At 43.1% G+C, this 288358-nt stretch overlaps 1 protein-coding gene and 3 non-coding genes across 4 annotated transcripts; all 4 read left to right on the top strand.

Annotated features, from left to right (window-relative positions):
• Positions 1-50038: 50038 nt before the first annotated feature.
• LOC126234020 (uncharacterized) lies at positions 50039-244224 on the top strand. Its single transcript, XM_049942901.1, has 27 exons — positions 50039-50052; positions 50125-50351; positions 95976-96327; positions 144291-144532; positions 149523-149649; positions 186112-186356; positions 191033-191176; positions 195839-196006; positions 201202-201394; positions 211272-211488; positions 211964-212119; positions 212295-212472; positions 212559-212727; positions 212844-213013; positions 213104-213212; positions 213298-213470; positions 213618-213756; positions 234395-234654; positions 236204-236377; positions 239604-239783; positions 239868-240074; positions 240265-240519; positions 240638-240964; positions 241076-241337; positions 241417-241563; positions 241659-241809; positions 243672-244224. The coding sequence occupies exons 1-27, from the start codon at positions 50039-50041 to the stop codon at positions 243834-243836; spliced, it is 5151 nt and encodes a 1716-aa protein (XP_049798858.1). The 3' UTR covers positions 243837-244224.
• Positions 91188-91262, top strand: Trnat-ugu (transfer RNA threonine (anticodon UGU)). The gene has a single exon. It is a non-coding gene; the product is annotated as a tRNA-Thr (tRNA).
• Positions 244225-271941: 27717 nt separating the features above from the next.
• Trnak-uuu (transfer RNA lysine (anticodon UUU)) lies at positions 271942-272016 on the top strand. The gene has a single exon. It is a non-coding gene; the product is annotated as a tRNA-Lys (tRNA).
• Positions 272017-272424: 408 nt separating this feature from the next.
• Positions 272425-272499, top strand: Trnat-ugu (transfer RNA threonine (anticodon UGU)). The gene has a single exon. It is a non-coding gene; the product is annotated as a tRNA-Thr (tRNA).
• The last annotated feature ends 15859 nt before the right edge of the window (positions 272500-288358 follow it).

The following is a 288358-nucleotide window of genomic DNA, read 5'->3' as shown; positions in this document are numbered from 1 at the left end:
TAATAAAAGTGCAGGTACTCACAGAGGTCCAATGTGCGAAGTAATAATCGTATGGCAGCGAAGCTTGGTAGAAATGCTAATGCGTTAAGGCGGAACCGATTAACGCTGGGAAAAAAATTGATCCAATTTTGACCACCAGGTGCAATTCTGGCTCTGTACACTGCTTGTATAGCGCTGTGACATCTACACTGTCATATGAAAAGCCGTGGGTATCGAGAAGAGAGACCGTGCGCTGTTAGTGAAACTGTTTTATGTGAACGGCAGCTACTACAGTGCTGCACAGAGAGCGTATCGTCAACTGAAAGGTCTGAGGAGAGGCCCGATGTAGTAAATGGTTTAAGAAAGATGATAATGAAATCACAAAATACTAGTGAGCCTGGTGTGTGACCTGGAGGAGGGAGGCGTCCAGTCCAGGCGGATGTTACTGACGAAATCCCATGGTCCTCTTCGGTTTCTGGCAAGGAGTGAAGTTTGTCATGCTGCCAGGCAACATTCTATGCAGTGACGAGGCACAAAGGGCTCAAAATGGTTCAAATGGCTCTCAGCACTATGCGACATAACTTCTGAGGTCATCAGTCGCCTAGAACTTAGAACTACTTAAACCTAACTAACCTAAGGATATCACACACATCCATTCCCGAGGCAGGATTCGAACCTGCGACCGTAGCAGTCGAGGGGTTCCGGACTGAAGTGGCTAGAACCGCTCGGCCACCGCGGCCGGCGACGAGGCACAGTTTACGCTACGGTGTGCAGTGAACACACAGAACTGCCGAATTTGGAGTACTGTTAAACCGCGTGTTGTGCACGAAGAGCCATTGCACTCGCTGTATGTGACTGTGTGCCGTGGATTCACTATCACCTTCAGTCTCGGTCCGGTTCCAGAGGTCCCGTCAGATCTACCGTGACGTCTGCATGTTATCGAGATCTCCCTGTACGGCATGTGATTCCTCCTTGTGGAAGAGCGCAACTGTGTGCAAACCACTGTTTCCATGCAAGATGCGACAACACTTCATGTTCAAAAAATGGTTCAAATGGCTCTGAGCACTATGCGACTCAACTTCTGAGGTCATTAGTCGCCTAGAACTTAGAACTAATTAAACCTAACTAACCTAAGGACATCACACACATCCATGCCCGAGGCAGGATTCGAACCTGCGACCGTAGCGGTCGCTCGGTTCCAGACTGTAGCGCCCAGAACCGCACGGCCACTCCGGCCGGCAACACTTCATGTCATTTGCCGTATGCATGGCCTGCAAGATCACCCGATCGGAATCCAAGTGACTTTTGGCTGTGTGGATATCTAAAAGAACGTCTTTCCAGAGAAACGTTCTGAAGACTTGTGTACAGAAACACTTTGCTCAGATTCCACCGGAACTGCTGCGAGCAACTGTTGATCACGTCGTTTCACGGTTGCAGCATCTCGTCGACGTTTTCGGTGCTCATAGTGAATAAACAGTGTAAGCCGCTGTTAATAACAAGAGCAACATTACGCCTTTCTCACTTGTCTGAATTTTCAGTCCCACGTACCGTTCCTAACCCAGTAAACATGGAAACATTTCTACACGTCTTTCTTGCGTTCACGGAGCGAGATTTGCACCTGGTGGCCAAAACTGGGACCAATTTTTTCCAGCGTAAATCGGTTCCGTATTAAAGCATCAGAATACATTCGGTGTTAACGAAAGTTTCTTTTTCATGAACGCTTTTTTTTTTTTTTTTTTTTTTTTTTTGTACAACCAGTTTATATTTTATATCTTCGTTACTACGGCGATCGTCCGTTGTCTTGTTACCCTTGGAAGCAGACATATAGAAATAACATTGACATCATGAAAAGCAGAAGAAAGCATGCAAATTGTCCCAGTTGGAAGTAGATGCATCAAATTGCCGTTAGCACAGGGCAAATACAAGATTCCCCTTGCATTTCGTTATAGCATCAGTATGACGTCTATTTCCCCTTTTTTTGTGATTACAGAAGTTTTAATTCCGCAAAGCTGCTTACATTCTGGCATGTATGTCCTTCCAGTCTTCCTTAAATTGTTCTCTAGCCCTTTCAAGCGACTTGTCTTGGTTTCATCTAGCCCTGTAATTCGCCCGAGAAGCACGAAGTTGAATAGAGATGACTACAGGAACTCCATTTCATTCATTCTTATTTCGACAAACCCACTTTGTACTGACCTTCCCTTACTAACGGCAGAAACTGTCACTATACCGTCGCTCCGTCGATCTCCCGCAGTTAAGCTTCCTTTAGTGTCTGTTGACGAAGAACTGCGCGAATTAATTACTACTGCATGAGTCCCAGTGCGGCGAGTGGGTGCTTGGACCTTTTTAAGAATCCAAAAGATGTGCCAAACGGCATAGAATGTGATGCGACACTCACTCAACGTTCCTTACCAACATCAGTATATTTCCCCGGTGTGTATCGGAGGCTACTTACAACATCACCATCGTTTTCCCTCTTTCCTGTTCCATTAACGAATGGCGCATAGGGAAGCTATTGCCGGTAAAGGTCAGTATGACACGCAGTTTCTCTAATTTTCTCGTCGTGGCCTATCTCGTTAAGTTTTATGTGCAAAAAAGTCCTGTATCCAATCAAAGGGGAAATAAAACTTCTGTGATCACAGAGAAGGGGAAACATTGTCATACTCGGGAAGCTCGCACTTTTGCCACTGAAAGACAGTGCGAAACTGTAGCGAAAGCCTTCCAGATGTCAAGAAACAAGGCGTAAATCTGAATATCTTTGTCTACGGCGCTCTGGACCTCTTGGGAGAGCTGAACTTCGCATGGTCTCTGTTTGTGGAATCCATGCAGATTTTTTGTAGAAGAGATTTTCATTCTTCAAGATCTTTCTCCTGTAACTGTATAATTAACAGTACATTCCAAATAGCTGTAATATATTACACAGCACTTAAACGTATAGGACTCGAAATAGTTCCAAATAGTTACACTATTCACGTCTATCAGTAACGACAACTGTAGAAAATGACGGAAACTGCTTATGGTGGTCTCTGGTGAGGGTTCCGTCATGTGATTTTAATACCAGCCTCTAGACTGAATTACCGACCAAAAACCACCACGTGTTGCTAGGTACACTACGCTCTAGGTACAACTCTCTCCTGTTCCCTCAGTGAGCAGTATGAAACATATTTTCTGAATCAAAAATTTTCTCAAACTGTATCTCTAACTTATTCTGTTGTGTAAATAAAGTATGTCGTAAATATTCGTCACGCAGGATACCTCTGTATTTAATTTTCTGTAAATTTCAGAAAAGAAAATGTTTGTTCGCACCTGTAGGCAGTGCCCGAAACAGATAACAAACCTCTCGCAAAACCATTGATCTTGGGGCAGGTTTCTTCTGGAAGAAGTCCGTAAAACTGAACAAGCCTTCCTTCTTTAAACTTGTTCTTGATGCTGTAATCAGCTTGCAGATCAATCATTTCCATTTGCAGTGCTGCCTATACATCTTCCTCTTCGCATAAAAAAGGGGCTCTGGAAAATTTGTATCTCCCAGGAATGAGCATCTAAATCTGAGAACTTCGAATGCAACTCCTTCTTTGGATCACCAAGAAATTCCATTGCAAACTAAAGTGGAAAACTTGAACCATGTTCACCATCCAAGGCCTAGCAGTTGGCGAAATGTGGGTAAATTTTCTTTCCGTCATAGCCAAAACACATGTTTCTGTCTGAAAGCTTTAACACTTGTGTAAAGGTGACAAATAATATCGTCCTCCTGAACATCACATGGTGTAACAGCAGCTGTATGTGGACGTGCATTGTCCTGCTGGAAAAGCAGACCGCCATCCCGTAGAAGAAGTGGCACGGATAACAGGCTGCCCACTGGTTACTTTATCCTGCAGAAACACCAGTGTGACCGAGAGTTATAGCGAATGGCTCCCCCATAAAGCCTGGGTGGGACCTGCGTGACCTGGCTGAATGCATTTTAGAATAGGTAGCCCACCAGCTATACACCATACGCGTGTACGTCCATCAGTCGCGCACAGTCAGCAGCTATTCTCATCACTGAAGACGTCAGAGCGCTTCCGGTCTGCAGCCGAGTCTTCCACGAGATTAAAGTAGCAGTGCTTGACAGTGTCGTGGTGTCAGTGCTAGCCTGATCAGACGCACACGCGATCTAAATCCTCCCAGTGGTCCCTGGAGACGCACCAGGTGCAACGTATGCCTGTATTACGTCCTGCGTGACCTTCGGTCGCTCACCGCTGCTCACATAACGCATCGATCTTGACGTGCTCCTGCAAGAAGCGCACGTCCAAAATCTTCTATACAGGTGTGGGAATGTTCCACAGACCACAGGTGAGAAAAGCGACACACCACTGATATACTGTAGCCAACGTGAGCACCAGTCGGTCAATACGATCATCCATCTTGCCACAACGTGACCCCGTTCAAACGGCTGAAGCTGTTCAACACGATTTCTTAGTCGTTGGTGGGGTATCCTAGAATGAATGTTGCGAACACCATTCACCTCTCAACTGAGCACAGTTAACAGGTGGTGCTCAGATAGGTCTCCTCAGCGCCATCTGGTCGCCAATGGCCGTGACAAATAAATGGCTAAGCTATGTGCCATTCAACACAGTGTTTGAGGTGCTGCTTTTTTCCAGCATTTTACTTCACGGCCCACTTTTTATTGAAGACACGACATTCACTACCCACTTTTCCTCTTTATCTCCCAACGGACATATTTCTTACGTATTTGGAAGCAAGAAAACCTGAAATAACAACGCAGCAGATGTGCGCAAAATGTCACTTTCCACTGCAGGCAGAGAGGTCCTGGTGACAACTCGGTTATTTATAAACGAACGAAGGCAATGCTTCTAGCGTCCTCTCTTACAGTTAAATAAGCGGAAAGAATCGCGAGCTATTAAAAAAAATCGCTCAAGGTCGTACCGGATTAAATCTCATCGCGGGCCGGATGCTCCATGCGGACCATATTTCGGAGACCCCTGGTATAGAATATGCGGAGGTGTTTGATGAGGGTAAGGAGAGGTGGGAATTTGATGAGATGGTAGAGGATCTACATGGTGGAGGATTAACGATGCGGAAAGCTAGGTGGAGTGCATGAGGATTTAGATGGACTTACAGGACCTTGGCGTGGCGGATATCCACACAACATTTGCATAGGAGAAGATGAGTCACATCAAGCTCTTGTGAAGCATACCGGAGGGGTGTAATTCCCAAGTTTCTTTTTCACCCATTTCTGGGGCTCTGTTGGATGGTTAGAAGATGGGGTTCCGATGTCGGGCAAGCGTTTGTGCTAGCAATTTAATTGTATTAGTTACACAGATAGGACAGTCGTAAACGTAAGGTAAAAGTCGTGGAGACGGAAGTTGCGGATGGTTCTTCCTATAATTATTGTCTCGTGTTTTGATGGAATTCATTTTGGAAAATTTGGAAATTTCTGGTAAGGACTGTGGGACAAAACTACTGAGGTCATCGGTGCCTAGGGCTACGCACTACTCAATCTAACTTAAAGTAACTTACGTTAAGGACAACACACCCATGCCCGAAGGAGGCCTCGCACCTTCGAGGGGACGAGCCACGCGAACCGTGACAAGACGCCTCAGACCGCACGGCTACCCCGCGTGGCGGTTCATTTTGAGGAGTCGAGTGAGGTGGATGATTACCAGAATTTGACGAAGCATGTAGAGGAATTGTTGTACAGTAAAGCATAACTTTCAGGTGGAATTTCTATTTTTTTCACAAAACTGATTATTTAAGCACATTGTAAATAAGGTGCTAAACAAATGTCTCGAGTGCCAGTGAGTATCAACAAATTATAAATAGTACCACATGTGATCGGTGGCATACGGCGGTCTTTCGTAAAACTTAAAAGGGTCTTGTGACGTTACTAGGAGAATCATGTTTTGCTCGGAAAGTACAGTAGAGGTGCCTTGTTTTAGCGAAGAGCATGGAACTTCTGGTGGTCTAACGATTATGCTTGCAAGGGATGGCTTCGGATCTGTGTTGGTGGAAAACCTCTTTTCACTATGTGTTCAAATGTGTCGGAGCGCCTATAATGACGAATTGACCACTAGATGTCAAGAGAGACGGATCCGCCAGTACAAAAGGAGGCAGAGAGTACTGTATTGTCAATAGAGAAGCAGTAAGAGCGGAGGAGAGCACAGCGATTTCGAACGTAAACTACAAATTCGATGTCGCCTGGGTATCAGATCCATCAGAGACATGTCAACCCTTGTAAAACTGCCCCAGTCGACTGTTGGTGATGTGGCTGTGGAGTGGAAACACGAAGGAACAACCGCAGCTGAACCAAAATCAGGCACATCCCACGTACTGACTGGCAGGGACCGACCAACACTGCGGAGGGTGGTTGTAAAAAGTCGCATGAAATAAGCGGAAGGAATCACTCGTGAGTTCCAGAGTGCTACAAGCAGTCGAGTTAGCCCGATGACTGTGCATGAGGAATTAAAAAGAATAGGGTGCAATGGTGGAGCAGTTCCTCATGTCGGGTGGTTGGTTAATATTCAATAGGCCACCAAACAGCGAGGTCATCAGTCCCATCGGATTAGCGAAGGATGGGAAGGAAGTCGGCCGTACCCTTTCAAAGGAACCGTCCGGCATTTGCGTGAAGCGATTTAGGAAAATCACGGAAAACCTAAATCAGGATGGTCGGACACGGGTCTGAACCGTCGTCCTCCCGAATGCGAGTCCAGTGCGCTGACCACTGAGCCACCTCGGTCGGTTCCTTATAGGCCACACATTTGTGTAGTCGGCGCTAAGTGGCGCCAGACGTGGTGCAAACAGAGGCGCCAGTGGACGGTGGATGATGACTGAAAGCAAACGGTTTGGATTGACAAGTCATGCTATACCCTGTGACAATCAGATGGAAGATTCTGGGTTAGGCAAATGCTTCGTAGTGTCAACAGTGAAGTATGGAGGACGCGGTGTTACGGTATGGGGGTGTTTCTCGTGGTTAGGATGTAATCCCGTTATTGAGCTTAAAAAAATTCTAAATACGAACATATTTTACAGCACCGCGTATTGCAGTGGCCGTGCAGCCCGAATCAAGTATTCGTACTGCCCGCGATTATCAATCGTACTTTATAATAATATTCATGTAGCAACGAAAAGCGGAATCCAAAAACGTCAACTAACGTTAAGAGCTCTCTAAGAGTGTAGTTTCCACGCTCAGTGACAAACAAAACTAGTTAAAGAGACACAGTAATACTTTATGACGAGCCTAATTGACGTTGGTGAATTTGGCTGTAAGTAAAGTGGGCCGCTTAACATCAGTGGCAGAGCGGTAAGTAGCGCGGCCACTGCAGGGCTAGAGGATGTGAGACGGGGGGAATCTTTTATTGTTTCTCTTCCATTGCAGAAATCACGGACGTCCGGGACTAGCACCGATCAGCTGCTATGGTATAAATGTCAAGCCGAAGTAACATGGATTCGTGAATGCGCATTATATAGACGGTCATCTTCACATGCTCCACATTTGTAGGAAGGAATAAGAAATTAACTAACGGCTACTATAATATGACACAACGAGTAGGAAAAAAAGTTACATTCAAAACATGTAGGAAACAGTTCTGACCGTGTCTCATATTGTAAAATGCATCCAAATCTAAGCACAACTGCTGTTATTAACGAAATATTCATCCCCCACACAAACATAAACACTTTGTCAGGCACTTAGTGTCATATCTTAGGTGTCGCTGAGGGCGGCAGAAGTCTGAAACTGAGAACGGCCGACTCGCGCGTTCCGAATGGTGCGTTGAGGCTGACGGCGAACTTACTGCGCTCTTACTGTAGCTGGTCTGCTGGGGCTGCATAACATACTAATTTGTGTAGGTTACCGGGTAACAATACTATCGGTACATATGCGGCCCGAGGTGCTGCCCAACAATGGCTTTGAGCAAAAAAGTCTTACCATCACTGTTGCATTGCGTACCGTAGGGAAACAGTTCTCAGACGATGGTTGCATCACCATGACAGTGGACCATGTCACAAATGAGCACGTGTGAAGCAACGGATTACGAATAATACACTATTGGCCATTAAAACTGCTACACCAAGAAGAAATGCAGATGATAATCGGGTATTGATTGGACAAATGTATCATACTAGAACTGACATGTGATTGCATTTTCACGCAATTTGGGTGCATAGATCCTGAGAAATCAGTATCCAGAACAACCACCTCTGGCCGTAATAACGGCCTTGATACGCCTCGGCATTGAGTCAAGCAGAACTTGGATGGTGTGTACAGGTACAGCTGTCCATGCAGCTTCAACACGATTCCACAGTTCATCAAGAGTAGTGACTGGCGTATTGTGACGAGCCAGTTGCTCGGCCACATTTGATCACACGTTTTCAATTGGTGAGAGATCTGGAGAATGTGCTGGCCAGGGCAGCAGTCGAACATTTTCTGTATCCAGAAAGGCCCGGACAGGACCTACAACATGCTGTCGTGCATTATCCTGCTGAAATGTAGGGTTTCGCAGGGATCGAATGAAGGGCAGAGACACGGGTCATAACACATCTAAATGTAACGTCCACTGTTCAAAGTGCCGTCAGTGCGAACAAGAGGTGACCGAGACGTGTAACCAATGGCACCCCATACCATCATGGCGGGTGGTACGCCAGTATGGCGATGACGAATACACGCTTCCAATGTGTGTTCACTGCGATGTCGCCAAACACGGATGCGATCACCATGATGCTGTAAACAGAACCTGGATTCATCCGAAGAAAATGACGTTTTGCCATTCTTGCACCCAGGTTCGTCGTCGAGTACACCATCGCAGGCGCTCCTGTCTGTGATGCAGCGTCAAGGGTAACCGCAGCCACGGTCTCCGAGCTGATAGTCGATGCTGCTGCAAACTTCGTCGAACTGTTCGTGCAGATGGTTGTTGTCTTGCAAACGTCCCCATGTGTTGACTCGGGGGTCGAGACGTGGCTGCACGATCCGTTACAGCCATGCGGATTAGATGCCTATCATCTCGACTGCTAGTGATACGAGGCCGTCGGGATCCAGCACGGCGTTCCGTATTAGCTTCTTGAACTCACCGGTTGCATGTTCTGCTAACAGTCATTGGACCTCGACCAAAGCGAGCAGCAATGTCGCGATACGATAAATTGCAATCGCGATAAGCTACAATCCGACCTTTATCAAAGTCGGAGACATGATGGTACGCATCTGTCCTTACACGAGGCACCACAACAACGTTTCACCAGGCAACGGCGGTCAACTGCTGTTTGTGTGTGAGAAATCGGTTGGAAACTTTGCTCATGTCAGCACGTTGTAGGTGTCACCACCGTCACCAACCTTGTGTGAATGCTCTGAAAAGCTAATCATTTTCGTATCACAGCATCCTTTTCGTTTCGGTTAAATTTCGCGTCTGTAGCACGTCGTGGTGTAGCAATTTTAATCGCCACTAGTGTAGTATTTCTGAATTGGAACCCAGTGGAAGATCTCTGGGACAAGCTAGGACGTCGACTTTGCTGCAGATGCCAGCGTCCAAAGTTGCTACCTTGAGGAAGAATGGGCTACCATTCCTCCACAGACATTCACACACCTCGTTGAAAGTGTTCCCAGCAGCGTTGGGAGACACACCCCGCTAATAGATCTCCCTACACTTTTGATGAGGCACTCGGTCATCACTGCTTCTGTAAGTGGAAGCCTGTGACGTCCGCACACACTGTGGTGAGACCGCCGTGGCGCACCCCCAGGACACCGCGCCTGCGGCGGCAGCAGCAGCAGCAGCAGCTGCAGCCCCCCTGGCGCCTGCGGCCGCCCAGCTCAGCTGAGGATGGGCAGCCAAGGCCGCGGCCTCGGCCACGCCGGCCCCGCTCTTGCGTCACCTCCGCCAGCCTCCTCTTCTCCCGGTTCTGCTCCCCCCCCCCCCCTGCGCTCTTCCCCAGCCCCTCTCACGCCCCGCCCACCTCCATTACCTCTCGGATTCCTGCCGACTTCTCACGCAAACAGACCTTGGACGTCGGCGCTAATTATGCGGACATTTGCGCTTCCCGAGCCGCCGCCGTCCCCGGGACGCGGGTCTCGACTGGAGAGGGCGACACGTCCGCAGCGCCCGGCCTACGCTGATTTAAGTCTCCGGTAATGTCCCTAAATCACTGTTTGCAAATGCGTGGGGAGCCTCTCAGGCGAAGGACACCATAAATTACCACTCGGCACTCTTTTGAGCATTCCGCGGCGACTCCCTTACATGGGAGAGCCCAGATTAAGTTATCCTATCGTTGCGGAAACTGCACTTAAGGCGGGAAACAACCTTTTTCTCAGAGTTTTCCCACACCCTCTTAGATCCTGCAACAAGTCACTACTCCACTTCTTGACAAATGCGATACTAGCTAATTATTGTTGAAATTTTCCCCAGTTAACCGTCGAATGATGTCGTCGTCTCGGAGCAATGTTTCAATGAATATCGTACTCGTCATTTTCAGACAAACTGTCGGGTTTCTTTCGGAACTGATCTTTTATAATAATTATTGGACGTCAGTCTCTGGTCTAGATGTCGTTGAATTAAAAAAAAAAATTCAGAATCCTCAACTGTGGTGGCCATCGCAAGTTCCTAGCCGATGGAGTGCATACAGTCGTGTCCCGAAAAGGAGAAAGAAGGATGCTTAGCAACTGAGAAGCGCTTACCTCGATCGATGCAATCAATGAGGAAGTATCGCGTGGGCAGCTCGCAGGACTCCAGTCCGCAAAGCACGTACAGCATGACAATTACTGAACTGTGTGACATAAAATCCTCACGACTTCTGAACGGTTTGCGTGAGGAGCAGAATGCGCGGTTCGCCGCGTGCCGTGACGGGAATTAGTATGGTTTGGTTTAGCGACGAGGTCCACTTTCATTTTGACAGGTTCGTCAAGAAGCAAAATTGGCGCATTTGCGGGACTGAGAATCCGCATTTCGCGGTGGAGAAGTCTCTTCACTCTCAACAGGTGACTGTCTTGTGCGCAATGTCCAGTCACGGAATAATCGGTGCGATATTTCTTGATGGCACGGTGACTACCTAACGGTACGTGAAGGTTTAGGAAGATAATTTCGTCCGCATTTCCACAGTGACCCTGATTTCGGCAAGATGTGGTTCATACAAGACGGAGCTTGACCCCATCGAAGCAGGAGAGTGGTTGATGTGTTTGATGTCCTGGAGGAGCGCTTTGTGGACCGCATTCTGGCTCTGGGGTACCCAGAGGCCACTGTCATGGGTGTCGACTGGCCGCCATATTCACCGGATTTGAACACATGCAAGTCCATTTTGTGGGGATCTATTAAAGACAACGTGCACATCAATAACCACAAAACCATTGCTGAGCTCAAAACAGACTTTCAGGAGTGGCATGGATAGCATCGACGTTCCGACACTTCTGCGGCTCATGCAGAACTTCTCTATTCGTCTGCGCCCAATCATCACCAATGGTAGCAGGCATATTGAGCATGTCATAACCTAAATCCGAATATCTGTAGTCACGTTAACATGCTGAATAGAGTGTGTGCACGCCGTAGCTTGTAATTGATTTAACTTTTTTTTCATGTAGTTCCATCATTGTCACCCTGTACTAGCTGGAAAGCTGTTCAGAAACACAGAACTCGGTGTAGGCCCTACTTCTCAAGGAAGCTCAGGGCAATAAAACTGAGAATAACTTAGTTTCAATGGAAGTATACTGCTGGCACTACTAAATGGAGCTGTTGTAACCCGATGAACGCTATCACCGTCTCTGGATTAGACAGCACTTCTAGTCAGCTGTCTTGACCTCCCGAACCCAGTTCTGTCATCTCAGTAACGACACTCTACCGACATTCTGCCACTCAGTCCGTAACCTGGCGACGACCGTCACAGCAGCAGTGTCCCAGACGACTACCAACTGTGTTCTGTCCTACTCGGGGCGGCTCCTTCCATTATACCACTTACCATATTCTGGAAACTTCCCTCTGGCGTACATAGGGGCTGCTTACGTGAACCCCACCATATTTACGGCAGATCACGAGGCGGATCGCTACGGGACGCCAGTCACGCACTCTGTGAACGCTGCCCTCCTCATGCGTGTATAGTCTGTGGTCGGTTCGCCAGGTTGACGGTGTTTTAGTAAACGATTACGCAAAGGCATCCGCTGCTTTCCAAGGACAGCTTCTAGCTACAAAGTTAATTTAATGTCGGATTCGTCCATCGATATCAGATTCCGGGACAAGAGTTCCTAAACTACCACAAAAAACGAGAGATACAATGGACCTTTTAGGCAGCAGCAGGAAGAAATATCTCAAGGGGGTGCCCGCAGGGTTCTGTGTGTGGACCTATGTTTTGGAATTTTTTAACAGGGATCCTTACTCAACTTCTATAACAAGTTGAGCAAGTTGCTGAAACTATGGCGTATGCTGACGGCCTATTGGTAATCGTTTAAGGAGATTGCAGAAGACAGCTTGAAAAAAAAAAAGTAAAATAAACTGTTCGAAACTAAGGCAATAAAGAAGTCAGCCTGCCTTAGTAAATGATTGTGACGTGTAATGAGCAATTCCTCATAGAACCAAATAAATTGAACGGAGAAAAGAAACTGCTGACGAAGCCCGACTATAACTCAGACCGCGTGACTTGGTGATGAGGCATAGCCACCTGCCACTGACACTACAAACGTCGTGTAATTTAAGTTCAGATGCCTGAATACGACTGTTGCCGCCTCAAGGCCACAAGCTAACGTGTACAGTTACGAACGCTAAAACTCTCCTGCAAGACGCCCAGCGAATGGTGCTAGTGAGTCTGCCAAAAGAAATAACCGTTACACAGTCCTTTTACCGCTGACTCCGCGGTTGAGAAGTTTTATTTCTATCCATGACATATATTTAGGTGTTTGTCTTGGAAATTTTCCAGTCAAGGGCAAAGGTATGGCATTGCAGTCCTAGGAGGAACATGAATCTAGTTTGCTTAAATTCTGCTAGAAAACCTACTCTTCCCTCAGCCCCACCTCCTGCCCCCATAAAACAACAGACGGCCCGAGTTAGCGTAACACGCTCACCCGTTCGTACTTACTAACGATAACATCTACCGTTTTTTATCTTTGGTTATGTGGTGGCGTCACTTTTTTTTAGAACTGCATGTTGTCTTTCTGCATACGTCGTCTTTTGTTTCCTCGGTGACGTAGTCACGCCCACCAAATGTTTAAGTTGCTATACGCGGCGATCTGTTGTTTATTTTGTCCTCAAAAAGGACGGGCAGTTCACCGGTTGAAACATTGACGGTCGTCGAGGACGTTGCCCAGTTGTATTCCCGCAAACTATCTGAACTTTCGATAAGGCGGGAGAAGTTAAAGTTTAACGATCCAGTTTGTAGTTGAGATCTTCCCCTATTTGTGACCAATACTTTGAGGTTCAACTGCACAGCGCTGATCCTATGCAGGTCGCCCTGCATTTCGTTATAATCTTCTACTACTGGAACTTCTCTACACAGCATATGGAACGTTACACAACATCTGGCACTATGTGTTCAGGCATCAGATAATTTAAAGGGACCTTTCGCGTCTAGACAGGTACAGAATTCGGCTGGGCTACGATACAGTTTCCTTACAGTGCAGAATGTCCAACTGTAATTTTCATAAAGAAAAAGACGTGTTCAAAAGTCTTGTTCACAAGATAGGAAGGAATCACGGTACAGTGCCCTTACACAATAGAATGGAAAACTGTCAATGGTGAAACAAAATGTATGTGAACATTTTTTGTATTAGGTGTGGTGGAAACTCTTAGGAACTACTGCAGTAAAATTGCAGACCCAGCCGTAGCCTTCGCGCTGGATTTTTCCCCTCTGCACGTTCCGCTGTCGGAGCTGACAACAGTTATCATTCGCGCTCTGCTGCCCGGCGCTCCTTGATGCATGCCGCTGACAAAGATTGTGGACCGACATTGCTTCACAATACGAGGCCGATCGGGGACAGTCGATTTGGCTTTTCATGTCTCTAAGAAATCGAGGTTATTAAAGAGTGAACGTTTCCTACTTAATCGGTTCCCTCTGTTGAAGAAATGTGGCTTAGAGTTCAGTAACACTTGTGCAGCGAAATTAAGAAACAGAGACGTCGCCACATAGCCAAAGATAGCCAGCGACAGATGTTATCGGTAGTGAAATGTTAAGCACCGCCGGCCGCGGTGGTCTCGCGGTTCTAGGCGCGCAGTCCGGAACCGTGCGACTGCTACGGTCGCAGGTTCGAATCCTGCCTCGGGCATGGATGTGTGTGATGTCCTTAGGTTAGTTAGGTTTAAGTAGTTCTAAGTTCTAGGGGACTGATGACCACAGCAGTTGAGTCCCATAGTGCTCAGAGCCATTTGAACCTTTTTTTTTTTTTTTGTTAAGCACCAACGGGTGAGAGTATGGCGCTAAGCATGTTGACAAAACATTTGAAGCCCAAAGAGCACCGACTTATTGTCGCGATTCTTTGGAAAGGACTTTGTTGTACTCTCTTTGCAACCATACCTTCCAAGGAATCGTGTCCACGTCGAAGTTTAATGCTGTCACCAATGTGTTAAGAAAGACTGCGACCACAGATATGTTGATGCCTCCTTTTTCTTATTGTAAAGAGGAAAAGGACACAGAAAAGCCATGACGATAGTGGATTCGGTCGTAATCAGATATGGGGGGATCTTCGTCTCATCTAATTGATGTAGTCCGCAGCTCGTGGTCGTGCGGTAGCGTTCTCGCTTCCCACGCCCGGGTTCCCGGGTTCGATTCCCGGCGGGGTCAGGGATTTTCTCTGCCTCGTGATGACTGGGTGTTGTGTGATGTCCTTAGGTTAGTTAGGTTTAAGTAGTTCTAAGTTCTAGGGGACTGATGACCATAGAGACCATAGCTGCTAATTCCCATAGTGCTCAGAGCCATTTGAACCACTCTTCAATTGATGTAGGATAGAACGGGATGCATGCGGAAAATTGGATTTCTCTCAACATGGCCCATTACCAGCAAGGGAAATTTGTGTTCCCAACATTTCTGTATCGATCGACGATATTCTAATAATCACGAATGTAATAGAGCAGTTCACTGTACAAAACTTAGCATTGTCGTCGCCGAAAAAACTTTGTCCCCGTTTTTGCTTCCTCATGATTTTGTAGTTGGTAGATGGAACAACAGGGGTTAATTTGTTCTTTTGGAATAAATGCCACTCGATTTTCTGTCGATGAGCTTATCGATAAACATACTATAACATGCACTACCAATATTTTCCAAAACGCTGCGCATAAAAACGGGATTTTTCAGCGGCGCAGCGTCGGGTTCTATTGGTGACAGAAATGTAGGGCCAGGAACCATTTGTATACAAACGTTTACAAGACAACTAACGACGGATACTAATGGTGGAAATCGGAAGTAGATGAATTAGAAAATAAAGCACTGTATCCCTTTATAAAGGAGTTCATAATCCGAAACGCAACAGCGCAGAATAGTAAGGTGACAAAGTACACTGCGCAACAGTATTAAAGAATAGCTTCTTCTAAATGCCGTAATTGTACCCCATTGCGACGCATAAGTTTGAAATTTGGCTCAAGAGTGCCTACAACGTTCGTCCGTTGTTTTTTGTTTTTTTTGTTCTTTTTTTTTCCATCAGTCTTCTGACTGGTTTGATGCGGCCTGCCACGAATTCCTTTCCTGTGCTAACCTCTTCATCTCAGAGTAGCACTTGCAACCTACGTCCTCAATTATTTGCTTGACGTATTCCAATCTCTGTCTTCCTCTACAGTTTCTGACCCCTACAGCTCCCTCTAGTACCATGGAAGTCATTCCCTCATGTCTTAGCAGATGTCCTATCACCCTGTCCCTTCTCCTTATCAGTGTTTTCCACATATTCCTTTCCTCTCCGATTCTGCGTAGAACCTCTTCATTCCTTACCTTATCAGTCCATCTAATTTTCAACATTCGTTTATAGCACCACATCTCAAATGCTTCGATTCTCTTCTGTTCCGGTTTTCCCACAGTCCATGTTTCACTACCATACAATGCTGTACTCCAGACGTACATCCTCAGAAATTTCTTCCTCAAATTAAGGCCGATATTTGATATTAGTACACTTCTCTTGGTCAGGAATGCCCTTTGTGCCATTGGTAGTCTGCTTTTGATGGCGTCCTTCCTCTGTCTGTCATTGATTATTTTACTGCCTATGTAGCAAAATTCCTTAACTTCATCTACTTCGTGATCATCAACCCTGATCTTAAGTTGCTCTCTGTTCTCATTTCTACTACTTCTCATTACTTTCGTCTTTCTTCGATATACTCTCAATCCATACTGTGTACTCATTAGACTGTTCATTCCCCTCAGCAGATAATGTAATTCTACTTCACTTTCACTCAAGATAGCAATGTCATCAGCGAATCGTATCATTGATATCATTTCACCTTGAATTTTAATTCCACTCCTGAACCTTTCTTTTATTTCCATCATTGCTTCCTCGATGTACAGATTGAACAGTAGGGGCGAAAGGCTACAGCCTTGTCTTACACCCTTTTTAATACGAGCACTTAGTTCTTGGTCGTCCACTCTTAGTATTCCCTCTTGGCTGTTGTACATGTTGTATATGACCCATCACTCACTATACGTTAGTCCTACTTTTTTCAGAATTTCGAACATCTTGCACCATTTTACATTGTCGAATGCTTTTTCTAGGTCAACAAATCCTATGAACGTGTCTTGATTTTTCTTTAGTCTTGCTTCCATTATTAACCGCAACGTCAGAATTGCCTCTCTCGCGCCTTTACTTTTGCTAAGGCCAAACTGATCGTCATATAGCGCACACTCAATTTTCTTTTCCATTCTTCTGTCTATTATTGTTGTAAGCAACTCGGATGCAGAGTAGTCGTGCAAAATCCTGGTGCCCTGAAGTCACCCTCGGGCTCGGCGACGCTTCAGACAGCGAGGTGTGGACAGATGCGAGAAAAAGGTCAGAGCTCAGAAGTTGAAGTGAGGTGTAAGGTGGGTTCATGACGGTACCTTGGTACCAAATGTCACCACAATTCTTCCTGACGCAACCGCGGGTGTGTCACACGATGGGAAGGCCGTTGAAATCGAGCAGTTTTCTTATGGGTGGTCGAGGAAAACATTTCAGGGACACCGCCACTGAAAATCGACGTGAAAAGATCTCAGTGGGTGGCATAAAGAGCAACAGTCAAAGTACCCTCTTACCCTGGCGCGTTGATTGGAGTACCGAACACATTTGGCGGGCGGAAACGACAGTTCGCAGTGCACCGCGGACGCAGTTTTTGCTCTGCTATACAGTGCGGAAGCACTAGGAACCATTCAGAACCGTTTGACGAAATCTGAACGACATGCAAAACGGTAAATGGGGCTTATGCTTTTCCAGGCCTATTCCATGCCCTCCTACTGTGTGAACAGTGGGGAGGACTGGGGGTGTGACACGCATGTGAATAAAACAGCAAAGAGACCCTCTTACGACAACCTCCCTCCCTCCCTCTCCCCCAAGTTCGGCAACACCCTCGGAGCCACCCATCTGTCTTCGTTGAGCACTTAAAAAATGTACCACACAAAGACAAATTGTGACGACACTTCTACGCGCTTGCAGGCAAGCTGCACTGCTGCTCTTGGACCTGCTAGTGGGCTTGTCGAATCAGAGGGCTGTTAAGGTGTTGGCTGTCTGCAAGCGCCTAGGACTGCATCACACGTTGTCTGTGTACAGGTAACCTGATAAATTGATCAACAGAGTTGGACGGATAGCACCGAGGGTCTTGCGGAATTCGGGGGTCTTTGAGGGATCCTTTGCCATTTCGTTGACGATGTCACACCCGTCTGTGATATGTCAAAGGAGGGTGCAAAAGTAGAGCTGGAACACCGTAGGCACCCTTTTACTGCTTCGGTTCACGTTCAGATTTCTTTGAATGGTTTTGAATTGTCCCAGAACACCGAAGCAAAAATTGCGTCGCACAGCACTCCGAAAAGGTGCGACAATGTTCAGTGGGGTTACAGGTCAAAAATTCCTTAGAGAAGGTTTGAATGTCCTGGGGGAAGAGGATGCCAGCAGTGTGAACTGTTGTCAAGGGAAATGTCGCGTTGCTCATTACACAGTGGGATGTCGTCTTCGACCGCGAAATGTGTACGGGACAGCGTTGCAAGGAACGCGACCGTTTTATCGACGCTCTAAGGTCTTTTCGTGTCGATTCTGAGCGGCTGTGTATCTGAAATGTTTTCCTTGGCTACCCATGTGAAAATCGCTCGGTTTCGACGCTGGGCTTTGTCGTTCTGATGTCAAAAGCATGGCTGAATTATGGATAATAGGTGATGTGACGAGCTTGTCATCACGTGAGACGTCAGTGATGATTTTGAGCTGAATTTTGATGAAATTTGGTGCCAGTGTGGCATCATCAAACAACCGTATACCTCACATGAACTTCTGACCTCTGTCTTTTTTTTCACATGTGTCGACACCTCGCGGTTTGAAGCGTCTCCGAGTCCGAGGGTGACGTTGCCGGGCGCCACGCAGTTGCACAGTTACAGAGCAAGGTTGTAGGCGTCTATGAGTCAGATTTCAAACTTCTGAGAGATAATTACGGCCTTTCGGAAAAGCGATCCTCTAATTGCCTGCCTGTCCGCAGCTCTTGGTCTCGTGGTTGCGTTCTCGCCTCCCGAGCACGGGGTCCCGGGTTCGATTCCCGGTGGGGTCAGGGATTTTCACCTGCCTCGAGATGACTGGTTGTTTGTGTTGTCCTCATCCTTTCGTCATCATCCAGGAAAGTGGCGAAATAGGACTGAGTAAAGGTTCGGAAATTGTACGGGCGCTGATAACCGCGCAGTTGAGCGCCCACAAACCAAACATCATCATCATCTAATTGCCTGCCGCTGTTTATATTGACTATGGGTGGTACGTAGTTATTGAGCTGTTCCTCAGTTCGAGTACCGGATGGGAGACTCGGGCAGCTTTCGATAGCTGTGACCTCGTAAGGCGGGATGGTTCATAAATATGGATGGGACGGGAGTCGGCCGGCCGGCTCCAGGACTGGGGGCCGGCGAGTGCAGCTACGGTGTATAGTGGCAGGACGAGTCGGGCCCTGAGGCCGGGCCGGCCGGCTGGTCGGTTGCGTCACGCGGAGAAAGCGGCCGCCAGCTGACATCAGGAGGAGGCCGCAGGACAGGCGGGCCGAAGACAATGGCGCCTGCAGCGGGAAGCGGCCGGCAAGCGCTTCCTGAGCGTCGCGTTGCCAAACAACCGGCCCGCCGCTCCTAACCGGCGCCGATTTGCGTCTCGGCGGGGCGCGGACGCCGAAAGTGGGCACTTTCCACGGGATGGCGGGATGTCGGCCTGACACGTTTCGAAACCCGCGAGTGTGCTCAGGGGACCCGGTGCGTGGCGCATGCCTGGCGCGGAAGCACCGGCCCAGCACTGCCAGGGACAACCGAGTGAAAACAACCGACTCAGTCGGTCGTTGGAAACAAGTCGATTTAATTTTATTTACCGTATGGTTCATAGGTATGTTACATAACAGTATCTAGGATGAAATGTAAATGTGTAAATACAATGAAGCGCCAAAGAAACTTATATGAGTAAGAGTATTCAAAACAGAGATATGTAAACAGGCAGAATACGGACTTGCGGTTGGCAACTCCTACATAAGACGACAAATGTCTGGCGCGGTTGCTAGATCGGCTACTGCTGCTACCATGCCAGGTTATCGAGATCTAAGTGAGTTTGAACGTGGTGTTATAGTCGGTGCTCGAGTGATGGGACACAGCATCTCCGAGGCAGAGATGAAGTGGGGATTTTTCCGTAACAGCATTCCACGAGTGTGCCGTGAATAGCAGGAATCCGGTAAAACATCAGATCTCCGACATCGCTGCGGCCGCACAAAGATCCTGCAAGAACGGGACCGACGACGACTGAAGAGAATCGTTCGACGCGACAGAAGTGCAACCGTTCAGCAAATTGCTACAGATTTGTGTTGGGCCATCAACAAGGGTCAGCATGTGAACCATTCAACGAAACATCATCGATATGGGCTTTCGGAGCCGAAGGCCCACTCGTGTACCCTTGATCACTGCACGACACAGAGCCTTACGCCTCGCCTGGTTCAAAATGGTTCAAATGGCTCTGAGCACTATGGGACTCAACTGCTGAGGTCATTAGTCCCCTAGAACTTAGAACTACTTAAACCTAACTAACCTAAGGACATCACAAACATCCATGCCCGAGGCAGGATTCGAACCTGCGACCGTAGCGGTCTGGCGGTTCCAGACTGCAGCGCCTTTAACCGCACGGCCACTTCGGCCGGCTGCCTCGCCTGGGTCCGTCAACACCGACATTGGACTGTTGATGACTGGAAAGTTGCTGCCTGGTCGGACGAGTCTCGTTTCACATTGTATCGAGCGTACGGACGTGTACATCATGAATCCATGGATCCTGTATGTCAGCTGGGGACTGTTCAATCTGGTGCAGACTCTGTAATCATGTGCAGCGTTTGCAGTTGGAGTGATATGGGACCCCTTGATACGTCTAGATACGACTCTGACACGTGACACGTACTTAAGCATCCTGTCTGGTCACCTGCATCCATTCCGACGGACTCGACCAATGCGACACCCCATGCGTCCAGAATTGCTACAGAGTGGCTCCTGGAACACACCTCTGACTTTAGACATTTCCGTTGGCCATCAAACTCCCCACACGTGAACATTATTGAGCATATCTGAGATGCCTTGCAACGTGCTGTTCAGAAGAGATCTCCACTCCCACATACTCCTTGGATTTATGGACAGCCCTAAAGGATTCGTGGCGTCAGTTCCCTCCAGCGCTACTACAGACATTAGTCGAATCCATGCCACCTCGTGTTGTGGCACTTCTGCGTGCTCGCGTGGTCCCTACTCTAATACGCAGGTGTACCAGTTTCTTTCGCTCTTCAGTGTATGAGCACTCGGAGTCACTTGGTGTAGAGTTCTCAGATCACCGTCAAATGCTCGCAATGGGCACTCGTTGACAATTAGTTCTATTGTTTGCGCTTCCACTCTGCAGTCACAGTCAGCAGATAAACAGAAAAAACACTTTTTAGAGGTGTGACTAGACCTCCTTCGACCTCTCCTAATGCCTGGACCACGTCTGTCGCGATGGTTCGAACCCATCGTCCTTCTCTGTTCGCTCTCTGCCCAGGTGGGCGTTGGTAGCTGGACTGCTGAATCAACTGAGGGTAGTGTAAGCGATTTCAGAGGAGCTCTTCGTAGGTCTTGTAGGACATCGTACAAGGTAGAGTTCTTATGATACGTAATCTTCTTGAGCAACTTTCTTTTAGCCGCTTTCCTCCTTAGATGTTGTCAAGCAATAAGTCTATCCGAAGATTGTGGCCACAGCAATCAGGCGATTACTGGAGAACGGCTTAATACATCTACATCTATACTCCGCAAGCCATGTTGCGGTGTGTGGCGGAGGGTGCTTCATGTACCACTGCCACTTCCCCCTTTCGTGTTGCAGTCGCGATTAGTTCGTGGGAAGAACTGCTGTCGGTAGGCCTCGGTGTGGGCTCGAATCTCTTTAATTTTGCCTTCGCGGTCTTTTCACGCGTTATACGCAGGAGGAGACAGTGTTGATTCTTCTAGGAACGTACGCTCTCGGAACTTTAACAATAAAAACCACACCGTGATGCAGAACGCCTCTTGGTTGGTTGATTTGGGGGGGAGAGGACCAAATACTGAATTCATCGGTCCCGTCGGATTAGGGAACGATGGGGAAGCAAGTCGGCCGTGCCATTTCAAAGGAACCATACCGGTATTTGCCTGACGCACTTTTCAGGACGACAAAGCACTTTCGTATATGGCTGCTGCAACGCAACCAGCATTTCCTGGGGTACAACAAGTTCACCTAAGCGCGCGTCAACTGAATGCGTATGGGACATCGTGAAGCGGGAACTTAATCGTTCTCCAGTGCCTGCACGAACCACTGTCGAACTTGTGACATAAGGCACAAGAAGCATGGGACAGCCTAACGCAGATAAGCGTATTAGCACCTTTATGAGCGTTTGCATGAGAAACGGCACGCCTGGGTTGCAGCCAGGTGGCGGTACACAGTGTGCTGATGCAATCGTTTGAACACCCTGCACTGTAACTGGTGTCTTTAATTTTATCTGAAATCAGAATGGCCGGACGCGGGCTTGAAGAGTCGTCCTCCCGAATGTGAGTCGAGTGTGCGAACCACTGCCTCACCTCGCTCGGTCAGAACGCCTCTCTTGCAGCGTCGGTCGATGATCTCTGTGACGGTTTCGTGCATAATAAATGAAACTGCAGCGAAACTTGCCGCACTTCTTTGAATCTTCTCTATTTCCTCACTCACTACTATCTGGTACGGATTACGTACTGACGACCAATATTCAAGTATTTGTCGACAGAGTGTTTTGTAAGCAACTTCCTTTGTTGATGGAGTACATTTCCTGGGAATTCTTCTGTCTTACTCGATTAATTTTACGTGGTAGTGCCATTTCAACTCGCTCCGTATACATACTCCTAGGCATCTCATGGAAGTAACCGCTTCCAGTGATTGTTTTGCAATTGTGTGGTCATACATTAAAGGGTCCTTCTGTGTATTCGCGGCACGTTACATTTGTTAATGTTGAGGATCAAGTGCCACTCCCTACACCAAGTGGCTTAATACCGGTAAATTCTTCAAAAAAATGGTTCAAATGGCTCTGAGCACTATGGGACTTAACATTTGAGGTTATCAGTCCTCTAGACTTAGAACTACTTAAGCCTAACAAACCTAAGGACATCACATCCATGCCCGAGGCAGGATTCGAACCTGCGACCGTAGCGGTCGCGCGGTTCCAGACTGAAGCGCCTAGAACCGCTCGGCCACAACAGCGGTGTTAATTCTTCGACGAAGGTGCTGCTGCACAGCGAGAAGTATGCAATCGATTCAGTCGGTTGTTGAAAACCAACCGAATCATTCGGCTGTAGTTTCGGTTTCTGTTGGATTATTACTCATTTATTTCTTTCGGCAAGAAACAGTCTGTCAGATCAACCGATGAAAATAATCGTGTCAGTCCGTGAAACCAGTCGGTAGTTTTACTACCAGCTAAAACATGGACTCTTTCTTTAAACTCAAACCGCTCTTTAGGGTTATAGTTGACTGAGCTATCCATTCACGTTACTGAATCAAACCAGTCTTTAGTATTTTCATTAGGTGAACTAAATCAGTGGTAAGCATACTTTCAGAGGGGTAATGCTACCGCTAGAGTACGTGAAAACACCTCAGGAGGTACGTCAAAGTTAAAATAAGTATTAGGTGTGTTTATTTTATTATGTACTCTACAGATTAATTTTTCGATTCATCATTTACAACTTACTAATGTAGTACTGTGGATTAACTTGTTTCAGGAACAATTAATACGCAACTATTTCATTTGATGTATCGTCGGGGGTACAAAGTTGAATGCAAAAGTCCCATTAGGGGTACGTGAAAAAGGAAGAAACACTGGCTAAATTTTAGCGACAGTTTTTCTCCGTTTTAATGAAAAGATGTGATGATTTCCGTAAATTGAAAATCTTTTGAATCGAGTCTTATTTATTCACCCATTTATTTACATGGAAGGTAAATGTATTGTGCAAAAAATCACGCGACCGGTTACGTATCTACGAATCACCTCCAAGAACACAAACCTATTTAAATTTCACAGCCTATGAAAAGTACCAGGTATAGTATTTTAGGTGTATCATAAAGTACTATTCACATTGGCTCATTCATACTTCAATTTCGCCGTTACGCCTTTCTGTGGCCAAAACTGCGAACAGTCTGTAACCGACTTCTCACACATCTCTACAGCTGGTAGCGACAGATGGAATCACCTGCCTTTGTTTACGCTACAGAACGTGCTCTTGGGTTTCCGGCATGGTTTACGACTACTCAGCTTCCAAACGGGTTCTCCACTTGTGAACATTTCGCTAGCAAATACAACCTTCCTCGGTATTCAGGAATGACTCCAGCACTGGATCACGGGGACATCGCATTGCCAGCACTGGCCTCTGCTGACCTCCGCCACGTGGTCCTTGTACTGCCTGGCAGGTCTGTAAGACACTGTCGTCCTTCCTCCTCATGACCATCATTTGTTTGATCACCGCATACCTTGCAGACACTTGTCGCGATCACATTGATATGCGGATAGTAGCCAGAATACGTACCGACCGCCGTTCTAAAAGAAAATGACCATAATAACGCATTTAACTATTATAATCTTCGAGATACCGGTATCAAACGGAGGAAAGGATGTTGAGATTTGGCCACTCGTTTTGATGACCTTTTTTTTATTTACGTCGCGAAACTAGTTACTGACTCTGGTTTTCTGTTACGCGACTTCCGCTGTCGTATTTCTCGTTACCCTTGCGAGAGATCTCGGACGGCAGTACCTTTACGGTCTCCAGTGAAGACTGCCACTGCCGGAGCTGACAACATTTCCACGCCGCGGCGTCTAATTGCTTTAATTGCTGCTCACAGACTAACTGTTTGCGCGTGACTGCGCCGTCACCGCGGTGGATGTGCGTGGCATTGACACCCGCCCCCGTGGACTTTTTTGCAGCTCCCTGCCCACCCGTTTCCCGCATCGCTGGTTGCACAACACCGCTGTCTGCACCCTGTCTGTACCTTACCTGTACAGAGCGCTCCCCCCCCCCCCCCCCCCCCCCCAGCAGGCTACACCGCACACATTGTTTAAGCCTGTAGCACCGGCTAGCGGCTTCCAACTGTTGTGGTCAGAGCCAGCCTTGAGAAAGCCCGTTAAAGCACCAGCGCGCCACAAACTGCCTTCTCGTCCCGAGCCGTCCATCTTCCATTACCGTTGCGAGAAAGAGTGTCTCTACACGTGCAGTGTAGAGCGGAGGGTGCAATCTAATTACACTCCAACACTTATGAGAACCAAAACATATCACGTACCTCATCTTGTTGTAATGGAGTCGTCACGGCCAATCGTTAACGTGGCGGTGTGAATACAGTTGGTGGCAAACTGACTGTGCGATTCGTAGTTTCAAGTTACTAACTGCCTGTGAGGCCGGTATACATCAATAACAAAAGAGAAACGAGACTGTTCTCATTATTAGGAACTATTTTTCGAGGCGTATTTATGCGCGACTGGTATTTGACCTTCCTCCTTACGCGGTTACATGTTTCATTAAAATCGATCAGCTCGAGTAGGAATTGTATCGGTCCAATCTGATTAAGGAAGGACGGGGAAGGAAGTCGGCCATGCCCTTTCGAAGAAGCCATCCTGGCATTTGCCTGACCCACTTTTCAGGATGACAACGCACTTTCGTATATGGCTGCTACAACGCAGGAGGAAAAAGAAAAACAAAAAACGGAGAAGGTCTCGCAGAAATTGACTTGTAGAGATTTGTCCAAGCCGTGAAACGAACGAATATGGATACGCGCGCACTCAAATGAGCACTACTTTGATGGAAAATGTAAATGTCGCGTGACCCGGGCCTCCCGTCGGGTAGACCGTTCGCCGGGTGCAAGTCTTCCGATCTGACGCCACTTCGGCGACTTGCGCGTCGACGGGGATGAAATGATGATGATTCGGACAACACAACACCCAGTCCCTGAGCGGAGAAAATCTCCTACCCAGCCGGGAATCGAACCCGGGTCCTTAGGATTGACATTCCATCGCGCTGACCACTCAACTACCGGGGGCGGACACTTTGATGGAGACCACCGCTGATGGAACGTGTTTGACACGTACTCTTCTTGCGCAACACCATTCACGTTCTGTTTATTTCATTCTTCGTCCACGACATTTCCCGGCAGATTACCAGAGAACACGTCTGTCGTAGCCCTCGTTCACTGCCACCGAGTTGATCAGTTTTGATTAAACATGTCACAGTGTGAGCACAAAGTTCAAGGTCGAATAACAGTCGCACACTAATACGTCACGACAAATAGTTTCTAAGTAATGCGAGCAGAATTTTTTGTCGCGAAAATGACTATACGTCCATTACACTGATATAATAGGTCGTACTGTCTCTTGTGACGAAACACCGTCAGATTTTAATCGCTCCTATATACGAGAGTAATAATGGCTAAACAGTGCCCGAGCCCACAACGGACAGATCATGTCTTTCAGTTTTGTCACGCAGTATTTGTTTTACCTGTGACGTCGTCGTACCAGTGTAGGCGTATGCGTGTCGCTTGGAAACGCGTTCAGCTGACACATTGATCCTGTGTCATTGTGAAGAGCTTTGCGGAGCACTGCTAGGACCCAAAGAGAGAAGATAAAAATATTCCCCGGAACGAAAGTGAAAATCGATATTAAACTGAAAATTAACAAAAAATCAAAGATGTCGTATCGTAGCATATAACTCATACATATGCACGGAATTACAGAAAACAGAAAGCTCGCGTCAAAAGGAATGCAAAAAGCCTAAAAAGTAGAAAGACTAAGAATTGCGAGAGCTACGGCAGCGTCGAAAAGGAATTTGAGAAACTGTACCAAGTGATTACGTAGCTGGTCCGTTGGACGTGCAGCTCCCAGCGACGGACCAAATATATAAGGATTACGTCCGGGTGTCGCAGGAAGGCAGTGCAGACACCGGTGATAATAGAGACATACACTATGTGATCAAAAGTATCCGGACACTCAGAGAAACATACGTTTTTCACATTAGGTGGATTGTGTTGGCACATACTGCCAGGTACTCCATATCAGCGACCTCAGTAGTCATTAGACATCGTGAGGGAGCAGAATGGGGCGCTCCGCGGAACTCACGGACTTCGAGTGTCGTCTTGGGATTGGGTGTCACTTGTGTCATACATCTGTAGACGAGATTTTAACGCACCTAAACATCCCTAGGTCCACTGTTTCCGATGTGATAGTGAAGTGGAAACGTGTAGGGACACGTACAGGCCGACCTCGTCTATTGACTGACAGAGAACGCCGACAGTTGAAGAGGGTCGTAATGTGTAACAGGCAGACATCTATCCAGACCATCACACAGGAATTCCAAATTGCATCAGGATCCACTGCAAGTACTACGACAGTTAGGCGGGAGTTCAGAGAACTTGGATTTCTTAGTCGAGCGGCTGCTCATAAGCCACACATCACGCTGGTAAATGCCAAACGACGCCTTACAATGTAAGGAGCGTAAACACTGGACGATTGAACAATGGAAAAACGTTGTGTGCAGTGACGAATCACGGTACACAATGTGGCGATCCGATGGCAAGGTGTGGGTGTGGCGAATGTTCGGTGAACGTCATCTTCCAAGAGTAAAATTCGAAGACGGTGGTAAGGAAGGGTAGCGCTTAACATGCGTACTTCTGTTGCAAGAGTGCAAGAGAGAAGTGAACAGCTCCATTGCCGAGTTACATTGTAGTCACAGCGAACTTACAGCTCGATGCGGTTACAACTCTCTTCTAGGATAAATGTTATTTTTGGTCAATTTATGGTCTGGGCTTTAACCTTCATAAATAATTTTTTTTTAATTCTCTCTTTCAAGTTTTTGTTTCGTATAATGTGGTATTCTTTCAGTCTGTCGTTACTTTATGATAAGCATTAGTATTTACATAACATTCTTGCTAATCAAACTGTCAAGAGTGTAAATTTTGTTGTCAGTAGCTGTCATCACTGTCAGGATGACTGATTTTTGATTTTTCTATTTCTTTTTGCAACAACAGGGTGTTCATTATGGGTTCTGTAATTGGGGTGTTACAACAGGCAGTGCACACCGTCGAAGATCGTTGCCAAGAACGCCAGAGGCACACTCGACTGATGTATGCCCACAAGTCAGCGATTGCAGAGCACTGTTTATCCGAGAATCACGCGATGGAGTACGAAGGTACCAGGCTCTTGGCACAGACTTCCAAATACTGGAACAGGGCCGTTAAAGAGGTCACAGAAATCCATACCAGGGACGGTCTCATCAATGGAGATTGCGGCTGTAATTTTAGCAAGGTTTAGCAACCAGCACCGAGTTTAATTAAGAAGACTGTCAGCAAACAAAACGACCTGGCGAGCATGGAGCACAGAGAAGTTACACCAGTGCTGTCACAGACGCCGACGCTAGCACCTCGGACGGAGCGGCTCGCGTTGGCAGCAGATATCAAACACGCCACCAGCAGCTCAGTTCGTCAGCGCACCTGGCGACCGCCGGCCGCGGTTGTCTAGCGGCTCTAGGCGCTCAGTCCGGAACCGCGCGACTGCTGCGGTCGCAGGTTCGAATCCTGCCTCGGGCATGGATGTGTGTGAAGTCCTTAGGTTAGTTAGGTTTAAGTAGTTCTAAGTTCTAGGGGACTGATGACCACAGATGTTAAGTCCCATAGTGCTCAGAGCCATTTTTGAGCACCTGGCGACCGCCACGTGTTTGATGGCCGAAATACTGTGCCCATTAGACACTATGAACCGGCTGTACACCCGTGGACTGTCTGATGTCGAAATATACAGGGTGGTCCATTGATACTGACCGGGCCAAATATCTCACGAAATAAGCGCCAAACGAAAAAACTACAAAGAACGAAACTCGTCTAGCTTGAAGGGGGAAACCAGATGACACTGTGGTTGGCCCGCTAGATGGTGCTGCCATAGGTCAAACGGATATCAACTGCTTTTTTTAAAAAAATAGGAACCCCCATTTTTTATTACATATTCGTGTAGTACGTAAAGAAATATGAATGTTTTAGTTGGAACACTTTTTTCGCTTTGACATAGATCTTGCTGTAATAGTCACAAACGTATAAGTACGTGGTATCACGTAACATTCCGCCAGTGCGGACGGTATTTGCTTCGTGATACATTACCCGTGTTAAAATGGACCGTTTACCAATTGCGGAAAAGAACGATATCGTGTTGATGTATGGCTATTGAGATAAAGATGCCCAACGGGTGTGTGCTATGTATGCTGCTCGGTATCCTGGACGACATCATCCAAGTGTCCGGACCGTTCACCGGATAGTTACGTTATTTAAGGAAAAAGGAAGTGTTGAGCCACATGTGAAACGTCAACCACGACCTGCAACAAATGCTGATGCCCAAGTAGGTGTTTTAGCTGCTGTCACGGCTAATCCACACATCAGTAGCAGACAAACTGCGAGAGAATCGGGAATCTCAAAAATGTCGGTGATGATAATGTTACATCAACATCGATTGCACCCGTACCATATTTCTATGCTCCATGAATTGCATGGCGACGACTTTGAACGTCGTGTACAGTTCTGCCACTGGGCACAAGAGAAATTACGGGACAATGACAGATTTTTTGCACGCCTTCTATTTAGCGACGAAGGTTCATTCAGCAACAGCGGTAACGTAAACCGGCATAATGTACACTACTGGGCAACGGAAAATTCACGATGGCTGCGACAAGTGGAACATTAGCGACCTTGGCAGGTTAATGTATGGTGTGGCATTATGGGACGAAGGATAATTGGCCCCATTTTATCAATGGCAATCTAAATGGTGCAATGTATGCTGATTTCCTACGTAATGTTCTACCCATGTTACTACAAGATGTTTCACTGCATGACAGAATGGCGATGTACTTCCAACATGATGGATGTCCGGCACAGCTCGCGTGCGGTTGAAGCGGTACTGAATAGCATATTTCATGACAGGTGGATTGGTCGTCGAAGCACCATACCATGGCCCGCATGTTCACCGGATCTGACGTCCCCGGATTTCTTTTTGTGGGTGAAGTTGAAAAATATTTGCTATCGTGATCCACCGAGAACGCCTGACAACATGCGTCAGCGCATTGTCAATGGACGTGCGAACATTACGGAAGGCGAACTACTCGCTGTTGAGAGAAATGTCGTTACACGTATTACCAAATGCATTGAGGTTGACGGACATCATTTTGAGCATTTATTGCATTAATGTCGTATTTACAGGTAATCACGCTGTAACGGTATGTGTTCTCAGAAATGATATGTGCACAAAGGTACATGTATCACATTGGAACAACCGCAATAAAATGCTCAAACGTACCTACGTTCTGTATTTTAATTTAAAAAACCTACCTGTTACCAACTGTACGTCTAAAATTGTGAGCCATACGTTTGTGACTATTACAGTGCCATCTATCACAAAGAGAAAAAAGTGGTCCAACTAAAACATTCATATTTCTTTATGTACTATACGAATACGTAATAAAATGGGGGTTCCTATTTTAAAAAAACGCAGTTGAGATCCGTTTGACCTATGGCAGCCCCATCTACTGGGCCAACCATAGCGCCATCTGGTTTTCCCCTTCAAGCTAGACGAGTTTCGTTCTTTGTAGTTTTTTGGTTTGACCCTAATTTCGTGAGATATTTGGCCCGATCATGAACAATGGTCCACCCTGTATACTTACAGTTTTGCGTTTAGAAATGGCAAATGTCTGTTGGTTGTTTGTGAGAAGACAGTGTTGTGACTGGTGCACAAAGGAGTAGAGTGTAGCAGTACACGTCAGGAATGGAAAGTGGCAGGGTCGTGGCCTGTGGTTTTCCTTTCAGAGATACAGCTGGTGGCACTGTTCGGGATACCGTGACTAGCATGTGAAGATGAAATCTGTGGGCTCGAGATGGCCGAACTCACCGCCGTGGCCCCGCGCGACTGTCGGCCGAGACGACTGACAAGTCTGTCGTTCCTGCGGGCGTGCGACCACGTCACGTACCTCGAGTCAGGAAATGCGCTTGCTTGCAGCACACGGACAGTGCGGCAGGGTGTGCATCACGACGGATTATTAGCAGGGCGACCATCTTTGCAGCTTTTCTCGATTCGGCAGCAGAGGCAGGAGGACCGGCAGTGGTTCGGCCAGCGATATAACTGGACGCAGCACTGGCACTAGTCGCCTTTTCAGACGAGTGCTGGGTGTGCGTACAGCGTCAGGGTGGACGTATCTGTGCGTGGAGCCTCCGTGGAGAACGAACGTTGCCGGATTGCGCCCTTTACCGTCACGTGCAGCCAGCACCTAGCCCAGGGCTTCACAACATACGTGCTCGCGGAGCAAGCTGTGAGCAGCAAGGCGCGAGCACGGATCAGCGCGAGCACGCTACCCCCACTACCGGACCAGAGCTGCCGCCAGTCGATGTAAATCCGCGGCCACCTGCAGGGATATCACTCACGAATTATTACTGCGACAAATGAAACAAATAAAGGAGAATGTACACGTGCCGCATAATTTTATTAGCTTAGTGTATGCCTCTACCATCTGTAGACACTGAAACTAAAGAATTCCACGACAATCCTATATTTTCAACACTTTCTTCAACACTACTTAAAATATCACCTCCGGTTGTAGTGTTCTTCATGGCTACTACATCGAGGAGCTCCTCCCTCACCTGAAGATCTCTATTAACACCTCTAATAAATATGGCAAGCTGCGCTGTTCCAGTGATATCAACACTTTCGTCCAGAGCTAGAGAATACGCCATAAAATCTTTACAGATATTTGCAAACTGGCTCTGGACGTCGTCTGCCATGTCCTGTATGCGACGCATAATGGTCATGTTAGATAATGGCACAATCAGAAACTGTTCAACTTGAGATGGACGGAAATGTTCCGCTGCAGCTACCAAACATTCTTTTATTAAATCGCCATCAGTTAAGGGGCGCAGGGATTTTGCTAAAAGCAAAGCAATTTTGTAACCCACTCTGAGAGCTGCCTCAGTTGATTTTTCTTCGGCGTCCAGATCTTCTTCGGATAGCTTCCTTTTAAGTTTAATAACTTCCTGTGCACGATCTGGTCAATCACATTTTCCACGTCCGTAGTCTTTCGCGTGGTACGACATATAATGTAGCTGCAAATTAAATTTCGTAAAAGAATTCAGCGTTTTGTGACATACTAATCATTTTGCAACACCATCTTTTTCAGTAAACAGATACAATTCCTCCTAGTGGGGGTTGAACTGCGAAAGCATGGTTGGGGTTACACAACGGCGACTTCACATGATTCTTAACCAGTGAAGTGACTGTTACGAGATGATCGTAGTACTTTACACGTTACACAGTCGGCGCGAATTCAATAGGCACGCTACGGCCCTATTCAAACGTGCGCGCGCATTTCCCCTCCCTCCCCTCCCTCCCCACTCCGCGACCTTGCAGCTGCTCGCGAGCACGTCCCTGAGCAGACGCGAGTACTCGTGCTCAAAACCGGCCAGTTGTTAAGCCCTGGTCTAGCCTGACAATATGGGGTACACGACACGATCACCTTAGGTTCGCATGGCCTGTAAACTGGACAGCAGTCGTAATGTTCCTGACATATTAAGGCCAGCGACTGTACCCTGCCCGTGAGAGGTCCGTGACGTTATCTTTCAACAAGATAACACGAGCTCGCATGTTGTCCGTGCTGCGCTGACCTGCCTCGAAACTGATGGTGTTCGACTGTTACCCTGTCCAGTACTATCACCACGTCTCTCAGCCAATGAAATCACCTGCCACGGGATGTCAAGACACTTGTCGCCATCCGCCTCTGACGTAGAGTTGATGCAGCACGGAACGACGTGCCCGTAAGTGTCATGCAAGCTGAGCACAAATCGTCGCACCCTTTATCCCCTCAAATCACCTTGTAAGCTTTCTACAAAAAACCTATCCCTATGTGTGAATACTGAATATTTTGTTTTCCAAAACTTTCTCCTCGTGCAACGTACATTTTAGATATGATGTTCAACTGCTGGGCAATACTGACTGTTAGTTGGCTCTGTATTGGGCACGTGAACTTTAAACTTATTATAATGAATGAATTTGAAATAATGAAAACGAAACTAATTAACTGCCAAAAGAAGCTAACTGTGTGCTCAATCAAAACTACATAATTGAAACTCAATACCGAAGTGCCTTATGAAAGATGCGTGCTATGAAGTGCGATGTTTGACTCGGAATAAACACAAAAATAAATTACTGCTTTACATAGGAAAAAATAACTGTATGAAATTACCAACATTGTTCATTGAAGATTGATCTGCTTGCTTAGGACACCACCTGTTAATTCTGATTCTGTACGATTTCCTCGTAAGAATGCAAGGTGGGATCTGCCCTGAAATATAAGTGACTTACGTCTTGCTCAGCATGCTATTTTGTGTATGATGTTCTGACTCTCTAATTCTAAAAGATGCAATGCACACACGAAAAAATATTCAAAACTTTACTACGAATGAAGGAGGTGCGTTTTACTTCAAAGGAAACGTTCTTGGGAAACTAAACTTGGAGAATTGACAAGAAGGATGTACCACATAAGAAGACTCTAACAATTGCGAAATTCTCTTATTACAATAATCACAGACATCTGAACCAATTGCGTATTTCGTAACGTAATGAAAACAAAGAGATCAAATTAACACTAATCATAAACATTTTTAGTTATCTGAGGGACAATGTTTCCCTTAATTATCTTATTCGTGCGGATTCTTCGGTTATCCTTAAAAATTCCTCAAAATGGTTCAAATCGCTCTAAGCACTATGGGACTTAACATCTGAGGTCATCAGTCCCCTAGACGTAGAACTACTTAAACCTAACTAAGGACATCACATACATCCATGCCCGAGGCAGGATTCGAACCTGCGACCGTAGCAGCAGCGCGGTTCCGAACAGAAGCGCCTACAACCGCTCGGCCACACCTGCCGGCAATTCCTCCAAAAATCTTCTCCGTTTATACAAATAATGAAATAGCTTTATAAGCAAGTTTTCATCTCCATAATAAAGTATTCCAGATACTTTCCCCCAGATACATAAATAACATATCGCATTCTCTGAAAAACTCAACTGCCGTGCGGGGTAGCCGTGCGGTCTCAGGCGTCTTGTCACGGCTCGCGCGGCGCCCCCGTCGGAGGTTCGAATCCTCCCTCGGGCATGGGCGTGTGTGTTGTTCTTAGCGTAAGTTGGATTAAGTAGTGCGTAAGCCAAGGGACTGATGACCTCAGCAATTTGGGCCCATTGTCCTTACCACAAATTTCCAATTTTCCAGAAACTGAACTGCTCACTACTATGCCCCAAATAAGAACACCCCAGCACTGCATAAATAACTGACTAGCAAGTGAATCACAGATAAAACGAAACACAGAGTTAGTGATGTAATTCAGTAAACCTGCAGCGCGCACATTCATTTTTGTCCCATTACAACAAAGGTCAGTTATTTACAATAGCAGAAAACATACGAAAACCATAATGTAATCAGATATTCTTGCTAATGTACTGCAAAATTAAATAAAATGAGCGTGTAGCTAGGACCCGATGTCTGGTAGATATCAAGTCTTTTTCGTTAGCGCTACTTTGGTGACTTGCGTGTCGATGAGGATGATATGATGATGAAGACAACACCCACCACCCCCTACCGGAGAAAGTCTTCGACCCGGCCGGGAATCGAACCTGGGCCTCTCCTGTGGCATTCTGCCGCTCCGATCACTCAACTATGGAGCCCTACTACACTGGTGTGCAAAATTAAAGCAACAAACGGAAATTTTGCAAGTTTGCATTTGTTTTGCCATAAAACAATATGCAAACTTGATAGTAAAATAGGAACAATGTGAGGAATACAGAACATAAACAACTGCAATATACATAACGGTAGAAAAAAAATGTTATACGTTTTTTCCAACTTAACGGGTTTGCCCGCACATTCCGACGACTGGTGAACGTCCTCAGTACGGGGTGTGATCATCTCTGGCAGCAATACAGGCCTGACAACGACGGGACATGCTGTGGATGATGTCGTCAATCTCATGTTGAGGCAATAAAGCCCACTCTTCCTGCAGATCTGCTCGCAAATCTTTGAGAGTTGTTGTTGGATGCTGAAGTGATACAACAAGTCTCCCCACAGGTCGTAACAATGGAAAATTGTACTGAAATGCAGGAGGATCTGCAGCGAATTGGCGCATGGTGCAGGGAATGGCAATTGAATCTCAATGTAGACAAGTGTAATGTGCTGCGAATACATAGAAAGAAAGATCCCTTATCATTTAGCTACAATACAGCAGGTCAGCAACTGGAAGCAGTTAATTGCATAAATAATCCGGGAGTAGGCATTAGGAGTGATTTAAAATGGAATGATCATATAAAGTTGATCGTCGGTAAAGCAGATGCCAGACTGAGATTCATTGGAAGAATCCTAAGGAAATGCAATCCGAAAACAAAGGAAGTAGGTTACAATACACTTGTTCGCCCACTGCTTGGATATTGCTCAGCAGTGTGGGATCCGTACCAGATAGGGTTGATAGAAGAGAGAGAGAAGATCCAACGGAGAGCAGCGCGCTTCGTTACAGGATGATTTAGTAATCGCGAAAGCGTTACGGAGATGATAGATAAACTCCAGTGGAAGACTCTGCAGAAGAGATACTCAGTAGCTCGGTACGGGCTTTTGTTGAAGTTTCGAGAACATACCTTCGCTGAGGAGTCAAGCAGTATATTGCTCCGTCCTACGTATATCTCTCGAAGAGACCATGAGGATAAAATCAGAGTTAGAGCCCACACAGAGGCATACCGACAATCTTTCTTTCCACGAACAATACGAGACTGGAATAGAAGGGAGAACCGATAGAGGTACTCAGGGTACCCTCCGCCACACACCGTCAGGTGGCTTGTGGAGTATGGATGTAGATGTAGACATCCCAGACATGTTATATTGGATTCAAAAGGGAATAGCGAACAGGGCACGCCATGCGTACAATATCTTCCGTTTGCAAGAAAACATCAACTATCCGTACTCCATGAGCTCGAGCATTATGGTCCATCAGTACGAAGTCTGGCCCAACGGCACCTCGCAACAATGGCAGGTGAGGTCCCAAGATCTCGTCACGATGCCTGACAGCAGTTAAACCACGCCGATTCACGCATACAATTTCATGAAGAGGTGTTAGAGTGCTCACCGTAACCCCTGCAACCACCATTAAGGATCCTCCTCGATATCAGTCTCTTTCCACCATGTCTGGGTCCCGAAATCGTGTTCCACGTTCCCTCCAGGTGCGAAACCGTCGAGAATCAGTTTCCAGACCAAATCGGGCCTCATCTGTGAAAAGAACATTCGCCCACTGATCGACCGATCGACCGTCCAGGTGGCATGTTGACGACACCACTCTAGACGTTCCCTTGTATGACGCGTCAGAGGTACACATACAGCAGGTATCCAACTACCTCGCTACAGCACGTCCAGTAGACGCTGCGAGGTCAGATGCCAGTTTCCAGGCAGTGCTAAGGAGGTACCGTCGTGCCCTTACAGCCAAATAACGGTCGCACCTTTCTAATGTTACGCGTGGTCGGTCCTGCCCCGGTCTTCGGGATACAGTTTCGGTCTCTATAAACTTTCGCCACATCCTAGAAACAACAGAATCATCCACATTAAGCCATCGGGCCACATCAGTTTGCGACTGTCCTGCTTCCATTCTTCCTACGGCCCTCTACAAAAGAGAGGTTGGGAGGCGTCTCCTCTGTGCCATACTGCACCGCCTGCGACTGAGGATGTGGGACCACCCGGCAGTTACTGCCCCCTTTATCAGGTGACCTGACGTCACCGCTGGCGTCCTTGTCCGTTGTCCGGACGCCATCTTCGGTGCAGAACACGATCGTACGGACATCTGTTGACAGTTTGTATGATTACATCGTGAATAAGACACAGGACGGGGAAACAGTGGCTTGTTGCTTTAATTTTGACATCAGTTTATATAAACACAACACGCAGAATTTCGTTATTTGCAATTCATCCCGGTGTTACGATTTTCTAGAAAAGCAGAGTAGTCAGCTACCCTACTAATATGAGCCATACGTAATGTTCGTGGAACATGTCAGTCTGTGTTCCCTCTGTCTTCTAATGTCCAGCGGTTGAGGAGTATCCCCCCTCTTGGCGTGTGTGAGGTTAAAGTTGGCTACCTCACCGTCCAGCGCCCCTTTCCGTTGGCGATGACTGCCAAAGCCGTAGCGGATGCTGACATCAGCGGGGCCGGCTTCCTGCTGCGCCACTTTGCAGATCCACGCCGCCGCCTCCCGCTCCGGGATCGGCCCGCACGCCCTCCTTCTCAGGAACTGACGCCAATCTTCCGTACCATCGCACTTTCTCCCGGCTTCACCAGATCTCACACTCCCTCTCGCTACCTCCCCCCCCCCCCCTATCTCTCTCTCCCTCTCTCTCTCACACACACACATACATACACACACAGATAGAGAAGTCACACCTAAAGGCACCCGTAAACGATCAAACATTTTGTCAAACTTAACTACGCTTGCCAAATATTTGACAGTGTATGGTTCAGTTTGACATGTCTGTCAAGCACAGACTGTGTTTGAAGTGTTTGAGAGAAATTTTGATTGACAGAAAGTGTGACAAGATGGCGGACGTTGTTTGTGTTGACGTTCCGCCGCATATGTTTAATGAAAAATTGTTTTATTACGATTTATCTCACTGTATCGTGAGTTTCCACAGTCATGGAAAGTCAATCAAATATAAAAACAAAGCAGCCTTGACAATTACCAAAATGGTAGATGTACCACACCTTTCCCAGCCATACATGAAGACGGTATGAGCAAAATCAATATTTTACGCATAATCAATATTTTACGCATACAGTGACATGCAAGCGGAGTGGAATGAAATAAAAGAAATCGAAGTTCTCCGGTTCTTCCACGGAAGATGTGGGCTATATGTTCCCATGTTGCGGTATTTTAATGACCTGTCATTCGAGGACCAAGTGGAAGAGAATAAATTTTCACATACTTGGGTCTTCTTTTTCATTGTGAGGATGAAGTAACGCTAAACAAGTTGTTAAACGTTTCACTATCCATCCGCAGAAAGTTGATGTAATCGCCACGTTCTGAGCGAAACATTTCTATCTGTATATTTCTCATTTCCCTGGGCCAGCGTCTTGTTTTCTTCTTCCTTAAACACAGTGCCAGAGGCAATGTTAGAAAAGCTTTTGCAGCCATTCCTACTAGTGCCAAACTACAGCATATACGGAATGTGTCTCCTTCAAAAGTAAGATTAAATTGCCAAGCTTTCTTAGTACATATACGGACTTGTTTGACACATTCGTGGCTGGACAAGAGCGAACTTAATAGGCAACTTTGCTCTTTTAGGAGGGACTTCATTAAGTTCTAAAAAGTTTCATTGTCCATTCGGAGAAAGTTGATACAAGCACCGGGTTCTGAGAGTAACACATCGTTTGGCATTTTCCATGGGTAAATTTCTCATTTTAAACCATCCCTGGAGCAAAGTCTTCTCCTTTAAACACAGTGGAAAAGTCAATGCCAGGACAGCTTTGCCAGCATTTGCGGCCGTACTCACAACTTCACACGAATAGTGCCTGCTTCAAAAAGTGAGATTAGACTGACAAACTTGTCTGAACGTGTACGGCCTTGCTTGGCAAATCCGTGGCTAGATAAGAGTGATTTTGTCAAACACGTTAGATCATTTACGGGGGTCTTAAGAGACCTGTAACAGCATTGTAGCCGCGCGGGATTAGCCGAGCGGTCAGTCGGCTCTCAGCCGTGGCAGCGTGCGGACGGCCCCGCGCGCCGGCCAGTGCTCCGCTGCAGGCGTTGTTTACTTCCGCGTCGTAGCTTTAAGGCTTGTGCCCGTCCACCGTGAACAACATGTCGAGCGCTTACCGCCGTGCGACCCTTAAAGTTTCCTTCCCAGCTGAACATGCGCGACCTCGTGCACATGAAGTTGAAACGTTCATACGTGAAGAAGTTCGTTTAGATCCTAACCACGTTATCGGAATCCATTTTTCGATCACGAGTAGTGTCGTTCATATTAAAATGACAAACACCGAGGTGTGTGAAGATGTTAATCGCCGCCATGCCAATGGACTTAAGTTCAAATACTCTGATGGTCACGTCGGAGCTGTAACACTTGAACTCGCAGAGTACGGTCAACGCACGATTAGGGTGTTTGAACTACCTTTTGAAGTGCCGAAGGACGAAGTTGTCTCTGCGTTACAACCATACGGTAACGTCATCGGTTACGTAGAGGAAAAATGGCAAACCTTCACGACCTACCATGTCCTTAATGGTGTGCGTCAGGTCAAAATTGAACTGAAAAAACATATTCCATCATACCTGACCATTGGCGGGGTGCGAGCCATTGTCATGTACGACGGCCAACCCCGAACATGTGCGGGTTGTGGACAAGAAGGCCACGTCCGATCCGCCTGCATGCGACGCCGCCTGATCCAGACGCCGGTCGGCGAGGAAGCGTCCCCAGCAGTGATGACTCAGATCCCTGTCACATACGCTAAGGTTGCCCAGGAAGGTAGCACGTCTACACAGAGTCTTCCTGCTCCGTTGACGTCGTCTGATCAGGTAGATGCAACCGCTCCTGAGATTCCTTCTGAGGTGCCCCAGACGCCAGATCCTAACCTGCCGAATCATCGCAGCACTGTGACTGAAAATGCTACTGAGATGGATGTTGATCCGGGAGTGGTACCTACTTCTGCTTTCCTTCAGACTGGTCCAGAGTCAGACGAAAGCCACCCGCAATCGGACTCTGAACGACATGTTAGAAAACAAGGGTCGACACGAAAGAGAAAGAAACGTAGCCGTACACCCCCTGATGAATCCATTCTACGGATGGATACCAGGGATGCAGACCCGAAGATGGACGACAAACCGCTCTTTGATGACCAAAAGTCTGATGCGAAAGACCCGCCACAGGCGACCACTGGCAACGAACACCCCTCCTTACTGACGCCGTCGCCCCCACAGGTCGACGTTGAAGAGAGCCTATCCGATGAGACGAAAACTACGTCTCCTCTCCACGTGGATGACGTGCACAGCCGATGCCCTACCGCAGTATCAGTCTCCTGGGCAGACGACGTGGAGATCGAAGGGACTGGGGTGGACGCTGCTGATGATGGGGCACCCTCATCGGTTGCGCCCGCGCCCGCAAACTCTCCACAATAGCAGCCTCTTCAGCGGACCGGCAAGATCGACGACCTCTCGTTCCTGAAGAAGAAGCCCCACCTGTGCCTGTGGGACTCCAACACCAGCATTATCGTGTCGCAACGATTAACCTCGCGACCATTCGTGCGCCCCACAAACTAGCGCTGCTCCGCGATATGATTTATGATGCGGACATAGATATTGCGCTTTTTCAGGAAGTGCATGTCGCCGATTTTTCACCACCACATGGCTTCACGGTGCATCTTTCTCCCGCTTCGGACACCGGTAGTGGTGTTGCCATCATCTTACGCGAAGGTCTTCCTGCCGAAGATGTCCTATACCTCCCCAGCGGCAGAGGTATGGCCCTTACTCTCTTTGGTGTACGCATCGTCAACATTTATGCGCCGTCGGGCTCCAGCTACCGTCGTGAACGCAATGCCTTCTTCGCGAATGAAGTCACACCCCTTTTTATGGGACCACACGATGACTGGGTCATGGGTGGAGACTTCAACTGCACCCAGCGACCTCAGGATCAATTGCCGCGTCACTCACCATGCGCAGCTCTGGAAACAGTCGTCACGCGGCTACAATTTGTCGACACGTGGAGACATGTTCACGGTGATCTTTTGGGCTTTACGTACTACACTGCGCACTCCTCTAGCCGACTGGATCGCATCTACATCTCGCGATCCCTAATTCACCACACTCGACAGGCTGAAATCTGGCCTGTTGCTTTCTCAGACCATGAGGCTTACTTCTGTGATGTTGTTCTCACAAGACAGGCAGTATGGCACGGACGTGGTTTATGGAAACTGAACACGGCACTTCTTAATTCACCTGACTGTCGACTTCTAATAGAAGACACTTGGATTACATGTAATAGACGCCGACCCACGTATCCGTCTACCATATCCTGGTGGATCCAGTGTGCAAAACCTGCTCTTCGAAAAACTTTAATCCGGTATGGCAAAGATGTTGTCGCCTGGAGGAAGAGCACTATGGACTTTTACTACAGGATCCTACGAGAATGCTCCACGATGCCAGCCTCCCCTGAGCGCCATACAAGGATGAACCAAGCTAAGGCCCAAATCTCCAATCTCATGCGACGGCATTTGGAAGGAGCGATAGTACGATCTCGTACTGCTGATCGCATGCCTCATGAACATCCGTCGATGTACCATATCATCCAAGAACGACAAAATCGACGCCGAAAATTGATTCACGTCCTAACGGATCAAGAAGGGCGTCGCTACGTAACCCAATCTGCAATAGGGAATGTGCTTCACGCCCACTACCGGCAGCTCTACGCCGCAATTCCACATTCCCCAGAGTTGATCGAGGAAGTCTCACAGCTCAACTTCGGTGGTATCCCAGGAGATGCGGCGATTGACTTGATGTCGGAGGTGACTGGTGAGGAAGTCCGCGATGCGATCCGGGCAGGAACCATCAATCGCTCCCCAGGACCCGACGGTCTTCCCCTCGAATTTTATCGCACCTTCCGTGATTTGTTAGAATCCACCTTCACCTCCATCTGTCGGGAACTGATGTCTCCGGCAGTATCCGTGCCGGACGCTTTCATGGAAGGAATTATTATTCCTGTACATAAACCGCACGGTGGCAACAATATCAGTGATTATCGGCCCCTCACCCTCCTTAACAGTGATATGAAAATCTTCACTCGCCTTTTGGCAGCACGAATTAAAAACGTTGCCCGATATGTTGTGTCGCCAGACCAAGCATCTTTGGGAGGAGATAATAATATTCGCACGGCTTTATGCCGCTACAGGGATATGATCGCCGTTACCCAGGCACAACGCCTCTCTGGGGCACTTGCGTCTTTGGACTTTAGTCAAGCTTTTGATAGGGTTGACCATTCGTTCCTTACGGCCGTTCTCCACCATATGGGTTTCCCAGTCGCCGTTATCACGGTAGTGATGCGCCTTCTGCGGGGTGCCTCATCCAGGATTATGTACAATGGCAGACTCACTCCACCGATAACAATAGGTCGATCTGTACGTCAAGGTTGCCCTCTATCAGCAATTTTGTACGCCTTTTCCTTGGAATCCTTGCTATGTGGACTAAGACAACGTTTGGTAGGGTTGTCCATAGATCGCTACCGATTCTGTTGCACGGCCTATGCTGACGATGTAGTCATCTGTTTACGTAATGCCGACGAGGTTCGAGCTGTTTTGACGTGGGTAGCGACTTATGGTGAGGCGTCGGGTAGCTCTTTAAACGTACGTAAGTCGCAAGTTATGTTCATTGGGAAGGGGCTTCCCGTGGAGTGCGTTACACCTCTCACCATGGTTGATACCATTCGTTGTTTGGGAATAGATTTTTCATCTGATCTCCGGCGTTCAGCCACCATCAACTGCCGACGCCTCCTTTTAATGATCAGAGCAGGTCTTATGGACCATCGCCTTCGATCCCTAGATATTCTCCAACGAGCTCGATATGTCAATACATATATCGCATCCCGAGTTCCCCATGTAGCGCAAGTTCTACCTTTCCCGCTTACTGTGGCACGTCGCATGTTGGCAGCGATGGCATCTTTCGTCAGCTCTGGGATGTTGTTCAAAGTTAACTATACAACCCTTACTCTTCCCCGTGAACGAGGTGGGATATGTCTGTTTCACGTGCCGGATAGAGCTCGCGCCCTATTTATCAGCTCCCAGATGACGGTATGGAACCGTTGCCCAACGAGCCTCACTGGTCTCCTCCTGTCGGCATACTCGCCGGTTTCACTGTCAGCCCCAGTGCTGATCTCGGATGTTCCGGCCCAGTTCCATTATATCCGGTACTTCTTTCTGGAACTCAGTTATCTACGCCTCACCTTACCAAGACAGCTTTTACTCAAGACAAAGGCAGTATACAATGTCCTCCAATTAGGTCGTCCACCTAACCCGATTGAACAAAAGTTTCCCCAGGTTGACTGGCGTCATGTATGGCGCGCGGTGTTCGCCTGTTACCTTGACACGAATGTTCAATCTGTCTGGTACCTAACTGTCAATGGTAAGCAAATCAACCAATTTCGCCTTCATCGTATCCACCTCGCCCAATCACCTCTATGCTCCACGTGTGGAGTGCCAGACAATGATGAACATCGGTTTGTTTGCGGACCGGCGGCGGAGGTTTGGCACTTGGTTCGACGTATTGTGGCTTTTCTAACGCGGGACATTCCGGATCGGATTACTCCCCTTTCATTATTATTTCCGGAACGTGAATATTTTCCTCGGACAAAGGCCAATGCTGTGAATTGGATTCGCGGACATGCCATTCACTACTTATTTGGACAAACTGTAGACTCTGTACTCGATTTTTGGACATACCTCAATGACCGTCATTATGTCGTTGTCCGTCACCCAAAATACAGACAATTTTTCTCGAACTTCCTTGGGAGTGCTTTCCACGAGCCGCCTCGCAGCTGGAATGTGTTAAGCCAAGAGAGAAGAAGGTTTCCTGTTTGAACCAATGAACATTTCTGAACAATTGAACGGAACACATCAATTTCGAGAAGACGTGACTCAACATATTACCAGCGGGGCGCAGAAGGCCTCTGATCAATTACACAAAAAAAATAAATAAATAAATAAATAAATAAATAAATAAAATTAAATAAATAAAAATATAAAACAACAAAAAAAAATTCAGAAAAAGGAAGATTTTGTTTTGTTTGTAAGGATAGCCCTAACCTTGATTTCCCATATTTCCCCTGGTATATAGGCAGCTCTCTGGGGTAGGTTCAGTCAGGAGCCAACGCCTGAAGTGGCCCAGATTTTTTTGTTCTAGGATTGAAAGTGGCGGTGGCACTTGTCTTTTTTTTTTTTTTTTTAGTTCAAAAAAAAAAAAAAGCGGTCTAGGGCTCTGCAGTCTTGGACTGAACGGCTAGTCCCGGCGGAGGTTCGAGTCCTCCCTCGGGCATGGGTGTGTGTGTTTGTCCTTAGGATGTTTTAGGTTAGGTAGTGTGTAAGCTTAGGTACTGATGACCTTAGCAGTTAAGTCCCATAAGATTTCACAAACATTTGAACATTTTTGAACAGCATTGTAACGTGTATGTGCGTGTGTTTTTAAAGCATTTAACTTTTGCTGGTGTATCACGTTTCATTATACTGTACGGTACATGAATTTTACGGTTCGTTGCAACTGACGATAACTGCAGGTTGCAAACAGTCTTCCTCTACCATTGTTTTCCTGCCTCGCCACCAGTTTTGCCATACTGATTTCTTCCTTTATCGTCGTCAAAACTGTAAAAGCTTTCGTGTGTAGCAGTACAATCTTTGCTACTTTAACCAATACGATTATGAAATAAGTGCAGCTTATAATACTCGTAAGCACCCCTGCGGAGTTCGTCTGGTTACAATAATAATTTACGAGTAAGTACAAAACGTCATAAATAAAAAACATATTTTAACATTGAAAATTCTATGTGGACCTTAGTAAATTATAGCGATATGGCTCTAGTGATGCGATTTAGAGCTAACAAGTCAAAAAGGAACATGTGCATAGGAATGTATCTTGAGTGTCTCTTTCCTTATTGACTTTGAACTGTATTCTCGTTCTTTTATTGCGGTGATGGTCGGCGACAGTTTCGATGGGCCATATGTAGACCGTGTGTGAACCCTTACCGGTCTACTCATTTGATGTGCTGGTCTCAGACATTCGAAGAGTGTTGTATTAGTGCCTGAACGGTATTCGGATAACTCACGTACACGAGTGTGGGGGCGAAAGCCAATAATCCGAGATCACTTCAGGTTTGCTCCAGGTACTGGTATACATCGTTGGAGGCCGCCTGCGCTAATGGAAAGCATGTGCCATAGAGTCATTTCCGATCACCTACGCCTTGACTGGATGCTTGATGGGTAGCAGGCGTTAAATTTGGTGACATGTAACCAATACTGGACCAATATAGTACGATGTAGAAAACGATTAGTCTACTTGTTTTTCTAGCCCTTGCTCTATTCCGATATATGTCCTGTCATCTACATCTACATCTAGACACTCCGCGAGCCGCTGTACGGTGCGTGGCGGAGGGCACCCAGTACTACTACTACTAGTCACTTCCTTTCCTGTCCCACTCACAAAGAGACAGAGGGAAAAACGATTGTCTGTATGCCTCCGAATAAGCCCTAATTTCTCGTAATTTATCTTCGTGATCCTTACGCACAGTGTATGTGGCAGTAGAATCGTCGGAATTCAGCTTAAAATGCCGGTATTTTAAATTTTCTCAATAGTGTTTCTCGAAATGAACACCGTCTTCCCTCCTCGGATTCCCATTTGAGTCCCTGAAGCATATGCGTCACGCTTACACGTTGCTCGAATGTGCTGGTAACAAGTTTCGCAGCCCACCTCTGAACTGCTACGGCATCTTCCTTCTATTCGGCCTGGTACAGATCCGAAACACTCGAGCGGTACTCAAGAATAGGTCGCAACAGCGTCTTATTTGCGGTCTCTTTTAAAAGTGAATTACCATTTCCTAAAATTCTAGGAGCTTCAGTTTGAAGCCGTGCGACCGCTACGGTCGCAGGTTCGAATCCTGCCTCGGGCATGGTTGTGTGTGATGTCCTTAGGTTAGTTAGGTTTAAGCAGTTCTGTTCTAGGGAACTGATGACCTCAGCAGTTAAGTCCCATAGTGCTCGGAGCCATTTGAACCTAAAATTTTCCCAATCAACCGAAATCGACCCTTCGTCTTCCCCACCACAGTTCTCACAAGCTCTTTCCATCTCATACCGCTTTTCTACGTTACTCCAGATATTTAAACGACTTGACTATGTCAAGCAGGACACCCTACTAATACTGACTCCAAATATTACAGGTAGTCACCCTCATTAACTTACATTTTTCCACATTTAGGGCTAGCTGCCATTCATCACACCAACTGGAAGTTTTGTCTAACTTGTATCTTCCTATAATCACTCAACTTCGACACCTTACCGTACATCAGTAAACAACTGCAGATTGCTGCCCACCTTGGCAGCCAAATCATTTATATATAGAGAGAGAACAACAGCGGTCCTGTTACACTTCCATGATGATATCTCTGATGAACACTCGCCGTCCAGGACAACATACTGGGTTATACTATTTAAGATGTCTTCGAGGCACTAACATATTTGTGAACTTACTCCATATGCCCGTACCTTCGTTAACGGCCTGCAGTGGGGCACCGTGTCAAATACTTTCCGGAAATCTAGAGATATGGCACCTGCCTGTTGCCTTTCATTCCTGCAGGCCCTTAGGTACTTGCGCCAGTTACGAATATTTTATACAAAAAATTTTTTCCAACCCTGACTGATCTAGAATTTTACCTGTTGTTGTTTCCTCACGATCAGCCGTGCGGCGCCTCACGTTGTTTAATCCTACAACACTAAAGGGGAGGGGGGATGTTACATTGTTACTAAACCATCGTAAGTTTTACTACTCGATTTTTAATTGAAGTAAAGTCACAACTTATAGTTTATGCACTTCTTAATTACAATTATAAGGTTTCCAGTGGTGTAGTTCATACGATACAGGTACAAAATGTCTTGTTTCAAACAACTCCAGATTAAATTTTACGAAGATTTAGGAATCTAGGTTTGACACCAACGCCGGACACCAGTCCTGGAGCGCCAGCAATCAGTCTTGTCGGGCGGCAGGGCCGCTGTAGGCCAGGAGGTCGGCGCAAACTGCTGACAGGCCGTAAAGCGCACAGGACGCAGGCGAGCGCTGTCAGCTGCGGGTACAACTCACCCACTGGCTACCTACCTGCACAGTACGTACCGATCCCCGAGGTCGTACCGAGGGCGTGGCCGGGCAGGAACCATGGGGAGCGGAAACTGACCAGGAAGAGAACAAGAGACAAAGACGGTTCCACAAATACCGGGAGAGGTATGTGATTGATCTCCTAACCGTCGTGTTGCCATCTTGCGCCTACGAAAAGGAGCCCTTCCTCGCGACTGTAAGAGCACGCTAGTGTCACAGTGTCATTTCTACAGAGTCATTTCTACAGAGTCATTTTGTCCAAATAGCATCATAAAGCAACGACTAGTACCGAACAGTCGTCTATCCATTACACGGAGTATGTGGTAACAGTGCACTCCGTTCACACATCTGCCTCCTAGACAACTCGATCGCGATCAATAATCTAGTTCGCTGCGGTGTCGTAGTTGTTTTGTTTTATTTGGCGTCCAGCGTTTGGCCATCGAAAACACATGTTTACATAGAATAATTGAACAGAGAAAATACATATTTACAGAACTGAAAGCTCAAACCATCACTTTTTTTTTTCAACAAATATTTAACAAATAGCATGATTAGTGAACTACACATTTTTATGTTATTAACTCATACTATTTCTTAAATTTAATAATAGACGATACAAATAAATGAACATATGAAAACTATTAAAATTTATAGATTTTTCCCTCGATTCTTAAGCAAATTCACAATTATTTTGAAAATACGAATATCCTTAGAAATCGAAAGACGGTCCGTGCGGCTCCCCCCGTAAGAGGTTCGAGTCATCCCTCGGGCATAGGCATGTGTGTTGTCCATAGCGTAAGTTAGATTAAGTAGTGTGTAGCCTTAGGGACCGATGACCACAGCAGTTTGGTCGCGTAAGACCTTACTACAAATTTCCAAAAAAACCGAAAGAGAAGATGCTGACTGAGGGAGGAGGTAACCCATACTCATCAACGTCTTAGAAATTCCGATAGTTCATTGTCAAATATGGAACGCGAAAATCAGGTTCCGACTCACTCACACTCACATGCAGGGGAATGGTAAACGTTGACTCTATACTGGACGCAAAGCAAACGAGGCATGGTTACAGCAGAGTCCAGTGATGGTAGAACCCGTCGGTCCAAATGCATAAACGACGGTGTTGAAGGAATTTGAGGTTGTAATGCCATATAATATCCACCTTTTGTTTGTTGGGATACATTTCATGACGCTTGCCACTATCGTTTACCTTGTTTTTTTTTTTTTTTTTTTTTTTTCTTTATTGTTATTTTAACACCTTATACAAAGGCGGGCTGTCAGCAGCACAATACGCCGCTCTTCAGCCTTGAGTTTGGCAACAAGTAGTACAGAAAGGTGGCACAGAGCAGACAGTAAAAACGGTGGTGAAAAAATGTAGACACTAAAAATCGAAAAAACATGGAGCCGTTCACGCCGGACGAGAAACATCACTAACACTGGGCGACACGATGCACAGAACACGGATGATGATGGCGACGGCACGTGAACGGTGGTGGCGTGACGGCGAACAACACTACACACAAACGAAGGCACACACACGAAACACTGACGGCGATGATCTCCGGCGCGCGAATGTTCACTGAGCGTGTACGAGTCCGGGGACCTGCCAAGAGAGGAGGTGGAGGAGGAGGAAGGGGAAGGGGAATGGGAGAGGGGAGAGCAGAGATGCCATGGGCAAAGGAGAGAGGAGGAGGGAGGAAGGGGGAGGGGAAGCCCGGGGGAGAGGGGAGGAGGGAAGGGGGAAAGGAAAGAGAAGGGAAGGGAAGGGAAGGGAGGGTGCCTAAAGGATAGGACACAGGAGGTGGGGGGGTGGATCAAAGTTGATAGGAGGGGTAGATGCAGGGAAGGAGGACATCATCAGGGAGGGGGAGCTGGCGGAAGCCACCTTGGGAGAGGGTAAGGAGGGTGGAGAGATGGAGACCGGGTGGGACATGGGAGTATAGGCGCGGCAGCGGGCGGGGGTGGGAGAGGATCGGGGAGACGAGCGGGTGAGGAGGATCGAGTTTACGGGAGGTGTATAGGATTCGTATCCTTTCGAGGAAGAGGAGGAGGTGGGGGAAGGGGATAAGATCATACAGGATCCGCGTGGGGGAGGGGAGACGGATGCGATAGGCAAGGCGGAGAGCATGGCGTTCAAGGATTTGGAGGGATTTATAAAAGGAAGGGGGGGCGGAGATCCAGGCTGGATGGGCGTAGCAGAGGATAGGGCGGATGAGGGACTTATAGGTGTGGAGGATGGTGGAGGGGTCCAGACCCCACGTACGGCCGGAGAGGAGCTTGAGGAGACGGAGTCGGGAACGTGCCTTGGCTTGGATTGTCTGGAGATGGGGAGTCCAGGAGAGGCGACGGTCGAGGGTGACGCCAAGGTACTGAAGGGTGGGGGTGAGAGCGATGGGACGGCCATAAACGGTGAGATAGAAATCAAGGAGGCGGAAGGAAGGGGTGGTTTTGCCTACAATGATCGCCTGGTTTACCTTGTCTCTTAACTTCGCTTAAGAAGTCTGTATGCGGTAATTTTCAAATCGAGAAAAAAATCCGTAGATGCAACCACCTGATCGTGGTGCTTGTCAGCTTGTGCTCACAGACCGTCGACAGATAATTGTCCAATTGTCAGAGATTAGTGGGTTGTCTTGGAGCTCAGTACAGCGAATTTTAACGGTATATTTGGGAATGAAAAGAGTTGCTTCCAACTTTGTTTCTCGGGTTTTGACTGGCAATGAAAAGAATCGTCGAGTTTAAACATGTCGTCCTTTGAAACAACAGCTTGAAACTGATCCAGGTTTTCTATCAAAGGTCATTACTGGTGAAGAGTCACGGTGTTATGGTTACGACCCAGAAACAAAGCAACAATCAAGTCAATTAAAGACGTCATCGTAACCCAGACAAAAAAAATCGTCAAGTCAAATCAAACGTCAAAATAAAGCTGATTTGCTGTTTTTATGCTGAAGGTGTAGCTTACTCCGAGATTGTTGCCCCAGGTCAGACCATCAATCAAACCTTTTACTTGAAAGTTTTAAGAAGATTGAGCAACATTGTTTGTCACAAAAAGACCCGATTTGCGGCTGGCAGGAGACTGGTTCTTCCAGCATGACAACGCACCTGCATAAAACACTGTCGTCTCTGTTTGACAGTTTTCGGCTAAATAGGGCACGGTCAAGCTCCCCAACGCACTTTGCTCGCCTGATCTGGCTCTGTGCGGCCTTTTCCTGTTTCCATGCATGAAAATGGGCGTGAAAGGACCCTGGTTTGGCAACAATGAAGAGGTCAAGAAAAAATCGTGGGAGAAAGTGTCAGCCATATTTAAAGATGACTACAAAAAATGTCGAACAGTGGAAGGACCAGTGGGACATATGTATTACTTGCAATGAAGGATATTTTGAAGGGGATGAGGCTGTTTTGTAAACAATTTGAAAATATATAGCTTTTAAAAAATAATCCAGTTTCTTTGGGTACCGCCTCGTACTCCCCGCCTCGTATTATACAAGCGGTCAGCGTCTCGTGACATCTAGTGGTCAGTTCCGCATTACGTAGGGGTGTCGGGATGATTTTGGATAGGTTGTGTACCTAGACGTAAATGTATGTGACTTGTTAGTTCGCGTTGAGGGAGAATGTACCGCAAATTTCCAGACTGCCGTGGTCTTACCGAGCTGCAGACAGCACCAGAGCCACCGGCAGTCACGTGGCGGTCGTTCAGCAGGTGTTGGCGGCGCATGCGGGCGGCCAGCCGCGCCCACCTCCCAGCGCGCGTGCCGCCCCACCCGCTGCGTGTAGCCGGGCCGCGCTGCGCGCTAGCGAGCTGCAGCGCATGACGGCACGCCGGCTGCGCCGGAAAGCCGGCCGCGCCCCGCTCGGCGGTACAGCCGCCCTCGTGCGGGACGTGCTTCCCATAGGAAACGGCACCGAACGCTCGCTTGTCGCACGCTCGGAGAACACCTGGTCCGTCACACGGAACACGACGTGCTCCTCTGCGTAACTTGCGAGCGCGGCTCTGTCCAGCGGCAGTTCCGGCTCTATCTGCCGTGTAAAATGGACACGTGTGAAACGACTACAGTAACTCAGTTATCGAGTGTTTAACATGAGCGGAGACAATCGCCGAGGAGAATTAACAAAGCTAGACGTTTTCACTTATGAAAAGGTGTCCGAAGTCGTATGACCGGTTTCGGACTAGATGTCCATCTTCAGATCTATTACAAAAAATTATTCTATAATTTCAATTGGTTCAAATTATAAATGGTTTACAATTTAAGTTTGTAAAGGTTCAAGAGACGAAGCAAAATAGACACTGCAACAGTGGAGTATACAAGGTCAAATATGTGGGCTGAGATATGTATTACACAGGACAGACGGGGAGAAATTTCAAATCCGACACGAGGAACATTGCAGTCACAGTAATCGAACAGCATCTGGACCGCGTGTGAAAGATAGAAAGTATGAGGTTAGCACAAAAAGCGTGCAAACGGATGTGCTACAGAGACATCCGAAAAGCTTTTATTTTAATGTCCTTGAGAAGCTAGATATTTACGCCCATCAAGCAAAAGATCGAGGAAAACTACTTAATGAGCAAAGTGACTTCACGCACAGTAACTACACTCCTGGAAATTGAAATAAGAACACCGTGAATTCATTGTCCCAGGAAGGGGAAACTTTATTGACACATTCCTGGGGTCAGATACATCACATGATCACACTGACAGAACCACAGGCACATAGACACAGGCAACAGAGCATGCACAATGTCGGCACTAGTACAGTGTATATCCACCTTTCGCAGCAATGCAGGCTGCTATTCTCCCATGGAGACGATCGTAGAGATGCTGGATGTAGTCCTGTGGAACGGCTTGCCATGCCATTTCCACCTGGCGCATCAGTTGGACCAGCGTTCGTGCTGGACGTGCAGACCGCGTGAGACGACGCTTCATCCAGTCCCAAACATGCTCAATGGGGGACAGATCCGGAGATCTTGCTGGCCAGGGTAGTTGACTTACACCTTCTAGAGCACGTTGGGTGGCACGGGATACATGCGGACGTGCATTGTCCTGTTGGAACAGCAAGTTCCCTTGCCGGTCTAGGAATGGTAGAACGATGGGTTCGATGACGGTTTGGATGTACCGTGCACTATTCAGTGTCCCCTCGACGATCACCAGTGGTGTACGGCCAGTGTAGGAGATCGCTCCCCACACCATGATGCCGGGTGTTGGCCCTGTGTGCCTCGATCGTATGCAGTCCTGATTGTGGCGCTCACCTGCACGGCGCCAAACACGCATACGACCATCATTGGCACCAAGGCAGAAGCGACTCTCATCGCTGAAGACGACACGTCTCCATTCGTCCCTCCATTCACGCCTGTCGCGACACCACTGGAGGCGGGCTGCACGATGTTGGGGCGTGAGCGGAAGACGGCCTAACGGTGTGCGGGACCGTAGCCCAGCTTCATGGAGACGGTTGCGAATGGTCCTCGCCGATACACCAGGAGCAACAGTGTCCCTAATTTGCTGGGAAGTGGCGGTGCGGTCCCCTACGGCACTGCGTAGGATCCTACGGTCTTGGCGTGCATCCGTGCGTCGCTGCGGTCCGGTCCCAGGTCGACGGGCACGTGCACCTTCCGCCGACCACTGGCGACAACATCGATGTACTGTGGAGACCTCACGCCCCACGTGTTGAGCAATTCGGCGGTACGTCCACCCGGCCTCCCGCATGCCCACTATACGCCCTCGCTCAAAGTCCGTCAACTGCACATACGGTTCACGTCCACGCTGTCGCGGCATGCTACCAGTGTTAAAGACTGCGATGGAGCTCCGTATGCCACGGCAAACTGGCTGACACTGACGGCGGCGGTGCACAAATGCTGCGCAGCTAGCGCCATTCGACGGCCAACACCGCGGTTCCTGGTGTGTCCGCTGTGCCGTGCGTGTGATCATTGCTTGTACAGCCCTCTCGCAGTGTCCGGAGCAAGTATGGTGGGTCTGACACACCGGTGTCAATATGTTCTTTTTTCCATTTCCAGGAGTGTATTACAAGATTTTTTGATATGGCCTTGTTTTGGGGTGAGGTGGAGACGCTCTACCAAACATCAGCTACGAGTGCCCTCGGCAAACTGGCTGCGGCGAACTGGACGCGGTAGAGGAAATCTCAGGGTGACGCGGTGTTCGGCCTGGTGCAGTAGTAACGCTGCGACCACCACATACAGCACTCCGTCTTCAGGCCGCAAGTGGCCCATCGGGACCATCCGACCGCCGTGTCATCCTCATGGAGGAGGTGCGTGTGGTCAGCACACCGCTCTCCCAGTCGTGATGATGGTTTTCTTTGACCGGAGCAGCTACTATTCGGTCGAGTAGCTCCTCACTTGGCATCACGAGGCTGAGTGAACCCTGAAAAATGGCAACACCGCATGACGGCCCGGACGGTCACCCATCCAAGTGCCGGCCACTCCCGACAGCGCTTAACTTCGGTGATCTGACGGGAACCGGTGTATCCACTGTGGCAAGGCCGTTGCCCACCACCACATATAGGGTGACATTTATTGAACCATATGAAATAAAACTGTCATAACTTCTGAATGGTTTGCACGGTTGGCCGCAGCGCATATTGGGAATTAGTATGTTGGTTTAGTGACGAAGCGCACTTTCATTTGGATGGTTCGTCAATAAGCAAAACTGGCGAATTTTCGGACTGAGAATCCACAACTGAGAACTCTCTTCATTCTTCACAGATGACTGTGTGTAGTGCAATGTCCACTCACTGAATAATCGCTGCGATATTTCTTGATGACATGGTGACTAGCGAACGGTACGTTTTGGGAGATGATTTCATCCCCATTATCGAAACTGACCCTGACTTCGACAAGATGTGGTACGTGCAAGGCGGAGCTTGACCCCCATCGAAGCTGGAGAGTGATGTGTTTGATGTCCTGGAGGAACGCTTTGGAGACCGCATTCTGGCATGGGCCTCCATTGGCCGCCATATTCTCCGAATCTGAACACATGCGATTCCTTTTTGTGGGGATATATTAAAGACAAGGTGCCCGTCCCCGGTAGCTGAATGGTCGGCGTGACGGATTCTCAATCCTCTGGGCCCGGGTTCGATTCCCGGCTGGGCCGGGGAATTTGCTCCGCCCAGGGACTGGGTGTTATGCTCTCCTCATCATCATCCTATCATCCTCATCAACTGCAGGTCGCCGAAGTGGCGTCAAATTAAAAGACCGGCACCCGGCGAACGGCCTGCCCGACGGGAGGCCCTAGCCAAACCATTAAATAAATAAAAGCCAAGGTGTACAGCAATAACCCCAAAACCATTGTTTAGTTAAAAACATCGATGATACTTCAGCGGGTCATTGGGAATTTCGCTGTTCGTCTGCGCCACATCATTGCCAATGATGGCAGGCATATCGAACACGTCATAACCTAAATCCGAATATCTGTAGTGATGTTTACATGTTGAAGAAAGTGTCTGCACGCCTGAGCTTGTAACTAATTTACGTTTCTTTCATACAGTTCAATATTTGTCAGCGTATAAGATGAAGAGAAGAAAACTTCGGAATTTCCTGCGTTTCTTTTAAAGTTTTTAGTGATATTAAAGCCCTGATCTTTTATATGCTACGCAAGGAACATTTTTACATATGAATTATGTGAGTCAGAGGGCACTCTTGAGCACTGCTGGCTCGACGATTGCCGAATGAAAGGAGGAGAAGATATTTTTAGAATGCTTAAAGCTCTTTTAAAGATTTTAATAATCCTCATCGATGTTTCATGTGTTACATTTAGGAAAATCTTTTGTGTCTTTCATCAGTCCACAGAGGGAACACCCTATCGTCATAAAAAATTTTGTATAATGGTTTAATTAAGTCTTCTTAAAGGGTTTGAATGCTATTAAATATGGCATCAGTGTTTCATGTTGCACTTAGGAGCATTTCTTATGAATTACATTGAGTTCTCTCTCTACAAATAGTGGGAGCTTTTCAGCGCTGTTGAGGTTGCACCAATCAGGTTTCTTAAATTTTATTTACAAAGCTGATGTATGCTAGTCACGGCAGTGAGCTTCCAGCTCCACATTCGACGCGTTACTCTGTAGCTGCAGCAAATGATATGTTGCAGAAATTTGTATTGTAACCGATTTCTGAAGATTGAATTTGGACACATTTTTTGCCAAGAAGATTTTGACACGTCGGTAGAATGGACAACGAAATGTTATTCATATTTAAGATTTTGCTCTCGCATTCCTTTGGAGACAGAGAATATCTACTTAGTAACTATAAAGAGACTTTCAGCGACTTGTTATAGCCTTGCTTTGGGATGAGACGGGGACAGCACCGAATCTGTACTTCGATTTTGGATTAGGTTCATTAAAAAATGGCTCTTCTTAGCTCCTCCACGTCGCTTTCAACTTTCACTGACCTATAATAAAAGTGTTCCGACGCCACTTAGTAATTATACTCTATTAGTGTACGAAAACAAAAGTCCTGGATTAGGCAGTATTTAACAAAACGGAGGGTGGCGATGATATTTATTGTAACATTTGCACCAAAAACGTGAGCATTTTCCAAGAAACCGCAGCTGGCTTGAGTCGTTACTAAAAATTAGACATTACATTGACTAGAATACGGAAAACCAGCCGAAGTTGCAAATTTCAGTTTTTTATTTACTTGATAATTAGTTTCGGGTGGGGAGCCATTTTCAAACCATCCTACAGGACAGAATACGAAATTTACCATCATGTACAACACAGATGTTACCTAATTTTTAAGCGCACACCAAAAATACAGATCGTATTGTTTCAAGATTTACGTGCCAGAAAGTCAAAATGGTATTTCCAAAAATACAAGAACCATTTCAAGGTAAATGTATACGTATTACGAAACGCAAATGAGATTCTCTCACGGCGACGGGAGGAGTAGATGGGTTGGGTTGGTTTGGGGGAGGAGACCAAACTGCGAGGTCATCGGTCTCTTCGGATTAGGGAAGGATGGGGAAGGAATCCGGCCGTGCCCTTGCAAAGGAACCATCCTATCGATTTAGGGAAATCACGGAAAACCTAAATCAGAATGCGGGATTGAACCGTCGTCCTCCCGAATGCGAGTCCAGTGTGCCAACCACTGGGCCACCTCGCTCGGCACGGGAGGCGTAGCCTGCCAGTTATCTGTAAGGGCCGAAACTGTTCATTTGCACTTCATAATACGCATATATTTATCTTGACATGGTTCTTGTATCTATGGAATACCATTTTGACTATGTGACACGTAACTCTTGAAACGATACTATCTGTATTTTTGGCGTGCTTTTAAAACTTTGGTAATACCTGTATTGCACATGACTGTAAATTTGGTTTTCTGGATTATAGGATGATTTGAAAATGGGTCCCGTCCCGAAACTAGTCATGAAGTAAATAAGAAAAGCGATATTTGCAACTTTGGCTGGTTCTCCGTTGTACTCATTAACAGACGTTGGTAACCTGTAATTATTACAGCTTGCTGGATGTTCGTAATTTATTGACTAATTAAATAATGACATCTTTAGAAATCACTCAAGGTGACCTAGAATACTTCTCAGACATAGTACGCACGTAAGTAATCTAATAATGGGTACATATTTTAATTAAAAATTTTCTTCTCGGAAGAAAGCAAATAAAAACAAGACTAGTCATGAAGTAAATAAGAAAAGCGATATTTGCAACTTTGGCTGGTTCTCCGTTGTACTCATTAACAGACGTTAATGACCATAATGATATTATGTGACTCTTTGCGCAGCGTTCGAAATTTCCAAAGCTACTTCTTAAAGCGGTTCACAACACATCTATATTTCTTAGGTGTTCTCCGCAAAGAGTGCTGCACAGCTACAGGGTATTAAAGAACACCGTCAAAGAAGCAACCAAGTGCGTCACGTACATAATTACTGTCAGTCTGTCACTTACAGATGCATCGACTATATTACAGATTTTTCCGTCAGTCACTAACTGGACACAAGCCGGCCGAAGTGGCCGTGCGGTTAAAGGCGCTGCAGTCTGGAACCGCAGGACCGCTACGGTCGCAGGTTCGAATCCTGCCTCGGGCATGGATGTTTGTGATGTCCTTAGGTTAGTTAGGTTTAACTAGTTCTAAGTTCTAGGGGACTAATGACCTCAGCAGTTGAGTCCCATAGTGCTCAGAGCCATTTGAACCATTTTTGCACTAACTGGACAAATCATTGATCAAAGTGGTATCATAAATTGACAATAATCATTCACTTGACGTCAACGAACCTTTCTTTAACATGATGTGTTAATCTGTGACGAGAAGATGCTCACTAGACCGGAGCAGCTTGTTAGTAAATGAACACACATCGCAGCATCCTAGGATGGTTTTGTGATGCCATTCATCTAACGTCTACATTTCTCTTCGATATAGCCAGAACAGACAAAATGAATACCATACTCAGTACTTACCACACTGGAAACTTAGCTAGTAAAGCATGTTAACTTGTAAAACACAATTCCAATTCCTTATCGACTAAATTGGAAAGATGTCGCCTCTGAAAACCACTTTACAGCAAGCCCTTTAAATTCGTGTTTATTGAGCTATAATTAATCTGTCTCTTGTGCAGTTCTTTCAGACAGGTGTCCAAACACCGTAAAAGTGTCGACATCTTCTCGAGAATTGTCGACCAATTGCGTTCGACCAACCGAAGCATTGAACACAGACGTGCAGCGTTCCCGGATGGCTCACACGGTATGGACAATCACCACAAGGGGTTTAAAAATATTTGGAGAAAAAACAATGCTGTCGTATGTGACAGTATGGATAGAGAAGCACGTATTAACAGTGACAGTTTCGGGTAAAAATCCTTGCAGACAATTGCGCTACGACTGATGAACGACAGGACTTCTCCTCCTACAGCACATCAGGCTCTGGCGACGTAAGGTCCTTCCGCCTTCGTTGGTCAGACCACGTGTTTCTGGATCAAGTGGCACAACGCTTTATGCCACTGAGCTCGACTACGTAAATGTGTTTCTCCACGGACTAAAGAAGCCTTACGAAACTGTTTAAGAGTTAAGGGAGTGCTATTATTTCTGACAGGGTCACAGATCTGAGAATAGTCCTAATACCAGAAACTAGACAGTTAAGTAACACACTTTACCATCAACACTTTTACACACGTATCAAGCTTTTGAACCGCGTGCCATTGGAGATAATATAGTATGAATATTACTGGGAATAACTTGGGTTCGTTTCGTAAGCACTAAGTGCACTAGGCGAACAGCGACACATTTATTTTAATAATGCAGAACTGAATGTTTTTCCTTCCTGAAAATAATTGCACTCTTCTAGGAATCATTAGTGATATTTTCATCAGTGCAGTTGAAAAACCAAATTTCTGACGATGTGTCTGTGGCGGAAGGCGCATTGGGGCGCTCTTCTGATACGGAGTGCAACGCACGTCAGACGAGCACCTCCAACCGCCGCCACTCTCCTTGCGACTCTTCTTCGAATTTCAGCTCACTCTGCGGGTTTTTACGCCTTCGCGAGTTGCCTTTCTCCCGGAGGTGTCGTCCGCCATGGCATTTCTTGCTTTGGGAAACGTCTCTTACGTACGACTCGCAGTCAGCGTGAAATCGGCGCAGCGTGGCGTTACTGCAGACGCATCTCGTTCCGACATCTCATCGTTGCGTGCACTTCCTCTGACCTACACATCAGCCTTCCTATATCTAGTGTCCGTGAAGCCTTTCCCTTCAGCCTCGACCATAGTGATATGAACAACCGAATTAAAACAATCGATTCAGTCTGTGTTGGACATTTGAAAACGTTCGCACTATTTCATGGCTTACACCAGATTCAGACAGATGGGGTACACAAATTCCGTCCCGGGAGGGGGGGAACGGGGGGGGGGGTGGCGACAGGAAGGGCAGAAGGGCATCCGGGCACCCTCTGACACTAACATCGCCAATTCCGTAGTAACAAGGCCGACCTCCCGTTAAAGTGGGACAAAGGCCCAAAGCAAAATGATGATGACCATCATTCAGTCTGTATTGGAAAACTATTGACTCACTCGGTTGTTTCACGTATCGTTTGGACTATTCATTCTTTTGAGTTAACCCAGTCCACTAGAACAACCGAATTAACAGAATCGACTCAGTGCCCTTTAGTTTTACGTGTCGTTTGGATTATTATTTATTCTTTTGTTGAGCAAAACCAGTCTGTAGGCGCAACAGAGTGAAAACAGTCTATTTGGTCAGTTATTATGTATCGGTTGGATTTCGATTTATTCATTTCTTTCGAGTGAAACCAGTCTGTGTTAGCAACCGAATGAAAAAATTCCATTCACCCCGTTGTATTTTTCCATATTGACTGAATTACACATTCTATATTTTCAAGTGAAATCATTGTGTAGTTTTACTATCAAATGAAACACGTATTCTTGTTTTCAACTGAAATCGTTCTTTACCGTTTTAATGGCTCAGCTATCCACTCATTCTTCTGACTGAAACCACTCATTTCATCCCTTGAATTTAATAATATGTTGCTGTGGATTAACTTCTTCTAGATGAAATTAACACGTAACTACTTAAGCAGATGTATCATTGGAGGTACAAAGTTGAGTCCACTTAAATGCACGTGAACAAAAAAGGAACATTGCCAAATTTTAGCAACCGACTGCACTCCGTTTTGCTGAGAAGGTGTGATGATGCCATTAATTAAAAATCTTTTGAATCTAGCACTTGGAGTCTTACTTAGCATCTTATCTGTGTGAAAGATAAATGTACTGTGCAGAAAATTAGGTTAACGATACACATGTACAAATTATATCGGCGTACACAGACCAACTTACGTTTTACAACCCTTCAAAAGTGATTGGTAAAGTATCTCACGAGCTTCAAGAAGTACTACTCACATTTTGGAACTTCAGTTTTACAGCCTAGCCTGTCTCGTGCCATTATTGTAAAACAGTCTGTAAACGCATTCGCATCCCCTCAACCTCCACCCCCCTCCATCTCTCCTGGACCGGTGGGAGAGAAGACTGGAGACGCCTGATCCTCAGCGCATTCAGTTCTGGGTACAAACATTCGGTCGTTTTGGCCTTGTTAAACTATTATTGTTGACTGCTCTCTGCTGTCGCCTGTCACCACTGTTATTGACGTTCAGATATTTGCCTTTTATTGACGACGAATAAGAAGCTTTTAGTTTACTTTTTCGTCCATGTTTAAGAGTCGGCGTGTACTTAACGGTTAACTTTGTGTCTGGATGAAAATGCCGAAACGCCAAGTGGTGTGGGAATGGAAGAAATTATGTGGCAGAATAAAAGGTGATCTTCAGATAAATTCAGTGCTGTTTAGCGTATCTAAAATGGTGATTCATATTCTAAAGCTATATTAATTTTAAAAGTTCAAATAAATTTGACAGATGATGACGAATGTAGCTCGCGAAAAAAATACTTCCGACAAACGACACTAAGTGCTTAAAAAGCAAATAATTAATTCAGCAGGCAGCATTTGCCGTAAGAGAAGTGTCGGTGATGGGAGCAAACGAGCGGAAATAGAGGGACAGAGCTTCAACAAATTTAAATAAAAACGTAATTTGTTCGTTTATTTAAACATAAATTTATAACGTAGCACCAGTTATAAACTTTTGAAAACCAACCAAAAATCCATATTTAATGCCAGAAGTACAAAAAAGTCGCATTCAGGTAAATAAATACATAAATTGCGAACATACGTAATTTTATTCATCTCTCCTTGAGATACGCTATGCTATTGTATCTCTAAACAAGTTGGCAACCCCAGTTATGGATTGTGCAGAACCGAAGAGACTGAAGAATATGCAAGTGAAATCACTGAAAGCGAGGGACTCGAGTGATAAAATCCATATAACTGACGTAACGGCCAAAGACTTGAGTTACTCAGTTGTCTCACACTGAGCAGAACCACTCAAACCGGGAGAGGAGTGAAAAATATTCATGCATATCTGATGTCGCTGCAGAGACTGCTTTCTTTCGGTTGTTTCATTCGACTGAAAAAACAGACTGTATGAGAAAAGAATTGGATGCCAATCGGCTGTTAAAACTAGTCACTATTCAACGAGCTTTGGCTATCAAAAATCGATTTTAACTATTCATTTGTCGCCCTAGGACTTTTGGCAAGCCTTCGTTGGTTCCTGATAGCTTCGTACCTTAAAACAAATTGCGTCTACCATCATAAAGCGTACAACCGTATCAAGTAAAACAAAACGTACAATGATTGTGAGTGCGTTAACAGTTGATACGCGGATAAAGCGTTAGCGAGACACCCAGAAAAAAACTGCAAAATTAAGTCTGCCAGGTAGTTACTCCTTGTATACGTCACGGCTTTACAACATGATTGATTTATTGTTAGCTGTAACTATAAACGTGTATCGAAGGCTAGCGAATTCTACGTTTGTACATGGTTTCTCCTTTTTTCACATGTTTGCACAAAAATTTAATAATATATCTGTGAAGTATTTGTTTTCTCCTTTTTCCAATAGCTATGTTAGAAGATAGTATCATCTGCAAAATCTCAGACGCTATAATTAATTACGTCACTATGAAAGGGTGAATGGGCTCGCAGACTTACAGGCAACAGACGCGACTAATAGCGATGCCTATAGAGGCGCGTGAGCGGCAGCGACAGCAATGACAAAGCTCGCCTCGGACAACAGGTGTGGCCAGAGAAAGTACGCCCGCATTCCGACGTGCTGATCTGCAATGCTGATGGCACCTTCGGAGCATGGGGCGAGTTTATGTATGCATCTGTTCCTCCGCGACCTCTCCAACGTGCAGTTTTGGTACGGCCTCGAGATTTAGGGCAAACAGTTCGCTCTGGACATCCAGCTCAGATTGCCATTAGAAACCAGGTCAGACTTTCTTCGTGGAATCTTGCTGTTTTCAAGTCTCACTGCAAGATTTGCGATTATCGGTAGGGACGGTCTGCGAACACTGGAAACGCAACACTGTTGCTTTGGAATCATTAAGCACTCCACTTGCTCTTCTTTCTGTGCGCGCAGCACGAAGCGATCAGTGAATGACAATCAGGCTGGTACTCCACTAGATACTTCAGTTGCCTCCTGCGGAATACTGAGTAAAGTAAGTGACTCACACGGTGGTCATTCCTCATTCGGTAGCGCTGTTTCAGTGTGTACAGTTCAGGAACGGGATCTTTACTTACGCCGGCAATGCTAAACGCTGAGGCACTTGGACAAACAAGAAGGGATCCCAGGTCAGTAATGACTCGAGAAGGACGGCGCGCGGAACAATTGACGCCTCGAAGTTGTTGGCAGCGTGTCTCAACAAGATCGCCGGGTCTAGCAAGTGAAACCGAGAATGTCGTTCACATTACAGCCATCGAGCAGCCGTCAAAACGAGGAGGGTCTGCCGACATACTGCAAAGATTTCTGTGACCTTGCAGATATTAGTTATGCATCGAAACTGTCGGTTCAGTGTTACAGGTATCGGTATTGGCGGTATCAAAACACAGCTCTGCTCAACCGGCTCTGACACCTGAAAGTCCTTCAGATTTGATATACAACCAGTTACTTATTCATGCCATCTGTATGCCTCAGTCAGAAAGTCAGTTTTTTTTAATTTTTTTATTTTCGAGTCATCAGTCTACTGAGTGGTTTGATGCGGCCCGCAACGAATTCCTGCCCTGTGCCAACCTTTTCATCTTAGAGCAGCGCTTGCAAGCTACGTCCTCAATTATCTGCTGGATCTATTCCAATCTCTGTCTTCCTCTACAGTTTTTACCGTCTGCAGCTCCCTCTAGCACCATGGAAGTTATTCCCTGATGTCTTAACGGGTGTCCTATTATCCTGTCCTCCTCCTTGTCAGTGTTTTCCATATATTCCTTTCCTCGCCGATTCTGCGAAGAACCTCCTCATTCCTTACCATATCAGTCTACCTAATTTTCAGCGCCATCCTCGGGCATAACATACCAAAGGCTTCAATTTTCTACGTTCCGGTTTTCTAACAGTTCATGTCTCACTATCATACAACGCTGTTCTCCAAATGTACTTTCTCAGGAATTTCTTCCTCAAATTAAGACATATGTTTTATATTAGCAGACTTCTCTTGGTCAGGAATACGCTTTTTGCCAGTGGTAATCTGCTTTTGATGTCCTCTTTGCTTCTCTCGTCGGGGGTTATTTTGCTGTCTAGGCAGCAGAATTCCTTGACTTCGTCTACTTCGTGATCCCCCAACTCTGATGTCAAGTTGCTCACTGTTCTCATTTCTGCTACTTCTCATTACTTTCGCCTTTCTTCGATTTACTGTCAATTCATGTGTTGTACTCGTTAGACTGTTCATTCCATTCAACACGTCCTGTAACTCTTCTTCAGTTTCACTGAGGATAGTAGTGTCATCAGCGAATATTATTATTGATATCCTTTCAACTTGAATTCCAATCCCCCTCATGAACCTTTCTTTCGCTCATTGCTTCTGCGAAGAATGGATTGACGAGTAGGGGCGAAAGACTACATCCCTGCGTTAGAAACTTTTAGGGAACGCTTCGTTCTTGGTCGTCCAGTCCCAAATCCAGATGGACAGTGCGGCGACGTCTGGAACACAACAGGCTGTCAGCACTGTGATCATTGTCGCGGGCTTCAGTTGACACTGCCGGCCGCGGTGGTCTAGCGGTTCTAGGCGCGCAGTCCGGAACCGCGCGGCTGCTACGGTCGCAGGTTCGAATCCTGCCTCGGGCATGGATGTGTGTGATGTCCTTAGGTTAGTTAGGTTTAAGTAGTTCTAAGTTCTAGGGGACTGATGACCTAAGATGTTAAGTCCCATAGTGCTCAGAACCATTTCAGTTGACACTGCACCAGGGAGGAGCGCCCCGGCTGCGGTGCGCGCAGCAGCTCTGGACAAAACACGGGCACCACCTCGTCTTATCAGACGAGCCGAGGTTCCGCTTACAGCATCATGAAGGACGCGTCTGCGTGAGGGGACTCCGAGGAAAACTAACACTGCCACACGCAAGGATATGTTGTACGAGGCCACTGCGTGCAAACACAAACACGTCTGATTCTCACAGCAGGTAATTTAGGCAGCGACCACTACGTTCCCCACGTATGTAAAGCAGTGAAATCAACAACCCAATAACAAACGTACGATATCAGCGAGTATCAATATCTACAGCTGGATACCAATAACTTCGTATATATACACTACTGGCCATTAAAACTACAACACCAAGAAGAAATGCAGATGATAAACGGGTATTCTTTGCACAAATATACTACAACTGACATGTGATTACATTTTCACGTAATTTGGGTGCATAGATCCTGAGAAATCAGTATCCACAACAACCACCTCTGGCCGTAATAACGGCCTTGATACCCCTGGGCATTGAGTCAGAACTTAGATGGCGTGTACAGGTACAGCTGCCCATGCAGCTTCACCACGATTCCACAGTTCATCAAGAGTAGTGACTGGCGTATTGTGACAAGCCAGTTGCTCGGCCACCATTGACTAGACGTTTTCAGTTGCTGAGAGATCTGGAGAATGTGCTGGCCAGCGCGGCAGTCGAACATTTTCTGTATCCAGAAAGGCCCCTACAGGACCTGCAACATGCGGTCGTGCATTATCCTGCTGAAATGTAGGGTTTCGCAGGGATCGAATGAAGCGAATGAAGGGTAGAGCTACGGGTCTTAACACATCTGAAATGTAACGTCCACTGTTCAAAGTGTCGTCAATGCGAACAAGAGGTGACGGAGACGTGTAACCAATGGCAGCTCATACCATCACGCCAGGTGATACGCCAGTATGACGATGACGAATACACCCTTCCAATGTGCGTTCACCGCGATGTCGCCAAACACGGATGCGACCATCATGATGCTGTAACCAGAACCTGGATTCATCCGAAAAACTGACGTTTTGCCATTTGTGCACCCAGGTTCATCGTTGAGTACACCATCGCAAGCACTCCTGTCTGTGATGCAGCGTCAAGGGTAACCGCAGCCATGGTCTCCGAGCTGATAGTCCATGCTGCTGCAAACGTCGTCGAACTTCGTGCAGATGGTTGATGGTTGTTGTCTTGTAAACGTCCCCATCTGTTGACTCAGTGATCGAGACGTGGCTGCACGATCCGTTACAGCCATGCGGATAAGATGTCTGTCATCTCGACTGCTAGTGATACGAGGCCGTTGGGATCCAGCACGGCGTTCCGTATTACCCTCCTGAACCCACCGATTCCATAATCTGCTAACAGTCATTGGATCTCGACCAACGCGAGCAGCAATGTCGCGTTACGATAAGCCGCAATCGCGATAGGCTATAATCCGACCTTTATCAAAGTCGTGATGGTACGCATTTCTCCTCCTTACACGTGGCATCACAACAACGTTTCATCAGGCAACGGCGGTCAACTGCTGTTTGTGTATGAGAAATCGGTTGGAAACTTTCCTCATCTCAGCACGTTGTAGATGTCGCCACCAGCGCCAACCTTGTGTGAATGCTCTGAAAAGCGAATCTTTTGTATATCACAGCATCTTCTTCCTGTCGGTTAAATTTCGTGTCTGTAGCACGTCATCTTCGTGGTGAAGCAATTTTAATGGCCAGTAGTGTACATTCGTAAAAAATTGGTTTATATTTAAATATTCATATTATACACTCCTGGAAATTGAAATAAGAACACCGTGAATTCATTGTCCCAGGAAGGGGAAACTTTATTGACACATTCCTGGGGTCAGATACATCACATGATCACACTGACAGAACCACAGGCACATAGACACAGGCAACAGAGCATGCACAATGTCGGCACTAGTACAGTGTATATCCACCTTTCGCAGCAATGCAGGCTGCTATTCTCCCATGGAGACGATCGTAGAGATGCTGGATGTAGTCCTGTGGAACGGCTTGCCATGCCATTTCCACCTGGCGCCTCAGTTGGACCAGCGTTCGTGCTGGACGTGCAGACCGCGTGAGACGACGCTTCATCCAGTCCCAAACATGCTCAATGGGGGACAGATCCGGAGATCTTGCTGGCCAGGGTAGTTGACTTACACCTTCTAGAGCACGTTGGGTGGCACGGGATACATGCGGACGTGCATTGTCCTGTTGGAACAGCAAGTTCCCTTGCCGGTCTAGGAATGGTAGAACGATGGGTTCGATGACGGGTTGGATGTACCGTGCACTATTCAGTGTCCCCTCGACGATCACCAGTGGTGTACGGCCAGTGTAGGAGATCGCTCCCCACACCATGATGCCGGGTGTTGGCCCTGTGTGCCTCGGTCGTATGCAGTCCTGATTGTGGCGCTCACCTGCACGGCGCCAAACACGCATACGACCATCATTGGCACCAAGGCAGAAGCGACTCTCATCGCTGAAGACGACACGTCTCCATTCGTCCCTCCATTCACGCCTGTCGCGACACCACTGGAGGCGGGCTGCACGATGTTGGGGCGTGAGCGGAAGACGGCCTAACGGTGTGCGGGACCGTAGCCCAGCTTCATGGAGACGGTTGCGAATGGTCCTCGCCGATACCCCAGGAGCAACAGTGTCCCTAATTTGCTGGGAAGTGGCGGTGCGGTCCCCTACGGCACTGCGTAGGATCCTACGGTCTTGGCGTGCATCCGTGCGTCGCTGCGGTCCGGTCCCAGGTCGACGGGCACGTGCACCTTCCGCCGACCACTGGCGACAACATCGATGTACTGTGGAGACCTCACGCCCCACGTGTTGAGCAATTCGGTGGTACGTCCACCCGGCTTCCCGCATGCCCACTATATGCCCTCGCTCAAAGTCCGTCAACTGCACGTACGGTTCACGTCCACGCTGTCGCGGCATGCTACCAGTGTTAAAGACTGCGATGGAGCTCCGTATGCCACGGCAAACTGGCTGACACTGACGGCGGCGGTGCACAAATGCTGCGCAGCTAGCGCCATTCGACGGCCAACACCGCGGTTCCTGGTGTGTCCGCTGTGCCGTGCGTGTGATCATTGCTTGTACAGCCCTCTCGCAGTGTCCGGAGCAAGTATGGTGGGTCTGACACACCGGTGTCAATGTGTTCTTTTTTCCATTTCCAGGAGTGTATATATTTGAATTGATGTTGAAGCTTTGAATTTCAATTCCTGTAAATTCATTTTCATTAATTGCTTCAGAGATGTATCAGCGATTATTATCCATTACTATATTTCAAAATGGCTCTGAGCACTATGGGACTCAACTTCTGAGGTCATTAGTCCCCTAGAACTTAGAACTAGTTAAACCTAACTACATCACAAACATCCATGCCCGAGGCAGGATTCGAACCTGCGACCGTAGCGGCCTTGCGGTTCCAGACTGCAGCGCCTTTAACCGCACGGCCACTTCGGCCGGCATTACTATATTTCATTTTATTTATTTTCTTTTATCTTGTGGCCGTCATTAGACCAAACTGCACAGCTGTAAAAGTTTTAAACAAGTTGTTGTTATTCAATAATACAATATAGTTAAATAATAATTCAGTACGATAATTCAATAATACAGTGGTTATACAAGGATTATTACAATTTATTATTATATGAAGGGTGTTTTGCTCTTCTGTCTGCCCAACGCTTCTTCGTTCTTTCCGATATTTTCTTTTTCTCTTCATTTGAGATCACTCTTCCTGCATTTCTTTTATTGATCTTCGTTTGTAGTCTGGTTCGTGTGTCTTGCAGTATTTTGGTTTCCTGTGTTTTGTTTTTTAGGTCATCTACTGTAATTTTGAGTTCTCTTATATCTTTCTTAATTTCTGTAATCCATTTAATGCTGTTCTTCTTATTCCACATTTTGTTATTCCCATACTAATTCTGTTTTTGGCGTTTGCATCAGATGTCCAAAGAATGAGATATGTTGCTTCCTGACTGTGCTCATTACTGGTTCTGTTTTGTTGTACACTGTCTTATTTGGAGCTATTCTCTAACGCCCATGCACTTGATGTTGTTTATTTGTGCATGTACTAATTATTCTTCTTTCTGTCTTTAGTATTTTGCCAAATTCTGCTGTATTAGTTGTTTCGAAGATGGTTTCATCTGCGTAAGTTATTTCTGGTTGTGTAGCTGTTTTATAATGATTTAATTTTGCATCTATGTATTTTTCGTAATGCAATTTTGTTTGTTCAGTTTATTGTCCTATTTTGCCATAGTGGTTTCTCAGTTAGATTGCACGTTAAGATTTCACTTAAATACATAAATTTGCCAACAATTTTGAGTTATTGTTACGCTGTTGTATTTTTGTTTGCGAGTGGTGGATCGGTTTGCACAATAATCTGTTTTCTCAAATGATATTACGAGGCCAATTTTCTGTGCTATTTTTTGTAGTGATTTAACTTGTTGCCTCGTTCTTGAACAGTGCTGGCTAGGAGAGCAAGATTGTCAGGAAATTCCAACCCGTTCAAACTTATATCAATTTCGCACCGCCAGCTCTTGTGTTCCTTGCGTTATTCTTGTACCATTCTCTCAGTATGTATTCCAGTGCACAGTTGAACATACTGATGATAGTCACCTTGCCTTAAGACTGTTTCTATGAGCAATGATCCAGAAGTTTCACCTCTAAACTTTAGTTTCGATTCGGTGTTCGTTAGAGTAAGTCCTATTAATTTAATTAGTTTTGGATGGAGTCCCACGTTCCTTAAAATTTTTAATACTTAAGCTCTATGAACACAGTTATATGCCTTTTTAAAATCTACAGATGTTATTGCCAGAGAGTTTTTTCGTTTCCTACAGCATTCCAAAATAAATTTTAAACCCGTAATCTACTCCACATAGCTTGTCCATAGTCCGAAACCTCCCTCGTATTCCCCTAACTCCTGTTCTAGTTGTTCCTTGATTCTTTCATACAGGATCCTGCATAAAATCTTGAATGTGCAGTCTAAAACAGAGATTCCTCTGTACTTGTCCAGATTACTCTTACCCTCTTTCTTGTCTAGCGAGAGGATGATGGCCGTGGTACAATGTTTGGGGATTTGTTCTGTTATCCTGATTCTTTTAGAGCCCTGTGTATGGACATCTTGACTGGGTCACTTGAATATTTCCACATTTCAACAAAAACCCGATCTTCTCCACATGCCTTATAATTTTCTTGTTCTTTAAAGGGACAAAAAACAAGACTGGACTCACTCCTTGGAGGACGTTGGTTCAGATCCAAGTCACGCCCCCAGCTTTACTTTCTCTGTGTTTTTCTTGAAATGCTTAATGAAAATGCCGCGATGTCGCCTGTGATTACGACACGGTTCGATGCATGTTGTTTCAGAAGCAACCTTTGCGTTTTCTCGTGCAATTAACAGATCTCTCGGTACGGAACCAGGTCGGTACTGCCTAATTTTTGCAAGTTTGGCAGAAGCCTACATTCTGTCGCGCTCTTTTTATCGTTTAAGCTCGACAAACTCTATCAAACTATGGGGCAAATTGGAAAGCAAATATTTGCTTTCTTAACACCTCACCTGTTTATGCCATGCATTTACCGTTCTCCGCATGCGTGACTTGAGACATAGTCTATTTCAGCAAAGTTGCTACAAGAATTCTGCAATGGAATGTAAAGGAGTTTGCACAGAGGATGGTACATGGGAGCGCTATACCGTCAGTAGGACTTAGAAAAAGTTTTTATGTGGTTCATAAATTTGGCCTCAGTCGGCGGTGAAGAACGCTGGGGGGGGGGGGGGGGGCTGAAATCCCCGTTGGGCCATTCATATTTAGGTTCTCCAGTCAGGTTTTTCTCAGCTAGTAAAAGCTTTGAAAAGCACACGGCTATTTCATTCCCTACACTTCCCAAATCCAAGCGTCTCGCGACGGACCGTTACGAGGTAATCTTCCTTTCTTGTTTGCGAATTTCTCGCGCAACCTAGCGCTGCTGTTAAGCAAGCAGAAAATGGCAGTGGGTCCGGGAACTGGTATACGACAACAGGACATCATTAAGCAACAAGAGGAGGATCACAGGTCGGAGGCAGCGCCAGTCACCGTCCGGGGGCGCGGGTCACGGCTGCGCGGGGGCGGAGGGGGGGCGGGGGGCGGCAGCTGAGGCCAACGGGGGCGGCTCCTCCCAGCGCGCCTCGCCTCACTCCTGCCCTTTGCCTACCCGGAGCATCGGCTCCCGGTCAGGGACAAGGCGTTGCTCAAATACTTGCTACAGCAACCCTCACACCCTAGCGGCAAAACCACATGTGCAGCTTCGTCTCGGTAGGATAGGAGGCATTGACGAAAAGGGTGAGGCTGTCATTTGACGAAAGACAATTGGCGGAGATGACTACTGCTGCAGTGTAGAACGGTGTGCAGAACATAATAACGAAAGTATCTTTCGCGTGGCGTGTCACTGCCAAGTAACGTAGCTCGATGAAACTTGGGCTGTGGGTAGAAAGAGCTGCTACAGTGTACTGCAGAAGGTGTAACGTCCCCTTAGAAAAATTAATGAATTACTGTGCTGTTAAACCTCTTACATTATTTGATTTTCAAACAGCTGAGCAAAACTGAACGTACTCAGACATTACTCTCTTTACTTATTCTGATCAACACTAAAATGACACACAATATTTTTAGCGCATCGCAATCTGACTTTCAATAATTCCTACAAGAGAATGGCCCTGACTAACATTAACCTATACCTTTCACAAATCACTTACCTCTGCGACTTGGTGCCGTGCTGGCCACAGCGTCGGTAAAGAGTTGGCTCTGAGCACTATGGGACTTAACATCTATGGTCATCAGTCCCCTAGATCTTAGTACTTAAACCTAACTAACCTAAGGACAACACACAACACCCACCGATCACGAGGCAGAGAAAATCCCTGTCCCCGCCGGGAACCGACCCCGGGAACCCGGGCGTGGGGAGCGAGAACGCTACCGCACGACCACGAGCTGCGGACGGTAAAGAGTTCTCGTGGTGGGACGTTCCAATTCTGCACCGGCGCAGATGACAGCTGCTGGATGATCGTTGGTCCGTGTGGACGTGCTGCGATACGCCCCCGCACCGCCTCCCGAGCGAGCTCGATGGGACTTAGAGCGGGTGAACGCTCCTCCCGTTCCAAGAGCTCATCCAGCCGCGCTGTTCGATGCGGTCGCCCATTGTCACCCGTAACAGTGGTGTCAGGGCTGAATGTACCGATGAAAAGACGCACATGGACAAGCAGTTCACTTTGATCGGTGACTGTATCGTGTTCAAAGATTTCTAGGTCAGTACCGCCATGCGAAATAACCTCCTCACAGCATAAACCTGAACCACCGGAACGATCACATCAGTGCTCCTAGATGCATCACATGCCCTGACAAGACGATAGGTGGGAACACGTAAAGCACTGTGCAGCTGGGGGAGCTCTTGGAACGAGAGGATATTCGACGAATGGACTGGCCTTGCCGTCGCCATGACTTAAATCCCATCGAGCGTTGGGGAGACGTACTGCACGACGTCCATAAGCACCAACGTCCATCTAGCAGGTGTCGGCTGCGACGGTGAGAGAACGGAACGCCCTACGACGAGAACTCGTCGCCAACCTCGTGTCCAGCACGAGAGCGCGTTGCGGAACATGCACTGCCGTCAGCGGTGTCCACACAACGTATTAAGAGCCATGTCCCGCCCTTTGTAATGTCTAAGAGACCATCATAAAGAGTGGTGACTTCAGTGTGATAATAGTCTTTGAATAAATGTGCCATTTATATTTGTTTCATTCTGTTTCCTTTGAGATACCTCCTGTGCTATACTGCAACAGTTCCTTCTGTGATGGTATGAGTTCCATCGAACTATGTTGCTTGGCAGTGACATCATATGCAAGTTGCTTCCGTGCTTAAATTTTGTTCAGTAGTGTACTTTACATGTTATACAGAGAACCAGGAACACAGAAATGAATGTACATTCATATTGGTTCAAATGGTTCAAATGGCTCTGAGCACTATGGGACTTAACATCGATTGTCATCAGTCCCCTAGAACTTAGAACTACTTAAACCTAACTAACCTAAGGACAGCACACAACACCCAGCCATCACGAGGCAGAGAAAATCCCTGACCCCGCCGGGAATCGAACCCGGGAACCCGGGCGTGGGAAGCGAGAACGCTACCGCACGACCACGAGATGCGGGCCATTCATATTGGTTCGACGATACTAGTCTTACCGTTCTTATTAGTGTTGTATTGCGAAACCGTCGACTTATGTTTACATGTCAATGGCACGTTAGATGGATACGCCGTATTAGGGGAATATTTGCTATTTCCACGATATGCGACAGAGAACTGTCACAGCATGTGCTTCGATAAATGCCGATGTGATAAGAAATACCACACAATCCATGATAAGAAGATTGCAGCGCTGCACTGATATACCAATGGTCATCACTTTCAACACCTTCTCTAAATGGACGTTCATGCCACCTTTTTGGCCTTCGTTGAGTTTTAAAGACCTTACTGTTACACGTCATTGGATTCGTCTGGATAGCCGCTATCAGAAAATAAGTACAAAACTATAGCATCTCAAAGTTGATCTTCATATCTCTGAAGCGACCCTACCTAGCAACAAAAATCCGACGTATGGCCCCCGTTGTCCCATGCGACATTTGTCCCACGAACTTTTCAACTACTATCATACTTTCAGAGTTATTCTAGATCGCAATATTTAGTGACTCACGCTGTAGATTCGCGGGGTCTTCTTGCAAAAGCAATTTATTGTAGAATAATCTAACTCTTGTTGTCGGTAAATAAACACTCCTCAGACATATTAAACCGGAGACCGAACGGGAAGACAGAAAACAAGCTATAAGTAAGGTAAGTCGTATGGGCGGTCCTCTGCCCCAGGTGGAGGAATGTCAGATGTGCATAATCACTGAGAACGAAGCCACAAACATTATTATAACGAGAGCCGAAAAAATAAAGACGTCTTCAAGTATGTAAAGGAAACGATATGGATGAAAATTTCTGAACGTAATTCTATGAAAAAATGTCGAACACTTCTAATGCGTGCGTGTGTGTGTCTGTGTGTGTGTGTGTGTGTGTGTGTGTGTGTGTTTTTCAAAGTCTGCCCATCAAACGTTCGCATCGTCTAGAACAACCATCTCCAGAAACGACATATTCGCTGACGCTTCTTGGCGACGCTAGACGTCTCTTACGACAGATTACGCCACAGACAGGCAGCAGGGTTAGGCACTGTGCGGCGTGCGTCCTCAGTGTGTGTTGCCCACAGTGATGTCACCTGCACCGCGTGAAAATGGGTTGGCCAAGCTTGTAAAATATCTTTCGACCCAGAGACACTCATTCTTGAGGTTTTCTTGTTGAAAATCAGTCTGTTTACTGGCGTCGGTAGTGTCCAGGTGCAGCACACCTGGTTGGTAGGTCCTGCCAGTCGTTCGTCGTTCCAGGGCCTGGAGGCGTCATCGAACATTTTATTGTAACAAAATCTGTTCCTCATGACGTGATTGGTTTCAGTCCAGCCGCCGGAATAAATTCATAAAGTTACTCCTAATTTTGTAAAACGAAGAAACTGCGCAACAGTTGTTGAACCAACAATCTTTTATTCAAATGGCTCTGAGCACTATGGGACTTAACATCTATGGTCATCAGTCCCCTAGAACTTAGAACTACTTAAACCTAACTAACCTAAGGACAGCACACAACACCCAGCCATCCAGAGGCAGAGAAAATCCCTGACCCCGCCGGGAATCGAACCCGGTAACCCGGGTGTGGGAAGCGAGAACGCTACCGCACGACCACGAGATGCGGGCAATCTTTTTATTACATACACGACCAGATTCGGAACAGTTAAAAGTTCTATCATCTGGTGTACACTGTAGTAATGAAAATACTATGTTACAAGACAATGGGAGAGGATCTTGAACCTCTTTAAACAAATTTCAGATAACAAACTATTCCATTAAAATTTCTAAAATAAAATTAAAAAAGGGAACAGGACGTTAAGTGCAAAGAAAATCTGAGTTCTCTATTAGTGTTCGCGCTGGGATGGAAGGGGGACATGGGAGAAGTGTTTTTATGGAATTTATCCGTTTTTTTTACTCCTTTGACACGCAAATTTCGTTCTGTTTCAACATTGCTGTGAGGATGACAGACGGTTAAGTGATTTTATGTGTAAGTAACGTCCTGTTCTGTTTTATTTTATCTCGTAAATTTTAATTGTATATATCCATACCTGATATTAAAAAACTGGAGGATCCCGCCCCATAGCCTTGTAAGACAGTATTTTCATTATTGCAGCTTACATTAGATGATGAACCTGTAAAAGAGAACCGAAACCGTTCGTGTATGGAATAAAAGATTGTTGATTCAGTGACTGTTGTCCTACTTATTCGTTCTGCAAAATGAGCTTCTACAGTTGCAGCTGCGCCACAAGAAGAACTTTTTATTCCTAATTGTTCGTCGACCGCCCGTCTCATTGCAGTATTTTGCTTTTCTGTTCTTCTTCGTATTAATATCAATAAATTATTCCTGTCCGTTGTGAAAGTATTAGAAATCTCTAACTGTTGAAGTTGAAAGCAGTTTATAATGAATTAGCTGTAATTGGTTTTTATTAGAAGGCATGTATTTTTCCACGATTACATTTATAAATAACTGGCAACCCATCTTCAGATGTCCACATTCACTTGTGTCGTGAACATTGCCTCCTCACTAACGGCGTTGCAGTATTTTGCAACGGCGGTTTTTAAGACTCATGTTGTGAAACGGCGTACGTAAAGATACAGTGATCCTGACGTGTAAATAAATGCAAATATCTGAAGATGCTATGAACTTAAAATGAATGTATTCTCAAGAACGGCTGTTTTGGGGCATAATTTAGTGGCGTGGCGTGTCGGGAAAGGGGCGCCATTCATATCGATGCGTTACCCCATAAACGTTAACGTCACGGGCGCTATAGTTTGAAGTTCATGCGCTAGGAGCGCTGCTGTAGCGTCACGGGGCGCGAGCTTAAGTAAGTATGCGAATCAGGCCCGCGGATCACCTAAGCTTGTTCGTGCCTGGTCTACTTCTTCTGCTACACCTACCACCTACTGCAGCTGCGCCACGGAGCGTATCGCGAATCTGAACTTGAAGAGATGCTCTATCCACTACGTCTATTTTCTTGTAGTTTTCGCAAAGTCACCTTTTGAAATAGAGGAGGTACTTAGGAACGTCTCTGTACATCATATGAGATGCAGAGCTTTTGTGACCCAAAACTAAAGAGTATTTCTTTGAGCCCTATCGAAATCCACCCAGTATTAAAAGAAGCCTCTGTGTGCACCGCACTTTGCTATGTGTTCATTATCTTCAGTTGAACAGTTGTGACGCTCTTCACTACACGCGACACCCTACGCAGCAGTCAGCTATTGCCACACACGTGGGCTGCTTAAGAGGCCGGTTCTGCTGTACACCTGGTTGCGTGAGCGCGCGCCAGCACTCGGTCGCGGAGGATGGGCTGGAGCGACTGGAGGGCGTGACGTGGCGTCCGTCGCATCCCCTGGCCCAGACTTTCTCCGGCCGCTGGAAATGCCAGCTGGAGCCATAAGGTCCGGGAGCGCCTGACTCAGGCGGATGTGTACCAGCGCGTGAGGCGCGCCGTGCTGCGCCGCTAATGAAACGTTCTGCCGAGTGAAACCCTGCGAACCGCAGACCGTTCTCAGAAATTGTCTGTGTGCGCGGCGACGGTACCGTGCCGCCGACGCAAGGAACCAGCACCACGATTTAATGTCCCACCGACGGCGAGATAGTAAGAGACCGAACGTAAGCTCGGCTCGGTCGAGGGTGGGCAAAGAACATCGGCAGAATATTTCTCACAGGAATATTCCAAGTGTAAAGCTTTCAGCGTCCCGTCGACGTCAGGGTCGCCAGAAACGGAACAAAAACTCTGATTACATTAGAACGCCGAAAGAAATCAGCTGTTTTCTTTCCAAAGGGACCTTCCCCACATATACTTTATATTTAGAGAAACCACAGGCTCCCTGAATTCGAATTATTGGACGGCGATTTAAACCACAGAATCAGTTTGACATCTGCCTTAATCGATCTTGATAAATCATGGAAAACCTGAATCTGGATGGCTAATGGACAATGTAAATACCGTTTCTCCAAACGACGGATTACGATATTTCGAGTTTCAGGCGTGCCACATACAGGGTGACAATTATTCAACTATACGAAAAAGAAACGTAAATTAGTTCCAAACTATGGCGTGCACAAAGTTTATTCAACATGAAAACGTCACTAGAGATATTCCGACTTAGGTTACGACTTGTTCGGTATGTCTGCCATCGTTGGCGATGATATGGCGCAGACGAATAGCGAAATTCTGCAAGGCCCGCTGAAGTGTCCGAACATCAGTGCTGTCGATGACCTCCTGAATGGCTGTTTTCAGATCAGCAATGGTTTTGAGGTTATTCCTGTACATCTTAATATAGCCACAAAAAAGGAGTCGTATGTGTTCAGATACGGAGAATATGACGGCCAATCCAGGCCCATGCCAGTGGCCTCTGGGTACCCCAGAACCAGAATGCGCTCCCAAAAGTGCTCCTCCCGGACATCAAACACACCCCTGCTTCGATGGAGTGGAGCTCCGTCTTGCATGAACCACAACTCGTCGAAATCAGGTTCACTTTGGATAATGGGAATGAAATCATCTTCCAAAACCTTCACGTACCGTTCGGTAATCACCGTGCCGTCAAGGAATATCAAACCGATTATTTCGTGACTGGACATTGCACACCTCACAGTCATCCATGAAGAGTGAAGAGACTTCTCGATCGTGAAACGCGGATTCTCCAGTCCACCAAATGCGCCAGTTTTCTATCCAAATGAAAGTGGACTTCGTCGCTAAACCAAACAATACTAATTCCCAGCATGCCCCGCGGCCAACCGTGCAGTTTGAACGTCCTAACGCAAACAGTTCAGAAGTTACGGCGGTTTTATTTCATATTTCAATAATCGTCACCCTGACGGAAAAAAATCGCCTGAGAGTGCTGCTAGTTGCACCACAAGAGGATGCAAATCAGGTCTCCTTTAAATACATGCTGTAACGGTTGTGAGCGTCACTTACCCTTGAGATTGGACATAGTGAGCTGGTGTCAGTCAGCAATGCCTTTCAGCCAACAAACACACCATTATCAACACCTCACTGAGTTTGTGTAGTACGCCTACGAGAAGCCGGTTGTTCCTTCTGCGATACTGCAGAAATACTTGTCAGGAATGTAGGCACTGTACATGACTGCTGGTGGCGGTGGTCACGACAATGTGCGGTCGCAAGAAGACAGAGCTCCGGAGGACCACGTGGCTTTATGTGATCGCTCGAAGCTTGTGGTTATAGCTTGATACCAGTGCCTACCAATTTTAATTGTATATTACAGTACTGAGGATGGTCATTAAGTGACTGAAAATCGATTTTGCTGACAATAAAACAACAAAATACGGCCAATGCTGATTAGCCTTCCAATTCTATCCACTATTTGGTCGTGGTGCACACAACACTCCATGGAGTCGCCTATCAATACTGTAATCCCCTACTATAATCCCGTAGGGGCCATGTAGACAAGATTTGACTGATTACAGGAGAGCCGTCCGGCTTGCATTTTTCACTTTCTTTTGCGATGATTTTGCTGCGCGTCCTAACTTCTCGGATAATTCGACTGTTCTCTCAAAATTTTCCCGTCAGAGGTTTTCTCGTGCAGCGAGCGCGGGGCTATCTGGGCTCGTGAGTGTTGCCGCGGTTTCCGATTCCAGAGTGGCGCCGTGGGTTGTGTGGCGGACGCTCACGAGGTGTCGCGCCGCGGCAGTCGGCTGTATCGTGCTTGCGGTGGCTGGCTGTTGCTTGTGTAGTAGCTCGGTCCGGTTTGCCATTGCCAGAGGCACGCGTGTCTCAAAGGGCTCCGTTAGCAGCACCAGGAGCAGATCGGGAGACTGTGTGCTATTTTGGGATTCTGTGGAGCAGACTCTTGTGGAGTCTACAATGAATTGGTGATACTGTGCAAGACTATTGTGGGAGTCGTGTTAGTTATGCTTACTGTGGTATTCTGTCGCCATCGTCTCAATTCTAGCTAGTCTAGAGAGCTGAGCTATGTCCCGGAGGATATCTTCTACCAAGTCCTGTAGAAAGCGGTGACAATTTTTGTACTACTTACACTACTGCCGCGCCCTAGTTACATCTGATAGCCGAGATATATTTATTCTCATCTCAGCGCCAGACCAGTGCTGTGCCCCTAAGTTGGTCGTGTTTTGCTAACATTCAAATCAATAGCTATTGCACATAACAAGTGTTTAAGTGCCATCCAATGTGTTTTAGTTACGTTGGTTACTTGTGCTCACAAATCCATGTTTCAGATATTTCTACCCAAATGTTCTCCTTTCTTAACGCGTTGTAAAGCCCACCTTGATGACCGATATTTTGTTGAAAATCCGGGAAGCAGCCATTTGACAGAGGAACTTGTACCTCTGTGTTATTATTTGGAGCCAGGCTCTTAAGTAATCTGCGTTTTAATTTGCCGTGTTGTAAACTAGTCAGTGTTTCAATATGTCATGTTGTAAGCAAGTCAGTGATAATTATTACTTGGTGGTGTTGGTTACAGAAAATCGCTATTTAATTCTAAACTGTCACTAGTGTGTTCTTGGAACTACCACTGATTCTAATGAGATGCATCAACTCCTATAGGTAGATACTTTTTAAAAACGGTTTGTGTGCCTGAGATTTACGTAAATTGGTATTTGTGTATTCAAGCTTAAATTTCGAAATGTTCAGTAGCTGAAGTTATGCAATTATTGTTGCTCTTTTAAAAATTTGTTCACAGAAGTGAACATTGCTATAACGCCTTTTACAAGTTTTAGTAATTTACATGGTAGTTTATTCTTCTGGAATTGGAATACGTCAAAATTTTCGAAAGTGCAGCTACGTCTTGTAACTTGTACAGTTGTTACCTAAGTGCTGTGAAACTGATATCAGTTTTGAAACCCTCTTTCCCTGAGGTACTGTCAGTGTTTAAAACTTGTAATTTGAGCTCGATTTCATGTGCGTTGCCATCAAACTGTTACGCTGTTGTTCTTACACTGATCAGCCAGAACATTGTGAGCATCGACCTATTATCGATAGAAACCCGTCCAGGCGATAGCAGCGTCACTTGGCGAGGAATGACTGCTAGTCAGACACACGCACGGTGCATGCAGTATCAGTGAGCGTGCCGTCCGTGTGTACAATGGAGAAGGCGCGCGGTCTATTTGAGTCTGACCGAGGGCAGGTCGCGATGGCCCGGAGGCTAGGCACGAGCATTTCGGAAACTGCTAGACGTGTCGGGTGTTCGAGGAATGCTGTGGTGAGTGTCTCAACACGTGGTGAAACGAAGGGTAAACCACGTCTAGACGTCGTGGGGTTGGGCGGCCATCCCTCGTTACAGATGTCGGACGTCGTAGGCTGGCGGACTGGTAAAACAGGACAGGCGGGGAACTCTGGCGGAACTAACGCCAGACATTAATGCTGGGCAGAGTAAAAGTGTGTCTGAACTCACACTGCACCGCACATTACTGAGGATGAGCCTCCGCAGACCGCGACCCGTGCACGTGCCAATGTTAACACCACCACATCGGCAACTACGACTGAAATTGGCACGTGACCATCGGCACTGGACGTTGGCACAGTGGCGGAGCATTGCCTGGTCTCATGAATCCCAACACGTTCTTGATCATGCCGGTGGGAGGGCGCGAATCCGTCGTCTTCCAGGGGAACAGCTCCTCGACACCTGTACTACGGGACGGACACGAGCTGGCGGCGACTCAGTTTTGCTCTGGGAAACGTTCACGTGGGCATCCATGGGTCTAGTTGGAGCTGGAGCAAGGCACTATCATGACCAAGAAGTATCGTACAGTGGTTGCAGACAACGTACACTCCTTCAAGGCAATCATGTTTCCCGACATCGGTGGCATATTTCTGCACAATAATACGCTATGTCACAAGGCCAGGGGGTGTGATGGAGTGGTTCGAGAAACACAGAGTCGAGTTACAATTGATGTGCTGGCCCCCCACTCACTATATCCGAACCCGATCGAACATATCTGGGATGCGATTGAATGTGGCGTCAGATATCATCTCCCATCTTCCCAGAATTTATGTGAATTAGGCAACGTGTGTGTGCAAATGTGGTGCCAACTCCCTCCAGCGACATAACAAGGCCTTATTGCTTCCGTGCCACGACTCGTCACCGCTGTTATCCTAACATAGCTCTTCCGCCAGCGGCGCCTGGTGGAGGTGGTGTGTCGCCACCCTGTGTACTGGGGTGGGCGGGGCCGCCTTCCGTCAGCCGCAGCCGTCAGTCCCGCTGTGGCTGAAGCGACGCGTCGCGGCTTCACTAGGAGAGAACGTTCTCAGCTTTCTCCAGCTGCAGGCGACCACTGCAGAGTAAATATTTGACGTGCGCCAAGCGTACACATGTCGCGTTGACGATCGTACTAGTGCCGGCGCTGAGAAATGGCACTATTCTCATGGGAGGAGCACCCCTTTAGCTGTTAGTGTCATGTTTGAGTGATGAGTTTCGTGACCTCCTTCTTCAACGATCTATGTCTACTCTCTTGGACGATATCCTTAAATCGCCATAACTGTTTACGCCCAACTTGTTTGTAGTCAGTCCAAACTGCGCCTTCACAAACTGATTCCCTCATTATCGAAAAGTGGCGGCTGTGGTGGGTAATTAACACTGCCTGCTGGCGTGGCGGTCTACACATCAGGCGCGGGGAGCATCGTGCACAACTTATTCGTTATGCGAGTTGCAGTGAGCTCGGGCCCTACTGTGCATACGGCAAGGAACTTCGCAATCCCTGAACTGCACAGCCAGACCGACAGAGGACATCAGCAGCACCCCGGCCAGGTCACCAGGTGGTGTACTGCCGATGGTCGAGGTCGCTGGCAAACACCACCTCTTCGTGCATCCAGCATACCACATGTCAAAAATAGGCTCACCTGGATCTGTCCATGAGGGGGCTATTTAGGCCAGCACACGAGCTCCGGAAAGCAGTTCCATCGCAGCAGTAACCTGAAGATCTCCACTGAGCCGCACAAAGGACCAGGGGTGGGGGCCATCGACTTCTGGACAGCACATTGTCTCCTGATCTAGGACTGCAAGTGATCAGCGACGTACTCGTTGACTCTTGGTATAACGGGGGTACTGTTGTTCTTCTATCTGACAAGATAGCGTCAGACTGGAAGTTTCTATCCTTGTCAGAGTTAGATACTCGTATTAGTTTACTGTTGGGTCTCAACTCTTCTTCAACTACATCACAAGAGTTGTTAAGTGTTTTGTTCTTCTTGACTGAAGCTTGGATCTGGACGTTGATTTTAAACCTGGAGTATTTTTTCATTTTAACTGAAAGTCATTAGGATTTTAACACTCTGGTCGTTAAAGGGCGTGTGACTACGAAACACTAATTTGCTGTTTTCAAAGTACAGCTCTTAAGACTTGAAGACCACTGAAGCATGTGTGACTCTTTCGAGTATCACGCAACTTAGTTATTTACTTTGTGATTCTGCAAGTCTAAATGTCTCTCATTTACAATGAGGTCACCAAAGTCATGGGATACCTCCTAATCGTGGCGGACCCCCTTTTCCTCGGCGTAGTGCAGTAGCTTATCGTGCTGTGGACTCAACAAATCGCCGGAAGTCCCCTGCGGTAATATTTACACCTATAGCTGTTCATAATTGCGAAAGTGTTGCCGGTGGAGGACGTTTTGCACGAACTGATCTCTTGACTACGTCCCATAAATATTCGATGAGATTTATGTCAGGCGATCTGGATGGCAAAAACATTCACTCGAACTGTCGAGAAAGCTCTTCAAAACAAACTTGAACAGCTCTGGCCTGTTGACATGGCGCATTGTCATCCATAAAAATTCCATCGTTGTTTGAAATGAATGGCCGCAAATGGTCTCAAAGTAGCAGAACACAGCCATTTCCATTCACTGATAGGTTCACTTGGACCGGAGGACCCAGTCCATTGCAAGCAAAGCAGTTCAAACCATTATGAAGGCACCACCAGCTTGCATAGTGCGTTATTGACAACTTGGGTCCATGGCTTCATGGACTTTGCGTCACACTTGAAAAGTACCATCAGCTCTTACCAACCAAAATCAGCACTCATCTGATCGGGCCACGGTTTCCCGAACCGATGCGGCCACGAGCCGAGGAGGGGCGCTGCAGGCGATGTCGTGCTGTTAGGAAAGGCACTCGCTTCGGTCCTCTGCTGCCATAGGCCATTGACGCCAAATCTCGGCGCACTGTCCTACCGGATACGTTCGTCGTGCGCCCCACATTGACTTCGTTGGTTATTTTACTCAGTGCTGCTTGTCTCTTAGCGCCGACAGCTCTATGCGAACGCTGCTGCTCTCGGTCGTTAAGTGGAAACCGTCGGTCACTGCGTTGTCCTCTGTTAGGGGTCATGCTGCATGGGGGCTTAATTATTTAAAAAGAATGCAAATACTTTTAATTTTTAGTCGCTGTATGTCCGATTACGAAGTCTCGTAAACGGTTGGCCCTGACTAGTATTTGTACGCAATCTGACTGCATAGAACAACAACAAAGAATGAAATGAAATTTCCGTTAACACAATTAATTAATTAAGTCCCCAGCAGCTATAAAACCAACGCAACATCAAAGCACAAGTGTAGCTCTTCTGTGTGTGGAAGTGTGATTCAACGTACACATCTGGCACGGTACTTCTTCAATAAGACAAGATATTTTCAACACCATTTATACTGAAGTAATTAAAAAAAATAGAAATACTATAATTGCGCAAGGAAACCAGAATTACACTCTAATACAACAACACGAGCCAGATGCTTTGTTGACTGAACCTGTGAGGACGCATTATTTAAGACATTGAAATAATGAAAAAAAAAGGAATTTTTTTTACCTTCATATATATTGTCGAAAAGCACTCTGATCATTACAATATCTCCATTCGAACAACATCTGCTGTCTAGCCCATCAAACAACTGCATAAAACATGGAACAAGCACTCCCTACTACAACATCTCAACACCGACTCGCTACCACCACTTCTCAACAAGCCCTCTCCACTACGACTTCTCGACAAGAACTCTCTACTACGACTTCTAGACAAGCACTCTCTACTACGACTTCTCGACAAGCACTCTCCACCACGACTTCTCGACAAGAACTGCCAGTGGTGGCGGCGGAATAAAACTCTCTGGCGCGATCTCTGGCGAAGTGGCTCAGTGTAGCCACCTTTCAATGCCTGAAAATTTGATATTGTCGGCACACGCTCTTTACGCTGTCGATCTCGAAATATTGAATTCCCAAACGATTTCGAAATGTAATGTCCCATGCCTGTAGCTCCAACTACTATTCCGCGTTCAAAGTCTGTTAATTCTCGTCGTGGGCCATAATGGAGTAGAATCGAGCGGAGATATTTTCACATGAATCACCTGAATACAAATCACAGCTTCGCTGGTGCAATGCCATTTTGTACCTTGTGCACGCGATAGTACCCACATCTGTATATGTGCGTATTGCTATTCCATAACTATCCAAACCTGAGTGTTCTGTTTCACTTATTTAAGGACTACCATCCATTTCGTTTCACTTATTGAAGAACCATAATTTCTTACGATTCATCGTGAAGAACATTTTTGTGGAAGCTGTGTTTATTTACTTGTGCCCACCAGTGAACCACCTGGTAGATACTGTATGTTCGGGAATCAATGTAACTTGATACGCAGACGCACTAACTAGTTCCCCGCCACTGGTAGAAAGGCCAATGTTGGTCTTGCTTTGTTGTTAGTAGGCATGGTAGTTTATATAAGGGGCTTGAACACCATCAGATGTTGAGTGATCACTGTGAAGGACATGGGGCCGGTGTACACTCATGTGAGACAACATTATGAGCTCCTGATATTGGCTGTCATTCTAGGGCTCCGTTTGCCCAGCTAGTCGAATCGTTGAATAATCAAATTTGTGAGGCACTCGGATGTGACAGTGCCCCGATGTTGGGCTGCGTGGGAACGTGAGACGACGCAGCCGGACTAGGGAATTACCGTTCCTTCAATAGGCCCCATAAACCCCACAACAGAAAACTCTGTTTGGAGCGCTGGCGTGGCCGGGAAGCAAGGACTGGTTATGAAAGGCGTCGCATTGTGTTCAGCAACAAACTGCGGTTCTGCACTGCCCTGGATGACCATCGCCGGTAAAAATAGCGGTGACCTGAGAAGAGGTCCCTTTGTTACAATATTTGGGAGAGACATGGAAATCCATTGGGTGTGGCTTCATGTGATGACTGGTAGTCACTGAGGGAACACTGACGGCACAATGGTACATCTCGGACATCCTATGTCCTCCAGCAGGACAATGCTCATAAAGTGTAGAAGTCCAATTCTCCAATAGGACATGCTCGTCCACACATGACACGTGCCTTCGCGAAATTTTGAGCTACTCCTTTGGCCAGCAATATAGCCAGACCATGTTGATGATGATGATGATGATGATGATATCTGATTTGTGGGGCGCTAAGCTACACAGTTATCAGCGCCCGTACGAATTCCCAATCTTTTCACATTTCAATCACGCCACTGTTCACGAATGATGATGAAATGATGAGGACAACACAGACTTCCAGTCCGTGGGCGGAGAAAATCCCCGACGTGGCCGGGAATCTAAGCCGGGACCCCCTGATGGAGAGACAGCAGCGTTAGCCACTAGACCACGAGCTGCGGACATCCCCACACCAGTGCCCGATAGAACATGTGTGTGACCAGCTCGGACGTCTGCTCTATCCGAGTGCCACTTTTCATCTAGGATATAAAGGACCAGACACAATAGCTGTGGACTATATTATCTCAGGAGAGGACACAACGGCTCTGTGACACTCTTCCCAACCGAATCGGTGCATACACCAGGCTAGAGAGTTCGATCGTCATAGTAATAAGGCTGACCATACTGCCAAGTTCTTTGCAAATTTGACTCGATTTTGTAATCGCTGAAATAATAATAATAATAATAATAATAATAATAATAATTCCGTTTTTCCTCCTCCTCCACCGCCCCTCCCACCCGCCGCCCTTCAGTTGCTTCACATTTTTTGTCAGTTCCTGTAGCTGTTGACTCCAGTTTGGGCGCCGTTTGGATGGCTTATGCTAGCTTTCCCTGCTGTGTTGGTTAAGGTAAAAGGAAACCCGTGAGAAAGATCTACTCTGCCATTCTCTACACTGAATTGGCCAAATGTGCGACCCTGTAGGAATAAACTTGGCTCGTTTTCTCTATCTGGAGCGAGGATCAGACTCTTACAATAAATTCTGCTATATTTTATGAAAACCACAGAACTGTTCACAGGCAGTTTCAGAAATTTAATAATTGCTTCTAATAAAAATGTAAAATATGTATTTAAATAAAAGTAACTCTAAATTGAATTAAGAGATAGTGTTTATACAGTAACCAAAAGAAATGAAACAAAAGGCCGCTTGACACACATCAGTGACGCGACAATGCCGCGACCGGCCCTTTGTGCCACCAACGTGTCTAAAGATATTGTTCCAGGAATATAAAGGGCAGTGTTGACAGTCGCACTTTGCTTGACCGTGACGCTGCAGAGCCTGCGATCCCGCAGAGATCGTGCCGTCGTATTTCTAGAGGCTGATATTTCCTCACTTCACGGCCGTCACACCGTCGGGTCCTTCTGTTCTCGTGCAGCAGTTCGTCGCTATAAACATGAATGAATTGAATTAGGACCAACTATCCTGTGTTGTATGATCTCTCCAATCCCAAGTAAATGGACACAAAGCGGAAAAACCCACTCTGGAGTAAAATAAGAGCAGAAAAAAAAGAAGACATTATCTTTCAGATGAAGCAACGCGCCAATTTTCGTGTATGTCGCACAACTCATTCTCGGTGTTGCGATAGTTTTTTTTTTTTAAATGGTTCAAATGGCTCTGAGCGCTATGGGACTTAACATCTGTGGTCATCAGTCCCCTACAACTTAGAACTACTTAAACCTAACTAACCTAAGGACATCACACACATCCATGCCCGAGGCAGGATTCGAACCTGCGACCGTAGCAGTCGCGCGGTTCTGGACTGAGCGCCTAGAACCGCTAGACCACCGCGGCCGGCGATGACTTTTCCGTCACTGTACTTACACGGTAACAATTATTGAAATATGAAATAAAATCGTCGTGGCTTTTCAACAGTTTAGGTTAGGAAGTTCAAACTGTACGGTTGGCCGTGGGACATGATGGCAAGTAGTATGGTTTTGTTTAGCGAGGAAGCCCACTTTTATTTGGATGGATTCGTCAATAAGCAAAACTGGGGCATTTGGGGGAATGAAAATCCGCATTTAGCAATCGAGAAGACACTTCACCGTCAACGGGTGACTGTGTGGTGTGCAATGCCCAGTCACGGAATAATCGGTGCAATATTCCTTAACGACATGGTGACTACCGAATGGTACGTGAAGGTTTTGGAAGATGATTTCATCCCCATTATCCAAACTGACCCTCATTTCGACAAGATGTGGTTCATGCAAGACTGAGCTTGATCCCATCGAAGCAGAAGGGTGTTTGATGTCCTGGAAGACCACTCTGGGGACGGCATTCTGGCTCTGGGGTACCCAGAGGCGACTGGCAATGACCGTTGGGCCTATATTCTCCGTATCTGAAGAAATGCGACTCCGTTTTATGGGGCTATATTAAAGACAAGGTGTACAGCAATAGCCGGCCGCTGGTAGCCGAGCGGTTCTGGCGCTACAGTCTGGAACCGCGCGGCCGCTACGGTCGCAGGTTCGAATCCTGCCTCGGGCATGGATGTGTGTGTTGTCCTTAGGTTAGTTAGGTTTAAGTAGTTCTAAGTTCTAGGGGACTTATGACCTCAGCAGTTGAGTCCCATAGTGCTCAGAGCCATTTGAACCATTTTTTTTTTTTTTTTACAGCAATAGCCGCAAAACCATTGCTGAGCTGAAAACAGCCACTGAGGAGGTCATCGACAGCATTGATGTTCCGACACATCAGTGGGTCATGCAGAATCATTATCGCCAATGTCAGGCATATCGAACATGTCATAACCCATATCCAAATATCTGTAGTGACGTTTTCATGTTGAATAAAGTGTGTTCAAGCAGTAGTTTGTAACTAATTTACGTTTTTTTTAATATAGTTCAATAATTGGCATCCGGTATTATAGCCGTTTTGTTCAATGGTTGACTCGCGGAGGGGACCAAACAACTGGGTCATGCGTCGAATCGGATTAGGGAAGCACGGTGGAAGAAGTCGGCCGTGCCCTTTCAAAGGAACCATCCCGGCATTTACCTGCAGCGATTTAGAAAATTCACGGAATATATAAATAGGGATGGCCGGACGCGGGTTTGATTCGTCGTCCTCCCGAACGCGAGTCCAGTGTGCTAACCAACGCGCCACCTCACTCGCCCTCTTGATGTGATGTCTTGGATGGCTTGTCTTCGGTGTGTGTTCCGTTTCTTTCTTTTTTTTTAGAAGAACTTCCAACTTTTTCTTAAGTAAGTTGAATGAATTTCCTACATTTTGAAATATTCATAACACTTTGCCTCATCGTCCTTGAATTCACTGTACAGAGTAGCAAATTGCTTTTGTGTTGCTCAATGTTTCCACGCCCGCTGAACCCACTTCTGTTTTTCCACTTATTTTTGCTCTTCTTCATTCAAAATCACAGCGATCAGCATAAGATCGTCGTCCGAGAACTTCACCATTCCGGCCGCTGAAGTGCACTGCGACGCTTCGGAAGAAGCTCAGACCACTGTGAACAGGCATCACTGTGGTGCCACGGTCGGTGCAATCAGAGGCCTGTCACGGCACTGCCGCCTCACTGATGTGTGTCTGAAGCGGTCTTAAGTGTGCCCGTTACAAATTTACGTGCACGGAAGAAAATCGCGAAACGGTGTCCCAAAGTTAAGTCGATGGGCAATGAAGTTTAACGATTTATAACATTTTCAGAATTTGTTTCCTTAATTCACACAATAGCCGTGTAAATATAAAGTGCCGATACACCTTAAAAACAAGAAACGTAATGAAATGCTGCTAACAAGGGAGACTCCCCATCACACCCACCTCAGATGTAGTGGTAAGATGGCGCAGTGGGTAGCCCGTCACTAACTGAACGCAGATCAACGATGTCACTAGGAAAAAGGTGTACTGAGCTGCGAAAAAAAAGCAAAATAGAAACAGTGAAAGATCCAAGCTTAACAAATACAACATCAAGCGAAATCGTAGGGCCACTGCGTCGACATAACGGTTACGATGTTGGAATGCAAAACTGTAGTCTTGGCAGTTGTCAAGCCATACATTGGTTGCATATTATGAGTCATGTGGTAAGAATATGCTTGGAGCGTTCATGGTTTCCATTTGGCTTTTTTTCACAGTTCAGTATATATTCTTCCTGTTTTCATGCTTGATCTGTGTCGAGTTTTTGAAGGGCTGTCCACTGGGACCTCTCACCACTAAATCTGAGGGGGTTGCGACGGAGGTTCCCATTGCAATTAAGTATAACTGCTACATCCATAGAATCAAACGAAATTATAGTTGACGTTCCTCAATAACGAGAATATTCAAAGTCCGAGCGACCGCAGCTGCCCAATAGAAGTTTTAGAACACGAAAATGGATAAATCGGTACTAACATATGCAAAACCAAAGACAACTGTAAAAAATTTTAGTTAATAAAATAATATCGCTGTCCATCTGCACAATTTTTGTAAACATGTAGCGTCGTAAGAGTGGAACTGTCAAACTACTGTCACACCGTAATTAACACTTTATTTTCAATATCTTTGCATCATTTACCGTCTTATTAAAACAGTTAAAATTAAGACAATCCACTGACGACGTAATATGGACGTAACATCAGTCTGGACGTGAGTACAATACAGCTGTTTTAACATAAATGACAATGACACCCATACCTGCTGTCACCAAAGTTGGAATCGCAGGTACTTGAAAATGACGATAAAGCCGAAAGAGTCTGTCGTAAATAAAGATTACTTATTATAAGCAGCTATTTGGTGCACCTACTCTAATAATCATGTCGTTATCAGACTAGTAATTTTATCTTTCTCCACTCATCTACATCTACATCTACATCCATACTCCGCAAGCCACCTGACGGTGTGTGGCGGAGGGTACCCTGAGTACCTCAATCGGTTCTCCCTTCTGTTCCAGTCTCGTATTGTTCGTGGAAAGAAGGATTGTCTGTATGCTTCTGTGTGGGCTCTAATCTCTCTGATTTTATCCTCATGGCCTCTTCGGGAGATATACGTAGGAAGGAGCAATATACTGCTTGACTCCTCGGTGAAGGTATGTTCCCGAAACTTCAACAAAAGCCCGTACCGAGCTACTGAGCGTCTCTCCTGCAGAGTCTTCCACTGGAGTTTATTTATCATTTCCGTAACGCTTTCGCGATTGCTAAATGATCCTGTAACGAAGCGCGCTGCTCTCCGTTGGATCTTCTCTCTCTCTTCTATCAACCCTATCTGGTACGGATCCCACACTGCTGAGTAGTATTCAAGCAGTGGGTGAACAAGCGTACTGTAACCCACTTCCTTTGTTTTCGGATTATATTTCATTAGGATTCTTCCAATGAATCTGTCTGGCATCTGCTTTACCGACGATCAACTTTATATGATCATTCCATTTTAAATCACTCCTAATGCGTACTCCCAGATAATTTATGGAATTAACTGCTTCCAGTTGCTGACCTGCTATTTTGTAGCTAAATGATAAGGGATCTATCTTTCTTTGTATTCGCAGCATATTACACTTGTCTACATTGAGATTCAATTGCCATTCCCTGCACCATGCGCCAATTCGTTGCAGATCCTCCTGCATTTCAGTACAATTTTCCATTGTTACAACCTCTCGATACACCACAGCATCATCTGCAAAAAGCCTCAGTGAACTTCCGATGTCATCCACAAGGTCATTTATGTATATTGTGAATAGCAACGGTCCTATGACACTCCCCTGCGGCACACCTGAAATCACTCTTACTTCGGAAGACTTCTCTCCATTGAGAATGACGTGCTGCGTTCTGTTATCTAGGAACTCTTCAATCCAATCACTCACTTGTGGAATGGGGGAAGGTTGACTGTAGGCATCTGGACGTACCCTAATCTCCTTTACATTCGTGATACGTGTGATGGAGAGAGTAAAATTGTATCATTGTTTAAATAAAATAGCTGTTCTCAAAGTTTATTCAATAGTGTTTCGCGAGAATAGAATCATCTTTCATCCAACGTTTGCCATTTAAACTTCCTGAGCCAACTAGAATTTAGAATAATGAATTTTTTTTGCTGTGTATTTTACTGCCTTCAACAAACTGTCTATGTTTCTTATGTGACATTTTATGGTTTATTTCACTGCAGTATTCAATCTTCTGTAACGTTAATACCTGTTCGTTTACATTCGTGTATTCCCCAGGTGACACGTTCTGCCAGTGGCCGTCATTTTTCGCAGAACAGGTGCCAAAGTGGATATCGCGCACGTGGGAAGTGGTACAGGCAGCACCCCACGGGTTTAGGATGCACTGGCAGCAACACGCTGGGAAAGAGAAAGTGACACAAGTACAACCAACTGGCCATTTGGGGGGGGGGGGGGGGGCGGTCTGCTCGCTCATGGTTGAGGGCTAGAGGCAGATAGGAACATTACCCGAACAACGTTCGTCGATTCGCTTGGTTAATCTAGCCAAGTACGTCATGCTGCGTCGCACGTGATCTAACCTGCATAGTATTCTCGTTACTGATCCATTAGACGTTCATTCACCATGAAGTTCAAGAGAAGCGATCTGAAATGCAATTGCCGTCTTTTTTTACTGTCCCTTAAGTCAGTAGAACGCCGTAATGAAGTGTATCCCTCAATTCAACCTGTCAGATAATGTACTTATTACGAAGCTGAAACAGTAGAAAAGTCGTTGCAGAGTTTATCTATTGTATCCAAAATCTCTATGTGGTGCTGTAGAATTTCAGGAAAATTTCTCTTATCTGTACTAATTCTATCATTTCTCTAATTTCAGTAAGCTCGGATTAATTTGGTAGTCAGTTAATTGATTTAATGCGCGTACAAAACGATTCACGTTAACTTCCATGTTCATGACGGAATAGTTATAATTACGAAGAGGCTTCAGTTCCGGGATTTCTGCCACACTGTCGTCTCTCACTCACCGCCCCGTCCCACTTGATGGGAATCTCACAAAGTATACATGACGTTAGTATCTGTTCCCGAAAGAACAGTTACCTTGGATGACCATGCAGCTTTGCTAGAAATGAAATGATAATTAAATGGACACCCTAGCTGCAAACAGGCGTTGATGTACTTTCATTGGGGACATGTTGAAAATGTGTGCCCCGAACCGGGACTCGAACCCGGGATCTCCTGCTTACATGGCAGACGCTCTATCCATCTGAGCCACCGCGGGCACAGAGGATAGTGCGTCTGCAGGGACTTATCCCTTGCACGCTCCCCGTGAGATCCACATTCCCATGTCCACACCCCATTTAATTATCATTTCATTTCTAGCAAAGCTGCATGGTCATCCACGGTAACTGTTCTTTTGGGAACAGATACTACCGTCATGTATAGTTAAAATATGGCTTCCCGGCCATTGACCTTCTTGTGCGAACGCACACGCTAAGCCCGAACTCGTACGGGACTTGGTAGATTAATCTGCCACGAGTAATGAGTATGATGGGCAAACATCTATTAGGCGCACTATGAATGTAGTGGTGTGGACATGTTGGGAATGTGGATCTCACGGGGAGCGTGCAAGGGATAAGTCCCTGCAGACGCACTATCCTCTGTGCCCGCGGTGGCTCAGATGGATAGAGCGTCTGCCATGTAAGCAGGAGATCCCGGGTTCGAGTCCCGGTCGGGGCACACATTTTCAACATGTCCCCAATGAAAGTACATCAACGCCTGTTTGCAGCTAGGGTGTCCATTTAATTATCATTTCATTTAATCTCACAAAGGCTCGTCCGTGTGGAACATGACAGACGCCTACAGTATGAAACAGCTGTTGGACGTGCTGTGGAATCCACTAGGTCGCGGCTGCTCTCGCCACTGTGAAGTATTGCTCTTATGTTTCCATAGCGAGGTATTCTGCCTGCGCTATTGCTGACGCTCTTTACGACGTCCAAGGTGAAGAGGAACTGGCAGGGGTTCCGCTGTTAATGTGTGACCTGATTCCTTCTCGTTTAACCTCATAGCTTGCATGATTTTGTCGTTCCGTCTGTTAGCGCGAAATGTTATCTGTGGTTCTTCTTTGAGACTGCCAGTATCACTTAACCGGTTAGAACCTGTAGTCAGCTCGTGTAGAACTGCTAGAGTTTTTACCAGCTGGATGTTTTTGTGACTCGGCATGCCAGTATTTTTACTGTTGATATAAATTTTATATCCTGTCGCACCCACAAAAGGTTCAACATACTTTGACATATAGAAGTAGAATCCATTATTTCTTATGTGTTAAAAGAAAAACGATCTCCTCAATAAGAGTCAGATGCACTGATCGTTTACGCAATGTTTTATGAAAATGTTTCATTGTGAAAGCATTTTCAAAGCTAAATCTATGAAAACTGGTATTTAGCTTCTCAGTTAGAAGCACTGATCCACAGACTCAATATCGTCCATTCCAAACTGCTAAGGATAGAAACTTGATATCTGGAGAGCGTGTGGATGTTATACTATAGAATTGTTCAAGGAAAGATTGTTCGAAATTCCACTACTGAAGGGGGGTGAAATCGGGGCTGAAATGCTTTTTGAAAGTACGTAGCTATTAAGGCAAATTCGAAGACAGAACTACGAAAATTGGTATTTGGTTCCTGAATCAGAAATAAAAAAATGGCGCTTTAGCAGTTTTGCCAAATCATCCATTAAGGAGGGGGGGGGGGATGAAAGTTTCTTTTGGAAATAATTCATTACTAAAGAACTACTAAAGCATTTTTAAAGTTACATGTACGAAAACTGGTATTTCAGTTCTTGGCTGGACAATAAAATAAAATAAAAAGTAAATCTATGAAAATTTGTGTTTCACTTCTTAGTTAGATGTAAAGAAGTATCTGTTAGAGGATGAAAATTCCTATGGAAATATCACCAAAAGAACGCAAAAGGCATGATTAACAAAAACCTTGGACTCCAGTTACCAGCACCGCTTTTTGGACAGAAGTACATTCGGAAAAGACAATGACAGTGTTGCCTTAATTATTGTGAAAAGTCTTGAAGGTATTGCAATTTGTGAGCAACATAAAATTTTGATTAAGAAAAGACAAAAGAACCTGTAGAGACCAGACTACACAAGCTAAGCAGCGACTACTACGCTTAAACAATGAGTTTACAAATATATTTATTCTCCTTCCCAGGGCGTAGTATTTGGAGAACTTAGAACTTGAATTTAATTCCTGAATCGAGAGAAATTCCTGTATCGGCTGGAATGAGAAACCAATGGATGTCTTAAGCGTTGAGTCAGTGGCCCGATACCTAAATTAGCGTTGTTCAAACCAGAAATCAACTTATTACCGAAATACTTTAGACCCAGATTGCAAGGTGTTTATCTGAAACGAATGTCAACTTGTAGCTACAAATGGCGCTCGCTAAGAAGTACAGGGTGGTCACAATTGAAGTTTCGCTACGGGAGGGGTTCCCCATGAAAAACTAGTGATCGTAATACAAAGAAACAATGTGAAAACACTTGTAAGGAGATACGGAAGAAGGCAACGAATAAAGCATTTGAAAGAAAAATGGTTCAAATGGCTCTGAGCTTTATGCGACTTAACTTCTGAGGTCATCAGTCCCCTAGAACTTAGAACTACTTAAACCTAACTAACCTAAGGACATCACACACATCCATGCCCGAGGCAGCATTCGAACCTGCGACCGTAGCAGTCGCGCGGTTCCGGACTGAAGCGCCTAGAACCGCTCGGCCACCGAGGTCGGCTCGCACAATTTGAAACGAGTCTCGTCCGACCAGGGGACATGTTTGCAGTCATCAACAGTCCAGTGGCGATATTTATACGCCCAGGCGAGGCGTTAAGCTTTGTCGTGCAGTCATCGAGGGTACACGAGTGGGCGTTCGGCTCCGAAAGCCCATATCGTAGATGTACTCCAGCATGTTTCGTTGAATAGTTCGAACGCTGAAACTTGACAGCCCAGCATTGAAATCTGCAGTAATTTTCGGAAGGTTTGCACCTCTGTAACGTTGAACGTTTCTCTTCAGTCGTCGTTGGTCCAGTTCTTGCAGGTTCTTTCCCCGGTCGCACTGATGTCGGAGTTTTGATGTCTTACCGCATTTCTGATATTCACTATACACTCGTGAAATGGACGTACGGGAAAATCCCCACTTCATCGCTGCCTCTGACATGCTGTGCGCCAACTATAACACTACGTTCAAACTCACTTAAATCTTGATACTCTCCCACTGTAGCAGCAGTAACCGATCTAACAACCGCGCCAGACACTTGTCGTCTTATATGGTCATTGCCGACGGCAGCGCCGTATTCTGCCTGTTTACATATCTCTGTATTTTAATATGCATGCCTATACCAGTTACTTTGGCGCTTGAGTGAAGTTTTATATTCTGTGTTCCTAATTTAGTTTTTATGTTTTCCATTTCAGATCAAGTCATAAGTAAAATTTTTGTGACTGCATCGGTCACGAAAGACGTTACGATCACTTTCGATTGTAAAAAATTTAACATTACACTTGTTGTTCGAGGATGTCCAGCGCTTTATACCAGTAGTTATTATGGAGTAGAATGCCGCGTAAGAGCCACCCGAGTTGTGGAGTTGGAACAGGGGGATCAGTGGGCCACTTTTGGATGCAGATTGCACTGGGTGCAGTCTACAGGACGTATACACTGCTGGCCATTCAAATTGCTACACCACGAAGATGCTGACGTGCTACAGACGCGAAATTTAACTGACAGGAAGAAGGTGCTGTGATATGCAAATGATTAGCTTTTCAGAACATTCACACAAGGTTGGCGCCGGTGGCGACACCCACAACGTGCTGACATGAGCAAAGTTTCCAACCGATTTCTCATACACAAACAGCAGTTGACCGGCTTTGCCTGGTGAAACGTTCGTTGTTTTGATGCCTCGAGTAAGGAGGAGAAATGCGTACCATCACGTTTCCGACTTTCATATAGGTCGGATTGTAGCCTATCGCGATTGCTGTTTATCGTATCGCGATATTGCTGCTAGCGTTGGTCGAGATCCAATGACTGTTAGCAGAATACGGACTCGGTGGGTTCAGGAGGGTAATACGGAACGCCGTGCTGGATCCCAACGGCCTCGTATCACTAGCAGTCGAGTGGTGGTGGTTAGTGTTTAACGTCCCGTCGACAACGAGGTCATTAGAGACGGAGCGCAAGCTCGGGTTAGGGAAGGATTGGGAAGGAAATCGGCCGTGCCCTTTCAAAGGAACCATCCCGGCATTTGCCTGAAACGATTTAGGGAAATCACGGAAAACCTAAATGAGGATGGCTGGAGACGGGATTGAACCGTCGTCCTCCCGAATGCGAGTCCAGTGTGCTAACCACTGCGCCACCTCGCTCGGTACTAGCAGTCGAGATGACAGACATGTTATCCGCATGGCTGTAACGGATTGTGCAGCCACGTCTAGGTCCCTGAGTCAACAGATGGGGACGTTTGCAAGACAACAACGATCTGCACGAACAGTTAGACGACGTTTGCAGCAGCATGGACTATCAGTACAGAGACCATGGCTGCGGTTACCCTTGACGCTGCATCACAGACAGGAGAGCCTGCGGTGGTGTACTCAACGACGAACCTGGGTGCACAAATGGCAAAACGTCATTTTTTCGGATGAATCCAGATTCTGTTTACAGCATCATGATGGTCGCATTCGTGTTTGGCGACATCGCGGTGAACGCACATTGGAAGCTTGTATTAGTCATCGTCATACTGGCGTATCACCCAGCGTGAGGGTATGGGGTGCCATTGGGTACACGTCTCGGTCACCTCTTGTTCGGATTGACGGTCCTCTGAACAGTGGACGTTACATTTCAGATGTATTAAGACCCGTGGGTCTACCCTTCATTCGATCTTTGTGAAACCCAACATTTCAGCAGGATAATGCACGACCGCATGTTGCCTATCTGGATACAGAAAATATTAGACTGCCACCCTGGCCAACACATTCTCCAGATCTCTGACCAACTGTAAACGTCTGGTCAATGGTGGCCAGTCACTATTGATGAACCGTGGTATCGTGTTGAAGCTGCATGGGCAGCTGTACATGTACATGGCATCCAAGCTCTGTTTGACTCAATGCCCAGGCGTATCAAGGCCGTTATTACGGCGAGAGGTGGTTGTTCTGGGTACTGATTTTTCAGGATCTATGCACCCAAATTGCGCGAAAATGTAATCACATGTCAGTTCTAGAACAATGTATCTGTCCAATGAATACCCGTTTTTCATCTGCATTTCTTCTTGGTGTAGCAAATGGCCAGTAGTGTATAAATATTGCGGAGAGTGTATTTTGGTCGATGCTAATTACCTTGGCGGAAAATTGAGTAATTTTGTCGGTACAATTTGTGATGTCGCAGACTGAATTTTCACACTCGTTTTTTGTAAGCGCATCGACCCGACGGCGAACCGGAACGGGCGGACCGTCACGCCCGGCCTGTGGCGCGCCGATCGCAGCCGGACGCGGGGCGCAGACCGCGGGCAGCGTACAGCGATGCTCCCGATGTGCGGCGGCCGGCGTGCCGGGCCGTGACCACTTGTGTGTGTGTGTATGTGTGTACGGCCGGGCGCCGCGCCAGCCGAGCCGCCGCCGCCGCCGCCGCCGCCGCCGCACTCTGCGGGCTGGCGAACGGCCGCGACCCTGGCCTCCATACCGAGACACGCCCGTCAGCCTCAGCGCGCAAACAGCTGCCGCCTCACCTCAGGCGTGCAGACGGCATCACCTTAAGAAAGAGGGGGAAGTATGCATGCTGCACTTTGGCGAGCTTTCCGCACTCGAGGAGACACCTTGTTTTTTGCTGCCTTTGGCCACTTCAGTCGGTGTTGTGGTTTGTGCAATGCAGTATCGGAAAATATGTGAATGGGTGGAGTCTTTTCTTGCGGACATCTCCGAACAAACACACACCACGCAAAATCTGCAGCTGTTATGAGTAAATTGAAGGTCGAGATGGGGAGAAAGGAAAGGGAAGGGATCACTGCTTTCAGCTGCATCGCGACATTACGTGCAATCAGTGGCGACGAGTGAAAATGTCCATCGGACTGGGATTCGAACCCGGTATCTCCAGCATACTAGGCAGGTGCGTTAACCACTGCGCCATCCAGAACACAGCGTTACCACAACTACGCGGATATCTCGGCATGCCTCACGGCCCATCCACTCTCCCATCGGGCGCCACCTGTCCGCAGTCCCTGTCCATTATACTCCATGCTCGCTACTCTTGCATTTACATACGAAGTACATTGATCCGCCAAAGATATTGCTACAGGCATGCATATTCAAATACAGAGAGATGTAAACAGCCAGAAGACGGCGCTGCGGTCGGCGGCGCCTATATAAGACAAGTGTCTGGCGCAGCTGTTAGATCGGTTACTGCTGCTACGATGGCAGCTTATCAAGATTTAAGTGAATTTGAACGTGGTGTTATGGTCAGAGCACGAGCGATGGGACACAGCACCATCGAGGTGGCGATGAAGTGGGGATTTTCCAGTACGGCCATTTCACGACTGTACGGTGTTTTGTACCCGCGTGGAACGCAGCGCATGGGTCTGCTCCTGAGAGGTGAAAGGTTGGCCGAATGCGGGAAGTGAGTAGGAGCAGGAAAAGGTGAAAATCTCTCGGTACTGCAGTGTGAATTATAGATGTTTACTATAGGCAAAAACAATAAATGGTTACATAACTTTGCAGTAATGAGCAAGTCTAAGACTCGTCGTAAGTAGCACAAAGTCTCAATAGCAAGCCAACACCCTCTGAAGTTCAAGCCATGTTTCCAGGCCGTCTGCTCTTGATCAAATGGGCTGAATCTCGAGCGGAGCTAGTAGAGCTCCACAGTACCGGCTAGAGGGCGCTGTCGTCGGTGTCTGTCGTAGTGCCAACTTAAGAACTTGCACCTACGCCGTGACATCGTAGTTATGTATACCACATTGTGAATATCAGAAATCCGGTAAAACATCAAGTCTCCGACATCCAGTTTGCGGCTGCAAGAAAATCCTGCAAGAACGGGACCAACAACGACTGAAGAGAATCTTTCAACGTGACTGAAGTGCAATCCTTCCGCAAATTGGTGCAGATTTCCGTGCTGGGCTATCAACAAGTGTCAGCGTGCGAACCATTCAACGAAACATCATCGACATGGGCTTTCGGAGCCGAAGGCCCATTCGTGTACCCTTGATGGCTGCATGACACAAATCTTTACACTTCGTCTGGGCCCCTCGACACCGACGTTGGACTGTTGATGACTGGAAGTATTTTGCCTGGTCGGATGAGTCTCGTTTCAAATTGTATCGAGCGGACGGACGTGTACGGGTATGGAGAGAACCTCATGAACCCATGGACCCTGCATGTCAACATAGGACTGTTCAAGCTGGTGGAATCTCTGTAATGGCGAGGTGCGTGTCGAGTTGGAGCGATATGGGACACGTGATACGTGTACGTACGACTCCGACAGGTGACACGTATGTAAGAATCCTGTGTGAATACCTGCATCCATGCACGTCCATTGTGCGTTCCGACGTACTTTGGCAATTCCAGCAGGACAATGCGACACCCCATACCTTCGGAATTGCTCCAGGACCACTCTTCTGAGTTTAAACACTTCCTCTGGCCACCATACTCTCCAGACATGAACATTATTGAGCATATCTGGGATGCCTTGCAACATTCTGTTCAGAAGAGATCTCCACAACCTCGTACTCTCACAGATTTATGGACAGCCTGCAGGATTCATGGTGTCAGTTCCCTGCAGCACTACTTCAGACATTAGTAGAGTCCATGCCACGTCGTGTTGCGGCATTCCTGCGTGCTCGCGGGGGTTCTACGCGGTATTACGCAGGTGTACCAGTTTTCTTTGACTCTTCAGTGTACAACAGCTGTGGTTTCTGCGTGGTGAGGCCGGCCGCGGTGGCCGACCGGTTCTAGGCGCTACAGTCTGGAACCGCGCGACCGCTACGGTCGCAGGTTCGAATCCTGCCTCGGGCATGGCTGTGTGTGATGTCCTTAGGTTAGTTAGGTTTAAGTAGTTCTAAGTTCTAGGGGACTGATGACCTTAGAAGTTAAGTCCCATTGTGCTCAGAGCCATTTGAACCATCTGCGTGGTGTCTCTTCTTTCGGACATGTACGCAACAACAGACACCACTCATTCGTGTAATTTGATTGGTACAGCTGGGCAATCAATGCGCCTTCTTCAGTGTGGATGCACAAATACGAGTACGTCCGACCCCCTGTGGGAATCAGAGAGAGCGAGCATGGAGAAAATGGGCAGGGGCTGCACATAGGTAGCGCTCGATGGGAGCGTGGATCGGCCGTGAGGCGTGCCGAGGTACTCCGCGCAGCTATGGTAACGCTGTGTCCCGGATGGTGCAGTCGTTAACACAGCTGCCCAGTAAGCAGGAGATCCCCGGTTCGAATTCCAGTACGGTACACGTTTTCTCTCGTCGCCGCTGATTCCTCGTCATGTCCCGATGCACCTGACAGGAGTGATCCCCTCCCTTTCCTTTCCTTTCGTCTCCTCTCTACCTTCGATTTACATATAACGTCGGCGAAAGTTCTCCCGTACTGGGTTGTCTGTAGCCGGATGGCCGTATACACCAAGAAGATCGTACGGCCACGTGGGTTGCTTGTACTGGACTTTGAGGTTTATCACATGCCACGGCCACTTGTTGCGTGCTGCCATCTGGATCTTATTCGAAAGCTCGTAGAACGTGTTCTTGCCAATCAGGCATACAGACGACTCTTTGCTGTTCCTCGATCAGTCGTATCTGGTGCTACCGATCCTACCTCAGCGATGCGACGATAACAAGCAGCAAACGTTGGACGACCCGGTCGTTATGGCCTGACAAAGTCATCTGCTGGAGCCGCGTGTCCATTACCATTCAAGCCAGTCAGGTCTATCCGGTCAGGAAATCAATATCCTGTCATCGCTGAACGTAACACTTCCAGTTAACTAGACACAGGTACATTATGAGAACAGTGAAGACAAACTAATTACTAATGTAAATAAGTCCCCGCCGTTCGGGATTAGCCGTGCGGTCTCAGGCGCTGCAGTCATGGATTTTGCGGCTGGCCCCGGCGGAGGTTCGAGTCCTCCCTCGGGCATGGGTGTGAGTGTTTGTCCTTAGGATAATTTAGATTAAGTAGGGTGTAAGCTTAGGGACTGATGACCTTAGCACACATTTGAACATTTTTTTGAAATAAGTCCCCACGGTACCACGTTTCCGTCTAGGACACTACCAGTGACTCCCTCACGCCGATCCCTTAAACAATCGAACTTCCATGTACAAAACCGCTTCAAACGTCTGATCACTCTAGAGCTAGTTTTTCAGCCATTTTAGGTGTCGCGTCATGATATAATTTTGCTGCTACATCCAGCAGTAGGCCTATGTGTGGATTCTGTATGCAAACTGTGTTCCGAGTTCAGTTAGTACTTAGGAAGAAATCCATTAAAACGTCGAACCTGATGCTGCAGTTCTGCTGCACGAACTTTGAAAGCGTAGTAACCGATATAGTTTTTCCTTTCATAATTTTGCGCGGGGTGTCACCGAAAAAAAGTTTCGAAAAGCTTTGAAATTGTGTGTAAGGTTTTTTGGAAGGCCTTAACTGCTCTTATTCTCAAATGGTGGACGTAGGTAGTCTGGGTAATTTGCGCGCTGCAAATTACCCTGCCCCAACACATGTACAGAGTTTCTGAAGTTAATACCTGACTTACTCCATTAAATCTTTAATGTAAGATTGTTCCTCTTAATAAGCCGATCATGAAAGATTTTAAAACTTTTAAATTCGGGCAGTAATTATATGAAACACTGACAATCAACTCTTTGTTGCCCCTAAAAGCCGGTAGGTAGGCAACCTGCAACAAGGATTGGCTCATGGTTTTAGCTGTTTGGATGGTCGACGAGTGCAACACACCACCGTTTAGATTACAACGAGTCAATGCCTTCTCTGAATCAGTGCTCTGATGCTGTTGAGTTGCATCTGAAAAACCATTTACCGTAAACTTTCATTAACAACTCGGAAACGAACGATTTTCATACTTACTTTTATCTGGACTTTTTTTCAGTCACCCTGTATAAGCGGTCCAGTAGATAACATCGGAAACTCCGTGAGGCAGTTTTTGAACGATGAGGTCGCAGATCCAGAAAACTGTACCAATATGCAGCGAAACCTGCTAAGCATCGACTGCTGGTGCAGGGACTCCCAACATACATACAGGGGTTGGTTAAATATATGGAAACACCGCGAGAGATGCGTGCTTTAACGCAAATGCAGATGCTAAGCCAGCCTGCAGGTTGCGCTGTTGTGTTCTTCTGCAGTGCCCTCAATACGTCGAAAATGTCAGCTGCAGTCAGTGTTCTGTGTGGCTGTGAGTGCATTGTGTCGGAGCTAAGTGAATTCGAAAGTGCTCCTATGTCGGGTGCTTCTGTAGGCAGGCTGTTTTAAGAGGCACCATATCGAAGATTTATACCGCATACGGAGATAGCGGAACAACACCATCCGCTAAGTCACAACGCAGACGAAAGTGTGCGATGAATGATCGTGAGAGACGGTCGATGAAGAGGATAGTGACTAAAAGTGAAATTATCACAGCTACGAAAGTCACTGCAGAAGTGAATGTCGCTCCGGTGAATCCTGTCAGCAACAAAATAACACAGATGGAGCTCCATACGCAGGAATTTCAGGGCGAGATTGAAATCCAAAAGCAATCAGTGATGAACTGCCCGTGACAGGAAATCTGGTGACGAAGCCATAAAACTTGGACTATGGAGCAAAGGAAGAAAGTAATTTGGCCGGATGAATCTTGTTTCACACTGTCTCTAAGTATTGGTCAAGTTTACTTCCCGAGAGTGAAATATTGCCTGGGTTCCGTGATGATCTGAGCAGCCATACCGCGGTATTCAATGGTTACTCGGGAAGAATGCATTACTGCCAAGAATTATGTGACCATTTCGGCTGATCACTGCCGTCTCATCATACAGTGTTTGTTCTCCAGTGGTGATGCCGTGTTCAAAGACGACAGCTCGGTACGTCCCTGACTGGTTTTGTGAGCACGACTACCACAGTCACCAGGCCTCAGTATTATTTAGCCTTTTGTGGTCTGCTTTGGAGAGAAGGCTGCGTGACCATTATACACCTCCATCGACGTTACCTCAACCTGCAACTATTTTGGAGGCAGAATAGTATACTATTCCCTTGACAGCCACATACGATCTGTATTTATTCATTCCGAGACGACTATGAACTGTTTTGGATGCCAGCGAGATTCCTACACCGTATTACGCATGGAAATGTATTTTTGGGGTTTCCTTATTTTTGTCCTCTCCCCTCTAAATGCAGCGTGTAACAGACAACTAGGAGGGAACAGTGGGAGTCTCTGGAGGAAAGGAGGCGTTCTTTTCGTGAATCGCTACTGAGGAAATTTAGAGAACCAGCATTTGAGGCTGACTGCAGTACAATTTTACTACCGCCAACTTATATTTCGCGGAAAGACCACAAAGATAAGATAAGATAGATTAGGGCTTGTACAAATGCATATAGGCAGTCATTTTTTCCTCGTTCTGTTTGGGAGTGGAACAGGGAGAGAAGATGCTAGTTGTAGTACGAGGTACCCTCCGCCACGCACCGTATGGTGGATTGCGGAGTATGTATGTAGATGTAGATGTAGATATTATTAGATTACAGTTACTGAGATAACGGAAACAGTAAAAATCGTAAGATTCCTAGGACCAACCATCCATTCTAAAGCGGAACGAACAACTAGCTGCAGAATTAACGGATTCGAATCTGAGATTCATTGGAAGAAACCTCTTTCCTCTACGAAAGAAGTACTTTACAAAACACTCCTTCGATCATTTTTAGAGTGCTGTTCATTATTCTGGGACGTTTAGGAGATAACGAAGATGGTCATCAAACTCTAGCGACAGGCGGTACAAGACAAACATTGTCCATCGCGGAGAAATCTGTTGAAAGTGTTGCCCACGGAGAAATCTTCTGTTGAAAGTGTTGCCTGACATCTGCACGAACTATTCCTAAAAGCTATTTCCTATCGTGGCATACGGCGGAGCGATGTGGTTGGTGCCTGCACGAAGTCTGTGATAAAATTTCGTCTTTTTGGGACTTGATGTGAATGAAGTAGTACGAATTCGTCTGGCGAAAAGTTTAATTAATAGATATAGCTGATACAGCATGGACGAAATATGAAATCCAGCGCTTTTTAAAATACACTCTCAAAGGCATCGCTATAGTGCAGGAACATCGATATCTCAGCATGGATCAAATACCCAACGACACACTGAGCTTATACATAGCTCGTTGTCACAGAATGATACCTCTGGCGCCGGTGCACCTGTCTCCGCGTGAGCACTGGAGCAATCCGGGAGGTTTAAAAGACCTGTGCTACTATTGCAGCTGCAGTGTGTCGGCTCATTAGGAATATGGCCGAAACATATACGGCCAAAATATCAGAGGAAGGATTAGGATTTCAGTGGATGTAGTGCGTCATTCATTGTGCCGCTAAAACCTGAAGACGCAAGGATTGTTGTCAGCACAGCATGTTATTATGTTTACGATTAGAGCATATATATATATTGATTTTTTGTACATAAAGAAAACAATAATTTGATGAAAAGATGTGTGTACAATATATTTCCTATGCTGACATCAGTTATTCATTGCGTGCGTAGTAGACAGATGAACAATGTCATCAGCAGACAGCAAGCGCACAATACACACAGCCACTGAAGGTAACTCATCACGCTAGTAAGACCTGCGTCAGGCAAAGCGTCAGGTGCTTTTATTCAGTGTTACGTAGACAGACACAGCGTAAAACTTATTAATATAAACTGCTGCCGTTTAACATTGCAGCACCGTAAAGGTGGCGGGCAACAGACGACAAACTGCCGTGTCGTATACGACATGCCTGGGTATGCAAATGGTCGGCATTTCAACGCAGCCCACAACGCAGGTAGGAATACCACAGTCTGCAGACTGTATGTAGGGAAAGATTACGCAGCGGGTTTCTTACGTAGTAATCGCATTTGAATGTCGGTTGTTCGTGAGAGGATCATGTTATGCCTCGTGTAAAAAGAAGAAATCTTCACTTGCACATATCGGATTTCCACAGCGGCAGGATCATTGTATGTCGAGAGAGCTGTTCCACGTTATTGGTGCTCGCACTGGAAGAGACTGTCATCCGAATATGGAATCGATGCGTTCAAAAATGCCACGCTCAAAATCATGTAAGACATCTACGACCCGACGCAGCTATCTCACGAGAAGACAGATCCACCGATCTTTTGGCCGTGCGAGATCGTACAGCCACGTCACCTGCTTTGAGTCAGAGGAAGAAGAAGGTTCTGCTGTTAGGTAGTTCTCATGGCAGAGGTGTAGGCCAGCAGTTGCAGCAGTTGCTTTTGACAAAGCTTAGGTATCGGAGTAATGAGGAAATTAGTATATTTCATCAAAATATACAAGGTATTAGAGATAAAGTTAGTGAACTGCTTATAGATGTTGACTCTGAAATTATTGGTATATCTGAACACTTCTTAAATAAGGAGATAATTCAGAGGCTTCCTTTACCATGATACAGGTTGGCTGGCAGCTTTTCTAGGAGCTCTTTGCGGTGTGGGGGAGTAGCCATGTATGTGAAAAACGGCATCCCATTTGAGTCAATTGGTGTTTCAAAGTACTGCACTGAAAAGGTGTTTGAATGTTGCGCAGATGTGGCTAAAATTTAATGGAGCTACACTTCTAACTATTGTTATTTATAGATCCCCAGACTCCGATTTCACAACATTTTTGCTAAAGCTAGGGGAGGTTCTTGGTTCACTTTATAGGAAATACAAAAAGTTAGTTATATGTGGTGACGTCAACATTAATTGCATAAGTGATTGTGCAAGGAAAAGGATGCTGGTAGACCTCCTTAATTAATATAATCTTATGCAAACCGTATTCTTTCCAACGAGAGTGCAAGGGAACAGTAGAACAACCATAGACAACATTTTTGTTCATTCCTCATTACTAGAAGGGCATTCTGTTAGCAAAAAGGTGAATGGACTTTCAGATCATGATGCACAAGTTTTAACTCTAAAAGATTTTTGTGCTGCAACACATGTTAAATATAGTCTGTTAGCAAAAAGGTGAATGGACTTTCAGATCACGATGCACAAATTTTAACTCTAAAAGATTTTTGTGCTGCAACACATGTTAAATATACACTCCTGGAAATGGAAAAAAGAACACATTGACACCGGTGTGTCAGACCCACCATACTTGCTCCGGACACTGCGAGAGGGCTGTACAAGCAATGATCACACGCACGGCACAGCGGACACACCAGGAACCGCGGTGTTGGCCGTCGAATGGCGCTAGCTGCGCAGCATTTGTGCACCGCCGCCGTCAGTGTCAGCCAGTTTGCCGTGGCATACGGAGCTCCATCGCAGTCTTTAACACTGGTAGCATGCCGCGACAGCGTGGACGTGAACCGTATGTGCAGTTGACGGACTTTGAGCGAGGGCGTATAGTGGGCATGCGGGAGGCCGGGTGGACGTACCGCCGAATTGCTCAACACGTGGGGCGTGAGGTCTCCACAGCACATCGATGTTGTCGCCAGTGGTCGGCGGAAGGTGCACGTGCCCGTCGACCTGGGACCGGACCGCAGCGACGCACGGATGCACGCCAAGACCGTAGGATCCTACGCAGTGCCGTAGGGGACCGCACCGCCACTTCCCAGCAAATTAGGGACACTGTTGCTCCTGGGGTATCGGCGAGGACCATTCGCAACCGTCTCCATGAAGCTGGGCTACGGTCCCGCACACCGTTAGGCCGTCTTCCGCTCACGCCCCAACATCGTGCAGCCCGCCTCCAGTGGTGTCGCGACAGGCGTGAATGGAGGGACGAATGGAGACGTGTCGTCTTCAGCGATGAGAGTCGCTTCTGCCTTGGTGCCAATGATGGTCGTATGCGTGTTTGGCGCCGTGCAGGTGAGCGCCACAATCAGGACTGCATACGACCGAGGCACACAGGGCCAACACCCGGCATCATGGTGTGGGGAGCGATCTCCTACACTGGCCGTACACCACTGGTGATCGTCGAGGGGACACTGAATAGTGCACGGTACATCCAACCCGTCATCGAACCCATCGTTCTACCATTCCTAGACCGGCAAGGGAACTTGCTGTTCCAACAGGACAATGCACGTCCGCATGTATCCCGTGCCACCCAACGTGCTCTAGAAGGTGTAAGTCAACTACCCTGGCCAGCAAGATCTCCGGATCTGTCCCCCATTGAGCATGTTTGGGACTGGATGAAGCGTCGTCTCACGCGGTCTGCACGTCCAGCACGAACGCTGGTCCAACTGAGGCGCCAGGTGGAAATGGCATGGCAAGCCGTTCCACAGGACTACATCCAGCATCTCTACGATCGTCTCCATGGGAGAATAGCAGCCTGCATTGCTGCGAAAGGTGGATATACACTGTACTAGTGCCGACATTGTGCATGCTCTGTTGCCTGTGTCTATGTGCCTGTGGTTCTGTCAGTGTGATCATGTGATGTATCTGACCCCAGGAATGTGTCAATAAAGTTTCCCCTTCCTGGGACAATGAATTCACGGTGTTCTTATTTCAATTTCCAGGAGTGTATTTGTTGTTTGCAAAGTCTGCATTTATCTGTTGTGGTATTGGGATCTTTAATAATATGCTTGCTGTAATATCTGGTGTTTATTGTTTGATCCTGTATTGCAATCATGAATCCTTCTGTCTCACTGTACATATTGCCTTTTCTTAGCCATGTGTTGGATGCGTCTTGATCAATGTGTGGCTGTGTTAGATGATACGGGTGCTTGCCATGTCCGTGTTACTGACAAGTCGCATATATGTACAGTATTTAATAATCGCTTTCTGAATATAGCAGGTGAACTAAATACAAACCTAGTCCCAGCAGGGAATCATATAGCGCTCTTAGAAAAAAGTGTTCCGAGACTGTTACCTGAAGTGCTCCTCCATGATACTGACAAGAGGGAGATTGAGTTAATAATCAAATCACTAAATACCAAGAACTCTCATGGATATAACGGGGTATCTAGCAGAATACTGAAGTATTATTCTATGTATGTTAGCCCAGTACTTAACCATATCTGTAACTTTTCCTTAGGAGTGGTCGGTTTCCTGGCCGATTAAAGTACTCGGTAGTGAAGCCCCTTTATAAAAAGGGAGACAGGGATAATGTTGACAATTTTAGACCTATTTTTATGCCATCGGTGTTTGCTAAAGTTATCGAGAAGGTTGTATATACAAGGTTACTGGAGCATTTAAATTCACAAAATTTGCTGTCAAATGTACAGTTTGGTTTTAGAAATGGTTTAACAACTGAAAATGCTATATTCTCTTTTCTCTGTGAGGTTTTGGACGGATTAAATAAAAGGTTGCGAACGCTAGGTGTTTTCTTCGATTTAACGAAGGCTTTTGACTGTGTTGACCACAAAATATCACTGCAGAAATAGGACCATTATGGAGTAATGGGAGTAGCTTACAATTGGTTCGCCTCTTACTTTAAGAACAGAAAGCAGAAGGTAATTCTCCGCAATATTGAGAGTGGTAGTGATGCTCAGTCCCAATGGGGCACTGTTAAGTGGGGCGTTCCCCAAGGATCGGTGCTGGGGCCACTGCTGTTTCTTATTTATATAAATGATATGCCTTCTAATATTACAGGTGATTCAAAAATATTTCTGGTTGCTGATGACACCAGCTTGGTAGTGAAGGATCTTGTGTGTAATATTGAAACAGTATCAAATAATGTAGTTCATGAAATAAGTTCATGGCTTGTGAAAAATAATTTGATGCTAAATCACAGTAAGACTCAGTTTTTACAGTTTCTAACTCACAATTCAACAAGAACCGATATTTTGATCAGACAGAATGGGCATATTATAAGCGAGACGGAACAGTTTAAGTTCCTAGGCGATCGGATAGATAGTAAGCTGTTGTGGAAAGCCCATGTCCAGGATCTTGTTCAGAAACTAAATGCTGCTTTATTTACCATTAGAACAATATCTGAAATAAGTGACAGTTCAGCACGAAAAGTAGTCTACTTCTCATATTTTCATTCGCTTATGTCGTATGGTATTATTTTTTGGGGTAATTCTTCTGATTCAAAAAGGGTATTTTTGGCTCAAAAACGGGCTGTTCGAGCTATATGTGGTGTAAGTTCGAGAACCTCTTGTCGACCCCTATTCAATAGTCTGGGAATTTTGACATTGCCCTCACAGTATATATTTTCTTTAATGTCCTTTGTTGTTAGCAATATTAGCCTATTCCCAAGAGTTAGCAGCTTTCACTCAGTTAATACTAGGCAGAAATCAAATCTGCATGTGGAATGCACTTCCTTGACTCTTGTGCAGAAAGGAGTGCAGTATTCTGCTGCATCCATTTTCAATAAGCTACCACAAGAACTCAAAAATCTTAGCAGTAGCCCAAACTTAGCAGTAGTCTAAACTGAAGAGTTTACTCACGGCTCACCCCTTCTATTCTGTCGAGGAGCTCCTGGAAGAGCTGAAAAATTAAGCACATTCCAGTGTTACATTGTTGATTTTCTTTATTTAAACTTACGACTTGTCGCCTGAATATGTTTTTCATATTTCATTTTATCTGTTTCTACTATCGTGTTATAATTTCATGTATTGACTCGTTCCATGACCATGGAGACGTCTCCTTAATTTGGTCCCACGGAACAATAAATAAATAAATATAAATAAATAAATAAATCGGATTGTTTGCAGCAGCACAAATATCAGCGGACAGTGCGACGATGTCGGAGGCACCACGAACTGTCAGCACGGCAACCGTTTCACATTTTCCGACCAGTTCCGATTCTGCATACAGCAGAAGTTATCCGTGCGTGGAGGTCTCTGTGATGTTTCGATGAGACGGGTAACGGAAAACACCCGCTGCGGTTCAGCAGACATGTTAGAAACGAAAGCAACGAGAGATTCATGTAGTAGGAGCCTCACATACAAACGAAAGTTAAAAGAAGCCAAAATTAGCATAAGGAGAGCCACGCGTAAAGCGTTCAAGGAATTCTATAGTAAAATTCTGTCCACTGACTTGACAGAAAGTCCTAAGAAGTTTTGCTGTTAAATCAGTTAACGGATCGAAGCCCTCTATCGAGATACATTGTGACCATAATGGCAGCGAAACGGAGGGTGGCACAAAAAAGGCCGAAATACTAAACGTCTATTTCTGAAACTGTTTCGTAGAGGAAGATCGCATTTTAGTGCGTATTTTAAACCGTCGCACTAACCAGAAAATGGGTGATATCGAAATAAGTGGCTGCAGAAGATAAAAGCAGTTGAAATCGCTCAACAGACAGAAGTCCAATGGACCGGGTAGATGCCGCGTTCCTCGATTTCCGGAAGGCATCCGATACAGTTCCGCATTGTCGTCTGATGAACAAAATGGGAGCACGTGGAATATCAGAGCCCAACTTCGTCATTGGACTGAACAGTTGGGTTGGTTGGTTTATTAGGGGAAGGGTACCAAACAGCGAGGTCATCGGTCCCATAGGATTAGGGAAGGATGGGGACAGAAGTCGGCCGTGCCCGTTCACAGGAACCATCCCGGCATTTGCCTGTAGCGATTTAGGGAAATTACGGAAAACCTAAATCAAGATTGTCGGACCAGGGTTTGAACCGTCGTCCACCCGAATGCGAGTCCAGTGTGCTAACCACCGCTCCACCACGGCCGGTACTGTACAGTTTCTAGCAAATAGAACAGCGCATGTCATTCTGAACGGAGAGAAGACTTTAGACGTAAAAGTAACTTCGGGCGTGCCCCAGGGGAGTGTCATAGGACCATTACTTCGCACGATATATATAAATGACCCAGTACTTATACGTCGGAAGTTCCGTGAGACTTTTCACCGATGACGCAATTGTACACAGAAGTCACGACGATGGAAAATTGTGGCGAAGTGCAGAATCATCTGCTGAGGATTGGCGCTTGCTGTGCAAGAAGTGGCAACTGACGCTCAACATAAGCAAGTTAACGTCTTGCGAATGCATAGACTGAGAGTCCCCTTCTTGCACGATTACAAAATTGCAGAGCAGTCACTGCAAGCACTTACTTCCAAAAAATACCTAGGGGTTTACGTACGGAGTGATTTTGAATGTAACGACCACATAAAATTAATCGCGAGTAAGGCAGAGGCCAGACAGATCCATTGGAAGAATCCTCAGCAAATGTAGTCCACCAACAACGGAAGTGGCTTACAAAACAGTCATTCGACGAATACGAGAATTTTGTTCGTCAGTATCGGATTGAGTAAATAGAGAAGATCAAGGGACCAAAGAAGAGCGACGCGTTTCATTACAGTTTCATTTATTAAGCACGAAAGCGTCACAGAGATGATCAGCCAACTGCAGTGCCAGACGCTGCAAGAGAAGCGTTCTGCACCACAGTCTGGTTTATTGCTGAGCAGTGGTGCATACACGAAAATTGATTTGCCTATAGTTTGTAAACTTCAGACGCAAAAAAATCTGACATGGAAACGCCGCATCACTTTCCAGTTTTCGTAGACACTATTTGGAGAACTCTCACCGATTTTGAAATTCACTGCGATGAAGCTATTAAAGGATCGAAATATGGAAAGAATGAAATGCTTTGGAATGTCGTTTAGAAGGCTCATCAAGCAGTGTATTCAGGAAACTGGGTGCTCGTTTGGAAACATCACTCAAATGAACAGACAGCCACCAGAATATCCATCTGATCAAAGCCAGTTACGTACAATGTCATAAATCCACCGTTCAAACTTCGAACGCTTCTAGCTCCCTACAGAAAATTGATGAAAATTTAATTTAAACTGATTTGCATAAAGTTGCTTTAAATACGAGTGGGCTCAATAAGTAATGCAACGTAGTTTTTTTCTCAACCAATTTCGAAAAGGTGCGCGATTTATTGCGGAACATCGTGGAATATTCCCGCTTCAGCCCCTATAGTTTCCGATCGGTGACGACGCTATACTGATCCTTATAAATGGTGTCTGTAACGAAGAGACGTTCCACGTTGTTGTCATTGTTTCTTTTGGCAGAAGACCAGAGCACTGATTCACAAAGTACCCTCCACTACACAAGTTGGCTTGCTGAGTATAGTTGTAGAAACCATGTTTTAACTCACAGAATTCGGTAGAGTGCATTCGGATTACGTGGAATCCATTCATTGTTTTAGCTGACTCAACAATCTTGTGTAAATCTTGGGGAACAAAGACCTTGCTTACCTTCTTCCCTTTCTCTATAAATTCAGAATCTCTGACGGAGCTCCAAAAGCTACTTGCACTCTCCAAAAACCGAGCGAGGTGGCGCAGTGGTTAGACACTGGATTCGCATTCAGGAGGACGACGGTTCAATCCCGCATCCGGCCATCCCGATTTACGTTTTCCGTGATTTCCCTAAATCGCTCCAGGCAAATGTCGGGATGGTTCCTTTCAAAAGGCACGGCCGAATTCCTTCCCCGTCCTTCCCAAATCCGATGAGACCGATGACGTCGCTGTCTGGTCTCCTTCCCCAAACAAACCAACCAACTCTCCAAAAACTTGGGTGGTATTTCTTCAAACCATCTCAGACTAAATGGAGGAGAACTTGATGTAATGAACTTGGCACTCCGGAGGGAAGCGCAACTTGATAAAACGACAACGCCGTATCTAGTAATAATTGTTTGAAACATTTTCTCCACGATTTGACATTTGGAACAAGTCTAGGGACATGCAACAGAGTACCGACAACGCACTAACACTGAAAACTCATTTTTGGGAAAAAACAAGTAGAACGTTTGACATTTCCTCTCTTCAAGTGATACCAACGGGGAAAAATCTGGAAAACTCGATCTCGTATGGAAAGTTACTGGCAGTCTTTCTTCCCGCTGACCATTCTAGGAACAGGGTAGAACGGATAGTGGGTGGAGTATGTTGCTTGCGAAATGTATTTTTCAGTAGGTGAGAGACAAAAGTCAGTCATCCTCTACATCGATGCACGTCAGGACAGCATGGGTCACACGCGGTCTTGCGATTTGACGCAAAGACCAGGGACCGGCGGACAGCAACACCGCCATTTCACAAAGCCGAGAAGAAGAGAAGGAGACTGTCATATATTTCGTCTATTGTTACGATCAGGTCGTCAAAGAGACGTGCTGACAAAGTGGCCATTTGGCCCATCGCGAAGGTGTGAAACTGGATAACGAAAGGAGACGGGCGTATGTGGGACGGGACGAGGAGGATCGGTGGCAGGTACTGGCGCGAGCATAACGCGGTGCCCTCAAGTTGAGCAACGGGGGCAGAGGGCACGCCGCCAGTTGCGTCAGCAGCGCAGGTGCGGAGGCGGCGGGGGGCGGCCGACCAGCTAAAGGTCGCGGTGGCGGCGCGCCGCGCGGGAGGGCTGCGGGTGAAGCCGCGGCGAGGGCGGGCCGTCCGGGGACACGGCCGCGGGCTCTCCCACAGTATCACATTTCTGGCCGCTGAATTTACCACACCGCGAAAGTACTGTGCGTATGCAGTATTGTAGGAACAATAGACTATTTACAAGAGGCGTTCAAAAAGTAATGCTGTACTTTTTTTCTCGGTCAATTTCCGTTGAAAAAATTCGGAAAATGTTGTGAGACATGACAGAATATTCGCCCTTCCGCCCCTCCAGTTCGACGAAGTTCCGGTTGGTGGCGGCGCTTTACGTAGCCTACAAAACGGCGTCCGTAACGGAGGTGCGTCCCAAGCAGAGAGCTGTCACTGAGTTTGTTTCGGCGGGAAACCGGAGCGTCGCCGGTATCCGTAGGCGCTGGCAGAATGTGTACGGAGATTTGGCAGTGAACAAAAGCACGGTGAGTCGTTGGGTGAGGCGTCTGTCATCATCGTGACAAGTACGCGCAGACATGTCCTATCTTGCGCGTGCCGGCCGGCCGCACACTGCTGTGATTCCTGCAATGTTGGAACGCGCAGACGCTCTCATTCGAAGCGGCCGACGGATCACAGTGAAACACATCGCCGCTCAATTTGATGTTTCTGTACGTACAAATGGCTCTGAGCACTATGGGACTCAACTGCTGTGGTTATCAGTCCCCTAGAACTTAGAACTACTTAAACCTAACTAACCTAAGGACATCACACACATCCATGCCCGAAGCAGGATTCGAACCTGCGACCGTAGCAGTCGCACGGTTCCGGACTGCGCGCCTAGAACCGCGAGACCACCGCGGCCGGCCTGTACGTACAGCTGACACACTTTTCTACAAGTGGGTGCCTCTGTTGGTAGCACTGACACACTCGTCTACTAGTTGGAGTATTCAAAGATGTGTGCCCCGCCTCCCCCTCCCCCCCCCCTCAACCCCCCCCCCCGTCCCGTCCCGCCACCCATGGGTTCCTCGCCGCCTACAAAAGATCATTAAGAGCAACGAAGAACCATGTATGTGAAATTGATTACGCGCTACCAGGCTGACCGTGAAGATTTTATGTCGAACATCGTCACAGACGATGAAACATGGGTTCATCACTTCGAATCGAAAACAAAACGACGCCACACTATGTCTCCTACAAAAAAAAAAAAAAAAAGGTTCAGATCCGTAACCTCAGCTCGTAAAGTCATGGCAACGGTCTTCTGGGACTGTGAAAGTATTCTGTTTCGTGTTCTCCCTCATGGTGCAACGATCAACTTGTAAGTGTATTTTGGTACCCTCATGAAATTGAAAAGACGACTCAGCGGGGTGGTCGCCACAAAAATGCAAACGAACTTTTTCTTCATGACAACGGAAGGCCTCACACACGTCTGCGCACCAGAGAGGAGCTCACAAGACTTCATTGGGCTGTTCTTTCGCATCCACCCTACAAACCAGATTCCGCAGCTTCCGACTTCCATCCGTTTGGTCGTTGAACGATGAACTACGTGGTAAACAGTATACGGTTGATGGAGAGGTTATTCACGCAAATGAGACGTTGGCTTCGACGTCGGCCAGTAAAATGTTACCGTGCGGGTCTCGCAGTTAAGGTGGCGTAAGGTCGTCGCATTTAACTGAGATATGCTGAAAAACAGGGTTTTATGTTCAAATGTGTGTGAAATATTATGGGACTTAACTGCTAAGGTCATCAGTCCCTCAGCTTACACACTACTTAACCTAAATTATCCTAAGGACAAACACACACACCCATGCCCGAGAGAGGACTCAAACCTCGGCCGGGACCAGCCTCACAGTCCGTGACTGGAGCCCCCTAGACCGCTCGGCTAATTCCGCGCGGCGTTTTATAGTCAAAAGTGAGGGCAGTAAAATGGTGTATCGGAATCCTGACTAAAACCAACCTACTTTCAGAGAAAATTTGTTGCATTCTTTATCGAAAGCCCCTCGTCAATTTGTAGGTGGCTTGGGGATGTGCAGGATGTGAGATTTAGCACGCAGGGCTTCTACTTACGACAGCATCAATCGCTCTAATCTAGATGGACATCGTGTCAAACTCAGATACGCCATTCCATGCTGCTTCGTCACTGTCACAATTCATCACTCGTAAACCGGCTGGCGAGCGGTGGTGTGGGAGTCTCTCGGAAACCCACGGCCACACGTCTCCAGTGGGTGAGTGATCAGGAGGACAGGGTGGCGAGAACAACAGTCGAATATCCTCCGTATCGATACACGTCAGGAGACAGCACCGTCCACATGCGGTCTTGCGGTATCTACAGCTACATCTGTAACTACACTCCGCAAGCTACCTTATGGTGAGTGGCGGAGCGTACTTTGTGTGCCGCTGTCACTTTCCCCCTTTCCTGTTCCAATTGCGAACAGTTCGCGGGAAGAACTATTGCCGGTAAGCCTCAGTGTGGGCTTGAATCTCTTTAATTTTACTAGGGAGAAACGGAAAGTAACGAATAATAAGTCTTTTTTTTTCTCCTGTGTTGCAGCTTGAATGTTGAAATTTGCGCTAGAGAGGTGTATCGCTATCACGGTCAACTCTAGCGAGAGAAGCTTGAACTACCAAACATACGTGGCACATGTGTTACTGTTGTCAGTTTGTGAAGGCAGCGAAGTTTAGTTCGATATTTGTGAGCCAAAGGGAATAAACCGAGAAAATTTATTCACAGTGACATGCGTGACGTATATGGGGATGACTAAGGACCGTATCAATATCTCCACGTGGCGTGCAGTCCTCCAAGAGGGCCGTGGGAACCCTAGTTATTCGCCACGCTCCCGGCAGCCGGTAACTGTTGCAACCCCACAGCATGGCGGAGCCATCGTGGCAACATTTTCGAACGACCGGCGTGTGAAACTGCTAACCTTATCGCAGCAGTTCAACACTTCCTACTGTGAGGTGTACGATATTGTTCGTGTCAGGTTGAAATTTCGAAAAGTTTGTGCTCGCTGGGTGCCTAAGAACCTGACAGACAACGACGAGGCCCAGCGACTAACGACAAACTTGGATCACTCAACGCGTTGCGCGGCAGAAGGTCATGACGTTCTGAAAGGAATCGACGCTGGTGATGAGTTGCGGGCGTTCCACTACACACCCGAAACCAAGCATGCCTCTATAGAGTGGAAACATCCTGTTCCCCAGTACGAAAAAATTCGAAGTAACTCAGTGTGTTAGGAAAGTGCCTATGACAGTGCTCTGGGATATGCACGGTGTGTTACTGGTGGACTTCACTGAGCGCGGGACGACTGTGAATATTGCAGTCTACATTAAGACTTTGGTTAAGTTGTCTCGTGCCCTTTGTGACAAACGCCACAAATTTAATGCTTCCGGTATCAGACCTCTTCATGATAATACTCGTCGCCATGTCGCTGCTCCTGTTCGCGAGAAAATCGCCAAATTTGGATGGGATATGCTTCAGCATCCACTATACACTCCGGACCTTACACCGTCTGAGTTTCGTCTGTTTTGACCAATGAAGAAATTCCTGGCCAGTGGAGGTTTTGTGTCAGATGCGGTGACTACGCCGAAAAGTAGGTAAAAGATTTGAGTTCATTGTCGATTTTTTTTGTTTTTGTTTAGTTACCTGTTAAACTTGTTGGTAGTAAAATTATTGTGCATTATTTTGCGATCTTCCCTCGCACCTTCATCGTCCCTTCGTGAGATATACGCAGGAGCAAGCAGTACAGTTGTTGACTTTCCTAGGAACGTACGTCTACGAAAACTGGAAAGTGATGCGGCGTTTCCGTGTCAGATTTGTTTGCGGCTGAAGTTTACAAACTATAGGCAAATCAATTTTCGTGTATGCACCATTGGTCAGCTGAAAATCCTTCTGACATAAAGTAACAGAAAAACGTAGTTCTTGGTATGTCGAAGAGTGATCTTTTGGAGAATCGTATCATTGTGCCTGTTTTGTTGATACTGGCGTAGTTATTGGAAGACATCTCACTGGACATAAGGCAAGAACATAACTGACGTTCTACCGAGACCTTCGTGACAGACATTTAGAGACTGTTGGATCGGTCGTCCAGGAAACAGAAAATGACGAGCGCACTCACCTTAGCCAACACCTCTTGATTTCTATCTGCACCAAGCCTGGCTTACTTAGGAGCGAACACACGCGAACGATAATTAACGAACGAGTATTATCTCTAGTGTAAACGGTAGCTGAGTGCGAGCGAACTGCATTCGGTCGGGTTCGGTTCGCGTTCGTTAGTGTTCGCTCGTGTTCCGCTGCCTGACGGCCTTTTAGCGAACCAGCAAAGCATGTTCATGTCCTTTTTGCTTCGACGCTTGCACTAAGTAAAGATTTCGTCTCTGTTATGTCAACTTGATTGATGACCTGAGTTGCGGGACTGATGGAGTGGTACGAGCGGGAGGTAATGTTACTGATACGAGAACGTAGATGTCACTGGTGCCTCTGGGCTCCAACAGGTCCACGTCACAAGTGCTAAAGGAAAAGAAATATGATTGGTAGAAAGTTGCTGACCCACTCAAAGGTGCAACTCGGACCGTTAGAAAGACGATAAAATCATTACGTGTCTGCACTAAGTGGGAACTGAGTGAATAAGAACAAGCTGCGTATGTTGATTAAAATTAAAAATATACGAAAGGGCTTATCATTTTGAGTCGTGCCCTGAGGAAGGCCTTTGAAATTCGACCGAAACGTCGGTTTTAGTTAATTATTGTTGTTAGTTTTCAGCAATGACGCGGCATAATACCCAGAATAATTTTAATCACTTATCATTTTCGTTGTTGCAGTTAATGGTACCTGTAATTACATGGCTGAAGTATCACTCTTATATGACAGATTACTGACGATAAATAAAAATTCACCCGAGATCACGAAACCTCTCTCCCCTCTAAGAAACTATATAGGCTATAACGGGCATAAGGGCAGATATTTCTATTGATAATTGAGGTGATGTACTGAACAATATTCACGTCAGACTAATAATGACAGCCATTACAAGTCGTGTGTTTTTAGGTTGGTAAAACCTCCAAGTACATGTGACAGCAGTAAGCCATTAATGCTTATTTTCCCATAGACAGCAGGTCGGATGTTGAAGTGTGGATGCATGGACAGAAAAAGGTTAGTCTATACTGACAGGAGTAGCCCACGTAGTGGCGCAGTACGACTGTGCAGGAAACATAGCATAAAGTTTGTGACGTACCTGTGGGAAAACTATTCGACGCAGAGAAAAAACAACGTAGACACTGATGTACGTACAAATTAACGTACTACATAAAAAAATATCTGCCCTTATACCCGTTACATCCTGTATAATAGACTTAATCAAGTGGTCTATGAGACAAATCCTAGCTATATTTCACATTTATCAGATTTTATTGATGTCTTTCTAGTACGTAAATTACAGAAATCCTTGAAGTTCTTCATTTATGTCGCTGCAAACACTACAAACTGTCTTACAGCAGCTACTGAAATGCTAAACAATCACTAACGTAAACGTCAACGGTTGCTAACAATGGCTGTGTAAGAGCTGGGCTTTCTTCAAGTTGTGTTGGTCGTCGGTAATTTCCTTTTAACTTTCCTCCTCTATTGTAACGACAGCGAAAAGCGTCAGTCAACATATGTTAGAAGTTTTGGAATAATGCTAAGGAAAACTGGACCTGCAATTCACTGCTGAGTGTTCCATCTCCAAGCATTTCACTCTTAAGAACAATTTCAGACACACAAATCCCTTTCTCATATGCCGTTGTGTTTACTTCGCGAAAAATAGTGTGCTCGGTATGCAAAAAAATCATCACTGAATATCAAAGTTACGCGTCGTCTTTCTAACTATATAGTGGTGTAAGCTGTGTGCCAGTTATTAGAACCAAAAAGAATAACGTAGCGTTCATAGGCTATTTAGTTATCTCGCGTTGTCTTCCGTCCCCTCTAATGTAAACGCTGGATCACAGACGCAAGCGAATGGCAGCGAACGCTGGCGAACTGTCTGCGAATGCTCGTTCGTTTGTCTTCCCTTCCATTGGCTCCTGTGTAAATGAAAGCTTTAGACAGTCATCCATTAAAAGTGTCAAACAGCTGACGCCATAGGCGTGTGATAATAAGAAATAGTGCGGTTACGAATGAATCTTTCAGATGAGTGCCTTCAAACTCTCTGGATCGGGGCTCGATCCCTGCCCCCGCCCATCGTGAGCAATGCCTTCACCGACTGAGTTGTCCAGTCACGACTCACAGTCCCCCCTCATAGCTTTACTTCCAGCAGTACACATTCACCTCGCCCCCAAACTTTGCACAAGTTCTCCCTCGTACCTAACGGAACTATCATTTCTGGAATAAAGGCTATCGTGGGAAAGCAGGAGAGAGGTGCTGGCAGGAGTGAAGCAGCGACAACGTGTCGTGACGCGTGGCTGGACAGCCCCGCCCGCGACACACAGGTTTCGGGATCGACCGGGAAGCTTCAACCGGACGGCACATTTTACGAGTACGTGAGTATAATTACGAGTGTATGGATGGCTTCGTGCAATGAGAGTGCAGCCTATATTGAGTACTGTACTGCCCAATTGCAAGTGCGAAGACGATTTTCTACAAGATCATGTTAGAAATAATACAACTATTTAGTACGGCCACTCGTCACTCATACTAGGGCTTAGGTGCATCGTTTCACGCCGAAGCAGACACAACTGGAACCTTCCCGGCACATGAAATGGAAGGTTGGTTGGTGAGCAGAGAGTTATGATAACTCGTGAAGGTTAATCTGCTAGTGACGGAGCCTGTAATCGCTGTAAATGACAAGGATAAGACTTTTGCTTTCGCAACAGTCACCAGAAGGTCGTATGAGAAACAACTACTTGCAACGCTAACCTTCTTGTGTTGATGAATGGACACGTGTGCACGAAACACAGAATCTACCCCGTACGTTTGGAGCTGTAGATCTTGGTGGTCCGCTCTCCAAACTAGGAGATAAGCTTTCCATGAGAGCACAGACGGCAATGTAGATGTTAAGATATCTGCCGACTTGGACATCTTCGCTGCGGGTACCTATCCTGGTACAAACCGCGAGACAGCAGCACACATTATGTGCACTTGTGACAGCTGTTGATTTGGGCATATGCCGAACGCCAAACGCTACAGTCAGTGTACCCGTCGCTTGGGAATTAAATGTCACGACGACTACCTGCGGGAAGGAAAATGTTCCGGGGAATTTCACTATTTTGAACGCTATAAGCCGGAAATCAAGCACTTCCAGACAAATGTCGTAATGAACCTTTTTTATTGTTTGCGTAATTATAGTGAATACGTGCCCTCTATTTCTGAAACACGCTGTATACGCCGGAGCTCCTGTACGATGCATGGTGGAGGATATTTTATACCTGCAGTAGTGATTTTCTGTCATATTCCATTTACATATTGAACGAGAGAAAAATGCTGTCTATATGATTCTGTACGTGCCCTAATCTCTCTTACTTTATTCTCTTGAGACCTGCGCGATAAATGGGATGGCAGAAGAATTTTCGCATAGTCTTCCTCTTCTCCTGACTCACCCAAGTGATTGTTAACATTAGGCGACCGGAATAACGTAACGGGTTCTATTAGTCAAATATTCATTAGTCCAGTGACACATGTGCGAAGACTCTCCGTATGATCGTATTGACTAATTTCATTGCCTTGCAATGATTAAAATAATAAGTGTGCAGTACCACTCAAGTCCTCTACCCTCACCGCATGGTTACCCTTGGAAAAATCCAGAATCACAAAACAAAAAATATCTTTCATCTGACGGTACTGTACTTTGTCCACCCAAGGACCTCTGATAATGAGCGAAAGGAGAATTTAAGAACGATTGTTGCAACGATCAGTAATTTGACACCGTCTATCACCTATTTCTGCTTCTATAGGAATTTATGGGTCGAAAAGATTTGAATTTAAACAGGGGATTATAGCAGTTATAGATGGATATTTTGGAAAAAAAAATCCATAATTCAGTTCAGAGATGGAGATTGCTTATTGGTAAAAGTTGGGCTTGTAAAACAATAAACTGGAATTCTTTTTATTCCATGATTACCGGTTTCGGCGAAACTAAAGCCACCATCATCGGTTCTAGGGAGGACAGAAAACACTACAAAAGTGGGCTTAGATTCCACTTATATTGATATTAATAGTTGCCTATAACACGCAGCCCTTACAAAGTTGTTGTAAGTAGCACATGTGCGTCCAAGAGAGATGACATTATAAATGTTAAGTGTCTCCATCACATACAAGCACAAGTTACAGGGTGTTTCAAAAATGACCGGTATATTTGAAACGGCAATAAAACCTAAACGAGCAGTGATAGAAATACACCGTTTGTTGCAATATGCTTGGGACAACAGTACATTTTCAGGCGGACAAACTTTCGAAATTACAGTAGTTACAATTTTCAACAACAGATGGCGCTGCAAGTGATGTGAAAGATATAGAAGACAACGCAGTCTGTGGGTGCGCCATTCTGTACGTCGTCTTTCTGCTGTAAGCGTGTGCTGTTCACAACGTGCACGTGTGCTGTAGACAACATGGTTTATTCCTTAGAACAGAGGATTTTTCTGGTGTTGGAATTCCACCGCCTAGAACACAGTGGTGTTGCAACAAGACGAAGTTTTCAACGGAGGTTTAATGTAACCAAAGGACCGAAAAGCGATACAATAAAGGATCTGTTTGAAAAATTTCAACGGACTGGGAACGTGACGGATGAACGTGCTGGAAAGGTAGGGCGACCGCGTACGGCAACCACAGAGGGCAACGCGCAGCTAGTGCAGCAGGTGATCCAACAGCGGCCTCGGGTTTCCGTTCGCCGTGTTGCAGCTGCGGTCCAAATGACGCCAACGTCCACGTATCGTCTCATGCGCCAGAGTTTACACCTCTATCCATACAAAATTCAAACGCGGCAACCCCTCAGCGCCGCTACCATTGCTGCACGAGAGACATTCGCTAACGATATAGTGCACAGGATTGATGACGGCGATATGCATGTGGGCAGCATTTGGTTTACTGACGAAGCTTATTTTTACCTGGACGGCTTCGTCAATAAACAGAACTGGCGCATATGGGGAACCGAAAAGCCCCATGTTGCAGTCCCATCGTCCCTGCATCCTCAAAAAGTACTGGTCTGGGACGCCATTTCTTCCAAAGGAATCATTGGCCCATTTTTCAGATCCGAAACGATTACTGCATCACGCTATCTGGACATTCTTCGTGAATTTGTGGCGGTACAAACTGCCTTAGACAACACTGCGAACACCTCGTGGTTTATGCAAGATGGTGCCCGGCCACATCGCACGGCCGACGTCTTTAATTTCCTGAATGAATATTTCGATGATCAAATGGTTCAAATGGCTCTGAGCACTATGGGACTCAACTGCTGAGGTCATAAGTCCCCTAGAACTTAGAACTACTTAAACCTAACTAACCTAAGGACAACACACACACATCCATGCCCGAGGCAGGATTCGAACCTGCGACCGTAGCGGTCGCGCGGTTCCAGACTGTAGCGCCAGAACCGCTCGGCCACCAGCGGCCGGCTTTCGATGATCGTGTGATTGCTTTGGGCTATCCGAAACATACAGGAGGCGACGTGGATTGGCCTCCCTATTCGCCAGACATGAACCCCTGTGACTTCTTTCTGTGGGAACACTTGAAAGACCAGGTGTACCGCCAGAATCCAGAAACAATTGAACAGCTGAAGCAGTACATCTCATTTGCATGTGAAGCCATTCCGCCAGACACGTTGTCGAAGGTTTCGGGTAATTTCATTCAGAGACTACGCCATATTATTGCTACGCATGGTGGATATGTGGAAAATATCGTACTATAGAGTTTCCCAGACCGCAGCGCCATCTGTTGTTGAAAATTGTAACTACTGTAATTTCGAAAGTTTGTCTGCCTGAAAATGTACTGTTGTCCCAAGCATATTGCAACAAACGGTGTATTTCTATCGCTGCTCGTTTAGTTTTTATTGCCGTTTCAAATATACCGGTCATTTTTGAAACACCCTGTAAGTACTACCGCAACTCCGGCTCTGTTCTTATACAGTACAGGCCGCGACGCGAGGTGGCGCTAGCAGAAGAGGCGCCAATGAATGTCACAGCCCGCGTCATAACAGGCTCTGCGTGTGTGGTAACACTACGTCATTAGGGCTTGTACATAATTCTAGAGATCACTGGATCACGTAAACATATACAAAACTTATGAAAGCTTCAGACCTACACAACTGCACATCTGCCTGGTCACATATACGACATATCGAAATGCAAATGCAAATTTCATGAGAACTGCTGAATTGCAAAAATGTACATCTCTCTGGTCCTATACGTAATAAGATACGAATATACATAGATATTTTATAGGATCTGCAGGGATATACACAGCACATCAGACTGGTGATATATAAAATCTACCGAGAGTATATACAAATTATAAGGAAACTACAGGGTTACTCAGTGCATACCCGTCTGGTCATATATAAAAAATACCAATAAAACACACCTTGCGTATAAGCGCAGATTTTTCCGGTCATATCAAATATACATCTGCCTGGTTACATATAAAACATACCGAAAAGAAATGCAAATTTTCTCTGACTGCCGAGTTACACATATGCACGTCTGTCTGGTCATGTATGAAACCTACCAAAAGTCATATACAAATTTAAGAACACTGCAGGGTTACACAAATGCATATCCGTCTGGTCTTATGGGCTTACTTAAAAAGGGGCTGCTGCCGAAAAGAAACGCATTTTGAACTAAAAATGAATCTTTCACTGCCAGATCAGGAAAATTTCTGTTTTATTTCATGTATTTAGCCTACGTTTCCAAAAATCCACAAAGAGGACCACCATGGTTAAAATCGATCTGCGTCGCCGTACTCACAAGCATTCTGTATCGCTGTAGAAAGGTCTGTTTAACGCATGGCTTTGGGCATAGTCTGGTACTGGCAGTAGGTACAGCATTAACACTCCAGTTTTCCCACTAGGAGTGTGTACGACTAGAGGCGAATATATGACATCATTCTCCTGAACGTAATTTGCACGGAGGTGAGACAAGTCACGGGATAGCGATTTACACACAAACGTGTGGCGGTAGTGTTGCGTACACGAGGTATGAAAGGACTGGAGGAGCCACCATTTGTACTCAGGTGATTCGTGTGGAAAGATTTCCGACGTGGTTATGGCTCCACGACGGGCATTAACAGTCTTTGAAAGTGGAATGATAGCTGGAGTTGGACGCTTGGGACATTCTATTTCGGAAATCGTTTGCGAATTCGATATTCCGAGTTCCACAGTAATCGGCAACGGCCTTGCCGCAGTGGTTACACCGGTTCCCGTGAGATCACCGAAGTTTAGCGCTGTCGGGCGTGGTCGGCACTTGGATGGGTAACCATCCGCCATGCGCTGTTGCCAGTTTTCGGGCCGCACTGAGCCTCGTGATGCCAACTGAGGAGCTACTCGATCGAATAATAGCGGCTTCGGTCAAGAATACCATCATAACGACCGGGAGAACGGCGTGCTGACCCCAAGCCCCTCCTATCCGCATCGTCTACTGAGGATGACACGGCGGTCGGCCTGAAGACAGAGTGCTTTTTTTTTAGTGTGTACCGTCAGGATTACCTCTCACCGCGGATAACGAATGGCCGATGGCCTGCACTTAACTACCGACAGCAACTAATTTTTCCTTAGAGTTGCCATACAAGCTACACAGAGGGAAATAACCGCAGAAATCAATGTGGGACATGCGTCGAACGTATCCGTTACGACAATACGGCGAAATTTGGTGTTAATGCGCTATGGCAGCAGACGAACGACACGAGTGCCCTTGCAAACAGAACGACATCGCTTGCAGTTCCTCTCCTGGGCTCGTGACAATATCGGCTGGATTCTAAGACGACTGGCGAACCGTGGCCTGGTCAGATGAGTCACGATTTCAGTTGGTAAGACTGATGGTAGGGTTCGAGTGTGGCGCAGACTCAAAGAAGCCATGGACCCAAGTTATCAACAAAGCACTGTGCAAGCTGGTGTTGGCTCCATAATGGTGTGGGCTGCGTTTATACAGGATGGACTGTTTTGTCTGGTCCAACTGAACCGAGCACTGACGGGAAGTGGTTTATGTTCGGCTACTTGGAGACCATTTGCAGCCATTCATGAACTTCATGTTCCCAAACAACGATGAATTTTTTGCAGATGACGATGCGACACGTCAGCGGTTCGCGATTGGTTTGAAGAACATTCTGGACAATTCGTGCGAATGATTTGGCCACCCACATCGCCCAACGTGAGCCCCATCGACATTTATGGGACATAATCAAGAAGTCAATCGGTGCACAAAATCCTGCACCGGTAACACTTTCGCAACAATGAATGGCTATAGAGGTATGATGGCTCAGTATTTCTGCAGAGGACTTCCGGCGACTTGCTGAATGCACGCCACGCCGAGTTGCTGCTCTCCGCCGGGCAAAAGGATGTGCGCCACAATAGTTAGGAGGTATGCCACGACTTTTGTCACCTCAGTGTAATTTTATCACGCCGTGGTTTTGTCTCACGTGTAAAAACTAGTCTATATTCTCTCTGCAGAGCGTACAGCGTCCCTCATATCTTTCCTATAGCAGCAGCACAGTGCTTAGAGGTACTGTGTGTAAATTGTGTATTCTTTTGTAACAGAAGAGGTTCTTCTGTATAGCGATAAAGTAAACATGATCCAGCGCCTGTAGAAGCTCACAGACAATCATTAGAGCGGAGACAGGCTGCTTCCTCTTCCTTACAGCGCGCAGTGGACTGCGCTGTATAGCTGTACCTGTAGACAGTGACGAAGGACGCGTCGTCGTGTATCTCGACTCCTACGCGCTGCCGCACAACAGAACGACGCGGAGCCCAGGGGAGAGGAAGGAGCCTTCAGCAAATGTACCTCCGCCGGCTCGCATGAGCACACGGCACGAGCCGTGTCGACGAATCCGGAGCCCGACTAGGCGGTATTTTGTCTGACATTCTCTGCTTTCTCAGGAGCACGTACCTCCTAAGACTGCTGTCGACCTTCTCTCAAGTTATCTGAATTCTCGATTGTCACCTGTTCATTTTCTCCTCAATTCTCGCCCACCGTACGTATTCCGAGAACTTCGACCTTGCACAACCTATATAGAAATTTTCAGTGAAGTGCTTCGACAGCAGTCACAGCGCTGAGATGATTATTTCCAACGAGTAACGCTTCCAGCCCCCGATTCTTTAAAGAATCTGACTCCCATGTAGCATAAAACAGCTACGAACGTCAGTTTTTCTCGCGTCTCAGTCTTTATGGCGTCACACCTCCTGACCTACGCGACATACACTGATATAATTGCGCAGATTCGTTCGGTGGTAAATGTGGCTACTGTCTGCAGAGCGTTAGTAGTAGAGCAGTAGTAAATTGAGACGTCACACCCGATGCTGTAGTTTTACTGTATGAACAACAAAAATTGTGTTGACTGGACATTTCTTTATTGCTTCGGTCCAGACTGCCACCTCTCAAAACATGTGGAGGAAAGAGCTTACAGTAGAAGATAAATGCTTCAAGTTGAAGTGCTCGTACCTCTTGAGGTATGCATTTTAAAGCCCACGTTTCCCAGACTTCATGCTTTGAATGAACGTTCCTGCCATACCCCTCAATGTCGACCATCTTGGGAAAATACGTACGGGTATATTATGGCGTACGCCACAACACGTGTGCCTCGGCGGTCCTCGAGTCTATACATTCCCATGAGGATGGACAGTTTATGCAAAAACAACCTCACTATTTTAATTTACACTGCAATTTCAAATTTGAATCCTAGTGACCATGTTACTGCTGTGGAACTAACAATACTTGTTATCCTTCTCAGCTGAATTCATTCACCAGTTCCATTAATATTTGGTGGCTACTCCAAAGAACTTCTTGACTTTAGGTACTATAAGAGAAGAAACTGCTTGCTTGATACGCGATTTGCAATAATATTAACTATAGTTAATATATCTAGATCTTCAACGATCCTTTGCAGATTGGAAATGAACTGTCTAAATTCGATCCCTTCTATATCAGCAGAACTGTATTCTCCCGTCTCACGATTTGCTGTATTCTTACATTCCGCGTGATTGATATATTTTCGATATAGTCAGTAACATGTCAGTAGGTCCATATACCTCGAGGAGGATCAAAATTGTTCATACTGAGTCTGTCCTCAACAGCGGCAAAATACTACACGAATTCGTCGCAGTACTCATAGCGCCCCAACGAGACTGCCATCCATTCAATCTATGGTGTGATGAAAAGAGTAGCTTCTCCAGAAACTCTTTATCTACCGCCAGAAAGGCTCGACTGAGGCGTGTAGAAGAACCAAGAACTCAGGCCAAGTAGTAAATATTAGTACGCCATAACATCATTTGATGATCTTCTTATAACCATCAGGCTCTACACGTGGTCGATCGTTCTCCCCACTATCTCTAAAAGGCCTCCGTTGTTTCCGACGAGGTGTCCAGGCCCATATTTAGCAATCTTCTTACCTGCCGCTGATCACGTATCACAGTCATTGTTGCCTCGGCACCGCCAAGCTCGAGTCTGCGACTTGCTGCGACTATAAATAATTTATGGACTGCTAAACGGAGAGCGAGTGGAGGTAAAAACTTGCCCGTCTCCTGCGCCGTCACCAAACCGGACACAGGGCTGCTTCCACACTCACGTCGCCCGTCACTGCAGAGTGAAAGGTCTGCTGCGGCACGGACGCTTTCGTACGCCCTTAACAGCGCGAGAAGAACTAAAATAGCAGAAAGCAGGGAACCAAGTTCCTTGGCGCCCAGTCACCCAGCTGCATGACAATGCCTTACAAAGTACGCGCACACCTCGAAATGCTAAACTAAACATGTTTTGGTTATCTCAACAGCGGCGTACGGACTGCACAAATAGCATGAACACCATTCTAATACGAAGTAGAGGCTTTTATTCTACACATATATCTGTACTCAACCGGTCACCTTAAGGTGTGTGGCGGGGAATACTGTTGGTGTCACTACCTTTTCTACCCTTTCCTTTCCCATTCGCGATTGGTGCAAGGGAAAGATGACTCTCGATAAGCCACTGTGCGATCTCTCAATTTTCTTGCTGCGGTCACTTCGCGAGACGTATGTGGGAGGAAGTAATACGTTGTCCGGCTCTTCTCGGAACCTACTTTCTCGGAATTCCAATAGTGATCCACAACGCCTCTCATGTAGCGTCTGCCACTCGAGTTAGCTGAGCAGCTCCATAACGCTTTCCAGCTTTCTACGAAGGCGTGCTGAAAAGTAATGCTTCCGATTTTTTGTGTGCAAACTCTTTAGGCTTTTTAAATAAAACATTGGTTATTAGCATTCTACATCTTTATTCTTCATCCCTACATATTTATTTCTCAACATAGCCACCGTGGCGAAGGGTACCTTCCTCCCAACCAGAGACAAGTTCGGTGATATCGTCACTGTAGAATGTTCGACTTTGTTGATGGAGCCACAAAGTTTCCTGTGCTTGCTCCGCTTCAAAACTATCAAAGCGAAATCCTCAAAGGTATTCTGTAAGAATCGGACGGGGCCACGTCGTTACTGTATCGAGGATAACCGATGACGGTGAATCCAAGGCTTCGGATTATTGCAGACGTCTCAGCGCTCACGTGTGGTCTGGCATTGTCGTGATGGAGACGATGCTCCACGCGTGGACGAACCAACCGACTTTTCAGCATCCACACACAAATAATCTCGTGACGAAACCCGCTGCTCTTCGTTGGATCTTCTCTATTCACTCTATTAACCCAATCTGGCAACAGTCACAGACTAATGAGTAATCGCCAAGTATCTGTCTTACAACTTTTATGTAAGCCACTTCTTTCATGAAATAATTATAGTTACTTAAGACTCTCAGACTTGCGTCCGCTTTTGCCACTATTTGTTTTGATTGGCGATTCCACTTCAGGTCACTCCGGATGGTTACACCTAGGTATTGTAAGGTAGTTACTGTTTTTAGGGATTTTTCACCAGTAGGGTAATTGAACACTACTGAATTTCTTCACCCGCTTATGCGCGGGACGTAACATTTATTTATGTCCAGCTTCAGCTGTCACTCCCTGCTCCAATCGCCAAACCTCTGCAGGCCTTCCTGAAATATTTTGCTCACTGAACGACAGTACGGAACTGCATCGAATTCCTTCCGGAAGTCACGCAACACCTTTGACTACGATGCCCTTGCTGTCATGACAAACAGATGGAGATGAATTCATCAAGATAACTCTTTGCGGAATCCCTGGTGACTTCTATGGAGAAGACTTTCGTTTTCCATACACGTCAGAATACGAGAGCATAAAGCATGTTCGATAGTTCTACACCAGAATGATGTCAGTGATATGCGCCCATAATTATGTGCAGAAGCATCTTAAACAATCGAAATCCTTTCTGGCGATAATCGCATAAGAATTCTTAATGGTGCTCAATAAGGTACACTCCTGGAAATGGAAAAAAGAACACATTGACACCGGACACTGCGAGAGGGCTGTACATGCAATGATCACACGCACGGCACAGCGGACACACCAGGAACCGCGGTGTTGGCCGTCGAATGGCGCTAGCTGCGCAGCATTTGTGCACCGCCGCCGTCAGTGTCAGCCAGTTTGCCGTGGCATACGGAGCTCCGTCGCAGTCTTTAACACTGGTAGCATGCCGCGACAGCGTGGACGTGAACCGTATGTGCAGTTGACGGACTTTGAGCGAGGGCGTATAGTGGGCATGCGGGAGGCCGGGTGGACGTACCGCCGAATTGCTCAACACGTGGGGCGTGAGGTCTCCACAGTACATCGATGTTGTCGCCAGTGGTCGGCGGAAGGTGCACGTGCCCGTCGACCTGGGACCGGACCGCAGCGACGCACGGATGCACGCCAAGACCGTAAGATCCTACGCAGTGCCGTAGGGGACCGCACCGCCACTTCCCAGCAAATTAGGGACACTGTTGCTCCTGGGGTATCGGCGAGGACCATTCGCAACCGTCTCCATGAAGCTGGGCTACGGTCCCGCACACCGTTAGGCCGTCTTCCGCTCACGCCCCAACATCGTGCAGCCCGCCTCCAGTGGTGTCGCGACAGGCGTGAATGGAGGGACGAATGGAGACGTGTCGTCTTCAGCGATGAGAGTCGCTTCTGCCTTGGTGCCAATGATGGTCGTATGCGTCTTTGGCGCCGTGCAGGTGAGCGCCACAATCAGGACTGCATACGGCCGAAGCACACAGGGCCAACACCCGGCATCATGGTGTGGGGAGCGATCTCCTACACTGGCCGTACACCACTGGTGATCGTCGAGGGGACACTGAATAGTGCACGGTACATCCAAACCGTCATCGAACCCATCGTTCTACCATTCCTAGACCGGCAAGGGAACTTGCTGTTCCAACAGGACAATGCACGTCCGCATGTATCCCGTGCCACCCAACGTGCTCTAGAAGGTGTAAGTCAACTACCCTGGCCAGCAAGATCTCCGGATCTGTCCCCCATTGAGCATGTTTGGGACTGGATGAAGCGTCGTCTCACGCGGTCTGCACGTCCAGCACGAACGCTGGTCCAACTGAGGCGCCAGGTGGAAATGGCATGGCAAGCCGTTCCACAGGACTACATCCAGCATCTCTACGATCGTCTCCATGGGAGAATAGCAGCCTGCATTGCTGCGAAAGGTGGATATACACTGTACTAGTGCCGACATTGTGCATGCTCTGTTGCCTGTGTCTATGTGCCTGTGGTTCTGTCAGTGTGATCATGTGATGTATCTGACCCCAGGAATGTGTCAATAAAGTTTCCCCTTCCTGGGACAATGAATTCACGGTGTTCTTATTTCAATTTCCAGGAGTGTATATACCATTCCTCAAACAGAAACTACAATTCCTCGAAGGGTACTTGGGAAAAGCTTACGGGCCGTAATTGCTTTTTGCAGTGCGGGCTGTAATGGACTGGAGACCCAACCCTCTGACTGTAGAGATAAGGGATGACGTATAATTTCATCCTCATCGCCACCGATCTAATCTGGACATTACTTGTTGCGTGAGTGGACCATCCTCCTCCAAAATAACGGCTTGCCGTGCTGGAGACCAAACCTCCGCCACTGAATGCGGTCAGCTTCTCCACCAGTGCGACCACAGGATCCACTGAAAAGCATTACTATATTTCCACCGCGATTTTACAATTACAACTTCCCTCTGGTGTTCTGTATTCAAAAACCCGTCCTGTAGTAAGGATAAGCTTGCATTCTACCATAGAACATATTTTGTAAACGTTCTACAACTGAAACTACATTTACATTTTGTTTGAGAGTAGAAACTCTACGATGAGTATTTTACTAAGCACACTACTGAGGCTTTGTTTTATCAAGTACATTAAGCTCAAAAGTCACATTTTTCTTTAAAAGCGGTAGGCTTAACAACTAGCTCTCCTCACTGTCAGTGGTAGTTCACACTGACTTCCACTGATTAAACTTCACTATTTTGTTCTTGATTGCCTATAGGTACCAGACATTGCAAGCGTATTCTGGAAAGGGTCTCTGTTTGATTAACGGACAATTTTAATCCCTTCGTAGAACAGTCATAGGATAATTGCAATAGTAGACAAGCTTATCTTCTTGATTTCGTAGTGCTTGGATAAAAAGTTTACCACAGCACATTTGCTACAAATATTTGTTAAATATGTAACATTAAAGATGCGTGATTTTCACATTGTAAATTGTTAATAGTAAAACACATCAGTTTCAAGTGTCTTTTTCTGGTAAAAGTACTCTGTACAGAACTTGATGTAAGGACAAATCAAAATTTCACGAGAGTACATTATATTTATATATATCAAATAACTTCAGAAATGACTTCTTTTGTTAAAGAATTTGGAACAGTATTTCATATATTTTCAGTAGGCCTAACTATATGTACTTTGAAGAAGGATAATGCTCATGAAGTGATTATGGCAGAGATACTTTCGTAGGTAATGTCGAAGAACAATAAACAATAATACCTATGAATATTTTACGTATAATATCTACTCATTGATTAATTTTCCAGTCGGCATCAAAATCCTTTCCACCTTCATGCCCTTACGGTTACGGCTACTTTCGACCAGCTAGGTTTTGGTGATAACACGATGCGCCATAATAGTTACAGGCGCTCCTGGTTCGAGAAATCGCTAGTCGTCAAAGAACATAGAAAAAGCACACATTCAGTATGCTTTTGAGACATAATTACATTACCTTAAAACAACTAGATATTTTGGTACACGTTAACGCACCTTCCGCAGCTACCGGGTAGTTATAATTAAGGAGCAGCAATCCACAGAGGAGCAGTGCGGGCTGTAGACCTGCTAATGGGTCAATGCGGAACCGATTTACACTGAAAAAGTTAATTCCACTTTTGGCTACCAGCCGAAAATCTGGCGCTGTACACTTTATGACGGTATGACTTTCACGCTGTCATTTGACAAGCCATAACGTGAGTGGACGGTATGGTTATCGAGAAGAGAGACCGTGCGCTGTTAGTGGAAATATTTTATTAGAACGACAGCAATTACAGCGCTACATTGAGAATGGAAGTTCTGAGGAGAGGCCCAATGCCATTAAATGGTTTAAACAAGATGACAATGAAATTCAAAAACGCGGCTGAACTTGGTGTGGCATCTGGAAGAGGAGGGCGTCCTATCCCGGTGGCAGTTAATGACGAGTTTGTGTTAATGTAACAGAGATGGGTAATACCTCGTGTCACTCGCCCGGTAAAAGATCTGCATAGTGGAAGTTTCCACAGACGTGTTATCTCCAGAGGTCTTGCAAACGCATGGGCTGTAAGACCACCTTATCTGAATCCATGTGGCTATTGGTTGTGGGGATATCTAAGGGAACACGTCTACCAGGGACATGTTAGGTCATTAACTGATCTGAAGGCCAGTAGACAGAATAAAGTTACTCAGATTCCACCGGCACTGCCGCGAGCAACTGTCGATCACTTGTTTTACGGACGCAGCATCTCGACGACGACTCCAGTGGTCATACTGAACAAATCGCATGAGCGGCGGTTAATAGTAAAATCAACATTATGCCTTCCTCAGTTGTCTAAGTTTCTCTGCCCGTGTCCTGTTCCTAAGCAATTACATATGGAACCATTTCTGAATTTTTTTCGCTGTCACTACATCAGAGTTGCACCTAGTGGTCAAAGTTGGAACTAACTTTTTTCTAGCTTGAATCAGCTCCACCTTAACGCATTAGCATATCTACCAAGTTCCTCTACCATACGAAGATTACTGTCTACGCTGGACTTCTGCGAGTAGCTGCATTTTAATTACAACCATCCGGTACTTGCTATATTTTGCTGTGCCATCTGCGCTCGCTCAGTACATCCGCATATTTGAATGCACGTTGTGTTAAGTCTTCTTCCACTACTGTGTCAAGCAGACCAACTAATTTCATCAACTCTGTGTCACGTCTTGTCACCTGGCGCAGTAGCTACGGATGTCAAAAATAGGTATGCGATTGTTGTGGCCCCCACTACTCGTCCTCTTCGGTTATCTGTAGGGTCCGAACTCGGACGGATACTGCCGCAAGGATCGTAGACCTACTGGCAGCTCTTCTCAGAAGCGATCCAGAGAGGTTATAATGAGAGGCAGTCAGTGGGTCTCGAGAGGATCGGGAAACGAGCTCCGGTATTTACGCCTCACCGAGGCCTCTCTTAGTGGTACTTACTGGCCGCGTCTTCTGCTGGGAGCCGGCGTGGGGCGTGGGCGGGCGGCGCGCTGACCCAGAAGCGGCCAGCCGCGGTCCACTTCCCTCCCCAGCCGGGACCTTCCTTTGTTCTGCCGCAGACAACTCTCGCTCTCCGCACACACACAAGTGTACTGTCCCACATACCAGCGCCGAAAACAATAGTCGACAGTTAGTGCCTCATTCTGACGCGGAAATCATTCTTGATAAAGGATCGGCATGTACTGTAACTGTTACCCTAATTACACTGCTGAAGTGTTAATAACGGTGTGTAGGCAGCATCTGATGTTTGTTTACTCTCGTCGCCTCTTACCGTGTCGAGTGAGCAACGCTCGACTACAAGTAACCGTGAGAACGCCTAAAGCTCCTCGTATAGGCTACCACCACAGCGACGCCGCCGCGAGAGTGGCGTGTATCGCAGGCGTGTACAGTAGTTGCAGTCATTTGATCATTTAATACACAACGTCGCTCTCGAACAAAATTAATTTCTTGTAGCCACTCTACGAGCAGCTGGAGTCCAAGCGCTCGATTCATACTACTGATGAAAGGTGAAAAATGATCAGAACTTTGGGTTGGCACATGTTGCCACATCTGACTTCCAGTCTCGATCTCACAAAGAGTGACTACTGTCTGTGCGTCTCACTCAAAGACTGAGATACCACAAGCGAGTGACTCGGACATCAAAGTCAAGAACTCCTAACAGCTCCAATTAAAAAGCTCACAGAGCGATGGAATCAATTTTTAAATGTTGGTAGTGACCACTTTTAAAAACTCTTAAATTTAAATTCACTGATAAGTTTATGGTTTTTTTTGTAGAAATTACGCTCGTTAATTATTGAAATTCCGTCGTAACATAATAATAATAATAAATAACAATAATTATGGTGTCTAGGAAGCCTGCTTACTCGGTTCGCTAGACAAACATTCAAACAAGTCGTATTAATGAGTTTCGTTACAAAAAGAAAAGATATAATACTTAACTTTTGCAATTACGCAGATGTGCCGCAAGCAATGGGCGGCAAACGAAATAATAAATCTTCTTCAGTGTAAACAATTCCAAGTCTGTGCTACATATAAAGTACAAGCGAAGTAAACGGTGTAGACGCTTCTACCTAAGTCGCTAGTCTTGAAGCTACTCTTCAGCTGGGCCGTCACAGCCGGTCGCGGCGCTGATGTCCTCTCCACATAGGAGCCGATGCTGTCGCGTTGTCGTCCTGGAGAGGGGTCGGCCAGCGTGCGATTGGCTGACGACTTCTCACAGCCAACCCTTCTCTATCGTTCCCGACTGGCGTGCCGGCGTTTGACTTTTCGCCGTAATAATAATAATAATAAATAATAAATAATAATAATAATAAACATTATAGAAATTTAAAAAAGGGAAATATTGAACCTTAGCAACGTCATACGAAGAAAACCGCAAAGCCATGTCGAATACGTTAAGAAACTGCTTAGTTATAAACAAGATCTAATAAATCGATAGCTCAAAATGGGCCATATCCTCCCCGGATTGCACAATATCTGCAGTCTAAAAGTCAACAGTGCTGATACAGAAGACTACATAACAGCAAAATTATAGAAGCTTGTGCCTGAGTGATCAACAGATAATTTGCGTAAATCCATAGCAAACATATTGGAGAGAGAAGGACTACAAAGTTTATCCTCTGTATAAGAAAGGAAACAATGCAAAGGCGAATAATTATGATGACCTCTCATTAGTCCCAGTAACTTACAAGACCCTGTCGCTGCACCTCTTAACACGACCAGCCGAGCATAAACTAGTAGAACGTAGAGCAGGATACCGAGATAGTTAGTCGTCAGCAGAACGAGAACAGAATCTCAAAACACTAATACAATATTTTATGCCGAAAGGATGGTTTCAAAAAGGCCTATGACTCCATCGACAAAAATACGCTACTCAAGATACCGTCAGATGTGGGGGTTAATGCAAAACCTACTGGGGTTTATAAGAGCAACCATGACTACACAAGCTCTCAGATAAAGTTTCACCGAGCGAAGTGGCGCAGTGGTTAGCATAGTCGACTTGCATTCGGGAGGACGACGGTTCAAGCCCGCGTCCGGCGATCCTGATTTAGATTTCCCGTGATTTCTCTAAATCGTTTCAGGCAAATGCCGGGGTGGTTTCTTTGAAAGTGCACAGCCGACTTTCTTCCCCATTCTTCCCTAATCCAATGAGACTGATTACCTCGTTTTTTGGTCCCCAACCTCAAATCAATCAACCAACCAGCCAAATAAAATTTCAAAGATGTTCCTCAAAATTCTTTAAAATCACAGCAGGAGGTCATAAGGGAGAAGGGATTTCGCCACTATTGTTCAGCTGCTTATTGGAATAAATAATACATCAACGACGCACATAATTAAAACGTAGGGACACGTTCCACCCTATACGGATTGGGAGTAAGTAAAATGGTATGGGAATAAATTGCTTAGTTTTTACAGACGGTGTAGTCATAATAACACAAGATTTTGAAACAACATTTGAACAAATTAATCTACTGAAAGAGTTAGCAGAGCGAATTGGCTTGCAAATATCTTTTGGGGAAAAAAGTAATGGCAAATATCAGGGACAATACAACAGCAGTTAGACACCAAATACGCAAAAATAAAACGTGTGAATAGCTTTAAATATCTAGGCGAATGGATTTCAGTCAGTCGGCTATACGAAGAAAAGAAGTCTTGAAAGAAAGAGCCAGAAAAATGGAAATAGCTTTCGAAGACAGACGAAATATTTGCAACAGAAAGTGCTTTTCTATATATACCAAAATTAATCTTTCTAAGTATGTCGCAAAAGCATATGCATCCTTTAACTCACCCTCTCTGACAAACGTCTACTATTGGTTTTAGAACGAAAAGAGAGAAAGATCTTAGACAATACACTCGGCCAAAATGATTTTAAAAAGTTGTATCTCCATAAAACGGTCGAAATAAGAGATTTATTGTAAAACGGAAAAAATATGGAAAGAATGCGCAAACACAGAGTTTGGTTTTGTGGGCACGTAAGAAGAATGAATTATTCAAAATGGACGAAACACATCTTTAACATATTTCATTCTAAACCAAAACTAGAATACCGTAGGACACGAAATTCAAAAAAGATCTAGAGAAAATGTGTACACAGCCGGAAGACAAGCAAAACCGAGACATCTTCAGAACAGTTACAATGATGTCTGGGACTTTCTGAGACGAAAAATGAAGAACTGGTGCCAGATGTTCAGATAATCTCCGGTGGTACACAGTGTGCACTGATGAAAAAGATCTGGCTGAACACACGCGTCGTCATGATTGTAAGCTATATGCCCAATTAACGAATCAAATAAAAAATACCAGAACATAAAATTTGTCCTTAAATCCTGGAGATAAAAAATAGAGGTGCTCGAGTAAACTGGCTGGTTTTCCCTCACTATTGTCGTTTGAGGCGGTCTAACAAGCGCGGCCGTGCAAAGTAATCTCTAGGGAGAGGTAGCCAACAGAACATGATTAAGAATCTCTATAGGAGAACAAAATTTAACATAATGAATTCTCTAAGAAATTTAGCCACTGATTTTGGTTGAATAGAAAAAGTAAAAATAATTCAAGTATTTGAGAGAAATAATGCATAAAAGGGGTTTAGAAAAATCTGCTTAAGAGGAAAAGGTTCCGAAGACAGAAACCATTTATGGTACCACCAAGAACATTTACAACAAAATATGTTTCTATAAGAACATTAAATTAAAGTACTCCCTTAGAATGCTGAAAGCAGGCTATCTGTATGCCAGAGAATGCTTGATAATGAATTACAAGTTGGATAAGTAGAAACAATGAGGAGTAAAATTATAAGGAAAATATTCTTGATCATGTATTCAGAACGGTTGAGAACAGATTAACTAAACAGATCCTAAAATCTTTGGCAGAAGAAGTGAAGTACCATCTGAATTCAAGGGATCAAGAAACATTTATAAATCCAGAACAGAAAAGAAGACGAAAAAACTGATAGGAACAGCTTTAGGAAAAGAAATGTGTTACACACTGAAAGCAGTAGGGAAAGAGAAAATAGGTTGAAAAGGGACTGAGGAGAAGATAAAACAACACAGTTAAGTATGAATGTGTACTGGAGGGAAAGGAAGAGATCGCAACAGGATTGGAAGAACTAAAATTGATAGCGGTCCTCTGAAGGCACACAAAAGTGAAAAAAATATTAGTTTGTGCGTAAGTTCGAAACATTTTTGTTTTGCATGTTGGTATTTCGGTTGCTATGGGTTTATTTATTGACTGTCACTTTTTATTTGTTATTCTTAGTTGCTGTTTGAGTTTACATATTATCGTTTTGTCATTTTGAGATAGTGAGTGGAACTGTGGACGCTGGAAAATGGAGAACCAAGTGGAGAAATCGGAACATTTCCGACGTATTCTGTTTGAGTTCAGTAGAGGGATGGCAGGAGCGGTGACAGCCAGAAACATTTGTGCTGTGTATGAGAATAATGCCATGAGATAGAGCGTGCCAAGAAAATGGTTTTCTCGTTTTAAGGAGGTTCGTTTTTTCATTAGTGACTCTCCACGTTCAGGAAGATCTTCAGGGTTTGATGAAAATCGTTTAATCCACAATGATGAACGACAGTGTTCATGAAAACTGGCAAATGTGATGAACTGTGATCATTCCACTAGCGTACAAATTTTTCTTGCAGTGGGGAAGGTTTAAAAATCGGGAGTATAGGTACCGCACGCTCTAAGGCAAAATTACAAGAATCAGTGGGTGTCAATACGTGCGTCCCTCCCTGTTCGTCGTCAAATGGCTCACGAACAACACCGACCATTCATATCCTGTGCCGTTAGTGCTGACGATAAACAATGTCTTTACGCTAACATAAGGAAAAGAAAGGAATGGTTGAGCCCAGACAGAGCACTTCGCGTACAAAGAACTGCGCGTCCACAAAAAGAGGATGTTACGCATCTGCTAGAGCAGCGACACTGTTGTGTTATACGAATTACTTCCTCGAGGCGTAACCATCACTGCTGGCGTTTACTGTCGGCAACTGAGACGTCTTGCAGGCGCAGTCCAGGGACGTCGACCCGGATCACTGAGCGGAGTGAGGCTGCTCCACAATGACGCCCGCCCGCATTCTGTTAGACGGACAAAAAACGCTAAAAAGGAAGTAATTCCGCACTCACCTTATTCACCTGATTTTGCACCCACAACTGGAGAAATTTTATTGATGACTAAAGCTCCGTTATGTGTATCTCTTGTGTTTATTAGATTTATGGAAAAACGCTACGAACTTATGCACCAACCTACAATACTAATAATAAAATAACGATAATTATGATAATGATAATAATAAGAACCTTCAACATTTGTGTGTACTTAACCTACAGGAGCATACATTCAAAATAACTGCGTAACCGTTCGACCTCATCGAGATGCCTGATGAAACTCTGCGGTGTCCCCCGTCTTCCAGAACGCGAAGTAAGCGCACAGCCCACAGGAGGACGTACGTCATCTTTGTGTTATCTGCGAAATGTTTACAACACGAGCATTCATCGGGAGCACAACAGTTCCTCTGTGCTGTAACTCGCTTCACATGGTGTTGGGAAATGTGTGCGTAATCTGATTGTGCGTGCAGTTGTTTGGGAGCGCGACTAGAAAGGCGCAGAGGGTTTGCAGAGCCGCGCTGCCTAATTAGGGACGCCCGTGCAGTTGCTTTATCTGAGCGGAGAGCGGTGAGCGGTCACGAGCGCACCTCAGTCTCAGCCGAGACCCCTGGGAACGCTCCTCGTGACGAAAGCAGGAGCAGCTAGCATCCCGCGAAGCTCGCAAATCACGAGCCGCCCACCTGGGGGAAGGCCCGTCCAGCTGGCCCTGGGCGTCACTCCACAGGGCCTTACTATCACAACACGCGAGCAGAAATTTCATCCGTTTCGTCTTGTTTCGCTCACGAACCATAAAGTTACTTTTATGCAGTTCCCTATACCTGCCACTTGTCAGCTATCATCTCCTTTCTACCATAACTGCTGCATACCACATCACAGATAGATGAAAGAGAAAGCCGCCTGGTGGAATTTTGTAAAGAGCAAAATTCAGTCACTGCCAAGACTTCGTTTAAGAATCATGGAAGAACGTATATGTGCAAGAGACTGGAGATACTGGATTACGTAATGGTACGACAGATTTCTAAACCATATTTTAAACTGCAAAATATTTCCAGGACAAATGCTGACACTGGTCGTAACTTACTGATTATGAACTGCAGATTAGAGCTAAAGAAATAGTAGAAAGGCTCGAAATCAAAACGATTCCTGTATAAATTGGAAGAACCGCAGGTTGTTGAGCCTTTCAAAAAAAGCATTAGACAACGATTTAGAGATTCGTCTTTCCGAAGGCGAGTCTATTGCGCTAACGAGTGCGCCAACTCGCTCAGTACTATCGGGGATCTCTCCATCAGACCAGTCTTAAGACTTAAGACGAAGGAACAAAAACTGATCCCGTCGTTCCGTAAACACGTTAATTGAAGGGCTTCAAAGCCTCAATACCGAACGGTTTCTGTTCTCCAGGATCAAACCCTGTACTAGCTTTGAAAAGATCCGCACGGAACTGAGGTGCGTGCACGAACCATTATTTCGAGTACCGCAAGAAGTTGCCTTCAGTCCACTGGGAAGCCTGATTAACGGGATTCCCCTCCGCTGGTCCTTGGCCTTTCGTAATGGTACTGCCCGACATTTGCGGCGATGAGTTAAGCACGGAGAGGAAGCGGCAGCTTTGTGAAACAGCGTCCTTGAACTTTTGTCGCGGTGACCATCTTCACCAGATGCAAATCTCCTCCCGATGTTATATTTCTCGTTCCGCAACCTGAACGTCGTAGTGAGAGTCTGTGTGGGTGACGGCGAGGCTAAAGTACAATAGCAGCTGCAGTTCCGTCGCTGAACGGTTGTCGGATTCCTGCGTTACCTCAAGAGGCAACGAGCGGGTGTTCAGCAGTTATAGTTTCTTAAAGGATTCATTTCCATCATTTTCCTTTAAACTGGTTAAAAGGTATAAATAAACGCACAGTTTAAGAAATTGTTTGCATAGCTTGACACGTGCTCGCAAATAATAACTTAAACAGAAATTGCACGTAAAAAAAAAATCCAATGGGAATTATGCGTTCTCTGTTGCCTTACAGTACACATTTATCACCCTGTCGATATATCTTTCGGTGTTAGTTTTTGTGTAGATAGCTCTGAATGATTAAATTTGTGTTACGAAATGTCCGCTCGCAATAACGTGGTGCATTTTGTAAGTATGGTGGTGAAAATCAAAAAGCCTGAAGTGCTAGTCATATAGTTACAAAACGTCTTCCCGCATTTTCAGCTTTTACACTGTTGATGACCACATTTGCAGGACCATACAGCGACACAAATTTTGCTTTGTATAACTTCGGGTCTTCTTTCTCTTTTATTCTTCTGCGCAAATCTCTTCATCTCAGAATTGCATATACACCCATCATCTTCAATTATTTGTTGTATACATTCCAGTCTATGCAATACTTCTTCACTTTCACGGAGGATAGCAGTATCCTCAGCGAATCTTATCTATGATATTCTTACACGCCAGTTCTGAACCATTCTTTCACTTCCTTCTTTGCTTCTTCGACAAACAGGTTGAACAGTAGTGGAGGAGGTCTACATGCCAGTTTTACGCCTTTTATAATCCTAGCATTTCTCCGTTGTTTCCTCTTGGGTTTTATAGCTATAGTATATAAACCGTCTTCCCCTACAGTACATATCTATGTTTTCTCAGGATTAAGACATCTTCCACCACTTTACATTCTCGAGCACTTTTGCTAGCTCGACAAGTCGGATCAACGTATATTCATTTTTCTTAAGTCTTCATTCCATTGTCGAGCGTAACGTCAGAACTGCATCTCTCGCACATTTAACTTTCTCAAAGACGAACTGGTTGTCATCTAACAGAGCCTTAATTTTCTTCTTTATTCTTCTGCACATTGTACTTGTCAGTAACTTGGATGCATGAGTTGTCAGCTGAATGTGCGATAGTTCTCCCCTTTGTTGTCTTGTAAATTGTGTAGATGATGTTCATCCAAAGTCCACTAAAATATCTCCAGTCTCATAAATTCTGCACTCTTAACGTGAATAGCCATTTGCTTGTTACTCACTACAAATATTTTAGAAATTTCCGAAGGGCTGTTATGTATCCCTTCTGCCTTGTTTGATCGCAAGCCTTCCAAAGCTCCTCCTGGTCTCTAAATAGATCTTCGTTTCTTCTTATCACTTCTGCAGACAGTTCATCTTCTCAGCACAGGATTCTAATGTACGCTTGCCGCCTAAGCGCTGCCTGTTGTGTGTGTAACAGGAATATCCTTCCGCACGGTTAAAGTTGAGTTCTTTGGTTTTAAGTTTTATGAAAGTTATTTCCAGATAAATGCATGCTGAATCTGACCTCTCCTTTTCAATTTCTTCGAATTTTTCCTGCAGCTATTTCGGTTTAGCTTCTTTGCTCTACTCATTTCATATCTATGTGACTTACATTGTTGTGCTACTGACTTCCGCTCAAAATTGTCGTGTTACCCTCTTTCATCCGTCAGCTACAGTATTTCTTCTGTTATCCAGGATTTCTATGTTGATACGTTTGTGATACCATTACCAATAAACGATCGAGTCTTTAAAGCATCGAACTCGCATGTGTAAAACAGATTCAACAGTCTGATCAGTTCAAAAATGAGTTAATGTGTTAAATAGTGGGGTTTAAGTTTGTAAGCAAGAAAAAGTTTAGGCAGTTTGCGCTCCATTTTCAGCAACTAGATTTTCACACATCTAAATGTTTATGGCGTCATATCTTGTGAGCTATATGTGTGTAGTTACTGTGTGCAAAGTGTGTTCCGAGTAGATTAGGTAGTAAAGAACTAATAAGTTAAAACGTCGATTCTGATACTGAGGATTTGCTGCATAAACAGTGAAAGTGTAGCAAGCGAAAAACTTTTTCCTTTTCACGATTTTGTGAAGGGCGTTAGCGAAAAAAAGTTTCGTAAATGATTGCAATTATGTGGAAAGTCTGTAGGAAGATACTAAACGCTCTTAGTCTCAGATACTGGCTGAATACAGAAGGGGTATTAGCGCGCCGTCTGTTACGTTGCCAAGAGGCAAACACACGTTTTGTAACTGTAATACTTCTCTTATTGCGTTAAACTTTTAACACAAGGTTATCTCTTAGAGTGAAGGTTATGACAGCATTTCAAATTTTTAAATTCGCTCAATAATTATGTGAAATATCGAAAATGAATTTTTTATTGCTCCTGGAGGACGTTGGATAGGCATTCTGCAACTGGTAGCTGGTTCGTGGATAGCAGTTTAATAACATAGAGTTGTCTTACGTCCGTGATTACCATTGTCAGGAACGGCCGTTGTTCCTCACTTGAATTGCCTAATGTGAAATGAGGTTGGTTGATTTTCTTATTCTAACATCCAAACTTCCAGTCATCAGAGAGTAAGATCGATACCAAACGTTGTATATCGATAATCAACCAAAACTTCGGTTTATTTCGTGCTAGGTGCTCTCGTCGTGCCGAACGGGCGTAAACGTTAATTAAAAACAACACCAGAACTACGGAGCACAGGAGAAGCATAACTGTTAGTGAATAATATGTATAGTTTCCGTGGGGAAGTTGGTACAGCGTTAGATCGTCATACCAAGGGTCCTTGGTTCGTACCCCAATGATGACAATTTTTGCTGTATTATGAGTGAGTGTGTTACATGGGACTGTTAATACTTTCGCACGTGTCAAAAAATGGCTCTGAGCACTATGGGACTTAACAGCTATGGTCATCAGTCCCCTAGAACTTAGAACTACTTAAACCTAACTAACCTAAGGACATCACACACATCCATGCCCGAGGCAGGATTCGAACCTGCGACCGTAGCAGTCGCGCGCTTCCGGACTGAGCGCCTAGAACCGCGAGACCACCGCGGCCGGCCTCGCACGTGTCATGTAATTGTTTCTGTATTCTAAGTGTGGTGTGCGTACTGTAAGACCTTCGGTACACACACCATCAGATTATTTGACTTGTCGCTCTAACGAAGTAGGCGAGTGTCAGCAATATGTATCGTGGTCTTATCGTGGCGTGTTTATCTTCTGCCGTCGGGTCAGACGATAGAAATGCCACTTGCACGCTTAGAGTAGCAGATTGACGGTGACCAACTTTAAACAGAACTTGATTAATTTTCACACACATTTATTAAAATAATAACAACATAAAATTACTTAACTTGATTCTGGATGATATTTACAATTGACAATCTGAAGTTCCTTTGGTATTGGTACGTTAATATTATTCTCACATATCTCTGATACTTGATAAAGTGTCTATATATTTCTCTTCATGGCTATGTACAGGAATATGATAATCTTATTAGGCGCAGACTGAAACTTAACTATAGACTAATGCAGACTAACTAATCGGAGGTCTGTACACTCGTTATAATACCTCGCGCGTTCAGGTATCATTGCGCGACTGTGATCCGCGAGGAGAAAAGGTTCTGCGTTAGCAGCAATCTCATAGGCTGCATTACATATTAATACGCAGATCGGCGGAAGTAGAATTTGGTCCGTCTTTATGGCAGCGCCATCTCGTAGTGCGGAGACGGACGAGCGCTGTCCCTGCGCCGTTGTGCTTAGCGGGGCGCGCTCTAGTGGGAAAGTTGTGTACGCGCTGACTACGTGGAACTATGTACACAACACTAAGTTCCGACTGTTTACGTTTATCCTGTGAAACTACAAATGCACTAGGTGCTTCATCACGAGTGGTGTCTTCTGTCTCACATGTCCGACAAAACAGACACCTGTCTATACAAATGTATCCTCCATGTTTGCTACTTTCAACTAACGAAGCGAAAGCAGACTGCCAAAAGAACAGTGCTACAAACTCCGTAGCGTCCTTTTACATGTCAGGAAAATGTCCTCCCATATAAGAGTTTCATGCGTAAAGAGTTAAAACAAATTTTTATCAGCGCCGTATGAACGCGGGACTCTGGTACGACGACCACACGCTCTACCAGCTCGCCAGCTTGAAATCTAGCAAACAGTGTCTCACAAAAACGGCTTTTCTGTGCTCCGTAGTTCTGGTGTTACTTTTAATTACCGTTCATGCATGTTCTACAGGAGCAATGCACATAGAACGAACCAAGTCGGTGTTTCGGTTGATACTGTATCCACATACGACGTTTGTTACCGGTCTGAGTGTCTGACATCTGCAGGTTTGGGTGTAAGATCGAACACTAATTGAAGGGCTTATTTTAATAGTAGTACAAGTCCATTACCTCCACTTTTCTGTCTATAATGGTTCTGAAATTAATGAGCCAAACAAATAGAAAGAAAGGATCATGTCTAGCAAGAAGCCATATGCTTGAATATTTCAGGTATCTCAACTGCGGACTTTTCAGCGCTCGTTTAACTTTTGGACTCCGTATCTCAATACGAACAAAAATGGACTTGTACCACTATTGAAATAAGCCCTTCAACTGTCTGCGTTGGCGACGCCTCCGTGGTGCAGAGCAGCGGCTGTACAGGGGCCGCCGGTGTTGCAGGTGGCGCCTGGTGCTGCTAGTGGTGGCAGCGGCGGCGGCCCTGTGTCCGCTGCCCGGGGCGGCCGCATCGCCGGGCCACACGCAGCACCTGCACCCTCCCGTGGAGATCGCGCCGCTGCCGGCGGCTCCGCGCGTCCTCATGCCGGCCATCCCCGCCGCCGAGGTGGCCGGACACGTGGCCAGGGCCGGCGCCGCGCTCGCCGACCGCTTCGAACGGCTCGAGCCCGCCATCCACTCCAGGGGTGAGTCCGCCTCCGGCTGCCGCTAAACCCAAGCTCCGTCGACGAATTATACGGCGGCTCTTCCGATGTCTAGTAGTAATGGACATTAAACTCCCACTCCAAATTCCCTCTCTACAAACGACTACAACCCAGAGGAAGCAAAACTATTACGTGATCTGACTACTCTCTCTTGACATCTGAAATGATCTACTACTGATTATTGTGACCCAAAACGTGACGCTGTCATGGAACATAATGGAGATACGACGAAACAACTGCTATTCTGAAGCCCTCGAGGCTAGTTTACCTCATGTGACCTGAAAGCAACTTACTAGTGCAAAGAGTGGCTTATTTCTTAATACTCCTTGCGGACAAAAATTGTTATGACCAGATGAAACTACAATCTCCCGGCCATTACTATGAGTTATCTCATTGCTCTGGCCGGCTGGGGTGGCCGAGCAATTCTAGGCGCTCCTGTCTGGAACCGCGCGACCGCTACGGTCGCAGGTTCGAATCCTGCCTCGAGCATGGATCTGCGTGTCGTCCTTAGGTTAGTTAGGTTTAAGTAGTTCTAAGTTCTAGGGGACTGATGACCTCAGCAGTCAAGTCCCATAGTGCTCAGAGCCATGTGAACCAATTTTCATTGCTCTGGGTGATGGCTCATCTCAACTAAAATATACACTGTGTGCAGAATGAAAGCAACAAACCTCTATTCCCATCGATACCAATTCGATTCTACACAGAGTACGTGAAAGAACTTGCCCCCCTTCTAACAGCTGTGTACCGTAAGTCTCTAGAGGAACGGAAGTTTCCTAATGGTTGGAAAAGAGTACAGGTAGTCCCAGTCTTCAAGAAGAGTACTCGAGCAGATGCGCAAGACTATGGGCCTATATCTCTGACGTCGATCTGTTGTAGAATTTTAGAACATGTTTTTTGCTCACGTATCATGTCATTTCTGGAAATCCAGAATCTACTCAGTAGGAATCAACATGGATTCCGGAAACAGCGATCGTGTGAGACCCAACTCGCTTTATTTGTTCATGAGACCCAGAAAATATTAGATACAGACTCCCAGGTAAATGCCATTTTCCTTGACTCCCGCAAGGCGTTCGATACAGTTCCGCACTGTCGCCTCATAAACAAAGTAAGAGCTTACGGAATATCAGACCAGTCGCGTGGCTGGATTGAAGAGTTTTTAGCAAACAGAACACAGTATGTTGTTCTCAGTTGAGAGACGTCTACAGACGTTAAAGTAACCTCTGGCGTGCCACAGGGGAGTGTTATGGGACCATTGCTTTTCGCAATATATATAAATGACCTAGTAGATAGTGTCGGAAGTTACATGCAGCTTTACGCGGATGATACTGTTGTATACAGAAAAGTTGCAGCATTAGAAAATTTCAGCGAAATGCAGGAAGATCTGCAGCGGATAGGCACTTGGTGCAGGGAGTGGCAACTGACCCTTAACATAGACAGATGTAATATTTTGCGAATACATAGAAAGAAGTATCTTTTCTTATGATTATATGATAGCTGAACAAACACTGGTAGCAGTTGCTTCTGTAAAATATCTGGGAGTGTGCCTACGGAACGATATGAAGTGGAATGATCATATAAAATTAATTGTTGGTAAGGCGGGTGCCAGGTTGAGATTCATAGGGAGACTCCTTAGAAAATGTAGTCCATCAACAAAGGAGGTGGGTTACAAAACACTCGTTCGACCTATGCTTGAGTATTGCTCATCAGTGTGGGATGCGTACCAGGTCGGGTTGACAGAGGAGATAGAGAAGATCCAAAGCAGAGCGACGCGTTTCGTCACAGGGTTATTTGGTAGGCGTGATAGCGTTACGGAGATGTTTAATAAACTCAAGTGGCAGACTTTGCAGGAGAGGGGCTGTGCATCGCGGTGTAGCTTGCTCGCCAGGTTTCGAGAGAGTGCGTTTCTGTCTGAGGTATCGAATATATTGCTTCCCCCTACTTATACCTCCCGAGGAGATCACGAATGTAAAATTAGAGAGATTCGAGCGCGCACGGAGGCTTTCCGGCAGTCGTTCTTCCCGGGAACCATACGCGACTGGAACAGGAAAGGGAGGTAATGACAGTGGCACGTAAAGTGCTCTCCGCCACACACCGTTGGGTGGCTTGCGGAGTATAAATGTAGATGTAGATGTCCCGTGTCTAAGTCACGATATAATCATACCAACTGTCAACAGATATACGTACGATCGTGTTCTGCACGGAAGATGACTTTCCGGTCGACGGACAATCACGCCAAGGATTACGTCAGGGCACCTACGAAACGAGGCAGTGTTTGCTGGGTAGCCCCACATCCACAATCGCTGTGTACACAGTTACAGATGGTGCAGTATGGCACAGAGAAGATCCCTACCGGACTGTCTGCGGTGGAGGACCATAGAAAATAAGGAAGCACGACAGTCCCAAACTGGTGTGGCCACATGGCTTAATGAGAATCGTTCTACTGTTTCTCGGATGTGGCGACTGATTACAGACACTGAAACTGTATCCCGGAGACCAGGACCGTGCCGTGCACGTGCGACTTCAGAGGAGAGAGCCATTATTTTGCTGTAAGTGCACAACGGTACCGCCTTAGTACTGCACGGCAACTGGCATCTGACTTCGCAGCATCACCTGGACGCATTATTGGAGCCTCGGTGTATGTCTACCTCTGAGGCGTCTTGTCAGAAGGGGACGTCTAGAGCGGAGTCGTGAACACACCACCTGGACGGTCGAACAGTGGGCCAATGTTCGAAGAGTCCTGAATTGATCTGGAGGGTGAGTATCGACGGATTCGGATCTGCAGGGCCCGTGGAACACGATTTCGTGACCCAAACGTTGTGGAAAGAGATAGATATCGAGGAGGATCCCTAACGGTGTAGACAGGAATTATGGTGACCACTCGAATAGCCCTTCATGAAATCGTACGGGTCAATCAACAACTAAGTCATGCCAGGTATTGTGACGAGATCTTAACATCTCATGTGCGGCCCAGACTTCGTATTGCTCTCATACAGCACGGGTGGTGGATTTTTTTTATTGGAAGCAGAAAATACAGCACGCTTGACGTGGCCTGTTAGCTCTTCCGATTTGAATCCCATACAGCATGTCTGGGATGCACTACGGAGACGGATTGCATCACGTCAGCATACACCAGCCACTCCTCAACACTTGCGAGTGGCTCTGCAGGAAGAACGGGCGTTATTGCCTCAACATGAGGCATCATTCACAGCATGCCCCGATGTTATCAGGCCTGTACTGATGCCTATGGTGGTAACACCCGCTACTGAGCACATTAACCAGTTGTCGGAATATGTGTGCAAATCCGTTAAGATGAAAAAAAAGGAAGATCGTATTTGTCTACTGTTACGAATGTTGCTGTCGTTTACGTTCTGAATCGTTTACATTGTTTCTACTTTACTATCACCTTTTTATATTATTTTCCGGCAAAATAAACGGAACTTTGCAAAATTTCTGTTAGTTGCTTTAATTTTGGACACCAGTGTATAAAATATTTGTTTTTATCATTCACGTAATAAATTGAACGTTCACTTAATTTGATACAATTCTTTGAGGCAGGAGTACTTGAAAATCATCACGTTAGCATACAACAGCCACTCCTCAGGACTTGCGAGTAGCTCTGCAGGAAGAACGGGCGAAGCATCAGTTCATGCATTAACAAATTGTTCTCTTCAAGTACAGTATTCAACATTTACAAGAGTACGTTTCCATTTGAGAGTTGCATAACTCTCTAGTCCTACTCGATGAAGTTGACTGTTTCAGCTGAGTTCAAGAACCTATTGACCTCCCTGTGAGGGCGCTGCTGTGCTGAGAGATAGGGTAAATCTTCTGTAGCTCCTCCCATTCGTTCTTGCGAATTGCAGCGAGATATTGCTAATGTCTGTCGTACCGATTTGCCTTGCCGACTGTGATGTGCCACGGCCATCTTTGGACGATGTCACAAAAACAGTATTGAGTCAAACATTAGTAAGCCAGTAAGATATTTAGCTCTTGCATAGGCACCCGTGCAAGACCTCAAAGTTGCTCACATTACATTAGTGTGCAAAACTTAGGGATGAAAGTAACTTTCTCATCACGTGTCACTGACAAATAAAATACCTCGATGAAATTTGGATCATATGAGGAAACAACTGCTACAGTACAGCACAAAAAAACTGGAAGAAATACGCAGTGGGATGAACAGAAATGACACTTTTATTCAAAGACAGTAATTCCACTGAAGTCAGCACGATTTTTTGTGATTCCTTGCACATTACAAAAAGCGGGTCACAGTTCTTAATAGGGTGCATGATCACGTTACAGGCTCTGCAACATACTCCCATGCTGGCCACAAGATTGGTATGTGGTTTGTCAATACCTATCTATTAACAGGGACAGTACAGCACGAAGAATAAAGAGCAATCCAGCAGCGATTCTGGAGCGCTGCATGCTTGGCGGTACAGTCAGCGCTATCCAGCGCGGTGTCTCGCTGCTGGAGCACTGGATACTCTTCGTGTTTTAGTGTCCCTGTTAATACATATCTACAAAACAGAAATCAAAGTAGACTAACCTGTGATCGCTCTATCTTAGGGGCACGTAAAATTCCGCTTTAAAAATAATTTTGTTTGTAATTGGAAACAAACTGACGCTTTCCGTTGACACTAGTGGTCGCATGAAACATGTCACGAGCAGTATTGGTTTGGTCCGGCTCCAGCTACACATTGCAAAAACAAAATTGCAAATATCTGTCGGAACACCAGAGAAAGTGCGCCTGACGATTTTTAGGAGACCGAAAACTGAATGTTGGAAACATTTCCGTTGCTCTAGTTTTATGAAACAGGTTGGATGATGATTGAAATGATGGAGGTGGTGGTGGTGGTGGTGGTGGTGGTGGTGGTGGTGGTGGTGGTGGTGATGGATGAGAATAATTTAAATCGTTGTGGCAAGCAGCAGACTAGTTTTGAAGTCCCGTTTACGAGGTGCGATGTGTTTGCAGGAGTGCGGCAGCTGCCAGGAAGCGCGGCCTGGTTCATGGGCGCCTCACACGCCAGCAAGAGCTGGGCGCGGAACCTCACCAAGGTGGCGCTCGTTGCCGAGGAGGCCACCAGATACGTTGCGCATGCGTAAGTACCGCAGCCTTCGTTTGTCTCTCTGTAACTGACTCCGCCTACACCTCGCAGTTTACGTGTCATTATTGATGATGTGATCTTTCCGGTACCAAATTTGTATTACAGTATTTTGTAGGACCTATAATTAAAAAACGTGTTTCCAGTAACAAAGAAGCGAAAGCAAAAATCGTTCACCCCCTGGACGATGTGGAAATGTTAGAATGTAGAACAATAGAAGAGCTTATTTCCAAACGGTCTTCTATTAAAAATCTTGAATTCGTCTACTTCTTTACATTATGCATTCCACATTGTATACAATATGGTGTTACCCGCCGAATTCTCCCATTTCGCGTGTTATATATTTTAATTTTTAATCCAACTTGAACAACCGTTACTTTTATGTCAAATGTTTCTTAAACCAACTTGGACAATCTATGGACGCACGTAAATGACATTCGCCCTCGATCACCTATTAAACAACTGGTTAAGGAATTGGATATTGTAACTACAGTATCGCAGTACGTACACTGATAAGTCAAACATTATGACCACTGCTCACAGCAGTACAACTGTCCGTATCTCGGGACCAGAACCGTGCTACAGTGCTTTGAGGAGCATTATAGTCGACTCACGTTGCTGTCTCGGCGACCACATTCGCCTGGTGTAAATCCCAACGGAATGGACGAAACAGAATAATAAATACACCCATCAGAATCTGATAAAGGAAACATTACACCGGAAACGATTATCATATTACCTATCTCCGAATGGACAGTCAAACTTTCAGTAACGTGTTAGAATTACATCACATTGGAAAAGAAGACACTGGTACGCGAAAATGTATTCTCTTCTACTTGCTTCTCATGAAAGTATACCACAACGTGGGGTCATGTATACACCGTTCGTAGAAACCGGATATCTTATTTTACTGCAGTCACGCTTATATATTGCGCATAAAATATTTATTTCTTTTAAAGTGTTACCGCATAATATATGGCTGAGAAAGACGTAACACCCCTATCATTATTGTTACTGCCAGTGCTCTTTTGTTTTATCTGTCACTGTAGTTTCCACGATTGCGGAACCTTACGATAGCGTGAGATAAATTGTAATAAAACTTTTTTTCATTAAACAACAACATATACAGCGTCCGCCATCTTGTCAGATCTGTCGTCAATCAAAATTCGTCTCCATCACTTCAACCACGATCTATGTTTGGCAAACGCTTCAGACAAAGCATCAAATATTTGACAAGATTAGTGAAGTTTGACAAATGGTTTGATAGTTTACGGAAGCCATAAGACAGACTGAAGACAAGCTCTACGTCTGTACTCTGCGAACGACAGTAACGTGCATGGTACAAGGCAGTCCGATTGTACTACTTATTGTTAAGGCTTCTTCACGTTTCATTCCCATATGGAACGGGTATTGCCGTTGTGGGCGACATTAATCTAATCCAAGGTCCCCTCAGGAATGGGGAGACTTACTTAGGGAATTGTAGTATACTGTCAGATTCCTCAATTAGATTCCTCGCTTAATGCAGGTTTTTAAAACTTCGTAAGAAGACTATCGTGGGATAGCGTTCAAAGGCATGCCATTTTAGGTTTTCAGCGTCACAGTGACACTCTCCCGTGGTTCACACAAATCTGTAACATTTTGCGTTGCCCTTCTTTCCATAGATTAAATAAGCCTTGATAGTCCTATATGTCATGGGCCCAACATATCTGACCAATTTTCTGATAAGGGGCGTACTAACGATTTCTAAATGATCTCATTTGCAGACTGATTTTCCCAGTGTCCTACCAATAAACCGATGTCTGCCACATGCTTTACCTACAACTGAGATCGTTCCAGTTCATATCCCTACAAATTGTTACACCCATATATTTGTCATACATTAATAGTCTACGATGAGTCGCACAAGTGTTTTGTAAGCAACTAGTTTTGTAGACCTATTTCATTTTGCCAGTATCCTACCGATGAACCAAAGTCTGCTACTTACCCTACCTACGGCTAAACCTCTCTCATCATTCCGTTTCATACCTATACACATTGTTATACTCAGTGTTGAGTTTAATGATTTCAGCTGTAACTCACTGTTATTGCGATCATACGATACTAGATATCAGCGTTTAGTGAAGCGCACAATTTTACATTTCTGACAGTTTAAAGAAAGTAATAGTCTTTGTACCACTTTGAAATCTTACCAGGATCTCACTGATAATTTGTGCAGCTTTTTTTAGATAGTGCTTCATTACAAATAACTGCATCATCTGAGAAAAGGCAGAGGTTACCATTAATATTGCCCGCAAGATCATTAATAGATAACATGAATAGCAAGGGACCCTACACACTTCCCTGGGGTACACCAAAAGCTACTCCTGCATCCAAGATAATAAACTGCGTCCTTCCTGCCAAGAAATCCTCAGTTCAGTCAAAACATTTCGCTTGATATCCTCTCAGAGTCCTATTTTCGATAATAAGTGTAGGTGTGGTACGGAGTGTAATGCTTTTCATAAGTCAAGAAATGCTGCATCCCCCTCCCCCCTCCCCCCCCTCCCCCCCCCCCCCCGACTACCGTGATTCATGGCTTTCAGGATGTCACGCGAGAAAAGCGCAAGTTGTGTTGAACATGATCGATGTATTGGAAATATTTCATTTCATTTGAGCTTGTATGTTCTAATATTCTATAACAAATGGATGTCAACGATATTCTACGGTAGTTTTAAGAATCACTTCTGTTATCCTTTTTGTAGATGGCTGTGACCTGTGTTTTCTTCCAACTACTGGGCACATTCAAATTCTGTATCATCCAGGAATGTTTGGACACTTAACTTTAGTGCCAGTGACAGTCATTACACATGACCATAATTTGTACAGGTTTTGTTTGAGGCGCCATGCATTGCCCTTTGACAGTCAAACGCATTTCATTTACCAACTCTCTCTCTATATCCCTATGCCTTGTTTTAAACCTATTGTGCAGTAGTCACTGATACTTTAGAAGTTTCTTTACAGATACTGTATACCGTGGTCGGTCCCTCCCACTATAAACTGTTCTACTCGTACCTGTGTATCTAGTGATAGTCAACCATTCTTGTAAATTCCAGCCACAGTTTCTCCACATGCTCTTGACTAGAGTTAAATTTTCCGACTTTCTCACTAACACTACTGCCTCTTTATCTAGCTTGCTTAATTTGTAAATCTTTATACTTTTTTAATCGCCTTTTGTATGTTGGTAATCATTGTTGCAACAACCGTTTTATGGCCACGATACCGGTTTCAATGTGGGCATCCTCAAACAGCACAAGTTTCCTTGTTGCTTTGAATATAGGCTCAATACACATCCCCATCACGAAGGGGTTTTCGGACTGTCCTTTCTAGATAGTTTTCAGAGAAGATATCTAGCCCTGTTTCACAGGATGTTATCTTACATCCAACACTTACAAAATTGTAACTCTCCCAATGAACTGTTGAATGGTTAAGGTCTCTTCCAACGAAGACAGAATGAATGAGGAACATAGTTAACTAGCGAGATGAGGCTTTCAATTAAGTTTTCTACTACATCTGTAGATGATCTGTTGGTCGACGTTGATGCAAAGTTTATGTCTGAGTACTGAGTCTTGCCCAAAACAAACTCGCAAGCAGTGTCAATATCTGTCTCGGTAGATTTGAATTTCTTGTCCATTGCATCAAATACACCACCTCCATTTCCAATTTTCTTCTCTTTACGATACACACCATTATTCACCCCAGAAATTTCAATGCTATCAGTTCCCACAATTTCGGGTTTTAACCAACTTCCTGTGCATTGTATTATGAGAGATTCACTGCTTTTTAAAAAGCGCTTCAAAATCTAATACTTTATTGTTTATTGCGAATGCTTTGGCAGTTGATCACTGTTATTCTGATAATCTACTCGGACGAGTGTGAGTGTGGTGTGATTTGGGGAGGGGGGGGGGCGGCATTTGTTTAGATATTAAACTAATACTTCGGAGTATTTTGCAACTATCGTTACCTGAACCGGTTGGACCACACACACACACACACACACACACACACACACACACACACACACACACACACGCCTTCAACTCCACTCAGAATCTGAGGCCCACGATCAGTTTCAGGGACAATACCACAGGTTGTAAGCATTGTTGTAGTTATGTGAGAGGGGTTGGTCTTCTCACCCTCTCTGCTAGACGCTGATATGACCCTAATATGACCTCAGAGTAAAGATGATAGGAAACGTCCATTCAAACTGTGCACCACGGTCTGCAGTTTGTTGCGCCATGCTTCCTCAGTAGCTGCCGGAACAGCCTCTTCAGCACGATGGCACAATGAGTGCATATAGTGTTCCTTCCCAACCCCTGCTGCAGTTTCCCTGAGGGGTCCCATTATTCGCCAGACGTTGAAATGCCGGCGATTAACATACGCCTATCCTTTGGCCTTGTCTCTCCGTGACATGAGAGACAGTAAATCTCCCAAGAGGGGAAGTGTGCCTAAGTTGCTCAGTTTTCAGTCTCAGTGGGCCGCAAAGCACAAGCCACTCACAGTCGAAGTGGATGAGTGGTGATAGATCCGGTACTTCCTATAGATGAGACTGTATCCACCAGATAGGACAGTACTTGAGATACCTTTGGTATCTCTAATAGCCTATACGCCTCTCGGTAGTTCGTGTGACATACCCATTCTTAGCAGCTTCCAGTCGCTTAACATCAGTCAGAATGATTTCCAGTTGCTTACGAATGGCATGAAGCAATTAACTCCATGTTGTAAAATATTGATTCCCAGAAGCTACTTGGAACTTCTGAGTCCTGATTTATTTCTGGTTTATGATTACCAACAAACTCAAAAATAGAGGAAATTTACAAAATAGATTAATGTTGGAATGGAAAACTAAAAGTAATATGATATAGCAGCTATAATAGGCGCAGAATACATTGTTATGTAATAGCATTAGGCTTTCTAAGAGCTATGTTTACGTCTGATCATAACTGTCAAACACTTCCTTAGAACACGCTGATCAATGAGAGGAAAGCAATGTGGAAATATTGCACGTGTTAGGTAAACAGTTACGTTATATATTTCTGGTGAAGTTTTTAGACAACTCATTGCGGTATAACTGCCCTCAAGAATTTATTTTCCGTGTCAAAGACTGCCTTGTGGCCTAAACATTAGTAACACTTGTTTCTTCGATGGTTTAATTTTTTCCCATTCATTCACTAACAAGGACATGTTGTGCCAAAAAGCATTCACAACTAAATTTACAATTTAACAGGGAGAAAGACCCACTGCTAGTTATTTATATAAAGTTAGTAACCAATTATCACTAGTGCTTGCCCACTTCATTGTTATTTAAGGGATTTAATAGTAAATTACTTATAATTTGACAGAAGTCTCTGTGCTTTCTCTTAAATCACTTATCTGTGATTTTATCTGTTAGTTCATACTAAGCGTTCATACCGTCTTACCGGTCTCTGTGAAGACTATTGGCTATCTACATAACAGAAAAAATTTAAAAATCTGTGCAGTATGAACATTAGCGTTAACCAGAATTTGCATTACCAAGTCCAAATGCTCTAGTGAGTTATAGGATTAATCGATAAGTCGCGCATTTACCTTTTTTGTGAGTGATGAGATCGCTATTTTCCTGAATGATTTATAGGAGGAGCTGTTGCTTCTTACAGCACAACTTTTTTGCCTTCATTGCAATATTCTTTACTCTGCACCTCCACAAAAAGGAATGGATCCCGGAAAAAAAACTACAAACAGCCTATGACACGTTTCGCTCGACCTTTTGAACAATTCTGCGCCGATTTGTAGTCCACTGACAATGATTTACCAGCACACGTCTTGTGTGCACAGAGATTTACGTAAATACTAGCTTGTTGACTGGCCTCAAACTCCATGAACTGTAGCCATTCAGCAACGCTCGGCCACGTTCAGACGCACCGTCTCAAAATTAATTCGACTGATTTTTGTGGCGATTTGAAAAGAACCGGCAATCAAACCATTGAGCGGAAAGTGATAGCCACTACCGAAACAAGGCGAAGTCGATTTCATCATCCGAAAACGTTATAGTTAGTTCTTTCTCGTATACAAAAGCGATTATTCTTGTTGATTACATTGAAACAGTAACACAATAACACAGAGTACTGCGTAGGTATTTCGGACCAACATGACAAAATGCGGTAACAACGGAAATGGATTGCAAAAGAAAAATATATATATATTTCTTGATGACAATGCGCCTGTGCATGATGGTGCTTCTGTGACGGAAAACTTAGGGAATTGAAGTACGATTAATTGGAAGGTGGACTCTAATCTCCAATAGTCTCACTTATACCTAATGCGACAGCTAAATAAATTTGTGACAGCAAAATATTTCGATACCAATGAAGAGATCGTGATTGCCGTAGGCGGTTGTTCTTCTGACTTTCCTGAATCGCAGTCACTGGACAAATGCTGGATGGACTGCATTAACTTAGGACTGTTTCGAACAATACATTTTTGACGTGGTAGATACAGCCGTTCACTGACATGCCATGAAATTTTCATCTTGCAATAGTGTGAGTATTTCACTGCTGGACTAAAGTATTATATCATGTTTAAGCTACTCTTGTGTTTCGCAAATAAACGCTTTCGTTGTTATATACGAGGGTTGGAACTTTAGTAGTGGCAACTATTTATTTACAGCTCGTACAAAATAGATAGATGTTTTAAAGATTTTTTGACCTTCAAAGCAGTCACCTGCATTGTGTGTAACCTTTTGCCGGCGATGTGGAAGTCGTAGGATACTCTTAGCAGCACCAGTTGTGTTGACAGTTCGAGCGGCGCGGTCTATTGCCAGACTAATTTGTAGCTGTTCTGAAACGAATGCCGTGAAGTTTTACTTCGGTTTAGAAATCGAGTTGAGCTCACGAGGGCTTAAGTCAGGGGAGTGCAGTAAGTGGTATAGCACTTAGCACCCCATCAGTCAAACAAATCAGTAACAGCTTGCACTGTACATGCTTGAGCATTGTCCTGCAAAATGATGGTCAGGTCTTGCAGAAAGTGTCATCACTTCTGTCTCTATGATGTTCATTTTTGGAACACAACCTACGACCAGCTTAGAGACAGAAGTGATGACACTTTCTGCAGGACCTGACCATCATTTTGCAGGACAATGCTCAAGCACGAACAGCGTAAGCGGTTACTGATTTGTTTGACTGATGGGGCTGCTATGTGCTATACCACCTACTGTACTCCCTTGACTTAAGCCTTCGTGAGTTCAACTCGATTTATAAACTGAAGGACCGAGCGAGGTGGCGCAGTGGTTAGCACACTGGACTCGCATTCGGGAGGACGACGGTTCAATCCCGTCTCCAGCCATCCTGATTTAGGTTTTCCGCGATTTCCCTAAATCGTTTCAGGCATATGCCGGGATGGTTCCTTTGAAAGGGCACGGCCGATTTCCTTCCCCATCCTTCCCTAACCCGAGCTTGCGCTCCATCTCTAATGACCTCGTTGTCGACGGGACGTTAAACAACACTAACCTAACCTAACCTATAAACTGAAGGAAAACTTCACGGCATTCACTTCAGAACTGGTACAAATTCTTCGGGCAATAGACCATGCCGCTGGAACTGTCAACACAACTGGCACTGCTAGGAGTATCCTACGACTTCCACATCGCCGGCAAAAGGTTACACACAACGCAGGTGACTGTTTTGAAGGTCAGTAAAACTTTGAAACATGTATATATTTTGTACGAGCTGTAAATAAATAGTTGCCACTATTAAAATTCCAACCCTCGTATTTGTATAATGTCATTCTGAATGTACGAAAGAAGCTACGCCACGTTAATAAAACAAAAGTTAAAAGGCATAAATAAAGATTTGGAACTGGTAAGTATAAATGATAGCTAACCTGTTTCGTAATGGTGGTAACAAAACAATCACAAATCAGGAGTGACTGCCAGACGCGTGATTTCGTTCGTGATTAACAGAACTGTTCTATTAGCGCTGCGTTTATCTTCTTCCGTTACTGCTTTGCCGGACGTCGCAGTAAAGGTAAGAGTTTTATGGAAGTTATCTAACTGATCTTTGAAAAAAAATACAAATCATACAACACTTGGGTTTAAACTGGTTATCCCTATCGTAGAACGACATTAATCACTATGATTGATCATCAGGATAATGTGAATTTATGATACGTCTTTCAACGATGATACAGGAAACTGATTAACATTTCATACTTATGCATCACACTGAGAAGCGCACAAAAATAAGATGAGAAGAGCTATTATGTGATAACGCCACTCCAAGCTGCGTTTATGTGGAAATATTAAATCAAAGACGTGTCTCTCCGAAGCATTTCTGCATCATTTTCTCAGCTCAGCCCGAAACACATCTTCCTTGGCCAATCCTCGTAGGACACACGTAGGCTATGGCTGCTCGACAGTTGGTCAAGCAGCCTCTCACTACAGTTGACAGTGATCTGTTGACCCGAGTATCTCAGAAGGATGTCAAGTGTTTCTTTGCGGTCATAGTTTCGCAAAATTTGTAAATATTTATTTATTTCTCTGTTTCCCATTTATGACAGCAGCGTCATTGTTATCTCCTTTTTTCCAGGCTTGCACAGTACTGAAGAAACGAGCTTCATAGAAATAGCTTCAAAGCAAAGCAAAATTGCTGAACAGATAGCTCTGTCAAGTAAAACATGTACGCCTATGAAAAGGGCAGTAACGACATCTACTCTACCTACAGGTACTTACTACGCAAACCATTGTGAAGTGCATGGCAGAGGGTACTTAGCATGGTACCACATGTTAGTAGGATTTCTTCTCGTTCCAGCCATGTGCGGAGCGCGAGACGAATGATTGATTAAATGCCTCTTTGTACATTATAATTAGTCTAATTTTGCCTTCGCAGTGCTTACGGTAGTGATATATACAAGGTCGAAGAATATCTCTAGGTACTTCACTTAATATTGGTTCTTGGAATTTTATAGATTAGATTAGATTAGTGCTTGTTCCATAGATCATGAATTCGACACTTCGTAATGATGTGGAACGCGTCAGATTAATGAAAGGTGTCGATACAAGATATTACATTACACAGAATATTACGTGGGGGGGTGGGGAAATTACCCTCTTACTACAGTATATCCAAAAATTCATCTAATGAGTAGAAGGTGTTGCCATTCAGAAATTCTTTTAATTTCCTTTTAAATACTATATGGCTATCTGTCGGGCTTTTGATGCTATTAGGTAAGTGAGCAAAGGTTGACCAAAGACTTTTGTGGCAGCATAATTTACCCCCTTCTGAGCCAAAGTTAGATTTACCCTTGAGTAGTGAAGATCATCCTTTCTCCTAGAGAGTGTTGTAGCCATGTACACTGTTATTACTTTTGAATTCGTACGGATTGTTGATAACAAATTTCATAAGTGATTATACAGGGTGGTCCATTGATAGTGACCGGACCAAATATCTCACAAAATAACCATCAAACGAAAAAACTACAAAGAGCGAAACTTGTCTAGCATGAAGGGGCAAGCCAGATGGCGCTATGGTTGGCCCGCTAGATGATGCTGCGTTTTTTAAAAGAGGAACCCCCATTTTTATTACATATTCGTGTAGAACGTAAATAAATATGAATGTTTCAGTTGGGCCACTTTTTTCGCTTTGTGATAGAAGGCGCTGTAATAGTCACAAACGTATAAGTGCGTGGTCTCACGTAACATTCCGCCAGTGCGGACGGTATTTGCTTCGTGATGCATTACCCGTGTTAAAACGGACCGATTACCAATTGCGGAAAAGGTCGATATCGTGTTGATGTATGGCTGTTGTGATCAAAATGCCCAACGGGCGTGTGCTATGTATGCTGCTCGGTATCCTGGACGACATCATCCAAGTGTCCGGACCGTTCGCCGGATAGTTACATTATTTAAGGAAACAGGAAGTGTTCAGCCACATGTGAAACGTCAACCACAACCTGCAACAAATGATGATGCCCAAGTAGGTATTACAGCTGCTGTCGCGGCTAATCCGCACATCAGCAGCAGACAAATTGCGCAAGAATCGGGAATCTCAAAAACGTCGGTGTTGAGAATACTACCAAAAAAAATGGCTCTGAGCACTATGTCCCCTAGAACTTAGAACTAGTTAAACCTAACTAACCTAAAGACATCACACACATCCATGCCCGAGGCAGGATTCGAACCTGCGACTGTAGCGATCTCGCGGTTCCAGACTGCAGCACCTAGAACCGCACGGCCACTCCGGCCGGCAGAATACTACATCAACATAGATTGCACCCGTGCCGCATTTCTATGCACCAAGAATTGCATGGCGACAACTTTGAACGTCGTGTACAGTTCTGCCACTGGGTACAAGAGTAATTACGGGACGATGACAGATTTTTTGCACGCGTTCTACTTACCGACGAAGCGTAACGTAAACCGGCATAATATGCACTATTGGGCAACGGAAAATCCACGATGGCTGTGACAAGTGGAACATCAGCGACCTTGGCGGATTAATGTATTAGATTAGATTAGATTTACTTTCATTCCAATTGATCCGTAGTGAGGTCCTCCAGGATGTGGAACATGTCAGAAGAACAACAATACATGAAAAATATTTACAACTACAACAAATAAGCTAATGTACCATTCCACTGGTCCCAAGTGGAATTATAAAATAAATAAAAATAAAATTTGGAATAAAATATTAATTATTAATTATTCTGTATGTATGATGATTGGTTGTAATTGGTATTTGCTTATCTGGAACGTGGACGTTTAATTATTCGGTATCAGACGCTTGACAATGGCTATTTGGAAAAGGCAATGTAACTCGTAGTTGACCGTGAAAGAAAACTGAAATAATCGGACTTCGTAATTAAATCGTTTCCAAAGACTGCTGCGGTAGGTACGGACTCATGATCTAATCTCAATATTACAATGATTTGCCAGCCATGCCAATACGTCGTACAGAGGTGATTGTCTACTAAACATAAAAAGTTACACAGTTAGTTAAATCAGATATATTCAATGAAATAGCCTACAGTTCATAATTCCACTTACTTTTATAAATATAAATTCATTACAGAATCGAGTGCCTAGTGTGGTTGCAACTCGCAGTATTCTTCTATAACATGAAAATATGGCGGTGTGCCAGACAATAAAATAAAATACGTGCTTCTCGCACCACTTCTACCTGAGCTCTCTCCTCTCTTAATCAAACATAAGAGTAACGTAATTATTCTTTTGTCTTTATCAGCGACACAGCGCTGCAGTTGTGTGCCATAGGCTTTATTTATTAGTCACTGATTATTTATTTAATTAATATTTCGCGTTTCCGCGGAAACTCACGCTCGGCATGCAAATGTGCCTTTATATTGCCCCCTGAATTGCGAGGCGAAAGGACACACCTGCAGGCGAGCAATTCACCTAAAGGCACAAGAAAATCTAAGTTATCTACAACTATTCACATGACTTACATTACACACATTATACACATTATATACAAAATTTGAATGACGCGGGTGCGCCGTAAAAGTTCTTATGTTAGCAGATAGAGTGCACGCATGGGCAGAAGCGTCTGTGTGACTCCGGCAGTGCCGTTATATCATACAGTTAGATCACGCGGCACAGTAATGCAGTTCATATTGTTCGTGTGCGCGCGTATCTTAGTCGTTGCACATAAACATGTTTACATCATTATTACATAGCTATGGGTTATTACATTGTGTCACATTTGATTACATGAATTGCAGATAATTACGTCCTCTTTATCAGTTTTGCTGGGATTTTATCGATGTTTATTTTGTGATGTCATCTGAAATTAAGATAGGTTAGACACAACATTCATTACATCAGTAGGCAAGACCAGGCATTTTCACTACTCAATAAATATTCAAAATAGTAAGAGAGAAAATGTTTGATTCCTCGCGTTTTGTGCGTGTGTGTATAGTGTCTGTGTGGCCTTGACTACTGATAGATGCTTTTCGTGTTGAGAGATGTGCGTCTAATCTATTTCTCAAAGTAAAAGTTCGCTTCACAGATGACGTCTGTCGGTTCGTCAGGTGTCACACCAAGTCAGTGATACCCACAGTCACAAATGTTCCGTGAAAAAATTAATATATCATTCACTGCTACGTAAACATAAATTTTATTTTAATATTCCGTCTTCCAGGTGGTGGCGCGCGCTGAAAGAAGAGTTCTTCTGCCTTCAACTGCGTCACTGGAACCACTGAAATGAAAATTTCTATACTACTTACTATCTGTGTTGTAGCAACAGAGTTTTTTGGAGTTGCTTAGCAATGTTTTGATGGATGTGACTTTGACATTATTCCGCATGAAATGCTCTAAGATCTCGGTGTGCGTATAGCCCAATAATTTTGTTAGTTCTACGATGTTGTAACAAATACGCACCAGGATGCGGTATGTTAACAATTATATAAGGTCCTTCATATAGCAGACGCCACTTAGCGTTGCGTCGTTTGAGTGCTACAGATTTATGATGAGTACGAAGTAGTACAAGCATTCCTACCTCGAATTTTTGTTTTCTTTTTATTATGTTTCTGTGATGTTTGTTTCGTATCTGTGCGTGATGTGTCAGCGTAGTCAAAACTTCTTGTATTTTCTGTTCAGGTGTGATTTCCTTGTCTGACAACTTAGGTAATGGTTCTATCCACTGATCGTTCTGTTTGCAATTGAACATGATCTCGTTAGGTGTGTAATTTGTATCGTAAATATTTAAGTTATTGTGTACGTCTTCGAAAAGACTTAGGTAGGACACCCAATTAGTATGTTTTGATGAAATATAGGTCCTCATGAATCGGTTTAATTCTCGGAAAAGTCTCTCAGTCGCGTTACATTGTGGACTAAACTTTGAAATAGATATACTTCTAATGTTATTGTCCTTCAAGAAATTTCTCCATTTGTACCCAGAGTAGTATGCTGCATTATCTGACAGAATTGCTTTTGGTTTTCCCACGTGCGTCAGGTAATCACTTGAGAATCTTCGTATTATAGCACTTGCAGTGGCGGATTTTAAAGCATAAAGTTTTACATGTTTAGAAAATATATCGTAAAAAGCCAAGATATATTTGACGCCTCCAGAGCTTGCTGGATGCGGTCCACTGATGTCAGTACACAGAATTTCCAGGGGTTTACTGGGTAAAATAGAATGTAAATCTGTCTTTGTGGATAAATTCTGAGGTTTTGATTTTTGACATATGACACATGTTTTCAGTTCCCTGTAAATTTTCCTTCTCATATTGCTAAAATAACAGTATGTGCTGAGCTTTGCTAAACACTTCTTCGTCCCATAATGACCCCAAACTAAGTGTGTGTGCCAAATTAGATTACGTTCAGACTCTTTGGGAATGCATACACACCAGTTAGTAGCATTTGGATGTCGGTGATAAAATAACACATCATTGTGTAACTTGTAATACTTAGTCAAAGGATGATTGTGTTTTTCTACCAGTAATGTTATTATCTTATACCAGTGAGGATCAGATTTTTGTAATTTAGCCATGTTTCTGCACATATCAATATAATATTGGTGATACTGCTTGTCTTGCATTAAGAGAATCCTGTAGTCATTTATATTTTCTAAGTCACTGTTGGTTTCATTCATACCTTGTGGAAGTCTAGACAAAGCGTCGCAAGTCATACAAAAATCTAAATTGAAATCTGGATGGCTCAATAAGTTTGCATTCACTAAAGCATGTTTAATTGTATTAAAGTCATTCTGGCACTGTTCCGACCAGATCCAACTTGATTCTTTCTGAGTAGATTTAGCAGATGTTTACTGTTCAAAAGTGGTTGTGGCAAAAAACGTCTGAAAAATGAACATAGCCCAAGGAATGATTTTAACTGCTTTTTAGTTCGAGGACTAGGAAAGTTTCTGATAGCATCTAATTTACTGGGATCAGGATGTATGCCCTGTGAATTAATGATATGTCCTAAATATTTTATCTCACTGCAACCAAACTTTGATTTTCTAAGATTGGCTGTGACTCCAGCTTGTGCAAATTTTTCTAAAATTCTTTGAAGTGTGTCAACGTGTTCATTCCAAGACTGTGTAGCTATCAGTATATCATCAACATAGTGTGTGACTGTCCCAACTAAATCATCGCCAAGCACGGTATCCAGGGCTGTAATGAATACCCCAGAACTGACATTCAGTCCGAAAGGTAGAACACAAAACTGATAGGTTCGCCCCCCGAACATAAATGCAGTATATTTCCGAGAATCAGGAGTGATACTCACCTGCCAAAATGAATTAGCGAGATCTATTGTGGAAAAATACTTTGCATCTAGAAATTTCTGTAATTGCTCTTCTAAATTTTCGGGTTTTGTGTGAACTGGTAAAATTATTTCATTAATTGCTCGTGCGTCTAACACTAACCTAATGCTTCCATTTGATTTTTTGACAAGTAGAGGACTACAGTAAGGTGAGGTGGATGGTTCAATGACCTTCCAGTCTAACATTTGTTTTAATTCTTGCCACACAGCAGGTCGTTGAGATAACGGTACGTTATATGTCTTGTGGTAGAAGATCTTGTGAGGCTTAACTTCAATCTTGTACGCATACGTGTTGATAACACCTATTCGTTTGGCAAAAACTTGTAAATATTTGGATAACACTTCCTGTAGTTTTATACGTTCATGTGCACTGAGAGCTGTAGCTTCATTTATCTTATGATCAAGCAATGTTTTCAAGTCCATTAGCTCTGTGTCAAATGAGTGTGTGTGCGTGTCTTGAATGTCATTGTCAAGTACTAACTGAACCTTGTACCCTGTACAGTGTTTGTCATGCTTTAGAGTTCTCCTGTCCAAATCAATAATAATTACACTGCCTCTATCATTTAAAATACATTTACCTTTGGAGAAGTCTATAATGCAGTCCTTCTCGCTCATAATATCTATTCCTAATATGCAATCTGTCACAAGGTTTTGTACAACCAGGAATGGCCATTGTACGGTTCCATTACCTATTTTAATGTTTACAAAAACTTGCTTCGTAACCCTACATGACTTATTACCTAGTGCAGTAGTTATTTTACAGTTTTGGGCAGGAAACTCAGGCACAGGTTCCAATTCACACATCTTTTTATAGAAATTAAAAGACAAAACGCTCACAGCTGCACCTGTATCTAGAATAATAGTAGTTGGAATCCCACCTACTACACCAGTGGTAGATGCTAAAACAATTTCATTTGTGTTTGAACGACATTGTGTACTGTCTTGTAAAAGTTCATCTGATATATTGTTATTGTGGTTGTATCTTATAAATAAAACAGGTAATTTTTGTTTAGAATTATTCGGCATATCATTATTCTGATGTTCAACTGTGGTGCCAAATAACTGATTAACATTGAAGTCGCCCCCCAAGAATTCCTCAGCCACGACCTGGGGCATAGAAGTGACTGTTTCTAGTTTGTTGGATTAGCATTTATATTAGGTACTGACACAGATTGAGGTTGTGTGTCAGGTGTCATTTCTATTATATTCACATTCGGATATTGCCTATTGTGATCTCCAAACTTTTGCGGTTGTTGTTGCTGTTGCGCATTATAACTTACCTGTCGGTCATAAGGTATGCTCCAATTTTGTCCTGATGGCTGCTGTGTTAAAGCAGTGTTTGAATGAAAGTACTGATCGTTACGAGTCCAGCCTTGACGCTGTCTTGGCTCGTAGTTATTATTATTATTTCTGTTTCTGTTTGTGTTTTTGTTGTTGCCTATGTATCCGTTGTTACCGTTGTAGTTATTACCGCGGTGCCTTTTGTATGGATTGCCGCATGAAGTGTTATTACTGTTGTAACTATTGTTTGTATTGGAATACGCGTGTTGATTTTGATTTCCGTATTGAGACGGCATGTGAGTTTGCTGTTTTTGTTGTACCGCGTATCCAACTGTGGGCGCGCCAGAATTGAGTTGGCAAGCCTGCATGTTTTGCATTCCACTAGTGTAAACATTGTGGCTGCTGTTTTGCCGCGCGAAGCGCTGATCTTCAAGTAACATGTCAACCGAATCTAAAGCTGTTAGAAAATAATCTGAATCGTCATCCGGGATATGTAGGAGTATTTCTTTAATGTTGAAAGGCAATTTGGCCTTCAACGCACGGAGTATATCGCGTGTTGCGACTGGTTCGTCTAAAAAGTGTCCCATGTTCAAGTATTTTTCAAAATATCTGCGTAAGTTGCCATTTTTACTGTTAAAAGTTTCAGGTTCTAGAATTTGTCTTCTGAGTCGCTCCTGGACGGATTGCGACCAGAATTTGTTCAGAAAAGCACGCTCAAACTCACTGTACGTGGTACATACGTCAGCTTGACTGTATGCCCAGACAGCTGCATCGCCTTGGATGTAACCGACAATATATGAAATCTTTTTCCGGTCACTCCAAGTGCGTGGAAATGCGTTACTAAAAGATTTAAGAAAAATCACCGGATGAATGGTTCGTTTTTCGGGGATAAAAATCTGAAATTGCCTGTGTTTCATTAAGCTTTCTTCTTCCTTTGCATTGTGATATGGATTTGTTCCACTGTAATTACTGCAATGTTCAGCTGGCGAGTAATTACAATAATGTTGCTGTGGTTTACCATGATAATAGCTTGTGTTTGTGTTTGTACATCGTGGTATGTGTTGTAGTCGTGGTGTGTTTTGTTCTTGTGTGTTTGTCGTGTGCGGTATGTGTGTGTCATACTCGAATGTATATTGGTTCCTGAACTGTACATTTTGACTGATATTTTCGTTACATTCTGACTGTGGTCGATCGGTGAATTGTGTCATTGGTCCAGTGACGGATTGTACTGCGTCACTGATCAGCTGTTTGTTATTAGTAATGTATTGCGCTACGGAGTCGTGCACAATTGTTGGTAAATTTTCACGTAGGCATCTATCAAAATGTTTTTCTTTGTTCACTACCCAATCATGAAATTCTTTATTAATGTTTTGAAAATGAGCTGTAGCATCAGATTGTAAGATGTCAGTCAGGTGCTGTTCAACATTGTCAAATTTATTCTGTACGTCAGTAATTCGTTTTTCAAGGTTGTCGTGTACTGAAGGATATGTTTGAATTTGTTCAGTAAGAACTTCACACGTGACATTAAGATTTTTTACTTGTGTCTGTAAAAGTGCTACGTCAGTTGTAGTCTTTTCTTGTGTCGTATTAAGCTGGGAAAATTTAGTACTGAGTTCAGTCATCTGTTTGGTCAGTGTGGCGTCTATAAGTTCCACACGTTTACATAAAGTGTCATTACTCGTCTTGAGTGCTATGAGGTCAGATTTAATTTCGTCATTTTGTGTCTGTAAGGTTGCCATGTTTTCGGCGTTCTGTTTCATTATCATTTGTAACATGTCGGCAATGTTTACCGTTTGCAACGTCTGTGCCCCCGCCGCGTCATTAGACGTGACGTCATGCATTAACATGGGCTCTGACTGAGACTTTGAAATTTTTGTGGTGGACGGCCTATTGTCAAAATTTCCGTCAACACTTGCGTCAATGTTTGATAAATCGTCACTACCGGTTGCTGTCGTAAAGTCATTTTCTAACATTTGTCTCTCGTCCGAGTCGGATTGTCTGAATAGTACGTCTTTGCTGTTCCATTTTTGCGTATTGATTTCTAGTCATTACCATGCCACACGTGATTTATGTTTCAAGAAAATATTTGACACTGATTTTAAAATGAAATGCAGTTGAGCATGAATCGCTCGTAGCAACAATGGCTGTCCCGTTAATTTAAAAATATAAACTGAATTTGAGATTATTGGTAATGGCTGCTGGCCATGTTACATCATATCGTACAGAAGTCGGCCATATTGTACACTCGTGTATTGGTATTGTTGGATACGTTATTGTTTAGGGAAAAGTGCTAAGAATGAAATTTGTTACTGAAAACTGTTATGCGCGAAAGAAACACTACAGAATTTACTGAAAAGCTAATACACTGAATTATACGTCTGGTCAAGCCTGCTAATGCAAAGATGCTGCGTCTTACCTTATTTTGCTGGAAGCTTCATTGCGTCTTCCGGCAAAACTTTAGAATTGGAAAATATCTTCAGATTTTCATTATCTCTCATACATTCACGTCCAGGTCCAGAAGGTTGATTTTTGACATGAAACAAAAAGAACAATGTAACAAATGACAAAATAACAAGTCCTGTCACGGTCGCCAATATAAAATAAATAAAAATAAAATTTGGAATAAAATATTAATTATTAATTATTCTGTATGTATGATGATTGGTTGTAATTGGTATTTGCTTATCTGGAACGTGGACGTTTAATTATTCGGTATCAGACGCTTGACAATGGCTATTTGGAAAAGGCAATGTAACTCGTAGTTGACCGTGAAAGAAAACTGAAATAATCGGACTTCGTAATTAAATCGTTTCCAAAGACTGCTGCGGTAGGTACGGACTCATGATCTAATCTCAATATTACAATGATTTGCCAGCCATGCCAATACGTCGTACAGAGGTGATTGTCTACTAAACATAAAAAGTTACACAGTTAGTTAAATCAGATATATTCAATGAAATAGCCTACAGTTCATAATCCTACTTACTTTTATAAATATAAATTCATTACAGAATCGAGTGCCTAGTGTGGTTGCAACTCGCAGTATTCTTCTATAACATGAAAATATGGCGGTGTGCCAGACAATAAAATAAAATACGTGCTTCTCGCACCACTTCTACCTGAGCTCTCTCCTCTCTTAATCAAACATAAGAGTAACGTAATTATTCTTTTGTCTTTATCAGCGACACAGCGCTGCAGTTGTGTGCCATAGGCTTTATTTATTAGTCACTGATTATTTATTTAATTAATATTTCGCGTTTCCGCGGAAACTCACGCTCGGCATGCAAATGTGCCTTTATAGAATGATCGTCATTTTTTAATGAACACTATATGAAAGAGTTATTTTACAAATACTAATGCACAGAATTTAAAATAAAAAAGTTTTTTATTTATTTATAAGGTAATAAACATGTAATACAACTTCTGTAATACTTATTTACAATGAACACATTACTGCACTGAAATGGTGCCGAAGTTAGATTGTACTTACACACACACACACACACACACACACACACACACACACACACACACACACACACACACAAATTTTCAATGAACACATTACTACACTGAAATTTTGCAGAAGTTATATTGTACTTATATACAAATCAGTTGGTTTTACTGAGAAATTCATCAATGGAGTAGAAGGAGTTGGCCACCAATAAATCCTTTAGACTTCTCTTAAACTGGTTCTAGTATTGATTCCATGAATTGAGCTGTTGGTTTGAAAAAGTGATATATTTTTAATGACAAATTTCATTAAGGAATAAATATATTGGGAAGCAGTAGTTAGTATCCCTAGTTCCCTAAACAGGCTTCTGCAGGATGTTCTTGAGTTCACATCACATGTAACTCTTACTGCACGTTTTTGTGCCCGGAAAACTTTAGCTTGGCTTGATGAATTACCCCAAAAAATAATCCCATATGACATTATGGAATGAAAGTAAGCATAGTACGCCAGCTTTTTCATTTTTATATCCCGTATGTCTGACAAAATTCGCATTGCAAACAGAGATTTGTTAAGACGCTTCAGCAGTTCTGTGGTGTGTTCCTCCCAGTTGAATTTATTATCAAGCTGTAATCCCAAGAATTTAACACCGTCCACTTCTTCTATCTTCTTGTCATCGTATGTTAGACATATACTCGTGGGACACCCCTTACAAGTTCTGAACTGCATGTAGTGTGTTTTTTTAAAGTTTAGTGACAAAGAATTGGCTAGGAACCAGTGATTAATGTCCACAAATATTTTATTGGCTGATCTTTCTAAGACTACACTTGATTTGCTATTTATTGCAATGTTTGTGTCATCGGCAAGCAAAACGAACTTGGCATCTGGTAATGTTACTGATGAAAGGTCATTGATATACACAAGAAAAAGTAAGGGCCCTAAAATGGAACCTTGTGGGACCCCACATGTAATTAGTTCCCAGTTGGATGATGCCTGATAGCTTGATACATGTCTCTTTCCTAATAACACCCTTTGTTTCCTGCCAGAGACATAAGATTTGAACCATTTTGCAGCATTTCCTGTTACACTATAATATTCTAATTTACTTAAAAGGTATGGTGCGAAATTATGGGAGGACGGATAATTGGCCCCCATTTTATCGATGGCAATCTAAATGGTGCAATGTATGCTGATTTCCTGTATTTTAATTTAATAAACCTACCTGTTACCAACTATTCTACAATTGTGAGCCATATGTTTGTGACTATTACTGCGCCATCTATCACAAAGCGAAAAAAGTGGTCCAACTAAAACATTCATATTCGATTACGTACTACACGAACATGCAATAAAAAATGGGGGTTCCTATTTTTAAAAAACGCAGTTGATATCCGTTTGACCTATGGCAGCGCCATCTAGCGGGCCAACCATAGCGCCATCTGGTTTCCCCCTTCAAGCTAGACAAGTTTGGTTCTTTGTAGTTTTTTCGTTTGACGCTTATTCCGTGAGATATTTGGCTCGGTCTCGATCAATAGACCACCCTGTATATATTGTGAGGCTACAGTGAAGATCCCTAGCTCTTTAAATAAGTGTCTGCAGGATGATCTTGCATGAGCTGCAGCAATTATTCTGATTGCACGCTTTTGTGCAATGAACACTCTTTTACTCAATGATGAGTTACCCCACAATATGATGCCATAAGAAAGCAGAGAATGAAAATCGGCGTGGTAAGCTAATTTACTGAGATGCATATCATGCTTTCGCTGTATAATAGGCGTCAGTCTTCTAGAGTCTGCCAATTCAGGTTTTTCCAACATTTCCGTGACTCTCTCCATAGGTTAAAGAGACCTGCGACCATTCGCGCTACCCTTCTTTATCTACATCCAGTATCCCTTGTTAGTCCTGTTTGTTATGTGCGCCACAGTATCGTATGACCGATCTCACAAGCGACGTGTAAACAGCCCTCTTTGAAGCCTGACTGCATTTTTCCAGTACCATACCAATTAACAGAAGTCTGCCCCCAGCCTTACCTATGACTGAGCCCACGTAAACCTTCCATTTCACATCATTACAGGGTGTTACACCCATATATGTTAGCATGAGTTATCTGATTGTAGTTGTTCATCATTGCTCTTGTAGCCATAGGATACCATATATTTTAATTTTTTCTTAAACAGTTATTCTTTGCTCTACCTTGAAATCTTATTAAGATATCTTTGAATATTTCTACAGCTTTTTTCAGAGACTTCTTCTTTATAGATAACTGCAGTATCTGCGAAAAGACTTATGTTGCTATAAATATTATTTTCCAGGTCATTTATACACAGCGTAAACAACAAGGGTTCCAACACAGTTCCCTGGGGCATGCCTGATGTTACTTTTACTTCATTCGATGAGACATTATTTAAGATAATATGTACCGTTCTGCCTACCAAGAACACCTCATACCAGTACAAATTTTGTTTTAACACCGCATAAACCCTAATCATATTTTTGTTAAGAAACGTTGGTCTGGTACCGAGTCAAATGTTTTTCGGAAATCAATAAACACGATATCTATGTGATTCCCTTGATAAGTGGCTTTCAGTATCTCATGTGAGAAAAGCGCCGTTCAGAAGTGCAGTGGAAATGAGGGATGAAAGCAGAAATCAAAAATACTTTCCAAAGTTACTTCACAAAGGAACCTCATCGCACTGGTGCCATTTTGAAGAACATGAAAATGCGAGATACGTGGGCATCAAGACTAAACGAAACACTCAGACGTTACGCCAACGTAAAAAACGAACCAAATCGTGTAAGATCTTCGTTTGTGGCTTCAAACGAAATTTTAATGTCATGAGCAACCCATAGCTACTCATCATCTCACAAAGAAAGACGATAGTTAAGTGCACGGCCGAGTAGAAACACGTCGACCGTGGTTACGTGAGTACGTTAGAGGAGGGAACGGTTAAGTCAGCCTCATCAACGACGAAGGCATCAAGGACGGAGCAAACGATGACAGAAGCAAATGGTCGTGGTCTATATGACGGAACCACCGCAACCTCAAGCAGACTGTCACGAGGGCGAATGCAAATCGCTTATTTCTCGTAATAGTAATCATGGGCTTAAATACCGAAGTATTTGTTTATATAGATAACGGCACTAAAAGCCCTCGAACTGAAGATAATTTGCGCGCAGTATTTTTACGCATTGTTTGGTGAAATGTCTGAATAATTCTCTTAAAACTTATTATGACACCATCTGACGACTGTGTTTAAAATTTCTCCGTTTGTGGGGGCTATTAGAAAGAATTAACAGGGAAGACTTCCCTGTGACATAAATTAAGCAGGGACATTACATCAGAAAATATTAATTTCTTTCAATAATTTTAAGTTCTCGGCGATGTTTGATAAATGATATTTGTTTCACAACATTTTCCAATGTAATCAAATACACACTGTAGAAATAAATTTTTCAGCAGTTTTTCTGTTGTATTTTATATCCGTCACGCGAAAGCCTGTTACAAAATATACATAATATCTCGATTTTTATTGTCATCGATGTGACTTGGCACACAAACTGTTACTTACAGTTAAATTACACATCCTTCTTTTCTACTGTTGTTCTCCTGCTACATCTTTTACGTACAATGGGCGAGCTCAAATTACCATAAAGGAAACATCGATTGTTGGAGAACTTGAATATTTCGTTTTATTTGGTGTTAGGTGAATGTGCATTTCAACTACGTTACAGTCTACATTCTCGTTAGATATGAGTCTACATGTCGCCACTATCTTCTCAAATCGAAAATCCGTTTGGATAATCTTGTCGCTAATACTGTAGACAACCTACTGCGATTTCAACGAAAGTGAGAGATCTCACATGCTGGTAACGTGATGTTGACTTCTATCTTCCTCCTGCCTGTAAAACGTCTAAAAAGCATTTTCTTTCTTTCCGGGCGCACGTTTATTGCTTTTAAAGGATACATTTGCCAGCGAATCCATCTATAACGGAAATAGTACCAGAGAAAAATAATGGTAATTATTGTAAACAACGTATTCATCAATAAGTGAGGCAAAGTCAGGATTAAGCTAAATGTTTTGCAGTGCGATACCCGTAAACCCTGACCAATTCTTTAACAGTTACAAAGTATTTGGTTCTAAAAATGTTGCCTAATTCCATTCTTTAGCAATGGTGCCACTTCCATAGCTGTGTACCAATTTAGCTTCTTATTATTCAAACAGGGTATTCTTTTGCATAGCGAGTTTCACAGAATCCAGTTTCAGACCTTTATACTACAGAAAAATCTTGAAACGGCCTTCAGGAATTGAAGCAGCACAACTGAACAATTTGTATACAGGTAGCGAAACCGGAGTGACATTCATTGTATCTACTAAATAAGGCTGTGTGGTAGACCAAAACCTAAATCACAATTTCTACCTCTGGAAGGCATCTAACAAGGTCTGAATTCCAAGTTTTAGTGAGCGCTTACGGCTCATTTCAGTATAAGCTCTTCTGCATCGTGGGAGTCTTCATCTTCGGGCTGATTCAGACATGACAGAAAGGCCTAATTCTCTTCTCCTCACAATTAACTGTCTCTTCCCAACGCCTATACCCCAACTATTTGACATCTGAAGAATGTTTTCTGCCGTGTACTGTATCATATGGCAAAATCCACTACTTTGTTTTCAGAATGTACAATAATTATTTCATAATGGCATTAATACTGCTGTGTGTGGCACTGAGTTTCACATCAGTGGAAACATCAGAAGAAGGTAGACTTTGCCACTGCAAGTATTATTTTGCAAGAAACCAATCTTGCTGAGTTGTGAGTCTCATAGTTATCCTTGCTTGACAGCCTGAGTTACATACTGTGTCAGCATGAGGGATTAGAGGTGAAGAGACCTGCATGGTCCCAAAAGTATCAAACAACTTTTGAGACAAGTGTCTTGTGATCAGAATAATTAGGGCAGGAAGTATAATTAAACAGTACATATGCCATAAATGTCTGGAGTGCTGTTATAGTGTATCTAACCTAAACTGAAATTCACTGTGAAATTTTTAGCACAGCTCCATCTTACTACAGCACACTGGGCAGTAGCAGGATTCAAATTCCTGGCAATCCAACAAATTTGGGTTCCCCTTGGTTTCTCTATATTACTTAAAGTGAATACTAGAACAATCTCTTTCAGCAGGCAATTTCCTTTCCTTATCCATGTCCAGACTATGTGCTCCAACTCTAATAACCTCATTGTCAACAGGACTTAAAAGTACCAGTCTTCCTTTTCTTAGCTTCTTATTACATGCATACTATATATATATATATATATATATATATATATATATATATATATATATATATATATATATATATATATAGGGTGTTTCAAAAATGACCCATATATTTGAAACGGCAATAAAAACTAAACGAGCAGCGATAGAAATACACCGTTTGTTGCAATATGCTTGGGACAACAGTACATTTTCAGGCAGACAAACTTTCGAAATTACAGTAGTTACAATTTTCAACAACAGATGGCGCTGCAAGTGATGTGAAAGATATAGAAGACAACGCAGTCTGTGGGTGCGCCATTCTGTACGTCGTCTTTCTGCTGTAAGCGTGTGCTGTTCACAACGTGCAAGTGTGCTGTAGACAACATGGTTTATTCCTTAGAACAGAGGATTTTTCTGGTGTTGGAATTCCACCGCCTAGAACACAGTGTTGTTGCAACAAGACGAAGTTTTCAACGGAGGTTTAATGTAACCAAAGGACCGAAAAGCGACACAATAAAGGATCTGCTTGAAAAATTTCAACGGACTGGGAACGTGACGGATGAACGTGCTGGAAAGGTAGGGCGACCGCGTACGGCAACCACAGAGGGCAACGCGCAGCTAGTGCAGCAGTTGATCCAACAGCGGCCTCGGGTTTCCGTTCGCCGTGTTGCAGCTGCGGTCCAAATGACGCCAACGTCCACGTATTGTCTCATGCGTCAGAGTTTACACCTCTATCCATACAAAATTCAAACGCGGCAACCCCTCAGCGCCGCTACCATTGCTGCACGAGAGACATTCGCTAACGATATAGTGCACAGGATTGATGACGGCGATATGCATGTGGGCAGCATTTGGTTTACTGACGAAGCTTATTTTTACCTGGACGGCTTCGTCAATAAACAGAACTGGCGCATATGGGGAACCGAAAAGCCCCATGTTGCAGTCCCATCATCCCTGCCTCCTCAGAAAGTACTGGTCTGGGCCGCCATTTCTTCCAAAGGAATCATTGGCCCATTTTTCAGATCCGAAACGATTACTGCATCACGCTATCTGGACATTCTTCGTGAATTTGTGGCGGTACAAACTGCCTTAGACGACACTGCGAACACCTCGTGGTTTATGCAAGATGGTGCCTGGCCACATCGCACGGCCGACGTCTTTAATTTCCTGAATGAATATTTCGATGATCATGTGATTGCTTTGGGCTATCCGAAACATACAGGAGGCGCCATGGATTGGCCTCCCTATTCGCCAGACATGAACCCCTGTGACTTCTTTCTGTGGGGACACTTGAAAGACCAGGTGTACCGCCAGAATCCAGAAACAATTGAACAGCTGAAGCAGTACATCTCATCTGCATGTGAAGCCATTCCGCCAGACACGTTGTCAAAGGTTTCGGGTAATTTCACTCAGAGACTACGCCATATTATTGCTACGCATGGTGGATATGTGGAAAATATCGTACTATAGAGTTTCCCAGACCGCAGCGCCATCTGTTGTTGAAAATTGTAACTACTGTAATTTCGAAAGTTTGTCTGCCTGAAAATGTACTGTTGTCCCAAGCATATTGCAACAAACGGTGTATTTCTATCGCTGCTCGTTTAGTTTTTATTGCCGTTTCAAATATACCGGTCATTTTTGAAACACCCTGTATATATATATATATATATATATATATATATATATATATATATATATATATATATTTCTTTTTTTTTATTTGCACCAGCTCTAGTCACCCAGTTTAGCCATTGCACAAGTAGGTCTGATATAAAATGAGCACGTAAGTAGAAGTAGACCCAATATATTCTCAGTGCTCTTAGATAGATCTGTCAGCATTTTTTGAACAGTAAAATTTGTCTTTCCCTCTATTAGAGTTCAATTATATAACTCATTGTTTGTTTAAATTGCTCTTAATCTGCAGGCATCTCCATTCAGTTACTGTCAGTATTAATCAACTTGTCACTTTGGGTTTTGTAGGCAGTTAGTAAAACTCTAGCTGTAAGTAGTGCATACCATTTCCCTCACCTGCAGTCAAGTTAGTACATGAATACATGTTTTTAGGCCACCAGTTGTAATGTTGCTGGTGTGCAAGTGTCATTTGAGTTCCTCTTATTGGTTCAAAATGATGGAAGAGACAGTAAATGCTCCTAGGGAATTTAAAAAATATAGGTGTCTCTGCAGTTATTTAAAAGTACTTCCAACAGGAATTTGTGTCAACACACAGTGAATTGATTTTGTTCAGTCTACAATTTAAACTGGTGCTGGTTTAATCTAAAATGGCAGATACTTAACAGATAGACTGACATTGTGCCTACATGAGCATAGTTCTACAACTGATAAGTTTTCACAAATTAACACAAGTTCTTCACAGTTACATTTCCTAGTTGTGCCCAATTGGGACTTTGTTTGCTATATCTATTTATATACAGTTTTCACCGTGTACATGAAAAGAAATTATCTACAAATAATTTAAAAACTGATAAAAATAGCTCAATCATATTTTCAATAAGAATTTATGTAATGAGGATTACAGACAATATTTATACACATACATGAATAAAATTATTTTGTCAAACCATTGAGTAGGTATACTTATATTTCATTAAAACATATTTTCCCAGGAAAAATATGTATTTAGGCACACAAGAAAGGCTACAACTCGATAATACAGGATTTTTAAGGGTTAAATGATTCAAATTTTACAATTTTATGTTCCTTACAAAAACAATATTTTTGAATACTAATATTTTCTAAACTATAAAATTTTGAAAGAATGTTAAGTTCTGTGTACAGCTTTAAGATAAGTTAATGCATATCAGTCCTGCAACAGAATCTCATCTGTGGGTACAAAGTTTTGACTATACATTGATTTACAAATGTCAAATATTTAGTATTTCCCTAATTGAAATATTTCTGTGAAGAATATTTGTATTATGGTAATCAGCCAAATGTAATCTACACTTTGAACAATAAGAGTCAGAAAGGTATAACTCATAAACAAATTTTAAAATGTAAGATAACTGAAGCACTGAAATTAAATAAGATATAAAGATTAGTATTTGTTTGTATTAGGAGTAATATCAGGATTAGTGGATGTGCTCCACTCTCTTATGTTTCGAAGTTTGGATGGAGTCTAATCTGTTAGTGCATCTAATGCCATTGCTCACAGCATTGACAAAGATTGCTAGGACAACTTTTGAAACTGACATGCACAAATAACCAAAAATATGCAACCTGACAGTCGCTGCATGATGAACTCAGGAATGGCAGAAACATGATTTTTCTCAAAAAAACGTACCACTGTCACTGCAAATTTTTCCTCATAGAATAAAAAAGGTCAAATACTGAAATATTGATGAAGAAAATGCAGCAAATAATCTGAGGGAACAGGAAGCAGGTAATAGCAAATTGAACTAATAGAGGAAAGAAAAAAGAGTAGCATGTAGAATGTCTTAGACATTAAAAGTAGGTCATTTTGTGAAACTGTTGTTGTTGTTATTGTTTTGGTGGTGGTGGTGGTGGTGGTGGTGGTGGTGGTGGTGGTGGTAGTCATGGTAGTCTTCAGTCCAGAGACTGGTATGGTGCAGCTCTCCATGCTACTCTATCCTCTGCAAGCTTCTTCACCTCTGAGTAACAGCCTTCTGAATCTGCTTAGTGTATTCATCCCTTGGTCTCCCTCTACGATTTTTACCCTCCAAACTTCCCTCCAATACTAAACTGATGATCCCTTGATGCCTCACAAGGTGTCCTACCAACCGATCCCTTCTTCTAGTCAAGTTGTGCCACAAATTCCTTTTCTCCCCAATTCTATTCAGTACCTCCTCATTAGTTATGTGATCTACCCATCTAATCTTCAGCATTCTTCTGTAGCACCACATTTTGAAAGCTTCTATTCTCTTCTTGTCTAAACTATTTATCGTCCATGTTTCACTTCCATACATGGCTACACTCCATACAAATACTTTTATATCCTTTGCTTTGACCATCATCAGTTATTTTGCTCCCCAAATAGCGAAACCTGTCTACTACCGTCCTTTAAGTGTCTAATTTCCTAATCTAATTCCCTCAGCATACCTGATTTAATTCAACTACATTCCATTATCCTCATTTTGATTTTGTTGATGTTATCTTATATCCTCCTTTCAAGACACTGTCTATTCCATTCAACTGCTCTTTCAGGGCCTTTGCTGTCTCTGATAGTATTACAATATCACTGGCAAACCTTTTTATTTCTTCTCCAGGGATTTTAATCCCTATTTCAAATTTTTCTTTTGTTTCATTTACTGCTTGCTCAGCTTGAAAGACAGATTAATGAATTACCTGAATAAATACAATCTTTTATGCAAATCACAGTTTGGTTCCCAAAGTGCCAAAAATATAGAGTCAGCCATAGTACTATTAACAAATGTTATACTTGATGCTCTTGATAAAGATGAGTGTGTCACAGGCATATTTTTGGATGTTTCTAAGGCGATTCTATTAAATAAATCAGAAGCATTACGAATAAGAGGGGTAGCTAATGACTAGTTTCGATCATACCTAGCAGATAGGGTACAAAGAGTAGAAATAACACATACTTCAAATAGATCTAAAGATTTAGCAAAACACATATCAGAACCAAAACACATTAATATAGGGGTTCTGAAAGGTAGCATATTAGGACCAATACTATTCCTGATATACATCAATTAAGTTTCCCTGTAGTGTTAATCATGGTGAAAAAATTCTCTTCACTGATGACAGAAACATTATAGTCACTGTGAAAACAAGAGAACTCCTTGCCAAGAAAGCAAATGAAACTCTCAAGGAAGTTTATGATTGGTCAATAAGCAGTAAAGTGACACTGAACACAAAGAAAACTAATGCCATGAATTTCAGTTTGAAGAGGAAAAATGACAATGTTAAATTAAATGTAGATGGCAGCTGTATAGACAGTGTAACAAATGCAAAATTTCTAGGAAAGATTACTGATTCTCAGTTGAAGTGGTGTGAACACGCAAAGGTACTTGCAAACAGAATGTCATCAGCATGTTATGCCCTTAGAATCCTATCATCAGCATGTAACATGCAGTGTCTATTAGTTACAAAATACGAACACAATTTTCAAACTCCAGAAGAGAGCCATAAGAATAATAACCAAAAATACTAGTCGAGCTCATTGTAAAGATCTGTTCAGAACACTGGGGATTTTAACTGCTCCATGTTAATACATTTACCAGTCAGTTGTACACATCAGAAATAACATTGGTAATTACTGCACAAACAGCTGTGTCCATGCCATGCAACAAGAGATAGACTCAACTTACATTTACCAAGAAAAAATAAACATAAAACTCAAAACAGCATTTTCTACCAAGGAATAAAACTGTACAATAAATTACCAAAAGAGATTAAAGAAATTGCAAAAATACACTTATTTAAAAAGGCAGCTACAAAGTACCTGTTATGCAATACATTTTATACATTTAAGGATTACTTAGATAAAACAGAATAGGCGTTTGATTAAAAAAAAATGTTGTACAAATAAATAATAATAATAATAATAAACCCCGTGGAGACCCGGGAAAAGAATAGGCCTCCGGTATGTTCTGCCAGTCGTAAAAGGCGACGAAAAGAACAAACCACTAATAGGGCTAACCCCCCTTTTAGTGTGATTAGTTGGTTCAGGACAGAACTAAAGAAGCCTCGGACAAGCGCCGTCATGGTCGGGGACGACGCTTGAACCCTATGCCCGCCCACAATGGTAATGACACTGCTAGCCAACTGGAAAATGATTTAAATCCAAATAGAGGTGTTTTGCAGGATATGCTTCCTGCAACCACCCTAGAAGGAAAACAAAGACAGAGGATGAGATGGTCAGATGAAGTTAATCGACACCTCATGCTCTCTTATTACCAAGCAACAAACCTAGGAACCAACACAACTGGATACAGATCACAAGTATACACAACATTTATTACCAGATACCCAGAATTAAAATTTTTAACAGAACGACGACTAGCTGATCAGATCCGTGTAATAATAAAAAATAACAGGATACCCCAGTCAGAATTAGAAAACATCAAACAACAAGTACAACAAATACTGGAACAAAATAATGTGCAATCAGAAGAAGAAGAAAATACAGTAATGGACTCAAACATCCCAGAGCAAACAAACAAAGAACAACACGCATCAATTAAACAATCAGAGGAAAACGAAATCTTAAGACAGCCACCAGAACAAGCACAAATAGAACACGAAGTGACACACATGTTAGATATAGAAGAAAAATTTCAGCTGACATACATAGAATACAAAGACACAAATACAGACATTAGACCATTCTTGCATAGACCGCTAAATAACCTACAAGTCGAAACAACAATAAAAACTATCAACACAATCATACATAACAAAATAAATGAAAACACAACTATGGAAGAGTTACAACTACTGGTTTATATAGGAGCACTCGCTACACTAAATATACACACTAGGCAGAGGTCAGAACCAACCAACACACAGAAGAAACCCACAAAACCAGCATGGCAACACAGGCTACAGATCAGAATAGAAAAACTGAGGAAAGACATCGGACAGCTAACCCAATTTATATGAAATTAAATGTCAGAAAAAAAAAAAAAATGAAAATGGTTAGGTAAAATCTCACAACAAGAAGCGATAGAGCAATTAGATGAAAAGAAGCAGAAATTACAAGCATTGGCCAAACAACTTAGAAGATACAAAAAAAGTGAAAATAGAAGGAAACAAAACCAAACATTCAACACAAACCAAAAGAAATTTTACCAGACAATAGATAACACACACATTAAAATAGACAATCCACCAAACATAACAGACATGGAACACTTCTGGAGCAACATATGGTCAAACCCGGTACAACATAACAGACATGCACGGTGGATACAAGCAGAAACAGACACATACAAGATGATACCACAAATGCCTGAAGTGATAATTTTGCAACATGAAGTCACCCAAGCAATTAATTCTACTCACAATTGGAAAGCCCCTGGAAAAGATAAAATAGCAAATTTCGGGCTAAAGAAGTTCACCTCAACACATTCACATCCAACTAAATTATTTAACAGTTACATAGCAGACCCATACACATTCCCTGATACACTTACACAAGGAATAGCTTGTCTGAAACCTAAAGATCAAGCAGACACAGCAAACCCAGCAAAATATCGCCCCATAACATGCCTACCAACAATATACAAAATATTAACTTCAGTCATTACACAGAAATTAATGACACATACAACACAGAACAAAATTATAAATGAAGAACAAAAAGGCTGTTGCAAAGGAGCACGAGGATGTAAAGAGCAACTGATAATAGATGCAGAGGTGACATATCAAGCTAAAACTAAACAAAGGTCGCTACACTGTGCATACATTGATTACCAAAAAGCTTTCGATAGTGTACCCCACTCATGGTTACTACAAATATTGGAAATATACAAAGTAGATCCTAAATTGATACAGTTCCTAAACATAGTAATGAAAAATTGTAAAACCACACTTAATATCCAAACAAATTCAAATAATATCACATCACAGCCAATACAGATTAAGCATGGAATATACCAAGGAGACTCATTAAGTCCTTTCTTGTTCTGCCTTGCTCTGAACCCACTATCCAACATGCTAAATAATACAAATTATGGATATAATATTACTGGAACATACCCACACAAAATCACACATTTGCCATACATGGATGATCTAAAACTACTGGCAGCAACAAATCAACAACTCAACCAATTACTAACGATAACAGAAGTATTCAGCAATGATATAAATATGGCTTTTGGTACAGACAAATGTAAGAAAAATAGCATAGTCAACGGAAATCACACTAAACAAGAAGATTACATATTGGATAGCCACAGCGACTGCATAGAAGCGATGGAAAAATCAGATGCCTATAAATATCTAGGATACAGACAAAAAATAGGAATAGATAATACAAATATTAAAGAAGAACTAAAAGAAAAATATAGACAAAGACTAACAAAACTACTGAAAACAAAATTGACAGCAAGAAACAAGACAAAAGCTATAAATACTTATGCTATACCAATATTGACCTACTCATTTGGAGCAGTGAAATGGAGTAACACAGACCTAGAAGTACTCAATACACTTACATGATCACAATGCCACAAATATAGAATACATCACATACATTCAGCAACAGAAAGATTCACATTAAGCAGAAAGGAAGGAGGAAGGGGATTTATCAATATAAAAAACCTACATTATGGACAGGTAGACAATTTAAGAAAATTCTTTATAGAACGAGCAGAAACTAGCAAAATACACAAAGCAATCACTCATATAAATACATCGGCTACACCACTGGAATTTCATAACCACTTCTACAACTCTTTGGATCACATAACATCAACAGATACGAAGAAAGTAAATTGGAAAAAGAAAACACTACATGGCAAGCACCCGTATCATCTAACACAGCCACACATTGATCAAGACGCATCCAACACATGGCTAAGAAAAGGCAATATATACAGTGGGATGGAAGGATTCATGATTGCAATACAGGATCAAACAATAAACACGAGATATTACAGCAAGCATATTATTAAAGATCCCAATACCACAACAGATAAATGCAGACTTTGCAAACAACAAATAGAAACAGTAGATCACATCACAAGTGGATGTACAATACTAGCAAATACAGAATACCCCAGAAGACATGACAATGTAGCAAAAATAATACATCAACAGCTTGCCTTACAACATAAACTTATAAAACAACACGTTACTACATACAAGTATGCACCACAAAATGTACTGGAGAATGATGAATACAAATTATACTGGAAAAGAACCGTTATTACAGATAAAACAACACCACATAACAAACCTGACACCATACTCACCAATAAAAAGAAGAAATTAACACAACTAATTGAAATATCCATACCCAATACAACAAATATACAAAAGAAAACAGGAGAAAAAATTGAAAAATACATCCAACTGGCTGAGGAAGTCAAGGACATGTGGCATCAGGATAAAGTTGACATTATACCAATTATACTATCAACTACAGGAGTCATACCACACAATATCCACCAGTGCATCAATGCAATACAGCTACATCCAAACTTATGTATACAACTACAGAAATCCGTAATTATTGATACATGTTCAATTACCCGAAGTTCCTAAATGCAATATAACATATACCGTGCAGTTAAAAGGAAGTCACGGTTGATCAAGGTCCGCATCACTTTCCATTTTTGACCAGACATAACGTCTGAGAAAAGAAAGAAATAATAATAATAATAATGATTATAAAACATCCAACATTCCACATAACACCTTTGCTTTACGTTTTTTCCTTCTTTTTTACTTCCTAGAAATACTTACCCCCAAGCTATGCATAGTACAGTACCAACACCTCTTCCTCTTTCTGAGCTCAACATCTCACTCATTATGGAGGGATGCTGACTCAGTTCTTCAGGATAGCAAATGGGAAGTTAACGGTACAGAAAATGCCCAGAGATCACCAGTGTGTGTGTGTGTGTGTGTGTGTGTGTGTGTGTGTGTGTGTGAAATGTTATGAAACAATGTGTGTATAGTGTGTGCAGTGACTGATAGTGAGATATGAGTGAACGGTGTGTCATTACATTATTTAATAAGTTATTTGTAAAAAAAGTATTGTATACCAGGGGTAAATGTAATGATTATGTCTAACTAGAAGTCTGTAAATACGTGTGTATACAAATTAGCTTGTTTTAAATTGGTCTAAACTTGTAAATACTTTGACATGTCCTATATCCTTGTAAAAAGAGATCTACGGTTGAATAAAGCTACTACTACTACTACTACTACTATACAGATTGAAAGACAGTGGAGATAGGCTACAACCCCGTCCCACGACCTTCCCAACCACTGCTTCCCTTTCATGTCCCTGGACTCTCGTAACTGCAGTCTGATACCTGTACAACTTTTAAATAGCCTTTCGCTCCCTGTATTTGATCCCTGCCACCTTCAGAATTTGAAAGAGAGTATTCCTGTCAATGTGATCAAATGCTTTCTCTAATTCTGCAAATGTTAGAAATGCAGGTTTGCCTTTCCTTAACCTATCTCCTAAGATACGTCATAGGGTTAGTATTGCCTCGCATGTTCCAACATTTCCATGAAATCCAAACTAATCTTCCCCAAGCTCAGCTTCTATCAGTTTTTCCATTTGTAATATATGCAATATTTTGCGACCATGGCTTATTAAACTGATAGTTTGGTAATTTTCACACCTGTCTATGCCTGCTTTCTTTGGGACTGGAATTATTACATTCCTTTTAAAGTTGATGGAAGAGTTTTGCCATGGCTGGCTTTCTCACGGCTATCAGTGGTTCTAATGGAATGTTGTCTACTCTTGGGACCTTGTTTCGACATAAGTCTATCTATCAGTGCTCTGTCAAATTCTTCATGCAGTATCATTTCTCCCATTTCATCTTCATCTGTGTCCTAGTCCATTTCCATCATATTGCCCTCGAGTACATCACCCTTGTATAGACCATCTATGTATGCCTTCCACCTTTCAGCTTTCCCTTCTTTGTTTAGAACTGGTTTTCCATCTAAGCTCTTTATATTCATATAGGTGGTTCTCTTGTCTCCAAAGGTCTCTTTAATTTTCCTGTAGGCAGTATCTATATCTTAGTGATATATACCTCTACATTCTTACATTTGTCTTCTAACCATCCCTGCATAGCCATTTTGCACTTCCTGTCGAATTCATTTCTGAGTTGTCTGTATTCCTTTTCTTCTGCTGCATTTACTGCATTTTTATATTTTCTCCTTTCATCAGTTAAATTCAGTATCTCTTCTGTTACCCAAGGATTTCTACTAGCCCTCACCTTTTTACCTACTTGATCCTCTGCTGCCTTCTGGCTATTTCGTCTCTCAAAGCTACCCATTCTTCTACTTCTGTATTTCTTTCCCACGTTCTTGTCTGCTGTTCCCTAATACTCTCTCTGAAACTCTCTACAACTTCTGTATCTTTTTGTTTATCTGGGTCCCATCTTTTTAAATTCCCACCTTTTTGTAGTTTCTTCAGTTTTATTCTACAGTCCATAACAAATACATTGTAGTCATCATAGTCCACTCCTGCCCCAGGAAATGTCTTACAATTTGAAATCTGGTTCCTAAATCTCTGTCTTACCATTATATAATCTATCTGAAACCTTCCAGTGTCTCCAGGCCTCTTCCATGTATGCAACCTTCTTTCATAATTCTTAAGCCAAGTGTTGGCTGTCATTAAGTTACGCTCTGTGCAAAATTCTACCAAGTGGCTTCCTCTTTCATTCCTTACACCCATTCCATATTCTCCTATTACTTTCCTTCTCTTCCTTTTTCTACTAACAAATTCCAGTCCACCATGACTATTAAATTTTCATCTCCCTTCACTATCTGAATAATTTCTTTTATCACATCATACATTTCTTGAATCTCCTCATCATCTTCGGAGGTAGTTGGCAGATAAACTCGTACTACTGTGGTAGGCATGGGCTTCGTGTCTGTCTTGGTTTGCATTCACTGTGCTGTTTGTAGGAGCTTACCCACACTCCTATATGTTTATTTATTACTAAACCTACTTCTGCTTTACCCCATTTGATTTTGTATTTATAACCCTGTATTCACCTGAGCAGAAGTCTTGTTCCTCCTGCCACCGAACTTCACTAATTCCCACTATCTAACTTTAACCTATCAGTTTCCCTTTTTAAATTTTGTGGGTCCATAAAGTGTAAAATGGAAGGAACAAATTTTATCATGTACTTTGTATATTTTAGTGATAATGTATTTTGCAAGTACCCAGCACCTTTAAGACAGAAAGTTGAAATCTGATAGATACTATGGCAAAAAATGAAAACTAAATAATACACATTCCTTGTAAAGATTATTTCTGCAGACATAACCATTGCTAAAAATAATTTTCAAAATATTGTCTTTTTTTCTATTATATTATTCAAGACATCATCATTTAGTCATCAGTTGGCAGCTAATAAGTGTAGAAATCATTTGTCATTCCTTTCTGTAAGAAGAAATTGCCTGATTTTTCATGGTAGTCAGTGTGAATAGGCAATAAATTTATATTGTAGCTTAAATTTCTCATTGTGTTTACCTAATCTTCTGTGTGGTTCAGGTTCCGCTTAAATGGCAACCAAATAACCTATGGTTTGCCTCTCATGGACATACGCAGCACGTCACTTGGGGAGAGATGTCCTCTTGAAGTTGACTTTCCTTGTCAACCTCGTAAATACCGTGCATTTTCTGGATACTGCAACAATGTTCAAAATCCACACTGGGGCAATGCCAATACTCGATATCTACGTTTTCTGCCTGCTGAATATGCAGATGGAGTATCACTTCCTAGAGGAGGTGCAGCAGGTAAATATCTCATTCCAAAATTTAATATCAACATGAGTAGAGGAAATGAGACCAAATTACCTTGTTTTTCTGAATTTGATGAACTTAATTGCACTACCAAAGTTTCTGAATTTTCTAAGTGAGATTATATTTGTATCATACATGACGTTCTTGTCTCTTTCAGAGCTTGAATTAACAGTCTGATACTTTCCTTTTTCTTCACCTGCATTTTTTCTTCCTCTGCAATTATTCATCTTCCAACTTATCTTACACTCTCTGCAGTGCCTTTCTGGCACTCTTATCCTTCCTGTCTGTGCTTTATGTGTAACACATGCTTGTCACTTTTTCCTAACTTGATACTCTTCCTAACAGCTTCAGTGATCCTTTTTTTTTCATATTATTTGTACCTCCTTTCTAACATTCTTTTTCTTGTTCTGTCAATGTGTTATCTGAAATTATTACCTGCCATCTTTTTTTTATATTTTATATTCTTTTTTGTGTCTTCTGTGATATATTTGTCATGTGCAATGACCTTTCTTTGTGTTCACTGTGCCAGCCACCTTGTCTCATAATTTTGTAACCAGCTATTCCATCGTAATTTTACAGGTTTGTCTAGTCACGCCCTACTTTATATTCATCTAACCCCTTCTGATTTTATTTTAGGTTTACATTAATTAATTTTCATACTATTATATCTGTCTTACTCCTTTCTTTCCTTTTATTTACAATATTAGCCACTCCTCTGCCTGAAAATTGTTCATTACTAGACATGCTTAACTTCCTGATTACCAATACCACTCTTCAAAGTACATTGGAATTGAGAACTGAATTTCTTCATTTTATCACTATTTCTAATAGTGTATCACACACAGAAACAAGTAACAGCACAGACGTTTTCTAGCTACCACTCTTTTGTTGTGTCAGTCCATTCTCTCCCATACAGAATAATTCCATTGATGTTTCTATGTAAGGACCCCAGCTGCATTAAGATTGCATTGTTTGTGAGGACAGATAAAGCTCACTCATTTAAAATACATAAATAAATAAATGTCAGTTGGGGTGAAGAAAAACAACCAAAGCAGAATATTAGATTATGATGTGATAACTGGCACTGTATGGTTAACACTATGAATAGTTGCAAAAATTTGATGAATAGTAATTTCAAGCACAGCTTGATCCAGTAACTAGTACAAAAGTACAAATTGAAATGTCAATCGGTTAGTAAAAGTTCCCTCTTAAATCAATCCTCAAGCAGGCACACTGGGGTATAGAGTACCCCACATTTAGTTTCTTGCTAGTGGCAACACTGCTTTTTCTCAGAGATTACTGGCACACTAGCTATTCCACTATTGTTGTACCAACTGCTGTAGTTAGTTTCACTCTGTCACTTTCTGTGTGCCTGTGGTCCCATGAATCTGTTGGCAGAATGCTACCAATGTACGAAGTACCCCATGTGCCTGGTCCTGTAAGAAAATACATATTTGGTATATACTTGTAGATGTGCATAGATATCTATACCAGATCAGTAGCTTTGAAAAATTACTTAGTTTATCACTTATTCCGGGAATTGTCACCAGAAGAAAGAGTAAAATTCTGCAGTAGTTGCAGATATATCAGATGGACAGATCATGAACTGTGCAGTAGTAGCAGTGGGGAGTCGAACAAGAAGGTGGAAATAATTCAAGAAAGTGAACATGGCAGTTATTCTGAACAAGACATACTGACTGTGACTGAAGGTGACAATAGTGATTCAAATGATAATGGAAATGCAGAGCTGTTATTGGTGAAGATAACATTACAAAGTGAAGAAAATTGTGAATACTTCAACCAGAGTAAAGTTAGAAATAAGAATATAGTGAAAATGTTTCCTGGTCCTAGCAGCAGTGCAGATGACCTGAGTAGTGAGATTTGTGCCACTCATACAAATTTACATATACAGAAGAAAAATGAATCATCACAGTACTCTCTTTATAGAGAAGCAAAGGAGAAGTAATGATTGGTTGGTTGAATTGGGGGAGGGGACCAGACAGCAAGGTCATTGGTCCCATCACATTAGGGAAGGATGGGGAACGAAGTCAGCTGTGCCCTTTCAAGGGAACGATCCCAGAATTTACCTGAAACAATTTAGGGAAATCAGCATGGCCGAACGTGGGTTTGAACTGTCGCCCTTCCGAATGTGAATCCAGTGTGCTAACCACTGCACCATCTATCTGACATCACAATCTGAAATACTTGCTTTACTGGGATGTCTATATCTTATTGAAATAAAGAAAGGACATTACAATAATGCACTTGAGCTATGGAACTCAGACAGAACAGGAATGCAAGTTCTAAGATCACGTACAAGTTAGAAGAGATTTTTGTTTTTACTCCGATGTATGCAATTTGATGACAAGAACATGTGCTGAAAGAAGAAAAACAGACAAACTATCTGCCATTCATCCTTTCTTGCAGCTGTTTGTTCTCGATTGCAGAAATTCATACAACCTCAGCCAATATGGATGAGAAATTGGAGGCTTTTCACAGGTGCTGCTGTTTCATACAGTATATTTGCAACAAGTCAACAAAATATGAGATCGAGAATCAAGATCTTTGCTCTGCTTGACTAAAAACATTTTTTACAAGTAGCTTGAAAATATACTGTGGAAAACAAAAGGACTGCCCATATCAGACCTCAAACAAGCCACGTGTGGTAGTGATGTGCCTGATTCCTGACATCGAAGGAAGCAATAGTAATGTTACATTAGATAACTGGTACACCAGTTACCCTTTGGCAACATCTCTCCTAGAGAAGCAGCTTACTTGTATTGGCACACTGGAGAACGACAAAAGAGAAATACCGCTGAATTTCAGACAGGCAAAAATCGAAAATATGGGTCTTCAAGTTTTGGATTGCGCAAAGACATCATTCTCACGTCATACGTAGCAAAGAAAGATAAATCAGTGATATTGCTATCAATGATGCATGAACTATGAAAACTTGATGATAAAACCAACAAGTCTGAAATAATAAAGGACTATAATGTGACAAAAGAGGGGTTGACACTGTGGATCAATTATACAATGTGTACATTGTCTTTTGCAAAACAAGGTGATGGACAATGCGTCTTTTATTCTCCCATAAATGTGGCAGGAATCAGTGCACAGATTTTGTATTCCTGAAATAAAAAGAAACACATCATATAAGAATAATTTTTTGAAGAATTTATCAATGACATTCATGAAGCCCTATCTGACTGAAAGATCCAAAATAATGTGTTTTCCTAGTGACATTTTGACTTTCTTGATTAAACATTGAGAACCCTTGGAAAAGAATGGCATATGTCCATCTGCTTCCCAACAATTAGCAAACACGAAACATGGGAGGTGTGTAATTTGAGGCTGAGCAAAAGATGTATCAACAAGCATTATATGTGATATACACAAAACGTTTGTTTGTAAGAAACATGTGACAGTTGCTTTACACTTGCAATAACTGTAATCAAAGTTTGAGACTGTGTTGTGTAAATTATGTACAAGGGTATAACATAACCCATGTGCCTGCTGAGCTAATGGAAATATGGTGCACCTGCTCGAGGGTTAAGGCCTGACACCTATAATCTAGACGCGTCCTACTGTGCATAACAGTAATTTACTATGAATTGTTTGGAAAGTGGCATATTTTGCTTCATGAGTGACAGTTCTATCGCAAAATAATTTATTTCTCATGTAGAAGCTTGAGTCTCTCTCTCTCTCTCCCTCTCTCTCTCTCTCTCTCTCTCTCTCTCTCTCTCTCACACACACACACACACACACACACACAATAGACTGCCTTTAACACTCATGCCCCCTCCCTAATATTTTTACTGATACCAACAGACAACATTTGGCATTGGTGCCCAGGAGTCCCCACCTGGCAAAGTACGGGTGGCAAGTTGCAGATCTTTTCATCTGACGCCACATTAGGTGACCACATGTCAATGATGATGAAATTCTGATGAGGACAGCACTACATCCAGTCCCCAAGTGGAGAAAATCTCTGACCCACCTGGGAATCAAACCTGGACCCTCTGCATGGTAGTCAAATACACTGACCCTTCAGCTAAGGAGGCTGACAGAAATTTCAAAGGTTTGGAGTTATGAAGAAACACATAAGACAATTGTAACAGCTGCTGATAATTCCCTACTTTTTTTTCTCCTAATCCCTCTGATTTTGATTTACATTAATTATTTCTCACCGCCTAATCCCTCTGATTTTCACTTTGATTTACATTAATTATTTCTCATATTATTAATATCTTTGTTACTGTTTTCTTTATGTTTGTTTTGATTATTAGCTGCTCCAATGTATGAAAACTCTTCAATACTATACACATTTAAGAATCTGATTACCAGCACTACTTTTAAAGGTATGTTGGAATTAGAAACATAAGTTCTTCATTTTACGATTATTCCTGGTGTGTTCATGGTGACTTCTCCTTTCTATCTTTGCTGATGTCTCTTCATCTCCTTTTGTTCCTCCTCCTCTTTATTGCTTATCTGACTTCAACTCACAATAAAAAATCATGTTTTATTAAATTAATGACATGCCATTGCCAGCTATATGATACTTACTTCAATCGTTGTGCATGTGGAAATGTGTGTCTACACCTTCATAACACATAATTTAATTCTGGATTTTGTCTTTAGAGTATACATTTCTGTTTTCCATTTTGCAGATTCCAGTTCACTGCCGAGCCCACGTGAGGTGTCTTTAGCAGTTCACAAGGATGCTGATCTGCCACATCCTCATTTAATGACTCTGACAGCTGTATGGGGAGAATTCTTAGCACACGATATGTCACATACCCCACAGATGACTGGTAGGGATCCTTATCTCATTGACTTTGTGGAGTATTATTACAATGTTTATGTTCTGTTCATTTACTCTGAAACAGAATACTTAATACTTGTATAGATGTTTAGTTTTTCATAACTGGTCAATTCAGCAGAACATCTGCAGATATGTATGTTGTTTCAGAAGATACTCTGCTTCTGTCTCCCCATGAAACAGCAACTATTTATGTAGGTGTAGCTTGTGCCTGCACCCCCTCCCCCCCCCCCCCTCCCTCCTCCCCTAGCATTAAGTACATGGGAGGTTAGATTTTGGTATTCTTGTTAAAACACATTGAGAAACAAAAACAAGAAAATGCAATCACTCACCTGTAGCTGATGATGTATGGCACACAAAAACAAGTAACAGAACAGAGGTTTAACTAGCTTTTGAGCTACCACTCTTTTGTAGTGTAGCTCCACATGTTCACACAATGAATGATTTCATCCATATCTGATACTTCCTCTGTCAGGAAGATTACATTGTTTGTGAGAACAAATAAGGCTCATACACTGAGAACAAGGGCATTTATAAATGTCAGTCAGGATGAAAGAAACAAAATAGCAGAATAAGAAATTATGATGTGATACCTGCCATCTGAATGTTAACAGAATAAGCACTTGCAAAAAATGTTGATAGATAGTAATTTCAAGCACAATATGAAACAAAAAGCACAAATTATAATATCGTTTTGTTAGTCCCAGTCCACTTTTATGATCAGCCATAACATCAATAACTTATACTATGGAACATAACAGATGCAGGAAACAGATACACATCAAATGCCATATCAGGCACAGAGAGTCAAACTTAAACTATTAATGAGTACGACTCCATCCATACCTCACAGAATGGCTGGAATCCAGGCAGTGATCACACTTATGACAATGTTTACAGTCCCTCAGAAAACACCTATAAGAATAATTGAAATATTTCATATTTGTATCTTTAATACAGCTGGGAATTCAACGGTACACCATCAATCTCTTATTTTGATGGTACAACTTCACAGTATTTAAGAAGGGGATAAGATAGTGTAGGAATCAGTTTATTTTACATTGCATTAGTTTGCAGCCAATAAATTCCTTTCTGTGCCAGATTAAACTTAATGGCTTCTGCTATATTTGCGTAATGATATTTAGTGTGTAACAGAAATGTATGGCACAAATTGCAGGACACATTGCTCACATATATATGAAGAAATGATGTTATATGAACATGGGTCTGGAAATTCTTTGCTCCCCTGTTACAACTAATTTTTTCCAACTCATTAATCATGGGTCACACACATGAACAGAACACACACAACTCTTTTTCACTGATGATGTTCAATATGCTCTCTGTGTGCATTGATGCATGCATCAACCCATCATCGAAGTGAATTTCAGACACACTGACATGTCCCTGGACTATAGCGTATGGTTTTGCAGCTTTCCATAATATGGCCACAGAGACTCTGAACATCTTTTTCTGGGTTTCCATGCACAAGGGCTTTAAAATGCCCATGAAAACAAAAGTCCATTGGGTGTAGGTCCAGAGAGTGTGGAGGTCAGGCAATTGGTCCATCTCTACCTATCCATCAGTCACCGAATCTGTTATTTAGAAGCCAATGGACATTAACACTAAAGTGAGGAGATGCTCCATTGTGCCTGAAGTACATGTCTGTTGCACAGCTAAAGGCACATCTGCTAACAGATCAAGTAGAAAATTCTGTACGAAATTATGGTAACTTTGTCTGTTGAGCCTGGTCTAAAAAAGTCACCAAAATTACAGCACAAACTTTGACAGAATGTCTTTGTTGACAACTTGCTTCAACAGTGCGTGAGGATTGACATATGCCCATGCAGAAATTTACAATCTGATTTTGTGGAAATGATACCTATCTGTGAATAGCACCCTTGCACTAAAATTAGGGTTGACACTTTGTTGAAGAAATCATTCACAGAAAAGTACACATGCAGAAAAATCAGCTGCTGATAGTACCTGCACACACTGTAAATGATATGGATACAGCTGGTCCTCATAGAACACTTGCCAGACAGTCATGTGATGAACATTCAGTGTTGCAGCTACATGTCTTGTACTTCATCATCAACTGCATGAAGAATTGCTGCCTCCCATTGCAGTGTCCTCATCCTTCTAGGCCTTCCCATTTGTGAGCATCAAGCTTAAATGCCCCATGTTCCCCAAGTTGATGATCAATTGTTTTAAATGTTTTCCTGTTGTGGCACATTTGTCCTGGAAATCTCTCCTGGTACAAATGTTGAGCATGAGTACCATTGCTGTCAGCTAATCCATACATCAAATAGGCATTTGCCATCTCTGCATTCGTGTACACTGCCATTGCATGAGCCAAGGCTGAGATTAACTCTACGTAGTAATCTGTGTGCTTGCAACCATCGTACTGGTCACTAGAACAGTTGATGTTACCTGCAAATAAGAAATGACATACGTCACATGGCAAAAGCAACATGTAAAACTAAACATTGGTGGTGCACGACATAACCAGATGACATCAAGAGTGCATATGCTCCATGATTTTAATGTTCTGTTCTTGTGTTTTCCCACTATTAATGAGTTGGAGAAGATGAGTTGTATCATGGAAACAAAAAGCATTTCCAGAGCCATGTTCATATAAGTTCGTTGTCTACACGTGAAGAATGTGTCCTGCAATTTGTGTCGCACATTTCTGTTACACCTGTATAGCAGAAACAAAAAAGTATCAAATTTTTACAAATTTATATTAAATCTATAGTATGTTATCAATGTCTGTAAAATGTTATTTTGTGCCTTCTGCCTTGTGTAGGATATGAGAGATGTAATTATTAACATTAATCTGTGCATGACACATTTCCTGCCTTTTCAATTAAACATTTTGTACTGTTTACTGACATGTGGACATTTTCTTTAGAATAATAACATTTTATCTTTACTGAAGGAAGTGTACATATAATATGTAAGGCTGCTCCTGCATAGTTCTGTAGTTGTATTTTTACATGGCTCAGGGGACTACTAATGTGTACATATGTAAATGTACATATAATATGTAAGGCTGCTCTTGCATTGTACTGTAGTTCTCTTTTTACATGGCTCAGAGGACTAATACACTACTGGCCATTAAAATTGCTACACCACGAAGACGATGTGCTACAGAAGCGAAATTTAACCAACAGGAAGAAGACGCTGTGATATGCAAATGATTAGCTTTCCAGATCATTCACACAAGGTTGGTGCCAGTGGCACCACCTACAATGTGCTGACATGAGGAAAGTTTCCAACCAATTTCTCATACACAAACAGCAGTTGACCGGTGTTGCCTGGTGAAACGTTGTTATGATGCCTTGCGTAAGGAGGAGAAATGCGTACCATCACGTTTCCGACTTTGATAAAGGTCGGATTGTAGCCTATCGCATATGCGGTTTATCGTATCATGACATTGATGCTCGCGTTGGTCGAGATCCAATGACTGTTAGCAGAATATGGAATCGGTGGGTTCAGGAGGGTAATACGGAACATCATGCTGGATCCCAATGGCCTAGCAGTCAAGATGACAGGCCTCTTATCTGCATGGCTGTAATGGATCGTGCAGCCACGTCTCGATCCCTGAGTCAATAGATGGGGACGTTTGTAAAACAACAACCATCTGACGAACAGTTCAATGATGTTTGCAGCAGCATGGACTATCAGCTTGGAGACCATGGCTGCGGTTACCCTTGACGCTGCATCACAGACAGGAGCACCTGCAATGGTGTACTCGACGACGAACCTGGGTGCACGAATGGCAAAATGTCATTTTTTCAGACGAATCCAGGTTCTGTTTACAGCATCATGATGGTCGCATCCATGTTTGGCGACATCGCAGTGAACGCACATTGGAAGCGTGTATTCATCATCGCCATACTGGAGTATCACCTGGAGTGATGGTATCGGTTGCTATTGGTTACACGTCTCTCACCAATGGAAAACGTCTGGTCAATGGTGGCCGGGCAACTGGCTCGTCACAATATGCCAGTCACTACTCTTGATGAACTGTGGTATCGTGTTGAAGCTGCATGGGCAGCTGTACCTGTACACGCCATCCAAGCTCTGTTTGACTCAATGCCCAGTAGTATCAAGGCCGTTATTACGGCCAGAGGTGGTTGTTCTGGCTACTGACTTCTCAGGATCTATGCACCCAAACTGCGTGAAAATGTAATCACATGTCAGTTCTATTATAATATATTTGTCCAATGAATACCTGTTTATCATCTGCATTTCTTCTTGGTGTAGCAATTTTAGTGACCAGTAGTGTAGTTGCCCTTCTGTTAAATAATGTTCTATATCCTGTCAAGTACAACATTACTAACTTTGTTTCCAAGAAAGAAACTCAATAACTTGAGCCACAAGCCAAGTTTTTATACCCCAAGTCATAGGCTAGCATGAACTGCAATTCAAACAAAATGAATGCCCTCAATATCTGTTATGAATTATGATACTTTGCTTGCACATGTCATTCACAAATTTTATAGCACAATTTTGTCAGTGCCTGTCAGACAGCCCATTTTAAAATGTACTTTGGCATGCCAATACAAACCTTCATTTTCAAAATTATAGCTGTACTCAATGACTTATCTGTACTGTTCAGCCAAAAATGTTCACTTCATTTTTAAAGGTTACCAAGGTGAACGTCTGAAATGCTGTGGTGTGAGTATCAGTGACTTTCATCCAGAATGTTTTCCCATTCGCCTTCCTGACAATGACCCAGTATATAGTAAGACAGGTGAAAAATGTCAAGAGTACTCTCGTTCAGGAACTGCACCACGGATTGGTTGCACACTGGGTGAGTAATAGATTCTCAAGCCTGAAAGAGAACTTTCTTCACAAAGCAAATTGAATAAATGTATACTAATTTTAACTGTATGCCTCATAAAATCATTATGTTTTAACATAAAGAAAAGCAAAGCAGTTACTAGGAACGAACTGAGGGATGAATAGAAGCTCATTAGATAATTAATTTAAATTTGTTGTGGCTATAGTCTACAGTCTTGTTGGCTTGTAATGATTTTAGTCTTCTAAACAGGAAAACATTTGGTCCATCTGTACTGACAGCTGTGTCGTCATGATGTTAAACCACAATCTCCCTTCTCCTCCTCCTCCAACATTTGTCCAATTACAAAACGTATGTGGTTTTAATTCAAAATGTGTTAAGTGATACACCTGGCATAATATTAGGAAGAGTCAATAAACAAGACTGAAAACATTGCTAAGTTTTTAAGATGACTGATAAAGGAAAAAAACCTGCACACACACACACACACAGCTACATACTATCTTGTATCTTGTATCTGCGCAACAGCTCAGCTGGAGTGAGGGGTTGTGTCCAGTGAAGTACAAGGGTTGCCCAGAAAGTAATGCTGCATGTTTTTTCTTCAACAATTCCTTATTGAACATAATGAGAATTACACACATGAAAGAATCATGTTTTATCTACAAACTCATTTTTCCACGTAATCTCCATCCCGTTCTATGGCCTTCCTCCAGTGTGAAACAAGGGTGTGTATCCCCTGTTGGTACCGATCCCTGTCCAGGTGGCAGAGCCAGTGCTTCACTGTGTGAATTACCTCTTCATCATCTTTAAAAGTCTTCCACATGTGGCATTCTTTTCAATGGCCCAAACAAGTGGAAGTCCGAGGGGGCTAGGTCAGGGCTATAGGGTGGATGTGGTAACACTGTCCAACACTGTTTTGCAATGTGTTCAGCAGTCCTCAAGACTTGTGTGGGGCTGAGCGTTATCATGTTGCAGTAAAACATCTCCTGGGTTGCTGAAGATGCTGGAAGTGTGTCTTGAGTTTTGTTAATATGTTGACATATGCTTCTGAATTAATGGTACTGCCTCTTGTCATCACATCAATGAGAATCACATTTTCACATTCCCAGAAAACGGAGATCATGACTTTACTGGTGGAAGCAGTTGCTTTGAATTTTTTCTTCTGTGGGGAGTGCAAATGGCACCATTCCAACTGTTGTTTTGTTTTGGGCTTGAAATGATGAACCCAGGTTTCATCACCCGTCACAATCCGGGACCAGAAGGCTCCTGCTCAGCTTCAAAACTTTGCAACAAATGAAGACAAACGTTTTTTCTGTGTGATTTGTGATCCAACATTAGACACAGTGGGACCCATCTTACGTACGGTTTTGAATATCCCATAGTGTGGTTAACTGCATCCACACTTCCTTTGCTGATTGACAGCTGATTGACTGCTGAGTTATAACACATCTGTCCTTCCAAATGGCATCAACTCAGTGCAACATGTAAGGTGTGACAGCTGTGGATGGTCTACTCAACCACTGCAAATCATGGAGCTCTGTTGAACTGCCTTCTGATGACCTCACCCTCCATGCCCAGTGACCAACTGTACTTCTGTCAATAGCAGATATGCCATAGACTTTGCACAAGCGATTGTGAATATTCCCCACAGTTTATTCCTCTGCAGTGAGAAATTAAATGACAACATGTTGCTTGTAATGTACATCACCTACAGACGCCATATTGAAACTATCCTGCAGCTACGCTATCTGTTGGAAGTGACAGAAACTTGGTACGCTCACTCAAGCGACTTCATATCATACATACATAAACTTTTGCATTCATAGCATTGCTTTTGGCTGAGAAAATAATTCGGTGCTTTACTTTCTGGGCAACCCTTGTATGTAAGAGAAAAATGGTGGGGAGAGGAGAGAAAGTTGACTGATACATGGGTAGGAGAGGCAGCAAGGGTTAGGATAGTGATTTGACTACAATGAAATCATCCTGGATGAGGCAGGGTAGTTGCATGTGGCACATGATGAAGCAAAGAAGCCAATTTGAAGGTAGAGAGAAACTGTGGAGAGGTGAGAGTGAATGTAGGATGAGGGATGTGAGAGGAGGGAGGGCAATGCTACAGGGGTGAGTGTTTCATTTTAGTGGGATCGAGCAGAGATGGAGATCAGGAGTACTGTGAAGTGAAAATACATGTTGTAATTCAGAGAATTCTAGTGTAGGGTGGGAGGAGAGTGGGTGGAGGATCCACATGAGTGGTGAGGCAGTCTCTTATATCAAGGATGTTGTGTCAACAGCATGTTCTGCCATTGGACAATCAGCTATGTTATTGGGCACAGTTTGGCATTCATCATTTATTTGCCTGGACAGTTAGTTGGTGGCCATATGCATATAAATTACAGAAGAAAAATTATAGCTGAGCTGGTGTATGATGTGACTGTTTTTGCAGATGGCCCTGTCTCTGATCAGGTAGGATATGCCTATGATAGGACTGGAATGGGATGTGCAGAATGTATCCATAGCAGATGTCTTGCATCCGGATCTTCCACAGAAATGATACATGTGCCAAGATGTTGGGAGTAGGTATAGCCTAAGGCTGAACCAGGTTATTCTGTGGAGTGGTTGAGCAGTGAAATACCAGATTGGGTGAGGTGGGAGGACAGTGGATAGGATATTCCTCACATCCAGGCCCCAGTGATACGTTGGCAAAGCTCTGGCAAAGGGCTTGATTAAGTTACTCAAGTTTGATATGATATTTCATAATCAGGATGGGTGTTTCTTAGTAGCTGGTATGTGCCAGTGATTGGAGGATTTGAGGACTGTGTGACTATGGCAGAGGAGATTTGTCTGCTAGTTTTCAGTAGCAGCAGAAATCTTGCAGCTGTGTCAGTCCAATCTAAATGGTTAAATAATTCATGCTGATTGGCTTGAGACAGCTGCAACATCAGCACTGCTGCTGAAAATGAATTACCATGCTATATGCCCTTTCACTAGCAGGCTGCACCATTTTTTGGCTTTTCTGGTGACATGCTTTGGTACTGTGGCATGGGGTTCTCAATGGCTACCAGGACTGCAGATATGTACCTCCTAAGAAATAAATAAAAAAATAATTATGTATAATTTGTTGGGGGTGGGAATTAAAACTTTGTGAGCACTACTCTTATATAGGTGTAAAGGGAGATGAAACATTTTTTGGGACATAAAAGCATAGGAAAATAATTTATTTAATGTGTAGTTCCATATAGAGCCTTTGCCAACTTCTATTCATTTCTAAAAAATTCAGTATAGATCTACAGAGTTTTCAACCATACCCCATGCCTAGGATGAAACGTCATAAGAACTGTCATCAGTCAGCCTAGAGAACCTGAACATTGTGATTTTTACTTTAATATTGTCTGGTTTTGATATTTTTGTATATTTTGTATATCATCCCATTCCTACTCTTACCATATTCCCTGCATTAACCCCCCGCCCCCCGTCTCGCTCAACTCCAATACCCACCACCACCCCAATATTTATTTTTCCCACTATGGTTATAACATTAGCACTTTTTTATCTTTATGAATGTAGTTCTGTATTTTTATTGTTTATTTTAAAGTCAATTTTTTCTAACTATACTACAGTCAGTGTAATGTTGAAATGTTGCAAGAATTTGCTGCATGTAATAGGAATATAAATTAACTTCAAAGAATTTCTATTTTTTGACTACAAGGTGTACAAATTTGCTTCCACTGTTTGCCAATAGGTGGTGACAATGGTAAGTAGCGGTCGAAAGAAACAGATCGCAGACATCATTCAGTTAGCTTGGACCTTGCTCAACATAACCTCATTCACACAACAATCGATTTGTGTCTGTATCATAAAGTTGTTGTTGATTGAAAATGTCAGTTTATGAGCCTAATTCTTGTCATTTGTGGGAGGTGTTACTGTTTTGTTTCAATATGAAGAAAACAGCGGCCGAGTCTCATCGAATGCTCTCAAGTATGTATTGTAAGGATGCTATTAGTGAAATAATGTGTCGTGAGTGGTTTCAACACTTCAAGAACAGTGATTTTAACACCATAGACTGACATAGTGGTGGAAGAGAGAATGTTTCCGAAGAGTCTAAAGGCTATGGGCATGATTCAGAAAGAAGGAACTTGGGTCCGTTGTGAGCTGAAACCAAGAGACGTTGAACAGCGTTTGTGTGTTTGCGAACAGTTGCTTCAGAGGCAAAAACGGAAGGGATTTCTGCATCACATTGTGACCGGGGACGAAAAATGGGTTCATTACGATAATCCTAAATGCAAAAAATCATCGGGATATCCTGGCCATGTTTCCATGTCAACAGCCAAACCAAATATTCATGGCTCCAAGATCATGCTCTGCATTTGGTGTGACCAGCTCAGCATTGTGTACTATGAGGTATTAAAACCAAATGAAAAAATCACAGGTGCTCGTTATCCAATGCAATTAATGTGTTTGAGCAGAGAATTAAAAGACAAACAGCCGCAATACAGCGGCAGGCATGATAAAGTGATTTTGGAGCATGACAACACTCGACCCCATGTTGCAAAAAGAGATCAAAACATACTTGAAAACGTTAAAATGGGAAGTCCTACCCCACCCGCCGTATTCTCCAGACATCGCCCCCTCTATCAGCTGTTTAGATCAGTGGTGCATGGCCTGGCTGACCAACACTTCCAATCTCATGAAGATGTCACAAATTGGATCGATTCGTGGATCGCTTCAAAAGATGAACAATTTTTTCAATGCAGGATTCATACACTGCCTGAAAGATGGGAGAAAGTAGTGGCCAGCGATGGAAAATACTTTGAATGATACATGTGTAATCAATTTGTTTCATTAAAGCCTCAAATGTTGGGGAGAAAATGGCGGAAGCAAAGTTGTACACCTTGTAGAAAAAATTGTGACATTTAAGACCTTGTACAGTAATTGTTATGGTTCTAAGTAGCTGTAGATAACTAGTAGTAACATCATGAGTCACTGGTTTTCAAGAAACTGCACTTTTTATACAATTTGGATATTGTGAAAAATTGTTCCCTCTCTTTTACTGGTAGTAGAATTTTTGAAATGAAATATCAATGTCAAATTAATCTCATATCAGTTGCTGAACTATCATAACATACCCAGGAATCATCCACTTTTATTATTACTTTAGAAGATTAACATTTTATACCTGAAAAGACAAGTAAAATGTTTAAAAACTCAATTAGGACCACGAGAACAGGTGAATCAAGTAACTGCTTTTATTGATGGCTCCATGATATATGGTAGCTCAAGAGAGGAAGCAAATCAGCTGAGAACATTTAGCAGAGGCCAAATGAAGACACAGATCAGCAGAGGTGGGAGAGCACTTATGCCATCTGATGATAGCAATCTGGACTGCCGTAATGAGGGTCTGTACAAGTAAGTTATGACACTAAAATTTATATTATTATTTCTTCTAAAAATAGCTCAGCATATAACTAATGTAGCTACTGTGTACATATTGTGTTACTTAAATGTTTTATAGTTCCAACAGACATTTATTTCGGAAAATACGGTGTGAATGCTATCATAATAATCATAGTCATTTAAATAAAAAAAAAATACAATAAATATTATTCTTTTGGTAACAGTATTATTAATGTTGAAACCCATTAAGATTCCATGGAAGGATAATAAATATTCAATACGCATGCCCAGTGGTGTAATTAGAGTGGGGGATTATGGTTTTAACACCCTCCCCCCTTCCCACCTCCCCTCTCTGAAATGTAAAATTATAGACATGTTTTTCTTACACAACTGCTTGCAATATCATAATTCTAGAGTAGAAAACAAGGGCTAACAACACGTCTGCTTCAGTATGTGAAGAAGCGGGTTGTACGCTAATGACAGACTCTTTCCAAATGAATCCCTGCACAAAAGAGAATCACTGATAACCTGCATTATTGTACACTGAGATTGGTTAATAGTAAGTAGAAATCTTTAAAACATTAAAGCTTATCTATTTCAACATGCTCCAAAACATAGTAATATTACATGTTTTCAGTTTTCTTCTAGTAACACATATGAATTTAACATCAATGGAGAATTAAAAACAAAATTTACAAGCTCAGTCTCAGCATATTACATTATCCATAATTGAATGTTAATGAAAGAAGGATCAATGTGCGCTATAGAGGTGGTGGACAAGTTGTTGGAGCATGCACTGAGCAGTAAATGTTTTAGTTTGTTTCATACATGATTCTCTGCATTACTAGTTGTTAAACTGTTGAGACAACAGTGTTGCAAAAATGAGTGTTATTGAAGCTAGTATAGTGAAATCTAGAGTTTGAGAGCTAAGACAATGCATCAGAAAACAAAAAATGGGAACATTGTAAACTGCTTCTCCAAAACACATCAACTAGAAGAAACTCTGTCCTCTCAGACTGAGAAAATGGATGATCAACCACAGTTGCCACCAATGCTGGTTTCAAACAATAGAAGTGTTATTGCTAATTCAAAATCACCCTTGTCAGATCCTGAAGCAAAATCAACATCTTCCATTGACACATTAAACTCAGACAGTCCACCACTAGGTTGTAAGTATGACATTAGTGATTGTTTGCTATCAAATAATGAATAAGTTGATGACCACATGAACCTACAATATTTCCAAAAGCTTTATTGTGTCTGATGCAACTTACAAATTTCCCCTCACTTTGCAAAGTGGCCAATATTGTAAGTTCAGCCTAAGTTGTAGGGAGAAATATTTTTGGTTAGTATACTCTGCCAAAGAGGACGGGGACTACTATAAGTAATGTGCATTTTTCACTAAGACAAGTTCGGCTGAAGGTAGTCATCAAAATGTTGGAGCCCTGGTAACCTCCAAGTTTTCAATGTCTATGCAAGCAACAATTTCCATAAGGCTGCTGTGATCAATAGTGACAATTTTGTTCACATGATGATGAGCTAGACAAAATATGTAAAACATTGAACAGTGGAAAATCCAGGATGAAATAATGACAAAGCAATGCAAAGGATAGAGTGCTACTTACCACAGAGTGGAAATGGTGAGTCACAGATATCCACAACAAAAAGACTGTCACCAAAAACGTCTTTATCAGGATTAGACAACAAACACACACACACACACACACACACACACACACACACACACACACACACACACACACACACAAATGCAATTCACACACATAGGACCACAGTCTCTGGCTGGTGATGCCAGACTTTGGGTCTATTAAAGCTGAAAGGGTTATTCTGTGCATTAATGATACCCAAGTTTTCACAGTTCTTGCAGATTTTCACATTTCTTGCAGATGAAACAGCTGATGTTGCTGGAATAGAGCAACTTTTTCTTTGAGCCTGTTATATTTCCCTATATCTCAAGATCTGTAAAGATTTCCTACAATTTGTTCAAGTGTTTGATATGAATGGCAAAGGATTAGCTAGATCTATAATTGAACACTTGGTAAAATTTGTTGTTGATGTGTCATTTTTACGAGTACAGAGCTATGACGTTGCTGCATCCATGTTGAGAAATGCCTTTGGGGCTCATCCATTCATATAACAGAACAGTCCTTTAGCTGTATATTCTCATTGTGCAGTTTATAATTTCTATTTCATTGCCACTGACACATCAAACGTTCAACTTATCAGAAATTCACAAGGAACACTGGAAGTCGTATGTAATTTCTTTGGCCACCAAATCATAGAAAAATATTAAATGATGCCCTTGAGTCATTAACCAATGTTAGAGTCAGGAATTTGAAACATGCTACACTTACTAAATGGATTTAGTGCCTTTGCAGCATACAAGACTTCGAGGAGATATATGATTATGTTGTGGCTTAGGGGAAGATTCAAGGATTTGACGAGAACACATCCCACAATGCCATGATTCTGTTAGCAGCCATCACCATGGGAGATTTTGTCATCTGCTCAGCTATGCTTTCTGAATTTTTTGTGTTTGGTGAGTCCATCGGCCTTTAGTTTCTGCACCGAGATATAGATTTTGCAGAATTAACCCACACTGTCAGGGATCTGAAACAACCTTATACCCTTCAAAATATTTCCATTACAACTAATACATTTGTCCCACTGGTGTTTCCACTGTCTGAAACATTTTTTTGTATTCGTCTTCAGAAATGGCTGACAGCTCCTCCCTCATTTTTTTCTTGACTTCTTCAATGTTTTAAAATCGGTGTCCTTTCATGCCACTTTTCATTTGTGGAAATAAGAAAAAGTGGCATGGAACCAGGTCAGGTAAGTAATGGTTCATGGGGCAGAGGAATAACGCTATTTTTAGCTGAAAACTGTCCAACAAGAGATGTCTGAGTGTGCAGGTGCGTTGTCCTGGTGGAAGAACCAGTCTCCTGTCTATCTCAAATCATGTCTTTTTTTATGTACACTGTTGTGCAATCTTCTTAAAACTTCAAAATAAAAGATTTGATTGAATGTCTGACCTGGTCAAACAAACTCTGAATGAACTACACCATTGGCCTCAAAAAAGCAAATCAGCATTGTTGTGATGCTTGATTTGACTTGACAACACTCTTTTGGATGGGCTGACGATGACATCTTCTGTTGGCTTGACTGTTAGTTTGTTTCTGGGTTGTATCCATAACACCATGACTAATAACAAGTAATGAACTTTGACAGAAAATCTGGATCAGTTTCAAGCTGTTGTTTCAAAGCAAGACAGGTTTCAATTAGACGTTCCTTTTGAGGAACGAACTTGGCCGCAACCCTTTTCATTCCCAGATCTTACATTAAAATTCACTGAACCAAGCTCCAAGATTACCCACTAATCTCCAACAGTTGATCAACTGTGTGTCGATAGTCTGTGAGCACAAACTCTCGAATCTTTTCAATATTTTTGGTGTTTGGGCAGTTGATGGATGTCCAGAACAAGGTCTGTCATCAGTCAACATTTTTAAATCAAGCAAACTGCTCGTACACTTGAGTTTTTCCCATAGCATCATCTCAGTAAGCTGTTTTTAACACTGAAACAGTATCAGCAGCATTGTTACTGAGTAGAAAATAAAATTTCACAACTGTATGTTGTTCACTTAAACTTGCCATCACAAAAAACAAAACAAGAACAAAACAGTGCTAGCAAAAACAGTCACTGCAGATGAACAGAACAAGCCAAGTCAACAACATAGGCGACACTAAATTGGCAATGAGTTGCACTATACACGCCTAGCAGCAGAAATGAAGACTACACAAACTCAGACCACGATAATGTTATTCAATTATTTATTAATGTATATATTTATTTTTTTGGGTACCCCCTTTTAGTTTCTGCTGGCTTTGCTTAGAATACAAGTAATTAGTTCTGGAGCTGAAATTGAGCAATCACACATTTCTAACGAGCAAGAACATCGTGCAGATGAAGATACCGATAATGATGTTGAGGGTTACTACAAAGTGTCTGTGTTCATACCCATTCTGGATGCCTTCATTACTTCACTGCAGGATTGGTTCTTTTATTTTTTATTTTATTTATTTTATTTTTTTTTTTTTTTTTATTTTATTTTATTTTTATTTTGATCCAACATCAACTGATTACAAAAAAACTTTTTTTTGTTCCAGTCTTCTGGATAAGTCAGAGCCTTACTTACTAGGGTTACATATTATTGGCTGGCACTTTTATCTACACAACTTTTTCTAAATTTAGTTGAGAGAACAGAGTTACATACTTGGACTATACAGAAAAAAAAGTTGTTATTGCCATACTTAGATTAAGGAGTCTACAGTTTGTAACAGTATTCATATCTCACATTCAAATATTTACAGTTTGTGACACAGTGTAAGACCTGAGATTACATATATTTTTAGATAGATGGTCTTCCATCATACAAGTGTACTAAATCTAGGAACTCATCTATTGAGTATAGAGGATTGTTTAGGAGCCATAATTTTAATTTCATTTTTAGTTTTGTAATGGGCAATTTGGAGATATTAGGATGGAAGCAATTCAGTAGTTTTATGCCTGCATAGTGAGGGCTTTTCTCATAAAGTGTTGTTCTATGAGAGATGATGTGGGGTTTCTCTCTACCTCTAGTGTTGTGATCGTGTATTTCTTTATTGAGTGTTTTGTTACTGTTTACTGCCATAATGATTATCTTCAGCACATACAGGTTATGAACAGTTAGTATTTTAAATTCTTTAAACAAATTTCTGCAGGACTCCCTGGCACATTTCTTTCCCATAATTCTAAGTGCCTTCTTTTGTAAGGTAAGTACACTTTTCATATTACCTTTACTGCTGGATCCCCATACCTCTATCCCATAACTTAGATGGGATTCAAATAGTGCAAAATATATTTGCCTCAGAGTGGTGATGTTGCAAAAAGGTGTCAGTTTTCTTAGGACATATATGGTAGTACATAGCTTTTTACAAATATCATTCACATGATCAGACCAGTTTAACTCTGCATCTAGTGTCAGGCCAAGAAATTTGGTCGAGTATTGTTTTTTAATGTATTCGTCACCCATTAAGATTTGGTTTTCATGAGTTTTTTGCCTCCCGAGATCAAATTCAATATAGACAGATTTATTTGTGTTTAATTTTAGTTTGTTTTCATTAAAATACTGCAGAATTAAGCCTGCTGCAGTATTGGATTCCACTTCGAGTTGTGAATAGCTTGGATTGCTGCATATTAACGTGGTATCATCTGCATATAAGATAGCTGATGCATGGTTTGTTATGGACTGAATATCATTTACATAGATAATAAAAAGAAGTGGTCCTAATATTGACCCCTGTGGGATACCAAAATTTATGTCAGTGGTGTTTGATTTGTATGTTCCCTCTGTAGTGCTAATAGACACAAACTGCTTCCTATTTGTCAAGTACGACCTCATCAGATTATGGGCTGTGCCTCGAATGCCATAGTTCCACAGTTTGTCCAGCAATATGGTCGTATCAACACAGTCAAATGCTTTTTGTAAGTCTAGAAAGATGCCACATACATGTTCTTTATTATCTATTGCTTGAGTGACACCTTCGATTAAGTTTGATGCTGCTGTAATGGTGGATGACCCCTTGACAAACCCATACTGTCCCTTAGAAATCACTTTTTTGCATACCAGGAAGTTCCAGATTCTTATGTATATTACTTTCTCAAAGATTTTGGATATTATTGGAAGAACAGAAATGGGTCGAAAGTTTTCTACTAAATTCCTGTTTCCTTTTTTGAAAATAGGCACAACTCGGGCAATTTTCAACTCATCTGGAAATAGACCATCTTCCATATGAGAATTGATAACTGTTGATAAAGGTGATGCAATTTTATGTATACATTTCTTAAGAGTGTCCAGACTAAGACCATCATACCCTGCTGCATGGGAATTCTTTAAGCTACTCACTATTTTAATTATTTCTTCTTTACTTGTTGGCATCAAAAATATACATCCTGACACTGGTGTTCCTCTGAATTTGTATTTATGATTTTTAAGTTGATTGTTTATGCTGGAGCCAACAGAAGCAAAGTAATTGTTAAATTGATCTGCTATCTTATTCTGATCAGTTTCTATTGTGCCGTTTATCAGCAAGTGATTTTCAGTTGTGTGGTTCCCAGATTTACCTATTTCTCTATTTACTAATGACCATGATGTTTTGGAGATATTATTTGAGTTCTGAATGACACTTTCAAAATGTTTCTGTTTTTCTGAAATTAGGAGGTCTACATAGTATTTCTGATACTTTTTGAATTCTTCTTTTAATTTTTTATTGCTCAAGTCATTTAACATAGCATACTCATACCATCTTAGTTTTTCTCTAGCCTCAGTGACTGAACTTGATATCCAGTTTCGGGTTGCAGCATGTGACTGAATTCTCTTTTTTATTAATGGGCAGGCTTGGTTAAGAATGTAGAATAGTTCACTTGAGAATTTGCCATAACTATGAAGTGTCGTTAGAACACTGTTCCAATCCACATTCCTTAGCATATTATTCAGCTGAGTTATATTTTGGTCTGTATTCACCCTAATATATCTATAGCAACTGTGTGTAGGAACCTTTTTTATGTGCACACTTAGTTCTACTGCATGGTGGTCTGACAAAGCACTTATAATAACAGAAGATGTAAGATCGTAAAGATGAATACCAGTGATTATGTTATCTATTGCAGACTGGCATGTCTCAGTCTCCCTGGTTGCAGTGTTTATCAGGTATCTTACATTATATTCAAGCAGAGTATTCTTGAATAGTCTAGTGTGTAACTTATCTGCTAATACATTTATGTTGAAATCTCCTATAATTACTAACTTGTTCAGGTGTGATATAAAAACATTCTCTATCATGTCACAAAACATTGTTAAGAAAACTTCGAAGTCTCCACCTGGTGGTCTATATAAACATATAACATAAATTTTGTCATTTGGTATCTTTATACATGCTGCACATAATTCAATTGTCCCTTCTAATGAATATTTACTTACATTTACAGAATTAAAATCAAATGTGCTCTTAACATACATTGATACACCCCCACCTCTGATAGTAGATCTGCAAAACTTATTAGCTAGTACCATGTTTAGAGGTTTAAAAAGTTCTAATTTGGCATCCGATAGCCAGTGTTCACTAATACCAAGCACATCAGGCATAGTTTCATTTACAAACACATCTAATTGTTCATATTTCTTGCTCAAGCCCTGTACATTCTGGTGGATTATTTTAAAGTTGTAAATACCTTGTTGTAGATTTCTCTGCTTTACTGACTTAAATAAGGTATTTTGTGGTGTCATACTCCATTCCTTGCCCTGGCGAGGTACCAAAAATCCTCCAGAAGGACAGGTTTTCTGCGCCTTGTAGGTCGTTCACTGGGATATGGTAAGTTGCTTGCTGCTGCTGCTGGTGTAGCTCCCGGTGTCATTGATGCTGTCGTTTCTGTTGTTGTTGTTGCTGTTGGTGATGGTGGTGTGTCTGTTTCTGATACTTCAGGTGTTGGTTCTGTTGTTTTTGATATGCTTCCTTGTGAACTACTAGCACTTGGTGTGTTTTCTTGCAATGTCAGAACATCACACTTCTCTTGTAGTGGTGATGCTTCATTTTCAGATTCACCAAGTAGTCTGTGGGTCTTGTCCTTGAGGGGAATTACGTTTGAAGTGTCACAACTTAGTTTCGTGTTGGCATTTACTATTTCTATTATTTTTGCAATTACGAAATTTTTTCCTAATCTATTTAAGTGGAAACCATGTCTAGTATGGAATCTCCTTCCTAGTTTGCTTATATCAATGAAAGTCACATTTTCGAATCGTTTGCATATCTGTTTCATCTCACTATTTGCACTTTCCACTTCTTTGTTAACGCAGGACCATTCCGCTAGATCATGACGATGTGGTACTGAAAATACAATGACGTTAGTACATCTTAGTTCATACAGTCGCCTTTTTAGTGAAAGCAACAGATCTTGTTTTTCGTTTCTTGCGACGTCGTTTGTTCCTGCCAGGAAAACGGCAAAATCTTTGTTGCTTAATGTGGGAATTTTTTCGTGGCTTATTGCAGTTGCTGTGCAGAATTTCGCACCTGGTTTCACCATGGAAGTTAAGTTCACATTGCTTTTATTACGGAAGTCAGTAGCTATGTTTCGCCCTTGGCTGTCTGAATATATTTCGATTTTTGTAATTGTTTTGGAGCTACAAAATGTAGGCCTAACTGAGTTGTTTATTTCCTCTTTCTTTTTCACACAATGATTTGTGGTCGCTGCATTGGATGAAAGTACTTCCTTTCTTTGGCTCTTTTCACATATTTCATATTCATCACACGTTAAAAATTCAAACTTATTTGCTTGTGGGAGACGAAAGTTGTTTTCGTTACGATTAACACGACAAAACTTTTTAGGCCTAATAAAGTTACCGTTTTGTTCGTTTACAACCGTTTCACTACCCTTTGAATGGTCTATCACTTCTTCCAGCTTCTGTACACTATCTATCACTGATTCAAGCTTCTCTACATATAGTTTAGCTAACACAAGATCATATTTTAATGAAGAAGTCGTGCATTCTTCTTCGCATTCCGTTTGTAAACACACGATATAACGATAGTTACAGTGCACATTTCCACAGTCACAGGTCATGTTTTTTTCCTCTAAGACATTTAAACATTGACGATGGATCCATTTCTGTGACCACGAACATAATTTAACACCATATTTCACCTTCTTACTGCATTTTACACACACAGGATTTAAAAACTCGTAATTTTCCGCGGATCGGTTTATTAATACGTTTACACGCGCCGCCATCTTAGGGACTGTGTGTGAACTTTTTAACAGCTTTAATCGTCTTCTACCATGAAAAACTGGTCATAGGTATCATTGATGGAATTACAAAACCCCGTTCATTTTATGCTTCAAATCCATTAGTCACTGATTTAACAATGACAACAGCTGAGTTGAAACTCTTATCATCAATGTCTGAATCAACTGCAGCAGTTGCTTCAGAACACAATGGAAGCTTTGTCTCTCTGCGACCGTCAAATCCTCCTAATGTATTTCAGTTTTTACAGCTCTTGGCAATCTCACCAGTGACAGTAGCCATGAATGAGCACAGCTTCTCCACCCTTAAGAGAATCGAAACATACATAAGGAATAAAGCTAGCAAGGCATGTCTTAATGTGCTTGCCATGATGACAATTCATTGAGAAGAAAGGATTGATGTCGAAACTGTGATAAGTGGTATGGCAAAACAAAGAGACTGCCTTCTCCTTCTTGTACTTTGAAATCTAGTAAACGGTTTAATCATTTGTGTTATTTATGTGTATTAAAGTATCAGATTTTTATGTACTTCAGTGTAAACTAATGGGGGCCTAGCCTATACAAATAGGAAATTAATAGAATTTGTGCAGACAATTCTCTTAGCAACTGGATTATGTTTTATTAAAATTGTTAAAACTTGACAACCCTATAAAATTAATTTCATGATATAATTCATAACGTCAATAAACTGTCTTTGTAATGTCATTAGTGTTCTGATCACACAAATGTAAACCAATGACAAACTTAATTTTTTTATAATTTTGTGCATTAAATTACTATGGATCAATAAAATTCATTTTCAGTTTCAGCTACAGTAAAATTAAAGGCAGAGGCCCCCCCATCCTATTCTCCTACCCCACCCCCTAAAACAAACAAAAAAATGCAGAAGTGCCACTGTGCATGCCAGAGACTGTCAGCAGCTCTACAGTTCTAGTGATGATTGTTAACAATAAGTACCTGTCACAACGAGACAAAAACAACTCAAGTCTTGTGTACAATTAAGATTAAAGCCATTTTGTTCACTTTCCAACACAGGTGTTTCAAAGCTGGTGACAAACGTGCAAATGAACATATTGGCCTGGCAACCCTGCACACAATATGGTTACGTGAGCATAATCGCCTAGCAGCTGAACTAGCCCGGCTGAACCCACACTGGGGTGATGAGACACTTTTTCAGGAGGCCAGGAGAATTGTTGGAGCAGAGATACAGCACATCTCATATACTGAGTTCCTGCCTATGGTCCTTGGACAGGTTAGAATGATTTTGTATTATCTTCATTGTAATAAAATATCATTACGATATTGCGAATGACAAATGAAAATTGATCTTTCCAATCATAGTTGTACATTGAAATGAGATGCTTAATCTAAATAGCAGAAACCTTAGATTTTGCTGTCTTACGTAACTAGTCAAGAAATAAACCAAAGTTAAAAGAGGCGGAGTATTGCTACAATATTGATTGTAAATTCCCATTTGTTTCCTGTGTCTACTCCTAGAAGAGAGAATTGCAGATTTGGAGGCCAAATCTTAATTGGTTCACATTTATCAATTTATTCTCTGCGGTTCTGAATTTCAATTTAATTTTTGTATTATTTCTTCATAATGTATTTATTACAGTAACAAATAGTATTAAACCGTCAAATATAAATGTATAAAAGTGGTACTGTTAATCTGTTGTACACTATAGTACATAATTTTTTTGACTGATGGTAATATATTGTTGTAGGACATCATGGACAAATATGGGCTAAGAACTCAAGCTTCAGGACATTTCACAGGTTATGACATCAATTTGAATGCTGGCATTGCCAACAGTGTTGCCGCAGCTGCAATGTGGTTTATAGCTTCCCTGATGCCCAAGACTATGAAATTATTTGATGAGGTTAGACATGTATCTATTTACATGTTCTTTTAGCTATAAGACTATACACCAAAACTACAGTACCAGTGACAGCTGTGAATGTAGTGTAAAGCATTTTGTTGAAAATGTACCTCCTACGAACAAGAATTGAGGAGGAAACTTCATTTAATTGTGTTTGCTTTGTTCTTTATTACAGTCAGGAAGGAGAATTGGAGAGAAATCAATAGCATCTTCATTTTATGCACCATTTCAGTTATACGAAGTGGGAGCAGTGGATAAAATGTTGCAGAGTATGCTACATGGTGCTGCACAGAAAGAAGATGAATTTATTAATGAAGTGATGACTAATCATATGTTTCAAGATCCAAGCAAAGGTCCACTTTTTATTAATGATTACATATAAAATAGTGTCATTGCTTATTAGGGTCATTTAATTTATTTTGTGCCCTATATCTGATAGGTCCAGGCCTAGATCTGGCTGCACAAATAATACAACATGGGAGAGATCATGGATTACCCGATTACACAAAGTGGCGAAAGTTCTGCAGTCTTCCTGATGTGAGGTCTTTTCGTGACTTAGCAGATGTAATGTCCCCTGCAGTTATTTCAGCTCTACAGAAGGTTTACAGGTTAATTTACACATAATTTAATTTGTGTGGCTCCCTTTGACATTTTTGAAGTAATCTTGCATTTTCTGTGGCTGCATACTGATTTTCACAGACATGAACATTTTGTGCGTTCACAGGAATGTAACTGACATTGATCTATTTACGGGTGCCCTTGGTGAGACTCCCATAGAAGGAGCTGTTGTGGGACCAACATTTGGTTGTTTATTGGGACGCCAGTTTCACTATCTCAGGCGTGGTGATCGTTACTGGTATGAAAATGACTTGCCACCATCATCTTTCACAAAGGGTAACTACATACCTATGATGTATTACTGTTTTCCTGTTTTCATGTTGTGGAAGTAATTATGCTAAAATAGTAACTTCTTTGCTTTACTAGAACAACTGAATGAAATTAGAAAAGTGAGTCTTGCAAGAGTTATTTGTGACAACAGTGATGGTTTAAGAGAAATTCAACCAGAAGCTTTTCTAGACAAAGATCAGTTCCTGTAAGTAGTCACAATTATCTCAGTCAATTATGATACAATAGTCACTCATAAATATGTTATCTAAACCAGTAAAATCATCTTATAGGAATGCCATGTGTGGGTGCAAAAGTGATGTAATGAACCACCTGGATCTGCGTGCTTGGGGTACCACAAGTCCTCATTTTGTTGTCTCTGGAAGACTCTTAGCTGAGTCAGTTGCCAGGGCAAAGAGAGATGTTCATAAGATCATGCAACAAGAGATTGATCTGTGGGAGCAAAGTGAGTAAAATATTTTTTTGTAGCAAAGGCAGATCTGACTGAATCAAGGAACAAATCTGTCCAGTGCTTAACATTGTAGTAAATTTTCAACTGATTTTTGAGCAAAACTTCAGACACATGTGTCAGGCATTCTTAATCTATTTCAAGGGCGAGTAGCAGATCCACTGTCACCTGTTGGCACAGCCTACGGATTTAACCGGCCAAAGAGACAAGCAGCAGAGATAGCAAATACATCGCTGCTGTTACAGTTTGCATCTACCAGATTTGTCAATAGTTTTCTTCAAGGGTAAGAAATACATTACATATTTATGTATTACTAAAATAAATGGAAAACTAGAGGAAATGAATGGAGAACTCTGTAGTTACTCTGAATAACATCAGTGATAGTGATGATTCAAGTCATTAACCGGAAGTCTCGTATTCCTGTTTTTACAGAAATGTAGTCCCTCACATTCCTCTAAATCCAATCAGCGTTTAAAGGAGCTTCAGTGACACACTGTTCCATGTCAGCGCAACACACATGTAGCAAAAGTGGATTCAGTCTTTTACCTCTGTATGAAGGGAACTGAGTGTGATACCTTTCAGATGGAAGCATTTTTTTATATAAGAGTGCTAGAGAGATGCTAAGATGCAAATGTTGTGGCTAAAGGACATAGAGAATTTTTTTGAGTGTCAAATTTTCAGTTAACTAATGAGCAGCATTCAGACAGTGTTCTCACAAAATGCTACTAATTGCCTACGTCACAGTCATGACATAGGCCTACCACTGCATCATCAGGGGCATTATTCACTTCATTTTCTCACACTTGTATATACTCTGGTCACCCTGTAAGATGTTTGTGAATGGCTTCTGTGTACTGCACGCCTCTTGCTGCTGTATTAGAGATGATATTAATATCAAATTTGAATACATAATTCTCAAACATTACACCTGATAATATTGTGTAAGTTCGACAGAATTTGCCCAAATTAACACAACTGCTTGTGTCCATATTGTGGTAGGCTGAAGACCTTGTCCAGAAGTTGTTCACATGTGACAGAGTTGCTTCCAAAGGACAACAGCTGCATGTCGAGAGCTCCGTACTGGGAACTGAATCATGGTCTTCTGCAAATGCATAGGATCACTGGTGCTGCTCTGAGGAGTCACTGTGTTTGGATGTTGTAACAAAATTGGTAGCTATTGGGGACATCTATTATGCTGTGACTGTCACTGTCAGAAATTCTTGTTCTTCCCATTGCAACCTGATAGCAGCAAGCACAGTACTCCATGGTGTAGTTAGCTGGAATCCCAAATTCCTATTAATAAGTTTATCTGGCATGCAAATCTTGAGTTTCTCATTCATTTTTTGATGTTCAGTTCTTCAAGAATTATCACTGAAGTATGGCAAGAGGGCTGTGATAGTGACTGTCTGCTTCCTCATTTTGATCACTGGTCTGGACTCATTATGCCTGTAGTGCACAATGAATTTATTTAATTGAATATCAGTCTGTTCAAAAGCCATCTTCATTGCTGAAGCTTGCATGACAGGCTTTCAGCATCAGAAATGACATGCTGTACATACCAGTGTGTGCAACACATTATCAAACTCATAGCCTTCAAATGTAGAATGATGTGAGTTGAGTTGTCATATGCATGATGCCCTCGAGCTCCATTGACTTTCCTTCATATCAAAACACCAAGTAATGTGTCCCCTTTGTTTCCATCTCCATTACAAATTGGACAATGGAAACTCCAGATTGGAATGTCAGCAGTATAAGGGAAAGGACAGGTTGCTAATTACAGCAAAGATAACACATTATTTTGCAGATAGTCACAATTAAAAGACACTTACAGATTAGATTTTGGCTACAGATTTTGGCAAAAAAAGAAAGAGAAACACACACCACTCATTCACAAAAGCTAGCATACCTCACGCACACAGGACTGCCAACTCCAGCAGCTCGGACCAGAAAGCTGTTGTGGTCTGAGTTGCCAGAGTTGGTGGTCATGTGTGTGTGAGGTGTGCATAACAGTGTATCCTTTTCTTACATAATTGAAATTCCATCGTCATAGACTGAATATCTAGATGGAGTAAATGTAACTGCTAAAGGAGTATGGGTAGTGTTTCTGCTCCATATGGCCACACTACATACATGCCATTCATTCAGGATCACCAACAGCAGGAAGATTTGAAAAGATAACCTTCCCAGAATATTATTGGCCACTTTGGGAGACAGAATGAGCAAGTAGACTAGATTGCTATGAGGTCAAAGTACTGGCTGTTGAATAAAAAACACTGTGGAAGTAAGCACGTATTTGAAAAGTGCCATAATGTTCCTCTCAGAATTTGTTGCCTATGAGTGTCTTATGGAGTAACTTACTTAGAGAACAATATCGAAACTAAATAAGAGATCTAATGGTAGTAGTCTGACCACCTTGTGTTATATATTTAAATTAGAATTTAAGATTTTTGATGATAATTACTTCTGAATACAGCTATTTCTCATTTTGAGGTACTGCATAGGCCTTATTAGGTCCACCATTAACAAAAATAAATTGTGGGCCTTGGCTCGTACAAATAACTAATTTATAAATATTATAGAAGTGTATGTATGCAAGTATGTTTCACATGTCATCATAAACCACTGGAACAATTTCAACCAAACTTCATACACAAATCACCTGTTGTCTCAAAAGAATCTCTATGGTGGTAAGAACCACCTATCTTTGAAAACAGCGTGGAGTGGAGATGAAAAAGTAGCCTACCTCATGATGCACTAACAGCCAGACTATATTCATCCAATATTTAAAAATGAGAACACTTAGTGACATGCAACAAACTTTATGTGTAATTTCAAATGTTAACAAGACCTTTTCTCACTCACACATCCCACAAAATGGTGGAAGGAAAAAGTCTATTGCTTACTACAGTTTCACTGTTCATGCAGTAAAAGTGCCACATCAAGAATGACTTTTTAATTAATTACTTCTTTACTAATAACTCTGTTCCCAACATATGTGCAGATAGTATTTATATATATCACTGAACGTACCTGCAAACATATATTATTGTAGGATACATAGTTCAGGAGATATGACATCATAAAAACTGAGATGTGTGAAAAACTGTCACATCATGTACGACATTTTACTTCTTTACTACTAAATCTGTCCATAACACATTTCACAGCTTTTGTCCACATATACCAGTGGATATACGTGAAAAGTTCAGGAGATATGACATCATAAACAATGAACTGCAGGGTGAAATTCATTAGACATCCAGGTGAAATATGCATATAAATATGTGTGAAATATGTTAAATACATGTGAAATATATATGACATGTTTGAATGTGGACAAAGCTGTGGGTAAAAAACTCCTTCGAAACCCCTGTATCGATTTCAACCAAACTTGGTACACACATTACTTATTATCTGGAAAGAAATATTGTGGGCATAAGATCCAGCAACCTCCTATTAGTGTGGTGGTGAGAAAGGGGGGAGAAAGAGAGGGAAAGATGGAGATGGGCAAGGAAGACTTTGACACAGGTATGGGGGAGAAAGAGACTGACAAAGGGATTAGAGGGGCAAACGGACAGAGAACGGAAGAAGAGGAGATGTGCAGAGAGGGGAAGGGGGATGACGAGATTGACAGAGAAAGGGAGGACTAAAAGGTGGACAGAGATGGGAGAGGAGGAGGTGGACTGAGAGTGGGGGGAGGAGAAGGTGGACAGAAAGACAGGAAGGAGGAAATGGTAAGAGAAAGGGAAGAGGAGATGGATAGAGAGGGGAAGAGGTACTGGACAGAGAGAGGGGAGAGGAGGAGATCGACAGAGACTGGGTGGTGCAGGAGATGTACAGAGAGGGGGGAGAAGGAGATGGGGAGAGAGCGGAGAAGAGGAGACAGACTAAGAGCATTTGGATAAAAATGTAATTGGGCAATTCCAGGTACGCAGAAAATACCGTATAAACATTTTCTGTTTCTGCCATGAAAGAGCAGACATTCCTGTAATGTAACTGATCCATTACACTTTCTGAACATGGCACATAACTGACTATGTCTTAAAAAAACATAAACATGTGCAGTTTAAACAACTGCATCTGTATCTTGTGAAGTCCTAGACTATTAAGGGTGACCCTGCAACTCCCCATATCACAGCACAGCTCAGCAAATCTACATGTGAGGTCATTGCAGAATCATCTGTGCCTCTGGTTTAAACTCTTCACCAATCTCCAAAAGAAAGGATCATAACCTGCTCTAGGTGTGATGGTGTGAACTGAGAGCCATAAATCCATCCCATGTGCAACACTTTCTGTCCAAAGCAAATGGAGATAGCATCTGAACTCAGGCATCAAGCAACATTCATGGTAAAATGAGCAGCATTTTTCTGCCAACTATTTTCCTGACAAGCAGTATGTCCCTTAACAATCAAGCTCCAAATGTGCATGATCTCTACCTTTTGAGTTGGTCCATATCTTTCAGGAATCAGTACACCATTCTCAGTTTAAAATACTAAATTATTGTACATTTATTTCCACCGCAGTCTTGCATGCTAGATGTTGAATTCTGTGAGGGCCATTACATAATGAAACAGAAAAATAGCTGTACCAGCAGAAAAAAGAGTTTATTAAATCAATGCAGTTTTGTGTCTATTTATCTGTGTAATCCTTCCCTACTTCTATGCACTTCTCGCATATTCTTACAAGTCTCCTTATCCTCTAAATTAAAATATTCCTTACCTTGGTATTGAAGCCAGTTATGTACATTTTTCTTTACCTCTTTGTTACTGTTAAAACATGCGTAAAAGCTGTTTTCATCAAATCAAATGATTAAAAATCTGAATGGGCAAGGACAGCACTGTAAGAAGGATGAGGTTGGAGCTCCTAGCCTACTGCACCACTACTTTCCAACATCAATTGTGCCATATGAGGTTGAGTGTTCTCTTCAAGAAGAAGCATGCTTTTCCTCTCCATCTTTGACATGTTATCTTCAGATGAGTCTTGATGATCATAAAATTTTGGGAGAACTGCTGGATGTCTTGTAACTTGCTGGTATTTTGTTGCAGAATCTTCTGGCCATCTTCAGGTAAATATTGATGAGCAATACACTAAGATCCCCTATTTAAGATCCCACCAGTACGTGTGTAGTGTTCCTAGTTGGCATTGCACATGCATTGCTTAAAGACATGCACTTCTGCTGTAAGCCTGTGTGCTGCTCTGCATGCACTTCATAGTGAAAGCTCGCCTCTTCAATATCAAAACAAGTTATCTTCACATGGTAAGATTGCAGGATGACACCAACTACACAGAGCACAAAGTTTCTATATAATCGGGTCCCATGCAGAATTAGCTGGAAGCCACCATCTTGATTCACAAGAAATTCACACACTCATATTTCCACTGATTCATTGATAACTGACCACTGATTCATTGATAACTGAGCTTCAAAAGTTTGATTATGGTCCAGAATTTTTGTTTCATTATATTTCATGAGATGACCAGTGGAAATATAGTGTTCAGCAATAGCATATGTATTTGCTTGGAGAAGGTGAGTATGCTGGTAATGTTCTATAATGCGATATTGCACAGGGTGAATCATTTGCTCTGTATAATATTGCCACATTCACATAGAATCCTGTAAACATCTGCTTTCTGCAACTCTTAAGTAATCTTTAACAGATCTCAAGAGCCCTGATGTTATGGAAGGAGGCAGAAAGATTACTTCACCTTTATGTCTTCATAATCTTCTTTTCCTTGTGCCTTCATCCCACACCTTCGCAGGATCGGCATGGTTATAGTGGATTTGGCAAGGTTAATTTAAGTGGTGGCCAGATGCCCTTCCTGTCGCCACCCCGGTGGATGAGATGATGATGAAGACAACACAACATGATGACAAGGATGAGAACAACACAACACCCTGTCCCAGAGTGGAAAAAAAATCCCTGACCCAGCTGGGAATCAAACCCGGCATTCTGTCACACTGACTGCTCAGCTACCGGACGGACTACTTTATGTCTTCATAATATTCTATTCTGCCTATTTTAGCCAAAACATTTCTAGTCAGAAACTGCAGTTATATGTGTGTGTGTGTTTTCTGTCTCCAATGAGGCCTTGTTAGCTGAAAGCTGATTTTCTGACAGTATTTTTGTTGTATCTTTCTATGACTGAGCATCTCTGGCATATGGTGAGTAGCAACTAGCCTTTTCATAATATTGTTACATTCCATCTTGGATTTTCCATTGTTGAATTTCCAATATGTGGTAGATAAGCAGTCATTTTGAAGGCCTCGTCCTCTTCCTCATTCATTCGTTTGTATGTGTGTAGTGCTCTCTGTATCAGCATTTGAGATGGCATTGGCTTTGTGGGTCAAGGCCTTTACAATGCCCATCATTTGTGCAGGATGTAGATTATATATAAAGGCCTTCTGAAACACTGAATGCCCAATTGTGCCATCACCATTATGCCACACCAAGACGTCTAAAAAAGACAAGCAACTATCTTCCCCATCTCCATAACAAATTTTATTTTTTCCTCTATCAAGTTCAGGTGATGATGGAACTCTCTGACAGTCTCCAAACCAACTGGAACACCTGGAAACTATGACTGTGAACAATGGATATTTGTCTCAACAAGTACAGAGAGTATAATAGAGGGAAACATTCCACGTGGGAAAAATATATCTAAAAACAAAGATGATGTGACTTACTGAACGAAAGTGCTGGCAGGTCGATAGACACACAAACATACACACGAAATTCAAGCTTTCGCAACAAACGGTTGCTTCATCAGGAAAGAGGGAAGGAGAGGGAAAGACGAAAGGACGTGGGTTTTAAGGGAGAGGGTAAGGAGTCATTCCAATCCCGGGAGCGGAAAGACTTACCTTAGGGGGAAAAAAGGACAGGTATACACTCACACACACACACATATCCATCCCAATGGGTATGTGTGTGTGTGTGACTGTATACCTGTCCTTTTTTCCCCCTAAGGTAAGTCTTTCCGCTCCCGGGATTGGAATGACTCCTTACCCTCTCCCTTAAAACCCACGTCCTTTCGTCTTTCCCTCTCCTTCCCTCTTTCCTGATGAAGCAGCCGTTTGTTGCAAAAGCTTGAATTTCGTGTGTATGTTTGTGTTTGTTTGTGTGTCTATCGACCTGCCAGCACTTTCGTTCAGTAAGTCACATCATCTTTGTTTTTAGATATATTTTTTCACAAGTACAGAGAGTGCTACAGATGTGGAAATGACAGAACAAGGAAGAAGATGAGGCCTTAAAATGACTGCTTGTCTATCATATAATGGAATGTTTCAGACCTCCTTCCAAAATATCAGCGCTTTTGGACTTGACTTACAGTTGCATAAAGCAGGTGTTTACAGGATTCTGTGTGAATGTGGCAAATCTTATATAGAGGAAACAATGCACACTGTGCAGGATCGCACTCAAGATCACCAGCAGCACATTCACCTTCTCCAGGCAGATAAGTCCACCATCACTGAACACACTATTTCCACTGGCCTTTCAATGAAATATAATGAAACAAAAATTGTGGCCCATATGTCAAACTTCTGGAGCTCAGTCATCAATGAATCGGTGGAAATATGGTTGTCTGACTCCCTTATGAACTTCCAATTAAATTCTGTATTGGACCCAATTATAGAAAAAATTCATGCTCTGCATAACTGGCAGCATCCCACGCTCTTACAATGTGAAGACAATTGTTCTGATATCATAGAGGCGAGCTTTCACCCCAGAGAGCATGCAGATCAGTGCACTGACTTATCAGGTGTAGAAGTATGAAACCGGAATTTACCTATAGATGGTGCTAGGCCCCTTGAGACCACGTCTTCCAAGCCATGTGCTTCCTGTAACAACTAACGACAAATGTCAACATACAGTAACCCAAGTTCCATACATCCATATCTGTTTCAAACCCATAAACATGTCAAGTTTGGTGCCTACAAATTATGATTTACAGATAGCATTGGTTTTCTGTTATCATTTGAATCACATTGAATGCTTGTCAAAGCTTTCAGAAAACATGCTTGTGGGAAAACACAGTGTTTGAGTGGTTCAAAGAATTCAAAAGTGGTGATTTTGACGTGAGAGAAATGTCAAGTGTGGGAAAACACGGGAAAAGTTCAAAGACGATAAACTGCAGGCTTATTGAATGAAGATAATACTCAAACTCTGCAGGAACTCATGAAACAATCGAATGTGATGCAGAAAGCCATTTCTCTTTGGTTTAAAGCTATGGTAAAGGTGCAGAAAGTGGGAAAATGGGTTCCACACTAAATGAATGAGACAGCAAGCAAATCAAACGACCACTTGTGAAATGTTGCTTTGCCAGATACAAAAGAAAGTCGTTTCTCCATTAAATAGTGACAGGTGATGAAAAATAGATATATCTTGAGAGTCTTAAGTGTCATAAGCCATGGATGAATCCAGGCAAACCATCGACACCCACTGCGAGACCAAATCACTTTGGAAAGAAGACAATGCTCTGTGTTTAGTGGGATCAGAAGGGTGTCACCTATTATGAGCTGCTAAAACCTGGTGAAACCATTAACACTGATACCAACAGTAAATGCAGTAAATGATTGATTTTAAATTGAGTATTACATGGAAAATGGCTGGAATATGGAAAAAGGCAACACAAAGTCATATTGCTCCATGCCTAATCACACACAGCAAAATGAGTGATGGAAATGACTGAGCTGTTCAGTTGGGCAATACTAGGGCATGCAGCTTATTCTCCAGACTTGGCTCCATCTGAATATCATCTGTTTGCATCACTGGGACACGCTCTCGCTGAACAACACTTCAGTTCACATGACAATGTACAAAAATGGCTCACTAACTGGTTCACTTCAAATGAAGAACTGTTTTTTTTTTTTTTTTTGGCATGGCAGCCTGCTGGAGAGGTGGGAGAAATGTATAAATAGCAATGTTGATAATTTTGAATAAAATATTGTTTATCAGTTTCAAACAACAGATATGTAATTATTGCAACCAAATTCTGGTTTCATACTTTTACATCTGGTACAGGAGAAGCACATGCGCTCAAGCAATGCATGCACATTGCCAACTAGGAACACCACACATGTGCCGGTGGTATCTTAAATAGGGAATCTTATCGTATTGCTCGTCATTATTAATCTGAAAGTGGCCAGAAGACTCTGTGCCAAAATATTGTACCAGCAAGTTACAGACATCTGGTAGTTCTCCCAAAATTATGAAGAACAATCTGTGTGCTGGTAAAGTTTTAAATTTTCATATCTTGATGCTGCTCTCAATCTTTTCTAAATAGCATAGGCTGTTGACATTGCATTACTCCTCCAAAAAATCACAGAAAATTGGACCTTGAGCACTCCAAAAGATGGTTAAAATGACCTTACTAGCCAGTGGCTGCAGTTTGAATTTCTTACAGGCAGGTGATTCACAAAGCTTCCACTGTATGCTTTAATGATTGGATTCGGCCTCAAAATGATATATACAAGTTTGAGTGCACATAAAATACTGCACAAAATTGTATCACCTTTGCCACTACGGAAATGTCAACAGCCATGCAAAGATGGATACACTGGTTCCAGTTACATCACTGAAGTTAAGCACCATCAGGTGTGGCCAGTACTTGGATGGATGACCATGCACTGTTGACATTTTCCCCTTTGCATTTACAGCAGAGGGAACAGGAGGGGTGGTGGTATGAAATCGTTGATCATCAGTCTTTGCACCAGACATCCTGGATTCAATTCAAAATCTGTGCATAGCATATCATGAAGTGAAGGCATGCCACACTGTGAGTGATGATTCACCTATCAGACTTGGTTATTGAACTCGGGGGCCACCTTCGGGCTCTGTCGTCATCTTCAACACAAACATGACCCTACACTACAATCACACTTATCAAAGTCACTACATTTAACAGATACTCTTTCATACATAGCTTTCATACTTCATTAGGGAAAGGTGTCTATGGGTGCAAATGATAGGTAAAACCTTTTCAGTAAGGCAGCTGAACCTGCCTTTCAGGGTCTCTCAGCTTTTCATACCATATGACTTTACTACTAAAATGATTTTTGGGCTTGGTGCAACTGTAGTGTTTGTGTTCTTTGTGATGAATGATAAACTCTCTGGGAAATCATGTTGCACAAATCCTATGGTAGTTCAGTTTGTTTTGAATGATGAAATGAGTTGTACCAACACTAACTTATCATTTGTAGCAATATGTTCTACTGTAAGTCATATGTCTTCTTCAGTAAGTGAATGAATATGAGATAGCAATGCCAGAATCGGTATCAGTACAGGAGTAGTACTTGTCAGTTATGCTTTTGCAGCCATTTCTAAACTTTTCACCTGCACACAAAAACTCTCATGTGTCATGCAACTGCTGGCATATTGTTTGTTCATTGGAGAGAATGTTTTTGATAATTGTACACTTTCCTAAAGTAAAAACTGGATCACAGAAAGCTGTTCTCCAAAAGTATTCTTTTTGAGTGAGCAAGCCATCCTAAGACATTAGAACTTATGTTTAAATAAATGTTAATTGCTCAAACTACAGCATTCTTTGCTGGGTTGCCAACTAACATTTACAAAAGTTTCAATTCCCTGTATTATGTGCTGCTTTCACTATGTATGTTAGTTCATTAAATTATTGAATTAACATCATATTTTTTATCCTGTTCTCCCAGTAACCATTGTAAAACATTAAAATACAAATTAATCACACTCCATCTACATGTTGATGTTGTTGTTGTTGTTGTTGTGGTCTTCAGTCCTGAGACTGGTTTGATGCAGCTCTCCAGGCTACTCTATCCTGTGCAACCTTCTTCACCGCCCAGTACCTACTGCAACCTACATCCTTCTGAATCTGCTTAGTGTATACATCTCTTGGTCTCCCTCTATGATTTTTACCCTCCACGCAGCCCTCCAATACTAAATTGGTGATCCCTTGATCCCTCAGAACATGTCCTACCAACCGATCCCTTCTTCTAATCAAGTTGTGCCACAAACTTCTCTTGGCATATTTTGTGACCTAACAAAAGCATTTGACTGTGTAAATCACCAAATTCTTTTACAAAAAGCTGCACATCTCGGTATAAGTGGTGCAGCAGGGAAATGGCTCGACTCATATCTGTCAAACAGAAAACAAAAAGTTGTAGTAGATAGTCAAGATGGTGTCCAAATATCTTCAGAATGGGGTACCATCACATGTGGAGTGCCGCAGGGCTCAGTTCTTGGCCCCCTACTTTTTATTATATTTATAAATGATCTTCCTCTCTCTACGGAATATTGTAGATTCACCATTTTTGCGGATGACACTACACTACTTACTGATAATTCGGAAGGTGAGCTTGAGGTAACGGCAAATAAGATTTTAAATGAAACGGTGAACTGGTTCAACATTAATGGTCTTATTTTAAATTACTGTAAAACAAACTACATTCAGTTCCACAAAACATCCAAAGATGAGGAAATATTTGTAAAGGTAGGTGAGCAGACAATAACCAGGGTAGATTCCTCAAAATACCTAGGCTTGCATATTGATAGCAAACTGAATTGGTCCAACCACATCGTGGATCTGTGCAAAAGACTAAGTTCAGCAACATATGCATTGCGCATTGTTTCTTCTTATAGAAATATGGAAACCATGAAGTCAGCATATTACGGTTACTTTCATGCAATTATGGTATTTGGAATTATATTTTGGGGAAATCAGCCACTGCCTAAAAAAGTCCTGTGTGTACAAAAAAGAGCCATAAGGATCATGTGTGGAGTACATCCTAGAGCCACATGCAGGAATCTTTTTAAGAAGTTTGAAATACTTACATCCACTGCGCAATATATATTCTCACTGATGTGCTTCATAAGGAAAGAAAAATCCATCTTTAAGCTGAATAGTGCATATCACAGTCACAATACTAGAAGGAAACATGATATCCACTATGAACAGCCAAATCTAAGTATGGTGCAGAAAGGAGTCCATTTCAGTGGCTGTAATATTTTTAATGCCCTCCCTTCAAGAATTAAGTGTTTGGTAGATGATGATCTCCTGTTTAAAAAAACCTTAAGGCAGTTCCTATTGCAAGGATCATTTTATACATTAGGAGAGTTCCTGAACTACAGTGTTTAACATCTCTTGTATTGTAAATTGCAAATGTATGCCCAAATTTGTATTTGTAATACCGAATATTTTTATTGTAAACATATATTTTGCAATATTGATTTCTCTGTAACACTTATTATTTTTAATCTTTATCTCTCTCTAAAATGTATTTTTGTAGTGGGACCTAAGTTACTGTTAACTGTTTTTTTGTTTTGTAATCTCTATCTATATCTAAAATGTGTTTTTTTTTTTTAGTGGGACCTAAGTTACTGTTTACTGTTTTTGTTTTGTTTTATGTATTACCATAAATTCTGGCCAAAAGCTTGTAAAATTGACACGTTCCATATCCTGTGATACTGTCACAACATGGATCACCGGAACAAGAGATAAATAAATAAATCTCCCCAATCCCATTCAATACTTCCTCATTAGTTACGTGATCTACCCATCTGATCTTCAGCATTCTTCTGTAGCTCCACATTTTGAAAGCTGCTATTCTCTCCTTGTCTAAACTATTTATCGTCCATGTTTGACACCCATACATGGCTACACTCCATACAAATACTTTTAGAAACGTTTTCCTGACACTTAAATCTATACTCGATGTTAACAAATTTCTCCTCTTCAGAAACGCTTTCCTTGCCATAGCCAGTCTACATTTTATATCTTCTCTACTTCGACCATCATCAGTTACTTTGCTCCCCAAATAGCAAAACTCCTTTACTACTTTAAGTGTCTCATTTCCTAATCTAATTCCCTCAGCATCACCCGATTTAATTCGACTACATTCCATTATCCTCATTTTTCTTTTGTTGATGTTCATCTTATACCCTCCTTTCAAGACACTGTCCATTCCGTTCAACTGCTCTTCCAAGTCCTTTGCTGTCTCTGACAGAATTACAGTGTCATCGGTGAATAACATCGAGGAGAGGCTACAACCCTGTCTCACTCCCTTCCCAACCACTGCTTCCCTTTCATGTCCCTCGACTCTTATAACTGCCATCTGGTTTCTGTACAAATTGTAAATAGCCTTTCGCTCCCTGTATTTTACCCCTGCCACCTTCAGAATTTGAAAGAGAGTATTCCAGTCCACATTGTCAAAAGCTTTCTCTAAGTCTACAAATGCTAGACACGTAGGTTTGCCTTTCCTTAATCTAGCTTCTAAGATAAGTCGTAGGGTCAGTATTGCCACACATGTTCCCATATTTCTACGGAATCCAAACTGATCTTCCCCGAGGTCCGCTTCTACTAGTTTTTCCATTCGTCTGTAAAGAATACGCGTTAGTATTTTGCAGCTGTGACTTATTAAACTGATAGTTCGATAATTTCCACATCTGTCATTCACCTGCTTTCTTTGGGATTGGAATTATTATATTCTTCTTGAAGTCTGAGGGTATTTCGCCTGACTCATACATCTTGCTCACCAGATGGTAGAGTTTTGTTAGGCCTGGCTCTAACAAGGCTATCAGTAGTTCTAGTGGAATGTTGTCTACTCCCGGGGCCTTGTTTCGACTTAGGTCTTTCAGTGCTCTGTCAAACTCTTCACGCAGTATCGTATCTCCCATTTCATCTTCATCTATATCCTCTTCCATTTCCATAATACTGTCCTCAAGTACATTGCCCTTGTATAGACCCTCTATATACTCCTTCCACCTTTCTGCTTTCCCTTCTTTGCTTAGAACTGGGTTTCCATCTGAGCTCTTGATATTCATACAAGTGGTTCTCTTTTCTCCAAAGGTCTCTTTAATTTTCCTGTAGGCAGTATCTATCTTACCCCTAGTGAGATAAGCCTCTACATCCTTACATTTGTCCTCTAGCCATCCCTGCTTAGCCATTTTGCACTTCCTGTCAATCTCATTTTTCAGACATTTGTATTCATTTTCGCTTGCTTCATTTACTGCATATTTATATTTTTTTTCTTTCATCAATTAAATTCAATATTTCTTCTGTTACCCAAGGCTTTATACTAGCCCTCATCTTTTTACCTACTTGATCCTCTGCTGCCTTCACTACTTTATCCCTCAAAGCTACCCATTCTTCTTCTACTCTATTTCTTTCCCCCATTCTTGTCAATTGTTCCCTTATGCTCTCCCTGAAACTCTGTACAACCTGTGGTTTAGTCAGTTTATCCAGGTCCCATCCTCTTAAATCCCCACCTTTTTGTAGTTTCTTCAGTTTTAATCTACAGTTCATAACGAATAGATTGTGGTCAGAGTCCACATCTGCCCCTGGAAATGTCTTACAATTTAAAACCTGGTTCATAAATCTCTGTCTAACCATTCTATAATCTATCTGAAACCTGTCAGTATCTCCAGGCTTCTTCCATGTATACAACCTTCTTTTATGATTCTTGAACCAAGTGTTAGCTATGATTAAGTTGTGCTCTGTGCAAAATTCTACCAGGTGGCTTCCTCTTTCATTTCTTACCCCCAATACATATTCACCTACTATGTTTCCTTCTCTCCCTTTTCCTACTGCCGAATTCCAGTCACCCATGACTATTAAATTTTTGTCTCCCTTCACTATCTGAATAATTTCTTTTATTTCATCATACATTTCTTCAATTTCTTCATCATGTGCAGAGCTAGTTGGCATATAAACTTGTACTACTGTGATAGGCATGGGCTTCGTATCTATCTTGGCCACAATAATGTATTCACTATGCTGTTTGTAGTAGCTTACCTGCATTCCTATTTTCCTCTTCATTATTAAACCTACTCCTGCATTACCCCTATTTGATTTTGTATTTATAACCTGTAGTCACCTGACAAGAAGTCTTGTTCCTCCTGCCACCGAACTTCACTAATTCCCACTATATCTAACTTTAACCTATCCATTTCCCTTTTTAAATTTTCTAACCTACTTGCCCGATTAAGGGATCTGACATTCCACGCTCCGATCCGTAGAATGCCAGTTTTCTTTCTCCTGATAGCGACATCCTCTTGAGTAGTCCCCGCCCGGAGATCCGAATGGGGGACTATTTTACCTCCAGAATATTTTACCCAAGTGGACGCCATCATAATTTAACCATACAGTAAAGCTGCATGCCCTCGGGAAAAATTACGGCTGTAGTTTCCCCTTGCTTTCAGCTGTTCGCAGTACCAGCACAGCAAGGCCGTTTTGGTTACTGTTACAAGGCCAGATCAGTCAATCATCCAGACTGTTGCCCCTGTAACTACTGGAAAGGCTGCTGCCCCTCTTCAGGAACCACATGTTTGTCTGGCATCTCAACAGATACCCCTCCGTTGTGGTTGCACCTACGGTATGGCTATCTGTATCACTGAGGCACCCAAGACTCCCCACCAACGGCAAGGTCCATGGTTCATGGGGCGGTCCATCTACATAGAATTCTTAATTTCCTACAAGTAATTTTGCCCAAGTGTTTAACACTAATCTAACTAAACCCAAAATTTTTGCTTATGTCCTTTTTTCCTTGTTTTTCAATCAGTGCATTCTTTCTTCAATTTGATGTCTATGGCGTTGAGGGATATTTGGATTCTATTTATCTGTATGGTATTATCCTCCAAAAACCAGTTGTATTTTATTTTATATGGGCTTATTTCCAGACCAATTTTTATCCCATTATATATCATGTAGGAACAGGAATGAAATGTCAATCCCATAGGCTTTTTTTTTCCAGACAGCAAGTCATAAGTTGTCTGAAGATGCTCCAAGTATTCCAGATTGATGCTTTAAGGTCACCCCTTGGGGTTAAGCCTCATCATAACCATCACCAATCAGCCTATAAACTCCTGGAACTGTGGACTTGATGCCAACATTATTCATTCTCTGTTTCTTCTACATGTTCCCATTTCACACCTTAGATGTCGTAGGGGTGTCCTAGCTCATATGTACCACATTAACTAGAAATTGTTCAAAGCACTTCTGAGCTATGCTGGAAAACACACACACATCTCTTTATGTAAGTTTTAATTTTTCAACACTTATGTATTGAGCTGCAAGACACAAACAACAGCACGGCCACAATGAATCAAAGTTTATTCTTCTTCTACATACTTGCGAACAGCAGTTGACAAGATAGACACAAACCTAGAAACAATCTAGGTCCTGATATAAGCAGCCGCTTGCAATACATGTGAACACAATATGAGAGTGAGTGTGTGCTCTGCACTGCACTTATAAAGAGGAAGGCTCTGGTAGACAGCACATCAGATGCTGTGCCATGTGCACAAGTCATGTGGCTCGCCACAGGCAGCCTCTTGGTGCCAGCCAATGCAGGTGCCATTGGCAGAATATTTGAAGTGTAATGCACCAGTGGCCTGGTGCCATGATACATATCCAAGTATGACATACAGGATTACAGCAACTTACACTGAAGTACCAACCCAGTTACATATTCCACAGCACAATTTCTGTCACCAACTTTTGTACCACTCATTCTCTTCCTCCACTCTCAGCAATATCTCTCTCCTCCTCCTCCTCCCAAGACTGTTGAGTACTAATTAGGATAAATAGATATTTCTTTGTGAGCCAGGGAAAGAAAACCTACTAATTGGCTGCTGAAACAGAAACAGTTCAAGTGGACCTAACAGGAATGTAAATGAAAAATAAAGTGTTGACTCTCTAGATTTTGGAAACTTCTTAGCAACTTCTTCATTGATTGAAGAAGATGGATGGTAAACGGGGAAAGTAAAGAAATGTTATACAGGATACACAGGCAAAGAAAGATCATACAGTATCCTGAACAAAGACAGACAGACAGAGAGAGAGAGAGAGAGAGAGAGAGAGAGAGAAAGAGAGAAAGAGAGAGAAGGTGCAAGAGAGGAAACAGAAGTGTCACTAGACTGAGATTAAATAATGAGTAATGAGATGCAGGCAACTGGTAAGTGAAAGAAAGAAGGAATAATCAGAAAGAAATTACAGGAAGCAAATGGAAGGAACCAGTTTGAGAGATTCAGAGGGCAAGCTACATAGCAGAGCTGCTAAAAAGGTAGCTCATACATCATATCTTATTTTATACCTGCTTCTTAACTGGAATGTAAGTGGTCTTAAAAAGTGTTGTAAGATTGATTTTTTTTTTGTATTCAATTTGTAAATCATTCACATTTACCCTAGTTGTTTCTACACACATCTAAACAAGTTTTGCATCACCTCGGTTCCGAAAGTTCCGGAACCTGTACAGAAAATTGGAACAGAGATCAACAAAAACATCATTTCCGCCCTTCTTATTGCTCATGAAAACCACACATTGCATGATGTACCACCATACAGCAAGACATTCAGAGATGGTGGTCCAGATTGCTGTACACACCAGTACCTCTGATACCCACTAGCACGGCTGTTCCAGCTCGTCGGTTCCGTTGTGAGCCGCAGAGCGCTCCCTGCTCCAGGGAGCCGTGTCGCTCGCTGTGCGCTGTGACCATTCAAGTGGGCCGGCACGTGGCACGGCTGGCTGAGGCAGTGGCAAGGCAAGCGTTTTGATGCGCCAGCTGCGTCTTACAAGATCGACAACCTCATACTCTTAGCTGCTAAGACGTTGTGACATGCTACACCAGGAATATGATGTTCAGGAAATAAATAAGAAACGACTGTTTTACAAGAAATTGCATACTAAATTTATTGGGCCTCTGTAGCTTGACATTTTCTTTTCATTACAAGATCGGAAATATCAGCTGTCAAAGTGCTCGCAGCGTTAATGCGAAGGATGGCCTTCATTGTTGCATCCTGAAGAAATGATCGTTCCTTACTTTTTACTCTTTTTTATTGCTGAGTAAAGCTTCTCCCAACAACAAAACATGCACATGATCTGAGCAGCATTGTTGTGAAGCTTGGGAAATATTTTTTGCTGTAATGAATGATACCATCGTGACAAATCCAACGTGTTGTAGTACCTCTCTTCCAAAAAAGTTGAATTTTGCAAATCAATAATCTCCAATTGAAGTGACGATGACAAGCCATCAGGGGAAACTGAAAAAGGAGTGCTGAACATCTTAAGTTCCATTTCCAAACTAGTGAGGTCTCTGAATCATGTTACAAACGACGTGATGAGCTTGGTAATCGCCAAAAGTAGTACCTTCAGGTAGTTTTAAAGAAGCAAGAAGATTGAAGAACGTTAAATGTCCATTACTCATCTGCCTCGCAAATAAACGTAACTTTTCGATGAACGCTTTGATCTGGTCGTGTATGTCAACTATTAGGTGCCCTTTGCCCTGCAATGACAGATTTAAATTATTCAGATGCATAGTTATGTGAGCTAGGAATGCCAGGTCTGATATCCAGTTTATATCTTTCAGGCAACGCATTTCTTCATTTCGAGAAAAAGGGATATTTCCTGATGAATGGCAAAGAAAACATCAAGAACTTTTCCCCGACTCAGCCAACGTACTGTACTGTAGTAAGGTATATCCCCATACTCTGCTTCCATTTCTTTTAGGAATCCTTTGAATTGGCGATGATTCATACTGTGACGCCGCACAAAATTCACACACTTCACGACATCTTTAATTACGCCACCTAGCTCTACTGTTTCAGCACACAGTGCCTCTTGGTGAATAAAACAATGAAGAGTCAAAATGTCTTTCCCGAATTCGTCCCAGAGTTTATTTTTCAAACAAGAAGCAAAACCTTGGTGACACCCAATCATTTGTGGTGCACTGTCTGCCACTACAGAATGGAGCTTATCCCACGGCAAATTCATATTGTCCACTGATTCACAAACAGCTTCAAAAATGTCACGTCCTGTTGCAGTGTAATCGAGTGGTACCGCATCCAAGAGTTCTTCAGTTACTTGCAGCTCCATGTCGACACCACGCACAAAAGCTGAGGACAGTCCGATATGTCGGTGCTTTCGTCAAGCGCTAGCGAAAAAAGTGGTCCCACTGAAAATGGCTTGCCACTCGTTGCAATGATGTGAGCGACCCTGTAGCTTGCTCGAATGGCTAATTCAGTAGTGTTTTCTCCGCTCTCATGCACCTGAAAATTATAAACGCATTACAGAACACAAACTATGTTGCATGTTTTGATACCCTCCATATTACAAAACCGTTTTTAAACTTACGTCTCCTGGTATGTCGTTCTTAAGCCTGGCTACCAGTTCTCTGCGTGCAACGCCTTCTACCTGATCATAGTGCACTGTGTGAAGATGTGTATAATGCCGTTGTATATTGTACCTCTTCACACAATTAAATACATTATGACATACAACACACTGCAGATGACTGTCCCCCTCAATTGAGGTACAGGGCTCCCGCAGCTAGTCATAGGTGTCATGGAACACGGATTATTGCGTCAGTCGCCGCTGCATGTGGCCAGGGGGCAGTGGGTTCACTTTACCCTTCCACACGGGCTCCAAGCTGCTGCAATGAGCGCTCCAGAGCACTCTGGCTCCCTGGAGCTCGGTTGGAACAGCCTGCACTGCTGATGCATGGCTGTATTCATCATGGCATACTGTCCACAAATTCATCAAGGCACTGTTGGTCCAGATTGTCTCACTCCTCAATGGCAACTTGGTGTAGATCCCTCAGAGTGGTTGGTGGGTCACGTTGTCCATAAACAGCCCTTTTCACTCTATCCCAGGCATGTTTGATAGAGTTCATGTCTGGAAAACATGCTGGCCACTCTAGTTGAGCAATGTTGTTATCCTGAAGGAAGTCATTCACATGTGCATGACTGGGGTATGAACTGTCGTAAATGAAGACAAATGCCTCGCCAATATGCTGCCGATATGATTGCACTATCGGTCAGAGGACGGCATTCACGTATCGTGCAGCCGTTACAGTGCCTTCCAGGACCACCAGCGGCATACGTCTGCCCCACATAATGCCACCCCAAAACAGCAGGGAACCTCCACGTTTCTGCACTCGCTGGACAGTGTGTCTAAGGCATTCAGCCTGACTGGGTTGCCGCCAAACATGTCTCCAGTGATTGTCTAGTTGAAGGCATATGCGACACTCATCGGTGAAGAGAATGTGATGCCAATCCTGAGCGGTCCATTTGGGGTGTTGCTGGGCCCATCTGTACCACGCTGCATGGTGTCATGGTAGCGAAGATGGACCTTGCGATGGACGTCAGGAGTGAAGTTTCACATCATGCAGCCTATTGCGCACAGTTTGAGTCATAACACAACGTCCTGTGGCTGCATGAAAAGCATTATTCAACACAGTGGTGTTGCTGTCAGGGTTCCTTTGAGCCATAATTCATAGGTAGCAGTCATCCACTGCAGTAGCAGCCCTTGGGCAGCCTGAGCGAGGCATGTCATCAACAGTTCCTGTCTCTCTCTATCTCCTCCATGTCTGAACATCCTTTGGTTCACTCCAAGATGTCTGGACATTTCCCTTGTTGAGAGCCCTTCCTGGCACAAAGTAACAATGCGTATGTGATTGAACCGCAGTATTGACCATCTAGGCATGGTTGAACTATAGACAACATGAGCCTTGTACCTCCTTCCTGGTGGAATGACTGGAACTGATCGGCTGTTGGACCGCTTCCATCTAATAGGCGCAGTTCGTGCGTTGTTGTTTACATCTTTGGGGGGTTTAGTGACATCTCTGAACAGTCAGAGGGACTGTGTCTGTGATACAGTGTCCACAGTCAATGTCTATCTTCAGGAGTTCTGAACTGGAGTGATGCTAAACTTTTTTTGATGTTTGTATTTCAGCAACTGTTCCTCCATTATTTTCATATTGTGAATAAGTATGAGCATTTGATTAATTTGAAGTACAAATACTAAATGCCTTACATTATCTTTGTGAGAATGTAGAAACAATCACTTTAAAAGTTAGATCCAAACCACACTTCTGCTTCCTTTCTTAAATTTAATTAAATGCATTTCTGAAACTTTGCATTTTTGGGGTAAAATTAATAATTTGTGTGAATTACAGACAACTTCAAGATCAAGAGTCAGGGCGCAGTTTGGTAGCACCACATGACCTGCGAGAGTTGATGGCTGTGCTGCCAAATGTTGACCTCTCTGAGACTCTGGAGATACCACGCGTATTCCGCTGTGATGAGCAGACTCTACCATGTGATCACACAAGCCGATATCGCAGTACTACTGGCTGGTGTAACAATCTCCGACGTCCAGAACTTGGAAAATCCTTAAGAGCATTTGCTCGCCTACTACCTCCGGCTTATCATGACGGTATTCAAAGCAGATATCTATTTATTTTTTGAAACAAGAAGCAAAATTTTAAGTACAGCAGATGGAAATGTATAACCAATGTAAGAAGGAGATATTATTCTGACTTGGGGAGTAATCACTTACAGGGTGCAACAAAGCTCGATCTTAGGTTCACTGTTGTTTTACATATATGTAAATGACCTTCCTTCCTGCAGATGACACTAGTATATGTACATAAATCAATGTTCTTAAAAGTATTACTGAGCGATTTTCTATGAATTATCTCATTCTTCATTTCAAAAAGGCACAACATATTAAGTTCTGCATATCTAGAGGTACTACACCAATAATAAGTGTAACACATGGTGAGGAAATGATAACTTGGATCTTCGATTGTGTTTTTCACATACAACTTGGAACGCTATATCTACGTGCAGCAATTACTCCTGGATATCTATCTTATGATGGATAAATTCCAAAATGCATCATTTGAACAATACAATCATTCCTTGCTTGATGTTAGACTTTTACCATTGAGATTCAGTCATGCTGAATGCAGAACTACTGATTGTTTCAAGACCGATGACTGATAACAAAAGATAAAGGAAGTATTTTTTTTTCATGTGATATAATTACAAATTAGCAGTTTTTGGATTTTTTCCATTACTTATACAGTGAAACCTTGCTTCTTGCCAAATTTCATGATTCTAGGTCAACGAGAAGTACCCTGCAGGTTTTGATGCATGAATTTGCAAGTATCAAAATGTGTGACATAAATGACCATACCTTTTGATTGCATTGACTTACAAGCTAACGTTTATAATACCACCAAGGGCGTACAGACCTTAGTATGTGACCTAAATTTCAACTTAATACGTCTCGCTGTTCCTCAGAAAAAGGGATCTTAACGGACAGACAGTGAGTCTAGTAACAAATAACAGAAAATTTTTTTCATGTGCTATAATTTCAAATTTACAGTGCTCAAAGGTTTTTCCTTTGGCTGCACTGTAAAACCTTGCTTCTTGCCAAATTTCAGGATTCTAGGTCAACAAGTATACCCTATAGGTTTTGATGAGTGAGTTTTCAAATATCAAAATATGTGACATAAATGGCCATATCTTTTGAGTGAATTGACTTAGAAGCATAAAATTTTTATACAGCTAAGGGACCATAGACCTTAATGTGACATAAATTTGAACTTGATACATAAACCTGTCCCTGAGAAAAAGGGTAACATTTATATGGTAGTAAATTGCCAGTACAGTTAGGGGAGTCTTTGACAGTTATGTCTCTCTTTTAATGTATACCTTAAACTGTCCCGCATTCTTGAAGGTTTTCCTCCATAGTGGGTTCTTTAGTACATGAAAAATGAATTAATAAATATTAAAGCCACTCAGTGTCACGTTAAGCAGATTTAGATCATTATTTAATAAGATAGCAAATTTCACAGTTGATTTGCAACTTAATTTTTTAAATGAATCTCTAAATATGATTTACTTTTGTATATCTTTCAAAATGGGCTACACTGTTCTGAAAGAAAAACAAAGTGAGATTATTGTTTTGGCTTCAGGTGTTGGAAGTCCTCGAGCTATGTCAGTTACTGGAAAACCATTGCCTAGTCCACGACTTATCTCAGTGAACGTTCATCCTGACACTAGTCAACCACATGTTAAATACTCTCTGATGTTCATGCAGTTTGGTCAGCTCTTGGATCATGATCTTACTCACACACCTGTCAACAAAGGTGAGTGCCCTTAGTACAATAGGTTCTACACCAAGTTATGGATATGTTATTCTTCTGTACATTTTTTTATTTTTTTATTTATTTTTTATTTTTATCCTCCCTGTTTTTCCCATATTAGTGTTATACGATTTAAGTGTTTGTTACATTCTATGGACCAGCATATCAATGTTTGCAGTAACCTTTCTTCTGCTTTCCAAGTAGAATCACAAACCTTTCTCTCTCTCTGAACAAAACTGCAAAATATTTCCTTTTCATCACCTCATCAGTCTAGATTATTATTTTATTCCCAGTACTTCTATTCCTTTTAACTTTTTAAATTTTGTAACCTTCTTCTTCTCTCTAGATTTGCACAATAAAAGATATTATGTTATTAGTTTCTGTTCTAGTTCTTATCATATGATCATCATCAGTTTTAAAAAGATATATTGCATGAAAAGAAAAATTCAACCAAGAAAACTAATAAATTATGAGACAGAACTGTTGGTGAGTTCTTACCTTTAGGAGATGAGGTATATAGTACTGCCAATACACATATAAAAGTACATGACACTATTGAAAATATTAGTTATTTCGTCAGAAAAGAGAGAGGGATAGGGTATGAAAGGTTAGAAATGAAGGGCAGATCACTCAGACCTCAGAACGAGAGTGACCCACCTGTAGTGAGAACAAGGGTAGTCAAAGGTGACAGGGGAGGTATCAGAGCATGTAGCTCAGAGGTAGCACACTGATGAGCACTGTGCACAGTCTTTCTAGGGATGCTCAGCACAGAGTAAGAAGTACAGATAAATCAGGAGGAAGAGAATGAATAGGGTAATTAACAACTTGGAGGGACAAAAAAGTCCAATTAGAAAGAGAGGAAGTAGGATAACAGAGATGTAAAGATAAAAACAGTAAAGAAATTAATTAAATGTGACATATAAATGAAATGTGTTAAAATATAATGACAAAATAATCATAATGAAAAATGAGGAGGAAGGGCATTAATCCTTTGCACTTTGTAATAAGGACATGCATCCTTATTTAAATTGTCAATACTGCCCCCCTCCCCCTTGGGCAGCAAGCACATCACAGAGAATTGTGTGAGTCTCTTTGTGGAAACATGAGGCCCCTGACCAACAATTAAGCTATACACTAAAAAAAAAGTACTCTTTCATTCAAATTTACTTACATAAGCAATACAATACAAAACTTTTTACTGTGTGACAAATTTTGAAACTCTTCAGGGTGGATTGTTTTGATCATCATTTCACTCTATTTATTTACAAATGAATATAAGGGGAAAGGGGATATCCAAAGTTGTGGCAATTATAGAGGGATAAAACTGATGTCCAACACAATGAAGATCTGGAAAAGGATAATTGAGAAGAGGTTGCATCTAGAAACTGAAGTGTGTGAAGAACAATTTGGATTTGTGCTGGGAAGAGGAACAACCAAAGCAATATTTGTACTAAGGCAACTGATAGAGAGGCACAGAGAAGTACAAGCTGAACTGCACATGGCCTTTATCGATCTTGAGAAGGCATATGACAGGGTGCCAAGGCAAGAGATATGGAGATGTCTTGAAGTAAATGACTGCCAGAAAAATATATCAGGGTGGTAGAAGACATGTATGAAGGTGCAATGACACAAGTCAGGAGCAGTGCAGGTGCAACAAAGGCATTTCCAGTGAGAGTAAGCCTTTGTCAGGGATCTCCTCTCAGCCCATTTCTCTTCTACCTTGTCATGGATGTACTAGTCAAAGATGTGAAAAAAGAGGCACCTTGGAGCATGATGTTTGCCGATTATGATGTAATTTATGAACCCACCCAGGAAGCACTTCAAGACAAGCTTGAACAGTGGAGAAAAGCTCTAGAGGAAAGGGGAATGAGAATTAGCAGGGTGAAAACAGAGTACACGTGTACAAAGGATTCCAAAGATCTATATATTAACCTGCAAGGAGAACAACTGATGCTTAAGGAATTTAAATACCTAGGCTCCTGCATGCAAAGTGATGGAGGACTGAAGGCCGAAATACAGCACAGGATAAATAGTGGATGGATGAAGTGGAGGAAACTGAACAGAGTACTGTGTGATAAGAAGGTTAGCTGCAGAATGAAGGGAAAGCTTTGCAAGTCTGTGGTGAGGCCTGCAATGCTGTATAGTACAGAAACATGACCAATTACAAGAGCCCAAGAGAAAAAGATGGAAGTTGCAGAAATGAGAATGTTAAGCTGGATGAGTGGGGGTGACATAAAAGGATAGACTAAGGAATGAGTACATCAGGGGGCAGTGAGAGTGGGGCCCATAGGGAAGAAGATCCAAGAATGTAGGCTAAAATGGTATGGACATGTGCAGAGAAGAGGGGAGTACTATGTGGGGAGAAGAGGTGAAGATCTAGAAATTGAAGGATCAAGGAGAAGAGGAAGACAGAAGCTGAGATGGAAAGACAAGGTAGCAGGGGACCTATGGGAGAAAGGATGGCTCATAGAAGAAGCACCGGATAGGTATTTATGGAAGAGAAGGATCCACCAAAGCAATGCTGGCCCCACATTACATGTGAAAAGGCTGAGATGGTGATGGTGATGATGATGATGATGATGATGATGATGATTTACAAATGAATCACTGTCATTATCAAAATCATTGTTGTCAAAATCAGTCTCACTCTCATTTTCATTTAGACATCAGTCCTCTAAAAGCTCTAGAATCTGTACCTCAGAAAGTGCTCTGTGTGAAGAACTAGCCGCTTCACACCTATTAGCTTGAATGTAATAATTACAACCTTTCTTTTGACACAAGAGTCACTAATAGAGGTGAAGTCTAAGAGGTTGTTGGAATGTGAAGAAGTGTTGGAGTGAAAGTTCCTATCTTTGGAATTCACAGAAATTAGTACCAGATGAGAATATACAAATATATTGTTAAGGTACATCTATGGTTGTTGCTAATATTTGGAAATTTAAAATCAAATGAATAATGGCTTTATTTTGGATCCTAAATCAACTGACTAGTGTTAATGAAAGCTGTGATTAGGTAGTATTAATAAAGGGCATTGATTTTTGTAAATTGGTATTTGAAAGCAATAATTTTAAAAAATAAAAATAAAACACCTTATTCAGTAGCAGTGTTCATCCACTGTTTACTACTAATGGAAACTAGAAAGGTATGTAGCAATATATACATTGATACCTGTGAAAGGTAAAGAAGTGTCATCAAACTTATGACATGTTATTGTAATGTGTGTTTCAAGGATTTGTTGGAGAATCCATTCTCGACTGCCAACCATGTGATGCCATGAAGACAGTCCATCCAGAGTGTTTTCCCATACCAGTACCTGAAGGGGACCCCTACTTTCCTAAAGTAAATATTACCACTGGGAAAGCTATGTGCATTCCTGTTACACGCTCAATGCCTGGACAGCTAACACTGGGTATTTATCTACATTTCTGCTAATGTTTAATATTCTCTCAATATTACATAATGAAAACAGAAGAATTTGTATGTGTGCAAACAGGGTACCGAGAGCAGCTGAACCAGGTGACGGCATACATTGATGCTTCCTTTGTATATGGATCAGATGTCTGTGATGCTAATGCTCTTAGGACATTCACTGGTGGTAAGATGAATGTAACAAAAAATCCAAATCGAGGTAAACCACTTTTACCACAGATCACGACACATCCGGAATGCAAGTCAACAACAAAAATTTGTTTTCGAGCAGGTGATACTTGTTTATTTCTTAGCTTACAAAGTTGTGTGATTTTTTAGTTAATTCACAACATACAAAAGTGTATTAAATGCACAGTTTCAAAAGAGTAGTTTGTACAAAGTGAAATCCCTTATCTTACTGTACATTGCAATAATGCTGTTAAATGCACATGCAATGGCTAATTATTTGTGGTATTGAACAGGTGATGCCAGGGCAAGTGAACAGCCTGGACTTGCAGCAATACATACACTTTTCTTAAGAGAGCACAACAGACTTGCTGATCGACTTGCTATTCTGAATCCACATTGGAATGATGAAAAACTCTATCATACTGCACGACGTATATTGTCAGCCATTACTCAACATATAACATTTAGAGAATTTCTTCCACGTCTCTTTGGATGGGAAGGGTTACATAAACATGGGCTTTCCCTCGAACCAGAAGGCTATTTCAAAGGTAGGAAAATACAACATAGTGAACACATCATAATTCCTAATTATAACTTTGAATGGTAAGTAGAAGTATTACAAAGTATCATGTATCACCTGATAACTTAACGGTCTACAAATTTCAGGTTATGATCCAACATGTGATGCCACAATTGTGAATGAATTTGCGGCTGCTGCTTTCCGGTTTGGGCACAGTTTATTACGGCCGTCACTTCTCAGAATGGATACAGGCTATGTGGAGAGGAGACCTGGTGTACGGTTAAGGGATACTTTTTTTAATCCCGATGTACTGTATCAAGCTGGAATGATTGATGATCTAATCAGAGGCCTAGCAGCAACCCCCATGGAAACACTTGATCAGTTCATAACAAATGAAGTTACAAACCACTTGTTTGAAGACAGACGTATGCCATACTCAGGGATGGATCTAGCTGCTATTAACATACAACGAGGTACACACAAAGTTACTGTTTGTACTTTATAGAGACTACAATATTCTTTCCTAGCTTAAACGAAGAAGCAAACTCTCGACAACTGTATATATGCTTTCTAATACTTTTCAGGTAGAGATCATGGTATACCTGGTTACAACCAGTATCGACAACTATGTAACCTGTCATTAGCACGTGATTTTGATGACCTGAAACGGGAAATACCATCTCCAGTAGTCGAAAGGCTTCGTCGGCTGTATCTGCATGTGGATGATATTGATTTATTTCCTGGTGGCTTGGCTGAGACTCCTCTTGTCGGTGGAGTTGTAGGACCCACTTTTGCCTGTATTATTGGACACCAGTTCAGATTACTTAGACGGTGTGATAGATTTTGGTAAGTCATGCATTTCCAGTAATTATAATACTGAAGTTTTGAACCAACATTTTATGGTAATTTTCATTAACATTTCCAGGTATGAAAATGATGATCCCTTAGTGCGGTTTACAGAAGCCCAGTTGTCAGAGATCAGAAAAGCAACACTTGCTAAGCTCATATGCGATAATGCTGAGAATACTGACTACATTCAGCGATCTGTACTTGACTTAACCGAACCTTTCTTGTAAGTATGAATAACTTGCACCTTTTACTGTAGTAAAATTTAATGAATTTTCTTTGTAAAAGGCAAACAAGTAATATGTACAATATTTGTAACAGGAACCCCAGGGTGAAGTGCAGTGCATTGCCATCTTTAGACCTGGAGCAGTGGAAAGACAGACTTTCATGCAATGTTGGGCACACTACAATAGATGTTGGGACAGCTGAAAGAATATCTCCTTGTGTCATGTGCACATGCACTACAGAAGGGGTATGTCTGCATGCATTTCTACTTAATTGCAATAGGTTCTTATGATTATACCAGATATAATACATATCTGGGCCACATCAAACAAGAAACACAACAAACCTGACTTGTGTCAGTCAAAATCTGGTCTGTTAATTAACAAAGTATGGAGAAAAATGCCATAGATTCAAGCTGTAAATTGATCTGTATTCACTCTTTCACTGAGAGTATTATAATAATTCATTCACTGCTCATGTTCCATATACATGGCAAGTTCAAGAAAATTTCACCAGCCAGCATCTCCAATATTCCTGCCCATTAAGAGACTGATATCTTGTAATCCCCCACTCTCACCATGGAACAATAAAATTTTTTATTCATTCAATATAGATTCATGTTGATTTTCTTAGATCTGTACTTTTTTTCTTTTCTATACTATTACATAAGTCTAGCAGTCTGACAAAGTAACTGCTTGGTCACTATGACACTCTGCAAAACAGATTTTTTTGAATACAGTGTGGTCTGCCAAGTGTTGTTCATTATGTGTAATGCATCATACACATCTACAAGAGGTTCCCAGTTGTGCCACATGATGTTTTTGGCCTAGTTGTACAGTGAGGAAACTATGGTTTAACCAGCTTTGCTGTTTCTGCATCCTCTGCCTTGTAGATAACAACTGAACTGGCACAGCCAAGCCACTAATAATAAAGACAGAACTTTCAGAGAAGCGATTACAGCTGCTTAACTTTCATTTTTGGTAATGAAAGAGTGTAAAACTAGCTCCTTTACTTGGTCAGTTTTTCATGTTTGTTGTGAATTCTAGTTGATTCTAGATACTAGGATTAATAAACATCATCTGCTCATCAACAGATTTACAGAAAAAATCAAATTAAACTTCACTGAATAGCTATCAAGTCCATGAAAATTCTCTCTCTTAAATACAGACAATTACAAGTAATATTCTTTTTAATTGATACTTAGTTCCAGTGTGATTTTTTTATATAACTGTAATGGATGATAGAATACATAAGCTAGAGATACATCAGTTATTTAATGATGAAAATGACATGTATATTTCAGACAATGTAAATGTTTTATTTATTAGTAACTCTGTGTTTAAACTGCAATTACATGACCTTGCAACAGTATTTTTCATTATTACTGTTGATGCCTGAAAATGGAAACAAGTCCATGGGGTAATAAAGTTTGTTTCTTGCTTAATTCTACCATCTCACTGGTGATGTCTTAAACATAATGAATCAAAATGCTAGAGGGTATGGTAACCATTTGATTTATTTGCATCAAGGAAAGAAATGAAATCCTGTTTTTACTTCTGATTTTTTTGTTTCAGTCATGTTAAGCAATTTGTTTTGGAATTCCATTTATACTCATAATTTGGTTGATGTTCTCCCTATGCATGTTACCTTCTTTGACCTAGATTTTGAGCTCATTCTACCAAGAGTATTCTATCACCTGCATCATCTAAAGAACAAAGTCCCAGACTTAGTATTCATGTTTGAGCTTTTCTGCCAAGCAATCACAGTCTTGTGAAGATTCTTTTACTTACCTTTGTCTACATCTAGTTTCTTCTCCTTATCATGCAGTGAAGAATGGATGCTATGTTACTTAATCACAACCACACATGATGTGCATTATGAAAAACTATACCAAGCAGTTGCTGTACTTGTTTGACCTGGTTTTTGTCTTGCAAATGAGACTACATTCTGTTCATTTTACAACACATGACAGTTGAATCTGCTTACTTGTTCACTTGTGAAATAAAATGTAAAAAAACTTAAAATATCTGCAGCTAATTTGATAACTCTTCCACTGAATAATCAACACTACATTGCATTGTATGTCTAATGTTACATTTATTTTGACAGCCAATTTGCCAGTCTCTGAAGATCGGCAACTGCTTCAATCTTGCAAGATCTTTCAGTCATGCAGCTGTTCTTGGAGACCATGTGTGTAAAGTGCAATGTGCATTTGTCTTCCGTGCTCTGCCTCAAGTAACAGAGCCAACAGATAACCAGTTAGGTTTCAGTTAATTTTACATTTTGCCATCAAAGAAGACTGACAATTTCCAAGTTAAAAATCGTGGTGCATTATAGACACGTGCAGTCATGTAGTTAGTCAAAGAAACTATATGAAACATGAAATCAAAACTGTATCCAATACATGGCTGTGAAAAGCTCTTCCTCTAAAGAGCTTCAGAACAGAGGATTGTGCAGCAGAAAGTATGATGACAAATGCGGCTGAGCAGCAGAAAGTTTGATGAAGTTACCAACATTATTACTAAAGTGGTTTAACATGTGAAACTCATAGACAGTCATGTGTTAATTTTAATTTGTATATATCTGATGTGTTGCAAAACAGACAGAAATGCAGAATTGTGATATTTATTAAAGCTATAAAATAAATATTTTACATAAATAAGCGCCTTTGTATCTCTTTTTGCAGAAAAGTTCATTGGACTCATGTCTTTCTTTTATTCATACTCACAAAGTAAAAACTGTTTCATACTGTTTGATTGTTAATGTAATATTGTATCCATCCTAAATTTTACCTGGGACATCAAGATGTTATTCTATATTATACTATACAATGGCCTGGTAGTTTTCATGAATCTATAATAGGCTACTGTAGATACTAATACTGTTATCAAAGTACTAACACAGCTTCTTCAGTTTTAAAACTTTAAAAGTCTTTAGGTGCCAGGTCAGTATTATATGAAAGGGGCAATCCTTATCTGTGGGTATAAAGCCATGTCAGTAGTTCATATTACTGCACAGTATTTCAACAATTAACTAAATCAGTCCACTCAACTGATGAGAGTGCAAGTGGAGATTTTACAGGGGATGCACATCAGTCAAACAGCTAAAAAGGAATAAAAATGCTTTTAAAATATGGCAGTAAGACTGTCCTATCACCCGTCAAAGTCAGTTGTGTGTAAAATTCTGTATTTGTGTACAATAAATGTTTGGAAGTTAACAGGTCTAATGACTACAGATGCATATGTCACTGGAGAAACAATACTGTGTAATAGACAATTATATATACCGATCGGTCTAAACACTATGACCACTTGCTTAGTAGCATGTTGGTCAACCTTTGGAAAGGTATACAGCAGCAGTATTGTGCAGTATGGATTCAACAAGTAGTTGGTAGGATCCAGAGGTATGCGGCATAAGAGGGCTATGCACGAGTCACTCATTTCCTGTAAATTATGGGCTTCTGGTTTGGGGGTGCTGAGCTGGTGCCCGACAACGTTCTAGATGTGAGCCATCAAGCTTAAATCGGATAAATTTTGTGGCAGAGACACCAACATGAGTTCTCTATCATGCTCCTCAAACCACTGTAATGCAATTATGGCCTTGTGAGAGTTGTTGCCTTATACTGTTGGAAGATGCTATCACTGTCATGTGAGACACCAAGCATGAAGCGATGCAGGTGGCCCATATTAACTTACAGTTAGCCCACTGCTGTTATTCTGTCTTCAATTACTACCACAGGTCCTGTGGAATTCCAAGTGAAAGTCCTTTACAGCATAATACTGCCCCCAGCAACCTGCAACTATGGCACAGTGCATGTTTCATGCAGCTGTCTACCTGAATAACAACTTATCCAGACATGACTATCGCCATGGTGTAGCAATAAATGTGATTCATGTGACCAAGTGACACATTTACATTGATCCGTGGTCCAATCTTCACAATCCCATGCCCACTCCAATTGTAATTGACAATGTCACCACGTCAACATGGGAAGACATGCTCCAAAGCACTTGTCTTTTTCCTGCACCAACATTGTACTTTGTCAAGGTCTGTCTCAGTTCACTGCCTATCTTACTTTATAGCATGGGCTCATCACATTCTGTAATGAGGTGGAGGACATAACAACACCTTGTCACCATCCTTCAACCACTTTCTATAGATGCTCATGACAGTAGCATGCAAACAGCTTCACCATTTCCAAAATGCTCATTCCTGGGCACCAGTTCATAACAATTTGCTCTTTTTCAAAGTCACTTAAGTCAGTAGATTTCCCCATTTGCAGCCTGTACTGTCATTAGAATGGGTTTGCAGACCAAACGGTTTGTTTGTGGCCGATATTTTATCATCCGTTTTCATTCTGTTACCTACAACCACCCTGTTGCACCATGATGTACAGGTATGTTGTCACATGCATAGCAAAGTCTGGCCACTTAGTAGACATTTCTGTAACATTACTTCATAATGTGATCACTGTGGATTTTGATGTTGGACTCCTGCAGAGTGGATCTAACAAAATGTATGTAGCATTTTCAGATGTTGCTCTTGTCAACTGTGCACACTGTTCCCTTACACTGTGTCTTTAATCGTTCAATTGAAACTCCACATTTGCATTTCAGTGACAAGTAAGGGAAGAATATATTATAACACAGAAATTTTCATTTTGTGAAATACAACTCTAAGTGCTGCACGTGTTAACATATATAATTCTATCAAATATTTAGATTTTTCCAAAAATATTTCACTGATATCCCTTGAGAATCTGCTGGTCACACAGTATTCTTTGTCCAACAACTTGTGCTTCTGAAGTTTTCAGATCAAACATTGATTGTACACAAATGCAAAGTTTCACAAGTAAAGACCTTGGTGGGTGGTAGAACAGACACATATCCATATTCAAAAATATTTTTTTTTCCATTTTAGCCATTCAATCTGGGGTACTTCCATTGTCAGATTTGCTTACTGTCTTTGACTCTTGACTACTAGATCATTTTTGGAAATACAGTGTCTAAAAATGAACTGTTAATGCCACTATACTTATGGATGTATGTTTTCTGTGGGGATGATGAGCAAATGTGCCCATGTGGAATTTACCATTAAAGAAGATTCCAATGTCCTTGACACTACATGAGCATGAATTTTTGTATCTCAAAATTGTTATAGTCATGAGCAACCAGTGAGCGGTGCATGGGAGAGAATGGAGATGTGAAGGCGCCAGGCGGCAGAGCTGCTGGAGGTATCGCTGACAACGAACAGACAGGAAAGATGAACAAGTGGGGTTCGACAGACACTATGACTGACAGGACATTGGCAAGCAAGCAAGAACTGAGGTGATAAACATGGCAAGACAACAACAACACAGGAACACTCCAAACAACAACAGTATGTATCTCAACACACGGAACTGGAATGCAGTACGACCGAGATTCACATGCGAACTATGGCGAGTACCAGACTGCCGGGGTAGCACCGTGTGACCACCTAAATACATGATCATGGGAAACATGACTGGCCATGGACTTCATGTGGTAAGAAAGTGGCTCGGTCCATAACCTCTAGCACGCATTCAACTTCCATGCCTTCCGAAACCAGATCCCTCCCCCCCCCCCCCCCCAAACCTGTGCATAAGGGTGGGGGAGCCAGTGGATGTCAGCAGTGGGGCTGATTCAAGGGCCTCATGCACACCAGGAGGCGGGGGATGGAGGATGTGAGGTGCCACAAAGGGGTACGAGACCAGAGTTGGTTATGGTGGTGGCACTCGATCCCCTTCTGTGTCGGTATTGACATCACATGCTGCCTATGGGTCACGACTACTGTGGCAGGAGTTCAAGCAGCCTTGCTCCTATACAAGCAGGCACACACAGCTGTGCCCGGGGTGTAGCACTAAGAAGGTCGGAAGTGGGGCTCAGAAGGCGACAGTGTCAGCAGATGGAGCAGAGTCCTCAATTGCCATCCATGGAGGAGTTTGGCTGGACTATGACCATCAATCAGTGTGGTACAATAAGTGCTTGGGAAAAAGGCAAGGACCGACATAATGGCAGAGGATTTGATCGTTCTTGTCAACTGATGTTTCAACTTCCTGACTAGTTGTTCCGCTGTGCCATTGAAGAACGAATGGAATGGAAGGGTGTGGATGTGTTTGATACCGTTAGCCTCACAGAATGTGTGGAAGAAGATTGCCATGAATTGTGGGCCATTATCTGAGACAAGGTAAAAGACAGGCCTTCGACGGTGAGAACCTGAGCCAAGACCTTGAGTGGTATCAGTCATGGAGGATGCCATGTGCACCACATACGGGTATCTGGAGTATGCATCCACAATGAGCAACCACAGTGTTCCCAAGAAAGGGCCCGCAAAATTGAGATGGATGCAGTTCCAGGGCCGGTGAGGTGTGGGCCAGGGTGCAAAAGATTGCGAAGGGCTGGCTTGGTGATGGCACACTCCGTACATTCGCAGACCAAGCATTCGATGTCGCCATTGATGGCGGGCTAATAAACATGCCGGCAAGCCAATGTCTTCATATGGGATATCCCCCAGTGCCCACAGTGTAGCAAGCAAAGGATGTGGTGGTGCAAATTGGGCGGGATGATCACCCGATAGGCGTCAGCCTCTGAGGCCAACAGGAGGACACCTGCCACAAGCAAGAACCTATTTGAGAGATGCCACCAGGGGCTGAATTCAATTTTCAACCACCGAGTCAGATAGGTGGTCCAACTATGGGTCACGTAGCAGAGAACCTGTCACAGAATGGGGTCCCGGCGTGTTGCAGAGGTGACCTGTGCAGCCGTGACAGGACATCCATCCAGTGTATCTTGGTGGGCCATATCAGTGTGAAAGCTGCTCGAACTTGGGATCAGGGCCCAAGGGGAGATGTGACAAGGCAGCTGCATTGGAGTGTTGAGAGGTGGGCTTATCTGGATAAAGTAAGTGTAATTGCGTAAGAACAGTGCCCAGCACTAGAGACATTGAGCAGTTTGCTCTGGGAGGTGTGCGTGTGGGCCGAATAGTCTAACCAAAGGCTTGTGATCAGTGAGGAAAGTGAGCTTCATACCAAACAGTTATTGAAACATCTGAACAGCAAACACAATCGATGTAGCCTCATTCTCAATCTGAGAATAGTTCCTCTGTGCTGGGGATAGTGTCTTGGATGCATATGCAATGGGCTGTTCTGAGCCATCCTCATTCCTGTGAGCCAGGACTTCCACATTACCATAGGCCAAAGCATCGGCCACCACACCAAAGGGCAGTCTGGAGAGAAGGGAGTCAGGCAAGGGGCAGACTTGACCGTAGTTTTCAAGAAGAGAAAAGTTTTATCATAGGCAGGAGTCCAATTGAAAGGCACACCTTTGTGACACAAGCTACTGAGGGGCTGTGTGACATCAGTAGCCTGGGGCAAAACCTTTAAGTAGAAGTTAACCTTGCCCAAAAAAAAAATGGAGTTCAGATAAATCTTTGGGACAGGGAAGGGAGTTAGCCACAACGTACACAATCCGATGGATGAATGCCATCTTCACTGAGCAAGTGTCCCAGGTATTCAACTTCTGGTTGAAAGAAACTACACTTTTCCAGCTGACAGCATGACCTTGCAGCCTGCAGGGCGTGAAATAAGATACCAAGGTTTTCCAAATACTTGCGGCATGTACAGCCAGTGACCAAGACGGCATCAAGATAACTGACACAAGCCGTGATGGGTTGTGTGAGCTGCTCCAGGTACCTCTGGAAAATGGCCGGTACTGAGGAAATACCAAATGGAAGGCACTTGTATTTATATAATCCGAAAGGTGTGCTGATGACAACGAAGTTCTGGGATTCCTCATGTAAGTGTGTTGTCTTGTGACAGCCAGAGCGAGAGCACCAGCAACAGCGAGTACTGTTTGTATAAAGCGTTTATTTTGCATTTTGTTTACGACCTTCCACTAAGGAAGGGATTCTATTTGTGTTTATCTGCTCTGCATAGAAACTAACAGTTCTTGATCGTTAGGAGAGAAATTTATTTTGTACTTATTTGCTGCGCTTAGCTTTTAAATAGTTTTTCTGGGAAAACCTAGCGTAGTTTTCGCGTCTCGTATTTCAGTGAGTGTTTCTTGATTATCAGAGTAGCTCATCAGAAGATTATCTTGGGAATTTGTCACCGTATAGAGTAGGGTAAACATAGTCATGTGTAGGGACTGTGGTTGTTGTGAGCGGACGCAAGGAGAATTGGCCACTCTTCGGGGGCAGGTGGAGGCTTTGTCTGTTAGGCTCATCGAGCTTGAGGCACAGGCGTCAGCTCGTAGTGGCGTTGGGGCAACTGTGGTGAGACCTATGCCTACTTCGGTGGCCTTGGAATCACATGGAACCCCTGATGTCGCTGCGTCTTCCGGCAGTGAGCATCTTACCGGTCAGCCATCACTCCAGGGTGAATGGCGGACAGTGGTGGGCTCGCGCGTGCCTGGCCGAAAGGCGAAGGTGGGATCTGGCCGCGTGGCAGCTGCCTTACCCCTTTCCAACAGGTACGGGGTGCTTCCTAGTGGTGATGACATCGTTTCCGAGCCACCACAGGATGCCTCGCCTGTTGGGCCAGTGGCCGATTCTCCGGCAAGGTCCCGACAGTCACAGAGGGCGGGCCTATTAGTTATAGGGAGCTCCAACGTTAGGCGGGTTATGGAGCCCCTCAGGAAAATAGCGGGTAGGTCGGGGAAGAATGCCAGTGTGCACTCGGTGTGCTTGCCGGGGGGTCTCGTCCGTAATGTGGAGGAGGCCCTTCCGGCAGCTATTGAACGCACTGGGTGTGACCGGCTGCAGATAGTAGCACATGTCGGAACGAATGACGCCTGCCGCTTGGGTTCTGAGGCCATCCTTGGTTCCTTCCGGCGGCTGGCTGATTTGGTGAAGACAACCAGCATCGCACGCGGAGTGCAAGCTGAGCTTAATATCTGCAGCATAGTGCCCAGAGTCGATCGCGGTCCTCTGGTTTGGAGCCGTGTGGAGGGTCTAAACCAGAGGCTCAGACGACTCTGCGACTATAATGGTTGCAAATTCATCGACCTCCGTTATTGGGTGGAGAACTGTAGGGCCCCCCTAGACAGGTCAGGCGTGCACTACACACCGGAAGCAGCTACTAGGGTAGCAGAGTACGTGTGGCGTGCACACGGGGGTTTTTTAGGTTGGAGGGACCCCCCCTTGGGCGAAACGATAAAATACCTGACGGCTTACCAGAGAGAACATCAGCATCGTTGATAAAGAACGTCCGTCCTCAGAGACCAAAAACAGGAAAAGTTAACGTAATATTGGTAAACTGCAGGAGTATCCAGGGCAAGGTTCCTGAATTAGTATCGCTTATTGAAGGAAATAGTGCGCATATAGTATTAGGAACGGAAAGTTGGTTAAAAACGGAAGTGAACAGTAACGAAATCCTAGACACAGAATGGAATATATACCGCAAGGATAGGATAAACGCCAATGGTGGAGGAGTATTTATAGCAGTAAAGAATTCAATAATATCCAGTGAAGTTATCAGCGAATGCGAATGTGAAATAATCTGGGTTAAGTTAAGTATCAAAGGTGGGTCAGATATGATAGTCGGATGCTTCTATAGACCACCTGCATCAGCAACCGTAGTAGTTGAGCGCCTCAGAGAGAACCTGCAGAATGTCGTGAAGAAGTTTCGTGATCATACTATTGTAATAGGGGGAGACTTCAATCTACCAGGTATAGAATGGGATAGTCACACAATCAGAACTGGAGCCAGGGACAGAGACTCTTGTGACATTATCCTGACTGCCTTGTCCGAGAATTACTTCGAGCAGATAGTTAGAGAACCAACTCGTGAAGCTAACGTTTTAGACCTCATAGCAACAAATAGACCGGAACTTTTCGACTCCGTGAATGTAGAAGAGGGTATCAGTCATCATAAGTCAGTGGTTGCATCAATGACTACAAGTGTAATAAGAAATGCCAAGAAAGGAAGGAAAATATATTTGCTTAACAAGAGTGATAGGGCGCAAATCGCAGAATATCTGAGTGACCACCATCAAACGTTCATTTCTGAGGAAGAGGATGTGGAACAAAAATGGAAAAAATTCAGAAACATCGTCCAGTACGCCTTAGATAAGTTCGTACCGACTAAGGTCCAAAGCGAGGGGAAAGATCCACCGTGGTATAACAATCATGTACGAAAGGTACTACGGAAACAAAGAAAGCTTCATCATAGGTTTAAGAGTAGTCGAATCATAGCTGATAAGGAAAAGCTGAACGAAGCGAAAAAGAGCGTAAAGAGAGCAATGAGAGAAGCATTCAACGAATTCGAACATAAAACATTGGCAAACAATCTAAACAAGAACCCTAAAAAGTTTTGGTCATATGTAAAATCGGTAAGCGGATCTAAATCCCCTATTCAGTCACTCGTTGACCACGATGGCACCGAAACAGAGGACGACCGAAGAAAGGCACAAATACTGAATTCAGTGTTCCGAAACTGTTTCACTGCGGAAAATCGTAACACGGTCCCTGACTTCAGCCGTCGCACGGACGCCAAAATGGAAAATATTGAAATAAACGATATCGGAATTGAAAAACAACTGCTATCACTTAGTAGCGGAAAAGCATCCGGACCAGACGAGATACCCGTAAGATTCTACAGTGATTATGCTAAAGAACTTGCCCCCTTTCTATCAGCAATTTATCGTAGATCTCTGGAAGAACGTAAAGTACCTAGCGACTGGAAGAAAGCGCAGGTCGTTCCCATTTTCAAGAAGGGTCATAAATCAGATGCGAATAATTATAGGCCTATTTCGCTTACGTCAATCTGTTGTAGAATAATGGAACATGTTTTATGTTCTCGTATTATGACGTTCTTAGATAATACAAATCTCCTTCATCATAACCAACATGGATTCCGCAAACAGAGATCATGTGAAACTCAGCTCGCCCTATTTGTCCAAGAAATTCACAGTGCCGTAGACACTGGCGAGCAGATTGATGCCGTATTCCTGGACTTCAGGAAGGCATTTGATACGGTTCCGCACTTACGTTTAGTGAAAAAAATACGAGCTTACGGAATATTGGACCAGGTTTGTGATTGGATTCAGGATTTCCTAGAAGAAAGAACACAACATGTCATTCTTAACGGTTCAAAATCTGCAGATGTAGAGGTAATTTCGGGAGTACCGCAAAGAAGCGTGATAGGACCTTTATTGTTTACAATATACATAAATGACTTAGTTGACAACATCGGTAGCTCAGTGAGGCTATTTGCAGATGACACAGTTGTCTACAAGAAAGTAGCAACATCAGAAGACTCGTACGTACTCCAGGAAGACCTGCAGAGGATTAATGAATGGTGCGACAGCTGGCAGCTTTCCCTAAACGTAGATAAATGTAATATAATGCGCATACATAGGGGCAGAAATCCATTCCAGTACGATTATGCCATAGGTGGTAAATCATTGGAAGCGGTAACGACCGTAAAATACTTAGGAGTTACTATCCGGAGCGATCTGAAGTGGAATGATCACATAAAACAAATAGTGGGAAAAGCAGGCGCCAGGTTGAGATTCATAGGAAGAATTCTAAGAAAATGTGACTCATCGACGAAAGAAGTAGCTTACAAAACGCTTGTTCGTCCGATTCTTGAGTATTGCTCATCAGTATGGGACCCTTACCAGGTTGGATTAATAGAAGAGATAGACATGATCCAGCGAAAAGCAGCACGATTCGTCATGGGGACATTTAGTCAGCGCAAGAGCGTTACGGAGATGCTGAACAAGCTCCAGTGGCGGACACTTCAAGAAAGGCGTTACGCAATACGGAGAGGTTTATTATCGAAATTACGAGAGAGCACATTCCGGGAAGAGATGAGCAACGTATTACTACCGCCCACATATATCTAGCGTAATGATCACATCGAAAAGATCCGAGAAATTAGAGCAAATACGGAGACTTACAAGCAGTCGTTCTTCCCACGCACAATTCGTGAATGGAACAGGGAAGGGGGGATCAGATAGTGGTACAATAAGTACCCTCCGCCACACACCGTAAGGTGGCTCGCGGAGTATAGATGTAGATGTAGATGTAATTGGTGGTAAGTCTCCACCAGGTCAATCTTAGAGAAGTACGCACCACATGCAAGTTTGGCAAGAAGGTCTTCCTACTGGTGAATGGGATAAGTTTCAACCAGGGACTGTGCATTGATTGTAAGTTTGAAATCCCCACATAGGTGAAGGGAGCCATTGGGATTCCTGATCACCACTAACGGGGTTGCCCGAGCACTCACTTTCAAGGGCTCAATGATGCCAGCAGCCTGCAGTTGATCGAGCTCTTGCTTGACTCCTGGACATAAGGCCACCGGAATGGGTCAAGCTCAGAAGAACCGTGGCTGAGCATCTGGCCGGAGAGCAATGTGTGCCTGGAAGTCCAAAGCACACCCCAAGTCAGACTGAAACAGACAGGCATAGGCCAAGCACAGATCGTCAAAGTCCTGGAATGAGACAGCAGTGGAAATGACTTTAACTTCGAAGAAATCAAAAAGCCAAACAGAATGAAAGCATTGAGCCCAAAAATGTATGAGTCCAAGGGGTGGCCAGTTACCAGTAGGGTCAGGAGCCAAGCAACATGTTTACAGGAGGCCGGGACCGAGAACTGCCCATGGAGTGTGATAGAATCACTGTATGCAACCAATCACTGAGACATGGGAGACAGATCTGGGGAACTCAGGTGTGTATACGTCGCCAGCTGTATGTTTTAGAGTTTTCTGTGCATTGAAGTCATTTAGTAAATTTTGTGCTTTAGGTTTCAGTTGATGTTTCTTATTGTTTCTAGTGAAACATTTCAGTAAATTTTCATTCACTGTTTTAACTTTGTTGAATGTTCCAATGTCCACTTGAATTTTTGGTTTTAGCTAACATATTTTGTGAAGTTTTGTTGCTATTGATATTAGTTGTGGTTTAGTTGTATTAATAAAAGTTGTTGTTTTCTTAGTAGAGAGAGTTTCGAGACTGCTGTTGTTAGTTCTATAAATAGTTCTACTGGTGTAACTGAACTTAGGTAACATACACATTTAGTTTTTTTCAGTAGCTGTAAAATGTTTCCATGAGTGAGAAGTGTGGGCTCTGTCATAGGTTTGTGAGTAGTGGGTTACAGTGTGGGATGTGTTCAAAGTATTTCCATTGGGGGGAATGCAGTGGGAAGCCAGTGGGCATTCTAGCAAGCTCCTCTCCTGGGAATGCAGAATCCGTAGTAAAAATGAGTTGATAGAGGAGCAGGAGCATAAGCTCTGTGCCCTTCAGGTGCAGTTACAGTACGCAAAGGAGGAACTAGATACATTGAGAAGGGTGAAGGTTGTTGGGGAATGGGAACTGGCAGTTGGCAAGAAGACAGCTAGGAGGAGGAGGTATTCAGACAGTTGAACTTTGCCATATATGCAACAGATTTGACCACCTGTCAGAGTTGAGTGGGGAGAAGCCTCTTGCAGCTGTAGGTGTAGGAAACATGCAGCAGTCCTCAGCAGTTAGGAGGCCTAAGTCAGTTGCAAAGTTTAACAGAAAGAAGGTTCTGCTGCTAGGTGGTTCACATGGTAGAGGTGTGGGCCAACAGTTGCAGGAATTGTTGGGAAGTGATTAGCAGGTCACCAACATTGTGAAGCCTAGTGCAGGGTTGGCTCAGGTGACTGACAGCATAGGGGCATTATGTAGGAATTTTATGAAGAAGGATCATGTAGCGATACTGGATGGAGCAGGGAATAGTCTTGATAGGAACAGAGAATATGATGTGGGTGGTGACCTGTTGAAGATAGCTACTCAAACTGGTGGCACTAATGTGCATTTCATGCAACTGTTTCAGCATCATGGTCAACCTCATCTTAATGCGGCTGTTAGGTGTGTTAACATGGGGCTGGAGAGGGCACTGATAGCAGAGGGCATGGGTCACAGTGCAGTGGTGCTAGTTGAGTCTATCAGTAGATCAGGTTTCACTAGGCATGGCCTTCACCTCAATAGGTATGGAAAGGGAAGTTGGCAAAGCTTATAGGTGACAGTCTAGTGGATGGCGGTGGGATCACTCGTGGAAAAACTCCTGTAGTAGTTGGTGTTAGAGCTGCACGTTTTTCAGATTGAAGTCAGCTGATAAGTATACCTGCTTAAAGGAAGTCCCTCTAACTAAGGAATCACCTTCAGAGGATGTCATGTTTCCAAGTAGAGAAGCAATTAGCATGTTGCATCAAAATATAAGAGGTATTAGAGATAAAGTTAGTGAACTGTTAATAGATGTTGACTCCGAAGTTATTGGTATAACGGAGTACCACTTAAATAATTTGACAATTCAGAGGCTTCCTTTACCAGGATAGCTGGTTGTTTCTCAAGGAGTTGCTTGCGGAGTGGGGGAGTGTGCGTGTACATAAAAAACAGTATTCCATTTGAATCCATACACATATCATGGCACTGCACTGAACAGATATTTCAATATTGTGGAGGGATAGTTGAATTTAGTTAAACTAAACTTCTAATTTTTGTTGTTTATAGGCTAGGTCCCCTACTGTGACTTCAGAGCATTTCTGATCAAGCTAGAGAGGGTTCTTGATTCACTTTATAGGAAGTACCAGAAATTAGTTATATGTGGTTACTTCAATATAAATTTTGTATATGATTGTGCAAGAAAAAGGATGTTGGTAGATCTCCTAAATTCGTATGATCTGATGCAGGCTGCGTTTTTCCCAACTACGATGCAGGGGAACAGTAGCACAGCCATAGACAATATTTTTATTCATTCTTCATTACTAGATGGGCATTCTCTTAGTTAAAGAGTGAATGGCCTTTCAGAACATGATGCACAAATTTTAACACTATAAGACTTTTATACTCAAACAAATGTCACATATAATCACAGACTATGTAGGAAAGTTAATCCAATGTCAATAGAGAGTTTTTTAAGCCTCACCAAGGAACAAGAGTGGCAGGATATTTATAGTGCCGATAACATAGATGAAAAATACAATGCTTTCCTTAACACACTTCTCATGCTCTTTGAGAGTTGCTTTCCATTAAAACGTTCTAAACAGTGTACTAGCAGTAAAAAGCAGCCTGGGTGGCTGACTAGTGGGATAAGGATATCATGTAGAACAAAGCGGGAATATCAAATTTTAGAAGTAGTCACAATCGAGCTACAGTTGCCCATTACAAACAGTATTTTCTGAGCACTGCTGGTGAATTAAAGAAAAATTTTGTTTCTACAGGGAATCATGTAACTCTCTTGGCAAATGCCTTTCCGAGATTGATGTCTGAAATACTTCTCTGTGATACAGACAAGGGGGAGATTGAGTCAATAATTACATCACTGAAGACTAAGGACTCTTGTGGATATGATGGAGTGCCTAGCAGAATATTAAAGTACTATGCTGCACTTGTTAGCCCTGTACTTAGACATACTTGTAATTTTTCCTTTAGGAATGGTCAGTTTCCTGAACATTAAAACACTCAGTAGTAAAGCCGCTTTATAAAAAGGGAGAAAGGGGTAATGTACACAATTTTGGACCTATTTCTATGTCATCAGTGTTTGCTAAAGTTATTGAAAAAGCTGTGTATGTAAGGGTGATTTATCATTTTGTATCACATAATTTGCTATCAAATGTACAGCTCGGCTTTAGAAGTCATTTAACAACTGAAAATGTTATACTCTCTGTTCTCTGTGAGGTACTGGATGGGTTAAACAAAAGGTTTCAGACATTAGGCATATTTTTTTTTATTTAACTAAGGCGTTTGATTGTGTTGATCACAAAATATTGCTCCAGAAGTTGGACCATTATGGAATACAGGGAGTAGCTCACAATTGATTCACCTCTTACTTTAACAAGTGACAGCAAAAGGTCATTTGTGGGGTCTGAGTGGGGTATGGTTAAATGGGAGGTGCCCCACGGATCAGTGTTGGAGCCACACCTGTTCCTTATTTATATAAATGATATGTCCTCTAGTATTTTAATTTCACAGAATGGTCATATGATTAGTGAAACTGAACAGTTCAAATTTCTAGGTGTTCAGGTTGATAGTAAACTGCCGTCGAAAGCCCATGCTCAAGATCTTGTTCAAAGACTTAATGCTGCCATTTTTACTATTCAAATGGTATCTGAAGTAAGTGATCCTTCGACACAAAAATTAATCTACTTTGCTTATTTTCATTTGCTTATGACACATGGTATTGTATTTTGGGGTAACTCTTCTTACCATTCTAAAAGGATATTTTTGGGTCAGAAATGGGCGGTTCGGGCAATAAGTGGTGTAAGTTTGCAAACCTCTTGATGACCCCTGTTCACTACTCTGGGTATTTTGACGTTGGCCTCTCAATATATACATTGTTTACTGTCATTTCTTGTTAACAATATCAGCTTATTCCCAAGAATAAGCAGCTTTCACTCAGTTAATAATCGTCAGAAATCCAACCTGCATTTGGTTCAGACTTCCGTAACTCATGTACAGAAAGATGTGCAGTATACTGCTGCATTCATTTTCAATAAGTTCCCACAAGAATTCGAAAATCTTAGCAGTAATCCATGCACTTTCAAATCAAAACTGAAGGGTTTCCTCATGGATCACTCCTCCTATTCTGTTGAGGAGTTCCTTGAAAAATTAAGCTGATTGTTATGTTATATTGTTGATAGTGTTTACTTAAACTTATGGATTCACTTTATTTGGGTTCATAAACATTTTATTTTTATCTGTTATTACTTTTATGTTGTAATTTCATGTACTGACACACTCCATGACCTTGGAGTTTTGCTCCTCAATTTGGTCCTGTGGAACTTGACATGTACATTAAGAATAAAATTTATCAAGGAAACGGTAACCCCCATATCAACCTGGAAATGAATATCCATGTTAAAAATGCAGAGCACAAGGAACAACTTCCGCATCATTGGGGCGTCCAGGGGGTGACTGATTACAGCTTGTGCATGGTATCCTGATGCCCCATGTGTGAGGGGTGGGAGGAAGTTGAGTGGCTGCGACAGACAGATCAGAGATGGCCATCTTTATAACAGAGCATGCGCGTCATCCAGCGATGGGGACTGCCTGTGTGAGAGTAGGTGGAAAAGCACTGCAGGCAAGATGGAAGTGACCCACCTTACCGCAGATGAGGGACGACCGAAGGCTCCGAAGCCGTAGAAACATCGGACAAGGAGGAGTCTTGACGACGTGACTCTCTGTGGGCCATACCACACCGACAGCACAAGGGAGGTGCCTGCAGGGAGGACTCTAATGCTGCCAACTGGGGCCCCACCATGAGAAGCTCGTTCTCCGCTTGTGTGATTTCAAAGGAGTGGGCTATGTGCAGAAAGTCTTCCAAGCGAGGGGTTATCGAATTTCAAAGCAGCCGTGTTGACCACTGCATCGAGTGCCAGTTGAACGGCAACGTCACAAATCAAGGAGTCTGCATACAATGCCTTGTAATGCTGATTGGTGCAAGTGAAGTCGAACTTGTGGCTGAGATCCTGCAAGTCCGTGACCCAAGAATGGTATGACAGACCAAGCTGTTTACGGTACTGGTGGAACTCAAGCCAAGGTGCCAAGACACGGTGTCGCTGGGAATAGTAGTTAGTCAGCAGCGCACATATCTCGTTAAAGGAGAGAGCCATGGGGTCTGACAATGTTGGCAACTTGCAGAGCAGAAAGAACACGTCCAGTGATGCCCAGGACTAGAATAACAACCTCTGTAAGGAGTCATCAGTGATCTGAAACACTGTGAAATGTTGTTTCAGATGATGCAAGTATGCTTCCCAGTCTTCCTTACCGTTGTTAAAGGGTGGAAACGATGGCAGACATGGGGGAGCATCAGAAACTGGGACACTTGTGAGCTGGTGTGGTAGGGCACCCCGTGCAATGACTTTGACCATCAGCAACTGCAAGGATTCCTATAAGACATCTAAATGGCACTGCTGCTGCTGCATGAGCTTCTGCTGTTGCTGCAGGAGACAGACCAACTTAGCTTCCACGCTACCAAACCTTTTACATCATCACCAATGTTATAGCCGTGAGAGAGTGGTGCGTGGCAGAGAATGGAGATCCAAAGCCGCCAGGCGAGGGCACTGCTGGAAGTATCACCAACAATGAACAGACAGGACAGATGAACAAGTAGGGGACAACAGACGCTACAACCAACCAGGACACGCCACCAGGCAAGCAAGCAAGAGCTTGACATTCGCCTCCTTTATTTCTTCATTGATAGTCCTTGGTGTTGGAGTACTGCATTGTTATACTGGCTGAAAAATGGGGGGTGGAAGTTCAACACTGACTACTGTATATGGAAGCTGACAGTTGCACAGTTGCTTCTCACAGTTCTTTACTTTCACTGTTCACAACCCCACAATATTACACAGGTATAGGGCCAGTTCACTACTGGTTAACTTTTGATAAGCCTCATTAGTAGTTTGCAGGCAAGCATCAGCATATTGCTACAATAGTTTGCTGTTGAACATCTATGAGCAGTAAATACCTAACCATACTGTTCATTATATCTCAAATAGACTGAACAGACACTGTCATTGTTTTAACAGATGACCTATTTGTTTTATGCTTATTTCACGGTTAAGTTGATGCATTGTTGTTGTTCTAACCAATACAGGTTTCTCATCTCAAAACTGGCTGTGGACTGACTGTCTCAGGACCAAAAATCAGGCCTTTATATATCCTCATAATATTGGTACTGAAACTATACACTGTTTAATGTTTAAGTTACAGAAATTACAATTAAAACATAACTCATTCAATTAACTGAATACCTCAAAAACTTCCTTCTTTTTAACTGTTTCTTCTACTACAAGGGTTAGGCTGAATTACTTATTTAAATGATGAAATTAATAGATATAGTTATACAAACAATAGCATTTAAGTCATGAAAAACTTACTAATTTTACCCCATAACAAAAGTATTAGCTAGGAATGGTCAAAATGAATTAGGGAATTTATTACATACACAAAACTAAGCACAAAATTAGATCTGGTGCTATATTTCTTAATACTGAGGGCCAACCTTTCTCTTCTATGGAAATGCAGATTATACTCATATATGTTAATGGTAATTAGTCAAAAGCTGAAAGTAAAATGAAATTAAGGAGGCACATGGTAAAACAAGAGTGGAAGTAAAAAGATTCCCAGCTTGCTTTGTCACAAACTGAGGTGATAAACATGGCAAGACAACAATACAGGAACACTCCAAATAATCACGGAATGTATCTCAACAAACGGAACTGGAACACAGTACAGACAAGATGCACAAAGGAACTACAGCAAGTGCCAGACTGCTGGGGTAGCACAGCTTGGCCACCTAAATATGTGACCATGGGAAACACGATTGGTCATGGACTTCACATGGTACGGAGAGTGGAGCACTCACACGGCAAGGCTCATGGCACAGGCACACTCTGGAGCACAGGGACCCCTAGCGGGTATCCAGGGCCATACCCTCTGGCGCGCATTCAACTTCCGCGCCTTCCGACACCAGAAAAATCTTAATTTATGACATAAAGTCTTTTCTTTGGATCCCATCCACTAAGTCTCTCCTGACCTGGGTTTCTGGGTGATTTTTCCAAACTCTCACCATTTCCTAAACCTCATCAGTCCTTTTTCTTAATCCCTCTTCCTTCCTCTTCAACCCTTCTGCAAGAAGGAGGAGCAACTGACTCCAAAAGCCTGGAAATCTCCTTAACCTTCATACTTGTGTTCTCACGCTGCAGCTCGGTGAGTAGATTTTTTATCAATTCAGATACATTTGTGTCACATAGATCATGAATTTGCCAGTATATACACAGCTAATAGTGGTCTGTGTGGAGTTAAAATGCTTTCTGTGAAGTATCAGAGAGTAACAGCAGCTGAGCATATAGGAGGAGCAGCAATGGATTATCTAAAAGTAGTTGTTTTTCTGGAAGGTACTGACAGGGATGTGGAGCTATGCCATGGCTAGCTGCACTAGGTTTCTCATTTTGAGGATCCATGGTGTGAACAGCTCTTGACGTAGTCCCACAGCTTCTTGACTGCATTTAAATTGAGAGAGTTTGGTGGCTATGGGAGTGTGGTAACTCATCTAGTACTCTTCAAACCATGCACGTGCACTGTGAGCTGTGTGACATGTTGCATTGTCATTGTGGTAGATGCCATCATGCAGAGCAAAAGAAAACTGCATGTAAGGGTTAACTTGCTCCCCAAGAATAGATGCATACTTGTGTCAATTCATTGTGCCTTCTAAAATTATGAGATCACCCACGGAATGCCACGTAACATTCCCCAGACCATAACACATCCTCTTGGTTGCAGGGTGTTTGCTTTGAAATGTTTCACGGCATACATGCTGATATCCATCTGTCTAATTGAATATAAAATGTGACTCATCTGAAAAGACCACCTGTCACCACTCAGTAGATGACCAGTTGCAGTATTGGCATGCAGATTCCAGCCTTCATCACCAAAGAACAACAATCAGGTTGAGTGTACGAACCAGGTGCCTGCTGTGGAGGCACATATGCAGCAACATTTGCTGAATGGTTGTTGAGGAGATACTTCTGATAGCCCCTCGGTTCATCTGGGCAGGCAGTTGCTCAACAGTTGCACATCCATTCATCCATACACATCTCCACAACTGTCATTCACCCGTGTCATCTATGCACAAGTTGCCTTCTTTGCCAGTTTTGGATAGTGCCATTTTGTCATTCATGCTATACTTTAACCACAGTGGCATTTGAACAGTTTTCAAACTTAGCCATTTTGGAAATGCTTCCACCTTTGGCATGAAAGCCAATAATCAAGCCCTTTAGGACATAAGATAAATCACTCTATTTCCACATTATGATAATGTCTGCACTGTTTTCCACATGCTCCGGGAACACTTTATATACCATCCATTGCTAGTGCTGCCGTCTATTGCATTTTCAGGTCGTACACAGGCAGTGGTCACATAAATATGACTGGACTGTGTATAAGGGGCAGGCAAATGAAAACAAGACAGACTATATAACAAAAATGGCACAGATGTTTGTAGTGCAGTTAGGTGTTTGTATAAAAGCTCCCTCTCCTGAGACTCAGGAAGGAACAGTATGGATCTTCACCATTGTGCCATTTGTCTGTTATATGTGCTCGGCATGAGGTCAGTGAATTGTGTGGGCATCTGAATTCATTATGGAGACTGGGAAGGAGGAACACTGAAGTGTAATATGGTTTCTGACTGAAAGGAGTGTCAGGAAGTGAAATTTGTGCTCAAATATCTGCTGTGTATGGTGAACAAGTATGTCCAGTCCACGTGTGTGTATCTAGAATAAGGACAGCAGTCAGCCAGGACAAGCTCATTACGTCAATACCCCTTCTGCCATTGCTGTGGTTGATGTTGCCATTAGAAATGAGCAAAGGCAATTAGTGAAGACATTCAGCTCACGTTGGGCATCAGTTGCAGTACTGATCATAACATCATGGCTTCCACACAGCCTGATAGGGGAGGAGAAGTTGAACATACTATCAACAATACTGCAGCACCTGGAATGGTGTCACAATGAAGAATACCATTTCCTGTCCCATTTTCTGCAGGAGATGAAACATGGTGCCATCATTTTGCATCATAGAGCAAGCAGCAGAGCCAACAGTGGGCACACACAGATTCACTCTTACTGAAAAAATCCATAGCTGTGCATGCCACAGGAACATCATGATGTCCTTTTCCTTTGGCTGCAATATCCTGCTGCTCAGTGACCTTCTGGAACATGGTGCCACAAGTAACACATAGTGGTTATGGATACTTTGCAAAAATTGTAGCTCTGGTTTCAGAATGTGTGGAAATTGAATACATGCCAGAGGGTGTGGATCTGGATACCCACTAGGGATCTCTGTGCTCTGGCACGCTCATGCACCATGAACCTCTCTCTGAGAGATACATACTGTCATTGTTTGGAGTGTTCCTGTGTTGTTGTTGACTCGCCGTGTTTAACACCTCAGATCTTGCTTACCTGCCTCGTGATGTGTCCTGCTCAGTTGTAGTGTCTGTCATCCCTCACTTGTTCGCTTTTTTTGTCTGTCCTGTCTGTTCATTGTTAGTGATAACTCCAGTGGCTCCCCCACCTGGCGACTTCGCATCTCTATTCTCTGCCATGCACCGCTGGTTGCTCACAGCTGTAACAGAAGCATGTCATAAAGACCAAACACTGAGGAATGTTCATGAACAGCATCATTCTGTTGCAGGATAATGCTCACCCTCATGTTACCAAGGTTGTTTTGACTATGCTCCAGAAGTTTTGCTGAGAAGCCCTTACACATTCTCCGTGCAGTCCCTATCACTCCCCTTGCAATTTCCATATTTTTAGAGCCCTAAAGAAAGACATTCATGGCCATCAATTTGCTTCAGATGAACAGGTGCATGCCTGGCTACAGTCATGGTTTCATGGTTTCATAGTGTAAAAAATGAGGATCTGACAGAACTTTTGCTCAGTTAACAAACTATGCCATACCACCTCAATTCTGGCCATATTTGGATTCATTTTCATTTGTAAATTATAATATGTAAAGCTGTGGATGTTCACAGAGTTTTACAGTCATCAAACACAATTTTGCTGTAAATATATTTTTCATTTATCTATCAATATGTTCACATATTGCGAGGATACACCATGAATAATAGTTGGCAAATAATTAACAGCAAATGTTCTGATAACAAAACTACATTATTTGTTATTATTTACCATACTATTTTAAATGCAGACAAAACATATGTTATTATTCATTTTTTTATTTTTATAATATCAATAGGGGTAACTGACATCCCAATATGACAAGAAGTTTACAGGTTGAATAATGTCAATATTTTTTTAAATATTATCGAAAACTATCATTCTTAAACATCTCTAAAAAATACATGTTCACAAGAAATATTTATCAAATTATACATCTGATGTAGAATACAAAATAGGAAGGCACACTAGTATTGTATTAACTTACAGGATGTTCTGGAAGGTTTGAGAAAAAATTGTGTATCTTATATTATTGTTCCCCGGTACTAATTGCTTCCAACCAATTTTGGAGTTGGAAGTGTAAAGATGCATGAAGCTCTTTGCGGTATGGAACAGTGTAGATGGTCTTCATTATATTTATTATTCTTTTGTCTTGAACCTGTGAAAATGAATGTGTCTCAACTCAATGAGATTGGGAATAACGCCACATTTTTTTGCCTAATGAGAACTGTTCGCTTCACATCAACCCACTAAACACCCTGGTCCTAACAATTAATATTAAAACTATGGAGAAGGGCCTCTATATGTTGATGCAATCCTGAAGTAAAACTTTTTGATATACTGTAATTTTAGGAAAAGGATAGATTGCTACTCATTGTAAAGATGACACAATGAGTTGTAGACAGGTACAACAAAAATACTGTTACACTTGTAGATTTAGACCAATGCTTTCTTAAGAGATAAGACAAACACATATTCACACTAGCAAGCACACCTCACGTACACATAACTGCTATCCCTAGCACCTCTGACTAGAATATATACTGTTCGATGTTTCCTTCTTTAAAACCACAAATACTTTGCTAAAAAACGGGTGCACATTATTTTGCAATGTCACAAAGAAGAGGAACAGAGGAACAGTCTTATAATTGCTATATTAAGGGAGGGGCATTACTGTAGGCAACCACAAATATTTTTCCATGAAGGCACTGACTGTCTGATCTTATAGGGTGCTAAATATATTAACATTTATGGTGGGTAATTTTGAAGTAATAAACAGTTTACTTACTTTTTTCCATCTGTCTCATTTTCATTTGACTGCCCCCGTTATTATTTGACTCATTCCTGATTCTTGAATGCTCTTCTTCAAGATAGGATTGACAATACATAACATATGAATAAATGAAAATACAACACAGCATTACATAGATACGATAAATTGAGAGAAGAAAAAAAGCCATATCCTGAATGCCACAGAAAATGTCCTGGCATCCACATTGCTGTATCTTGCTACTAGTGCATGTGAGTGTGAGTGCACCAGGAGTAGGGTCGTCATGCATGTGTACTTAAATCAACCACCAACTGTATCAGCATGGGCCAGCCACTAGAGTCCACCTGTAGGAAGCATGTGTACAGGACAGTCTCCACCACGCTGTCTGCCGGTGACACATGCACCAAAATATGTGCTCACCCTCACTATCTCACTATGTTCTTTTGCTCACATAAGTTAGGTTGCACCTTCTGTGTGATTCTTTTATCTTGTTATATGTGGAATCACAAAAGGTTTATTTCTGTTATTGTTCAGAGGTTTATAAATAAAGCCATATTAGTGTTACTTGGATTGGTTTTGTGTATTAGTTGGTTACTACACAACTGGCAATGAGTTTGCAATGGTTTCCACATATGCAGTCTTTATGTGTGGTTTCATAAGATTTAGTCGTTACGAACGCCGTGCTATGGCCTTGATAGAACAGATTACTTTGGCAGTGAACACTTTGTCAGCTTCCATTAGCAGATACTACTCCACCAGTCTATCCACCCACTTTTCCTCCTAATGATGATTCAGCAGAAGATTCAAAAGCTTATGAAAAAAACATTTTAAAGAACATAGTTCTTATTATAGGAAACAGTGATCTATAATTATTATAAATAAACTGGAAGCAGTCTTGATTGCATAAATTTTTTAATGTGGTGACCGGTTTCAATCTTATTATAAGATCATCTTCAGACCATAATTGTCTGCCAGAGGTGGTGGCACATGGCAACCCTCTTGCCTGTGGCTGTTGGTGTGTCGCAGTATACCAACAGCCACAAGCAAGAGGGTTGCCATGTGCCACCGCCTCCGGCAGACAATTATGGTCTGAAGATGATCTTAATAAGATTGAAACCGGTCACCACATTAAAAAATATATGCGATCAAGATTGCTTCCAGTTTACTTATGAAAAAAGACTCAGACACCATTATTTGGCTTTCGGTGTGACAGACTTGAATTTGTCTAAAGCCTTCTTCCTCTCATGGATTCCACCCAAAGTGTATAAATTACTGTGTCAGCTTGCACCTTAACAAGAATCAGCAGCTCTTACTTCACATGTGCAGTTTATTGTCCAACTACCATCATGAAGGAACGAGTGTCATAGCAAAGTGAGCTGAATTGTGCCAATACCACAAGAAACCAAACCAGTCATACATAGACTTAGCAGCCAAACTTCAGGGATTAGCTGTAAGTGTCAGTTCATGACTGATGCCCATAATGACTCTTCTGCAGAATCTGTGATGTGCAATGCTATTATCTATATAGCTCTCGACAAGGAAGTGCGCCAGAAAGCTTCACTCTATGAAACCCCCCCCCCCCCCCCCCCCCCATTGGCAGAGTTTTGCAAATAGTACAATCTTTTGAAGTTTCTCAGGCAGTGGGTGACCAAACTGAGGCATGGGTCATGTGGCAGTAGTGTCACAAGATATGCTCACTAGTATGACAGAGAGCTTGCACAAGGAAGCAGCAATGGCAGCAGTAATCATGAGTGCTCAGCACTGAGCAAACCAAGGCCAGCCCAAGGAGCCGTGATGCCACAGCACTAGCGTCAACATTCTCTGTTTCTGTCTTCTCCTTTCTGTTTTGTCCAGCACAAACATTTGGCACGCCACAAGCTCTGAGCTACATGTAATGCTTGCAAGGAGAAAGGCCACAGCATCTCCGTGTGTCATTCATTGAAGGTTACTCAGTATATGGACATGTACATAAACTGTGTGTCTCCATTGCTTGTGACTTCTCCCAAGTTCTTTACTGAGTTAAATTATTTCGCCAAGTGCTCTGTCAACACAGTTGTTGCGATGACATTGAATTCTCAAACCCATGTGAGTTCAGGCTCACTTCCATTGATACTGGTCACATGGAAGCTGGTCAGTTATAAGAAACAAAACATTGTGCTGTTGGGACAATTTACAGCATCTGACTCTTACAAGTCAGTGGTTTGTTCCCTTAGATTTTTGATGGTTAAATATGCCGGTGTTGAGAACTTGTCCGGGATGGACAGATTTCAGGCACTTGGATTTTCTATCACCAATGATGTCCAATCAGGTACCACATTCTCAGTTGAAAACACTGTGTGAGGAATGAGATTTTCACTCTGCAGCGGAGTGGGCGCTGATATGAAACTGCAAGGCTCGCAGGAGAGCTTCTGTAAAGTTTGGAAGGTAGGAGATGAGGTACTGGTAGAAGTAAAGCTGTGAGGATGGGGTGTGAGTCATGCTTGGGTAGCTCAGTTGGTAGAGCACTTGCCCGCGAAAGGCAAAGGTCCCGAGTTCGAGTCTCGGTCCGGCACACAGTTTTAATCTGCCAGGAAGTTTCATATCAGTGCCCACTCTGCTGCAGAGTGAAAATCTCATTCTGGAAACATCCTCCAGGCTGTGGCTAAGCCATGTCTCCTCAATATCCTTTCTTTCAGGAGTGTTAGTTCTGCAAGGTTCACAGGAGAGCTCCTGTAAAGTTTGGAAGGTAGGAGACGAGGTACTGGTAGAAGTAAAGCTGTGAGGATGGGGTGTGAGTCATGCTTGGGTAGCTCAGTTGGTAGAGCACTTGCCCGCGAAAGGCAAAGGTCCCGAGTTCGAGTCTCGGTCCGGCACACAGTTTTAATCTGCCAGGAAGTTCACTGTGTGAGGAGTTTCTGGACATATTTTCTGAAGATATAAGCCTGTTCAGACAGTGTTTGTTTGTTTTATAGAATGTGCTCAAATTTCTTTGAAATCCATGGCTTGGGCTCATTTTTCTCATGTGTATCCTCTTCCTGTCATCCTGAAAGATCAAGTGAAATTAGAATTGGACAGACTCCAATCTCTAAGGGTGGTCCAACCTGTTATTGCTAGTGAATGGCCATCTCCACTGATTGTAGTTTGGAGGCCATTGGAAAACTTTGCCTCTGTGGTGGCTGCAGTACTACTGCAACACGCATCTGGTCGTGGATGCATATCCTCTCCCATGCCAGGAGGAACTGTTGGCGAAAATATTGGGTGGCCAGCGCTTTTCTAAAATAGATTTGTCTGAAGCATATCTGAGGTTCCTGTGGATGAAGAGTCTTGGAAAGGTCTGGTTTTGAATAGAGCTATTGGTCTCTAACAGTATTTGTGCCTTCCTTTTGATGTGACTAGTGCCCCTGCCATTTTCCAATGATTTTTAGAGCAACTGACTATGCCTGTTCTGGGTTGCATTAATTATCTGGATGAAATTCTTGTCATGGGCTTCTCCACAGCCAACCACTTGAAAAATCTGTGCACTTTGTTTTTGTCTTACAGTCCACAGGCTTACGGACTAACAAAATCTCAGTTTTTCAACCTTCTAGTGTTTGTTTGGGGTTCGAGGTCTTGTGGGATGGGGTTTGGTCTCTACCAAACCACATCTCCACTATTATGTCTGTGACTCACCCCTCATCCAAGAATGAGCTTCAGTCCTCCCTAGTGAAAGTAGCCTACTACCATAAATTCCTGCCAGGGGTGACCACATTGGCCCACCTGTTGCATGTCTTGTTACACAAGACTGTACCTTTTTGCTGAAGCCCAGATTGCTAAGATGCTTTTCAAATGCTTATGTCCAAAGTATTCTTGGCCCTTTGTTTATTACGTTCTCTCAAGACCAGAACATAGTTTTGTCAACTAACACCTCACAGTATGGCCTTGGCGCAGTCCTAGCTCACAGATATGCAATGGCTCTGAATGACCTGTTGCTTTTGCTTCTAAATCTCTGACACCGGTGCAGCAGCATTACTTTCAGGTGAAAAAAGAGCCTCTTGCCATAATTTATGCTCTAAGGAAGATTCAATTTTTTTTGTCTTGCTCTGAGTTTCACCTTATTACTGACCATAAACCCCTGGTTTCCTTCTTTAACCCTCACACTTCCTTGCCTGACAAGGCAGTACACCACCTACAGTGCTGGGTGCTGTTCTTGTCTTGCTGCAAATATGAATTCGACCTATGTCCAAATGTGCCAATGCAGACACCTTATTCCGCATTCCTGTGGGTCCAGATCCCTTCCTTGATCATGAAGAATTGGTTTGCTCCCATTGCAATTCTGAAATGCAGCTGCAGTCAAGGTTTTTCCAATTACAAGGTCGCACATAGTAGCTGCCGTTGCCACTGACCCGGTTCTCCACCAGGTGGTTTGATTTGTTCAACAGGGCTGGCTAGATAAACTGCAAGGTTAGGTTTCAGACCCCTTGTGCAACTATTTTTCCTTATGGTATTGCGTCTCTGTTTTTGACGGAAGACTGCACTTCCAGAGTAGCCATTCCTGCCATGTTACAGTGCAAGGTTGTGTGCCTTCTCCACCAGTGCTATTGGGTAGTTTTGTGCACTAAACTGTTATCTAGGAGGCATGCTTTTTGATGGATGGCAAAATTGTCCATTTTATCATGGCTTGTGAGTAGTATGCCAGATAACAGGCAGTTCCCACGGCATCTCTGTCCCCCTAGCCTAATCGATGCCAGTGATGGGAATGCATTTGTGTAGACTTTGAGGGTCTCTTCTTGAATTCCTATTGGCTCTTCACTATGAATGTATTGTCCCGGTTTACCTACATTCTCCAGTGAGCATTAATGTCAGGTGAGGTCACAATTTTTACACTTTTGAAGGGTTTTTCTATTGGGTGGTTGTGTTGTACCTTAGTTTTCTATAATGGGCCTAGTTCATTTCTACACCTTTCAATTGATTTGCTCCTGTCATGGTATTCGTCATGTTATGGCTCTGCCATTCCACCCTCAATCAAATGGCAAGGCAGAACAACTCGTGCATATGTTCAAGTGCCAAATCAGAAAGTTTTTTGTGGGTTCTTCACCAGATGATGCCCTTCTGCATTTTCTGAGCACCTGTTGCTCCACTGTTATGGGGGAATGGAGCCCGGCTGAGTTGCTTCACAGCTGGCAGCCACCGGTCACTGTTGTGCAGTGCCAGGGATGCCATCTTTGTGATGTGCACCATCGCATTGGCTGCCTCATCCACATGTGGCGACATTGGGTTCCAGCTTCCCAGCACTGGGCCCCCTCATCGTCTCAGCCATCATCTCCAGTGGGTCCAGCCCTGTCTCCTCCACAATGGGACATGCCTGCTGATGACGATGCAGAGATGGCAATGGCACCCTCCTCCACCGTGCTGTCATCAGCACTGCACGGGACCACCACCCTCACGCCTGCCTGCGTATCCTCATGTTCCAGCCCTATACTCCACTGCCTGCCTGGCACTCTGGATCCAATGGATGTGTCTCTTGTCATGCTGCTGGCATCTCCTCCATCACCTGGAGGCCCTCTTTGCATGAGGCAAATGTGTGCCATATGCTGCTACTTGTGCATGTGAGTGTGACTGCGTTGAGTGTAGTGTCGCGATGTGTGTGTACTTAAATCAGTTGCCAATTATATCAGCATGGGCTGTCCTCTAGGGGCCATGCCTACATATGCATGGAGCAGTGCTGATTCACTCTCACAGTGTTCTTTTAGTTTGTACTGCTCACATCAGCTGTTCTCTGTATCACTTATGTTGCACCTTCTGTATGATTCTTACCACTCACACACACAGCTTCCATTGTGCAATTCAGCTTGTTATTGTGGTCTTTAGTGTGAAGACTGGTCAGATACAGTGGTCCATGCTAATCTCTCCTGTATGTAGCTACTACAACTACTTACATCTGAACCTGGTTACTATAGTGAAGCCTTGGCATCCCTCTACAAGTTTTATAATCAGCTCTTCCCTCCATTAGCAAATTAACTATTTGTTATGCCTCGGGACGTGTGCTATCAATCTAACCATTCTTTTAGTCAAGTTGTACCATAAATTTCTATTCTCCAGCACCTCTTCATTACTTATCTGATCTACCCATCTGATCTTCAGCCTGCTTATCCCTTGCACGCTCCCCGTGAGATCCACATTCCTGTGCAAGGGATAAATCCCTGCAGTCGCACTATCCTCTGTGCCCGCGGTGGCTGAGATGGATAGAGCGTCTGCCATGTAAGCAGGAGATCCCGGGTTCGAGTCCCGGTCAGGGCACACATTTTCAACATGTCCCCAATGAAGTACATCAATGCCTGTTTGCAGCTAGGGTGTCCATTTAATTATCATTTCATTTCTAGTAAAGCTGCATGGTCATCCATGGTAAATGTTCTTTTGGGAACAGATACTACCGTCATATATAGTTAAAAATATGGCTTCCCGGCCATTGACCTTCTTGTGCGAACGCACACGCTATGCCCGAACTCGTATGGGATATGGTAGATTAATCTGCCACGAGTAATGAGTATGATGGGCAAACATCTATTAGGCGCACTACGAATGTAGTGGTGTGGACATGTTGGGAATGTCTATTAGGCGCACTACAAATGTAGTGGTGTGGACATGTTGGGAATGTGGATCTCACAGGGAGCGTGCAAGGGATAAGTCCCTGCAGACGCACTATCCTCCGTGCCCGCGGTGGCTCAGATGGATAGAGCGTCTGCCATTTAAGCAGGAGATCCCGGGTTCGAGTCCCGGTCGGGGCACACATTTTCAACATGTCCCCAATGAAGTACATCAACGCCTGTTTGCAGCTAGGGTGTCCATTTAATTATCATTTCTAGTGAAGCTGCATGGTCATCCACGGTAACTGTTCTTTCGGGAACAGATACTACCGTCATATATAGTTAAAAATATGGCTTCCCGGCCATTGACCTTCTTGTGCGAACACACACGCTATGCCCAAACTCGTACGGGATATGGTAGATTAATCTGCCACGAGTAATGAGTATGATGGGCAAACATCTATTAGGCGCACTACGAATGTAGTGGTTTGGACATGTTGGGAATGTCTATTAGGCGCACTACGAATGTAGTGGTGTGGACATGTTGGGAATGTGGATCTCACGGGGAGCGTGCAAGGGATAAGTCCCTGCAGACGCACTATCCTCTGTGCCCGCGGTGGCTCAGATGGATAGAGCGTCTGCCATGTAAGCAGGAGATCCCGGGTTCGAGTCCCGGTCGGGGCACAAATTTTCAACATGTCCCCAATGAAGTACATCAACGCCTGTTTGCAGCTAGGGTGTCCATTTAATTATCATTTCATTTCTAGTAAAGCTGCATGGTCATCTACGGCAACTGTTCTTTCGGGAACAGATACTACCATCATATATAGTTAACTATTATAAGAGCAGTCACTCTTGTTAAAAAGAAAAGTTTAGGCTATATAACTAGAGCCACAGCCATAAAAATTTCTATACACACTCCCCAGTATATCTGTCCATACTATTGTCTGTATTAATATTATTAATAAAACATATTGTGTAAATGTGGCCATGGGTAGCCTTTATTAGGATAAATCATCACAACAGACTCCATTCCTTTAAAAGCATCTAAACCCATTTAGAGATTTATTCAACATGTACACAACAAATAGAACATAACACTAGAGTTCACAAATACCACAGACATTTGCTCAAAATGTGCAATCTATTAAAAATTAAGAACATCATCTTGAAGTTGAAATCTGCAGCTGACTGACCATTACACACTCTTTGATCAGCATGATGGTATGCACCACAGGGCACTGGTACAGAGTTAAAGAAATAAAGCAAACAGTCATATTGTCATTTGAATGTACAAGTTGTTACTGTAGAACTACCTTAAAGGGTGGGGGAGTATCTATTTATATCAGAGATATATTCTAAGATATTCATCTGCTGACAGTTAGTGTATATAAACATTTTGAATTGGCAGCAGTTGAACTCACAAAACTAGACATCTATAAGCAGTTAATCATTATTTGTATGTACCATTCACCTAGTGATAATGTGGACACATTCTTAAACAAATTAATTGAAGCCCTGGAAAGAGTCTCACCCCCCAGACCTGACATAATAACATGTGAAGACTTGAATATTAACACAAGTGTTGACGATGAAATTAGTAATAATTTCCTAAGAATTCCGAGCAGTTTTTGTGTGGCACAAATGGTAAACACTGCTGCTAGGGTATCAGCAGAGAAAATTGTAAAGTGTTTGTAAGAACTCTTGGCCTTCTGACCATTACTGTCAGATAAAAAGCTAAAGAATGCTTGAAAACCCCACAAAACTGCAGGTCTACAAAAAGGATCTTTTTGGAATGTAAAATATGTACTTTTTCTAGGGCACTGTTAAATCAAACCTGGGATGAAGTGTAAATGGACAATGTAGATGCAAATAATATTATGAAAAGGATAGAGGCAAAATGAAAAGATTGTTAGACACTGAGCTTTTAGCCAGACTCTTCCTCAGAAAGGAAAACATACTTTCACACAAACAAGCACACCTCACGCTCAGATGACCACAATATCCGGCTGCTCCAGCCAGAATGCAACTGTGTCAGGTGGGACAGAGGCAGCAGTCCAGAGTGTGACAGGGCAGGGGAAAGGGAAAGGGAAGAGATAGCAGGGGATTTGTGGGGTTTGGGAGGATAGAGAAGTCAGTGCTGCCTCGCAGAGTATGCAGGGACTAGATGGTGGCAGAACAAGGCTGAGAGGTGTAGTGCCGGGAGGTGTGAGTGAGGTACAGGTGGATGGGAGAGGAGCAGAGAAGGGGCAAAGACTAGTGGGCACGTTGACAGAGAGCGGCACACAATGAGGGTGAGGAAGTGATGGGACAGAAGGGGTGGAAACTGTTGGGTGGAAGATGTGGGGACAGTAGGTTACCAATGGTTCCGGTCAGGATGATTTTGGAATTGGAGAATGTGCTGTAAGGCTAACTCCCAACTCTGCAGTTCAGAAAAGCTGGTGGTGGAGAGGAGGATCCAGATGGCACAGGTTGTGAAGCAGCCACTGAAAAGCATGTTATGTTCAGCTACATGTTGTGCCACAGGTTGATCCACTTTGTTTTTGGCCACAGTTTGGCTGCAGCTATCCATCCTGGTGGATAGCTGGTTGGTAGTCATAAAAACATAAAAAAACGGTGCAATGATTGCAGCAGAGTTGGTAAATGACATGGCTGCTTTCATAGATGACTTGGTCTCTGGTGGGGTAGGAACAGCCTTTGACAGGACTGGAATACAAAGTACTGGGTGGGTAGATTGGGCAGGTCTTACACCTGTGCCTCCCACACCTTTGGTAAGAGGTTGGGATTGGGATTGACTAACCGTAAGATGTTGCGGAGGTTGGGTGGGTGACAGAACATCACTTTGGGATGGGGTGGGTGGGATGCCCCTAATTTCGTGGCATTACAATAGATAATAAAAGCTGTGATGAAAGATGTGGTTCAGCTGTTCTAGTCTGGGATGGTATTGGGTGACGAAGGGGATGCTCCTCTGCAGCTGGTGGGAGGATTTGGTATGTGTGGGTATATGGCGTTTGCAGACTATTGCTGGGGCATATTGCCTGTCTGTGAAGGCCTCTGAGAGACCTTTAGAACACTGAGCAAGGCTGTTCTCATCACTGCACATACGCCATTGCTGGGTGGCCGGGCTGCGTGCGAGGGATTTTTTGGTGTGGAAAGAATGCCAGCTGTCAAAATGCAGTTTCTCTTGATGGTTGGTGGGTTTATTTGTGGACAGAGATGTGGATGTAGCTTTCAGAGAGGAGGAGGTCAATGTCCAGGAAGGTAGTACACTGTGTTGAGGAGGACCAGGTGAAGCAGATAGGAGAGAAGGTGTTGAGGTTGTGCCTGATGGAGTGTGCAGGGACTATATGGTGGTGAAATAAGACTGCCAGGCACAGCATCAGGAGGCTATGAGGAAGGAAGAAAGGGAGGGGGGCAGAGGAGTGGGAGCAGAACAGAGTACCCTGCCATCCCTCCCCCTTCCCCGACACACTCTGGTATGCTGCTTCCATTCTAAGCAACACATTTGCATTCTGGCTTGAATGGCTGGAGACAGCAGTCACTGTGTGAGGTCTGCTTGCTTATATGAATGTGCTTTTTCTTTTCCTTTCTGAAGAAGGCTTTGCCCGAAAGCTCAATATGTAACAGCTTTCTCATTGTGCCTGTCTGCACTCAACAAGTCAACTTTACAGTGAATACCAATGTGTCCTTTTCATAATATTAGTTATGTTCCAAGCTGGGCTTTCCATTGTTCATTGCAGATGCTAAGGTCTCTAAATTCTGCACATGGGTTAAATTAATTTTTGAGCAGACATTTTCCCTTAAGTAGCCTCTTCAACAAGAGCAGCTAACAAAAATAAAGGGATAACTGTGGGAATTAAGAAGTCCTCCCAGAAACTTAAATTTCTCCATTCTTCAGAAAATCGCTAAACTAATTCGCCACTCTTAGATTGCTATCACAGGTATCAAAAATAAACAGGAAGGTACTGCTTGCTGCAAAATATTCATTCAATGACAAAATAATATCACACATATAAAAAAAATGTAGAAGGGTACTGCTTACTGTGAAATAAATTATTCTGTGAAAAAATAATGTACAATGTAGAAAATAAAAGCAAAGTAGTGTGGAGTATCATAAAACAACAAACTGGAACAGGCAGACACAAGAGTAATAACATGCATTTCAAAGATGGTGGTAGAATAATAGAAAATCCTCAAGTTGCGACAAAATCTTCTTTAAAGATATATAGCGTCCACAATGACTTTACAATGATGTTATTTCCAATAACAGAGCTTGAGGGCAAGTAGAAGGCACAGAAATTAAAAAATTAGGCATCGGCAGGTGTAGAAGAGGTTCTGAAAGTGTGCATAGAAAACTGAGTCCTTTAGTTGACTACATCATGTGTGAATGAGTTGTGTCCTTACATACACAAAAAAAGGTAATGCAGATAGTATTGAAAACTGCAGATCAATTTCACTACTGTCTGTATTCTCAAAAATAATTTAATCAATCATGAAAAATAAACAAATGAATTACATAAATAAATACAATCTTTTTAATGAGACACAGTTTGGATTCTGTAGTGGGAGACGTGCAATATCACCCATTAAAGAATTCACAAATACTTGAAGTTGTTGACAAGGATGATTCTCTTATAGGCATATTCTTAGACTTGTCCAAGGCTTTCGACACTGATGACCAAGAAATATTACTAATCAAGTTAGAAGCTCTAGGTGAAAGAGGAATAGCAAATGAGCGGTTCCAGAGATTCTTTAACAGAGATTAATTTTTTATGACTTGATATTTTAGATTACATTAATAAACACTGCACAAATGTAAAGACATGATCTCGGATATTCAAACTTTTTCTTTTAACATTTTTGTTTTCTTTCAAACTAAATCGGTTCATCGTGGGCAAATTTAATTTAGTTTTTTAATATTTCATCCCACATAGGCTCCTAATGAAAATACTTATTAGGCCTATTTCAGAACAAAATATCAGAGTGAGTCGGAACAATAACTACCAGCCCATACTGTCTACGAGCAAGGAAAAAAAAATGTTCATGATTACGATCTATCGGTATTTATTAAAATTTTTGCTCCGCTACTTTAAACAAGAAAAGGACATTTATTACTTGTTTCACCTACAGTTATGATGTAGCACTCTGAGCGATAAAATAATTCTGTTCCCACTTCTACCTATTGCCTTTGCCTCGTAGCTGCCCTACAAAATAATATAACAAAGATAGTTGCTAATATTAGACGATATTTTTCTCCTAGCGAACAAAATTTTACTTTTCGCTTCAGGAGCGATCTGACTACTCTAATCTCATTCCATAAACACATTTCACAATTTAGTCAGCTACACTCTACCAATTCAAAGTTGGAGTGGAAGAAGTGTTGTACCCAGGATCGTTACTAGGCTGGGGCAACAGGGACATTGTCCCGGGGCCCGCGAGTATGCGGAACCCGGACACCCGAAAGAAAGAAACGAAATAAAAGAAATAATCAGAATGGAAAAATTAGTAAAATCACTCAGTCAAGAGAAGTTTCTTCCTATATTAAAATAATCAAAATTATCTTTGTGAAACATTGTGACATGAAGATATGTAAATCATTGCAGTCAACTTTAAGCTGGTAGATGATGCTGTGGCCTTTGCATCTATATATTCGTAAACGAAATCAGATGTAACACACGTACGGTAGTTAAAAATCACAGAAATTTTATGTGTAATTAAATTTGGAATGGTTTTAATTTATTGATACGTTCAATGAAGACATCCTCTACACACAATACTGATAGCTAAACTTGATAGCGATTGCAATATTACCGCAAAAAAGTCTAAAGTCATAGTCTTTCGACTTCTGTCGAAACGTCTACTCCCGTCAGCCACTGCTCCAAGAATCTTCTCAGAATAAACGATAAATAGACTACTTGTTATATGGAATCAGGGTACACAATGGCTAAGAAATGGCTCTGAGCACTATGGGACTCAACATCTGAGGACATCAGTCACCTAGAACTTAAAACTACTTAAACCTAACTAACCTAGGGACATCACACACATCCATGCCCGAGGCAGGATTCGAACCTGCGACCATAGCGGTCGCGCAGTTCCAGACTGAAGAGCCTAGAACCACTCGGTCACAACGGCCGGCAATGGCTAAGAGAACCTCTACAAAGGATAACCGGTATTCATTGCTACAAATTACTTATCATCGAGATGAAACTCAGCATTAAATAAAGACGACTATAGTAGGCTATTGAGCACAGCATTATTTCATTACCGTGGTTAGCAGCGAGAAGAATCAACAATTAGCAGATCGAATTTCAGTGACCCCTACCGATTCAGTAATTGGGAGATGAGAAACGAAGAAAATGTAGGTGTTCTCTACTGGGATTGAGGATACGAACTGCACTGGCACAAAGACGAAAGCTGAGCCGCGCAAGCAGATACAACAGTTTCAAATCGCATTTCATTCCGTTTTTGAGACGCCAATCATGTAAAAGGCAGAGTAGTTTTCTCGAAGAAATTCAGCTTAATGTTTGGAGTTAGTTTGTACCAAATAATAATTTGAAATTCTTATAAAATGTGTTATTTTTGTGATACCGGAAATTTAATATTAAAATTATAGGAAAATGTATAATTGGTAGTATTTCGAGTTTCTGTAACTACAAGATAAAATTCTTGCTCCTTCAACACAAACCGCATTAGAAAGTCTCGATGACAGGTTTGCAACACAAAATTACCCTGAATTTAACTGCACTGTCAAAGATTTTCATATTCATTAAGTGTGTACGTGCCTGTTTGAATTTATGTTAGGCATCCGCAGAAACGTACAGTCGATTTGACGCCAGTGTTTTGAATGCCATGGATAGGCGGGCCTCAGACGTTTGTCGATGGCTTACCTCGTGACTGCTGTGGTTGCTCAGTGCTGTTACTGCATCGCGCGGTTTTTTCCGTTTACGCTGATTGAGGTCGGATATATTTATCTTGCTCACCAGTCTCATACTAATGCTAAGCAACGACGTGGCCGTCTGCAGAGGCCCCTTATTGTTGATACATTGTTTACTCCAAGACGATATGCTGTTAAGGGGAATATCAAGCGATAAAAAAGGAAAAAAATACGGTGGAAAGGAAAAGTCAAAAATTTAGTAAATTCGATCAATTGAGTGAAGTGTTTCGCTACGGTACGTTAAAAATTAAAGATTATTTTCGAAATCATTCTGCCGTAAAGATATGCAAATCACTTATCTCTTTATCCAGGTCAAAGATCAATCTGCATTATGACAGTCATGTGGACAGAGTGAATCGTGCGTACAATCTAAACTCTCTGATACTTCGCGCTGCCTCGGAACTAAAACCAAATGGTAGATACAGATTACGATTACAAGTTGTCATTAATTGCTTATGTTCAGTTGAACAAATAAACTGTTTTCACCCACAAAATCTGGTACCTCGACTTTCCTCATCACACGCTGCAACGATCGCATCGCACGCCAGAAAAACTGAATCGCGCGCCGAAACGATGAAGCGCATCTTACACAAGTTTTCGAATCAGCCGAGCTGCGCAGAACGATTCGTGAAGAATGTTGAAGCGTCATCAACGCCTACCATGTCTAACATACAGAATTTTGCAAGCACTCGCCTAACAGCGGCCGGCCGGGGTGGCCGAGCGGTTCTAGGCGCTACAGTCTGGAACCGCGCGACCGCTACGGTCGCAGGTTCGAATCCTGCCTCGGGCATGGATGTGTGTGATGTCCTTAGGTTAGTTAGGTTTAAGTAGTTCTAAGTTCTATGGGACTGATGACCTCAGATGTTAAGTCCCATAGTGCTCAGAGCCATTTGAACCTAACAGCGGTAAACCTGATCCCTAGTCCGAATGTGGTGAAACCCCTACCCTTCTTGTCGGATAATCCAGTATTGTGGTTCACCTAACTTGTCCCACATCACGTCAAACGAAAGTAAACACAGTAATGTAGTAGCTGCGCTTAACACTCTAAGCGCCAAGCCCGTAAAATTTACGGGCCTGGGATCGCGCGAAAATCACCAAGCCCGTAAAATTTACGGGCCGCTACATTTAATTTCATTCAAAACACTGCAACGTTATTTCTACGGGTTTGGCCAGCGCTATACGTTTTTCAGATGTTTATTAACAAAATGCGTCCATAGATGTCACGGCAGCGCTGTAATTCATGTTAAAACTTATCTTTGCGTTCTCAGTCTGTATATCATTCAGTTGTTTGTCATCATGTTTCGGCGCGGTTTATCAGACGCAGAAATTGCGGATTTGATCAATCATAGCGACACTCTGGATAATGTAGAGAGTGATTCAGACGATTCTGAATGCAATGGTGTGTTTGAAGGTACGTATTTCCGAATTTTCCACGTAATTGTGCAGTACGCACATATCTGTTGAACATGTGTAAACGATGTATGTAGTTACACATAATGTGATATTCTTTTTAGAAGACGAGATTGATGACAGTTTGTCTTCAGATGAAGACGAGAATGATGTTGAAGGTGTTGCTTCAAATCCAGCAGCTGTGCCGTATCCGAAAGACAGTGAGTGGACTGCAGTTGACACCTACCGACCTCTGCCTGTCAACACGACACCCAGGCAGATACTAGTGGATATTGATGAGTCGAGTTCTGTACTGGATTGCAGTAAAGTGTTCCTTACTGACAGTGACGTAAATGAACTCAAGAGACAGACAAATTTGTATGCATCACAGACAATACAGAAGAAAAGAAGAGGAAATAATCTGAAGCCCCATTCAGTTTTGAGTTCGTGGAAGCCAGTGACTATAAGTGAGATGAGGCGTTTCTTGGGTATTATTTTCCACATGTGTGTTTCGAAAAAGCCAAAAATTGCGGACCATTGGAGCACTAATCCTGTTCTTAGTTGTAACTTTTGTCCCCATGTCATGAGCCGTTTGCGTTTCACTCAGATACTGTCATGCTTGCATCTTGTTGACAATTCAAATCAGAAAAAACCAGGCGAAGATGGATTTCATCCACTTTACAAAGTTTTGCCATATTATAATAATTTGAAGGAGCGATGTATCCAGGCATATCGTCCCTCAGAAAAAGTGACAATTGATGAAGGAATTTGCCCATTTCGAGGTCGTGTGAGTTTCCGTGTTTACATGCAAAATAAGCCTCATAAGTATGGACTGAAAGTATATGCTGTTGCTGAAGCCAGTAGTGGCTATGTTGTAAATTTTGAAGTTTATGCTGGTAAGCATATTGTTGACAATTCTTCGTCTGCGGTTATTTTGCGATTGTTGTCTGACAGCAGCTTGCTGAACAAAGGCCACACTGTGTATTTAGATCGATTTTATTCCAGTCCAGAGCTATTTCAGCAACTGGCAGAGAAAGGCACTGGAGCTGTTGGTACTGTGAACAAATCCAGGAAAGGATTGCCTAAAGATTTAGTATCTGCTAAGCTGAAAAAGGGCGAAATGTCTTTTCGGCGTAAAGATAATGTATTGGCAATGAAGTGGAAAGATAAGAGAGATGTGTATACATTGTCTACAAGGCATCAAGCAACATTTGGTACGCATACTAAGAGAAATGGGTCTGTAGTATTGAAACCACTTCAGGTACTTGATTACAACCTCAATAAAATTGGAGTGGATATTGGAGACCAACGCCTGCAGTACAATCCGTTCCAGCACAGAACTGTGAAATGGTGGCGAAAATTATATTTCCATTTGCTGCTTATGGGAGTATCAAATGCATTTTGGCTGTACAATGCAGTGCACAGGAAGAATATTACAATAACAGACTTTATAACAGTGCTTGCAGTTCAGCTTGTTGAAGACGACACACTTGAATTCATTCCAAGAAATGAAGGAACTGTAGGTCGGCTAACAAAGAGACATTTTTTGCAGCACATACCTGCAACTACTAAGAAGTATGCTGCTCGTGTGTGTCACGTGTGCAGTTCCAGGAGCAAGAAACAGAGTGGCAAGGCTTCTCGCAAAGAGACACGATACGAATGTGAACAGTGTGGCGTTGCACTCTGCCTGGAACCTTGCTTTAAAATTTTCCACACTAAAAAACAATATGATTCTGTGTGAAATTTATATGTAATACTGTATACTATCAGAAACATGTAATGTAGTGCCACAATTTTGGTTAAAAATAAATCACAATTGTATTCCCTTATTCGTATGACTTTTTCTAAATTCTTAAAACATCTAAGTGATTTCTATAACTGTACCTTAAAGCTGTGCATTGTAAAGTAGTTTCTTTCACTCAGAATTAAAGTAGAAATGTGCAGCTTCAAGATGGTACCAAATTTGCCACAATCCAAACAGTAGATTTGATGCAGTAATTTTTTTAATATTGGTAAAATTGCCCGGTTTCTAGGGACGGGTGCATAAAATAGGCCTGGTACAGAGAGTGTTAACGAGAGAAGGGCTAGGGAAGTAGACATTCTAACTTCGCTTCTAAGCACTGAAGAATACACATCTATCAAGCAAGTGCTTGCAACGCGCTTGCCACACGTCAGTGGTTAAGCGACGTGAAAAATTGCTCCGCACTGAAGAACTTGCGATCGCACACCATCTCAACTTCTTCGTCGTCTTTCACGCTCGCAGGCAACGCAATTAACGACAATATTCTACGGAATATACGGCTGTCGCGCTCGCCTGAGGATCCACAGAAAGTAGTTTGGACTGGTGACCTCGAAGATCTCGCTCAAACCGCTGACCGAATAGTCGAGATGTACCCATCGACGGACGTCGCAACCGCTTCCGCCAGAGCAGCGACTTCTCTAGAAGCACTGCAAGCACAAGTAACTTTTTTTGTGGGGCTTTAGGGCGAAAAGCATCTAAGATCATAAGCGCCCAGTATAGGACCATAGAATACTGGGACCGCGAGGGTAAAAAAACCGTTGTGAGGTCTAATACAAAAAGGAAGAAAAAACAAATCTAAAACATCAAGACGTTACAGAAGAGCATCTAAAAGACGTCGACAAGACACCGGAGTCAACAGGTAGAAATCAAATCCCTTATATTGCTTTTTACAAAAAATTTAAGACGCGAGCCAGAGCTTGCACGTCATCCGATAAAATATCCGGCAAAGCGGGCGGCAGCCCGACCCTGAGACGTAAGTGGCTAAAATAAGGGCATGGGATCAGGAAATGTCTGACTGTTAATGGCTGGCTACAGGAAGGACAGCTGGGTGCAGGGTCGCCTCTCAACAAGTGGCGGTGACTAAGGCCGCAGTGTCCTACTCGCAACCGAGCTAAAATTACTTCTTCACGGCGAGACGGCCGGGAGGAAGTCGACCAGGCTGTTGCGAGGGGTTTACTATCTAAGCAAGTCGCAGCGCTACAAATGCGGTGTTCCGCACGCGCGACGCTTTTCAAGCAGAAACAAGCATTCACCCGCCGAGGAGGGGGTCTGCTGGTATCACAAAAAAAACTTGGAATTGCAGCTCGGCTGTGTCGACCACTCTGACAAAGGAAACGCCGTCGGGAATCAGTGGCGACGGCGACTGATTTCAAACCGGACAATCCTTAACCATTTACACCAGATCACCCCACCAAGCTACAATTTCTCATTGATCCAGGATATGACCTGTCAGTTTCCCATTCTTCTTGTCTTCTTCTCTTCCAAGAAGGAATACCGATGAAAATTACCTGTCTGGTGCGAATGGACGTGCCATCAAGACTTGCAGCTATATGAAGTTACATCTGAACTTAAATCTTCGACGTGAATTCGTATGGAGATTCGTTGTTGCTAATATCCGGATTTCTTATTGTTTTACAGCCTCCTTCCAGATCTTCGCAATCGATACTTCCTTGATTCTGCAACACAGTTGTCTAGTTATGGACACTTATGCCATGCCAACCATCAAAGTGACTGCAGGTGATTCACCTTACATCGACCTGATTCGGCAGTTCCTTGAAGTCACCTGTACATCGCCTACTCCAGCACTGGCAGAACGCTGAACGGTACATCACACTCACCACGCTACGACCGCCAGTTCACGCAGATCCTCGGCGTCTGCATCCAGGCAAACTAAAGACCGCTAAGCAACATTTCTTTCAAGTTAGCAAAAGTGAGCTGTCGCCATTCAAATAGCATCTGGGTCTTTCCTCTCCATACTGTCGCTAATAAGAGTAATGTGGTGAATATCATCAGCTTAACACCAGAACGACAGCTGGTCGTTATTCTGTGCCGCAAATTGAAGACTTCGCTATGCACATTCGTGGTAAGACTGTTTTCTCCACGACCGATCTCATCCGTGGTTCTTATTATACACCAGTTGCACCGAAGATATACCCAAAACTGTTGTCCGCACTCCATTCGAACTTAACGAATTTGTGCGAGTGGCATTTGGACTTTGCAATGCCGCCCAGACTTTCTAGTGCTTCCTGGATGAAGTAACAAGAGACTTAGAGCTCTCTCACGTCTATACTGACGAACTACTAATGTAGTCCAGCGAGGCAGAGCATCTTATACATCTACAGCAACTGTTCACTAGACTACAAGAACTTGGGTTAGTGAAACTTGGCTCTGAGCACTATGGGACTCAACTGCTGAGGTTATTAGTCCCCTAGAACTTAGAACTAGTTAAACCTAACTAACCTAAGGACATCACAAACATCCATGCCCGAGGCAGGATTCGAACCTGCGACCGTAGCGGTCTTGCGGTTCCAGACTGCAGCGCCTTTAACCGCACGGCCACTTCGGCCGGCTGGTTAGTGAAACTATCTGGTCGCGTATAACAGGTGTAGGTGAAACCAAGTTAATTATTGGATGTTTTTACCGGCCACCCCATTCTGCTGTAACAGTTCTAGAGTCGTTCAGAGAGAGTCTAGGTGCAATAACGCGTAAATACCCAGAAAATGGAAATATGTAGTAAGTTACTATGGGACCAAACTGCTGAGGTCATCGGACCCTAGGCTTACATACTATTTAATCTCACTTAAACTAATATAGGCTAAGGAAAACACACACACACACACACACACACACACACACACATACACACACACACATACACACACACACACATGCCCGAAAGAGGACTCAAACCTCGGCTACCCTGCGGGACCATTCAATGCGGGAAGTAGGGACAGACTGACATGCAAAGTCCTTTTGAACACGTTTTCTGAAAACTGTCTTGAGCAGCTAGCTAGGCAGCCCACACGCAACGGAAATATCTTAGACTTTTTAGCTATAAATAAGCCGGACCTTATTGACAATGTCAGTATAGAAACGGGGATTAGAGATCATGTCATTGTAGGAAAGATGACTACGAATGTTAATAACACTCAGTCAAGAAGGCTAGGAGAGTGTTTCTGCTAGATAGAGCAGATAATCTTAGTTTCAGTAAACGAATGTAGAGGAATTATGGGCAAAGTTTAAGCAGATTGTAAGAAGCAGAGGCTGTTGCACTCGCAGTTCGAAAGGGAACGCACAAAGGATGACATGCGAAGGTTAGCAGAGATTCGGGCGTCTGTGAAAAGATCTATGCTCGAAGCATACAACAACTACCTCCATTACACCCTAGCGAAAGACCTGTCAGAGAACCCGAGGAAATTCTGGTCTTACGTAAAATCGCTAAGCGGGTGTAAGGGTCCCGTTCAGTCCCTTGTTGATCATTGTGGCGTGGCAGTTGAAGACAGCAAAATGGAAGCCGAAGTTTTAAATTTCACGTTGCAGAAAACGTCCACACAGGAGAATCATACAAACATACCGTCATTTAACCATCGGACAGACTGTAGTGTGGACGACACAGTAATAAGCATCGCAGGCATAGAGAAACAACTAAAGATCTGAAAGTAAGTAAATCTCCAGGTGCGAATGGAATCCCAGTTCGATTTTACAAAGAGTACTCTACGGCATTGACTCCTTATCTAACTTGCATTTATCGTGAATCTCTCGTCTAGCACAAACCTCCTAGCGATCGGAAAAAAGCGGAGGTGAATCCAGCAAAATTACAGACCAAAATGCATCACTTAGATTTGCTGCAGAATCCTTGAACATATTCTCAGTTTGAATATAATATAATAATAATATCAGTATGGTTTTAGAAAGCATCGCTCATGCGAAACTCAGCTTGCCCTTTTCTCGCGTGATATACTGAGAACTATGGCTGAAGGGCAATAGGAGGATTGCATCTCTCTAGATTTCCGGAAAGCATCTGACACGGCGCCCCATTGCAGGCTCTTAACGAAGGTACGAGTATATGGAATAAGTTCACAGATATGTGAGTGAGTGGCCAGAAGACTTCTTAAGTAATAGGACCCATTACGAACGTGCGGAATAGGTTCCCAGATGTGTGAGCGGCTCGAAGACTTCTTAAGTAATAGGACGCAGTATGTTGTCCTCGACGGCGAGTGTTCATCAGAGACAAGTGCATCGTCAGGAGTACCCCAGGGAAGTGTGGTAGGGCTGCTGTTGTTCTCTATATACGTAAATGATTTGGCGGACAGGGTGGGCAGCAGACTGCGGTTGTTTTGCTGGCGATGCCGTGGTGTACGGTAAGGTGTCGAAGTTGAGTGATTGTAGGAAGATACAAGACGGCTTCAGTTGGTGCGATGAATAGTAGCTGGCCCTAAATGTGGAAAAATGTAAATTAAAGCGGATGAGTAGGAAGATCAAACCTGTAATGTTCGGATACAGTATTGCTAGTGCCATACATGACACAGTCAAGTCATTCAAATATGTGGGCATAATATTGGAGAGCTATACGAGACGGTACGAGCGTGTGAGAACTGTGGCAGGGAAGGCGAGTGGTCGGCTTCGCTTTGTTGGCAGAATTTTAGGAAAGAGTGGATCAGCTGTAAAGGAGGCCGCATGTTAGGGCGCTGGTGCTGCCTGTCCGTCAGTGCTGCCGGAGTGCTTGGGATCTGCACCAGGATCGGATGGAAGGAAGACATCGAATCAGTTCAGAGACGGACTGCTAGATTTATTACCGGTAGGTTCAAACAACGCCTAAGTGTTACGGAGATGCTCTTGGTATCTCTGGAGAGGAAGCGACGTTTTTTTCGAGAAAGCCTATTGAGAAAATTTAGGGAACCGGCATTTGAAGCTGACTGCCGAACGATTTTACTTTCGCCAAAATACATTGCGCATAAGGACCACGAAGATAAGATACGAAAAATTAGGGATCATACGGAGGCATGCAGACAATTCTTTTTCCCCTCGCTCTATTTGCGAATGGAATAGGAAAGGAAATGACTAGTAGTGGTACAGGGTACCCTCCGCCACGCACCGTACGGTGGCTTGCTGAGCACTAATGTAGCTGTAGTGATTAACCCGCAGACATGAGTCTCCGGAACGACGGAAGTAAAATTCTGAGGGTACCTTATCAATGCACAAAGAATCCTCCCACCACAGGACACAGCGGAAGCTATTTCTCAGTTTCCGCAGCCCCGTATAAAAAGAGAATTACGCCGTTTCTTGGGCTTGACAAATGTCTAACGATGGTTTGTGCTCAGTCATGTATTGTTGGCAGCACTTTTCAACGAAATGCTAAAAGGTTCATCTATACCTGGAGACAATGTACAGTGGACTAATGTAAAGAAAGCGTACTGCGCCAGAGTGAAAGCTGCTATTGCTGAGACTGCTTACTAGCTCCTCCTCTTTTTGACGCACCTTTGGCAGTTATGGCGGACGCATTATCAACTACAGGTGGAGCTGTAATACTACAGTATGTGCAACATGACTGGCAACCTCTAGCTGTCTTCAGCAAAAAATTATCTCCTTCACAAGCAAATTGGTCAATGTATGACCGAGTGCTGTATGTGGCATATGCCTCAATCAAAAAGTTTAGACATGTCCTTTAACTCCTCCCGAACAGGCCATGAAGGCCTAAAGGGACCGACCGGCCGCCGTGTCATCCTCACTCAGCCCCACAGGCGTCACTGGATGCGGATATGGAGGGGCATGTGGTCAGCACACCGCTCTCCCAGCCGTCCAAAAATGGTTCAAATGGCTCTGAGCACTATGGGACTTAACATCTGAGGTCATCAGTCCCCTAGAACTTAGAACTACTTAAACCTAACTAACCTAAGGACAACACACACATCCATACCCGAGGCAGGATTCGAACCTGCGACCGTAGCGGTGGCGCGGTTCGAGACTAAAACGCCTAGAACCGCTCGGCCACGCCGCCGGCCCTCCCAGCCGTATGTCAGTTTCCGAGACCGCAGCCGCTACTTCTCAATCAAGTAGCTCCTCATTGTTTACCTCACAAGGGCTGAGTGCATCCCGCTGGCCAACAGCGCTCGGCAGACCGGATGGTCACCCATCCATGTGTTAGCCCAGCCCGACAGTTCTTAACTTCGGTGATCTGACGGGAACCGGTGTTAGCACTGCGGGAAGGGCGTTGGCCTCATGTCCTTTAAGGTAAACATTATATTCTTCTCACAGCCTATAAGCCATTTCTGTTCACTGTCCGTCGAAAGCCAGACAAGGCATCACCGCGCCAATTGCGGCATTTGGACTTAGCCGTGCAATTTACCACAGATATCCAACATTTTGACGGTGAGCAGAACGGACCAGCAGATATTTTATTTCGCAATGATGCCTTC

This window comes from Schistocerca nitens, chromosome 1, assembly GCF_023898315.1.
Source record: "Schistocerca nitens isolate TAMUIC-IGC-003100 chromosome 1, iqSchNite1.1, whole genome shotgun sequence".
In the NCBI taxonomy this organism is placed as follows: domain Eukaryota; kingdom Metazoa; phylum Arthropoda; class Insecta; order Orthoptera; family Acrididae; genus Schistocerca; species Schistocerca nitens.
Note: the sequence above shows the minus strand (reverse complement) of the source record. Positions and strands in the feature narration are given on the sequence as shown.

Excerpts from the sequence above, each read along its gene's own strand:
- LOC126234020 (XM_049942901.1), top strand. Across the intron at positions 144,533-149,522 it reads GCCCGCCATCCACTCCAGGG|GAGTGCGGCAGCTGCCAGGA; the intron begins GTGAGTCCGCCT and ends ATGTGTTTGCAG. Across the intron at positions 212,473-212,558 it reads GTTTCAAGATCCAAGCAAAG|GTCCAGGCCTAGATCTGGCT; the intron begins GTCCACTTTTTA and ends TATATCTGATAG.